This window comes from Zootoca vivipara, chromosome 9, assembly GCF_963506605.1.
Source record: "Zootoca vivipara chromosome 9, rZooViv1.1, whole genome shotgun sequence".
NCBI classification, from domain to species: domain Eukaryota; kingdom Metazoa; phylum Chordata; class Lepidosauria; order Squamata; family Lacertidae; genus Zootoca; species Zootoca vivipara.
In genome coordinates, this window is record NC_083284.1 from 36810889 (window position 1) to 37073108 (window position 262220).

Consider the following 262220-nt stretch of genomic DNA (forward strand, 5'->3'; position numbering starts at 1 on the left):
TTGGGGAACGGAAGCATAGTATGTATTGTCCATAGAGTATGTGATTTGCTTTCACAAGAAAAAAATCTATTTCTTTAGGTCTTTTCATGCATAAATCATGCAAAGCGGGTGCCACACAGTGACCATGGAGCAGAGCAGAACTCTGCTGGTGGTCCCATTTCCTGCACCCCCAAGTGACCATGCAGGTGATTGGTTGGTTGAGACCTGGGCCAAGAGACCCAGGACTCAGGAGGGCCCCTTAGCCTACTACCCACTTACTCACCACTAGTCTGGGCTCTGAGAAAGTAAAATACACCTTTCTTTTCAGAGCCTGGCATTCTCGGCAACATGGCAAGGCATTTAAAATTCAGTTTAAGCTTTTCTAACAACCACAGCAAACTGGTGGAGCCACCTCCCACAAAACACCTCACTCTGAGAAGGACCCTCCTAGCCCTTTCTCAGATGCCAGGTGCTGAGGGAGGGTGTGAAGAAGATACCAGACCTGTCCCCACAATTTCAGCAGCGAAGATACAGAAGAAGAAGATTAGGGGGGCAATGGGAAGAGGTGCTGTCACCCCAAAGGGGAGGGGCAGGCAACCATCGGCAGCAGAGGGCCTGTCAACCAGACTGTGCCTATGCCTGAGAACCTATGCCTGAGTAGCTGCTTGCACATCTACATCAACACATGAGCAGCTGGGCCAGCAGGGTGGTACCACTCCTCATCAATCAAGTGTCACCCCTTTATACTATTTGCCTTCAATCACCTTAATGCAACATTTCCTTTCATATTTGGTATCTGCCCATGTATCATGGATAGCAGTGACACAGTGTAGTATACAAACATGCCTTTTGATATTTGGAACGATTTTGACAATATGCACAATTAAGTGCTTCTTCCAGGTTATAAAAACTTGTATGGCTGGTTATACATGAGAAACACAGGAAGTATGTTGTTGTTCGGGAGTGTCTAATTTCATTTGATCCTGATAACAGATCAAAAAGGTTAAATGGGCATTCTTCATTGTGTTTTCTTTACTAATTTCCAGCCATATCCTCTGAAATATAAGCAAACTGGCTTTACTGTCATTGAGACGAACAAAAGGTTGTTGTGCTGGCTGTGAAGAAGGAGAAACATGTCCAATATGAATTCTATAAGATCTTCACCTCATGCCCCATGCAGATTTTTTGTTTTGTTTTAGCGGCAAATCACTTAGATTTCCCACAATTTAAAAACTGTTTGCAGTAGCATTATGCAGGGCTCTTAATCTTATTACTCAGCTGCTCCTTCACAGTGCATTTACCTGGAACTCATCACACACGCACACACTCCAAATCCTGAGGTTTTATTCATTATTTTATACTCTGCCTCCCAAAAAAACAGAATTTGTTTAACAAAATTTGGTCCACCTTAATATTGACTAACTTGTCATACTGTAGGAAAATACAAGATCACCAACAAAACTAATTTATGGAAAGATGGCTTTGTTCTTTATGGAATGATAACTATCAAGAGAATACCCATCCTCTCAATGTTTTCGCATTGTTATAAATATCATACAGAATTTGTGTATATGTTTTGACAAATGTGCAAGTTCTGCTTTTAATTAAAAGGTTTTTTTTAAGAAAAAGATTGTGAAAAGAATTTCTTAAAAAATAAAGGAAAATATTTAAGATACGCTCACAAGTTCAGTTGCACTTGTCTGTATTTCAACAACCTAGAACTTCACCTTGCATTGACCCTTCATTCACAAGCACACATGGAAAGGGAGTCGATACCTAATTCAGGTTATAAATCATTGGGAACTTGGACCTGTTCCTTATTTTTGTGAGCTCAGAGTTTTGGTGTGATCATGTTATTTCATGCATCTCCAAGCTGCCAAAACCCAGGGCAGCTTAATGCACAAATTACCCTGAGCTGTTCTCGCCTGAGAAAATATTGTAGTAGTAGTAGTTACAAATGAACTTATAAATTCATAAGTAGTTACAGAACTTATAAAGGGAGGGAGTTATAGATATTAACAGAGGAGCTGAAATAACATTGTCTTTGGGCTTTTCACATGAATTAGATCTATGCAAAGTTTGCATTGCATGCCTTCCATGGAAAAAAAAGAGGCAAGCTCTGTGATTCCTCATGCTTAGCTCATGTAGAGCGATTCTTAATTGATACAGGCTTTGCAACACCACCCTTATGTCTGTGATTCAAATTTACAGTGAGACATATAGGGTGGGAAAACCCTATGAGGCCATTTTCAGTACACACAGGCTACACATTTTTTCAGCCAAGGGAAGGTTGTCCTAACGTACAAAGCCAAGAATGAAAGAGCAGAGAGAGTAAAGGATGTCATGGAACTGTTTGCGGGGTGGAAAGCCAGTGTAATTGAGCTTCCATCCTACCACCCACAAACAGAAACTTGTCTGGATTTTTTGGAATGATATTTTCAGTCCCAAGAACTGGAAGAGTTTTCCTTGCACATTTCTTAGCAACTTTGTTTCTCAAGACACTGAAGATGATGGTGGCAGTTCAAAGCTATTTGACACAAAGCAGGAGAAGGAGTGCACCCAATACTGTCTCTAATGGCACCAATCACCTGTTAGGAAGCAGCAGGGAGCAAACACTCCACCCTGCTCCAAGAAATAATTACTCGGTGAATGCTGTCTGCTGGCAGACCTGTTCAGTAGTGCATGTGTGACAGCCTTTCACAACCTGGTGCCCTCCAGATGTTGTAGACTCCAATTCTTGTCATACCCAGTCAGCATGGCCAATAGTCAGGGATGATGGGAATTGCAATCCAAAACCCCATGAAGGGAACCAGTCTGGGAAAAGCTACATGGTGTAGGAGCATCTTGCTGCTACCTGTGGGTCCACATCCCTTCCCACAACAAGCTTTGCACTCTCTGTAGTGGAAAGCTAGGAATAAAAATATGTTTGTGCTTGCAGATCACATTCATTGGACAGCAGTCCAGCAGCATGCATGTCCCTGATTCCAAGTTTCACTGGACTTAACTGACCCATTTTTCCTTCAGCAACTGTTTGGCCATGCCACCTTTTTGCACTCTCCTATGTTATGTTTAAAATATTCATTGGAGGGACAGTCCATCATCACTTGACATCTATACCACACAAGTATGGACTGGAGAATGAGGACCAAAGTAGACCTGATATTACTCACATCTTTATGAGGCTTTGTGTCTCCCATTGCAGATAGCAGACCTAGATCTATAAAGTTCTGAAATAAGAGGGAGTGCTGTACAGAGAAGAAAGTATGGTATTCCTGACTAATGCTATTCCTAAAGTACTCCTGCAGAATGGATAGCTGCCTCAGCAAAAATGGAGCAATAGCCACTGCTAGGGACTATTTTGGTCTGAATAATCAAAGAGGAAGAGGGAAAGGATGGAGAAGAAAACAACCACAGATGAGCAAAGCACTGATTCATGAAAGAGAAAATGGCAATGTTACAAAGGCAATATTTTCACTAGAATGAAACATCCCTGAACAGTTTCTCCATTCTGACTTCTTCTACGGAGATGAAATATTGGGCCCTGTTTCCATTCCTTTTTTCACACTGTATCAGAAATCACACAAGACAGGCTCCAATTATGAAAAACTATTCACATGTGTATTGGAAATCGCCTTATACCAAGTCAGACTTTTGGCCCATCTAAATCAGCTTTGTCTATTCTGACAACAGTGACTCTCCAGGATGTCAGGCAGAAGCCTTTCTCTCTTCTGCCACCCAATATCTTTCTGACTGGAGATGCTGGGGATTGAATCTGGGGCTTTTAACATGCAAAGCATGTGTTCTGCCCCTGAGCTCCAACATCTTCCATGTCATGCCTATGCCTATGCCTCCTGCTGTTCAGCATGACACTTCTGTAAAGGACTTGCTGAAACCTATTGAATCTCTCTTATTGCCAGCACATCACCAAGTTGTGACAGCAATGAGACGGTAGTCTTGCCACAGTGCTAATAATACACACCACATGCCACCCAAAGCAATGTACTTGATGGTTGAAGGAGGATACATTTTATAGCTAGGGAAAACTCCATCCATAACTGAATGCAACCATCCTTGGGGGGGGGGGCGGCAAATGTTTCCAATAACCATCTACTTGGGAAACCTAGATTTTTATGTCAGGAAATAAGTAATGCCAGATCCAACTGAGACTGGAGTAGGACACATATTGAGAATTGAGCCCTCTTATCCTGTTAGCAAGCATGTTCTGCAATTGCAAATCAATGGTCCTAAGGCATTGCAGGGCACTAGCATGCACCCCTTTTGTGAGGACCTCCAGTTGCAGGCTGACACTTTCTCATACAAAGCTGCCTTACTTAACCCATACTAGCTCAGACCACTGATCTATCTTCCTTCTCCCTGTCAGTTCATGACAAAGATGCTTCTGGGCAGAAGATACAAGTGCTAAATTCTCACACACTCCAGACATTCTGCTTTTTCCAAAAGCAGGAAATTGAATTCACAGTGCGCAGGGAGGCTGCATCACCTACTTTTCCTTTGCTTGTTCTGCTCCTGTTGTTTTGTATATGTTCTATGCAGTAATGGGCCTTGCAGAACACAAATGCAATTGGGAGCAGCTCATTTTCTTCAAGATGTTCTTCATCTGAGTGTCTTGGCAATTCTAGGAACATAGAAAGCTGCCTTATACCACATCAGACCATTGATAGGAAATGACTCTCCAGGGTTTCAGGCATTCCCAGCCCTACCTGGAGATGCAAGGGATAGAACCTGGGACCTTCTGCACCAAAACCATGTGCTCCATCCCTGATCCACTGCCCCTTTGTTCAAGAAATGGCAGGATTTGACACCTGATATGCTTCTTATTACCACTCCTTAGGTATTCTTGTGAGGTCTTCGATTCACATACTAAACTGACACAACATATGAAAGCGAGATATTGTTTCATTTCTCCCTTGGAACGTGTGGCGGGATTGGCAAGTGGAGAAAAGGTTCCAAAGGCATCTGCTTACAGTACATCAGGAATACAGCTGCACAATTCTAACCACTATTTTATGGAAACTATGCTGAGGAAACGTTCCTTTGCTCTATGGCTCTGAAGCAACTTGTTCCTGCACGCTCTGTTCCACAGAGGCGATTTCTTCATCACTAAATTATGGAGGTGTTGCTAGAGATTTTGCTGTTTGAATTGTTGGTTGCAGACAAGGTTGACCTATCCTTCTAAGTTATATATCTATATATCAAACAAACAAATCCGTTTATTCTGAGGACCATGCCTTTACACAAATATCTACACGACAATAATTAAAAATATTAAAATTCATTGCATACTATCCCAGCAAAACCTTCATCCCACAAAACAGGAAGAAAAAGAAAAAACAGCAATGAGTTAAACAGATGATGAAGGGGTCTTTACTTTGTCATCCAGAAATCTTTCCCTGGCTTTCAAGGCCTTCATCACAAAGACCACTACCACGTGGGTAATCCGTGGGTTAGCATCAACTAACAAAATTTTTACTCTATCTTCAGGATTGATTATAGAGTTGGGTATGATTTGCAGCATCACATCTCTAAAGTCCGAGGAAATGGGACAATAGAGGAGGTAATGTATAAGATCCTCTATTTTTCATGAAGCAAGGGCATAAACGGTGCTCTACTGGAATTTTTGTAAATCTACCAGTCAGGTATGCAGTTGGCAATGTTTGAAACTGGGCCATAGTGAAAGCTCTCTGAAGGGTGGGATCAGTGATATCCACCAAGTAGTTGGCATAAATTTTAACTGTGTTTACTCAGGGAAACCAATAGGAAAATTCAGAATTTTTTATCTTCGTGGTGTCTAAAAAGGCATCTTTATCAAGGATCCATTCCCGAACTTTATCAGAGCTCCACAGTTTGAGAGTATTGAAATCGGGTAGATTGTATCTGGATAGGATATCTAATAGGTTTTTACACCAAGTAGTATTATGTTGTAAAATATCTATATCTATCTATTTATCATCTATCTATCTATTATCTATCTATCATCTATATATATATATATATATACATTGCTTTTCAATAACTATATTTTTGTTAAGATCTTTGATGTCATTTTCCAAATGGTTAATTCATTAAATGTAAAAATGTAAAGGACAATATTCAGCTAAGTCACAGTCAGAGTAGACACGTTGGAATCAATGGACTTAAGTCGCTAGTCCTTTGCATTACTCTGAGTGTGGCTAACACTGGATAGCACCCAAATGTTTCCCATATTGATCTTCAGAGTCTGGCATTGATGGCTGCTGCTTTATATCATCAGGATTATATTTATTGTATGTATTTATACATTTATATCCCATATTTCCTCCAAGGAGCTTGAGAGAGTGTAAATAGTTCTCCTCTCTCTCCATTTTATCCACAAGAATCCTAAGAGGTAGGTTAGGTTGAGAGGCTGTAGCTGGCCTAAGGTCACACAATGTGACTGAGTGGGGATTTGAACACTGGTCTCCTGGTTCCATCACTCTAATGTAGGAAACTATCTGATACTGAGTGAGACCATTGGTCCATCTAGCTCAATAGTCATTGTCTGTACTGAGCAGCATGAGCTCTCTAGGGCAAGCATCCCCAAACTTCGGCCCTCCAGATGTTTTGGGCTACAATTCCCGTCATCCCTGACCACTGATCCTGTTGGCTAGGGATCATGGGAATTGTAGGCCAAAACATCTGGAGGACCGCAGTTTGGGGATGCCTGCTCTAGGGTTTCAGATAGGATGTCATGGATTGAACTTGGGACCTTCTGCATCCAAGGCTGCTGCTCTACCACTGAGCTATGCCCCCTCCCCAAGTTCAAAGCAGAAAGCAAGAGTAATCACCCCATAGTACAGCAGCGACTTCCATACAAACCTGGAAGTTCTTCATACATCCTCTGAATATGGCATACAGTGATTTACCGAAATGTTTCAACATAATATGTGCTCGCTTTATACTCCTATGTTTGCGTGAAAACAGAACTAACTAGAACCTAGCTCAAATCTACTCCTCCATGAATTTTCCAAAGGCCTAAAAAGAAGAACAAGGAGATTTGTCTCCTGGAAGATTTGTTTACTTAGACATTTCTATGCTGCCTTTCACCTATACCACCTTTCACATCAATCACAAGCCTATGAAGAACAACTTTAAAAATGCAAGATCAAGGTTAAGATTGCAATACATAAAATGCAGTTGGAAGGCATATAACTAAAAATATGCAGTGCAAAACTGTGATATAACTATGTCACAGTAATGTGTGCACAAGTTTGTACCAAAAATGGGAACACAGGAAAGAAAATTAAGAAATGTACTTCCTTTTCCATGGTTCAGTACACCTCCCCCTAAATCTGTGTGTGTGTGTGTGTGTTGGAGCACATTTAAGAAGTGAAGCTGGCATCCATTTCCTGGACACATCAAAACCATCTTAGGTAGCATTGCACTCTATGAAGCAGCTGTGGCAATATTTTTAACTCTCTAATATTGTTGCTATTGATGAATTGTTGTCATATGATCTTCTGATACAAACAGCAAACATCAGCATTACTCAGCATTAGCTTTCGGCGTTAGCCCAAATTTTAGCTACGTTAACTATAACTTATAAGACTAATACTGTACATACATTTCTATATTTATCCTTTTCATTTCTTCACATCATAAAACTTTTTTTGTTAACTTAAATTGCTTATTGCCTTCTGTAGAAATTGTATTTTGGGATAAGAACTTAAGTTATTTGGTTGTTATTTTGTACGCCTTGCCTGAACACCAGCTTCTGGATTAGGGTGGGTTATTTCATTATTTATTGGTATGATGTTGTTATATGTTGAAATTATTTATTTATTTATTTATTTATTTAAAAATGTCTATTCCATTTGTGAATCACTTCTCATAAAACATCATGCAGCAATTTAACAATAAAAAACATCAACCATAAAATCATATATAAACACAATCTCAAGACCCATGCAGCTACAGGTTGTTTTGTGTTGAGATTAACATAATCACTTTACTTGGTCCCTGTCCCAGGAGGCAGTTGAGATATGCATTTACCGTGCAAAAAGACGGTGGTTTGGGGGGTGCATGGTGCCTCTTTCCCAAGCTGCAAGTGCACATCCAAAGCACCAATTTCCTCTTCTTTCTATCAACACACTGAAAGTAAAAAAAAGTTACCACTGAAAAGTAGCTGCAGGGCTGCAGTTCAGTGAATCTGAGGCCGATATAATTGGTAACAAAGTTACGGTAATGTGGTTTGTTTTTAAAAATCTCACCGTTAAGTTGGAGCTCAGCCTTTTCTTGTCTCTAAAACAAGGCGTACTATTATAACACACAAGCTGGCTGCTAGGATTTCCCCAAACCAGATGTCAAAAGGATTTTCCAACAGTAGAATACAGTAAAATTAAAATCAAAAGCATGTTATAAACAAACCGAATTGCTTTATAATTAGAATTTTCCAAGACTGTAGCTTGAAGGCAAATCGGTATATTAAAGACACTGAAATAATTAATTTGGGGTTTTTCCGTTTATTTACTGCCCAACAAGGTAACAAGAAACAGAATGTTAACAAAGAACCAGCTGAAGGGTATTACCCCATTCTACTTTCTAAAACCAAAATTCTAATTTAGGGCTTTATTTTCTTTGCTAAATAACAATGGAAAATGAAAACTGCTTCATTAGCAATGAAAGCTGAGCTAGCTCTCTGCGGTAGTAGCTGCTGTTGTGTTGCTGCTACCACCCTGCCTTTTTCTCAACCATGGGCACTGGGCAGCCCATGACTAACCTGAATAGGACAGTGAAGAAATGAGATGGAAATCTAAGATGTGCTGGGTTTTAATAAATATCTTCTTCCTTAACTAGACTACATCCTCCACATCAGGCTCTATTCCCTTTTCTGCTGTACCTAAGAGTGTGAACCAAAGTACCTTAAGAACAAAGCATTCTGTCCATCTGCTTTTGCTCCATACATGCTGTTACCAATAGAATTGCCATAACACAGGGGGCTGGCAGCAGTGACCAATGATGACCATTGAAACCAGAAGGGCAGGAAGACCAATGCCAAATTCACACCATACATTTAAAGGGCTATGATACCACTTTGAACATGCATGGCTTCTTAAAATTGCTGAAAGTTGTTAGGAGACCCCTACTCCCCCCTCACAGAGCTACAATTTCCAGAGTTCCATGTGAAGAGGGATAGTAAAGCCACTCTGTATATTGTAGCTCTGGGAGGGGAACCGGGGTCTTGTAACAACTTGTGGTACTCTTAAGAAACTTTAGCTCCAATAATTATTTGGAGGAAGCCATGACTGCTTAAAGTGGTATCATAGTGATTTAAATGTGAATGTGTACCAAGGATAGGTGGAGCCACAGCCAATGACAGGGAGAGCCAGTTGATTCTAGTTTTGTCCCCATCCCCAACCTTCCAAGTTCCACAAGGGTAACCCTGAGAGTTAGGAGGCGGAAGCTGACAGCCAGGGCCACCCATTGAACTGGCTGTAAGTACGAAGGCAGGCAGGTGGGGATTATAGATTTTTACTGCCTGATGTTAACATCAGCATGGCTGGGGCTAATGAAAGATAAGTGTTCAACTACATCTGGAGGGCTACAGTCCTCCCACCCCTGGTTTAAATTATCTAGAAGAACCCTATCCAACAAACTCGAAATGAAGGATTAAGACTTGAACAAAATGGACTGTCTACTCAATTCAGCTTCCTCTTTTTCCAGGCTGTTATATTTTCCGCTAAGGCATTTCCCCTAAAGCTGCATTATTTGCCATAAACATGTGTTCTGCTAGCATGCACCTGTAGTTATAGTAACAGGAATGCCTAGGAATGTTCTCTGGATTTCATCAAGTCGTGTGTATATTGCTGTTATGTCAGGTGTATATATTATGACTCATGACTACTGCTCTTGATGCCGCCTCCAAGCTATAGTTAGGATATTATACAGTCCTGTATCCTGCACCATACTATTTCTTTAACACTGCATTATATTTGTGGTCATGAAGCCTCTAGCACTGACTGGCTGGGCTGCTGTGATGACATGGAATGCTCATGAGCATTCCAAGCACAGGCATGCATACAGGATATTCCAAATGTGCCCCCCACCCAAAGTGACTTTTGTGAGTCCCTGTCTTGCTTAGCTGTAGTCAGGAGCAGCACAGACATTGGGCAGGGTGAATCCACTGCCTTGGACAGCAGAAGCCCCCAAAGTGGCACTTCTGCGGGCTCCCTGCCTGCCCCATGGCATCTTCCAGTGGTGCCAATTTTGGGTGAGATTGTGTCCATTTTTTATGAGATCTAACCCAAAATTGGCACAATCTCACTTGAAATTGGTTCCAATGGCGGTAGCACTTCTTCATCAGTGGCAGATGGGGCAGAGTACACAGCGGTGGCTGGAGCGGCAGGAGTAGCAGGGCAGAGTGGTGAAATGGGACACACCACCCCTGGCTGCAGTAGAGCACTAGAGTTCCAACATGGTGACTGCGCCTTCATGCAGCCAACCTCTCCTCTGCCCTTTTCATGCCTCTTCTGGTTCTGGGAAAATTGGGGAGCTTATCACAGCAGGAGGGGGAGATACCAATGACTCTGCCTGACTTATCTCTGTGGCTTGGCTTCCCTCCTCTCCAGAGCTCCGAGACTGGGCTTTTCTCGGCCACAGACTCTCCCAGCTCACTAAGGATTCTTAACCTCTTCAGCTTCTGACACCACCTCCTCCCAGTCTTCCTCTTCTCCCTCTGACCACTCATCATTGTCCCACCACCTCTCCCTGGGCTCTGAGCCTTCTTCCCTTAGAGGTTCCCCAGCTGGTTCCTCCCACCATTCCGCTGCGTCCAACCAGTCATGATATCACCAACCAGTCATGATATCACCTGATATCACTACCCTAGCCCCAAGCCAGTTGAGATCACAGGGCCCAAGACACTCAGTTTCCAGGATTCTTTGTGGGAGAGCAATGTGCTTTAAATTTGTGGTGTGGGTGTTTCAAGCAGTAACTTTTGTGGGGAGGCAGAGGACTGGAAAGAGATCCTGGGAGGTGGGAAAGCTGGAAGACAGGTAGCTGAAGAAAACATAAATTGTAGGCAACAGACTGAGAAGTGCGGACCAAAGGGGAAAGTAAATAAAAGAAAAGGAGACTCATAAGAAAGAGCAGGAGACAGGAGGCTGAAACACGAAGAAGCTAATAAAAAAGGGAGGATGTGGAAAGACTGAATATCACACGTGGATTTGAACCTATCAGCTGGTGCTTTGGTTCCAGGCTTCTAATCTAATCCTGCATTACTGATTTGGCTTGTCAAATGCTGGCATTGTACTCTTCGGGTTTGGCTCAGAGACTGTGCTGCTTTTGCTAAGTGCAATAACCACTCAACTTCCTGTCTATGACTAGAGCCATGTTCACACTGTTAATCTATATGTCATAGTACATCAGAGTATATAAAGGCTGCAAATTCTCCCTGAAAAACAGATATACTGCCAGGGAAGTTCAATATGCAATGGATGCTTCTCCTGCTACACACTGTGACTGCATATCCAAAAGAAAGATTTAAGCAGTTTTATTCAGTCCTAAAGGGGTTGTTCATCAAGATAAAGAAAAGGATAAAGTAATAAAGTAATGAAAGAATCAGATGCCAAACATCCTACAAGAATATTGATGGTGGATTGCAGAAGAGTTCATTGGCCAGTAAAGAACATTAATTTCCTCACTCTCTAGACTTTTATTGGGGTCAAAACGGCAAAAACTGGGAAGCCACAATATCAGCTTTCTCCTCAATTTTGTTTGTGCACTCTCACACACACATTACCAACAGAATTTGTGATCAGGAAACAGTGGAGCAACTTTACTGTTTCTTCCTGTACTGATATATCTCCAATAATGTGTATGTGTTTAACTGCAGCATTCCTTTATTTGAAAATTCTGGGCAAGACCCAGAGGTGTTTGTGTATTTAGACATTTACATTATTTCCCAAAGATAGGGATGGGGAACCTGTGGCCCTACAGATATTTCTCCATCCCCCATCCCAGTTAGCATAGTCAGTGGTCAGGGATAAAGGGAGTTGGAATCCAACAACATCTGAAGGACCACAGGTTCTTGGCCTCTGCCCTAAAACCTCTGTCATATTGATGCACTGCTGACTATACTGAGCATTATTAGAAAACATTGCTATACATGACTCCCCAAAACCCTTTGCACGTGGTAGCTCCTAAATCTGAAGGATCTAAATCTAAATCATTATCCTCTCATGCACATTTAAGTCTCTCACAAACTATTTCACTAGACAGGCATGTAAGGATCAGTTGTGATTTGGGTCACACTTGGATAAGCATGACATCTTTTTGTCAATTATTTTTAAGTTTTCTTCCTCTCCCCTGCCACCCCTAGGTTTGGCTGTTACTACCAAATTAAAAACACTGCTATTCTGTGGTGCAAACAGCGTGAGCTTTTGTGTAATCGTCAGATGTAATTTAATTTGCATATTTTGTTATGTCTAGTTAGCTGCCAAACTTATAAACTAAATGATAAATACAGAGTCTTTGGGGATTTGGTTCAATTAAGCTGTTCTTCAGGGTGGTCTTGATATGAGTCAAAACTGGAAAAATGATGCTATGTTTCCAGAACACCTAAAGTGAACGTAAGTAATTTATTCTATGGCTCTCTGGACTTTTACTGCCATGTATTCATGATGTGCTTCAGCTTTTATTAGATGTTTACATATTTTATGTGCTGGATTTCCAGTCATCATTGATAAAGGCTTAAGAGATTTAGCTAAATGGGATATTTCATTTTATTTAATTAGCAAGTACTCATTGCACATTTTATATAAAGCTCCCAACATAGCAGCTAGGAGCCACCACCCCACGTATTCTTTTTGGAAATTACAATAAAACATAACCTCATCAGATCACATTTTCTACAAGGCGGAGACATGGGCAAATATGCTTAACATTATAGCTGATTCGTGCACTGTACAGAACCTAATTTATTAAATGTGATATGCAAAGTATGGTTAAAGTAATTGAAATTGTTTTACATAAACTGTTGGCTGAGCACTCCCCCAAATCAAAGAAGCAACCAACACTTAATGAATGTAAGGCAGCCGTGCCCAAGCTGGTGCCCTGCAGATGCTCTTTGCTAATGTTCTGGGTGGGGATTTCTGGATGCAAATGGTTTTGACCCAAATTATATCGTGCACTCATCTTTGAAAAGTTTAGTCAGACTAAATTCAAACATTTAAAATCCATTTTTGTGCTAAATTTAGAAATGTTTGAAGAAATTGAAATGAGTAGAAAATATGGCACTTGCTAAAGCTATTGTTGTCGTCTAGCTCCGTTTTCTAGAAGCTTTGTGCTTGCCAAAATACAATCTCCAGGCACTTTTGCACTTAATGAATGCTCCGTTTTCAAACAACAAAAGGCTCTCAACCACATTTTGATTTTATTAGTACAAGACCTGATCAAAATGATCCCATCTCTACTGATCTCTGAAGGGATTAATCATATCTGGGAGTAGCAATAGAAGGAACTGTCCAATTTAGTCCTCTCAGGTTCTCATTTTTCCAATCTTAAATTTAGTTCCCCACATTTCTGCAGCAATTTGCAATTTTTTTTATGAAAAGAAAACCTCGTAAAAATTCTTCAGCATTTTAATAATAATAATTTTTTATTTATACCCCGCCCTCCCCAGTCAAAACCGGGCTCAGGGCGGCTCATACCAATAAAATTACAATAAAACATAAAAAGCAATTAATTAAAATACAGTACAGATTAAAATACAGTATTAAAATTTAAAATGCAGCCTCATTTTAAGTAGTCCATAAATCCAAGCCATGAGGGAGGAAAAACACAGGGGTCAGACTAAGTCCAACCCAAAGGCCAGGCGGAACAGCTCTGTCTTGCAGGCCCTGCGGAAAGATGACAAATCCCGCAGGGCCCTGGTCTCCTGTGAAAGAGCATTCCACCAAGTTGGGATTGATACTGAAAAGGCCCTGGCCCTAGTAGAGGCCAATCTAGCCACCTTATGGCTCGGGATCTCCAGAATGTTGTTGTTTGTGGACCTTAAGGTCCTCCGCAGGGCATACCAGGAGAGGCGACCCCGTAGGTACGAGGGTCCCAAGCCGCATAGGGCTTTAAAGGTCAGAACCAGCACCTTAAACTTGATACTGTACTCCACCGGGAGTCAGTGCAGCTGGTAAAGCACTGGATGAATGTGATCCCGCGGCCGGGACCTCGTAAGGAGCCTCGCCGTGGCATTCTGCACCCGCTGGAGTTTCTGGGTCAGCTTCAAGGGCAGCCTCGCGTAGAGCAAGTTACAATAATCAAGCCTGGAGGTGACCGTTGCATGGATCACTGTGGCCAGATCAGGGCGAGAGAGGTAAGGGACCAACTGTTTGATATGGCGGAGATGGAAAAATGCCACCTTTGCTGTGGATGCAACCTGTGCCTCCATGGAAAGGGAGGCGTCGAAGGTTACACCAAAACTCTTGACAGAAGGCGTTGGCACTAATTGAGCCCCTGCAAGAGATTTTAGAGTAGATTTCACCTAATAAACATGTTTATGTAATTTTGACCAATGTACACATTTCTGTAAGTATTTTCTCCTAATAGAGTGCATCTTTGCATGTTATTTTCAATAATGTATTTGCGTTTTTGGAAACTTTTACCTAATATAGTACATTTTTGTAAACACTGGTTGGAGAACTGCTTCACAAAATTTGGATAAGTGTGAATTTGGAAGGGTGGCTGATTTGGAAAGTACATATTTGATAGATTCACCTTTAAATGCCAACTCATTTGAAACCAATGAGTTTCCCCATCCAAAATGGAAAAAATAGTAACCAGGTGCATAAGAAAAAAGGTATTTAGACTACACACATATATACTTTTTGACATTTTAATGTAGACAGTATTGAAACGCTACCATTATAAAATAATACCATTATTGAAACGCTACTATGGGGGGGCGGGGTAGGTTATCTTCATGAAAGTAAAAATCTGATCCTAAAGCTAGACCTCCCTGGAAATTTTGGGTCAGTAAATCTGGATTTCTCACTTGGGCCTAGTTTTAAAGACTATTTTGCTTAAAAAAAACAGATACAATAGTGAATGTGATCCCAACTTTAATACAAATATAAAGAACCCTATAACTATAAAATGTCACAAAATAAATGGAATATGGATGCTAATTCAAGCAACTGAGTTTCTGTAATACGAAGTAGACATCCCTATAAATGTCCTGTTAATACTAATAGAAAAGGCTTTATTACAATATAATAATAATCCACACACCTATGGCTTGTTTCATTTCCATTTTATACTAGTTGTAATGACTTCAGCCTGGAGCATTTCCTGCAGAATAATGACCGGCTGTGTTTAATGGCCCCCAGTTGAGCCTTGGGCCATCAACTCCTCTTAACCAGCCATTAATCTCAAGGAAATACCTCCCATCTCAATTGTTATTGCAGATCTCTGTAGGAAAAATAATGTGGAAATTTTTCAATCAAAATCTGAATGCCACTCTGAAGTTCTCTCTGTCACAGAGTTAAGTCTGACACAATATGTTATAGAGATTAAGAAATCATTCACTTCCATTTCTTTAATACTGTTTCCCAAAATCAACTGAACAAAGGTTCTCTTGGTCAAGGGTTTTCTCAATCTCAATCTCCACCCTGCCTTTTAAAACTTTTCTGAATAATCTGAAGTCTGAGAGTATCCATGTCAGTGAATAATACAAGTATTATAAAATATTCCGCTGCATCTCTAGTTTGTCTCTACTCTGTCATTAATGTAAAAGATCTGAATCAGGCAACCCTAGGGGATTAGTTGACTAAAGTAAGCCCTAGTTCTTTCACAGAATAAGGACTTGACTCAAGTGGCAGACACAGTGGTGATTACAAATCCTTTCCTAGCCACCAAACCCCTGGTCTTCCCTTGGTTTTCATAGACGAATGCAAGATATGATATAGTTGTGATGATGGCTTGAACATAAGTGGAGCAAAACTTGGTACAAATCTGTCCTAACGTGTCTTAGAATCATCTGAAGCAATGATGTTGCATCTCATTGTATCTGCATGGTCTCATCCAACAGAGCTTTTCCAGATGGAATGGGGCTTTTCTTTATTGGTTTATTTAAGGCAGCCTTTGCCATGTGGTGGCTAGGGAAGATGAGACAAGTACAGTGGACGCTCGGGTTGCGAACGTGATCCATGTGGGAGGCGTGTTCACAACCCGCAGCATTCGCAAGCTGCAGCGCCGCATCTGCGCACGCACAGGTCACAATTCAGCGCTTCCTGAAAACACACAACCTGAAGCGGCTGTAACCTGAGGTATGACTGTAGAAAACATCTCGAGGGTGCCAGGTTGGCAAAGACTGACTTAACAGGTTCATAACGCACCCCTCAACAAGCTCCAGGACAGCATTCAACAAGTCAAAATTACAATAAAACAGAGTAAAAAATATGTAACATAAAAGAGTAGTGAAAAGTTGTCAGCAGATAACACAAAGCACTATAAAAGTAAAAGTGGAGGATTGAGAACCCGGGGGGGGGAGGAGGAGGAGGAGGAGGAGGAGGAGGAGGAGGAGGAGGAGGAGGAGGAGGCGGCCTTGGATTATTATCAATCAAAGTGACATCCAGTTTGGTACCAGTCAAGTCTCCCTGCAAAGAGTTTTCCATAGTTGGGATATACCACAAAGTAGATCCTTTCCCTTGCCACTCTCCACTACATTTCACATGGTGCAGGCACCTAAAGAAAGTCCTCGACTAAAAATCCCAGGGTGTGGGCAGTCACATATGAAGACAAAGAGTCCTTCAGGTGTCCTGGTCCCAAGTCATGAAGATCTTTAAAGGTCAAAAATAACACTAAGATGAGCCTGGAAATGAACTGAGTTCCAGTGCATTTCGTGGTACACAAGTATAATGTGAACTTAGTTCTCTTCCAGATGTATTTTGGGCTGATTTCCATTACAAAACCATCTTCAGAAACAGTATTACAGTAATCTACTTTTGGATGTTACAGAACATAGATCCTTGAGGCCAGGCTATTTCTGTTCTGGTGCACCACTCTGAATTGGTAAAATGCAATCCAGAGGCAACCTGGTGTTACTAAGAAGCTTGGTTCAGCTGGAATTCTGCAAGGGCCCTAGGATCATGTTTCTCTTTTTTGACTTTGCTCCGGGCAATTAATGTGATGCCACTGAAAAGTAACAGAGAAGGTAATGCTAGTTTAAGGATAGTATCTCATAGCAGTAGCTATGCATGGAGTTGAACAGTCACATGGACAGCAATGTACGTAGGTGCAAGGTTCATTTGTCCTCAGAACCCTTGCAATATCTCATGCAAACACACACCCTTCTTTGGTCCAGCCCCTTACAACCTCCTTGCCACTTTGCAGGAGGAGGCTATTGATCTGTTTCGTAACAACTCGATACTTGACTTTATTACCATTCAGTGTTCCCTTCCGTGAAGCCTTGTCATTAAGGTAATCAGCCTTGGTGTTACAGTGAAAGCCCATCAGAAAGTTTCTTTTCTATAACTGGACATCTTGCAGATCATCACACTGTTCCAAGATTCAGTCTCATGGGCTTAATGCTCGCTGGACAGCTCCACGTGTCTCCTTTCCAAACTTGCTCTGACCCCATGGATGTTGCAGCTAGCTCCCTTCCCTTGGCTCTTGTGCCTGTCTCCTCTGTTTCTCAGCCACATTTGTTATTTTCTTTGGTTGATCCAAACCCTTGTGAGATGCAGAAGCCAGTTTTATCCCATAAGGAATTAAATCAGCTGCTCCATCCTCACTCAAGCCTACTAGGTGTCCTTTAAGAAACCAGAGGAAGCTAGTTGTCTCTGCAACCTGTGAAGGATCCACCACCCAAGTCAACTGACTCACTGCCAGAGTCCCAGAATGAGATGGAACTGTGCCACCACAGATCACAGTAAAACTCAGAAAACCTCTCTGCCAGTACCCTAGCACCAGCCACTGCTCCATATATGGCAACCTCTGCACAATCTATAATGGGATTTGTGTCAGTATGAGCTTTCCAACCAAGCAACATAGACTTGCATAGCCTGTGTAACTTATGACAACTATGATGTTATTTTTGCACCTCAAGCCACAAAGCCATTTTATTTAGGTTCAACAGAGTCTTGTGGAAGTTCATTGATGTGTTTTTTTAAAAAAGCAATAACACTTACTAGATATTTTGAGTTGTATGCTGTTATTATATTGGTTTCATTTAAGGTCAATGTTAAGAAAAATGCAAACAGTTCTACTAGATCAGAAATTAAAGAGACTGAACATGCTGTTAACAGGTACACCAAGAAACTTACATTAAATGGGTACCCAAAATAAAGTACAGCATTAGCCAAGGATTTTTCACCACTCTTACAAATTTTAAATTATTTTAGCCAATTTCAACATTTAAAAAACTTTCTCTGGTCTCAGACGGGCCATTAAGTCTATGCGTCAGTGATTCACAGTCTGCTGCTAGTCAATAAAATCTGGTTTTAATTCTACACAGCTTTTTAATACAAAAATCAAGTGAAGTTTAATACTTTAAAGTTTTCTCAAGACTGAACAAAGGGAGAAAATATGTCAAGGACATACAAATTAAGGTGACTCACATTCTTTACCACCTGCTTGTTCCTTTCATAGATTGTCCCCAGTCCCCATTACTATAATATGCACTATTATACTGTACAGCATAATTTAGGAATCAATAACTTAAGTTCCTAGGGCCAAAATGGTGACTCATTATTCTGGTTCTGGATACCATCACCATTGCTTTCTTTTAGAACATTGACTGTTATCTTTCAAACTTTTGTTTGTTTGTTATGACAATTAACAATTCAATAAGGTTGCATACACAACTAGTCTACAAGCACTCTACTTTGTTGAGAGTGAAGACAGATATAATATGAAAAAAGTACCTGAAGTCAATTCCTGAGTCACAGCCTGAGCCTGACTTCTTCCTGGTTTTGCCAGATGACAGGTGTGCATGCCAGCACATGGAATGCTCCATCAGCCATGAGATTTCTCTTCCTTACAGACTTTTGTGGGCAGGTGGGGGGAGAGTGTCACATGTATTTGTACCTTATATTAAAAGTAAATGAAACATTTTTTAAAAAAAAGTGCTATAAAAAGTGGAGCAAGTCTTCTTTATGGCCTCAAGGATGCCAGGCTATCAGCATCATCCTCAGCCAACTTTTGCAAATTTGCAGAACCATTTTTTTCAGAGCTTAGCCCCTGCAGAGGAAAGGTACATTTGGACTGTGAGCAGGAACCTTCCAAGTTGGCCCTATTTTTCTAAAAATGTTACATCTCTTCACTTGCAGGGTCCAGTGGAAGTCTAATGACACTACAGAAGAACAAATGTGAAAGCCAACAGAAGATAAATATGACAACATCCCATTGAAATCCCATGTGGCTTAGTCTGCAATTCTATTCAATTCAATTAATAGAGAAGAAACTCCATTGAACACAATGGTACATTTCTGAGTAAACATGTATCACATCGCATGTTTAGACATGAACGTTCAGTTGCCTAATATTTTTCTGGACTGTGACCCAAATGCACATGAATGTGAAATTTCTCTCTTTACATTACATGAATTAAGTGGATAATAATTTGCACATAGAGCTTGTGTGTTTCTCTTGAGGTTATGGAAGTATTTTGTTCATTAGCAAGAAAAATTATTGGTGCAATTTATTATAATTAAATCCTTATGCACTGTGGTTAGAAAATGGTTTATGTTGGCTACACCCATTCTCCTGTGTGGTATGAGGATACCATTTTGAGCAGTTTAAAAGAGGAATGCAGCACTGACCTTTCCCATATCCCTCACAGTAAGGTTCCTTGCAGCTGAAGCTAGGACGTAATATGGAGCATGTGGAATGGATTTTCCTAGTCATGGAGCATTTGGGTTACAGTAAAAAATGATGATTTTTGCAAAGGCACACTAATTTGACAAATACCAACATTTTTGTGAGACCAGAGTTTCCTCCAAACCTGAATGTGTGTGGTTGCACACAAATATGCTAAATGGATGGTGAAATTGCATTTGTCTACAGGACTGATGGAGAGGTAGAAATTGTGGGCAGACATGTAAAACGCTTGGGATGTGTACTTGGAGAGGAGGTCACAATCTGCAGCGATACTTATGCTAATGACAGGTAGTGTATTATTGCACAATGGATTTACATGGGTGTCTTAACTCTTCATTCTCTTCCTGTTTAGTTTTTTCCCCTTTCTATCTCGTTCTCTCTTCCCTTTCTGATTGGGAAAAAAATCTAACAATATTGTTTTTGGGTTATGCTAGATTTTTGAAATTGCCTCATTTGTCAGATAAGCAAAATATTGTTTTGCTCATGAAAAATGGGCAGCCACATCTAATCCAGTGTAATGTAATCCCCAATGTAATTAAATGAAAATTGGAAACGCTTCTGCCTAATTCAAAATAGCCAATGATGACAGTTGATTCTTAATGAAACGATGTTTCTGCGTAATAATTTATGCAATTGACCAATTCATTATGTCAGTGATGAAATGTTCTGCCTAATTCAGGAAAGACTGCTTATTCCATGAAGTAAACAACAATGTTACCAGTCTGCAAATTAGGCAGTACGCTTATATAACTTGGGGAGAGTATTTGCATGAATCATAAATCACACATTTTGTTATATTCCATGAACAAAGCATATTAAAATTGTTTTTAATGAACAAAACAATGTTGTTAACCACCCTGAGGAAAATGCCAAAAGTGGGATAGGAATTCCTAAAACAAATAAAAATACACAAAAAACCCAATTAAAATTAAATGTTTCAGTAGACAACACTGTAACCCCTCAGCTCCATCAGGATCTGGCACAGTTTGACAGCCCCAGATGCAAAAGAATGAGGAGGAAGGAACAGGTGCAGATGTGGGGACTGGAAGGGCTGAAGGACAGAGGTCCTCCCCTTGTGACTCTAGGTATCAGAGAGAAAGCAGACCTGCTAGCTCTCCCCAACACCCCTCCCATGGAGCACAACACCTCAGCAGGAAAGGGAAGATCCTTCAACCAACCAGAGGAAAGGACAGAACAGGATGAGGTGGCGGCAAAGCTGGAGGCAGAGGGGTAGAATATAGTCTTCTTGCTGAGAACTAGGCAACACTTTTAGATATACTCCCCTCCCCAAGATAGTGCATGCATGTGCATGTGCCGAGGAACTGTAGGGGGGGGGAGAGAGTTTTGTAAGTGATCTCATCCTGTTGAAGGATGGTTGTGTCAACTGTTGGGACATCTTTGTACCTCCCATTCAGTTATAAACCTCTTGCCTTGCTCATGTTCCTTGGAATTTTGACTTCTGGTCCTTGTGCTTGCTGCTGAGCTATTGGCCTTAATAAAGATATTTTCTTTACTTTCAAGGAAGAGTTGTTGTCGTCATGTTTTGAGCCTGCGGTAACTTTACAAAATGTGTTGTTACAGCTACTGGGCAACTGTCTAGTTGTAAACTGAATGCTATCCTTAGTCAGAGGATATTCAGGGAATGATTAGGGATTAATGAGAAATCTGATTCAGTTGACATTTAAAGATGAACCTCCCTAAATTACACTTTCTGGGAGGGAAACCTGAGAACTGAAACATAGCCATCCATAAAAATTTATACTTCTCCAAATTTTGCAATACAGTTCTCCAGTCAAGAAATGTGCATAAAAATACATATACTACAATATGTGTGCATAGAAAAGCATATATTAGTGAAAAGAACATATAAAAAGGAAATTATATTGGGGATAATTGCTTTGCAAATTTTTGTGTATTAGGCAAAATTGCATTCAAAAATGTGTAAATCAGGAGAAATTTGTGCTAAGATGCTGATGAATTTTCTTGAGGACATTAAAAATACCTGGAACCAGTCAAAATGGGTGCAAAAAGGATGCAGAAGTGGCAATATTTGCCACAGTGTAACACCATAGGTGGAGATTGGGAAGGATGGGTGGAGAGAGGGGTGGCCCATGCTGTATCGCCGCCTGAGACAAAACAGGAAGATACCTCCCCACCCCACCACCGCAAAAGCTCTACACACACACCGCTGAAACTTCCTTTACCTAGGTCACATGGCAGTGCCCAAAAAGCAGCAATGTTGACAGTTTCTGGTAAGATTTCACGGAGCTCTTGTGAAATCTCACAAGATTTTTGCAAGATCTTGCCAGAAGCTGCTGCCGCTTCGCCGCCAGCAGTGGAGGTGAGTAGGTACCTATAGGAGTGCCACCTCTTTGGGTTCTGGCACCTTAGGCAGCTGCCCCATCCTGCCTCATAGGTGGACCAGCTCTGAGTGGAGGGATACCGCCACCCAATCCACAGAGCCCAGCAAAAAGTGAGGTTAGATTGCAGCCTAACCTGAGTAAGATATATTGATATTGTTGCCACCTAGTGCCCAAAAGACAAATCCCTTTGTTTATAAAAGTCAAGACTAAGAATGCTTGAGTTTAAGGTGTGTCCCCCACCCTCCAAAATGTGAGGGACATGCAAATAAAGAACAAAATTTAGCACAGTCATTACTTAACATTGCTGGCATGGACACAACATGAATGTGTTCACAAGTGGCCAAAGTTGCCAAAAACAGGAAGTGCTCTTTGACATGAATAAGACAAAAGAAGGCCGGTTGTTCAGTTCATCCATGTTTGAATTTTTTAAAGTCCAAAACTGTTAGTAGATGAACTCATAATTGGCACAGATAGGGTTATATGAAGCTATGTGTTCAGTAATCTGGAAAATGTTGTTTTATGGATCTGTCATGACATAAATTATGCTAATGTAGTATGAGTTTAAAGCACAATACTTAACAGAGCTTGAGAGAGAAAAATATTGGCTATGGGAAAGGCACTAAGCAGGCTGGAACACAGCCTGGGTTACAGTTCATTAATACATGGCGAAATAAACAATATATAGAAGGCGGAAAGAGTGAACTGTTTCCATGATTTGCACTAGATTTATTCCTGTGCCGCAATGTGTATGTTAAAAAAGGTGCATGGGAATTTCTTGCTGAAAAATAATACCAGGAATTATTCTTCAAACCTGATCAACATCTCCCCCCCCACCTGATTTCTCAAAAGACTGACACCATCGCTAAACAAGTAATCAAAACCAATTTTAACTACTTGTTACAACAGTGGGTAAAAGTAGGTGAAGTTACCATCCTAGAAGAGTAGAAGAAGAAGAGTTTGGATTTGATATCCCACTTTATCACTACCCGAAGGAGTCTCAAAGCGGCTAACAATCTCCTTTCCCCTCCTCCCCAACAGACACCCTGTGAGGTGGGTGGGGCTGAGAGACTTCAAAGAAGTGTGACTAGCCCAAGATCACCCAGCAGCTGCATGTGGAGGAGCGGAGACGCGAACCCGGTTCCCCAGATTACAAGTCTACTGCTCTTAACCACTACACCACACTGGCTGAAAAGGAGTGAAGACAATGTGATCAGTTATGTTGCTGCGACTGCTAAAACTTGCAATGTGTGGTCCATTGTACAGTAGATATGGTACTACAATTAGTCTTGGGCCAACAAACTGCCTAGTGATTTTCATAAACAGGCTAGATGAGAGGGTGGAGGGTGTTATTAAATCTCAATGACAGCAATTTCAGAGATATTAATATAGGTCAACCATCATACACTATTAATTAGAAAACCTTATAACCTACAGTACATTTGGGAGCCATAGGCACAAGAAACTGGGATGCAATGTGCTGTATATTCTAAGCAATACCAAGTGGTTGCGCTGGGAAGATTGTTACCTGGATTATAAGTCTTCTATCTGTTTTATAATGTAAATTTATTTGGGATGCCTCGTATGAAACAATTCATAAATTAACTTTAAAAAAAGGATAATCTTTAAAGCAAAACAGGCAGGTGCTTAAAAGGCCTAAGTTGAGGTGTTTTTCTTAAAGAGACAAACTTCAGTTCAGTTTCTGTTTCTTTTCCATTAGTACTGGGGCTTTGAATATATCTGGATTGACTAGTATATATGCGATCCCATTTTCAATCTACTTTTGTACAAGGGAAGCAACACCTGTGTAGTAAAGTACATATGTATATATATTTTAATCAGAAAGAGCCTAGAGCAAGTGGTTTCAACATCTGTAAACCCTTCTCACATCTTGGGCTATGTATTTATTTACTATTATTATTTTGAAATATGGTTGGTTCTGCCATAAGTTCAGTCAGAGTTCATAAGGGCTTGATGTGCCTTTGGTAGAATTCTTTAGGGATAAAGTAGTTTTATTCTCATATCCGAAATTCCTGAACAAATTGGCATCTGAATTTGATCTCAGTGACTGCATCAACCTGCTTACATTTTCTCTTAGAACAAATATTTTTAAAAATAACAAACTAAAATCTTAATTCACATATTTACCTAGAAACAGCCGTGACACTAACACCTGGAGTATTTGTAGCACATGTAGAATAATCCAGGAAGGTGAGTATTTCTTCTCAGAATATTTTTAAGTGGTTTAATGTCAGCGGGTAAACTTTGGTGACTTAGCACCTGTCAGACTCTGGATGCAACCCCATTCTTGAGATATGCTGGCTGCAGGACGGGATGGGGGTATTAGTATACAGCAGTCCCACTTCAAGATGTGCATACTCCACCAGTGAAGATCTGTAAGCAAAATTTTGCAGATACATCAGCACAAGTCCAGGTTGGCATATTTGTACGGTATTGCTGATACAACTTCACCAGTGAAGGGATGACTCAAGCCACGTGGAAATGGGACCATGATAGGAGGTTGTCAGGTCCTGTGCTTCCTCAGATCCTACCTCCAACACTGGCAAGTTATGGAGTAAGTCAAACTCCATTAACTGAACTCAATGGAGAGCAAAAACCACCATCTTCCAATTTACCCACTTTGCCACAGTGGATAATCCAGACTAATTTGGCACCCTGTCATGCCAACACTAGCAAATAAATTATTGACAAGGAGACCATAACTCAGAAGACAGGGTGCAAATATTGAGAACCCTTAGAACACACAATACATCAATTCGGTGGCAGGAACTATGGAGACAGAACATTTTGTATTAAAAAGGGAACTTTTTGTTCAACTAGGCCACAGAACACAAATAGGAAGACTTTACAATATGATTGATATTTCCTTTTCAGTTGAGAATAAACAATCCATGTTTCATCCTCGTGTACATCTGATGTAAGAATTGTTTATGAACTGGATGCAATGAGAGGTTGCAGGCACAGCTGCTCATAAACCCTGATAAATACTTAATTTATCATGACACTAAAGGGAAAGGAAATAATTTTTATCTGTTCATTAGTCATTCAGCTACTGGGCTAGCCCTGCACAAGTTACACAGACCACATTTCAGTTTCAATGTGGCTTATATTTTACTGCTTCCTTCTCACTTAGTTAAACTGGGAGGTGTGCGGCTGATAAGGTTTTTATGTACTCCTGCATTACCTTTTTCTTTCTTAACATCTCAAGATGTTGCAAAGCACAAGATATTGCTGGCAATAACATTCAGAGTGAGCCTTGAGCTCAACAAATTTCACAGTTCCACATGGTGCAATTTCTAGCTGTTGCCAAAAGGAAACGAATGCATTTGATTTGCAAATTTGAAAAGCTCTGTTTGTGTCAGCCTCAAAATTTCCACAGCACCAGCCTTAAACTGATAGCACATGTTGCATAGGGAAGATTTATGGAACCCACCTAGTGAGCTCTGATCCTTCCACTCATCTAGTAGTACATGTGTATATCATAGAAGCATCCAGTTAACATCAGGAAAACTCATGAAATGAGAATAATCGGTTTTGCAGCCTATTTTACATTAAACCAAAAAGAGAAGAGATCCCTCTGCTCCTTCTCACCTGTAAAACCAGTGGTGCCTTTCCCCCAGTGCACAGAAGTTACATGCACAGAAAAAGATATAAAGAATAAAGAACATGCATATACATTCTGCACATACTTGTTCTACTGACCCTGTCAAAACTTCCAATGAGTCAGTGCCATCAAGTAGATCACCGAATGAAGTGAAAAAGGATTAATTACAACAGAGAATGAAGAGAAGCAAAATGAATAATTATCAGTCATGGACAATGCAATTGAATTTAAGGAAGAAGAGGAAGATGCATGCATTATTGTTCCCCCAGTGAGAAGGAGGGATCAGGACACCTGTTTGATTCAAGGAGTCCTCACAGAAGAACCAGTATGGAATAATGTCCTCCCAATGAGAGAGGGAGGGCAGGATCCATACTGGGGCTAGAATTTAGAGGGGGGGAACTGAGATAGGGCTAGAAAGGGGAAAGATAACTGGATGGTTTTGTGCTACAATATTTAAAGAATTGGGGAGACAGCAGGGGAGGATTAAGGAAGAATGGTGGGTAGGGTGGGACAGAGTGGGAGGGATGAGGGGTATTAATGGATGTAATTTTTATTGATGGATTTGAATGGTCCGAAACTGGAATGACTTATGGAACTTGCTGAAACATCTGGGAGACCCTGAGCCCAGGGGAAGGGGGTTGTATTAGTCTTAAGTGTTAAATGTTATTATGATATTATTATTTGAATTTATGGGAAATCTTTGGTAATAAAATTTAGGCTAAAGGGAAAAATAGAAGATTGAAGGATGGGAAATAAATTATTGATTGGGATTAACTGATTAATTATTGGTGGAATATAGTTGATGTTTCTAGAATAGAATAATTGAAAGATCATGATAAAAGGTATTAGACTGAATTAAGATATAAGATGGAAATTGCTTAAATAGAATTCTAAAGTGGACCCAGTGAGAGGGGAATTGAGGAAGTCAACAATGTTAAGTAAAAATGTAACAAATGATGTTTTTCTTTTTTATGTTTTATTTTTGTTTTATTGTTTTGTTTTGTTTTTGGTCTTTTTGTGTTTTTGCCTTTGTAATGTTTTTTTTTGTATTTTGGCAATATTGGAAAACGAATAAAAATTATTTGGAAAAAAGAAGATCACGGAATGTAACCTTCAAATGACTTTAGGACATGTTAATAACATATACAAAACAGTGTATTTTGGAAAGGTGTTTTTCTGTTTGCAGTGGATGTGGACATCTCTTAAAATATCTTAACCAAATTTTGAGGATAATGGTTTCTAAGATCAAGGAACAGGTTTTCATCGATGGTGGGCTGAACCATTAAAAACTGCACTAGTTTGAACCACAACTTTAAAAACTGCACTATTTTTGTTTGTATGTTTCTGTGAACTCCTGAGCAGCAGAGGGCATGAGGCTGCTAGCTAATTGAAGTAGCCCATGCACTGCTTCTGTAGAGCCAGTTTCTGGGTGCTTCAGTCCATGCTAGGCCCCTTCCACCTCACAGGGATAAAGAAAGGCTATAAAATGTGTACAAAAACATTATTTACTTATTTGAAAATTATGGATCTCCTATTGTTGATATCCAAGGGAATGAACAATTAAAGACCAAAGACATGCATCATTATATACAATCACATAATTAAAAAACAAGCAAAGAAAAAACAAAAAACACCCTAGTGGTGTTAAAAACAACATCCATTGGGGATGAAAAACCATATGGAGCAAATCAAATAAATAGGATAGACTTGGCCTGGTGCCTAAACAATAGCTGGAGAGGCAGTAGGTGGATCTCCTTTGGGAAGGAGATCCATTATTAATATTCCCTGTTTAGGAAAGCTTTTAATCTTTAAGAAATTAGTGTATTTTAATATTTCTGTTGGAAGCTGCCCAGAGTGGCTGGGGAAACCCAGCCAGATGGGCGGGGTATAAATAATATAGTAGTAGTAGTAGTAGTAGTAGTATTGGGGAGCAAAGAGATAAAGACAGACACAACCCCAGAGTTTTTCCTCTCTCTAGCAGCTGTCCACCAAATCTCTGCAGGTGAGGGCTCCCAGAAGAGGACATTTAATTTATTATTTTGTTTAACAAAATTTATAACACTACTTGATTATAATAAAACCTCTAAGCAGGTTTACAGGAAATATTAAAATCACATTATTACTGTTAATATTAAAATTAACAGTAAAGACGCCTCAACAACTACACACTGGGATCCGATAGGCTTGCCTTAGTAAAAATGTTCTCAGCAAGTGCCAATTTTTTTATAAAAAAAAAAAAGAGTATTGAGAAGGCGCCTGCCTGATGCCAACCAGCAGGGAGTTGCAAAGTGTAGCTGCTGCCACAAATGCAGGAGGAGAATTATGCAGCACCTGTAACCATGCCAGTTCTGCAGAGCGGCCAAGTGGACTACCTCACACTATGTTGAATTAATTGAAAGCACAGGAGGTCTGCAGGCATTGGAGCGTTGGGCCAGGCCAAGAGGGTCATCTAATCCAACCCCTTGCAATGGACAAATCTTTTTTTGGGGGGGGGCTTCTATTCTTGAGTCCTGCTCAAGAAAGGCCCCTGGGGCCACGGGCTGGCTATTCCCTCAAGTTTCCTCACTCGCCTCTTTCCTGTCCCTCCTCACCGCGGCTGCTTCCATTGTCGCTGCCGGACCTTCCTCTCAGCCAACTGTAGCTGCTGCTTAAGTGCCCCCCCCCCCAAAAAAAACCCGCCGCTCTCTCTCTGCTTCCTCAGGTAATTTGGCTCAGCGCGCGCGAGCGCGCCAACCAGTCAGCCAGCCGGCCCGCCAGACATCCGTGCTCGCACCCCGTGACCGTCGGCTTCCCTTCTCCGCCCCCCCGCCTCCTGCGCGCGCGCATGGCCACACACGCACGCACGCTCTCTCGCTCTTCTCCCCGCTAGTCCCTCTTTTCGGTGACGTGAAGGGGCGCGCGGTGGCAGCACCTCCCCGCGCGCTGCTTAAAAATAAGAAGAAAAGAGGGAGCGAAACATGAGAGCCCTAGTGAGCTCCAGCTCCCGCCGGCAGCAGCAGAGGAGGCATCACCCCAGCCAGGCTGTCCTCGCTGAATTGCGGGCGGCCGCCTTTCTATGGAACGACCAGAAGGGACTTGCTGCTGCTGCTGCTGCCACCACCGCCACGACCACCTCCTCGTCGTCGTCTTCTCTTTCGCGCGCCGACGCAGGAGCCCTTAGCGCCGGCAATTTCGACGCCTCAGCCGCGCCAACTAAACCGGCGGCCGCAAACTTCCCCGCGCAAACTGCGCGGCACCTTTCCCTCGCCCCCCCCCCTTTACACCACACGCAAAGTGCGCTCCCTCCCCCCTTTTGGTCCCTCAGACATCACTCGCCCCCCCTGCAGCCCTCCTTGGAGGCCTCCCCCCAATCCTCTCTTTCTCCCCCCTCCCCGGGATCTAAGGGGTTTCCCCACACACACACAACACGGAAAGCTCTCGCTCTTGGATTTGCTTTGGGATTTGCCAGTGAAGCTCGCGGAGGCATGGTCGCTCTGAAGATGCTCCCGCTCAAGCTGCTCTTGGTGGCCGTGGTCCTCTGCTTCTTCGAGGGGGAGGCCCGCTTTGGGGAGAGCGGGGGGGCCAAGAGGAGAAGGTGCCTGAACGGCAGCCCCCCCAGGCGCCTCAAGAAGCGAGACAGGAGGCTGATGCTGCTGGAGCCGCCCCTCGGAGGGGAGCTCGTGTGCCGGGGCTTCTACCCTCGCCTCTCCTGCTGCCCCAGGGCGGACAGCCAGGGCTCGCTGCACGTGGAGAACAAGGTAAGGCGTGCGGCGGCGGGTGGGAGGGCTGCACACTCCGGGGCTCACCTGAGCAGGAGGAGGAGGAGGATTTTGGATCTGTAAGACGTGGGGGGGGGTCCTCCTCGTGATCTGGGAGGGTGGAAGGAGACTCTTTGGGGAGAACCAAGGAGAGGTGGACCTGTATCTCTCCTCTTCAGTAGGCTTGCAAAGGTGATGAGGAGGCCAATTAGGTGAGGAGGCCAGCAGCTCTGGCGAGGTGTCAAAGGTGGCCTGAGCTTGGGTGCTTCATCAGATGCACGAAGCAGTAGAGGAGAAAGGGGGGGGGATAGGTAGACGTCTTCACCTGGACTGATTTCTGTTGGCCAAGGAGCCCATGAAACTCTGGAGTGGCTCAGATCTTCTTCATCAACCCACATGTTAGCCCACACTCAGGCTTAGCAAAGGAGAGAGGGCTGCAATCCCAAACGGACTTTTGGGCGGGAATAAACTCCGTTGAACTTTCTTGCAAGTGAACTTCAATTGGCTCGCACTGTAAGCCCCATTAAGTATAGTTTGACTTAGTTTTGAGCATAAACGTGTAAGAAAGATAACGCTGCTGTTTCTCTTGGATACTGGCAGCTTTGATACTGTTGTGCCCTTGTTTCCTTTCCGTCTCTTCTAGGATGGGGTGCTAATTTCAGGAGCACACTGTGTGTGTGTGTGTGTGTGTGTGTGTGTGTGTGTTGGTTCCTACAGGTTTCTGTTGTCCCTCAAGCACGACAGTCATTGGAAAACTTGTTACAAGGTTTTGGTTGGTCACTGATGCTGGGTCTTCAGAGATTGGCGATGTCAAAATCTGGACGCGGGGCAGATAAGTAGTTTGTACAAAAAAACCCCAAACAGGTTAACAAGCAGGTTAACAATTTAGGATAACAATTTATTTGGGGGGGGGTTAAAATTGGGAAAGTGTACTGCTGTATAGTGAAGGGATGCCGTAGCCCCTGGAAGCCCCAATTGTCAGGTGGTCCCATCTAGAAGAGAGCAGAAAAAAGCTGAGTTAGAAAACAGGTAGACTTTCGTCCCGGTCTGGATGAGACATGGGACGGGATGGGGGGGCAGAGATGCTGCCAATAAAGTCTGGAGGGTTTTCTTGGAGTCAGTCAACGCTCCCTGGCAGCCGTGGGACTGTAAATTAAGGTGGCGGTGGTTTTCCCGTTTATTTTTTCTGAGGGTAGAAAAGTGTGTACGATTCTCTCCACATGTTTGGTCAGGAAACTTCGGGTAGCAGATGGTGATTGGGAGAGCAGATGATGCTAGGACGCTGCAAACTTTTTACGAGCTCTTCCCCCGATTAGGTCTGGAGAGAGAAAATGGGAGGGGGGGGGGAGAGGATTCCCTGAAGTTGTTCCTCGACAAACTGGAGCGGTTGCAAATGGATCTTTCTCAAACGGGATAAAAGGAGGGTATCTACTGGATTCTGTGGGGCGGGGGAGAGAGAGAGAATTTGCTCTTTTGCAGCATGACAGTTTTAACGCCATTAGACTTGATGGCATTCTGAGGATAAATGAAAAATCCTAGGCATCCTGGAATAAGAAGGGCGTCTGTTCAGGGGTCTGCTGTTCTTCTGCGTTCCAGCGTGTTGGTGTTCTCTAAGTTTTTCACGCTATTGTTTCGATCAGAAGGGCAATGTGTAATGCTGGATCTAGGGAGGGAAACGTGATGAATAAATGTCATTGAGAATCACTGCACGTGAAATAAACAATCAGGTGTCTTTCTCACTGCCCCCTCTTTTCCCCTGCTCCCCCTCCCAGCTTTTAGGTTTAATTAAGAATTCCTCCGTTACAACACTGCAGTTGTCAAGGTCTGAGAGCGTCTTGGAAAACTTGTGTTTCAGTCTTTCTGGCCCAAGCATAAAAAAAAAAAAATACCCAGCCTGAATCGAATTTTTATGCTCAGTTCACGGTAGATTTCACTCCATTCTCATGTAAACAGCTTCTACGAATCAACATATGTGTCTGGGTGGTATCTCTCACTTTGTTTTGTAACAAAAAGCCATATTGCATCATTTAATTTGCTCAAGTCATGCAAATAGGGAAAAAATCAATAGGACAAAAAGGGGTCGACTTATCCTCCTCCCCACTAAACTGCTGCCCACACACAGAGTCCTGTTGCTTATGGCAAAAGAATAACAACAACACCATTGTATTTGTTGGTTGGTTCGCTAATGGGTGAAACTGGAGAACATCATTCTCCTTCAGTCCCCAGCTCTGTCCAAATGCTCATGCCTTTTGAGAGAGCATTTGTCCTATCCCCTCTGTTCCCAGATGAGCGAGAGCTGTCTTTGCTGCAGGGATTTCAGCAAAGGAAACTCTATTCTTACCAGATGCAGCAGGAGTTTGGTTGAATATTTTCTCCGCATGTTTGGCCAGAGGTAGTGTCAGCAAAGCTCCTGTGTGGTAATCACATTAAACTACACACTAACTACATTCAGATAACCTCCTAAATCTCTAACTGAAACCCACAAATGCCAGAGTCAAGCGGGGAGGGGGGTGTCCTTAGTTTATCCTGTTAGTAACATCTAGAAATAAGCAGCAGCATCTGCTGGATGGACTCTCTGAAATCTCCCTGTAATAAATAAGCTCTCTGTGGTGGATTAAAGGTGAGATAGACTTTACACAATAGTTGCATTTCTACCCAGTTACGGAACTTGATTTCTTAGCACTCTTTCTTTTGTGGCTGGTGACATCTAAAAACACTTTTAACTAGAAGGACATAATTAAATGTACATCTCAACCCAGCATTTCAGGCTATGTCATATCCATATATATCATAGCATTCATTTAAACAAAACTTGGCAATAAACATTTTTGCACGTCTGTGTACCAGATGGACAGACGTGCATTTTTTTCCATTTTCGTGTGCAGTGCAATCCTATTCATGCTTACTCAGAATCAAGTCCCATTGATTTCAATGGGATTTACTCTCAGGGAAGTGTGCTTTGGAAAGTTTGTCACTTCTGATTCACATGACACATAATGGATGACTTTCCATGCAAAATGCATCTAGTAGGTTTGTGATAGCAGACTCTGAACAGGGTGCTCTGGAAATGCTCCAGGAAGTACGTCTCTATGGCTGTGCTGTGACACTGCAGTTATGATACACCCACCCACAGACAAGGGTAAGGGTGATAAGAAATAAGTGTTTCAGCAGTTTTTAAAAGTAATGAAACACACTCAGCAGTCATTTCTAATTACAAAAAGCCTCTTGGTTTAAGACTACATTTGTCAACCCTCTGGCAATTTAATGATCAAATTATTGATCTGTATTTCTAATGAAATGCTGCCAGCCTCTTAAGTACTGCAAAGCTGCAACAGAAAATGCACAGCCACATGAAATTACAGTCTCCCTTTATCATCTTTATTTTGTTTTGTTTTATTTGCATGATGTCATTGACATTTTATCCCTACCTTCTGGTGCTCTGGATTATTCTCCATTTACCATTTGATTCTCTAAATTCATAACCAAATAATGACATATTAAAGTTTTGTGCATTTTTTAAAAAGTTTGCTTACAGGCTGTCAAACACAGAGATCTTCTCTACCTTGGTTTCACAGCCAAGGCTGTCAGGGAATGGGTGAAAAGTAATTGTTTTCAAGTGTGCCCTTTTGCAATCATTTGTTTGCTCTGGCTCTTTCTTCCACAAAAGCTATTGTTGAACACATCCAACTAAACAAATAACTCATCTTGGGGTCCCTGTAACAGCTGCCTTGGTACAATGATCTATTTACATATTGTCCTAAAATTGAAACTGAGCTCCTTAATGACATAATCTAGTACTATAGTACCAAATGAAGCATATGCTGAAACTAGCAGCTGAACCATCTTGAAAGCATTCTGTTCAGAGGAATAATTACTTGTATACCAAATACTGCTTCATATTAACATCAGAACTGAATGCTATGATTTTTCTGCTGACTTGCACCCATGCGAAATGGTACAAGTTGTGTTGGCCATATTCTTTTGTAAAATCAGAAGAAATTATGCTCCTATATGTCTGTTCCCTTTCACCTTTAGCTTAATAGTGCCAACCCAACTTTGTAAACTACAAGTCCCTGCATATTTATCTCACCTGTCTTCTCTTGGCTTCAGCTTCCTGGGTAGAGATTAAAGGATGAGTTAACATATGTTATGAATCAGTCAGTAGGCATAATAATTAGTAAGCATACTGCAAGCTTAAGCAACTATAATTTCATGGTTCTACATATGGCTTTTGGAAACAGCAAACTAATTTGAGTATAACAAATCTGATTTTTTTAAAAAATGTATGCTCGTTCTTAAAGATACATTTTACATTGGGTTTTTTTTTACATTTATTCAGATTAGTCCATATTTGCCATGCCCATGACAGATTTGCCAGTGAGTGAAACAGGGTCTGCAGGAACTGATGCATGCAGAAAGTCCCAGTCCCTGGCATCATCAGTTAACAGGATCTCAGGTAACTGATCTGTAATCTGAGAAGGAATCATAGCAGTGGTAGAGCATGCAGAAGGTCCTAGTCAAAAGAATAATGTAACAGATTATGTGAAAGGCCTCAGGCTAAGAGCAGCTTGCCACTCGAGTAGGCAGTATTGGGCTGGCATAAAGCTAAGCTGGTATAAGCCTATTTCTTGTGTACCAGAACTCATATATAGCAAAGAAGGCTAAGTCTGCAATATGAGAGCAGTATGAACTAACACACCACACAGAGACAAGATCAAGTAGGGCATGTTCACAAAGAGACTTCCTCACACCCCATTAGGCCTGTTTCTCTGGGCATACCTTTGATATTGTGTGTGTGTGCACGCACACACGCACGCCACCATAGGTGAAGGAAGCCCCTGTGAGAATGTGTCCTTAATGCGTATTTCATAGGGCCAATCCAACCATAAAGGCAAACGGCAAACTAGGCAAACCTGGAGTGTCAAATTCCAGGTGTGCCAACTACAGAGCTGCTTCCTGTGCTTTTGGAGGAGGCAAACAGGGGTAGCTTAGCAGCTCAAGGCCTCTTGAGGGAGGAACCCCTGTGCCCCAAGAGCCTTAAACACTGTAGCAAAAGGGAAGAAAGTAATGTAGTGAGAGGTATTTAAAAAGAGGACACAAAAATTACATCCTAGTCAGCTTTTGTTCATTTCATGTGCAATACAGTAGTCTGAATTTTTGCAGGACACAGCAGCTGCAACCACCAAGTTGCTTGTGGGCATTCCTTGCCCAACCCCTGCTCTGTAGCTGCTCTGCTTCTCCTCTCTCTCATACCCAACAATGCTGGCCTTCCACTGTCAGCTGTGGGGAAGTCCACCCCTTGCTGCTTTGGGTGGCAGCGCTGCCTGGGCTGGAGTTCTGGGAGCTGGGGGTGCAAGAGCTGGGCAGATGTGGGTGGCACCACTTTGGGGAGGACTCAAGGGCAAGGGCCACCACCAGTAGATGTTAATCTACTGAATGAGGGGCTTTATGTGGGCCTTTTGTTGTGTGAGATTGGCTGTTTTGCCCAGTTAAAATTTAAAAGCACAGTCTGGGGTCTTATATTTCTTTTGAGTCTTGGGTTGATGCTTTTTGATATGTGTCTGCAGTAGGATCAGTTGGGGAGAGCTCAGCAGGCCCCAGTTGCAGTGACGAAGGGCCATGCCAAGTAAGGGGGACTTGACACAGAGAGTTGGTGGCTGTGCCAACTTCTTCTCTTGCCAGAGTAATTGTGGTTGTTGTTATCAGTCAGCCCTCAGATGCTGTTATTAAGTACCAGGTCAGTTTTAAATAAAATCTCCCCCATTCACAATTTGTGAGTGGTGAAGCTGACCTGGCTTATGTATTACCAGTACTTGCATGGCTGAGCAGAGTTTAACTGATCTTACCCAGCTTTCCCTACCTGAGTACTTGGCGCAAACTTGGGGGTCAGGGAAGAGAGGTTGCTGTGACAGTAGAAATTGGATCTCTCTCTCTCTCCAGGCTTCCTGTTTTCTTGAGTGGGAATCCAGTGTGTCTGTGCCTTTTATTGGGCAATTGGAACAGATTAGGGATTCTGCTAGTTTACCATCCAGCTTCCTGCCCAGCAGTCTTTCCACCTGAGCTAACAGAAGTGGTCTTGGAGGTAGTGTTGTCCGCCCTGCCCCCCCCCGGGCTGTTGATCCTAGGGGACTTCAACATTCATGCTGAGGCCACTAAATCTTGGGTGCCTCAAAACTTCTATGGTCACAAATAATAACCATGGGGTGCTATCAGCCTAATGCATATGGCAGACCACACACTGGATCTGGTCCACCAGCTGGGAAGAGGGTGATCTGTAAGGGGGGGGGGTTAACTTCAGTTGCTTGTCATGGTCTTATAATTTCCTGTTCAGATTTAGGTATTCAGCTGCTTTCTCCCTCTTCAGCAGCTGGAGACCTATTAGAATTGTCTGCCTTTTGGAGGTTGATGGATCCAATTGGTTTCCAGGTTACTCTGGGAGATACTGCTGTCAAAATCCTGGTTAACCTGTGGACTAGGTGGATGATGTGGACTATGGTTGCCCTTGGGCACCCTATCCTGTTTGGTAGAGTCAAATTGACTTCTTGGTATCACCAGAGCTTAGAGCAATGAAACAGCTCATATCTGAAGAAGTGTGCATGCACACGAAAGCTCATACCAATGACAAACTTAGTTGGTCTCTAAGGTGCTACTGGAAGGAATTTTTTTATTTTGTTTCAAAAGAGCTTGAGAACACGTAGAAGAAAAATCCAGATGCATGCAACTGAACGCTAGTGAGTGTTCATTATTGAGTCTCCTCAATAGTAGTGAATATAATGAAGAAGCACTTTGGTGCCTCCATTGCATCCTCACTATGCCGCACAACAGAGCTTTTTGGTAGTATGGAGCCTTTTATACTCGGCCCAAAGGAGGTGGATGAACCAATATGACCCATTGTGACTTTCGTAAACCATTTTGGGGATAAAATCCCTTGTATCCAAGTAAGGTAAAGGTAAGGTAAAGTATCCCTGCATGGTTAAATCCAGTCAAATTCAACATGGGGTGCGGCGCTTTTCTCCACTTTCAGGCCAAGGGAGCCAGCGTTTGTCCACAGACAGCTTTCCGGGTCACAGAACACCATGACAAATGCCAGAGCACACAGAAACACTGTTTACCTTCCTGCCACAGCAGTACCCATTTATCTACTTGCTCTGTATGCTTTCAAACTGCTAGGTTGGCAGGAGCTGGGACAAAGCAGGAGCTCACCATGTCACATGGATTAAAACTGCCAACCTTCTGATTGGCAAGCCCAAGAGGCTTTGTGGTTTAGACTACAGTGCCACCCATGTCCCTGTCCCTTGTATCCACCATGCCTTTCACTGCACCAGGTGACTCTCAACAGATATCCAGAACGCTATCTTGTCCTGTTTTGTTAAGTTGATATGGCTTGAGAATATGGACAACATTGTTGGATCTGCATAGGTGACCACATTTGCTCTTGACCCTTGCCCTTCATGGCTAATGAAAACTGGTAAAGAGTGGATGGCTAGCTCAACCAGGGAGGTGAATAACATCTCTGTATAGGAGGGAGTTATCCCTAACTACTAAAGACATTAGACTTAAGAAATGCTCCCAGGATTCAGAGAATTTAAACAACTATTGACTGACTGCTAATGTCCCCTTCTTGAGCAACACTGAGTAAGCTGCTGCTAACCAGATCCAGGCTCTATTGGATGAGACTGATTGTCTGGATCCATTTCAATTGGAGCTTAGGCCTGGCTTTAGCATGGAAACTGCCTTGGTTGTCCTGTATGTTGAGAGACAGGCAGAGTATGATGCTATTGGTTCTCCTTGATCTCCCAGAGACTTTTGATACCACTGACCATAGTATCCTTCTGGTGCATTTGTCTGAGTTGTAAGTGGGTGGTACCACTTTACAGTGGTTTCAGTCCTACGTGGATGGTCATCTTCAGAGAGTGGTGCTTGGGAAGGTTGTTTAACCCCATGGTCCTTCCTATGAGGGGTACCGCAGTGGTCAATTTAATTGTCAGTGCTATTTATTGGGGCACCTTAATGACTAAGAGATCTGTTACAGCACAATATTCCATGGGCTACAGTCCACTTCATCAGATTGATCAGATTTCCTTTGAAGCAAAATATTTTAGTGTATGTGGTAATTGTCTTACCAAAGTTAGGATGCCTGTGTTATTAACAACTGCTTTGTGAATTGCCACTCTTCATTATGTAATTATCACTGTCTGTATTCTTTTTCTGCATTTCATTTCCCTGTTTACAGTATCCTCTCCCTGTGTATGTATATACCTGTAAATTCATGCATCTGATAAAGTGGACTGTAATCCACCAAATTTTATGCCATAATAAATTTGTTAGCCTCTAAGGTACCACAATGTTCTTTGTTGTTTTTAAAACAACAGTGTTTTTACTTGTCTGCAGAAATCAGAAGGGAGGCTGTTAGAATTACCCTAGGAGGGGAGTTCCATGAGAATTAGCTCAGAGCTTGAATATTCTAGTGAATTACCTCCAACAGCTGCTTAAAGCTTGCAGCTGCCTAGAAGAAAACACAGCAGTTACCTCTTGGTAAAACTTGAGCTGTGCACAGCCCATCAGGAAACTATGTGTAATGTTAATTTTATAATTTATTAATCATATTCCACACATACATACACATCCTAACATGGTGTACAAAATGCAATAAAATACAGCCAAAAACAACACAGTAAATAATTGGATATAAATCTAAAAGTTTATATCTACATTAAGTAGAGACCCATGGCAGAGGCATTTTCATCCAAGCTGGGAAAGTTTATTGGATAAACAAATTCAGTTGTCTCCAAATGCAGATAATGAATGCCTTCTCTTGAGAGGAACACTGTTCCACAGAATAGGGGAGCCACACAAAAAAACCCTGTTCTGACTTACTGTGTAAAAGGCTTCCAAGATCGTTGGAACTTGAAAGAGAATCTCTCCCACAGACTGCAGTGATCTACTGGGTATATAAGGGATAAGGCAATCTTTCAATTAATGAGTAATAAGTTGTCCATCTTTTGAGTTTTATTTGTGGACTTCTTTTGCCTGGCCTAGTCGGATGCATTTTTCTTTTCTCTGTGGTCAAACTAACATTAAAAAAAATCTGTACCCCTTCATCTCAGCATACTATGTGTCTTTCTCATGGTTATGGCTTCCTGCTAGACTCAGACAGTTTCAGCTTCCTTTTTCCAAACTGCAGCTTCTTTTCAGGCCTGGTGACATCAGGTGATGCATTCAGGCAATTACCAACAACGCAATGCTACCTTCTCCTCATCATGCTCTTTATCCCTTATCTGTGGTGCTTCCATCACTTCCAGTTCCTCCATCAGCAGTGGTGCCACCTCCACCTCCATGGAAAATGTAGCAGTCATTTGTCCCAGGAAAAGAAGTTGTGTACTGTGCTGCTGAATTGGAAGTGCAGAAAGCTTCCATTTGGACATACCCTTTATGACCTTAATAAGGATGAAGGGCCATCTTTGCTTTGAGATGCCAAAAATCTAGTGCTGAGATAGTTGCCACACTGGGGATTTAAACAATTAACAGTGTATAATAGAGCTAAAGGAGAGTACTGTACAATTTTCTGAATTGTCAGTGCTTCACAAGTGCAGGCTACCTTGAAAAATATGCTTGCAAGTGGTTTAAAATGTCATATGGTTAAATTTAGGTGGGGTTTTTGCTAAGAGAGTTCCAGTGAATTGAGTGCATTTCACTGGCACAAGTGTAATGAAACCACTGACAGATCACTTAGCACGATGAAACACTCTCTCTGATCTAATTTGACTCCAAGTTTTATGTGATTGCCACCAAGCCAATAAATGTGATGACTCCAAACTTTTTTTACAGTACTGTGGTGTCTCAGAAGAGCCGTGATACAATATACACTAATTATGGGCTGACTCCAAATTGAATTAAGTAATAGAGCTGGATTTGGCATAGAAAATGTTTAATTCAAGCAGAATGAATGGAGCAATGTAGCGAAAAATTACTGTACTCTTTCCAAAAACACTGCTCAGTATGACGTTATAGAGACTGAAACACCACATATCCCACATACTCCATGGTCTGAATAACATTGTTAAGTGTTGAATATCAAATTGATTCTAGGTTGTAAAATCTCCCAGAATGCAGAATGTGGCAGGAACATTATCCATATTATATTTTAAAAATCTGAAAAAAATATAAAGAGACATCCATATGCATGCTGAAATAAATATTACATTTGACTTTCGGGTAACAAGTAACAAATAAATGGGAACATGCAAGGAGTGAAATATTGTCATGTGATTTTTTAAAAATATAAATGCAGTTGCCTTTTGACTGTAGGGCTTTTCAATGCAAAATGGTTTACTGGCCATTTTCTATATTCTTGGGGGAGCCATAATATTCTCCAGATAGTGGCCTACAGGCAGAAAATCTCTCTTATCAGTGATGGAGTCATTCAATAAAGCAGATGTCATCTAGGAGGAAGGATTTCCCTATTATGGCACATACAAAATCCAAAGAGTGTTTGAACATTAAAGTCTGGAATCACATTCATGCGCGCGCGCACACACACACGCACACACACACACATACACTGGGAGAGAGGATTTAGATGACCATGGAAAGGTGAAAATAAACTAAATTGTTCACCAGTTGGTATTGAAAACCAAACTGGAGAAAAATTATGTTTCCATATTTGAAGCATTATGAGACCCCAAGTTTCATACTGACAGGAAATATGATATTTGGTGACATCACTATGCCAAACAATATATGCCGTAAAAAATCCTTCCAGTAGCACCTTAGAGACCAACTAAGTTTGTCATAGGTATGAGCTTTCGTGTGCATGCACACTTCTTCAGATACCCATCGTGCATGCACACAAAAACTCATACCTATGACAAACTTAGTTGGTCTCTAAGGTGCTACTGGAAGGATTTTTTATTTGTTTTTTGACTGCGTCAGACCAACATGGCTACCTACCTATAACTAATATAAACCATATAAACCAATAGCTGTTGTACCTACCAGAAACGCAGTAGCCAGCTACTACCACCACCTTTATCAGCTTCTCTGTTTAGTATCCCCACGTTGATCAGATTGGAATGAAAACCAAAGCAGGATGTGGCCAGTTCTATGGATGTGTTGCTGGCAAAAGGGAAGGTTTAGTCATTAAGCCTGAGGTTCTCTATTTCTATTCAACTATGAATTTAATTATGACAAGTTTCAGTGACTGTTCATTATACATTGTGCATTCATTCAGATAGTGTTCCAAATATTAAAAGCAAAAATACTCATATTTTTGTTGATGAATGTGGTTTCTACTGTGCTGTAGATCAACTTCATAAGATGATATGTGGCCAGTGATAATTAAGCTATCCCATTCTAGAGCTGGCAATGAGTTGGCTTTTGACTAAACCGATTGGCTTTCAGGGATGCAGAAAAACTGCACAGTCTCATGCTAAAAATACTGGTGAATTATGGGTGCTCAGTTGCTTAGACTTATGTGTGTTTGCCTGTGACATTGCTGCTTTTACATGTATTCCTGTATAACTGCCCTGCTTAAATTGGCATCAAATATTTGCATTAGTTCACAGGCCTTTTTGCAGAAGGTGGGAAAGCTTATATGTCTCTGGTTTGTGGCTTGCAGATCTTTTCTGTTACCAACAACACAGAATGTGTGAAGATGCTGCAGGAAATCAAATGTGCACACTGTTCGCCGAATGCTCAGAATCTGTTCCACTCAACTGAGAAGGAGGCATTGGGAAGAGAACTAGTCCTTCCTTTCCTGTGCAAGGATTATTGTAAAGAATTCTATTACACTTGCAGAGGTCACATACCAGGTAAATCAACATTGTAAATAGTAACTTATTATAATTGTGTATACCTTTTATTGCTAACACATTGTGCAAAGCATCCTATGTGTATCCTAATTTGTTTTATTCGGAAAATACTGCTCAGGGGGTCTTACAATTTGATCTAGATAATCAGATCATCTACAGTAAAGTGTTTCTTTTCTTAAAATTCATTATGTTAACTTGGCATAGTGTACAGTTTGTCCTGTTCTCCCCATGGGACACTAAGCCATAACTCCTGGGCACTGCCCTTTATCCAATTGCTTAGTCTCAAGGCAACAGGATCTAGTCAAGTCCAGAGTGCAAACTCTAGTAAATCAGGATTGAGCACAGGCTCTGCAGGACCTGGGAGAGCTCCCAGTGGGTGTTCCCAGAGAAGGCAGAGACCAACACCTGACAACTTGCTTCTGGCTTGAAGCATCACACCTGTGAGCAAATGAATAGCCTCAGAATGTGCATTATTATTTCTCTTCTGAGGATCTCTCATGGAGAAGAGGTCTGTTTTATACTTTTCGCTGGAGTGTTGCATGTCAGAAAAGTGGAACTAAATCTGAAACTGTTCTCCTGCTTCTGCAAATACTATAAAAGGGCCACCGCTTAATGTTTTGCATGCAAAAGGTCCCAGGTTCAATCTCTGGCATCTCCTGGTAGGGCTGAAACCCTGAAGAGCTGTCACTACTTAGTGCAGACCCTACTGAGCTGAATGGGCCAGAGATCTGACTCATTATAAGACATATTCCTATATTCTTGTGCACAAGCAGAAGAATGGGAACTGCTATCGAACCTAACCAACTACAGCACAGTTTACAAAACAGCATTAGTGGGTTTTTTTGTTTTTTTATTCATGGTTCTTTCAATTCAACCCTATAATTTGGATTCAAATTGGAGTTATCATCATCATCACAATATTTATTATTTTGCATAGCAATTAAAATAAACTAAGCATTTAGTTGCAATTGAAAGCTGCCCAAAGACATTCAGCTTAAATATTGACAAGACATTGGGGAAGGGGACATAGAAAAAATATTCAAAATATGGAAATGGTATATGGGAGAAATTGTTGGTGTGAGTTTAATATTATTATCCCACTTTAAAAATGTAAACTAACAAACAAACAAAAACACCTAGGAAAGCAGTAAGGGAGGAAGACCAAGAAAAAAAGTTGGGTTTTTAGGAATGTTTCAAACGAAGTCACAGAGGAAAGTAATCCCAGCCATAGGGAGAAATGGAAGACCAGGGAAAACCCCTCAGTCCAAATAGAGGATCAAAGGAAAGGCAAGTAAAGAAACAGAAAAGTGCCAGGTTGCAATAAAGGAAGTTGATGTCCTGTCCTCTTTGAAGCACTGTGCTAAAAGGGCCATATCAGAGGTCACAGGCAGCCTCAGGTGGAATAGTGGGTGTTAAATCATCAGCGAGGAGCCCCCAAATGCCTGATGCCTCAGAAAGACAAGGAATGTTCACTTGAAATTTTGAAATACAAATATGGACTCAGAAGACAACTTCATTTTTAAAAAAGTTTGTTGTCCTTTTAAGAAAGCTGATTTTGTAGTAATATAAGTTAAACATATCTAGAGGACTAAAGCAAACCTTCAACATATTTGTAGGATTTGGACCAGTTCCATGGTGTTGCTAAACACATTGGGCAAAATAGTGGCGTTTGATAAACACACGAGACCACAGCATAGTAAATGTTATTCTTAATGTATTATGTAATAGAGAAGAGAATCTAGGCCATGAGATCTATGGTGACCATACATGGGACACAATCCAGATAAATTTACATTGTGCTTAAGTCCTTTGACAGCAATGGGTTTTAGGAACACTCAGCTTTCTCTGGATTGTCCCTGTAGTCTACTATCACATTTCTGTGTACTATCAAAATGTTTTGCAGGGGATGTCTTATCCTCCAGCTGCTCCAACTTTAACCTAATTATCATAAATTATTCTACTTTTTTTCTTACTTTGCATATGTGCTACTGTCCCCTAGCAAAGGATTATGAGCACAGTGCAGGCAAAGATAGACACTTTTAATTCCCCCTGTGATTGTTCCACAGTGAGCTTAAATGCCTGCCATTTAAATTTATGAGAATTAATTTGCCTGGACCACAGACACTACTTGTAGCTTTTTAAAATGTTTCTGTCTATCTCTATCCACAAAATGAACTATGTCTCTGATATTGTATCACCTTTTGATACCTTTGTGACTATATAATTGCAAAGCTGTTTTTCCTTGCATTATCTCTTTCCATTTTTACCTTAAAAGTGTAAATTGTGTTGTTGTATAAGAAAGCTGAGGTAGTAATACTCTTAATGCCATGGTTTGGCATTAATGTGCACAAACAGAACTGTGTAGAACTGTGTCCATCCTTCCTCTGAGGATTCTAAAGTGACTTCCTCTTAGATCCAAAAGCAATGAATATATTTTGCTCAAATCATAGTTTGCTCTTAAACTAGGATCAAACTGTGGTTTGGGATCTTGGTTTAAGAGCAAACTGTCATTGGAGCAAACCATAGTACACTGCACTTGGACACAATGGGAAACTATGGTTTGTTGACAAACAGGAAATCAACTTTAAAATCCTTAGCACATGAGGCAGGATAGCTCAGGCTTGATTCTTGACTCTCCTTAGCTCTGCCCATCTATGTATAGCCAAACCATGCTTTGGTATTTCATCTGAATGCAATCACTGTAATGTGAAGAGTAGAAGAAATTAGCAGGTGCGACTCTATCACATATTAAGTTGCATAATAATTATTTATGAAATTTGTGCAGCTTTCTTAAAAAGCTGCATAAATAATAAGAGTTAAAACAAGGTGCAGGCTAATGTGAAGCACTTGTGGAAAAAAGGCTTTTCAAAAGAATATTTATGTACAGTGTTCTTGATTTCTTTTAACTCTCAGGGATGCAGGACATTTTTGTAGTGTTCTTTGACTTGAGAAAACATTTTGAAAAGGCTTGATTTTCCCCTTTGGTGTGGTTTAACATGTATCTAAACTCATTCAAATATGAAAATATTATTATTGTCTTTGTAAACTACAGAGACGTTTCTAAGACTTTCCTAAACCAGCTGTTTTTTGCTCTTTATTGCATTCCCCAAAGCAAAGCAGAATAGATCAGAGTTGCCAAGACTGCCTGCTGAGCAGTGATAACAGATTAGATTAAATGTTTGGCTCATGCTGGAGGCCACTAAAAAGAATTTATTTTTATTTTTATTTATTTTAATACTATTTAAATAAAAATAATAATTATCACATATGAGAAGCACATCCTGCAAAACTTTAACATTGTGTGTGTGTACAAAAGTTATTGTTTTTGAGGAAAATTTTCTTTCACGCTATGAAAAGAATAAGATGCTAAATGCTAAAGGAAGTGGAGAGAGAGCGATCTGAGCTGCACAGGAGCTGGAGTCGAGAGAGCCTCACTCCCTAGATCAACATATGTGGTGACGAATGACAAATTTATTTTCCTACAGAGCTTGTGTATATGTAAAACTGCTGAAGTGCATCAAGATGTCAAGTGCTTTTTGTGACCACCCAGGTTGCCTTGAAAGATAACCAGATGAAAACATAACTTTTAAGCACTGGGCTTTGGAGGAAATGGCTTACATGCTGTAGCATCAGCTAGAGTAGGATTGTTCCTACATCAATCAGATGCTAATAATCATTATAAAGACTTGTTCTGAAAGTGGTCCACAAGGACAATAAATAAATAAATAAATACACCCATGTCCAACCAAGTTAACTGATTTGTTTGGCAGAGTGATCATTCAATGTTTCCTGAAAGTGGTGTGCTGAGGTTTGGTTTCTGTTTCTGGGACAAATAACTGATGGCTCAATTCTATAGTTCTGTGATATTAAAAGTGGGGAGGGGAACGATTATTAACAGGAAACACATATAGATTTCCATTTATTTGATCTTTGCATCTCTTTCTAAGATCTGTAACAATTGCCAGAGGAGTAGTCTTCTTCAGCAAAAACAACAAGAATAACAAATTTATTATGGCATAAACTTCCATTTCCTTAAGGCAGCAAACCTAACCACAAGTAAGTCCAATGAATTCCTGGGGCTTTTTTCCCATGTAAGGTTAGGATTGCAACCTAAAATCTCTAGTGAGCAAAAGCTTATGCCTGTTCACCTTTAAGGTGCCATAGGACTCTTTGGTGTTGCTTCCTAACAGCTGAATCCATAATACTGTAAATATGCATAAAGAAATTTTTTAGTACCTGGCTTTATTCAGCTGACATTTATTGCTTTCTTGAGAATGGGAAACAAAAGGAAATTCTACAACAGCCTGTTATATCTCAAAAAGCAAATGTAGCTGTGTTGGCCCATGAGAAGAAGAAAATCCAAACTTCATAATTGGGCAACAGGAGCAACCAAAATGTCACAAAATCATGGCAGGCTTTGAGAATAACTTAGAAACATTAACCAGGTATAAATAGGCCTATAAAGGACACTTAATTAGAGTGCAAAGGATCAAAGCCCCCCACAACTGATCCTAGCAGTCACAAACAAATATTTGTCATAAAAATGCATATCACCAGAAAAGTTTTTTTTAAGTCATTGGAACTCAGGTTCAGATTCAATTTTCAGTGGAAAATTACTTGGAAGAGGGGTTGGAATGCCATTTTATTTTGTATATTTGTTTTTGTTACCTATAAAGTTATATTAATATTCCCATTTTTAAATGCAGGCATTTTTTTTAAACCTGGGTGAATCAAGGGAATATAGCTTGTTCTTATATTCCCTATACCCGCAGGTGCCCCCCTCTTCACTACATGTTCCAAATGCATAAGCAATACACATTTAAACCCTTCTTTTCTAGTTGAGCTAGAAAATATGGATAAAAATAAAAGTTGTTGACAAGTTGGGAATGCATCACTGTCCAATGGCAGTAGAAAAAGTTAAGAATCCAGTGAGAGGAGATGGAGATCATCACAGTTCAATTATAAGCTTACCTTAGTACTGCAGAGTACTACTTGCATTCTGCAATTGGAGATACATTCCTGAATGCCTATGGAAACTCTGAGTGGTGCATAACAAAGTACTTTTTCTAGTATTTCTGTTTGCACAATAAACTTCCTTTCCACTCCTTTCCCCATGTACCCCGTGCCCTCCCCAGATCTGCTCTAGGGGGTTATGGGTAAACCCATAGCAGATTTAGGGAGCATACCAGGAGAGGAGAGGGAGCAGAAGTTCAACTGCATTGTTCAAAATCCTTACACTAGCGGACACCCTCTGTCAATTTCATTTCAAGACTGGTTTTAGTGTATCCAAATCCCCATGATTCCTCAGAGCTGTGGCTTGGTTTGCTGTCTATTATCATGTTTGTTTTTCTTATGAAGAAGAATAGATGTTGTATTGGGCCTCTGAGATAAGAAGCATAAACATGGCCACCTTCCAGACAGGGTGCCCTGGACTTTGTGTGTATCACATTTTCATGGTTCTATCTGTGATGAAGTACCTCAAGTATTTGGATATCCGTATCAGTGAGTTAAGCCTAAGCATCCTTATCTATCAAGCACTAGGGGACTTTAGTGCTGGAAGTGGTGTCTTGGTGAAGTCTCTAGCATACTGGATGAACTTCCTTAATGTAACAGTGGAACAGGGTAGGGTACTAGGAAGAGTCTTTGTCTGTGCTTGGCTTATCTGTTTTGTGATGCTAGAGGGATTGTGAGCAGAAAGAGTGGGAGAAGCAGAAATCTAAGAATGAGGGAGTCAATATCTTGAAAAGGCAGTAGGCTTTGCTTTTTTTATTATTGTATTTTTATGCCAACTTTCCTCCAAGAAGCTCAAGGTGTCATACATAGTTCCCAGCTCCATTTTTATCTCACGACAACCCTGTGAGGGAAGTTAGGCTATGAAATATTGACTGGCCCAAAGTCACCCCAGGGGATTTCAACCCTGGTTTTGCCCAGGTCCTAGTCTAACACTGTCATCACTGTGCCATACTGCCTAAGGGACTTTGTGACTTCCTGTGACACTGGATGGACCCTGAGATTGACAAGGGAAATCTATAGAAAAACAGGTGTATAAGCAGGAGGTGGACAATTCACCTCAATTTCTGTCTGTGAGGACACATCCACACCATATATGCAAAGCACATGGCTTCCCACTAAGAATCCTGGGAACTGTAGTTTCAGAACTACAATTCCCAGCACCATTAACAAAGTACAGTTGCAAGTATTCATGAGGGAAATCCATATATTTTATGTGTATGGGGAGGATGTGACCTGCTGCTGAAGATGGAGCACCTCAAACACAGAATTCATTGGCCATATAGATACAGTTCAGAAGTACATGTTCATAATGAAATGGAGATTAAGAGAGGAGAATATTAAGGGGCAAACGATTTCCACACAGGTAGATGGAAATATGAGTTGTGCAGGGGGACTGAGCTAGGTATTGGGTAAAATGAAATTTCATCTGGATTAGATCCCTAGGAATGGCAAATGAGAAACCATAGATGGGCCGAAAAGGTGAAACATAATGCATCCATATAAAGTTGTCATCCAGCAAACTGAGTAGAAGTATAACTCCATCTCAGGCAGGCAGTTGTGTTATGAGACCACACTGACTGTGCCTTATTGTTGTTTTGATATCAGATATCCTGCCATTAATTGTTTCTGTAAATTATGTTTGTAAATACATTAGCACTGTGGTGTGGTTTATTCATTGTTGACTCTAATTATGAGTTTTTGGCATGTCTTCTAATCAGATTCTTTCTTGATCTATTTACTCATGAGATGGTGTTTCACTGCAAATATGCAGTCACCAATCAAGAAAAATAAACTTGTAACAAATGTTTGACACAAACCCATGCATATTAAATGCTTTCAGCTAAATGTCTAGCAGGTTATTTTTTTAAAAAAAATACATTTTACCCACTTTACCACCAAAGTTTTTAGGGTAGCGTACTTGCCCTCTCTTTTATCCTCAAAATAAAGTGAGGTAGATCCCACCGAATTCAGTAGGATTTACTTCTTACAGGCATGGTTAGGATTGCACTGTTAGGCTATGAGATAGTGACTAGACCAGAGTCGGTAATTTTTGTGGCTGCCCAACTGCTCTGCTTCTACGGGTGGAGTGTCTTGGAATTTAAAGGTGGAGCTAGTGGAGAAATGGCAAGTGTTTACAAGAGAATGTTATTTCATAGAGCAATAGTTATCGATTTTAATGACTGCTGTGAATGGCTCTATTGTCTTCATTGGTGTTATCTAAGTGACTTTAAGAATTGCTAAGGCATTAATATGCCATGATGTTTTAATGTACCATAAATTCTATTGCTGTTTGTCCTTGGTTTTTACATTGATGGGCCTTTTTCAACAATCATTTGTAAAATAGGTAGCAGAATTAAAATACAAATGAAAATCAATATTACATTCTTTTTTAATAAAACACAACAATGGTATATAAGATGTTTGCATGCAATAATATTTTAAAGTTTCTATTTATAGATTCTTTGATCGGTGTAATTCCTAAAATGGAAACATTGGATTATTGATACACAGAGTTGACCCATTGTAATTAATAGACATGACTAACTTGGACCCATTAATTTCAGTAGGTCTACTCTGAGTATGATTAGCTTTAAATACAATTCATTAATTTCTCTGTTAATTTCTTAAGTATTTAATATCATTCATTGTACTGCTGAACTGTCTGATAATAAGCCACAATAAGATTTTTTTTGTTTTTTTTGTCCATATTAAAGAGAGTCTTTTGCAAGACGAGAGGCATGTCTTAAAAATTCTCCTTTTTAGTCTATAGGCTATTTGTATATTTATGAACAAAATATCAATATTCATTAATAAGCTAAACATTTTTTCCTTCACTTTTAAAGGTTTCCTCCAAACTACAGCAGATGATTTTTGCTTCTATTATACAAGAAAAGATGGTGGCTTGTGCTTTCCAGATTTTCCAAGAAAACAAGTTCGAGGACCAGCTTCTAACTATTTGGACCAGATGGACGAATATGGCAGAGTAGAAGATATCAGCAGGTTCATAAAGATAAATACTGCTTAATCTAAAAAATCTGACAAATCTTTGTAGTTGACATTGAGTTGAGTCAGTCTATGTTATGCTTCCCAGCTGTGTCATCCAGATGTTGCCTTCTCTTGCTGTTGTTAGCAGTCCATTCTTTATAATGTATTGAGTTCTTGTGTAATACGTACTTTACTAATGATTCATTGACTTCATTCTGGATCAAATACATTGCAGATGTGTTATCTGAAATGTTATCTAAATTTAATTGTTGGTAATTTGATTTTCCCCTCTGATTTCTTATCAGTTAACCACTCCTGGTTGTTGTTTTGCCCCTCTTCTACATTATCCACTTATGACCAAAAATGGGTTTCCATCATTTTAGTTTAGTGCAGCAAATATCCGCCCACCCCCACAGGCTGAAGGGTTCTTATGTGTTCAGTATTTAGTACTCATCCCAGGGTAATGGGAAATTTAACCTGTGTTTTGAACACAGAGAGATTAGGGTCAGCATGAGTTTGGAGTTGAAAGGACAGTCTCATTTTTCATAAATTTGCTTCAGTCTCTCTCTTCTTTTTTCCAAGGTCAGTTTTAATTCTAACATCTATACTACCCCATGATGGTCAATTGACCCCTTGGGTTAATTCTTCGTGCTTTTTTTAAAAAAAGGTTAAAATTCAGTTACAAGTATATTTGCCCCTAATTCCTCCAATTCGGGGGGGGGGGTCTGTAAATAGTATTTATGTAGGTGTGTATTATATTATCCTGTAATATATAGTGTATTATATAATGCATAAAATTTAATAATAATACGTTGTGTATTATACATTCTGTTATACATATTATCTCTACAAGCTATTGGGCCTTGTTCTGTTTATAAGTACTGTTAATTGTAACGATTCCAAAAGTTAGTCCTAGTCCTTTTTCAAATAGTGTGCTGTTTTTAATTTAATTTTGAATATGTTGGCATTTAGAAATTAATCGCATGTAGCATTTAAGTAAGATTATGGGTCAGTTATGCATCTGTCCATTACTTTTCACTTACCATTGTGTGCACCATAATCCTATGTGTGCGAACACAGAAGCAGCGCACAACAAATACAAATAAGCCACACATTCAACATGTGGCAGTTCCTCTCCCCAATTCTAGTTAATTTCTGCCAAAATCTCCAACCAAAACCTCTGAATGCTCCCTCCCTGCCTCTCTATTCAACCACCACCACCCCACTTGTAGCTGTCCTCTACCTCCTCCCTTCACCTGGAGTGATGTCACCTACCTGTAAGTAGTATCTATGTCCAACTGTTGAGAGAGATTCTCAGGTATCAGGAGACCTTAGTCTTGTTGTTAGCTCCCATAGCTATCCTGGGCCATTAGTGAGCAATTTGGCTTACAAGGGATTGGGCAGCCAGGAGCTGAGGCATGTTGTCACATCTCCCTCAGTCACTTCCTGCCAGATTGAAAGCTACCTCACCTTCAGATTGAAATATGCAATACCAAACATTGCCTTTGCTTGCCCTACTGAATACAGCTAACCATGTGAATAGTAGGAGCAAGACATTGCCTATTGTAGCATATGTTCTGATTTCTTGCAAATTGCTTTTCTTGCAAGAAATTTTAAATAGGGAGGCAGTAATCTATAGGTATAACAAAAATGGTGTTTTATTACTTTTTTAAGGAAGCATAAACACAACTGCTTTTGCATCCATGAGGTTGCAAGTGGCCTGAGGCAGCCTGTTGGAGCAACACATTGTGGAGATGGATCACAGCGCCTGTTCATCCTGGAGAAAGAGGGATATGTAAAGATTTTCACACCTGAAGGGGATTTAATCAAGGAGCCATTTCTGGACATACACAAGCTTGTTCAAAGTGGAATAAAGGTTAGAATTATTTTTATTTACCATTGCCTGCCTATTTGCTTTTTGATATACTTACTACATTACTTTTTCTACAGCTTCAACTTTTGCCACCTTTGATTTTAAAAGATAAAATAGTATGCAAATATTTTAAAAGGAGAGTGCTAGCTAATTGATCTCTTAAGAAAACATCTCTCCTCTTTCTCTTCATAGTTCCAACCCAATGAACATTCATTATGCTTAAGATTCATTCATTTAGACCTATATTGGCAAGCTAATTCAATAGGCTCAACAGAAATATAGTTACAGTAGTAGGGCATATGCTTTGTAAGTGGTACCTCGGTTTAAGTACACAATTGGTTCTGGAAGTCCGTACTTAACCTGAAGCGTACTTAACCTGAAGCGAACTTTCCCATTGAAAGTAATGGAAAGTGGATTAATCCATTCCAGATGGGTCCATGGAGTACTCAACCTGAAGCGTACTTAACCCGAAGTATGAGTGTAATTGGTTCTGGAAGTCCATACTTAACCTGAAGCGTACTTAACCTGAAGCGAACTTTCCCATTGAAAGTGGATTAATCCGTTTCAGACGGGTCCGCGGAGTACTTAAACTGAAAGTACTCAAACCAAAGTGTACTTAAACTGAGGTATGACTGTATGTATGTCTACGGTTCTGAGTTCAGTCTTCAGTGCTGCCAGTTAGCAAAGGAGCTCATGTGGCAGGGTTGGAGAAATCCCTGTCCCTGAATGCTTAGAAGGCTGCTTCCAGCCAGGGGAAAAGGCATGATTTAGTTAGTATAAGGCTTCATATAATAAAATGCTCGGCTCCATTGACACTTATAACTTAAACCTTTCTATTTAAATATTTGTTCTTTATCACATAATTGTGTGCATAATATTATCACTACAGTGAAATAATTTGAATCCAGGTCACAAGTTATTCCACTAAAGAATGTGGTTCTTTATAGTTGATTTCTGTGGAAACAGTTTTGATCCTTTAGATATTTGTTTCCTGACACCTAATGTGGCTAGCCATTCTCATCATTGAATACAGAAGGGGGAGCTCTCACTGCATCAGCTACTTGGGAGGATGGCTCTTTCTTGGCCTTTCGGTGCATGTTAAGATGCAACTATGCTCTGTTCTCCTTCTTCTTGAATTGATTGGATTTTAAGTAACTTCCAAGCTTTTCCACCTCCTGAAATGTGTTTTGCTCCTAAATGCAGCAAGTTAAAATAAAAAGTATTGCATCATTGAACTCCAGAAGCTGTTCTCCTTTTTGTTTTGCTCATTTGAGGTGCAGGTTTACCTTATTTCATCACTGCTTTATACACAAATGGCATTTAAGTTTGTGATGAGCTTTGGTATAGAAAATTACATTACTGAAGAGGAATCTGTTCTCATCTTCTGTGATTATCTAGCTATGTACAATTCAAATCTTGTAGCAACGCATACTACATATGACCTAATGAGAATGTTTCTTTCCTATTTAAAAACATTCAGTTGGTCTGTCTTTCTGGGCAGTGAGAGATATTGACATATTTCATAGCTAGTATTAATCTGTCCCATTTTCTGTATGTATTAACTTGCCTCATAAGAAACAACCAAAGTGACTAACATCAAAAATAAAAACAATAAAATCATAAAACTTTTTTAAAAAAAAAACACAAGGGAAAAAACACACATAATACTGTATATCAAAATCATTTCAGGTTGCAATCCTATGGACACTTAACTTGGAAGTATGTTTCATTATTTCTGAGTAGACACACATAGCATGACACGTTGTCTGAATAACACAGTTTTCAGGAAATGTCTAAATGACTACTAAGAGATTAACATTCTATTGTCTTATAAATGTGTTTGTGGGAGGGGGGTTATTGGTTTCCTTGTGTTTTATTACATATTGTTCTCATTTTGTATTTTTATGTTGTGAACTGCCCTGTAATCTTTGGACGAGGGGCGGTATGCACATTTAATTAATTATAATAATACAGTAATAATAATATAGTGTTTCGGTAACTTAATTATATGAGGGTATAGAGCCATAACATAGTCCTTTTGCAGATCTGATAAGACAGTATTCACCAATCTAGTGCCTTCCAGCTGTTCTGGACTACAATTCTCATCAGCCCCAGCCAGCATGGCTATGGGAGTTGCAATCCAAAACATCTGGAGGGCACCAGGTTGGAAAAGGCTGCTATAAGACAAACTTCCCGTGTTTTTCTTTTAGACAGCTTGAGCAGCAGAGTATGGAACAAAATGTGTCCCTTTGAAACTTACAAAGCTATTGTATCAAAGTTCTATTGTATTGAGATCAACCGTTTAAGTAATGATAGTAGTGTTTTAATAATAAATCTAATGAAAACAACATGATAAAAGCACAAAGCCTCTGAAGAGAATGAAAGAACCCCCGTGAAAGAGAAAACATATGTCAGGGAAATGATACTGAAGATAGGCTCTTAAGAATATATGAGCTAGACTCCTTGACCTCAGCCACCTTCTGCTCCCCTCCAGGCTATGAACTGTTTTTGCTTGTCACAATGGCTTAAATTTTAATAGAAAGTTTCCCTAAATCTCGAACCACATCTGCTTCTTTGTTTCTTTCCGCAGCCAAATCCCTCAGCGAGACCAACTATACATACTTCAGTGTTTCCATATATATTTTTTGTTGCAGGGTGGAGGGAGTAAAATATTCTTATATAATTCCTTTAGGAATAATTTTGAAAGTTCACAGTTTGCCACAATCACAGTATATTACAGTTATACGTAAAGGTATTTCAGCTATGCATATTGAGTTCTTAAGCCTGCCAACTGCTTTCTTCACAAGCGCTGGCGTTTGTGTATGCACTCCTTTCCAAAACAAAAAACTTCAAACAGTTTCTGTTGCTTATTGAGGCTTTCATAGATTGTATGAAGTATCTATGAAGAAAATAAAGAGATAAATAAGGTGCATTTCACACTTTATGCAGCAGTTTCCCCTCCATCTCTGGTATTGAACATTACAACATTTGTAAGAACATCAACATATTTGTCTATAGACATACTTGTGCACTGGCTGTGAAATGGGGCAGCATCCCAAGCTGATTCCTTTCTTTGTGCAGTGATTCCACTATTTAATATACCAAAATCATCACTATAGAGATGATTTCTATGTGAAGGGGTTCTACAACTCTCATACAACAGCTGCATAGGCTGCCAGTTTGTTTTCAGGTCCAATTCAAGGCAATCATGCTAGTGTTTAAAGTCCTAAATGATTTAGACCCCAAATATCTGAAATACCATCTCCTTCCCTACAGACCCTCCAGCTATTGTAATCAGTAGAGGTGGCCCTCTTGGCATTTCCACCTCCCTCAGGGGTTCATTGGGGTGGCCCAGGAGAGAGTATTCTCCATGGCAGGCCAAGTTTGTATGTCTGGCTTCTTCACTAGACAGCTTTCAATAAATGTGGAAGACATACATCCTCATTTTTATTTTTATTTTATTTATTTCACAAAATATACGGTATGTGCCTCTTGATTGTAAAGAAACAACAACCTGGCCTTTGACACCTGGGATGTGTCAGGGCCCCACACTAATATCGTGACTGCACTCTGTTCTAGTTTTAATTATGAATTTTAAACTGTTGTAACCCACCCTGGGACCTGCTAGTGAAGGCTGGGTAATACGGTAGATTTAAAAATGAAGATGATGATGATGACCCCTGGTCATTGGCTGTCCTTACTGGGGCTGATGGGAGTTGAAGTTCATCAACCTGAGGGCCACAGGTTCTTCATTCCTGTTCTGCAAGATCTGGCTTTCCTTAACTTGCTCTTGTGGCTGCTTCAGCTGTTTACCGGTATTTCTAGTATACCAAATGCAGAGGGTGCTAAGAACCTTTTGCCTTTGTAGAATCTGAAGGGATATGTGCTCAGGTCAGACACAGGTGAACCGAGCTGTTCCTACATTTTTACTGTACTTCTCTCTGCCTCACAAGAAGATCTAGACACCAACACTTTCCATATTATGATTTACATCACAAGAGTGTCTTGGCAAGAGAACCCTTGCCTGAACTGCCTTGTAGCCACAATCTTGCACGAAGTTATGCAAGATTAAACCACTGAAAGCAACACAAGTGGGTTGAATGGCGGCCCTATAAATGGAAAATACTTGCCCTAATTTCTGATCATAAATGCATTTATTTGAGGACCCCAATATGTGGGTCAGGGAACCTGGATCCCATGCAGGGTGCTAGGAGGGGAAATCAGAGGGGAAGGGAGTGGCAGAGAGAGAAAGAGAAAAGAGGGTGACTGAAAGAAAACAAAACTGCAGTGCCCCTGCCCACCATTGACTTTGGCCCCTGTTCACCACTTGCATGCAGTCTCTGACTAATTACTCCTGAGAGAATGTGGCCCTGAATAGAAATTTTTTAAAAATGTTCCCCTTACATTCAAATATTCAAGCAAACAGGCAGAGTTACAGCAGAGCGGATTCCAATGCTTTTGGCCTCCACTGCAGGGCAGAGGTAGGATGAGAGTCTTCTATCCAACACTGCATTGGAGAGGAAAAACATTTTTTTTATCCTCTCCCTTTCAGAACTCTGATGAGGAGCAGAACAAAGTGTTTTGAATGTTCTCTTTTCTTTCATATGAACCATATCTCCCACTGGTGTGGCACCACTGTTACTAGAACTTAAAAGAGAAGGAAATGGATCATGCTGATAGTTTGGTAAAGAAGGATGTGTTGTTGACATTTTGTAAGGATTAAATACAGCTTGGTGTTTTCTGAACAGGGGTGGAGGAAGGCAGCGATTTCCCAATCTCTGTTCTTCACAATCAACGCCGTTTCCATTCCACTGTAGCTTAGTTTCTGCCAAATACTATGCCATTCTCCTCCCTGATATTTAATGTAAGTTATGCAACTTACACAAGCTACGTAACGTTTTCATAACTTACATACATCTCAATGTAAAAGAAATGTCAAAACAATGTTTTTAAAAGCCATGAATCACACACCATTTGCAGACGAGAGAGAGAGAGAGAGAGAGAGAGAGAGAGAGAGAGAGAGAGATGATGTGAATGAATACTGATCATTTTTGCTTCACTGATTTGCATTCCTGACAACGGATGAACATGTGAACTGCAGCATCCTTCATTTCCTTTTCCATTTTTGTTGGAATAAGATGAAAAATATGGAATGTACCCAAGTGCTATAGAGATCTGTAGCTCTGAACAAGATAACTATTAGCTTTTGCTTTCAGTTGTGGAACACTGCAGTAATATTTGGGCAGTCTGTTTTACACTAAATACATTATGCCCTTTGTTGGTTTTGGGCCCAGTGTCCTAGGTTAGAAGAACCTAGATGAGGAATAAGGATGATACTTTATCATTTTCCATGAACATGTCTAGGTTTAATGCTCTGTGTTTCCTCAAGAAGAATCCCATGGTGTCAATTAACTGAACTTGTTCCAAAACAAGGCTCTTTTGGAAAATATAGTTTTCATTGTGGGTGTTCTTTGAAATTGTATGCCTTATACCCTGCTATTATGGAGATGTGTGCAGTAGGGTGAAGACTGCCAGCTTCTTTTCCATGCAGTGTATGAATTAGAGCTGCATCCCACACACAGTGCTAGATAATTCGTGTTTCAATTTTGCTATGTGTACAACTCATTTTAGAGCATTCAACAATTTTAAAAAGTGTTTAAAAAGACTTCTTCTGACACGTCATTTGTTGTAAGCAAAGGAATTTTCTATTTAGAAATTTTCAAAACCAACTAAATGAGATGTTATTTAGAAAATGTAATTAAAGAAAGGAGGTTGACTGTGTGTGAGAGAGGAGGGGGGAATAGCCACATCCTGAGGTCCTTTGTCGAAAGTCAATACAAGCAATGAATGCAGAAAGACAGGAAAGTCTAGCCACAGTTATCTATGCTCTAGTAATATCCTGACTGGATTGCTGTAACAGGCTCTGTGTGGAGTAACCCTTGGAGATAATTTGGAAGCTAAAACTTGTGCAGAATGCAGCAGTCAGGATGCTAACTGGTATCAGGAGGTGGCCCCTATAATGCTAGTTTTCCAGGAACCACACTGGTTCTTAATCAGCTTCTGAGTCAAATTTAGGGTGTTGATGTTAACTAATAAAGCCCTAGATGACTTGGGCCTAAATGATGTGAAGGAGCACCTCCTCTGATATCAACCTGCCCTGGCCTTAAAATCTCTATGAGGGGCTTTCTTGATGGTTCCGCCCACAGTTGAGGTACAGGGAGTGAATGCAAGGGAATGACTTACTACTAGAGGTACATTTGGCATCAGTGCTGATGCCATTCCATAGACAACTGAAGACGTGCCTCTCTGTGCAAGCATTTCGAAGAAGTTCATTTGTGTTTTTTGTTAAGGATATGCTAGCTGTGTATTAGATTTTACTGTTTCCATTCTAGTTTTGATGAAAGCTTTGATATAACATTGGTTGGGATCCAGCTTTACATCATTTTTGGTGTTTTAATTAATGATTATGTTACTGGAGGCTGCCTGGTTGACATTGACACATGGCAGGGCCTTCTCGGTGATGGTTCCCCTTTTGTGGGAATACCTCTCCTTCATTGTTGACTTTCAGGAGGAATTTAAAAACAATCCTGTTTATCCAGGAATTTAATGAGTAAACTGTTGCTTGTTATTTAGTTGTTTAGTCGTGTCCGACTCTTTGTGACCCCAGGGACCAGAGCACGCCAGGCACTCCTGTCTTCCACTGCCTCCCGCAGTTTGGTCAGACTCGTGTTCGTAGCTTCAAGAACACTGTCCAACCATCTCATCCTCTGTCGTCCCCTTCTCCTTGTGCCCTCAATTTTTCCCAACATCAGGGTCTTTTCTAGGGAGTCTTCTCTTCTCATGAGGTGGCCAAAGAATTGGAGCCTCAGCTTCAGAATCTGTCCTTCCAGTGATCTCTCCTTCATGGATCACTGCCTTGTCGTGGCGAAGGGGCTTGAATAACTCAGAGAAGCTATGAGCTATGCAGTGCAGGGCCACCCAAGATGGGCAGGTCATAGTGGAGAGTTTTGACTAAACGTGATCCACCTGGAGCAGGAACTGGCAAGCCACTCCAGTATCTTTGCCAAGAAAACTGCATGGACAAAGACAACAAACTGTTGCTAGCAACCCTAAAATTATTGACACAGGGAATGTGATGGTTTTAAGACTATAACTGTTTGGGGAATGTTTTTAATGGTATTGCTATTGATGTGTTTACTGCCCTGGGCTCCTCTGGTAGGAAGGGCAGGTTATAAATTGAATAAATAAAAATTATTATATGTAATATGCCTTGGAACTATCAGTGAAGAACGGGATTATAATTGAATAAATCAAAACAAAACATCTGGATCATGAGGCATAAAGATCTCACTATACCATTTCCCAAGTGTGTTTCTTTGAAGCCTCTTAAAAGAATACCCCCTTTTCCACCCCAGCTGATGTCCTCAGATATCAGAACAAATGAACTTTATCTAAGGTGGGGGTGGGGAAAATTGTAGCTCTCCAGATTTTGCAGAACTATATCACTGGAACATTGGAAGCTGCCTTATAACAAGGCAGTCCACTGGTCCATCTAACTCAGTACTGTCCATGTTGACTGGCCGTGGCTCTCCAGGGTTTTGAAAGGGGACATTCCAAGCCTTATCTGAAGGTGCCACGGTTTGAATTATGGATATTTTGCAAGGTTTACTACTCAGCTGCACCCTTCACTAATACCCACCAAACATACCACCAAAGGATGATGATCAACTCCCATATCTCTGAAGTTACATGTGAAGGGGTCAGACACTTAGCTTACCTACTTAGTGTGATTAAGTTATACACAGTGTGAGAAGTTATTACATTTCCAGCTCCAATGTTTTCCTCCTAATATACAGGCAGAGCTCTAGCAGGATATAACATGATTTTTCGAAGGCTAAACCTGCTAACAGATGGTTTACCATTCTGCTCATCATTTCTACCTTATATCATATGAATCTGGACTTAGTTTCCATAGAATCTTTTAAAGTGGAGATCACATTCTTCTCCTATAGTTGAAATAAATAAATAAATAAATAGATGCCAAGGAGAAGCTGAAGCTGCTTCGTCAACAGCACATGTGTAATTTGCCAGCCAAAACTCACATTTTTCCTACTTGAAAATAAATAAATTGCCATTAAACCAATATTTGCTTTTATATTTAATTTGGAAAAGTGGGTATATGATCTGGGGGATCTGGTTGCCCATTTGTTTTTGATTTAAACTAGAAGTTGTTCAGACTAAAATAAAATTCAAAAGCTGAAATGCGGGGTTTTTTTTAAAATGATACTAACCAAAAGGCCTCAGTAAGAATAGAAGGAACACAATCCACCTTTAAAATAATTTCAATCAGCAGTAAGTTCTGGGAAAAGAGGCAGCAGGGGATAGTTGCCAAATTACTCCCACCAAGCCAGCCAATCAGGAGTTGGTGAAGGAATCCAGTTAAGTATTTGTGCTTTCTGTCTGTGTTGCTGTATGTCTGATGTCCTGGACTCATTTTACGTCACAGGGGCGGTGTGGTGCCACTGCTGATAATGCCAGAGTGGAAAAATCACACAAGAAGGGACCACTGTATAGTTACATTGCAGGCTACAGTTCTGTAACCTTGGAAGTGGAACATGGCAAGTGACCATATCATTGTCTCCTTTCCAGTAGCAGATGATGTGGTGGGGTGGAGGTGCCTTCCTGACACCAGGAGGTTGCAGCTTACCTCGATGGGGACAGGGTGGTGAGTACACTGAAGTACTATCAGAATCGCTGTGTTGCCTTCACAAGTGCAGCCATGCAGCCCTATTTCCACCATCACTCTGCCCCGTCCTGAAAGCTCCACAAATGCTAGACAGTGGAAGAGTGCACCTTTGGGGATAAAGTGGCACTGTTGGAGAGTCACAGTGCCTGCTGTGGCTGTAGAGACCAATACGGGTGAGACATGTTTTATTGCAGCTGGGGTAGATGACGGCACCTGGTTTCGCAACTTATATGTGCACCATGGAGTTTCTTCTCTGTGCGCTCCTCCCAGTGGTCATTGTTCCTCTGGTCATTGCTTCCCTGGTCACTGCTGTGGATACACAACCTGTCCAGGCACTGCACTTGTTTGCAAGGGATTCCCATATGGTGGGGTTAATATTGCCAGCCTTCATGTCATGTTTGCAGACAACTTTGTAACATAGAATTGGTCTGCCAACAGACCTAGTGCCTGAAGCCAGCTCCTTGTAGAGCACATTCTTGTCATCTTCCATTCTATGTATGTGTTATTCACATTATTAAAACCATATTTTGACATATGATTAAGTGTGCCAAGCCTGCCTGTGTTATGCAGCACACAATGCACAAATGACATTTGGAAAACTAAGTATATCTGTGCCACAGACCTCTTACAAGGCGCAAACATGTTGTCAGTTGAATCCTTATGATACAAATTTCTACTGAACTTCTGCTTGAATTCTGTTCAAGATTATGGACTTCATTTCCATAACCTGTGGTCTGAACTAGGCATGACAATGAATGTGGGATCCCTGCCCCAAAAGGCAAGTCAGGCTTCCCCTCTTATGACAAGGATCGTATTGTGAGAAACATTTCTCTGGCATCCCATCCACAACCCTAGCATCAGTCAATGATGTGAACTGAGGAGAGACACATGGTTTGATTATGTTACCATAGTATGGAAGTATCCCAAGCTTGGGTATCCCAAGGTTGAATAACATTGCTTTATTGTACTGATGTTCTGAACAGGAAGCAAAGGAAGAAAGGCAAGGGCATGTTAGCTTCTCAAGAGATATCTGGGAGCCACTGCAGGAGACAGAATGCTGGACTTGATATGCCTTTGGCCTAATCCAGAGCTGCTTGTCAAGTTTTTGTTATGTTTATGAGGAGCTGGCCTACATGATGTGACAAGGTTATAAAATAATATATAAAGTAGATAAATTCAGAAAAAGAGCACTATACTTCTGTGGGAGTTTTTCTTCTTCTTCAAGTGAAGCACCAACATTCAATGATCAAATTACTTCAGACATTTCATAGTTTTTGCATCAGGGAGGTCTGTTATGACAACACAGAGGTTTATCTAATCTAGGAAGATCAGGTCCCTGAATTTACTTTCTTAGGTATTTATAATGTGCTAGCCATCATAGTGCTAAGCACAGATGTGTTTGCTTTTCCTTGTATGGGCCTTTGTACTTGATATAATCATAGGGAAATGTTTCTTCTTGATGTACATGTTGTGTACTTTGGTGGGCTTTCAGCTGGCGTGTTTTCAGCTATGCCCCACAAAAGTCACAATGGTGATGGTATGCTTTATGCTTCAACCATCTGAAGCAAATAGCAATTGCTCTAAGAAATTCCCAAGTCCTGACAAAATGAGGATACTAGTATACCGGTACTTCCTGTGACATATATATTGTGCAAGAGATACAAGGGGCACTGAAGTCATCAATAATATCAAAATATGTGCAGTTTTCATGGCAAATCTGGAAAAAGGTGGAGGAAAACCTAGGAAAGGGATGAAGACCAAACCCTGGTCATACTAAACGTGGTCCAGATGGCCTATTATAACCCAGTGTGTGTCACGCAGGAATTGTTTCAGGCATTTGTTCCATATAGTTGTAATCACTTGGAGGGGCAGAATGGGGTTGTTCACATCCCTTTCCTCCCCTTTCCCAAACCATTCATTGAAGAGATCATCTAGAAAGGATATGGTCTCCTCCTGGCTGAGAATGCTCATGATGCAGTATTCCCAACCTTTTCCAGATATCACCCCTCGAAAGAAGGCAAGATCTGGGCCTAGAAAAGGATGCAGGGGCAGAGTGCTGCCCCCTCCATGTAATTATAATTACAAAGAGGGAATACCTGAAAAGAGCTATGATGTGCTTTTTGGATGTCAGTACTAGAATGTGCAGTCAACAAAATACTTTGTACTACCATCTTGCCAGATAGAAGGAATCCCTCCTATTTATGAAATCTGACTTAACAAATGTTGTCCCATGTGGAAAGCTGATCATGTGTGAGCACTCCCCTTTCAGAACCTAGGACTTTTACCATATCACAAGTCACATTTAGGTGGCTGGTGTGATTAAAATTAGAGGTTCTGAGTGATGAGCATCTTGGTTGCTCTGTTGGTTCACCAACAGAGAAGCCCATTTCCGGTCAGTTTTAAAGCATTCCCTCACCCACTTGATCATATTGACTAGCCTTAGTTAAGTCAGAAAAAGCTATGAACCACTGCCCTGAGGTAGTCACTCATAGGATGTGGCGAGTTTTAGAATCTGTCCCAAAGCATTGTCTGGAGGCACATGATGGAGCTGTCTTGTCAAAGCAACATATTTCTGGGTGTGGGTAATGTCTGGATGGAAGACCATCTGGGGGCCAACTGATGCAGTCTTGATTTCCGTGGTGGAAGAAAGCTAGATGCAAGTGCGTTAAATATATAAAAAGAAAAAATTGGCACATGAGCTACCTTGGTCCTTTATACCATTGGTTTTCCATGTACCACTGCTAAACCTCAGGTCCTGTTTGTGGGCTTCCCATAGACATCTGGTTGGCCACCATGAGAACAGGATGCTGGACTAGATGCCTGATCCAACAAGGCTCTTATTATGTTCTCTTCATGGCACACAGTGCCATATACTTTCCATTCAACAGTGGAAGAGAGAATGGAGGATCTCTTCCTTTAGCTTGTGTGGCATCATTTGGCCTTTTGCTGCATTGGAGGAATGGAAAGCAAAGCAAAGCAGTTACATTAGCCAAATACTTTTTTAAGATGTTTGATGGAGCTAGCCACTTCCATCCTGCTTCCCAAGTATAATATTTGAGCTTCAGCTGGAGCACTGCAGCTTACATCACTGCAACTCAAGCCAGTCTACAAGACCAGATTATTTCTTCCTAAGGATGAAGATTTGTACTTCTAGGCCTGTGATGTGTACAGTGACAGGTGCTATTAGACTTTATTAAAGACTCCTTGCTACAAGGAAAATCAGTGACCTTGTTGTTAAAGGACAGCACTTAATTCTCTGAAATGCTTTTTCTTCTTTCTCCCCTGCTCATTGGTTGAGCACATGCCATGCATGCAAAAGTTCCCAGATCCATTCAGCCTGTGGCATCTCCACAATGGGCTAAGAGTCCTCTCTGAAACCCCAGAGAGCTGTTCCCAGACAGCATAGGTGCTGAGTTAAATGCACCACTAGTCTGACTCTGTATGAGGTGGCTTCCTGTATTCCTTCCTTCTTTGGCAAATATTAGAATAATAATAATAATAATAATAATAATAATAATAATAATAATAATAATAATAATGGCATAAACATGGTTTCCCTTTAGCAAATAGGATGTGAAATATGAGATACGATTTTTAACAGTGTGTGCATGTGAAGCATTTTTCAGGATACAGCCATAATCTTCTGAACCTCCCTGTCTAATTTCAGATAGTGTTTAGGCACACAGACTAAACCTTGGACACTTTTAAAGGACTGGTAAGGAAAAAAATCTTTTAGATGTGTTCAAATTCAGAGAAATCTAATTTGATTAGCTTCTATGTTTCTTTTTTGCCCCTAAACTTTAACTGCAATATGCATTTGGAGAGACGGTTAGTGTTGCTACAATCATTCTTTAGCATCTGTTTTCTCATAAACTTAAGCTCTTTAAAGTGTATGTAAACAAGCCTTAAACTTCAAATACAAGCCACCCAAGAGATTACACAAAATAATAAAAGATTGTTAACAAACTTACTATGGAAGAGCACAAAATTATGCCCAGTAGACAAACATATTCAAGGACCAGGTCAAATGTCTGGAAAAAGGGGAATAGACAGACTTCTGCCTGCAGCATTAACCTTTTGTTACAAAGCAGTCCACTCATGCAACTTCTTTTCATGGTGAATAAGTCCTCTCTCTCTCTCTCTCTCTCTCTATATATATATATATATATATAGTGAATACTTAAGATTTTCCATGGTTTGTGTAGCAAAGGCAAGCCATATTTTCTATTTGGATAAAGAGTGCAGGATTTGGTCCCAGTGTTCAACAGGCCCCATAAAAATTTATAATTCCTGCATTTAAGCAGATAACTTAAGTAGATAACTATTACATCCTAACTTATTAGCACCAAGTCAGAGTTTTCTCTCTGAGTCTAGTAAAGGATAGACTAGACCTACTGGACTTATCAGAACTATGGCACCATTTGAAAGCTCATACCATAAGCATATTCATGAATTCCCCAGATAATTTAGCTCAAAGTTGTCCATGGTCCTCCAAATTCATAATTGCTGGTTTTTCTATTGCTTCTATTGCCCAAGACTTGCAGAGTCCTCTGTGACTTCAAAAAAACTAAAGCAGTGGCAATCAAAGGCTATGACAGCTGGGATCTTCAAAAGGCCCTTTGATGTCACAGAGAACCTTGAAGGCCTTCCTGACTTACCTGCAAGAGTATCAGAAGCCCACTGTGACATCAGAGCAGATCATCAACCCAAGGCATTAAGTGAGTCAGAACAAGAAAAGAATAAAGAAATGGTAGCAAAGAGATTCAGAATAACACTGAGCCAAACTGTAACTTAGCACAAGCAAGCAAATGTGTGGGTTCATGGAGTGAAAATCATGGTTGCAGTCCGCCCTCAGTCCTGTTATTGCCTCCCAACCTGGAGCTAAGCCACGGTTGGGCTTAGCGTTTGTTGGGATATTCCATTCCACCTTAAGGAGCAGACGTGTGAGATTGCTACATGTCACATGTCTGTTTACGCTCCACCACACCTTCTGTTCGTACAGTGCACTGCTAATTTAGTGTGCTCAGACTTCTGAAGTCTGAGTCGCTGGCTATGTTGCTCCAGAGATCGGGGGATCATCCATCAGCTGGCATCTCGACCCCCTCTGAACCTGGGCTCGCGGTTTTTCTCCTCCAAGAGCAAACCTTTATTACAGCTTTTGGTTTGTCTGGAGCTACAGCAGTACTGGGGGATGAGTGCTGCAACTGCAATCTTCATTCTAGGAACCCACACATTTGCTCATTCACCCATATTTGGTAAAAATGTTGGCCAGTACATTTATTCTTCACAAACAGCTAAGGGAGCAATAAAAGCAGCAAGTGTTCCATGTTCCATAACTAGAATGGCCCCATTCAATGAATGGGCATTAGACTGTGGCCATAACACTTGTTCAAACTGTATTTTCTTCCACATTTTGTTAGTTTTATAGTTTGGCCATACTGTACATGTGACAGAAAAGACTCCTGGTATTCCAGATTCACTGTATGGCCCTTTCAGCTGCTACACCATGCACAACCATATGTAAATATCGGTTCTTTTAAATAAAATGTCCTTCATGTGTGAATAATTTGGAAATATGCGCAGGAATACAGCTAAATGAATTTGCAATGTAGAGCCTAAACATTCAGTAATATCACCTGAATGGAGTAACATTTACAGTCATCTAAACTAAATTCTACTTCATATATTGCAACAATTCCAATTTTATTTATCCATGTATTGCATTTCTCATTTATTCATTAACTATGAAGAAACCTATAGACCTCCTTCTGATTTATTTGTTTAGTCTTCTCTTTGTTTAAAAAAAAAGGGGGGGATGGCTATTCATAGAAAAGAGAAAGAATTATTTGATTAGCAACTGGGATCTATTGTGCATATAGCAAAGCTCTGGTTCCCATCAGAAAAATAGTTCTTGAATTCCACAACCAATTCTGAAAACAGGTTCCATACTGCTTTTTGCAAAGAATTTACATTTCCAGTAAGCAGCCTGAGAAGCAGTTTAAAACTGGTGAAGTCTCTGTTAGATAGTAGTACTCCTTGAAGAGTGTAACAAAGCTGGACAGCTTGTGTTTCCCAGTATCTGAACTTTACCAAGTTCGTTGAATAAGCATTTGCTGCCCCACACCTGCCACTTACCTCTTCAGCCTCTCTTCTTGAGTGCTTTTCAGCCATCTGAGGCCATGTCTGTTATTGGACTTTGGCCTATTATTTATTATTTCTAACTCCCACTTCACCAAATGGTTCCAGGGCAGGGTACCTACAATGTAAAAGTAACAATCAAGCTTAAGAGTAAAGCTTGTTGGTGAATATATATATATATATATATATATATATATATATATATATATATATATATGTAGGAAAATTTCTGGATGTGAAGATTCAAGTTTGGGGCATTAACCATTTCAGTACATGGTCAGTTGTGAATTTGCTGTGTGTCCTGGGCTAATACTTGTATAAATCAACCCTAAGTTGCTTGTTAATATGGGGGAGGCGGTGTTCTTCCACTAGTCTTATCCACTAAATTGTTTTCCTTCTGGGGATATGTGCAGCAAAAAAACGTATTGCTCTTAAGCTAGTTCTGGAAGACTCAGGGAAAGAAATTGCTCTTAACAAAAATCATGTCCGATTCAGGAAATGTGTGGTTCAGCCACTTGGTAGCAATGACCATAATGTAATTAAACTTGGCATCCTCCCATGGGGATCATAACATAAACCAATAATTTCACAGGAAACTTCATTTTTTTAATAACACGGAAACCAAAAATAGCCTAAAGGGGAAAGTTAGGAAATTAAAATCTATATGATCAGAACAGAGGCTGCTTAAAGATACCCACTTAAGTATGAACATTTCTGGAATGTGAATAAAATAAAAAGATGTTACAGCAAGGTGGGTGAGATTATTAAGACCCAAAACATTGTATCTGGAAAACCATTTTAATTCATAATTAGGCTGTAAACCTACAGTAAAACAAAACAACAATATCATACTGTCATTGAACTAGCTTGAAATGTCAAAAGTATAATTAAATACTTGAGGATTTTAAGAAAGGGAAAGGGTCAAATAACTAACGATTGGTATAATGACTAGAGCACAGTCATTATACATTATACATGCTAGAACACAGCAAGCTGAGGTACATATTCACAACCCATGGGGTGTAGTTAGGGTTAAGAGCATAAGAATAGCCTACTGGAACAGGCCAATGGCCGATCTAACCCAGCAACCTGTTCTCACGGTGACCAGCCAGATGCTGATGTGAAACCAGCAAGCAGAACATGAGCAACTGGTATTCAGAAGCATTATTGCCTCTAGCTGTGGAGGTAGAGCATTACCATCATGTCTAGTAGCCATTGATAGCCCTTTCCTCCATGAATTTGTCTAATCCTTTTTTAAAAGCCATCCAAGTTGATGCCATCACTGCCTCCTGGGGCAGCAAGTTCCATAGTTTGGCTATGCACTGCATGAAGAAGTATTTTATCGGTCCTGAATATTACAACATTAAGGTTGTAAGGTTAAGCTACCAACATGAGTTTGACCAAACTGCGGGAGGCAGTGGAAGACAGAAGTGCCTGGCGTGCACTGGTCACGAAGAGTCGGACACAACTAAACGACGAAACAACAACAAAGTGAGAACTAGTGTGGTATGCTTAGCTAGAGTGCTAACTTTGACAGTGGGAAACTCAGGTTCAAATCAACCATAGGGCTAAGCCAAATAATAGTATTAATAGTAATAATACGTAGCAGTAGTAGCAGTAATGCTGAAAACCTCAAGAAATCTTCACTATGGCTGGATGCAGTCCATCAACACAGATGAACATTTGGTTAATCTTTATGTTTAAGTTTCCCTTATTCTGAGTATGTAATAGTTTTGAGTGGTCATACAGTTTCCTTCAGGCATCAGACTTCTAAACAATGCCATTCTTTTATTATTTCATTTATTGGATTTGCCAAAGTGCCAATGCGACAGACGTCCAGAGATGTTAACATGAAATGAAACCAATGTTACAATTAACCTCATTTAATTAATGGTGTTATAAAGTTCACTGACCTCTTTAAGGAAAAAAAAAACAGTGAAAAACACTGGTGCTTGTTTGAAGGAGACTAACCCTCACAAGGCAAGGAATCCATTCTTGAGTTTACTGGAGTGGATTTCTCCTCCATCCCTAGTGAAGACTTCCCAACTGTTATCAGATTTCAGCCATTTAACCATTCATTATGCCCATATACTGTACATATGACTTAATGAAGATCAGGGCAGCATGTAGATAAATCATAAGGGACTGAAGAAAAACTTTGGTTTTTCTGGCAAATGAAATGGTTTAATATAATAAATAAAAACATTAAACAGTATATGGGAGGCGTTACTGCTTTTGTTTGTTCCTGTGCTATGTATTTTTGTGTTTTTATATCACTGCCCTGTGACCCTCAAATGAATGGCAGTATGGAAATTTAATAAATAACATAAATAAATTGTTTGCTTCAATCATTATGGCATACATTAGATTTTCTATAATCTTCAAGTGCTGTTATATCTAAAGGTGCCCTTCTGCATGTGGAAAGTACTGGTATGTTCCAGACATAGATGCAGTGCTTCCCACTGTGTGAAACAAATTAAATGAATCTCAAAGGATATTCTTATGCTTGTGTAATCTCTTGCATCAGTGGAAATGTGAGTACTATTATAGAACCTGCCAATTAGAACACTGTATAAACCTTTTGTCACATACTTGTGGAACTGCACTAATTTTCTTTCCACTCGTCGTTCTTTGGAGCCAGCTCAGTCCCCCCCCCCCCCGCCTTGGTCTATCAGTTTTAAGAACATAAGAAATGTAAAGGAGTATTTCTGCAGTTATAAAGAGAGGAAGTTATTATATTGCTTTTTAACGAATGCTTAGGCAGTTTCAGACATGGTCCCCTGGTTACAATTAAGTTAGTTGTTCATATATATATATTACCTACTATTTTAAAAAGTAGTTATTGTTGTTTGTATTTATAGAAACTGTTATTCCCCTTCCTTTCCCCTTTATTAAAATTTAAGTTATTTTCCAAGTTTAGTACTTTGTAACATGTTTGCCTTGTGGTCAAGCAAAATTGCTGTTCTTGTTAATCCTGCCCACTTCCGAGAGGATCTTCCAGTATAGGATATGATTCCTGCCCCTCAAATTTATCCTCACAACAAGCCTAGGTTAAGCTAAGTGATGCTAACTGGCCTCAAGTATTGTAAGCACTGGGGCCAAGCAGGGATTTGAACCAGGGTCTTCCCAAGCTAAGTCAGGCAGTATAACCACTTCATCACATAAGCCCTCTGTAATAGCCAAAATATCTGAATGGGAACTGGCCATATTTGACTTGAAAAATGGATCTGTCTGTCCTGAAGGACCCATCTCTGGCCACCATACCTTTGATGTTTGTCCCAGCTTATTGGTCTTCTGCTCTCACTGTCCACTCCAAACTACTGCCACGCCCACCTCCTCTGACCTCCTCTGTGGTCTAATCTTCATCAGGTCTGACAAATGTTCTGTTCACTTGGGGAGAGCAGATCATACTAAGTCAATATTTATTTAGGGTGATGTGGTGACTGTCTCCAAGTGCCATATCTTCTCACAGATAGCCTGGCTAAACACTAGCTCTTGTCACTCTTGTCTCTTGGATAGTGCATGGGAAGGCAATGCACTTTTTCTCCTGGGCATTATTCAGTGGGTTTTTTCTGGGGGGATGCATGGGTACACATACCCCTAAACATTTTTGTGAATCTTTGTACTTTTGTCCATTTACTATATTTATTTCCCCCGATTTGAACTATAAAATGGTGGTTTTCTTGAGTCAAAATGAGAGTACCTCTAAACTTTTTTAAAAAGAAAAAAAGCACTGGCATTATTAGTAAAGAGAATCACTGGATCTGCTTTATAGCTGAAATTGAAGAAGGCTTCCTAGTCATCGCATTCAGAAGCACCCAGGCAAATGTTGGTGCTGATATAAACTGGTGTTGCATTCTGCCTCCCATTTAAAAAAAAAACCTGAACCACAAGCAAATTCCTCATTCACATGTATATTTTAATCATACTAATGAAACTTTTGAGAACCTTTCCAGACACTCATTTTCTTCTGGGCAGACATCATGGATTCCCACAGATTATGGTATATTAGTTTTGCTCACATTGAATTATTGTTGTCCAGCATTCACCACACACTGGCATTAAACTCTGAATGAAAACACATGAATGGACATTCCCTGGGGAACCGGGCATCATCCTACAATGTTACTTGAAATGACCAAGGTTTTCTGGAAACAGATGTTTATGAATGGACATCATAAACGTTGCATACTGATTTTTTAGTACAGATTGAACAATTCTGCAAAAATCAGGCTCTTTGACTTTTCTCAAAAAACAATCATGACTTCTTCTCTATCAGACTCTAAAAGATAATATAAAAAACTGTACGCCACAGCATACCTCCAATAAGCTTGGTTACATCAGTATTTAGCAGTTAGGCCCATAATTGTGATCAAGCAATGTGTATGGGAATTTTTTTGTTTAGAGATGATGAATTTCCTAGGAAATGAGCTTTATTCATATTATCTGGACTCTGTTTTCTTTATGTAGCTATGGATTACTTTAACACAGGATGGAGTCCTTAATTTGTAACACATGATTAAGTTTTTATAAATTGCTAAATTGTATCTGTATCATTCCTGGTCTGGTGTGTGTACTTATGTTTTAACAAAGATGGCTTAACATAAGACAGATTTTTGTTAATGGAATCCATTCCACCCAGAAGGTGTTCTTTACAACAAACAGGAAACACTGCTATATATAACACAAGGTCTGAGCAATGGAAAGATACATTGATGATGTCACTTATTATAAATATTATTTGTACCTGCTAGTTTATTTCAGGGGAAATTAGGAGAGTGACATCATAATGGTGGCTGACTTTTATTAATGCTCGCTCTCCCTTGCTCTCATTCATTCCTAGACTGTAAATTGTTATAAAGCAAAGAAGCAGCCTTAAAAAAATCTGTCCCTCTTATCTTTGTTGTGAATATTATTTATACAAAACATACAGTTGATACCGCTAGCTCTGTTATACTAGCCATTAGCTTTCATGTAACTCAATTTTGATATACAGTTAAATGATTTGTCATGGAAAGCAGGATGTGATCTAAGCCAAGGGACAAAAGAGATGTGCTGTTGGAGATGAATGAAGTCTCTTGACATTTAGGGGGTGAGGATTGGTGGGTTGTTGTTTTCTTACTGAATTACAACTTGGGAGGCAGCAAGTTGGAGTTTTGACAGCTTGCCCAAGAAGCCCCTGCCCCCTCCCCATGGATCCAGCCTATGTGGTTCTGCCCTGTCCTTCCCAGTCCTTTCTTCATAGCTGCATGTGTAAGAAGTAGATATGCAGAAGGGCAGACCATGGATATTGTTTTTGCTGGGCTGGTGCAACTAATTTCAGTTATTCTATTTTTCCCCACTCTCGACTTTACATTTAGGGCTTAAAATGAAGTAAAGATATCAATTCTCAGTTTTAAAAATTAGCATATAAGCAGACTGGCATTTCCTCAGCATTAACTAAAATTTGATCATTATGAACCATTTGCCTGTCCATTAAAAGATATGAGTTTAATAGAGCTCTAGATTATATAATTTACTATTGGCCCAGTATTCTGTATTTTGTAAAGGGGGGTCATAGGAATTGAACTTTATATGTTATTCTAGTAACTTATACCTTTAAATTGTTGATATGAACATTGTATAAATAGAAATTTTATAAATCTCTTTAAAATGTGTCTTTTTTAAAAAAAAGTATGACCTTTAAGTCACATCAATCTGTTACATAACTCGGCAAGGGAAGTCACATGGTCGTAACCTCATATTTCCTTAAATTTATGATTGTTTCTTGGTGGTCCAAAACACATTTTTAAAAGTTCCCTTTCATAGTAGTAATCTTACTAAATTGTTTAATGTTTGCTCTAATAAAGGTCAGCACAAGTTCTTATTTAGATTTACAATGGGAAATATAAAATCTCAGATACCAATGAAACCTCAAGCAATGAAGTCAGGGATTTCCAGTGTTATGTTTCATTCTAATGATGCGAAGATAATGCCTTTAGCTGCATGACCACTATATTAGCTACAGACCATAAAATAATCTTTATGGAAACAAGGAGTCGGAAATCACGTATTCCTTACTCCAGCCAAGCATTCTCATCATTAGTAATATTTGGTTGGTAAAATCCCCCAACCATTTCAGTATCTCCTTCCTTCCTTCCTTCTTTCCTGCATCAAAATATGAGGGTGTGTAACAACAGGAAAGTAATCATTGTGGTATGTTTTCCTGCTCTTGGATCATAGAAATATATAGAACTGCCTGATGCTAGGACCGGTGATACCCAGAAAAACACTCTGGGTTGTACAAAACATGATATGACACTTCTGCTGTAGGAGATTTTACAGGTGTTTCAGGCAGATGAAGTGTAGAGTAGATGAAGGCATCTGGGTGTGCTGCTGCAGATGCACCAGGATGTTTCTTCTCTCTGTGGTTGTTTCTCTTCTGCTCACTACTATGGATATACAACCTGTCTTGTCTGTCTCCAGGCACTGCGGTCATCTGCAAGGGTGATGACCCCACACGGCAGGGTTGAGGTTGCCACAAATAGGTTTATTGAAAATATGGGCCGAGTGGATCCATACAAGTGGTAAAAATGGACCATATGATGGGTTTACAATGGCCAGGATGCAAAGTTTTGTATGCGATTTCCAAGCATGCGTCAAAGATTTTTCAGTTCTCTCCCCGCCCATTTCTAACAGCATCCCCCTTTGCCCCTAAAACTCTCTCCCCAAATTGGGACAGGGAACCCTCTGGAGTAGCATTCCACAAGGCATTATGCACAAAAGTATATTGTGCATCCATCCAGGTTGCTCTTATCCCAGACTTGCAACTCAACCTGCATTTTTCATGCTGCAGCAATGTGTGCCAAAAGACATGGCAGCTTCAACTTTTTATGGGCCATAGTGACTTCCAGCTTCCTTCCTTCCTTCCTTCATTTTATATAAGAGTGTTTATATACAGCCATCTCATAAAATATCAGGGCAGTGTACATCAATTTAAAAACATTAAATAAAAATTAAAAGCAGTACAAAACAATTCTTAATATGACTAGCTACTCAAGAAAATTTCAAACAGCTACATAAGCCTGTCTTCAAGGTTCACTTGGATGCCAAAAGTGAGGTTGTCTGCTGAATCTCTGCTGGAAGTGTGTCTCACAGCATGGGACTGGCGACACTAAGTGGCTGATTTCTGGCTAAGGTCACTTGGGCGTCTGTAACACAGGGGATAACTATCAGTGCTCCTCCGGATGATCTCACTTGGTTATGTAAACAGTGGCTCCCTGGGTGAATCACAGCACACTGAGCTTCTTCCACCTGATCACAACCACTTGAAAAGCAACTTTGCTGCAAAGTGTCAACAACCAATTCCTCTTGAATTTGTTGTGAAGAAGCATGCTTGATGTGGGCCCAAAAGGTCACATTCATAGAATAGATGTTTATCCGTTGCATAGCAAATATACTGTAGTTTGAATTTTGAGTTGGGAACATGATGAAGCAATTGCAGCTTAAATATTCTCAACATAGCTATTTTAATTATGCATTGGCTGTTGAGAACACGCAGACTGCATTCATAGCAGGTGGCTATTTTCACTATAGAAAAGTTAAGCTATAAACATTCACCTGGGTATTGGCAGTATTTTTTTTCTATTTTTTCAAACAGTGTTATGAAAAGCTAAAGTCAAACCTCATACCGAAACAAGGAGGAGACCTTGAAGGGATGGCAAACTATTGACCTATTTCACTCCTAAACTGTGATTATAATTTTTTTACAAACATATTAGCTAACAGGTTGAAAGAAACTATAAAAGGTATTATCCATCCAAACCAGTCAGGTTTTCTTCCAGGGAGACAGATCTCTAATAATACAAGGAACATTACAGACCTAATAGAATACCTAGAAGTGAACAACGATAAAAAGGCTGCGCTCCTACTCATCGACGCTGAAAAGGCGTTCGATAACGTTTCCTGGAAATATTTGAAAAAGCAATGGGAAATGATGGAGCTGGGGACACAGTTTAGGAGAGGAATGGAGGCCATATATGATCGGCAAACAGCAAGGCTCCTGATTAATGGTAATCTAACTGATGAAATCAAAACCGTTATGATCAAATGGGCGCAGGACTGCAGACACAATATAACAATGGAACAATGGGAACAACTGTGGACAAAAGATATAAAGTTCACGGCATGCTACTCATTGAGGGAACATAGTATGAAAATGTTATACAGGTGGCACCTCTCTCCACAAAAACTAGCAAAAATGTATAAAGGGAGAAACCCAGAATGTTGGAGGTGTAAAAAAGAGCTTGGGTCGTATTTTCATATTTGGTGGACGTGCGATCTGATTAAAACCTATTGGAATGAAATATACAATGAAATTAAAAAAATATTCAGGATAACATTTAAGAAAAAACCCAAAATATTCCTCTTGGGTATTCTACCTGATAATTTCAAAAAGGAAACCAGAACACTTATGATGTACAGCTTGACTGCCGCCAGAACACTGACCGCAAGGAAATGGAAAGATGAAACACCTCCAACTATCGTAGAGTGGCAAGCCCTATTGATTGAATATTTACAATTAGCGAAATTAACGGGGTGGGTGCGGGACATAGGTAACCAAAAAATATCAAAAGAATGGATAATCTTTAGGGAGTATTTAAAAACATATAACAACAATAACACTTTATTGGCAGAATTAGAACGATATCTGTAAAATATAAAAAAGGAAAACAGTGGGGGGGGGAATTCAAATTGATGTAAATAAACCTGCGAGAAACAACAACAAAAAGAACCAGATATAATGGAAAGGGTTGGAAGTATTGTTTATTAGTGGAATTGGAACACATTTTGAGATATTGTTTTGGCAGGTATGATTTTGGTTTGTTTTGCTTTGTATCTTATATTCTGTTAGTATATGTGAAGACTTGATGTACTTTTTTTAAAATTTTGAAATAAAAGCATTTTATTAAAAAAAGAAAAAGCTAAAGTCAAAAGGTTCTTAAATGATCAGTAGTGACTAGCTTATTAAATAGCCATCATTATCCCATGTTGCTATAACATCATTAAACCAATGTTGCTAAAACTGGGCATTAATGCATTTTAATGCAAATTAGATCTTCAAACTATAGCAGCTCTTTGTGACGCCATTCGGGGAAATTGGCGGGGCTGGAGAATGAAATGCATGTATTGTATAAACATAATGTGCAAATATGAGTTCAAATGGAATACACGGCAGTGACCTCAGATATTAGGTTCAGAGTAATCACAGTTCAGATAACTGGTGTTCCATTATACTTTGTGTAAGGATACTGAAATCAACATATCATGGCAACTTGGCAGCAGCTGCGAATTGTTTTTGTTTATGAACTTAGAAAGAGGATGGATGGTTTACTAAACCTTTCATCCTAGATGCTGCTAATTGAATGAGCACTTATGAGGCCATTGAAAGTGCAATGTAATTAACTGTTGCTGGGATCCAAAGAACCATACTGGGAATGCAGTGGGGACTTTCTGAAAGCAGCTCTCCACGTTACTAAAAAAAAAAACTAGCAACCAAAACCCAGTGGAAGTCCAACAATGGTCTCTGATGGTGGCCTCTAATTTAACATAAGGAGGGGGAAATCAGAGGAGGAAACAAGGGGTTCCATGGCCCACTGGTACTTGCAAGAAGGGCTTGCATGTTCCTAATGGGTTTTCTTGATCTTGACCCTTGTCTTTCATTTCAATGGGAGTTGAAGGAGCTTAACTTTGTATTAAGTTTGCATTTAAGTCCATTTTTGCACCCAGTTACATATAACAGATTGGAGTTGGTTATGCCTAAAGTAGACCCATTGAAATCAGTGGGATTTAAATTATGTCTTTATAAACTTTAGCCCCATTGATTTCAGTGAGCATATTCTATGCATAGCCAAGTCTGGATCCAACCCAAAGTTGCAGAAACTCTGAAATGTATTGATATTGCTAAGTCAGCAATAACAGAATTTCACCTCATAGGTCACAATCTCCCTCCCTTCCCCTCCCACCCCTTCCTTTTGGGTTTTTTTTTTAATGCTGCATTTTTTTGCTGGCATTTGTATTGTCACAGTACATGAAATTGATGCTAAACATATAACAGTACTAATCTGTGTGGCATACATAAATAATGAAAGAAAGATGTTTGGGCATTTTCTATTTTTTGTTTTTTGAAATAATAAAAACCTTTGCCCTATGGACCCCTGTACAGAATGATGCTTTCATGCAGTGAGAATGGAGGCTGCTTATTACCTACAGTATGCTAGCAATGATGAACAGACCACCATCGTTGTGACAAGTGATGCAGTTGCCTCCAGGGTAAAACAAAGGTTTACATATTACACAAGCAATTTAACTGTTTTCTAAACATATTGCCAAGACAGTGGGAGTTGGCACTGTGTTTTAGGGCTTGGATACTTGGATTTGAAGTGACTGCTGATTATAGACCTTTTTCCTAATTTGCCTTCTGCTTATAACAAGCAACCTAGTAATCCAGGAAAGAATTCTCTGCAGCACTTAAACTTGTCTTCATGGCTTCCCAAAGATCTCTCCATAGAAAGGAGTGAGGAGGCTTGTACACCAATAGCTACACAAAACAATTGTTCTTTTCCAACTCTCAAGGAGCAACAACCGCCCCCCCCCATTCCCCAAACCGGATGAAATGTTTTATAATCCTTTTTTGTGCCATAGTTAGAAAACGAAGAATGAAAAGAAGAAAGGAGGCAGGCAAAGATTACTCACAAGAAAGAATTTTTTTTAAGGGGGGGGTCCCTCTTAAACACAATAAAGAACATAATTAACTTCACAATTCTTTGTTTTTTCCCCCATTTGACTGCAGGGTGGAGATGAAAGAGGGCTCTTAAGCCTTGCATTCCATCCCAATTACAAAAAAAATGGAAAGCTGTATGTGTCCTATACCACCAACCAAGAACGATGGGCCATTGGGCCACATGACCATATTCTTAGGGTTGTAGAATACACCGTGTCCAGGTACGAATTTTGTAAACAGCTTCAGCAGCAAGTTCCCATATACAGTGTACTTCAGCTAAGTTGTGTCATATGTTGGGAATCTGTTAGTCCCCAAGCCCAGTTTTTCTGCTTTTGCATGCCTTGCTTTTAAACAGGTTGCCCCTCATTTACATAGGATCCATCTGGATACTGTCAGTAAACATCCATGACAGATTTCAATCAAATGCTGCTCAGGCAAGCAGCAAAGTGCAGTGCTTTGCTCTCTTCGATAAATCCTCTTTATTCTATAATGATTAAACCTGAATGAAAAGCGGCAGAGAAATATAATCAGTCAAACCAATCTTTATTCAAATGTATATCCCAAATAATTTCAAAAAAATACACATAGCAATGCACATTTTTTGTCTATGATACAAAATTCTAGTCTTTTGGAAAGATCTGACACATCACTATTTTTGGAATTAAGAAGGTTGACTATTGACTGAAGAATCTGCAACAGAGTCTGACTCCATGCAGGACAATGCTATGCTAACCTACTACTCTTCTGATCTAGCTTATTAGTGCCATTTGGGCAACAAAATTCATCTTGATGGTGGTTTCTCAAGTCTTAATATGGCTTAAACTGACCATACCCACTTCCGTTTTTCCTGGACTAGAAGGAATGAGTAATGTTAGCCTCAAACTGAGTTGGCAACCATACTACATGTGACTGACTACGGTAGTTACTGCTATGCCTCAGAATGCTCTTTAATGAGATCCCTTTGAAGAGTGGTTCAGTTGTACCTCTCTCTAACGGTCCCTTAAAATCCACTATCAATCTATGTCCTCACCACTTTCAACTGTACTAAATAACATTTGTTTATTTATTTCCATATATCCCACCCCTTTTCCAAGGACCTTGGGGTGGCATACACATTTTCCCCAAATTTATCCTCGCAGCAACCCTATTAAGAGAATAGTGACTAGTCCATGGTCATCTTATGACTGAGTCACCCCAGCCCTAGTCTAAGACTAACTCAGGGAGAAGGAACCTATGGCTGTTCATATGTTGTTGGACTCCAACTCACATTAGGCACAGGCAGCGTTGCTAGCGTTCAGCAATAACATCCAACATCTGGGGTGCCACAGGTTCCCCAACCCTTCTCTATTATACCACACTGGTTGTCTCTTAATATCAGCAACAAAAACCTGAGATACATTCAGGATGCAAAACCTTTGCCACATGGCAAGCAAAGCAAAGCAACAAAACAATACACACACAAAAACCCACACAGTGTTTGATGGCCAGTCACAGTCCACTAAGGAAACATTGGCCCCCAAGCCAATTGAGTTGAAGCTATCATGCCTCACCCATGTTTAAGAGGACCTAGGACAAAGTTTTATTTCGAAAACCATATGTCCCTGCCATTCTGAACTAATGCAAGGATGATTCTGGGGCAGAGAAGAAACATTTTAAACATAATTTTAATGGAAATATATTATTGAGATTAATTCCGCAATCCTTTTTCTGTGCTACAGGAAAAATCCACATCAGGTTGATGTGAGAACAGCAAAAGGTTTTCTAGAAGTTGCAGAGCTACACAGAAAACACCTTGGAGGACAGCTGCTGTTTGGCCCTGATGGATTTTTATACACATTCCTTGGTGATGGGATGATCACTATAGATGATATGGAGGAGATGGATGGTTTGAGGTATAATAATTACCAGTGGATAAAATCTTTCTTATTTATTGATTCTTTTTCAGCACCACACCCTCTAAATTAATTCTACCATTTAGATGTCCAATACAGATCAGTAATATGATCTTCATCATTGAAAACATGTGCCAATCCCCCTCATTCACTATATTTATACAATTCATGTGCTGATCACTTCAGTGAATGAATTAGAATAGCAAGATGCAGACCACCATAGAAGCATTAAAGCTTAATGGGGGGGGGGAATGTATTTTATCCATACTGCTCTATTTACACTGCTCCTCACTCGATGTAGCTAAGCACAAGTGCCAGTCCTCCAAAATGAAGGAACTCATTTGAGCAAATGTGTCCAGTGAAAATCGTAAGTGCATGCAGCATGTCATTTCTGTCTCCTAAAGAGGCCAAACTGAGACTTAACAAGTGGAGGCAATTTAGAGCTACGTTATCTCATAGAGTCAGCATGCTGCATTAAACCCACAGAGATTACCCTTTCGTTGGGTAAGTTCCTGTGTTTATTGCACTACTATTTAAATGAATGCTGCCAAGTAAAAATCCTTTTTAAAAATCAATTGTGTTATCTTCCAACTTTCTCAGTGATTTTACAGGTTCTGTGTTACGCCTGGATGTAGATACTGATTTCTGCCATGTGCCTTATTCCATACCACGGAGCAACCCACACTTTAACAGCACCAATCAGCCTCCTGAAATTTTTGCCCATGGACTCCACAATCCAGGCAGGTAAGTAGGTTATATTTCTTTTTCAACATGAGCATAAACTAACAAGGAGATAAACACACTTTTAAAAATTGAATATTCAGAGACAATCCTTCATCCATGCCCATAGGGAAAGGGAGTGAAAAGACAAGAAAATAATTTAACCAAAAGTGTGTGTGTGTGTGTGTGTGTGTGTGTGTGTGTATTCCTCATGAGGATGTCTATTTGGAACAAGGTCTTACAACTGTGAAAGAAGATCCATATGTTTGTTCTGAAATACTGTATTAGTATGTACATTACATTCCAGTCTACTAAACAAATACCCTGTGGTGAACTGACATTACCATAGGGAAATTAGAGTTTAAATCACTTTGCCAGCCATACATCTAAGCACAACAAGAACATGCTCTATGGGGAGCTGGCTTCAGGCACCACTCCTGTTAGAAGACCAACTCTTCACTAGAAAGGTGTCTACAAACAAGACATGAAGGCTGGCAACATCAACCCTGCTGTGTGGAAATCCCTTGCAAATGACTGCAGTGCCTGGAGACAACCAGTGAGGTTGAGTATCCACAGCAGTGACCAGAGGAGGAATGACCACTGGGAAGAGCACAGAAAGAAGAAACGCCATGCTACACCTGCATCAGCACAACTAGAGACTTTTATCTACCCCAACTGCAGCAAAACATTCTCTTCATTATTGATCTCTACAGCCATCAGGTGCTGTAACTCTCCAATGGTTTGACTTCACCCCCAAAGGCACACTCTTCCATTGTTTCCCAAGACAGGCGGATGCCAAGCATGAAGTTGTATGAATTTCTTTTGGCTTTTGCACGAATCAGAAACAAACACTCTGGTCCAGGAATTTTCAAAATGGGTTTTTGTTTCTGTCAAAGGGCTTGTTTTTCTAATTTAGTATAAATTATCCAGGTAGTCCTTAAAGAGCACAAGAAGAGCCTGCTGGATCCAACCAATGGCTTAACTAGTCCAGCATCCTGCTCTCACAATGGCCAACCAAGATGCCTGTGGGGAAACCTGCAAGCAGGATCTGAGCACAAGAGCACTCTCCCCTCCTGCAGTTCCAAGCAACTGGTATTCAGAATTTTTACTGCCTCCAACCTTGAAGGCATAGCATAGCCATCGTGACTAGTTGTCATCAGTAGCCCTCTCTGGGGATCTGTCTAATTCTCTTATAAAGCCATCTAGGTTGGTGGCCATCACTGCCTCAGTGTAACTTATGAATTGCAAATGCTTAATACTCAGACTTTAGTGAAACTAAGTGGTTAGCTACATATTACAGTATGCATGTAACAGAGGTCTGATTTAAAAGAGAAACATATTCAGGAGGGGTGAATCCAACGGCAAGAGAAGCTGCAGAAGGAGAGCCTGTGTTTCCTCTTCCAGTTTCTACGCTCCAGATCCCTTCTCCACTCAACACTAACACATGCCCCAGCTTCCAAATGCAAGTTTACCCCTTAGTTTCACCACAATCCCAGTATAAAGTATTATAGATTTCCACTCAGTAACTCAAACCAGCTGAATAATTTATATAAAATTATAAATAAGTAGTACATTGTCATGCTGCAGCAATTTCCCAGCCTGCATCAGCAATTAACTCATTCATGTTCCACAACAGTGGCTACTGCATGCATCATCAATAGCAAATCCAGCAACATGACAACAGTAGGTTATAGGCCAGCCCCAAAGTCAAAAGATTGATGCAACTACACACACACACACACACACACACACACACACACACTACTCCATCTTTCCAGCAAGAGACATTATGACAGTTCAAAGACACATTCCAGCTGGGCAAAAGCATTTAAGGAGTGCTAGAGACGAAGCCAGAATGAGTTGTGGTCTGGGGTGGGGTGGCTAAAGGATTGTCTGGAGGACCACACAGAGAGGCCCAGAGGGCCGTATTCAGCTCCCAGGCTAAGGTTTCCAAACACGCATAGTAAACAAACCTTATAAGAATGGTCATTTACATGCACTTGAGGATCAGCATGGAAAGCATGGAAAGCATTGTTTTGTATTCTGGTATAGAAGCAAAGTGGTAAAGGAGACAAGGTTTGCTGTTTCATCTCTCTTTTAACATGCTGTTGAACAGGTGTGCCGTGGATCGTCACCCAACTGATGTAAATATTAATTTAACAATACTTTGTTCAGACTCCAATGGGAAGAACAGGTCCTCAGCAAGAATCCTTCAGATAATAAAGGGGAAAGATTATGGTAAGTCCTATAATACGTACAGTATACAGTGCTGCCTCAACTTACGAATTTAATCCATTCCGAAGGCACCTTCGTAGGTCGAAAAATTCGTAAGTCGAAAAGCGCCATTGGAAACGTGATTTCCCATAGGAATGCACTGGAAACGGAAAAATTCGTAAGTCGAAGCAACCCCATCTAAAAATTCATAAGTCGAAAAAACCCTATCTAAAACCGCCACGGTTTCCGTTCGGATGTCGAGAAACTCGTAAGCGTGCGGCCATTTGCCCCATTCGTAAGTCGAAAAATTCGGTTGTCGAGTTGTTCGTAAGTCGAGGTACCACTGTATTTAAATAGCCTTCTAAGAATGTGTAGGATAGTGAGTACAGCCCTACAGGCATATCTAAAATGTTATATGTGAAAGGGAGCAAAAGGAAGATTTTTAAAATATTTTGACCATTAGACACTCCTTTCAAATTAAAGTATTTCTAGTCTCATAGTTACAGATACATTATTTTAAAAGGTTGCAGCATTATCTACAACCTAGAATAGAGTTATGAGCACTTAGGACCCGCTGAAATCAGTGGAACTTGAGAGCATGACTAGCCCTCTTCTAAATTTCAGCTTTAGCTATTGCACATATTTGTGGGTGCATATTATAAATGCCATACTAAAGAGTGATGTGGTTTGAAAAGGGATTTATTAAGCCACAGTTCCAGTGGAATTCTGGGTGATTCTAATGAAGATGAAACGAAGCAATTTTGTAATGCAAAATTATGACCACCCAGGGAAGAATGCAATTAGAGTAAAGTACTGTGGTCCCTTGCTTAAAAGAATAATTTATCAGATTGCATAATATTGTCTTACTTACCCTAAAAGTTTAACATGCAAATTCATTTTCCAAAAATTAAGAAAAAAGTAAGTGCAGTAGTCTCTAGCTTGCTAGAGTCAAGCAAACAAAAATCATGTCTGTGCCAATCATTTAAAATTATATATTTTTGGGGAAAAAGGAAGAATCTTGTGGCATCTTAATAAGTAATGAAAATGTAAGATTTTGTAGACTAGAATCCACTTCATCTGAGGCGTGAAGTGGAGAGAGAAAACAGTTGTGCAAGATGCAGTCAAATGATAATGAAATGCAAAAAGTAGACTGTGAAAATTCAATTAAAGCATGCACTAGGATTGTGCTGCATAAGATCTTATGCAGCACAGTCCTAGTGCATGCTTTAATGGACAAATGTTACTGACTAAAGAAACTGTAATGTTATTTTAGCCTAAATTCTACCTTGCTTTTTCTGGTTTGCAGCACAGGGTTTGTTGAAATACAAATATCCTGATTTTTTTACTCTCCTCTTTGAATTAAAACATGTCTTTAACAAATGAAATTGCATTTAATCTAACACTATGGTAGTTCCTTTTTAGAAAGCGAGCCTTCACTTTTGGAATTCAAGCCATTCAGTAGTGGGCCATTGGTTGGTGGATTTGTATACAGAGGCTGCCAGTCTGAAAGACTTTATGGAAGTTATATATTTGCAGACCGCAATGGGTAAGTTTCTTTAAAACTCGCACAAAAGCAGTACAGATGCAGCCACCCTCATAATAACCCCCTGCATCTTCTTCCTCCCACACATGGCAACTACTAAGCACCCTTTTCACCCATTTATGAAGTCACCATTTCCTCTGATGCTGTAGACTGTTTCATGCCCCGCTTTCATTTTCACCTGCATTCCCATTCCTCCTCCTCCTGCCCTTTCTGCAACCACCCCTTTTTCTCCCTGCCACCTTACTTATCGCAACTGTCCCTTCCGCATTTCCATGCCTTCTCCTCTCTCCTAGTCTGCAGGCCCCTTTGTGCACACATCCCACGCTGATGTATGCTACTGCATGTTTCAGATGAACAGCTTCTTAAGAGCAAGCCTGTCGGTTAGTTTGTTCAGTTAGGGAAGGTTATGTTCAGTTAATGGATGTTGCACATGTATGGGTGTTTGCTTGTTAGAAAATATCTGGTCGAAATTACAACATTGAATCTGGGACTTCGTGTTGAAGAAAACATGTGGTACCAGGAGTGAAATACATTGTGTATAGGTACTGTGGGATATTTGAGGGTTCCACATCTTTTGGCAAGTGGTAGATCCGTTGTTGTTCCCAAGAGAGGGCGGAATCAAAAGCCCCACCAATCAGGGGCAGAGGAAGGGGGTGCAGCGGGGGCGGTTCACTGCGGGTGTCACCCCTGAGGCGGGTGACAACATGGCAGGTGGCACTCACCGTGGGGCATGCAGAGCGCCCGAGCTATGCATCTCTCCTGGTCTGTCCACCTCCTCATCCCCAGCTATAGGGCGGCTGAGTTGGAGGAGGCACGCAGACTCCTCAGAGGCCCCACAGAGTGTCCTGCTCCAGCTGGCCCCACCTCCACACGTGGTAGGTGCAGGTCACATGCGCTGCCCCAGGCGCGCAATCAGCTTGTTCCGCCGTTGCCACCAATCACATGGAAAGCCTTTTAGAGCACCTCAACTAGCTCTCAGTGACAAAAGCATAAAAGCATAAAAGCATAATAGGTCTGGATTCATCAAAACATTGTGCTACGTCAGGCCATTTCATATTTCATGAGAATTTATCAATGCTCAGAGGCACAAAGTATAATCTGGATTGTTGGATTTATGGCTCAGATTTTAAAGGAATCCATCTTACATATGTTCATTATAGTTCAAGATTTTATTGGTGTAAAGCACACTATATAACATTTTGTCACTTTTTTTATTTGTGTTTACAGAAATTTTTTAACACTGCAACAGAGCCCCGTGACCAAACAGTGGCAAGAGAAACCACTGTGTCTGGGCAACAGTGGTTCATGTAGAGGCTTCTTTTCAGGACATATCTTGGGATTTGGTGAAGATGAAGTAGGTAAGACAAAAACAGCTTCTTTAGGATATTATTATATTTATAAGAAGAACTTGGCCAAGATGTGTCTTGTGTTATCTATCTATCTATCTATCTATCTATCTATCTATCTATCTATCTGTCTGTCTGTCTGTCTGTCTGTCTGTCTGTCTGTCTATCTATCTATCTATCTATCTATCTATCTATCTATCTATCTATCTACCTACCTACCGGTATCTATCTATCTACCTATCTATCTATCTATCTATCTATCTATCATCTATCTATCTATCTATGTGTGCATTTATAAAAGTTCTATATTGCAATTCAATACATTATTATCAGGGTGGTTCACAAGAAAAAAGAAAATTTTAAGAAATGTAATAAAATGAAAACAAACAATAAAACACTAGGATTAAAAAGTAGCAATAAGATATTCAAATATTAAAAGCTCATCGGATATTAAAAGCCTGGGGAAATTTAAAAAATCTTCCCCTGGGACCCAAAATACCTTAGTGTAGGCACCAGGAGAGCCTTCCTATAGAGACAATACCATAAACGGGCCAATACCAAGAAGGCCCTGTCACTTAAGCAGTTTATAAATGTGTTTAAATAAATAAAAACTCCAGGTAGTGTGGGTGCTCAAGAAGGGGCTCCAAAGATGGAAGCGAACTTTCCTTCTGATATCCACATCCTAATCTGTGCAGAGCCTTTAAAGTAAGCACTGGCACTTGGAATAGTACTAGAACAAAAGCCAATGGAGCTACATAAGCACAGGCAAGATGTGTTCCCAACAACAGCTCCAGTTAGTAACCTATGGGTTGCATTTTCTACTACTTACCATTTTTTAGCAGTCTTCAGTGAGTCTCACCTACAGTGCATTGCAGTAGTCTAAAATGGGAGGTTTCCAGAACATGGACAAGCTATCTCCGTAATGTGCAGTGTACTGGGTACAGTATATCAATTGCAACATATCTTCAGAATGTTTGAGTCTTCATTTTTCCAAACTAACAAAACTCTATGAAATGTTTTCCCGAATTGCCCTGCTCATGTTACAAGAGCAATTGAAACCACATTGCTACTTTCAGTCTCCCACTGACTACTGGTGTGAAACTCCCTCTTCCACCTGCAAACACGTGGGCAGGCAGAAGTGCTCCCAGTAGGGACCCTGGCAGCAGAAGCCAGCAGAAAGGCCCCAAACACAATTTTCTTATGGTGAGGCTGAGTCAGATCTAGGCTGGCACAGCCATCTGCCTGCCTCTGACAACCCTCTGTCCCGGCCACAAAGTTTTGGATATAACTTTGGCCCCACCACCCCATAAAGCCCCAGCAGACTGTAGGAAGTTAGTTAGGATTGCTCCCTTAGTCCTTTTTCACACTGTGACAGAAAGAGAAATGCCAGCAAAGTTTATATGCCTCTTTTGTGCCAGGGGCTTTTGGAGAAATATATTCACATAAATGCACAACAAGGACTGAGACTGAGGTCAGATACTGAGACCCAAGCACAGAATGTATCTTCAGATCTTTAGACTTTGACCAGGGGGTCCCAGGTTCAGTTTCCATGCCCTGCCATGAATCTTTGGGGCTTTATCAGCCAAGTTGTTCTTTCTCAGTTCTGTTTGCTTTTTTTAAAAAACAAAAAACAAACCGGAAATACAAATGTAAAGCAGAATTAGGTAATATTGTAATATCCTTGCCGCACAAAAAGAAAGAGCCACAAATTGTACATTAACTTTTCAGTTTTTTACTGAATACCACTAATCATTTATGGTATGCGTTTTCTTAACAGGTGAGGTCTACATCTTAGCAAGCAGTAAAAGCATGACACACTCTCACAATGGGAAGCTCTACAAAATTGTTGACCCCAAAAGGTAAGAGATGCTTTAGTGAGTTAGTGAGTGAGTGAGTTGGTGCTGTTTACCCTCCCCCTCCCCTCTTCCTCCCAGTAACCAGCAGCGGCTCACCTGCCACAAGGAGGCCTGTTTTTCAGCTAGAACTCACCGGAGCTCAGTTCCAGTACCACTCAGGTGGGCACCATTGCCATTATAAGAGAACAAGGGAGGTATTCGCTGTGAGTTCTGGTATCTTTTTTTTTTTTAATAGAAAAACAGCACTGCCAAGAGTCACACAGCTAAGCAAAGAGAAAAAGGGCTTATCTCCACTTACCTTTCATCTGTTCTTTCCAGGCACTGTCCACACTTTAAATCTCCATGTCCAAGCACCCCCCTTTTTTCCTCCAGAGCCTTCCCCATGAAAACCCACTCTTTAAAGTTCAAACAGATTTGTCATTCAAATGAATAAGCTTTCAAATTCATGAGTAAAATACAAACAACAGCTTTTTTATTGGAAATGGAGAAGGTAATGTGGAGTATTGTGGAGGCAGGGTAGTCCATCAATACTTGGATGTGTAGACTATTGAGATGTGCAGGAAATGGCAAAGTGGCAGGGAAGCTGAAATAAGAGGGCTCTCCTTTGACAGAGGGGTATAAGTGATTCAGAATTTTGAACAACCTAACAGTAAATTAATAACATATAGGAAAGTTCCATTACTTTGTCATGTATCTGCCACTGAAATGTTATTAATTAAGAAGCAGATGTTACTGCAGTCTATCAAGCATACTATATTTGTTTTATTTATGAATTCTAGGTGGAAAAGTATTTTTGCAAAACAAATCTTGCTGGCTTCATTTGGATTGTTTAGTCTGTTGGTGTGTGGATTTAGGTGAATTTTACACCTTTAATCCACTATTAGTATCTAATTACAAGGGGGTTGCTTTGTTTGACCTTGGCTTTGTGCTCCTGTTGCCTCGGCGATTAGGGTGGTCTCAAAATGACATACCTGAAAGGCCAGACCTCCCAATGCAGAGTTCCTGGTTAGCTATTTAATGTGTGGCAGAGGGTAATGCATCTGGCTGGAATAAGACAAGAGGGGAAAATACACTGTGCAAATGACACTATGTACTCTGGCATACATTTGAAATGAAACTCATTTTAAAAATGGAAAGCCAGTTAAGATTTTGTTAAGATAGCAGCACTAAAGGATTTCACAAGATTTCTTTTACGGGTGTTTTGGCATGTGGGCAAAATTACACTGAAATCATTATTTCACATCCCATACAGCTTTTGAATGAAATGGCTAGAACTAAAGTACACATAGAAAAGTAGTCTGTCCACATGGCTCTTTGCACAGCATCCCCATAGTACTGTTCTCTTGTGTATGTGCAATGCTTAGTACAGATGGAAATGTAGCAGTGGGCTTGCCCTGCCAGTCTGCACAGAATTCCCTTGTTACTTCTCTGCAGTAGGAATCCACACCAGTTTCTGTAAGTCAGGCATCCCCAAACTGCCATGATCCCTAGCTAACAGGACCAGTGGTCGGGGAAGATGGGAATTGTAGTCCAAAACATCTGGAGGGCCGAAGTTTGGGGATGCCTGCTGTAAGTGGAAGGCAGAGCAGTAGCTCTGGTCTTGTTTGATGCAAGCAGCAGGATCCCATAGGGATAGCACATGAAAAAGTGCTCTTCTGTACATGCAACATCCCAAGTCAGGAGCGTACCCAGGATCAAAACTAGGGGGGCAAGTGGCGGGGCCAAGGCACGGGAGGGGAGGGGCCACAAAGTGGGGACGTGGGCGGGGCTACAGAGCCCAGGTGAAACTTACTCCAGTCTCACCTAGGCGCCGTGAAGCTTTTTGCAGTTGGAGGCGCCGGGGCTCTGCTGACAGCACGCAGCCAGGGCGCTCGCTCTGGCCTGCTGGGCTGCCCCCGGTGCACTATGGCCAGGACCCCGGCAGAGCATGCAGCCGGGGGCGAGAGCGGCGCTGCTGGCGAGGCTGGTGGGCAGAGGCGGAGCACAGCCCAGTGGAGCGCGAGTTCGGCGTTCCCACCTGCTGCACCGCGCCCTCCAGCTTCCCGTCACGCTCTCTGGTTTCCCGCCGCGCTTGGCCTTGCCAGAGGGTGCAATGGGGAGCTGGAGGGAGGGCGCGGCGCGGTGGCCAGGACTTGTGCTCCGCCGGGCTGTGCTCCGCCTCCCCCCACCAGCCCCGCTGGCAGCCCCGCTGTCGCCCACGGCTGTGCCGGCCCTGCTTCCCCCTGCCCCACGGCTGCCCCCCTCTGCCCCGTGCTGGGTACGCCCATGTCCCAAGTACATGTGGAAGAGGATTACTGGGTTAAAACATTTCCTAATACCCTTTAAATACACCAAGCATTTCTTCCTAGACACCTAGAAAGTCTGTTATAAGTAGAACAGACCTGCTAGATGTCTAGTCAATGAGAACTGACATTTATCTTAAAAACTGGATCTTATCAGATGCACAGAAAAACTGAGCTTCAAGTGGGTAAGATAGCATTTTCACAACAAGGAAAGCTCTCAGACCCAGGGGAATTAACTAGTATACAATACAATCAAAATATAAGTCAAGTGAAAGTCAAGCCTTTCAGGTGATAATAGACCATGGTATAAGGCTGCCAGTGGCCCAATGTGCTTTTGGGGGCCACTGAGTTGGAATTGTCCGCTCCATGAACTGCCTCACTTTTGTTAGAGTAGCCAGTGGTGAAAGTCAATAAAATGACTTTCTGAAATTCATATACATGATACACAATCCGTCCCTTCAAAGAATCAACAGACTGAACCTTTACAACTGCATTGCACTTGCGAGGAGAAGAGAAAGGAGGGGAGCCTTGAGAGCTGTCCACCACATACCTCCTAGTGTTCCAGGAGAGGTGACTCCTCCCTCTTGCCCCCAACTGCTACCACAGGGCTACTCATGAACCATCTTGCCCTGAAAGGCGGACAAATACGGCTTTCCAGAAGTTCCCTCACCCTCTAATTTGCTGCTACTGTTTCATTCTAGAGATGTATTCATTATTCTTGATCTATTTTTTAAAAATGTAAACCACTTTGTAAGGTTTTTAAATGTAAACCACTTTGTAAGGTTGGCCTGAAAAGCAGCATCGAGATATCGTAAAATAAATTGCTATTGGCTTCCCCTGTACAGCAGAAGTTTTCCACACTATTAGTCATATCTGTGCTCAGATTCCTTCATAGAGATGAGGAAAGTCTTCATTGCCAAGCTGCCTGAAGTAAGGCAACAACACTTCAAGGAACAACTTTCATCACAATAAGGCGGTTTCAGGTGCCCCCCACATGCTTTGGAAGAACTCAGATGGGGGTTGCAGAGTTGCAAAGAGCAGGCTGACCACCACTGCTGACACACATTGTGGCCACACACATCTGCATGTTCAATGTGAGGAAACTCTACAGTTCTTGTATAGAACCCCTTTTGACACCAATCAAATGCCCAGATTGTGGGGAAGGAGTGCAGCCCACATGTCCCTACAATCCCCCCCAGCCATCTGTCCAACATATTGTTGGTCTTTTGAACTCCCTTAATATTAGCCCTGCTCAAGGGCACAGGCAGGTTTTTCAGTACTGTATTTAAATAGGGATGCCATGAAACAATAACCCTGTTCCATTGTTTTGTCTTCTTTTAACTGAAGCTTAATTTGCTCCTGTTTGTCCATTCATTCCCACCTTCCTCCACAGTGAGGGCATTTCCCACATTTTATAAAGTTTTAAAAGCAACATTTCCTTATTTACCTGTCATGCTTCTTGCTCCATTTCTTCTCTGAATTTCTTTGCAGGGAGAGCACAACAAATGCCTTGCAGACATACCGGTATCTAGCTTCTCTCCTTCCCTTTTGGAGGGATTTATTTTTTGAACGTTGCATTAGTACACATGAAGCTGTAAATAGTCACGAGCAAAAGAAACCCACAAAGAAACAAATCTGAGAGCCAGAAGCATGTATGTATGTGGAAAATGTGCAAACTAACACGGGGCAATTGAAAGAAACATGACACTGTGCTGCTGGTCAGCGCCGTCTTAAGCGCTCCCGGCGCCGTGGTGTGCCGGATCCTCCGGCGCCCTCCCGCCCCGTTTCCCAGCGCGGTGGGCGGGTGGGCGCCGCGCGGGTGCAACAGGCGCGGCTGCGCGGCAGGCGGGTGGGCGCAGCTGCGCGGCGGACCGGTCGGCCAGCAGGTGGGCGCAGCTCGGGGCGCCCTCCTGGTGGGCCGGCGCCATGGTGCCCTGCGCCACCCAGCCTGCACGTAGGACCGGGCCTGCTGCTGGTGGTTCAGATATATCTTACCTGGCTAGCCTTAAGACAAATAATGATATTTCAGCCAAATCATCATCATCAAACCTTTATTGGCATCACTTACAAACATTCAAAATAAATAGGCCAGTGCCAAATCTGATGAACATGTTTGAGGAATGAGATAAGAACTTCTGCAGAATACTTTATTTACCCTGTCCTGTATAAATGAGCTCCAGTGACATTTAGCTCACTTTTCTTGAACTTTTGGTGTAGTTTTCCTATGCATTGTACAGACACTTCAGGCACAAATAACACCATTCAGTTCTGTTTTGTTTTGTTTGTAAGGAGCACTTTACCTTAGAAGACATGAATTAAGAATAAAGAGCATAAAACTGTAATCTATATGGCTTTGTGTATGGGAGAACCCTACTATAAGGTAGTGGTTCCTCAGGATGCTTTCAGACCCTTTTACAACCCTATAATTCTGTAAAACACACAGGATGAAAACCTCTTCTCCACAATTATCTTCTTATGCCCGATTGCCTTTAAATAATACTGGGGAACTATGTAATATAAAGTTGTCAGCAAACAGCAGTTGACAGGGGAATCCACCCAAATGGACCATGAGATTCCTTTGAATTCAAAATGTCCCTAATCCTTAAGGTCATTTGCAGTTGTAGAAGCCCAGAACGAGTGCTTCAAAATACATATGTATATTTAGAATGATAACTTGCTTGGCTCATTGTCCTATCTACGTGCAGCTGCCTTCCTTGTGGGTGAAACATGCACATTAGCGTTCTTTGAATTTGTAAACCCAAAGACTTTAAACTTTGTAACATCAGTTTTTTTTTTTGGGGGGGGGTGTTATTCTTTTTTAAGGCACATCTTAATTCATGCACAGAGCACTTCCATTCCCCCTCCCTTCCTTTCTAACATTGGCTATTAAGGACCTCTTTGTGTACTTCATTTTATAAGGCAAAAAATTACCCCTTTGGTTTATATTTTGCCTGGTTTTGGATGCATGCACGGAGCTGCTTTCTCTGCTGCCGTAAAGAATGTAATACATAATTGAGCAGCTTTAGCCCCTTAAGCCAGTTTCTTTCCCGATTCATCCGTCAAAGTGCTATGCAAGTGGCCCCCTAAATTGATAAATTCCCACAGTGCCTGTTGACCCAGCTGCCAAGGCCTCATGCAGCAGGTGTTGTTTTCATGACCACCCTGACAGTAATACAAACTGTTTAGCAGTTGCATTGACCTCACAGCTATTAACACTGATACAGGCTCCACTGGGGACTAGTTTTCAAATATGACAGAATTTCTTAAAGACTAGAGGTCATGAACAAGTATACCATATAAGAATAAATTTGATATGCTGCTGGGTTTAAAAATCTGAAAGCAGGGGAGGCTCTTTTTCTTCCTCCCCACATCATTCCCTTGTAGTAAATCAAGTAATGAGCTCTTGGCATGCCTCCCAGCACTGAAAGCAAATGTACTGAAAAATCATACCTGAAGGGGTGCTGTGTTTATGCTAGAGAAGTAGTTACTTACCGTATTTGTTTTATTTAAAGAAGTTTAACCTGCCTTTTAGGGTACACTACCCTCACAAGGCAGTTTGTATTTAAATAAAATAAAATACAGTAATAGCAAACATACCATTAAATTAAAAATCATTATCTTCAAAACAAAAGCATTAGCTGCTAAACATTATTTTTATGCAGCTGATTAACCAAATACAGACTGGGGGGGGGGACTTATTCAGGGTTTTCTTTAAAACCAAGAGTGATGAAGCCTCTGTTGGTGATTAGGCCTAAGGAGAAATTAATTAGAAAATGTTTGCATTGCTGTCCTCTGAAGAAAAGTTTTTATTCTTTCCTTTGCTCCCACTTCCTCTTCCACCACACCTGGATAAAGACAATTTTAGGTGGGATTTCTGCCACTGACAGGGGAATGGGGTTAATTTCATAAGGTCCCCTCAGATCTATAACTGTTGTTGTAAAATAAAAAAATTCCTTCAGTAGCACCTTAAAGACCAACTAAGTTTATATTTTGGTATGAGCTTTCGTGTGCATGCACACTTCTTCAGATAGCCTTTGACATTGCTGGTGGGTGTGTATTTGAATGCATGTTTGTGTAAACCTGTTGTTGTTGTTGTTGTTATTTATTTGTATACCACCCTTCATCTGAAGATCACAGGGAGGTTCACGACATAAAAATACAAAATGAAAACCCAAAATACATAATAAAAGTAAGAACAACAAGAAAAAATAAACCCTTCTCCCACAAACACATTTAAAAGGGTATATAGACTGTTATCAGCCAAAGACCTGCTTATAGAGAAAGATAAAGATATATAATGCGGGCACCAGGTGAGCCTCCCTGGGGAGAGCATTCCACAAATGAGGAGCCACTGCAGAAAAGGCCTGTTCTCATGTTGCCACCCTCCAGACTGCTTGTGGGGGTGGCACACAAAGAAATGATTCAGATGATGATTGCAGGGTCTGGTTGGTTTACATAGGGGAGAGCAGTTGGGCCAGGATCAATGTAATACTGTATGCTCAAACCATCTTACCCTAGTGAGCAAACTTGCCCCAAAATTCTGCACCAGCTGAAGTTTCCAAACCATCTTCAAAGGCAGCCTTATATATAATGAATTGCAGTAATCTAACTTAGAGGTTACTAGAACATAGACAACAGGAGTTAGACTATCCATGTCCAGATAGGGGCACAGCTGGAACACCAGCTGAAGCTGATGGAAGACACTCCACAGCACTAAGACAAACTGACTCTCAAGTGACAGCAAAGGCTCCAGGAATTACCCCCAAGCTATGTACCCAATCCTTCAGAAGGGGTGTAATCCCATCAAGAGCAGGCAGCCTATCATCCATGCAGTCTAGAGATCTGCCCACTAACAGTGCCTCAGTCTTCTCTGGATTGAGCTTCAGTTTGTTGGCTCCCATCCAGTCCATTGGCAAGGCAAGGGTCCAGCACATCCGCTGCCACACCTGCAGATGTAAAGGAGAGGTAGAGCTGTGTGTTATCAGCATATGTTGCTGCTTACTGCTTCTGGGCTTGGAATTAAGACCCCCACCCCCCAAAAAATCCCATGGACAGGGCTTTCAGGAAGAAAAGTACATGTCAACATGAAACTGCATGCAGGAACACACATGCGCCGTTGTATGTAATGTACAGTGACTGATTATATCGAACACAGGTCTACCAAATCACATTGATTGAGACTCCTAAGTATGAAGAGCAGCTTAAGCCTCTGGAACTCATGAAGTGGTTTGCTCACCCAACTTGTCCATGAATCTGACTTCAATTATTGGCTCTGCCTTTCCTTCAAGTGTCATCTCACAGCAGCCATTCCATCAGGCTCCAGCAGCAGGAGAGAATGGAAGCAGGGCTATTCCATTGGCTGTGCTGAAAGACAAGCTGCCTGTGTCCCTTCTTTTCTCATCTCATCTGTCACCTAGTAATGCACATTCCATCAGTCTACCTGAACTGTTTCTATCCCAACTTGTCATTGTAAGAACTGTAGCTTTAAGAGCTGGTGTCTAAGTTTTTTTAGCCCCTTCCTCCTCCTGCCCTTTTCCCTTTTGTGTTGTTTCTTCTAGATAGTAAGCCTGAGGGCAGGAACTGTCTTGTGCTGTGGGCTGCTCAGGAACTCTTAGCCGAAAGGTGGGGCAAAATTTAAAAAATGAAACAAGTGTAACATGACCCAAAGTATCCAATAATGCATTTCTGGAGCTCATGGATACATATAGTAATGGAAGCACAGAATTACAGAGCTGTAAAGGATCTCAACTCAGCTAGCTCATTCCTGAGAGTTGGCCATCCAGGAGAATTCAGTGCAGTACGTTCCAAGGCAGTTTCAGCACCTGAAGGTTTATTATTGTGTGACACTATCATAAGACAAGATGCTCTGTTTATTTCATTACACGGTATTCATGAAAACTTGATTGCTTCTCTATGTTCTTTGCGGTATATTACAGAGCTGCAATGCTAATGCGTGTGTGTGGTACTGGGATATATGATTACCAACAGAAATTCTGAATGCTTAAATCTGTAACAATCCGTGTCAGTTTTGGCTTCTGGGCTATATGAATAGATGGTAGCTTATGTGAGAATTTTTGTGAGATATTTTTTCTGATGATGCTCCCAACTTTCTCCAGCAGGGCTCCTCCCACTCTGTTTAATCTGGAGACCGCTGTTATCTTTCCACCATCTGAACCAAGCAGTGATAGATCAGACAAGTTCAAACATACATGTTAAAAATAAGATTAATTAAGCTACAGCAAACATGGGGAAAAGAAAAAGCAACATGTACAAAACTATTGGTTCTTATGTGAAATTGTCTATTAGCCTGCAAACAAAGGTGACCTCCAGTTGCCTCAAGTACAGGTCTGTCCCCAGGTCCAGTTGTCCCTCCTGGTTCTCCTGTTCTGTGCTTGCTTCATTACTCTAGTTCCTCAATCCTAGGTCTCTCCCCCTTCCACCTACACATACTTTGTTCTTTCTCCCTCTAACTATAGTGGGTTGTGGGGTTTTGCATTGGGCAAAAAATTCCTGCATTACAGGGGTTTGGACTAGATTATTCTCATGGCCCCTTCCAACTCTATGAGTTAATGATTCTTCTCTATGATGTTTGTAGTTCTATTCACTGGTAGGTAGGTAGGTAGGTAGGTAGGTAGGTAGGTAGGTAGGTAGGTAGAATATGTGCATGCCATTTTAGTCCTTCATATATATCTCTGCTACAAAATATTAGTAAGAACTTCAAAAAAAATCAGTGGCACCATTATCATTAACTGCTGATACTGGTGTGTTTGAAATGAGATTTTAAAAAAGGATGGTAACTGCATTCTTATTAGCACCTAAACTAATTTTTAAAAGTTCTGTTTTTACCAAGATAGCAGAATGTCCAAGAGGAGCTATTAAACTATAAAGCAGTGTGACCAGGCTTCTTTTAAAATATTGTTGCTGGCTGTAATGATTGAATAGCATATTGTTCTAAAACAGTGGATTTCATCATCATAAAAACTCTTAAAACATATGCAAGATATAATTTTCCACAACTCCGTAAACTCTTGTTGCATGGACCATTTTAAACAGCTTTCTTTTGGAGGAAAAAAAATGAATCCAGTCTAGGTGTAAACAATTTCTCTTTGACCCTGACTTTTAAATATGTATGTTGCCTGTATATTTTTCTACAGGCCTTTAGTCCCAGAAGAATGCAAAAGAACAGCTCTTCCTGCCCAGATATTGACATCTGAATGCTCAAGGCATTGTCGAAATGGGCACTGCACTCCCACGGGAAAATGCTGCTGTAATCAAGGCTGGGAAGGCGAGTTCTGCAGAATTGGTTAGTATTCCATTCACAATAATTCATGGAAATAGCAAGCTTCCATCAACTTCTGACAAAAGTTTTTTTTAAAAAAAAATCCATATATTTTAAATTCCTCATTTATTCAAGCTATCAGTAAGCAATGAATGGGAGGGAGGGTAATCACGAAGAGCAAGAGACTAGGAAATTTGCTTTCATCAAATGGCATGTGTGTGTTGCTCATATGTAGTGTGTTTGAGACCACTGGAATGAAATGACACACATCTGGGGACTAACACTGTCACCAAACATAAACATTCATTTGCCATCCTTCAAATGCTTCTTCATGCTTTCAGTCAGTTTCTCTGTGCATACAAGAGGAGCTAAGCTGTGGAAATAGACCTGGGGATGAGAGGATGGAAGTGGCATACAGGTGAAATGAAGAGAATGAGTGAGGCAAGGAAACCTCTGAAGCATGCAGCCATAGAGTCCTTGAGGGACATTTGTCTTGCCATACTGTTCAAAGACCAGAAGGAACTTCCTAAGGTCATTCTATTCAAAGGAGACATTCTGACCGCCGCCACCTGGCCAGCTAAGGGCAATACACTCCAGGAATGGATCCCAATGAGTTAGAACAGTGTCTATGGATGTAATAACTACCCTGTCCAAGAGTCTTTGTAGACCCTCCCAATGCTCACTCTGAATGAGTTGGAGAAAAAATAAAACATATCATTTTAGATTTTTAATTTGTACATTTCACATTTAAACTTAATTTAAAAATGGAGCTCTGGGTGGTTAGAATTCCTTGCAGCTCAAGGGATTTCCTTACCAAAGAAAAAGACAATTGCAGACCATATGCAGAATAACAGTTGATAAGAATGTGGTAGACTCCCTAAATCAGAGAGATACTTTCATGAGCAAGGTATTCTTTTACATATTTCTGTCATATTTTTATCCAAGCTTCTTTTCCCATCCCATAATGTATCATGGCCTGTTTTATATTTTGAGAAACAGACAAAAGCAAATGGTTCATTTTTTGGGGGGAAATAACTAAATAAATCCATACTGCTGCCATTATGATAGAGTAATAGTTCCCATTATGTACATAGGGATTTCCCCCCCTGATTCTTAGGAAAGCCTCTACATAAGTTTTTTTGGTGTGTTTTTTACAGCAAAATGTGAACCAGCCTGTCGACATGGGGGTGTCTGCATACGACCAAATAAATGCATGTGTAAAAAAGGATATCTTGGTCTTCAATGTGAGCAAGTGGATAGAAACATCCGAAGAGTGACAAGGGCAGGTATTCTTGATCAGATCATAGACATGACATCCTATTTGCTGGATCTAACCAGCTACATTGTATAGTGTCTGGGACTTATTTGGATACCACATTTTCAATGGGCATTTGTTTTTCAAATCTTCTCTTCTCTTCTCTCCCCCTCCCCCAAAGACTCTTATCCTGCTTTGAAACTCCAGTGATTCCACTGGGTTTGTAGATCTGCCTTTCTACCTTTTCAGAGAAACAAAAATGTACAATTCACGCACAAACATCTGGTTGCATAACTAGTGGAATTCCAAAATTATATTTCCTCATGTGAAGTAGTTTACACAGAAATGCCACTGTTACCACAAATAATTTCCAATGGTGTCACTATGAATTATTTGATATCCCACCATTTTTTGTGTATAACCATCTGAGTATAGCAATCAGAAAGGGAGTTTTGAAACTGTTGGCCATTATTAAATTTTGATTTTAACCATGGTTAAGATATTTGGCAGGTGGATTCAAATGACCAATTGCCATCAAATTCATGTAACAACAAACACATTGGTATTTTTCCCCCTTCCATTAAAAGCTGTTGTCTGAACAGGATGGGAAAAGGGTATTTTAGTAAGAGCTATTATCCACTGGAATCTTCAGATGACCAAATTATGACATTAAAATTGCAGTTACCGTATCAAAAACATGACCATGTGAATCCACCCCACCGTTATAAGACAATGTTTCGGAACTCCTGAATGCATTCTTATATAGGCAATTCATTGTAAGATTGTAATCTACACTTCTATCAATGTAACAGAATGTTATGCACTTAACTACTTTACTTGGCGTAGATGCAAAAAATCTGGCTATCGCAGCTTAATTTCCACACTGTTTCAAGTTTTTCATAATTAAATTATATCTGCATATTTTAAAACCAGTCATTGTAGAAGGTCTGTTTTGTTTTTTGTTTTTTTACTGAATATCTTATTTAACAATGGGCACTGGGTTTGTGTTACATATTTATATTATTTTATTTTAATTTTTTATAATATAGACATCATCTAGATGAACAGCTTTGCCATGTCCTGTCAAATACTAAAGTTACATTTTTATCCAAATTAATTGGAATGACGGGGAGCGAGAGAGCAAACACACTCTTTAATGTGTTGTGGACATAATGTAGAAATGTATCCTTGTGTCAGCCTTTGTTCGTAATCGACGGAGAAACAGCTGCAGCCAATCAACCAGTCGCTGCAAGTGTTGATAGAGTTATTTCCACTATATCAGGACTGGCCCATTTTTATATGGTATATGAATTTATTGCAGAATTCACATTGAATGGAACTTCACTGGATGGGAGCTCACTTTAGCTAAAGTCTTGCCTGTGTTAAGAGGACACTTGTACAAATCATTAAAAATATGATTATTGCCAAATATGGTTGAAAATGTAAATGTTTCTTGGAGAGTTAACATAATGCTGTTTCCTTTTTGTAAATGTATCAATAAATTTGATGTACATGCTGTATTCAGAATTGTTAAAGTATTGATTAATATTGGAACGATAGGGTCACCCTCAGAATTTAAAATGCATATTCCTGCAATACTTGTGCTGTAGTCTGTGTGTTCATACTTGCGGTGTATATCAACTTCTCTTTGTGCTATTGTTTTTGCAGAGAAGTCTTCCCACAAAGAGAGAAGGGAAGAGCAAGGGTGCCCTTCGTCCCACAGTTCATCAAACACCTGTTCCTCCTACACCAACAGTGGGCAATGTTTTAAGCAATGTAGCCTGACACTTTGACCAAACATTCCCAGCCTCCTTGACAATGATATCTGTAGGAGAGGGAACGCATTTATAAGAGCGAGTTCTTCAGTCACTAAATGAAATCAAGCCATTTCTCCATAAAGTTTAGTACTGCTGCAATTTGTAAGCAAAACTCAATAGGTAAGCTGTTCATGTCCAAACATCTGTTTTAGAGACAGCAGAAGGAAGTAGCGCCTGCACTTGCCATCCACCTATGATTCCTCTTGGGTTTCAAGTGACCTCCTGACAAATGGAAATTGGTTGAGAAATCTTGGTCGAGTGCTTAGTGAACAATGGGGCAGCATTAAAAAGTGCATGCATAATTTTGCACAATGTAGACCCAACTGACACTCTATTCAGAGAAGGTTCAGGATTAAATGAGCATGGAGACCAAATTACCCTCTTACCCCAGAAAACGGTGGTCTCTTCCAGTCATACTAGCACGTCATTGGCTAAGCAGTGTGACAAATCTCGCAATGAACCCTGCAATAGCCTGCATCTGTAGGTTAATAGCAGCCCTTTGTCTCCATTGCTTTCTCCCTATAGTCTTTTTACTGAATCACATCACAAAAAGTTTTACAATTAAAAAAAATGTCCTGGCAACCATTTTTGTACATTGACCTTACCTTCTAATCTTCTCTTATTCAACGTGGGGGTGGCATTAACAAAATGTGAACTTCTAGAGAATGAGGCAGCTGTCTAAATCTATCAAATCGTGCTGTTTTATTACACATTACACTGTTCACATAGCTTTGCCAGAGTAAGAATGAAGTTACTGCAACATTTACAAGCAACTCACATTTAGATGATTCAAATAGCTGGTATTTCCATGCAGACCTGGGTGAGGGAGAAAGAGAGGGTTTTTTTCATAGCTAGCAAAACTTCATCTATGACAAGCAAATATGTTCAGCTCCTATGTTTTTCAAGCAATTTAAACAATAGAAGGTAAACAGTGTTAACAAGAGCCTGAGGCTGCATTCTTATAGAAGGTTAAAATCTTGAAGTGAGTAAATATGTCAACCACACACGTTGGTTAATAAAAAAACACAGGGATATATAACTGAAATCATGGCATTTTTTTGTTAGTGATTATACAAAAGAAACACCTCTTGCCCATTTGCAATAACCAATTGCAGTGCAAGTGGCAATGACACAAAGTCTGTTTTATAATATTGAACTGGATTAGCAATTGGAACAGCCCAAACTACACAATTAAAATATTGAATTGGAGTAATATGGAAAGGAATGTGTGTCTGTGAACGTCTCCTACAAGTATAATATAGCATGAGAACTCCCTGATGGAAATAAATTGTTTTCAGTAAATTCACTGAAAAAACTAAGCTGCATATTTATGAAAAGCACCACAATTATTGAAGAGGTCAGTGGATGACTTTAAGCCTTATTTCTAAAAACTGCCTTTTAAGCCTTAAAAAGAGGCTTAATAGAATATAGTAATTACCTTGAATAATGGCATGCAAAAATATGTAAATTATTTCTGTGACAATTTCATTGCTAATTAAGCTCACACCATGGCAACTCACAATGCGACCCTAAAAATGAAGTTTACAATGAAACTTTTGCCCCCAGTAAAAATTAAGGTCGGTGGGGCAATCAGTTAATAGGCTCAAAGAAGAGCATGTGACTTTTGTACTTGTGCTCAAGCTTTTCTTTCATCAGCCTCTCCTAGTCTGCAATTCTAATGCTGTTATTTTGAAATATTGTATTTGCTTCCACAGCAATGATATTTTGGGGTAGAAAGTGCTCTCAAATGCAAAAAAAACCTCTGCATACGCCAGTGCATATGCGTATACAGTATCTACTAATGAAGTTGAATGAATTTCAATAATTTTATCTCTCACCTTTAAAGAACAATGCAAGCAAGAACACTCTTATGAAATATATTTAACTAATAATGTATAAATAACTATAGCAACCATTAATTATGACTATTATGTTGCATGATTAGGCCAAAAGCCACATCCCCAAACTTCGGCCCTCCAGATGTTTTGGACTACAATTCCCATCTTCCCCGACCACTGGTCCTGTTAGCTAGGGATCATGGGAGTTGTAGGCCAATTTGGGGATGCCTGCCACAGACTGACACTCAACAAAGTCCATGTTAAAGGAACTGCATGAAATTTGGGGCGTATCCTGCCCTCTGAATCTGCACAGGTTATTGCTCTCCCCACAAATCTATGTATGTTGTCTGGGATTTATATCCCACCATGTTCCATATTCCTAGATAATTGGGGACAGGGTTGCAGCCTTAAGGGCTGAAGTTGTACCACTGAAAGTGCAGTGATCAGCTGTTACAGTCAAAGGTAAGAGAAATCTATGGATGTAGAGAGGCCCAGGCTATCAATGGAATTATTATAGAATTAAGGATTGATAAGTAAAACATGGCAACTCTATTTCCATTTATTTCCTTTATCTATGACTCCTCAAAATAACTGTGTCCAGAACTGCAGAGGGCTGCTGAACTCTTACATTCCAAACATGCTTGTTTTTCAGGGCTCAGCTGCCTATGCTGATGCTGGATGGGATGATGTCAGGTCACTTCATAATAGCAGGGTGCTTGGTCGTGCGCAAAGTCTGAATATGTTGGTCTGTGCTAGGAGGATAAATTATCTGGGTCTCATTCCACGCCTCTCTGGTGCTTATGCCCTTCAGTACCTGACTGCATAGTGAGGAAATCATGTAGACACGTGCAAAGCAAAACCCATTCCTGCCCCACTCTCAACTGGCACCTATAATGGCATACAGAGAGCAGTGGTTCTGCCCTTTGTGATAAGCTAGACAATGCAGTATTTTGGGTTTCCTCATCATTCCTTATCACAAGAAAGTGTCATCTGTGTGGAATGTTAAGGAAACAGCAAGGTTGAGGTTCCCTTATGTCTGGAGGCAGGAATGCTTCTGAATACCAGTTGCTGGAAACCACAGGAGAGGAGAGTGTTATTGTGCTCAAATCCTGCTTAGTAATTTCCCACAAGCAACTGGTTGGCCACTGCGGAAACAGGATGCTGAACTAGATGGGCCATTGGTCTGATCCAGCAGACTCCTCTTATGTTCTTCATCACTCTAAAACAGGGTTCTGCTTTTCTTGGTTTCAGCTCTTTAGCATTCCTAGCCTAATGATTAATCTTGCTGTTTTAAAAACAAAGCGCCAATACAACAGGATACATGCAGTGACTAGTCCAGATAGGAGGAGGTCTGAACAAATGAAGCAGGTGATCCTTTATCTGTTCCCATGCCTCTAGAGCAGGCATCCCCAAACTTCGGCCCTCCAGATGTTTTGGACTACAATTCCCATCTTCCCCGACCACTGGTCCTGTTAGCTAGGGATCATGGGAGTTGTAGGCCAAAACATCTGGAGGGCCGCAGTTTGGGAATGCCTGCTCTAGAGTAACAAGCAGTGATGTTCATAGCTCCCTTCATGTACCAAGCCTGCAGATCTTGCTCAGCACAACTTCCCTGTAACATGATAATTTGCAGGATTGCATTTACAAGGAGTAAGGGATGGCTTTTTATGGCATTTTTAAGATTTAAAAGTTTTCAATTATTTTAAAATAAGTGCAGTTCTAACACTGATTTCAGATCACACATGATTATAGATATCCTCATTCTATATGTAGCATATCTTTATCACACTAGTGTATATAGACATCATAATGTTATCAGCTAAAACATGGGAGACATGTGTTTGAACAAGGAAGAAAGGAGCCATAGCTGAAGTCTTGGTTTTCAATGCTACACAACTAAGCCTACATATTGTTAATGAAGTTTAGTATATTACATATTTGTATTTCTCCTTCAACTTTTCAAACATTGTCTGCTTGCTTATATAACAATAAAACATCTACTTTTTAATCTCTCCAAGTATGTCTGCTATATCCCTCCCCACTCCACGAAATACATTTAGAATTTTTTTGGTTGGGGGGATGACTCTTGAAGGAGAAGGATGAAATTGAGTAAATGTGCCTAGGGTTGCAACTGAAGCCCATTTATTAGTCCCATGTCTCAAACTAAGCATATCTGGGCCTGGTCAGTGCTCAAATGGAAGACTACCTGGGAACATGTATGTCACCTTGGGTTCCATGTTGGAAGAAAAGTGGGATATAAATGCAAGAAAATAAAAAGCACTGAAATGGGATTAAGCAGCAGCAGCCTCGGCATGCCTACTCAGAAGTAATTCCCATTGAATTCAGTGGTATTGAAGCTTAGGTAAGTGTGCACAGGATTGCAGCCTTAATGTAATTAACCCACATGCTGCTGACTCAATGAAAGCACATTGCAACCAACTTTTGCTATATTCAGCTGTAGCTCAGTGGTGGCCCACATGACCTGCAGACAGAAGGTCCCGGTTTTAATCCCTGGCTCCTCCAGCTAAAAGGATCAGGTAGCAGGCAAGAGCTTGAGCTGGTACAAAGCAGGTTCGCCTTTCCCTTCTGCAGTGTTTTATTTTTCCTGGCTGTGCCCATAGCAGCTGCATGACAGCTGCATCTTTTCCACCATGGCATAGCTCCCAAGTTTTCCCTTTTCTCGCGAGGAAGCCTATTCAGCATAAGGGAATTTCCCTTAAAAAAAAGGGAGAACTTGGCAGCTATGCACCATGGTGATGGAGAGGAGTGCACCTCTGCCTCCATCCAGTTGCGCCTGGTTATTATAATATCAGAGGGAGGACCAAAAAAATAATAATAATGTTACATTTGATAGGCTCTGTTGCACAGAAAAGAACTCCATAAGGCTAAGGCCCTAATTACTCAGCATATGGTCCTGCCATCATGAGCTGGCGTTGCTTGCTTTGGTGATTTATTAAGAAGTTACAAAAACCTGCTGACATATTTATACGTCTTTTAATTAATATGCACCTGACCTTTCATTTTTGTTTTGAATAAAGTTTACACATGGGTTTTACCTCAAGTCCTGGGAATGCTCAGCTGGCCTACATCCTGCAAGCCACTGCCTTTAAGTAATCTCATTGAAATGAGAGACGTGCCAGGATGTGATTTCAGGATGGTGTCCATTTGGAATAATGAGTCTTTCATTCCATCAACACCTCAAAACAACATCTGGGTTATATTTTTCGTTTTCAGTAGAATTGTATTTAGGATTTTTTTGTAAAAAAAATCTGTCTCATGGGAGTGTTTCAGGTGTTTTGCTGCCTGGACGCTCATCGCCAATTGCCAGGAAAGGTGGTGTCACCTGACCAGCTTGGAATCAAAGGATTTGCATTTGGGACCCCACCTCCTCACAATATTACAAACTAATGGGTGGAGAGTACACCTGCTAGGAAACATATTATTGCTGCAGCTGCAGATTGTAATGGTCACAGAAGGCTTTGATGGCTCCATTACTCAGGAGGAGATCAAGAGTAAAGGAAATGGATTTTAAAAAAATAAAGAAGTATAACATGTTACATTTATGTTCAATAAAGTCTGAAATTTACAAAAGTGAGAGAAAATGTAGTTCAGCACATTGGGACTTCATGAATCCCTTGAATGCTGGTGGATTACTGTGAGGTCAGACCCACCCTGAGAGTTATTTATGAACTCTGTCATCCTGCAATTCAAAAACACCAGTTGCTTATCCTGTCTGTGATCACAAATGCACTTGTGCCAGTGAAGTTTCGTTGACGTTTACAGGGATCCAGCAGCTCAAATATATTTAGGACTGCAGAAAAGGAAGGACAGGAGGACTGTAACCATATCTGGGCATATGCCACCAGCTCAAGCTAACACTAACATTAGCCCCATCAATTGTACTGTTATGACAGCTACTGACTTAGGGGATCTAATTGGAGGTGGGTATCTAACTTAAAGATTCAGGAATCAACATGCTGCTCTCATTTCTCCTGTTTCTTTGGCTTTAAATGTCTCCACTTTACTGTTCAAACTGATATTTATATATTTACTAATTAAAGTCTGTAAAACATTGCTTACTTTGATGAACCATGTATATTGTATGAATGACATTTGTGAGGTTACGTGGAAAAAGCTTTCGGCTGTCAGGGCTTCCCCACCCCACTCCCCCAAAAATGGTGCCTACAAGCTTTAAATACTCCAGGGCACTTAACATGCAGGACCTGTGTCAGCCTCCGTAGTGTCCCCTCTGGTAGGACGGAGCTGAAGAACCACCCTTCTGATACCAGCATTGCTGTAATGTACCTGGGTGGCACAGGGATGGGACAGAATGGTGTTCAGGTTAGAGCTGCATGGATGAGCCAGAAGGAGGCTTCACTTGGTTTGGCTCCACTAGTTCACCTGCTCAGCCCCAACCTTGCCAACCCACCCTGCCCCATTACCATCCAGGTATATTGTAGGGATGCCAGTAGAGATGGGTGGCTCTGCAGCTCTGCCCCACTCCTGGGGGAAATTTAAACAGTAGGTAGACTTAGTCTCCTGGTGTTACTCAACTGCTGGTCACAAACACCAACCAGAAGGAGGGCATACACCAGGGGGTGCTCTACCCAGGCTTTCCCAAAATTGGAACTGGCTCAGAAAACAAGCTGCGGACATTGCACAGCCTTCCCACTCTGTTTCACCACCAGTCCTCTTGTCCCTTCTTTAACTGCCACCTAAAGCAGGCGAGGTAGGAGAGCAAGTACCCAAAAGTTAGGAGGAACCTGCTTGAAGGCACAGCCTACCAATGAAAAATGGAGCACCATATCCAGGAAACGATTGGCAGCATCACTGCCATGTTGGCAGTGAGGGCAAAAGCAGCTGCATCTTCTCTGACTGTGACAGCTAAAGAAGTGGACTGTGGTCCATGAAGATCAAGACTCTTGGGTGTTAATCCTGCTGTAGACACAGCTACCCCTCTAGAAAAATGTAATGTGATGAATGTAAGTTCTCCCTTGTGTGGCTCTCACCTGCCTCCTTCCATATTTCCTTTGCTTTATGAAAAGGTTGCCTTATACTGAGCTGGACCATTGGTCTATCTAGCTCAGTATCAACACGGACTGGCAGCAGGGTTTCGGATTGGGTGTATTCCCAGCCCTATATAGAGATACTGGGGATTGCACCCAGGACCTTCTTTACGCAAAGCCAATATTCTACCATTTCCCAAAGTGATCCAAGGTGAAGATTCCTTCTGTCTGCTATAGCAGCGTTTCTCAACCGCTGTTCCGTGGCACAAGACGCTGGCTGGTGTGCCGCGACGTGCGGCGACGAGAAGGGCGATTTGCATTGTCACGTGCCTGGCGGCCGGCCGCCAATATCCTGCACTGACCCACCGGAAAGCAATATTTCTCCTCTTTCCCAAAGCTCAGTGCAAACGAGCCTGGCGGCCGCCAATACACAACACTGACCCGCCGGAAAGCAATATTTGGCAAGTGTTTCTTACAGTCATAATTATAATATAGGGCAGCACAGAGTTAATTTTTTAAACTTTTTTAATGGTGGTGTGTCTCGTGATTTTTTTCACGGAACAAGTGTGCCATGGCCCAAAAAAGGTTGAGAAACACTGTGCTATAGCATCAGAGTACCTAGGGTCTCATAGTGCCAATCTCAGGCATTGACTAAGGCATTGTTTGAATGATGTGAAGCTTGTCACATTGTGATAAGTTAAGGACTCACAAGGTAAGCATTGTCCCATGGGTTTATCTTAACCAGTATGTCCAATGGTGAATTTTACAAGAGCACTAGCCATGGGCCCTTCCTCTTGATTAATAGGTTCATCACATCGCCATACATGGATATTCCACACATTCATTTCAAATGTTGCACCTTGTTTTTTTACAAGGAAGATATATCTGAAAGCTAGCATCAAATTAGCATCAATAATAATGTAGTATGGGTGAGATCAACTATTTGCTTTGGGGGCTCCAACAACATATACGGCACATAATCCAATGCAGAGGAGTCACATTGACCTTACACCATCACTTTTCATAGAAATAAACAGAAAAAGCTTCTTCAGTAGTCCTATGCTCTATGCTATGAATTTAATGGAGGCTTCCATAGCTGCAAAGAGATTAGCTTTACCTGTTAGTGTTTTACACATACCATTAACAGGGAATTTTCTTCTGCCCTCTCTGTTTTGCCTGAGAACTTGCTTCTAGGTACCATTTTTGGGATGTGTCTTCAGCATAATGAATAGATGTTGCTTTGAGAAGTATCAGATGCTTTTGGAGCATGGAAATGGAACATATTTTCTCATTAGGCTAATTAACAGCTCTGCTTGGGTGGTATAATTGGGTATAAATTTTCCTCATACCTAAAAAGGATTTTATTTTTATTATGTTTTCTGGTGTCTTTAAATTTTTATGGCTTCAACTCTGTTTAGTCTGCATGTAATCCTTGAGAGAGAAAACCCAACATTAAAAAAATTAATAAAAATAACAGTTCCTTTTCTCCAAACTGGCACTTATTCGATTTTATTATCCTTTCTGTATTTTCCCTCCTTTCTCCTTAGAATTTGCATGCAAATCCTGAAGGAGTAGTCCACGAGTCAGGGAATTTATGATTACATCGTCAAAGTAAACTTAAGCAGGGTGATATATTAAACCTGACAAGATGCTGCTCATTAATCTTTGAAATATAGCCAGGTGTGAGGTAGTTATGAGAGACTTCCAAGCAGGGGAACCGTAACGCAGCACCCAGTGGTGGGGCTACATGGAGGGCTCCCTTACCTCATGCAATGCTGCCTGGGTGGGGACTGGGAACTGGACATCACTCCAGAAAAATTCAGTTGGATGGAAGGAGAAGGGAAATGTCATGCCTCCTTTTGCCAAGGGTCTTGCAACCCTTTCACTGTTTGTTCCAATTAGGCTAGTATGGTCCAGTTGACAGGATGTTGGCTTTAGGTCTGCTTTATTTTGCCTTGACAAATTTCTCCATTTCAATTCCTCAGCCTTAAAAATGGAAATAACAGTGATTGGTGTAGAAGTTTTAGGCCTGATCTATATAAACTGATGGTCATATTGTAGGAGTGCTAGAGTGGGTTCCAGTCCATAAAAACTTGTGCCAAAATAAAATTGGGCACTGCCTTGAGCTTCTTGGAAGACACGTGGAATTTAAAAGTCAATGCAAATAATAAATTTTAGTCTTTCAGGCGGTATAAGGCTCGTGGTTGTTAATGTGGGACTATGCCACATCATACTATGGGTGAAGCATGACGGGGGGCATTTGTATGAAATAAAACCAGTGCAAAAAAAGACCCAAAACAAAACAAAACAATTGAATTTTGTTGAGTACAGGTGTTACCATTGGTAAAATAAACATGTTAATCCATCCCTAGAACTAATGTAAGCATACAAGGCAGGTATAATATATAACCCTCTCATGTGACTGTATGAGCTCTAGAATACAGTCTCCTACCTGAATTCTGATGTGATGCAGTCCCATCATAACTGTGGGACTTTGCCTATCATTCTAAAAAGGAGGGCTAATGCATTATGATGGGTATTGGTAAGAAGATATATTAATTATATTTAATCCTCTACAGACCCATGTGTGTGGGTTAACTAACAAAGAGGAAATGGTGGTGCCTGTTTCTAAAAACACAGAACTATCACATAAAGAGTCCTGGTAGCAGTTTAAATTCTATTGTTAGGCAGATTAAAGAAGCATAGGAATTGACTATTAAATCTTCTTTAAATTCCATTCCAGCTGCTTGAGGCAGCTGGCCCCCTTCTACTCACATGCAATGAAACAGGCCACACTGAAGTAAATTTAAAAAATGCTTTACTTACTTAATGCAAGGTCACAGTCAGGAGAAGAGGGGATGTCACCCTCTAGCAATTTAGAACTCTGTGGTCCTTAACCCCTTCATATACTAACTAGTATTGTTAGATTTGACTGCAAGTGTTCACACATTTAATGCACAACTGCACCATAGACACAAAAATTACAATCAGCTTATAATCAACTATGCTCTACCTCCACTGTTGGAGGCAATATGCCTCTGGATACCAGCTGTTTAGAATTGCTTTTGCACTCAGCATAGCTGCCAAGTTATCCCTTTTTTAAAGGGATTTTCCCTTATGCTGAATAGGCTTCCTCGCGAGAAAAGGGAAAACTTGGCAGCTATGGCACTCAGGTCCTATTTCTCTTAAGCATTACTTCCACTATTACTCTATTGCATGCATTCAAGATCCAACTGAATCACCACTGACTGTATTTTTTTGCATTTCATTGCCATTTAATGCCAACCTCCACATTTTTACAATATACGGTATATGATTTCCAACTGAAGATTGCACTTCATACATCTGATGAAGTAGAGATTCCAGTAGTCCGTAAAACACATGCCATACCGGTAATAGGTTTCTTAGGACTTTAAGGTCTTGGCACTTTTTGCTGCAACAGACCAACATGACTATCTCTCTGGAAAATCTTTTAATGGGTTTCTCAGAACACAACTAAATTGCATTATTACTCTTCTGGTTTAAAAAAGCTATTTACCCCTTGCATACATGCATACATACAGCTGTCCTTCACCATTTCACATCAAGTTAAATGCAAAACCTCAGGTGAACCAAAAAAACGTTTTCTGAGCAGCTGTGGAAGTTTGTCATACCTCTGCCCACAAACTATTTCCCTGCTAAGAAAGCCAAAGCTGTCATGTTTTTTAAAAATGAGTTTCTACTGAAACTGAATCCCTGTCTAAACAGAGAGGTTAACAATTTATCCCTCTCTCTGTACCCTTCCACTTTGATTTTTATCTCAAATATTAATTTTTGTTAAGACCACCCATTCACTTCTTTAAGGTAACTTAATCCTGAGATCTCTCATCAACATCTACATCTACAGACAAGTCAAACTTCCCAAGTAGATTGAGAGCACATTTCATTTTTCCATCTGTTGGCTCTTTTAGCATCTGACTGCTGAATATTCTGCATTTGAAAGCCATTATCTGGCTTTGAATTGAACCCAACAGCATTATACTTAATGCTTAAAATCTCTTTAGGAAGTTGGTTTATGCACAGACATCTCTGTGCTTCTAAATATTATTTCAATGAGCTAAAATTTGAATGCAGGGGGCCTGGGCTTTGTTCTCCACAGCCACAAAAGCTGCCTGGGTGCCTTTTCGGCAGATCACTATCGCAGCCTGTTTGACTGTTTGTTGTTGTTGGTCACCTTCAGAATGACCAGTATTTTCCAGGAGGGATTCAATCACAGGATGGAAATCCAGATTTGCACAATTAAAGTGGATTAAACTGCTCTGGAACAACAACTTCACTTTTTAAAAAATTGTGGTTAGGAAAGTGACGGGGAAGCGCACTAGTAGATGTGGTATAAACAACTGATTAATGGAAAGATGTACAACCATCATCCAAATTGCAATGAAATCGGAATGAATGTTCCTTGCTGTATAACTTCCACATAAACAAATAAGAGCACGCTACAACCTTTCTGCAAGCAAATCAAGACGGATGCTCAATAAACAATTCATCTGTTTTTATTGAGTGAAAATAGATTAGGATGATGAGGCTGCAATCCTACCTCCACTTACCTGAGAGTAACACTGCCCCCCTTTAATTCAACAAGACTTTCTTCTGATTTATTTACATGGTTAGGGTTGGAGTGAAAAGCACTAATTCAGTAGGAGGGTCACTCTGCATGTTACTTTTGACAAGGGAAAATCGTCTGATCTTGATACAAGATTGGCATTCACCATTTCATGGATCCTGGTTAGCATTTCTCCTGTCTCAACATAGTAATGCCAGAAGTCACTCTAGCTCTGTTGAGTCACAATGTGCTCTACCAGTGAGCTATGACAGGGATCACACCATGCGAAGGAGACATGGGGATGAGCACCAGCATGTTCCGATGCTCCCCCCCCCCCCATGATAATACCAAGGTTGCAGGTTTGATCCTTGTATGGGGCAGCTGCAAATTCCTGCATTGGACTAGATGATCCTCAGGGTCCCTTCCAACACTACAGTTCTCCGATTCCATTATTCTTCCCACCTGGGACCTATAATGAAGGGTTCCCAGCTGTGCAGTCAACCAAATGGACTTGGAAACTCCCTTCAGGCCTCCCTGCTCAACAAGGGAGGCTGAAGGCAGAGTGGATGTCACACAGGAAGTACAGTAGTAGTATCAGTCCCTTGTGCACCTGCTCCTCCTGCAGTGATTCCCCTTTCCCGTACAGCAAATGAACTTATGTGAGGTTACATTCATAAGACTGATGTAAAATCACCTCCTGATGACCCGTCAAAGTGAAATTTGAACATGCAGAGCTGCCTCCTCCACCCAGCTTAATTTAACTAGTCTTGTCAACATCCTTTTTTAACTCTACTTTAAACTCATCCGATATTTTGTCCATGTGGTAATTGCAAATTTATGCTGATATGCCCCACAGATAAACTGCAATACACAAATAAGCCAAGCAAGTTGCCCAATAAAAGTCCAGTTTAAAAAACAAATGCTGTGCGTAAAAACCACACACACACACTATTAATAATAACTCAAATGTCAAGAATCTACCATCTAGAATCAAGGCTTATCTTCACAGAATCAAACAAATTTAATTTTTTTAAAGCTAAAATTCAGCTCTGTAATTTTTCTCCCTCTACATTGCTAAGTAGCGTTGTGGATGGGATACAGATAACATCTGAATAAGTTAAATGAACTATAGCATTTTTTTGGGGGGGGGTCTAGTTGTTGGCAGAAACCGCGTATAATGGCTTTCCAATATTGCTCTTCCTGACAATCTCTCTGTGTCTCCATGAAAGAGGCATTGAGGAAGGCAAGAGAAACGGCTAAACAACAACACCTAAGAAGCAATGAAGCTGTAGAAACAGGTGCGCTGCATGCGCTTGGAGCATGAAGAGGAGCAAGAAGGGTGAACCACAGCAAGTTTTTCAAATGGGCAGAACAGAAGCGAGGAAGAATGTCAGGATGTTCCCTTCAAAGATCCACTCCTTGCAGACAGCTGCTTTGTCAGTGATGCAACAAAAGCAACTTGATCATTTTTATGTATTACTGATGAGTAAAACAGCTCAGCATCATTTTATTTTTGAGAACTTGATACATGCCTGTTATGTGCATGGTGCAAACAGAATTATAGAAAATGAGTTTCATCCAACACTGCTAATCATATTAACCATATAGCAGAACAAACAGAACATCAGTATTCCCTGCACAGTATAGGGAAGTTTTTCATGTTTGATGTTTTACTGTGCTTGACGCTGTCCAGAGTGGCTGGGGCAACCCGTCAGATAAGTGGAACAACAACAACAACAACAACAACAACAACAACAACAACAACAACAACAACAACATGTGGCTTACCAGTGGTTCATGGTCATACAATGCTGCAAGTTTCCAGAGGGTAGTGATTGTTACAATCTAATACGGATGTCGTTGCACTTTGTCAGGGTTGAAACTACTTCCAAAATGGGTTGTATTCTAGTGCAGCTGTTCCACTCATGCAACCTACTTGCGCAATGGAATTTCCCCTCTTCTGCTTTCCCCTGTATTTCCCCACACACCTTCAAAATCTTTTACAGAGGATTGGGGGACTCTCCAGAGCAGATGTTTGTGGGGGTGCCTGGATTGGAAAGCAAGGGGAAGTTCTGTTGCACAGGTGGAATCTCTCTCTCTCTCTCTCTCTCTCTCTCTCTCTCTCTCTCTCTCTCTCTCTCTCTCTCTCTCACACACACACACACACACACACACCAAGCAAATAAGGCAATCTCTACATTTGTAATCCAAGCAGCTGTCATATGATTTAGAGAATTTAATGGTGTTTCTAGATTGATGGCTCCTCCTGTGGCAAAACCACAAGTTTTGGCTACCCACCTGCAGGGAGATACTCTATTCCCCCATTTTCCAAAAGAGGACACAGTTAGCCTTGAAGAATGTGGCATTGTTTAATTGTACAAGATCTTCGTTGTAGCGCTAGAGAATATGAGTGAACAGTGAAAAGTTGGTAGCAAAAGGTTTTAATTGTTGAAGGGCATATTTTATATCTTTAAAAGTATGTTTTACTCTGGACCATTACTAAGGCAGGAAATTCAAAGGAAAATATCCAGGTGGCGTTTTGTTTTTATTAAAATTATGGTTATTAAATTGTAAGCCACCTTGAACTTTCTTCAATATTCCCAAGAGGTACCAGTTTTGAGGTGCTGGTAATATACACATTTATGTAAGTTTTATGGATTAATAATTTGTCTGAAAAATGATTAGGTAATCAACTAAAAACCTCGGCTCAATGAGCACCTCTAGTTTGCATTTAAGTTTCCCTGTAGGCCTATAGGGCTTTTCCTCTGCACAGTTGTGGCCCACAAGACCAATGGAAGTCTTAGGGAGAAGAATAAAGGGGAGAGAAAAGAATCTGGTACAATGGCCAGGAAAGTCCTACATTTCCAAGCTGGAGTGACTCCTTCCCACCCCTGCAACCTATTACAGGGCAGACACAAAGCCTTTCTGGAGATGTCAGATATTTCACAATGCCTCCTCGTCAGATGGGCTTTCAGTGGTGGCACAAGGCTTCTCCAAAAGAGAAGGCGTTGGGTTATAGTCCGTGCATTGAGACAGAAAAATCTGGTGCTGGAGGTGTCCCAGGGTCACTTTGAAGTTTGCCTTCTGCATGAAATGGAGAGTGGCAGTTATGATTGGCTCCATGTGACCGGAAAAGGTGATGATAACATGATTTATGAGCGCCATTGCAGTGTAACATATATAGCCAATGATACATTGTGGCAAATTACACAAGATAGTTGTGTGGCTGCCTTTCCTAAGATAATGATGAAATCACAAGCCTTTTGCTGTGTGGGTTGGGAAAGAAGTCTGTGAAATGTTAATATGAGCTCTGAATGCAGAGCCACGCAAGTTGCTATTTATTTTGCCCCACTTGGAAACCATGCCTCTGACTTCAGTAGATTTGCTGCAACCCAAATATCAAGCTGAGCTAAATAGGCAGAGATCTTCAGTGTGAGAGGAAGCCCCAATAAAGCTTTCAAAGTAAGAAGAAACAACTACGTTTGTCTTTTGTAATACTTTATGCTGCTTTCAACCACAGCATCTTTCCACGGGAACTTTTGATCTTTGCTAATTGGTTGCAATTTGCATTCTGTTTTCCCTTACCAGTTGCACTTTCAGTTCTTCCTTCTTTCCAGTCAGATTCCAGATGTTGTTGGTTACCCTTTCCCTGTATCCTTTCCTGAACCTCTGCATTCTTTCCTTCCACACACACACACACACACACACACACACACACACCAGTTTTCAGGTATAACTTATCACACATTCCTGAAGACCACCCATGATGGGGAACCTGTGACCTTCCAGATGTTGGATTCCAACTGCCATCAACTCCAGCCAACATAGTCCATGGTCACAGATGATGGGAGCTGTAGTCCTACAAGATTTGGAGGGCTACAGATTCCCCATTCCTGTGCTATACAGTAACATTCATCAGCATAAACCTCCAAAGTAATGGAAACACAAACAAACTGTGAAAATACTAAATGTATATGGAACCAGAAGACTTCACATATACAATGTATCTGAAAAGGCAAGTAAGATTCAGAAAGTGCAATGTTCAAAATATCAAAAGTCCAATATAAAGGGCCAAAAGTCCAATAGTAAAGTGCTACGATGTATCATGCGTCGTCTGTTTTCCACAGATGAGGTCACCCCATGAGCGTCATAGCTGAGTGAGAATTTGAACCTGCGTCTCCCCAGGTCTAGTTCAAACAATTTAACCACTATACCACACTGGCTCTCTAAGCCATTGCCTTGTATTGTTCCCAGTGGGTATAGTGGTTAAATTGTTTGAACTAGACCCGGGGAGACGCAGGTTCAAATTCTCACTCAGCTATGACGCTCATGGGGTGACCTTGGGCCAGACGCTATCTCCAAGCCTAACTTACTTTACAAGATATAATGGAAGGGGACCATGTACACTGAGCCCCTTGGAGGGTATAAAGCTAATAGATGATTCTATGAAATACCTTACATAAATTGAGAGCATCAATAATGGTCCTTGCTGCCAGCTGGTGGGAGTGGAGGAGGTCCTTCCTGGGTGCAGGTACAGCAGTGGGTGTGGTGCTTTGTCCTGGACAGGCTGTTGGGTTCCTGCAGCCCAGACTGACTCTGATTTTCCACAGTCTGCAAGGGCCCATCTACTGGTACATGCAAAGCAGAAGTGATGGGCTGGTCACCCTCTGTCTCTCTTCAGGTGGTGCAGTTTGCCATCCTCACCAATATGCTGGGCATGTGACTCTTCTTCCTCATCATCCTATCAACAACCCCCAAAGCAGGAGGGATATTGAGGGGTTGGGGGAGACTAATCCCCCATCTCACAGAGACAGAGGCCTCCAGCACCATGAAGCATGGAGGCCCTAGACACCGAAGCCCTACTAGGTAATAATGGCTCGATAAAAAAGGAAAATGTCCCTTATCGCCTTTGTCAAGACCTAATATGTGCTTTAAATCAGTGGTCCTCAACCTTGGGCCTCCAGATGTTTTGAGACTACAATTCCCATCATCCCTGACCACTGGTCCTGCTAGCTAGGGATCATGGGAGTTGTAGGCCAAAAACCCAAGGTTGAGAACCACTGCTTTAAATGATTTGCTTGACTGTGTTTTCCAGAACCCACAGTAATACAGCATGTTTATATATTGACTCTCAGCCAGAGCTGCTCTGTTTGGGGGCCTGCTCTGTCATTGGCCATTAACAAAACAAAATAAATTTCAACTGAGTAAGGTAAGCCAAGTAGAAACCACAAATCAGGAAGGCCACTGGCTTAGGGTTGTCTTCACTGCCAAAGCCTAATGTGATATATAATGGAAGGATAATGAGAGGTTACAGTTAAGTTCTACTGTGCTGCACACAAATGCTGGCAAGGCAGAAGGGCTGGGCCCATCTTCTCAATCCTTAAACAAACATTTGATTCTGTTTCCCCTGCCCCACTTTCCCACCACAGCAATATGCCCTCCTCTCTGGTGACCTAAGCATCTTTACTCCAGGGTGGGGTAGGGTTAGGTCCTCTTTGTTCATTTACTGCTCTGCTTCTTTGCTCCAGCCCATTCCAGATGTACCTAGCTTCCAGCCACACCAGATTCTGGATATCCTGAAGGAGGAGGAGGAGGAGGAGGCGATGGCCATGAGAAGGCAACATCCTGCACTAGCGTCACATTAACTGGCTTGCCACTTCTCCCTGCTGTTTATTATTCATAGCACTAGCGGGAGGGCAAGGTGCAGGCTGACTCACACAACAGCATGCCAGAGCTGTAAGCTAATACCAGTCCACACCCCCAGAACTGAGAATCAGATCTGGATTGGGTCAAAGCGGTCAACTTCACTCCAAGTGAGAGCTGGGGCCCGAGGGACTGGCTGTTCAGGGCTGCCGAGCTCAGTTGCTATCACCAAGTACAAAACAAGGGACGAAGAAAGCCTTCTTCCAACTGTTTTGGAGAAACGCTGTATTTCACAAAGCTTCTGTCAAAGAAATTAAGGCTGATGATTTTAACAAATTGGCGTGTGGGGTTTGAGCGTCCTTCAGGTGTTCACAGCGGTGGGAAGGGGGAGGGTGCTGAAGAAAAACATCAATACAAACAAATTTGAAATAGAAATCTCAACATCATTTATTATTTCTGAGTGCTTATGGTTTGCATAGCAATGCAGAGAGATAAAAGCGGGCAGCTCCTCCTGCACCCTTACCTTCTCAATCTTTTCGAATCTAAAATAATCTTAAAAGTTTTTCTCCCATTGAAAGAACAATGCATAATAATGATTCATATATGCTTGTCATGAGCCACTACTTATATCACTCTCAGTCTGCCCTGGACTCCTTTACTTATTATTTAACCTCCGAATATTGCATAAAATGTGTTCTCATCTGGCCTGCAGCAGCATAGCCCCAGTTAAATAATAGTTCTAGGGAAGCAGAATTACTCTAGGATGGATATGGTTAGGATACTGAGCAAACCTGGTTAGCTGCTAGAGAAACTGGTACAAAAATAACTTGAGAAATTATAGTAAATTTTGAAGCGCTCTCTTTGCATTCTAAGGGCAGAGAGTGGAATACTAAAGCTAATAATACACCTTTTTTAAAGACAGATTTTCCAAAGTCCATGATATACATAAATGCTGAAGTACAATAGAGACATGAGCAACCAGAATGTTTCTCCCCCAAGTGGATCAAAATATTTCAATATGCAAAAGGTTTTATTAATTGATGCACCTTCATCTCAAGGATTATTATTATTAATTACTGTCACAGATCTTCACAGACCCTTTCTTCCCTGACGGGAGAGCGCCATTTTGTGAGTTTGCCACAAGTGCCAAAATGTATTGGGCCAGCTCTGCTGGGCAGGGGGTGCAATGTGGATCAGGACCACAGCATTGCAAATGGTTAAAGCCCCCATCCCCTCCATGCCACAGTCCCAAATCAGATTAGCTCCCTACAGAGCTGCTGTTTTAAAGAATTACCACATAATGTTTGGCCCGGAATGCTGGGTTCACCTTTAGAAAAACATGAGGAGTAACAGTGCTAGTTAATTGTGTTTTCTTTCCTTGCTGCTGATTGTACTATCTGAAACCGCTTTAAGTTACAAGACAATGGAGGGCAGAAGTAGCATATCTTGCTAGAAGCCCTTCATTGAATAACTGGTGTGGTTGTTTTTTTAATGTGACTATGCTGGCAGCTGCCAAAACTTGAATTAGTATTATAGTGTAAAAAAAAACCTTTGTAAAATATTTAAACTGCTGATGGCTGGAAGTTCTGCAGTGCATATTATTATTATTATTGTTGTTATTATTATTAATTTCTTAGTATACAAAAATACATGCATTGTCTCTTTTTTCACATTGTGTTTTCTACAGATCAGTTTCATTTGTTGTGAGACAATGCATGCAGTATTAGGTTGGGAAGAAATGAAGGGGAAAGAGGAAGAGGGGGAATGGTGAGAGGGGTAGAGTGGGGTGGCAATGCTTCTCTTCTTCTACTTAGTGTATGTGTGGGGTTTTGTGTCAGCATCACTTGTATGTGTTGTCTTACTATTCGCTTGTTATATTTCCTTGGTAGTGAGAGAGGTTGGGGTGGCCTAGGGTGTGGTTGGTTGTCTTTGGTTGGCTGTAGGCCTATTGTGAGATGGGGGTGTGTGGATTTTTTGATCAGGTTAGCCAGATTGATTCGTATGCTGTCGGTGGATTCTTGTTGGGCTATGTATGTGTTCAAACTCTCTTTGTTTCGGTGAAAATTTTTGTCAAGGAGAAAAGAGCAGTCTGAGATGGATCTAGTGTCACTCCAAATAGTGGAAACTGGAATCCAGCTCAGATTTTCACTTCTCACAAAGTTCAGTAGAAAGCCCATATCTCACCTCTGTTGTGTAGAATCTGGCATGCACTTTAACAGTGGCTTTCACTGTATTTATGCTCATTGGAAGGAAATCTGACATGTATATTAGATCTCTTTATTATGCTTATCCATAAAGAATTGCTGCCAGAAATTAGTGACTAGGTTAGGGGTACATCAAGTCCAACATTATTATTATCTTAGTTTGGGTGTGCTTCTTAATATGGACTTCAATCTGGATGTTGCAGTAGCCTTAACACTTTTGCACAGCTGAGAGTAATGTGCAGACTGTGCCCATTCCAGAAGGTGTCAGATATGGCCCATTGTGATGTACCATATTTACATCTTCTTTGAACTACTGTAAAACCATAATAATTAAATGTCTCCATACAGCTGGTTGGCAAGTACTGTGCTTTGCTTTTTCCTTCAGGTTATACATAAGGTTTAGATCTGAGCTTCCAGTCCATGATCCCATCTCTCTCTCTCTCTCTCTCTCTCTCTCTCTCTCTCTCTCTCTCTGTGTGTGTGTGTGTGTGTGCAAAAAATCTTTTTAGATGTTTTCTTGGCTTCAATCACTCACAATTTTTCATTTAGAACAGGGTGACCTGGCCAGGCACTCTGAAATTGTTCACTCCCAGTTCTCTGGCACATCATCAAGCTTTTTCTTTATTGAATCAGTCATTAGGAAAGGTGGTTCCTCCATAATTCACACAGCAGCATCCCTAGAAAGAAGCATTGTGATGCTGTTGTTGGGTTTCAACAAAGGAAAGAAACCTAGGTTGGAATTACCACTCAGCTATGAAGCTTGCTGAGTGATTGTAGGAAAATCAGTATCTGCCAGCCTATCCTTCAGAGGGACATTACGAGTCTAAAACTAAAGCTATGTGGTTTTATTTCTCTGAATCCCAAACCAAATTGGGTCCATTTGTATCAATTTGGCTGGATCTGCGTTGGGTCAAGGCAGCTACAAATTGTTGCAGTCAGGTGGATCAGAATGCATTTACAGCAATTTGTGCCGATCCAACGCTCAGAATGGTCTCTGAAAAAGCCAGACAAGCTGTCTCCTACATTTTGCAATTATTAATTATAGCACCATATGTGAAGAAATCCTGTTTATTTGAATTAAGTTTTAATGAGTATTGTGTAATGTGTTCTGACATTTGTATTGTACGTGGTAATGCATTTCATGTGGAAAGATTTCTGTCTGGACCAGTGAAAGTTAGTTTAACTGTCGTAGGGACCTTGACTAAGAGCTGTGAGGAAGGGTTGGTGATACAAAGAAGAGGAGAAGCTATGTACATTTCAATTGGTGGGTGCAGGTTTGGAATTGTCAGTTAGACAGCGTGATTGGCTGGGGTTGGATTAGAGGGGCCTACAGTGGAAGGGGCCTATAGAAGAAGCCTCTATGTGGCTTGGTGCTGGTCCAACAGAGGAGAGTTGGGCTGGAGTTGTTGGTGCTTGGTGTTCAGAAGGCAAGGAGGAGGAAGACCTCAGAGGCAGCTGGAACGGCTTGCTGGGGATTGCTGAATCAGTGAAGAGACAAGAGAACCTGTCTGCAGTGCTGAGGGAAGTAAGAAGGAGCTTGGGATGTGACAGCTAGGAGTACCTGAAGTGAAGATTTCCAGGCACTGCCACAAGACAAACCTGTGCTTCAACCAGGTCAAAAGAAGCTTAACTAGAATGGAAAGAATAAAAGGGAAATTTGGCTAAAGGGTTTTAATGAGTGACTAAGTAACTAACTCAAATATGATGCACCTATATGAAAAAAAGAAAATTATGGAAATTTTTGTTTCCTAATGCAAGTCAATGGAATTTCCAAAGGCCCCCCCCCGGCAGATTGTAAACTGGATCTAGGGTTTGAGCTGGGTTTGGATTATTCCTGGGTCAAAGCTGTTTTGGGTTGGAATGAATTGGATAGGGAGGGGACTGTACACAGCACTAGCTACAGCATATCTAAATTTACTAGAAAAAAATATGGGCTATAATTGTAATAAACTGATATTGTAATATTCTATGTTAAAATATAGAGGTGGCATTTAACTGAAATGTCAAAGAATATTCACAGCTGCTATAAAAGTATAACTCTAAACAGAACATTCACAAGCAGTCCAACTTCTGTGAGGGAAATCAAACACCATTTTGGCTGGCTCTCATATTTAAGGATCTGAAAATTTAACAGGATCACATTTGGGAGTCATTCCTCAAATATATAATTAGTGATTAGCAATGTTTGAGTAGTTTCACCTCAAATATTTGCATTATTTGGACCTTAAGTTACATTCACTTGAGAAAGTTCACAGAAGAAAAGTCTCCTCCTTCCCCTTGCAGCCCCCTGTGTGTCTCCAGAGGGTTGGGGTCCCTCCTGAACACTGTGGAACAGGGTATATGGCATATATATATCCACTTTTTAAAAAGTCTGATAGGGGTCTGTCCCTGAGAAATCAATGGGACTAGTTTATAATGACTTAATTTGGCCCTACATTTAACTACATCAATCTTCTATCCTTACAGTGGGTGATATCCAACCAAATCATACTCAGGATATATTCACTCAATTACTGTTTGAAAGGATATGTCCTGAATATGACTAACATTGGTTATCACTCAGTATAGTTAATGATGAAGGTAATTATTATTGCCTCAAAAAGGTCAATATATAGGGTTTAAAACCCAGAATAAATATGTGGGTCAGGAGAGGAGAGATTATAGAGGTGCGATACTCCTCATTCACCACACCTCGCCTCGCCTAATTAGGGTTTAAAACTGGAATTAAATGGTAGGGCTGTGAAATGCCCCCAGTTGGTTGGGGCCTAAGTTGGGTCTGGACTGGTCTGGCCTAGATTGGGGCCTAATTGGGGTTACCAAATTGGGCCTCAAACTGAATTAGGACTGGAAGACAAACCAGGAGACAGCACCAAAGGACAACCAAAGATTCCAGAAACTCACCAGAGCTCAAGAAGACTTTCTTGCTTGAGCAAAGCTTGAAATAGGAACACCTTTTATAGTTCTTTTGTTACTGGGGGCTTACCTCTCTCGCAAATTTAGGATTTAGTCAGATTTTGGTCACATGCTCAGTTTGCTGTTAACTGTACATTGGTATTTTCTTCAAGCACTGTAACAGTAGTTCCAGGCCAACCTTAATAATAATTTGTAAATAAGTTTTTTACTGGTTCTTCCCAAATTGCTAATTGAGAAAAATTCCTGTATGTGTTTTGTTCAAACAGGCACATATTTATTCAATTTATTTAGCTTCAAAGCACCATATTCACCTCCCTAACCTGAAAAACTAGCCACTCCAGGTTTTCCCCTCGTACATTTTGCTTTTAAAAAATCAAATTTCTTATTTCAGTGGATATTTGTAGGTGTAGTCCATAGTGAGTTTGTCCATATTTCAATGCTCCTCTGTTACTTCCTTAACAAGTGAATACCACGGGGATAGCGCCAAAATATATCCAGTGCAACATTATGTCACAAAATCATTGCATTTGTCCTCTATGGCGAGGAGACCGTTGGCTGTCATGCAGGAGACATTTCAATATATCCCATTTTCATATATTTCAGTGCCTTCATCTTATACATGAGCCCAATTTCAACTTTCCAAATGACAAATGCTCCTAATTTTGTGATGGAAGATCTCTCATGATTTTGATATTTCACTGTCAGTTAGCTAGTGAGGGGGACCCCCAAACATCTTATGTATGATTTTGTTATTATCTCTCCCCGCACTCACCCACCCCACAAAAAAGTGCAGAGCAAATGTTCAGACTAATCTATATTGTAAGCTTGTGTTCTGTCAAGTTTGGCAAGTTCATAGTTCTTAGCCTAAATACTATGCTTGTTTTTCGGCTTCAATAATAAACATTTACTGCATACATGTATTAAACTTCCATTTTGTCAGACTTGGAAGTCAATCAAAGTCTTCCTCTGGTGGAATGTGCCCTGTATCTATCCAATAGAAATATGAGCAGGACCACACAAAATGGTCCCACCCATTTCACCTTCCTTAAAATAAACCTTAACCACGAAAACTTGCCATTTCCTACTTATTAAAAATGAAACTCTCATACTATGTCATGTCATTTCCAGTTCATTTCATCTCTGCATCTGAGCCTTCATGCACTCAACAAATGAATATTCAATGGACACGGATTCAACCAAATTAAGCAATTGTGTGAATTTTACCACAAGTGCTTAAAAAAAGAGAAGGAAGTGTTGCACCTAAAATTGCCCCAACCCTTACCGTCAAAGTTAAAATTTACTTCAGACATCATATCACAACTACGAAAGGCAGATGGTTATTAAAGCCTTGCTTAACTGACTTTATTTTATAGGACCAACCTATGATTCAGAAGGAGGGGTCCTATTGACAGTAGCATCAGAAGTTGCAGATGTTCAACAGTCATACACTTTTACACAGATATAAACACCTAATAAAATGTAGGCTATAACTTATCCACATGTGCCTCCCTCCCTCTTGTTGAATCATACCTTTCAATCTACAAAGCAAATTATTTCATCTCCTAAAAACAAATAGTTCCTGCTCATATGCTCCAGCAACCAACCAACAACCTGCCCTACACAACCCATGTCCCTTTTCTTACTCCCAAGGGTGTGTATGTTCCAATGGGTGCCATGCCAGTAATACCAACAAGTGTTAGTGCTAATGCCCAGGGATGGGTTTACCCTGCTCTGTGCCAGTATCTGAGAGAGCTGTGAGTTTTCCTTTAAGCTAAGATCTCCTGGCTCATTGTCAGCAAGCCCATGCCAGCTGCACCAGCCAATGAAAGCTTATAGGAAAAATAAATTTGTCATAGGAAAAGTACAGAAATGTGATTGCTTTCATGGAGGACTACAGTCAAGAGATTGTTTGACTAAATTTTGCTAAGGCTGACAGGGTAAAGGGGTGGGGAAAGTTTGCCAAATTAGATTGAGGTCAATTAAAATGTAAGTGCCTGGACTTGCCCACAAGGAACAAAAAATATTTTAAATAACAAAACACAGTGATGCTGCTGGCTTAATTTTGTTGATAAATCCAAGTCATTGCAAAGCCATTTTGCTCCATCATCCCACCAAAGTGTAAAGATTGGCCAGAGAATGAGCAGCTGCAGTCTGCTTCCCCTCCCTTCTGACTAGAAAGTTCCAGCTGTTAACTGCCCTGGGGTGATAGAAGGGAAGAGAAGGACCCCAATGGTCTCTGCCACCGGCCTGAAGAACAAGGGGCCTGGCATAGAGATGTGAAGGTCCGGGGGGGGGGGGATCAGGGAAAAAACGGGTTTTTCCTGAAGCCTCCCCCCCCCCCGAAAAATTGGAAGAATAAAAAATAGATTATGGAATGTTTTATTTTAAGATGATGAATAAAATATTTTAAGATTGGGGGTTCAAATATTTTATAAATCATTTCTAAAAAATATGTATGTTTATCAAATTATTCTAATTTCTGTGAGGACAAGCAAGTCCTAGGTTACAAACTGAACTCTCCAGTGCAAGAACAAGATACATTTCTTCCTTTAGGAGGTGCTGTTGTCATCAGAAAAAGGTTTCAGTTTTGTTTTTGCATGCATGTGGTATGCATTAGTTCTGTTCCTCTTCACTAGGCTTCAAAGCACTGGAAGAAAATATAGAGCAACAAAAAGGGCCTGGAAGTATATACTGTACTTAATTTAAAAAGGTTAGGGTTAGGGTTACTTCTGGATTTTTAAAATTGTTTTGTGTTTTCTTTGTTCCACATAAACTAGTAAACAGTTCAGGAGATTGTTGCTCCATTTGTTACAAATACAAATTAATATTATTTTAAAAGTAAATTCTGTTTGTATTAATTGTTTGGATACACTATATTTTTAATATGCTAGTTTTATGCCCATTAAAATTGTCCATAGTTATATTTTATGCTTCTAAAGTAACAGAATGACTTTCAATCTGGAAAAGAAAAAATAGGTGCTAATGTAGCATTTTTTTCAAATTTTCCGAAAATTTCTGTTCCCCCCCGGAAAAAACCGGAAAAAAACCGGGGGTTTTTTCTGAGCTTCAGAATTTCCGTAAATTTTACATCTCTAGGCCTGGGTACTAGTTTGTTTAATCATCTGAATGCATTGTAAGCACAGCCTTGGAGGTCATTAGATCAAAAGGTGATATAATTCTTTCACATAACCATTAAAAAACACAAAAATGATGTGCGAAGGGAGGGTAATTTGAGAAGCACAGTTAAGAATGAAAGTGGAAAATATTATGGAATCTCAAGGGAAGTGCCTTGTCTTAAGTTTATGAGCTTCAAAAAAAGGTCTGCCGACACAAATCATAAGACAAAGTTACAAAAAAAAGTTACAAAAATAAACATCACTATTACATTTCATTAATTACATTCCATTTAGAATTGACCCACCTAACGACAAATAATTACAATTACAACAAATAAAGGTTTGACATATCTTGTTTTGCATGCCATGCATCTATCTCATATATTGGTTTCACCTTTTAAGCTGCATTACTGAAATAAATGCACTTTTCGACGATATTCTAATTTTCCGAGTTTCACCTGTAAGTGTAAATCAGCAATGATTCCAATTGTTAATGAAGTGAGGAAATGTGAGAGCTTTCTTCAATGCCCAAGTTAACTCATTGTATCAGACGTAAAGAAAGACACAATTATCTTGCAAGAAATTCACAGCCATGTATTGATTACAGCATGGATTTGGGGTTTATCAAAACTTATTGTAGTTTTACAGAGTCTTGAAGTAGGGTCTGGCGAGTTAGGTATAATAATGGTTATATTATTATATTTGAATCTATAGTCAAAAAGGTATGATATGGATTATTGTCTTTTTTCCTTTTTCACTTTGGCTAATTGATATAGAATGCAAGCTTATTTTTAATTTTGTAGTCATTTTGTAATTGTAGTTCTGCAGATGTTCTGTTTAAACTCTGACTCCCCCCTTTTTTGAATTGTAATCAGGCTGGATAAAAATCAGATTTTTTAAAATTAAAAATTAAAAAAATCAGATTTTTTAAAAATCAGATTCTTTTTATTTAAATTGATTTTTTGTAATTTAAATAGGATTTTTTTAAAAATAAAATGCTTTTTTGGGGGGGATCTTTCTAAAGGTAGTTTTCTATTTAAGTTACATTATGGCCCAAAGGCTATTCATCAGGAAATAAGGGTTTGATTTTAATTATGTAGCATAAGGCTTTATATGCAATGTTTAATTTTTTTGGTAGATTATTTGAGGCAGTTTTTCTAATGAGAAGATAGTATCACAGATGCTTGTTTTTGCAGTTCTCAGAAGTATGAATTTGTGTCTGCGGAGATAACAGCCTTTTCTTCACAGGAAAAATGTTATAAAATAAACATACAGGTAAAAACCTTGATCCCATTGTTCCTTTGCAAATTTATATACCGTACACAGAATCAACCCCTTACCTCTTAAATGCTAAGTTCCAAGAGGTTCAATTAATAGATTGTTTGCAGTGGAATAGATCTGCACAAGTAGCTAAGTGTGAAGCAGTAAAAATGAAAGTGCAACCTTGTGAGCAGAAGACTCCACAAGTCTTGGGATCTTTGTGTAATAATTGTGCGAGTCGGTTGCATGTCTGTGAACTCAGACTTGAGGCAAGTGCTGAAGGCAGTTCAGGTAGGTAGGTAGGTAGGTAGGTAGGTAATTTATTTCGGCCATTGGCCCATATTAGAACAACATCAAACAATTCCAACAGCTTGGACCAAAACAATATGCATTTAAAACAGGTCACACAATTCAGCAATACCCAATTTAAAACAACAATTTAAACTACTATCTGATAAAATTTGTCAATATATAGAATAGGACTCTGGATTCTCTCCAATAAAATACAGCCTATTTCTAAGACCTTTAAATGATTCTTAATTATAATTATCAAGGATGTGCAGTGATCTATCTCTATTCTCGTAAAATAAAATATTAATCAGGTATCTAGCGACCGCAAGGGATCTGCTTGGATATTCATCGTTCAGAAGGTATATTAGTTGAACATCCTGCGTTCTGTCAGTAATTCTCGATAAAAATGGCAACAGATATTTAGCTCGGGCTTCCGAATGTAATGGACAGCAAAAAAGTATGTGGTGTAGGGATTCTATAGAACCACTCCTACAGTCACACAGAAGAGAGATCTGGCCATTGGAGAGTCTATTTCCCATAACATTTGATGGAAAAGCGTTGAATCTGGCCTTTATAAAGGCGTACCTGTGCCTCGTTATGGATAAAGAAGTTAGATAGGATGGTACTTTCAAGAATGGTGTTAGACCCAAGTTTAGTGGCGAACAGGTGCCAGCGCCTGTTGCGGTGTTGTATTGGAGGTCAATTTTCTCTAATTTTGGGGTGACAGATCTCTTAGCTGAAACTAAATCCAGGTTCAGTAAGTCAGACGGGGCTAATTTGATGGACATGAGTTTCGTATGTATTGCTTTGATCCAGGGATTGGGATACTCATCTCTCCAGAGGCACTGGATTAGATATAGGTTGGGAAGTCTGTGCCATAATGTCAACCAGTAATTAAGGATTCGTTTCCATAAAGTAATTCCTGATGATGTTACATTTAGTTCCAAGCGTATGGCAGCATTACTTACGCAATGGGGTAGTTTTAACACCCGTCTTAAAAACTGGTTTTGGATTGCCTCCAGAGATGTTAAATTTATAGAGGAGCCCCATATTGTGATAGCATATGCTAGTATCGCTATCACCTTGGCCTTATGGAATTTAAAGACCTGCTCGACAGCTTTCCCATTTCCCAGCTGTAAATTTTTCGACTTTTGGAAAAAAATAGGATTTTGAATTTGGTGTGGGGTGGGAAGGCACTTCAGGGCTTGCAACCTCTTCCCAATCCCACTGGATTTCAACAACTGCACTAACACTTATCTGCACCTGAATGTAGAAGCAAATCCAAAGGGGTGGCGGTGGAAATAGTAACTTGGATTTTTAAGTCCTTGGCAAGACCCTGAAGTGCTTGCCAGTCAACTAATAAGAGTTGACTGGTTCCAGGCCCTTCTTCCCCAGGCTCGCTTGACATTGTCGAAACAATAAAGTCTCTAACCACATCAGTTAACAAACATGGATACATATGCTATAATGTTATTGCTTTAGTTAAATAAATTGTTTAAATTGTGATTAAGGAAATGATTATTTATTTTTCTCCTTCCAATAAAGTACAGCAGAAAAGTTGTCCAAATATAAACAGTTAACCTATTAAACCTCACAATAATTTCATAATTATCTGTCTACATATTTCTAATAGTATAACCAAATCAGTAATTTTTGATATAACTGTAAAAACTACTCTGAAAATTTATTATCCCAGAAATGAAACCTTCATCTGGTTGTAAATATTAAGATTATACCAGCATGAATGAGTCTTTCTGTAAAAAAAAATGATTTAAATCATGTCTTACTGACTAGTGATTTAAATCGTGATTTAAATCTATTTGATTTAAATCGACTTGATTTAAATCAAATCCACCCTGACTGTAATTATAAGCATTGTTTTTAATTTTTAAAATGAAAAATCAATAAATTTAGAATAAAGTGCCTGGGGGGGGGGGCGGTTAAGAGAGGAAGAGTAAAGAAAGAAGCAAACTATGTAAATAACATTAGAGAGACCTGCATCAACTTCTATTGTCTTCTGGCTTTGTCACATTCAGTGTGAAGGGAGGAACACCCTGAATTAAAAAAGGATTTCCAAATGGAAGCTAGCAATAATAGGGCCATATACTGTGACTGCATAAAAAGACCAAAGTTGTTTTATTTGCCCATGAATATGCTACTTGGGTGGTAGAAGGTACTTGGCTTCCTCAATAACCTAGTATATTAGCAACTTTGTAAAATGGAGGATCCTAACACCATATTTGCTAAGACACCTAATCTACTCTGAAGAGGTGAAGAGATCAAGTGCATTTCTGTTAAATCTATTATACATGTTCACCAAGAAGCACATGGTGGCATTTGCTCCCCTACAGCTCTCTCAAGTGATGATGCATCATATTGCACAATGTAGTAAAAACTGAAAACAAACTGATGTGCAAGTCAAAGGATTTTTAATTGCTATATTAAAGGTATGGTGTTGTTTTTTAAAAAATAAGCACAGTATGCTATGTTCTGGAGTCATGGGACTGTAGCTGCCGAAATATGCCTAATATTCAGTATTTCATGCATTATTATTCCATCTGGACCTGTTACCATTTGAAATAGCTGCATTGACTATTATTGTCGCTGATGTTGCCACCTAATTCAAACTTTAGGGACTGTGTTCTAGATGCATAATACAAATACTTGAGATTCAGCTTGATACGTTAGTTCTTCTCTGTGTGCCCCCTAAATGAAAACATACTTATATCAATGTTCACTTTACAGCACCCTGATTAAGGAATAACCCCAGCATCATAGCTACCAATATATAGCTGAATAGGCCATTTCATATACATTTGGGCTGCCTTGGCTCAAAGTTCACAATCTCATCTTCACTAAGCAAAGCACTTAAATCCAGGATTTACCAGCACAGGTCCCTAATGCAGATTAAAGCCTAATCTTATATCTCTAGCACTCTGGATTTTCTGAGATCCTGGTTTGTTTGAACATCCCTGCTCTATGGAGTTTTTAAGACTGGTCCTCTGGATAAATATTTTAATGGGGAAAACAAATATGCTGACTCTTTATTTCATCCTAAAGAATCCACACAACCAGCAAGCCTTTGAGGTCTTCACAAACATTTTTGTTACACTGAGCCAGAGTCAAAATGATGTTTTAATCAGTTCAAATGGCATGTGATTTTCTAAGGTGGAAACTTGAGATGAGATGTTCACTGGTTAGGATACATAATACCGGTAGGACCTAGCGTTCACATATATGTTCCAAAGTAGGGGTGGTCTCAGAGTGGCCTTCAACCTAATATGAGAAGCCATCTAAAAACAATCAGTTCAGATCTCTGGCAAGAGCAATCTGTTCTTCCTGTGGCAGCATGCTGGGGAAGGAGAAAGAGGGATGAGGAGGAGGCCCTACCCAGCACTTTCTGCCTCCCCAGCACCAGCATGTGGCCCAAAACAGAGGACAGACCTCAACAGAAAAAAGGTCGCTCACCTGTGTTCTTAAGTAACCGTGGAATGGAGACGAGGCACATGGCAAAATGTGGAAGCAAGGATCCTCATCAATACTTTAGGGAAGTCTTGGCCCCAGAGCGAAGAACAAAATAAAACAATCAGCTTTCTAGTATTCTATACTAAAAAGGAATATTGAGTAGAAGACAAAGGAGACCCTCAAGCAAATGACAAAGCACATTCATGTCAATAGAATCTGGGTTTGGTACCTGCCTAAATCTGAACTGAATGTGGGAATCAGATCCAGATTCTCCTGCAGCATTAACTGTATGTGTCTGGAAATCCAGACATCTAAATATTTAAATTGGTGCTGCTGCCAATGCAAAGGATACTTAATAAAATGGTGCTAAAAGGAGACACAATCCTACCCCCGTTTCCCCCAATTGGTGGAATATATACAGAGCATATACCAAACACATACAGTACCAAAGTTAATTATTTTCTAATAAATTTGGCGATAATAATATATAGGTCAAAGAATATAGTAAGTCAATGTAGTATCCAAAAATAAGTTATACTCACTTAGCACACACTGATAATTCCTAGAATTAGGACTTCATAGTCCTCTGGAGCTGTACTTGGTGTCAGCCAGGAAAAATAGTGCCTAACATCAACTGCACAGAATATCAGGGTTTCACAATTGTTGCATAAAGTCTCCTGCTTTGTGGTAAAGTGGAGTTTCATGGCCATTTGAGCTCTTCCAACAATGCAACATTTGTCTGAAAATGCTTTATTTTATGGGCTAGACTCCTGTGGCAGAAAGCAAGGATGGCAGTAACTATAGTTTTAAATTGTCACAAGACTGAAGCTTGCTTCACATCTTCCAGTAACACAACTGTACAAGGAACATAACACTGCTTTGTAATTTAAAGTTTTATGTAGATCCAAATAACTCTAGCAAAATTTAATCAACACACACACCCTTGTCATAGTTACCTTACTGAAGGGATGGGAACACTTTGGCTCTACAGACGGTGTTGGACCCAAACTTCCAAAACTCTTCACCTTTTAGTCACACTAGCAGAAGCAGACGGGTGTTAGAATCCAAGAACATCTGGAGGACCAAAGGTTCCCCAGCCCTGCCTTAGAGAGATGTGTATAAGTGCCGGCTCCAGGATTTGGGGCCCCCTAACACAAGGCATTCTTAGTGAACCCTCAACCTGGAAACAACGTGAAACACTAGGCTGGGGAAGTACTGTAGTGCAGTTAGGTAATTTCAGACTCAGGTTGTATAGTGCACACACACACAGGTAATGTGTATTAATTCAAAATGTGATTCATTTGGAGGCTCTCCTGCTGATTCTTCTGTGTGGGACTCTTGACTTCTACTACAAAGGCCTCCCTTGAGGGCACTACTGCAAATAAATGCTAAGGTGTAGTGATGGTCACTGGTGTCTTAAAGTGGGATTAGACAAATTACATAATTTGAATTTCTGGATGTGATGGATAAACAGAACCTTCAGGTTAAAAAGCAGTATACAACCAAATCTCAGTTACTAGAGAGGCAACGGTGTTGGAGGCCTAATGCCTTCATGCCCTGGTCATGGCTTCCTGAAAACATCTGGCTGTATCAGACAGACCTTTGGTTTAATCCAGCAAGGCTCTTATGTTTCAGAAATAAGAATCTTATCCTTTACCTCTATACAAAATCAAATCAAATTATATCCTCAGATTGCCTTCCTTCAAATCTCTATAAAATATTCTTAGAAGTAGCTCTGTATATGCTATGGGTAACCAGCACTTAAATAAGGCTGGTCCTACAGAAGGCAGTAAAGGCAAAGTTTATGAATTTGTTCACCCGCTTCCCTGTACATTGAACAAAATTACATAATCACACTTTACCGTAAAGAGCCATTTACACACTCTTGGAGGAGCCCAACGTAATAATGGATTTATACAATAAAATACACTAACAGATAATTATCAAATGAAGAAGCTTCTGAGATTTCCCCTCTTCTGTTTCTAGAAAGGATAAACAATACATTTCTTGGAATAAAATAAACAATAGTGAAGTTACATCCATGAGGATGTCTGCAGTGCACACCCACCCACCCAGGAACTAGACAGTGCAACAAGATTTTATGTCTTTATTTGAAAATTAAACAAAAATACAATGTTATAGTACAAAACTGAGCTTTGTTTACCTGATTGAACGATACATCATGAAATCAATTGTTGTACACCTAGGAAATTTACCAATAGAACTTTCTTCCACTGGTGTATACACCTTGATTTGCCGCATATGAGTGTCTCTTCCATTTTGGTGATTGGCTAAAACAGCAATCTGAATCATAAAAGTGCGGATAGGTTTCTTATGAGTATCTGTTAAGGCTACATGAATCCAACCACTGGGTTCCACTAATTCAAGTTGCTGGAGAATAAAAGAAGAATAAAAAGGTAGAAATGGAATCAGATTAAATTATCACTTAGCACAGGCAATTAATTATTCAGTACAACAGGAAGTGGGCTGAAATGGAAAATGAGAGTTGAGCATACATGATCCTACAGCATTTGCTATATCACAGTCCAGCAAGGACCTTGAGAAGGAAAAGGAAGGGCTGCAATGCTTTCTTTAGGCCTCTGCAAAATGCCACTTCTACATCTTAACAAGGAAGATACATAGTCCTGCCCAAGGTAAAAGTGTTCATGGGGCAGGAGCTACCAACACTGCAAAGTTACTGCCGTGTAAGGAATTATGTATGCTAGATTTTTGTGAAGCACTTTTCTATCTTCTAGCAAGACAGAAGCAAAGGTTGTCCCCTCCCCCCCTACATGCTGCACATCTTAAGTTTTTCTATTTTGACGGTTTGTGAAATTTCATGTCACTGATGCAGTTAGCATATAAATCAGAATTTAGGGCTATGTGCATGAGCGGGAGTGGACCTAAGTGAAGCCCTGATCTTCTCCCTCTCTCTCATCCAGGAAGACTTCTGCTGCATTTAGTTTCACTTTCCATGAACAAATTCTGGTCAGTTTCAAAACGAGCCAGCTTCAAACCATGGGTTATTAAAACTGGCTTGTTTAACTAACCTGAGGTTGTTTTAAACCACCATCTATGGTTCATACATAATGAGAAAGCAAGGATTCATAGAAAGTAAAACTAAATGCTGCAGAATCCTTTTCCTGGCCATATGGGGGGAGGAGGACAGTTAGGAGTGCAAGAGCCAGAGCTTTTCTCAGACTCAATCCACCGGATGCACTTAGTGTTAAACCATGGTTTAGTTGTTATGTGCAGACAAGCTCACTGTCATGTACAAAACCATGAAGATTAATATCTCACAACAAGTTTAATTTCACAACCTGCAAAAATTAGACTCCTGTTATCTTATTCCAACTATCCATTCCTGACATGTTGCAACATGGATATGACAATGTACACAATTTAACTGTTAGAAGAGCAGTGTCAGAATGTGGTGCAGAGTAAGGAACAAAGGGCAGAATCAAAACTTAGATCACTAGTTTCAGATGTGGAAAAGGTATTCTTTTATTTTTGGATTTACAAATTGAGATCAGATATTTAATAAGCGAGGATAGAAATCAATGATTTTTTAAAAGTAATTAGATTTTTAGCATTTAAATTGGATTTCTTTTTTAAATCATATTAATTGCCCCTTTAAAATCCAAATGTTACAGTATTATAATAACATTATTAGGTCAAACAAAATGCCAAAAAGTTATGAGCAACATGGCTATTTATAATTTCTGTGTGCTTTTGTTTAAAATGAGAGCCGGGTTCAAATCCCTACTCAGCTACTGAGTGACTTTGGGCTATTCATCCCTCAGCCTACTACAACGAAGGGTTATTGTGAGGGGTTTTGTTAAAATTAGTAAGCAAGGGGGGACTATGTATTTTACTTTAAGCTCCTTGGAGGAAAGAATGGCTATAACCACTCTAATAAAATAAAGTAAACATCCAGCTAATCCATTTTTAAAAGTGTTTATCATGATATAGTTTACCAAATGATATGAACAAAAAGTTCTCTGGGTGCTTCACAAATAAAACTTGCAAAAATAAATTCTTACCAGAGTGAATACACACACACACACACACACACACACACACACACACACACACACTTACACTTCAAGTATGTCACTTCTAAATAATGGGCTGAAAAGCCCTCTCAGTAGGCAATTATTTCTAGTAATTTATTGATGCACCATATCTTGGCACTCAAACAGAAAATAGCCCCCCGCCTGCCCCCCTGGTGAGTTTGCTGCACTTCCCTGACGTGCACATGCCTCCTCGTAATAACTTGAAAGAAAGAATAACTTATCCTGAATTTTGCAATTTCTGCCCCATGGCTCCCATGTACCACAACATAACTACAATGAATAGGTTTCAGCAGGCTGCTGTGCAATTCCAAAACTGGAACTGTCAACACATGAAGTAGCAGATTTTGGGCGCCTGCCATCTCTTCGCTTAAGACAGAAGAGAACAAGTTAATAGCAATGATGCACCAGTTCCAGCTAGAAAGTGAAGCGTATCCAAGAGAAACTTCAGAAATTCCAAGTGAGTCAAAAGGAGGGACACCACAAGAGAAGCTTTACAAGAAATGCAGAAGGAACTCCAGTCAAAGAGCTCACTGTGGAGAGGCCGACTCGCTTGCCCTCGTGAAGCAACGACCACCTAGGGAGGTGACGGTGTGGCCACCATCCGTTACCTCCTGTAAATGGCCAAGACGTGGCTTACTTCAGTCCATTAGGTCAGAAGAGCTTTCTATTCACTTAAGAAGCTAAAACAGACATTCCTGGAGAGTCTACAGGAAGACAGCCCGGTTCCAAATAAATGCCAAATATGAAAAAAAATATATTTCAACAACAATTTTTGTAGAAGGAAACATATAGAAAAGGAAAGACCATCAAGATGGTGGAAATGACAAAATGCCATGGCAGGGAATCCTTGAACACAGTCCAATGAAGGCTCAGAGGAACAGTCTCTGCACTATACACAACCTCTTTCCTGCAGGATTAAACAAAATTGTGGACACCAACAGGTGTAGAAAAGATCACAATTTTGTATTTTACCATGTGCTCACATAGTTGGAAGCAACTGTGCACTGTCCATTTAGCAAAAGTGACATGCACGATATGGCCTTCAGAGACTTATTGAAGGAAACAATAGGTGAATGTGTCTTTCTTTTTTTTAAAAAAACTTGCTTGACAGTGATCAGTAAATACAACAAAACTACAACCCACCTAGCCACCCACAAACATATTATTTTATTTGTGTGTGTTTTAATACATAATAGGTACTGGGCAACAGAAGTATGAAAAGTTACTTGAACCAAAGTAATAGGTAAGTTGATGTGAATGTTCAACAAGCCATTAGTTGAAGGAGAAGCTTGTCTCTTCAGCAGTGGGAGCTGCTGCACTGAACACAATAGAAACATGGCCGTACAGCCATGTGGTACCTCTCCTTCCATCGCACACATCTGAATTCTACTTAGAGCAGGCATCCCCAAACTGCAGCCCTCCAGATGTTTTAGCCTACAACTCCCATGATCCCTAGCTAACAGGACCAGTGGTCAGGGATGATGGGAATTGTAGTCCAAAACATCTGGAGGGCCGAAGTTTGGGGATGCCTGACTTAGAGTGTACTGTTAATTTATGCCAGGTCTACCACACTGTCAAATGCTGTCACTGTGGCAAATGCTACCCATTCCTTGTTTCTGTCTGTTTCGTTTATCCATTGTCGATGATGGACTGGGGAAACATTTGATCTGTTTCCACTAACAAATCTTAATTCACTACTTGCATCACTTTGAAAATGGATCAATGGCATGGAACTGAAGCAGGGTAAGGAAATAATGGCACACGGCCATAGTAATCTCACTGAAACCGAGCTTGGGACTTTTGTTTAAAGGAAAGGTGGGATATAAATGTTTCAAATAAAAAGAAAGAGGATACTTCTTGCTAGAGCTTTGCATGCAGAAAAGTCAACTGGACTACTGAGAAACTGTGGGACACTATAAAAGTCTGGAATCTCCTACTGACTTGTCCTCTGTCATCAGTAACTTTTGTATGTGCAAAGGGGGGGGGGGTTTAAAGATCCTTGGGGCCTCTTAAAATTTTAGAGCCCTGAAGAGTTCTAACTGAAAGTTGACCTCATTGGATTTATAAGAAAGCAAAAAAGACGTCACTTGGAGGTTATCCACAGTAGGAAAAGAACTGCAAGTTTCAGACATTCATACATGTCCACAAATAAAAGAAAGTTCAATCAAATGCATCATGACTTGCACAACCCTTACTTTGGGTTTGTCGTTTACTAGGACTAGCACTGCAATAAACATTCCTTGACTATAGAAAAACAGCAACACAGACCAATGCTAGCTAATTCATGACACACTTTGCACATATAACAGTAAAGATTTATCTGCTTGTAGAATATTCAAGATAATTGTCATGACGATGTACAAGAAACAGAATTTGGACATCTACAGCATACCTGCTGTCTGTTTGTAGTACTTCAGATGTCTGGTAGATGACTTGCTCAGATGCACAGACTGAACTATGTGGCATTGGTCGTATCTGATATAACTCAGAGCAAACTTAAACCAGCACCCAAGCCTAAAGTGAGGATTGCAGCTGAAAAGCTTATTCCCTGTCTGCTCTGGTTTAAAAAGAGCACTTGCCTGAGTATAAATGGAGAAGGTGCTTTGCTAAGGTCCCCAGGTTCTGTGACATATATAAGCAAGCTTAAACTGGAGCTACTTATGCAGTATAATTCAACTGTAGGCTATTTAAAATAGTACATCTTGCAGGGCGCATTTCAGGGACCTCACAAAGCAGTTATGAAATAGTTTTCTTGAAATCTCAGCATCACGATCAGGCAGCTCAATACAGATCTTCTTTGGAGTGTGAAAAATGACCACATAGTACTGAATGCACTGGCTTAGGATGGGATCAACATATGCCCAGGAGGTGAAAGCACAAAAAGCAATTGGCTAAACATTAGACAATACCTCATACAGTGACTTAACTTATTTACACTGCAAATGATACAACTCTGTACATGATTGCCACATTGGATTGGTTTGAGAATGACAACACGTCCAGTCTACTGGTTTTATGCTCTTTCAGCCAAGGTTTGCAGACAAGCTCTTTCCCTAAGGACAAAATAATTATCTAAACAAGCATTTTTGATAGCTTACAGATTTCCTAACTGTCAGGGGATTGTTGCGGCTACTCTCGAGTAAAGACGCTCCAGTCCGCTCTGTCTTTCAGAGTTTTACTGTGCATATTATTTACAGTGCAGAGATATCAGAAAACATGACTGCCTAGTCCGATTCAGAACCTGGGAATGGCTGCTTCCGGCTCTTCGGCCAGCATAAAAGCCTAGGCACCCCAAAACGCCGCCCCCTAGTCCTGTGTGTGGGCGCACACCTCAATTCGGGCACCGGAAGGTGCTGCATTCCTAGGCTCTGACATGTGCCTAGGCTCTGACACGTCTGAGAGCCCCCTCTCCACCCCACTCCATTCCTCATTCCCTCCTCCTGACCCGTTGCTAGTGCTGCCACTGGGCGAAGTGCTGGTCAGGATGACTGGGGGAGGGTCCCTGTAAGGAGTCCCCCTGACACTAACCTAGTACATTAGGCTTCAGTTTGTGGGTCTCACTCTTAACTAAAGTAGGTTGCAGCAGTAGCATCATTCCTATTTTGACATAAAAGCAGGGGGGGCAGAAAGGCATAGACTAGATGCAAAGGGGCAGAGAACTCCTTCTTGGGCAAAAGAGGGAATTCTGGTAGGTGTGATATTTTGATCACAGGGACCAAAATTTCTTCTTCTGCACTCAGCTCAAAAAATCAAAGTGGTCCCCAATATCATGGGTTGAGGTTATAGGTAAATCCCAGAAGCATGCTCACAGTACGTATTGCTCATCTTCTCTTTACTACTTTTTGAAATTGACAAGTAGCAAACCAGGACAGTTTTTCTCTATTTGTTTTACACAGGTTACGCATTAACAAACTGCAACTGATGTCACTGTGGTTACATCAATGCAAGCCACTTGGCACACTAACACAGATACGTCTATCTACAGAACTGGGATGCTTTTGTGATAACACTGCTTAGACTGCAAGCAGCCTCCACGGTTTCCCCCGATTCCCCCTCTCAGTGTGGCCCCCACCTCACATTCCAGGCCTTCCCCAAGCGTCTCCCAACCCTCAGGACAGGCTTTTTGTGGCATGCAAAAGGCTGCAATGAGAAGGAAGGAGCAGAGAAATGCCCTTGGGCAAGTGCTCTTCCACAAACGCTGCATTGGATACAATCCACAGTGTTCTGTTTTGCCATAGTAAGAATACGGGAAGTTTTTTTTAAAAAAAAGTGCATGCCAAAATGTTGAGGGAAAAAATAATTAGTTATTTCCTAGCAGTGGTTTTGGAGTTTGTTTGTTTTTTGTTTTGTTTTATTTTTTGCACCATTTCTCCAAACAGACACAAAACTGTTGGAAAATAATTTTGCTTCACTTCAACTCTTTGCTAATTCAATTTGTCCTGTTTTTATCATATATAATGGAAAGAGACTATGAACGTGCAAAAAGAAAGTTCATAATTTACTTTGAAAATTGTTTGTTATGTCTAGACAGATTTCCTGAGCATGAATAAAATGAGTAATATATATATATATATATATATATATATATATATATATATACACACACACACACACAAACTAAGCAATGGAATTAAAGTAATTTTGCATCTGCACAACTAAACAGAAATATACCAAGGGCTACACAATACAGTATAAGAAGACCAAGAATGCCACACTGGACCAGTATCTTACATCCTTTGTAGGGTTTGCATCATACAAGATTCCAATTCGATGTTAGAACAACAACAACAACAACAACAGGATACACTACTGAGGTGCGCAGCTCACTCAGACATCTTTGGGATTCAAACGAAGGTAAAATAACATATCAAGCAAGCTGCATACTAAATGCTCAGCAGAGGTGCTGCCAGAATTTGACTTTCACTCAGTTGACTTGTATGCCTCAAGAGGAAATGTAATCAGACAAACCCTTGTGGGTGGTGGGTTATTCTTGCCTCCACATCAGACCCTGGACCACAGATTGTAGTGGTCGTGGCGGGGGGGGGGGCAGGATGCTCCATTATACTTTTTCCTATTCCAGATCTTTTCCCAGGCAAGTGAACACAGGAAAAAGTATTCAGCTTTACTAGTATAGAATGAGGAAGTGGACTGCAATAAAAAAACCATGTGGCAAATTCGATGGTCAACTCTGCCAGTGGTGGTGGTGGGGAATCACTTTTCAGCGAACAAAACACACAGCTTTCAAGAGCTGGTATCAGTATTTGAGTGATGCTGTGATCTATAAAGTTTTGTGGTAACAGTTGTGCTTGCAATCATTTGCAGGGGGTGGGGGGTGGCAGCAGAGCTCTTATTGCAGCAATACATTCAAATGAGTTTATTTCAACTGCATTATAAAGATGGTGCAACAAGCATAATAACTATGCTACAGCTTCATGCAACAACCACCCTCACTGGTTCTAGCTGACTTGGAGGGTTGCATCATTTCAATAATGGCAGATAAATGTTTCTGCAGTGATGCCGAACTGGCCACCATGTATGAACAAGGCACACAAGCCATATTTCAAAAACTGAAAGTAGATTATATATTCCAAGCAGTACCTCCTCCCCAAAAAAACTTCTCCAGTGCTTGCAGTTTTTGCATTTGTGACTACAGTATCTACATTCCCCCCCTCTTTCGTTTATGGTTTACCTAAGAGGTAAGTTACAAACTGCCAATGCATCGCTTGAACTCTGCAAATCAGCTATCAAAATTATGATGAAGATGCTGAAAACTCTGTGTGTTGGGGGTGGGAATTAATTAAAAAGCTAAGGGAAGCAAAACAGAAAAAAAGCATCAATGGGAGCTATTTATCTTGGAAATGATGTGCACATTGCATCTGACCAAATATGGAATACAGCTGATCTAAACATTCTAACACTAGAAGTATCTGCGCAATCATTTTGTTGTTAAGGTATCATCCAGCCAAGGTATACTTCATCTAAAATGAAATCCAAGTTTAAGATCTTCAATGGTTATATGTCAATATTTAAAGCTATCATTTCCCCTGCTACCACACACATATACATGCAAACACTCCTTCAATATTTTTTTCTTTCAAGGCAGAAAAAACAAATACAGGATAGAAGAGCATCTGGTGTGTGTGCGTGTGTGCATTTGACGCAACACTTATTTACTTTATCCAGCTCCCTCACCACCGTTGGTTTCTTTTCTTTTTTGATGTAGTAATGATCATCTGCGAAATACATCTAGTGAGCCTACCAAAGCAAACTGAACAATATTCGCTACAACCTTTAAAACACAAGGGCCAAAAAAAACTTCTCAGTACACTCTCCAATATTCCAAAGAGAACTTTGAAGGGGGGGGGGGAATGTGTGTGAACAGCAGACATTGATGTTCACACAAGCACACTGCATACAACTCAGCAGGCGGTATTTCTGTTTTTATTGGATTAAGCCCTGGCACAATGGAGTTTCAATGCCATAACTGCTTATTTCACTGTGTGCCAGCCTTGAAAACAGGTAAAGAGAAAATAAAGCCAGGCACATAAAAGAGAGAAAGCTGCACCCCATCTATTTTTTTAAAGAGAGAGTCACAAAATAGAACGTTCTTAATTCTTCATTTCAAACTATATAATTTATAACCATGACACGAATAGGGAAGAAGCACAAAGGAGAAAATACAGAAACATAACTTTCCCAAGGTTCAGTTTGCAAGGACCTCACACAAAGTTTTTTTGTTGGTTTTCTTTTGCTTGCGACTCTTGCTAGAAACAGTATTATTTGCTAAAAATGCAAAAGCTGCCAAAAGCTATGGTCCATCTAAAGCAAACATGTTTAAGATGGAAATGGAGAGCCAACACTGAAGAAAGGCAGAATAGAGTATACAAAGTTTCTGTAAGGTTGCAGATGAGGTTGTTCTGTGCTGTTGCAAAGCTGAGCAAGTGTAACTGTAAACAGATTGTGTTCACAGACTGAGGATTTGAATTATATAAAATACATTAAGACAGTAAGAAAAGTAATCACATTTCAAGCTTTCTAATTAAACTACTTCCATCCCCCCCCCTTCCCCGTCAAGTTATTGGGAATTCAACGCTAGTCTTGGTTCACATGCTAGAACAATGGGAAAATTTTCCGAATGGTTGAACGCTAACCCTGACAAGTGTGGAGAGCCAACTACAATACATTATATGGTAGCATAACCTGCCACCCACGATGCTGAGAGAACAGCTTTCAAACACATGCACTGAGCTGTAAAACCACAAAATCCCTTATTACATATTGTCTCTCTTACTTTAGGTGAAACATACCATCATTTCCCCCTCATTACAAATCTAAGGGACTTTTTTTTTAAGCCACTATCTGTAAGCTAGCTTTCCAGTCAACTAAACTATCATTTTAGATATCAGGTGCAATTTTGATCATTGCTTTTTAAAAGAAGACAATCATCTCCCTGTGGCTTATAATGAATCCAAGCATGTCATCTTTTGAGGTTCTCGGAACTTATTTTTACAGCTATATTTTATTTAAAAATAGTTGTCTCCTGCTGTTCTTTTCCAAACCAAAGCAGTTTCTTTCCATGTGACATTTCACATCATTTAAGCAGACAAAATTATGTACTGGAGAATGTATTTTTGAGTACTTCTTTCTCAGAGGAAATAATGCATTATGCTTTTTTTCCCCATCCCCCATTTTTTCATAGTTTAAATAAAATATTCTAATCACTGCTGTAACAGATTTAAAAGATGGACCACAGTGACATTTTATGTTTTAAGAACAGGAGCAGTCCATTTGCTGCAGTTGCTGTCTACCAGTACACAATGCTGATAGATTCACAGGAACATGCTCTTGAATATCCAGATGTACTGTTCTGTATATTGTCTCACTAATGCAAAAATCAGACATCACTACAGAATGACAAACATACTCCACCCTCATTACAACACAGTGTGGTGGCAAGCCAAACATTCTTGCCTTTTCATCAGAAAAATAGGAGTTTGCAAAAAAAGCAAGGAAAGAAGACAAATGGAGACATGGAGAAGTATGTATAATAGCTAACTTAACAACTGCTTGGAAATCCAGTTCTAAGTGAAAAAAAAACAAGTTTTTTTATATATTTTTAACACACACATGCCTATCACAACAGCAAAACTCATTGAAATATTTAGTATGCTCACATTCAGTACATGATTTTCCAACCCTCTCCAATGACTGAATCATAGCATTCCAAGGTTCTTAGAAGATACTCCAATTTCTTATGGAATTTCTTCACTTACAATTTAGTTGGCAGGGGAAATTTTGTTTGCAAGTGTTTCTATTATATAGTGATAGGGTCAGTTAGTCCAGCAACCTATTGGCCATTCTGCCCAATAGTTTAGCGGACTGTTTGGTGGACCACATCCAGAATCCACAACAAAATGCAGCTCCCCTTATAGATTGGAGACCACTGGCTGTCCAGAGATATTGCTAATAATTCTAACCACAAGAACTAGCAATGAGCTCGCATCATGCTGAACCTGGAAGTGACCCCAAAAGTCACAAAGGGGGATAGAACAAGGTGGGGCAGAACAAGGTGTTTGCAGGCTTTTCCAAAAGGGTGTTCCAATTATATGCGATTTAACGTAAGCATGTGGTGCCTCGGAATGTAATCCCCATGTAAATGGAGAGTTGCCTGTATTTCTTTTGCTTTGTAGACTATGAGCATGAACCATAAAGGACCTCTCATATACACCTAAAAAGTCCAATCCATTATTAAGCTTGGGAATTTGACATTGTAAACCATCAGGATTGCAACGACGTGATTTGGGGATATATTGGCACAGAAACTGCTTTGGTTGCCCTGTATGATGACCTCTGTCAGGAGAGAGACAGAGGAAATGTGTTGCTGTTAATTCTTCTCAACCTCTCAGTGGCTATCAGTAGCATTGTCCATGGCATCCTTCTGGAGCAGCTGTCCGAGTTAGTAGTGGGTGGCACTGCTTTGCAGTGGTTCCAGTCCTGCTTGGATGGTCATTTCCAGAGGGTATTGCTTGGGGAGTGCTCTTTGGCCCTGTAAAGCCTTCAATGTGGGGTTCCTCGGGGTTCCATTTTATCCCCAATGCTGTTTAACATCTACATAAAAGTGCTCAGTGGGGTTATCTGGAGCTTTGGAGTATGTTTTCAATAATGCTGAAGACACCCAGCTCTACTTCTCCTTTACATCTGCAGGTGTGGCAGTGGATGTGCTGGACTGCTGTCTTGCCTTGGTAATGGACTGGATGAGAGCAAACAATCCAGAGAAGACTGATTCTTCTTCTTCTTTCTTCTTCTTCTTCTTTATTATTATTATTATTATTATTATTATTATTATTATTATTATTAAATTTGTATACTGCCCTTCATCCAAAGATCACAGGGCGGTTCACAACATAAAAATACAAAATGAGAACAAAAAATACATAATAAAAAACAAACAAAACAATAACACCCCTCCCACAAACACATTTCAATCAGCCAAAGGCCTGGTTTTAGAGAAACATTTTCTCCTGAAGCCTAAAGATATGTAGTGAAGGTGTCAAGTGAGGCTCTCTGGGGAGAGCATTCTACAAACAGGGAGCCACTGCAGAAAAGGCCAACTCTCATGTTGCCACCCTCCAGACTGCTCATGCAGGAGGCACATGAAGAAGAGCATCAGATGATGATCACAGGGTCCAGGTTGGTTCATATGGGGAGAGGCAAACTGAGGCACAGTTAGTGGGAGGTTCCCTAGACAGGATGGATGGATGGATGGAAGGTTGCCTGCTCTTGATGGGGTCACACACGCTCTGAAGGAGCGGGTACGTAGCTTGGATGTACTCCTGGATCCATTGCTGTCGCATCTAGAAAGGGATAGCTTAACTTCTTTTGACAATGCTCTGGTAACCTCTAGGTTAGATTACTGCAATGAGTTATACATGGGGCTGTGAAATGTTATTTGAGGTGCTGCCTCTGAAGACAATTTGGAAACTTCAACTGGTGCAGAGTTTGGCGGCCAGGTAGCTCACAGCAGCAAGACAGTTTGACCATATAATGGCAATCCTGGCCCAACTGCACTGGCTGTCAATTAATTTCTGGGCCCAATTCAAAATGCTGGATTTAACCTATAAAGCTTAAATAGCTCAGGACTACAATACCTCAAGGACTGCCTCTCCCCATATGAACTGACCTGGACCCTTTTTAATGAGTGTGTTGCGAGGAGAGGATTATTGGTTTTTGTTGTTGTTATTGTTGTTGTCGTTGTTGTCACTGCTGCTGCTGTTACAATAGACAATTTGTGTTTTCATTTTGTACTTTAATGCTGTAAACCACCCTGTGATCTTTGGATAAAGGGAGGTATATAACTTAAATAAATGAATGGATAATAGTAACAACTTTCCAAAACAGCTTGTTTTTTAACACGGAGAAGGGAGTAGCAATGTTATTATAAAAGTTGATGTCAAAAGCCATCTGGGCACATTTAATTAGTTGCTGTTCTTTGGAACCATCCATATGCATCATGTATGTACACTTTCATTTTTACAGGAATTATGTGTCCCACACTGTTCCCCCCCCCAAGGGAATGCAGCCATGATTGAGAACAGCCTTCCCCAACCTGCTGCCCTGAAGATGTTATGGACTACAACCTCCATCATCCCTGACAACTGGCCATGCTGGCTTGGGCTGCTGGCAGTGGAAGAATCAAGTGTCCAGACAGACACTTGTCATCAACAAACAGGCAGCATTAAAGTTATTCACAAATTCTAATGTAATAAAAACTGTAGTCTATACACATGGAAAAGTCCTCAGTGTATGATCATTGACTAACAGCCGCCATTTAGTTTAGAGAAGCTGATCATCTGCTTATGAAGCAGCAAATATTCCAGGGTGATAAATAGGGTAGCAACATGTCCTTCTGGCTATCACATCTTCCAAGGCTGAGGAAAGCATACCATGGTGCTATTTCTATTTTTTTGATGTTACTGATGGTTAACTGAGATCTGTTTTCTTAGCTTCAGTGATGTTTTATTGTGAGTCTATTGAATTATTGTAACCCGCCTAGATATCTTCAGATCAACAGGATATAAATACCTCAAATAAATAAATATCCAGCCACCTGCTTGTGCAATCAGGTCCTGCTTTTGGACTTCCCATGCTGATAGACCACTGCGAAAACAGAGGGGCTATGGCCTGCTCCAGAAAGCTCCTCTTGTCCTTTAACACTACCATATACTAACTGATCCAGTTTTAAAGGCATAGCTCAGTTATTTGGAATAATGTACTGGGAGAAGGCAAGGGCCATGACTCAGCAGACCAGGGGATCAGAAGAAGAAAATGTGGAGTTGCCTCCCAGTCACTGATGAAACATCAGTACTTATCTAAGAAAATAGAAAGATGCTGAACGGTGCAAATATGAGAAATATCTTTGTGTTCTGGATCCTCTGATCTCACAAGAGAGCATATCACTCAGGAGGGGCAGAGTAACCCACCCCGCCCAATTAAGTGATCAATTTGCTTTTGTGGGCTCTTTTAGGTATATGCCCTCATATACCTAACATATACAGACTACTAAACCAATGTCAGCTGTGTGAGTCCTTAGTATGGTCTGGGCTATAAATCTATACAGTATAAGTAAATAAAACTGGAAGAAGCCCCACTGAATCCCAACACTTCATGACTTTAAAAATAAATTGGCATGTCTTATAAAGAATCCAACTTCTATGCACCAAGGATATGGTACGATATATGGAGACAGAGGCAGAATAAATGGGCTATAGTCCAGCCTGCCGTATGGTTGTTTGCTTTAACCCAGTCCATACAATGCATTTATGATAGGTCTTTCAGCCTGAATTGTTGGGTCTATCCAAAGTTTACACACAGGCCCAGTTCACAGGCAACACCAAACTATGGTTTAGCGCGACTTGGGCAAGGCCTCCACAAACCTAAGTAAAGCCCTGGGTTTATATGCTCCATCCTCCCCTCTTGCTATGCAGCAAGATGAGAACTTCAGCAGAGTTTAGTTTTGCTTTCAACATATCTCAGATTAGCGATACATATGAACCAGGGATCCTGGTTTAAAACAATGGTTAATTGAGCAACCATTAATTAAGCTTCATAACTGGTGGTTTGAAACTGACTTGTTTGAAAACTTCGCTTTAAACCTAGATTAAGCCTAGATTTTTGTTTCAGACATAACACTATGCCAGAGTTTCTTAATAGTGTATGGCATGGCGTGGCACTGCTGCTCCCCTGACCTCTGCCTGGTTGCGCTGCTGCTGCTTCCTAGGAGGCAGAGGGGTGGCAAGGGGTAAACGCAACAGCAGAGCTAATCCAGTTCTACTGCCAGTGTGTTTCCATTGTGCCAGTTTCTCTACCCACCCTTTACCTCCCTGTAACATGACCAACTAGAAACCAAGTGAGTGATGCACCCCACCCCACTGCCCACTACTGCTTAAAAGTGAAAATGAAACTCAGCTCAAGTCCTCCTCCTGGCCATACAGGAAGAGCCCAAGGCTTTGCTCATGTTTGTGGAGGCTTGTCCAACTACAGTAGCGCTAAATCATGACTTCATGTTCACATATTAATGCTGCCACACTGTAGGTTGTTTCCCTAAAAAAAGGGAGGGTAGTACATTTGGATGGGCTCAGAAAGCATCTTGCTGGTCATATATCATGGTGCAATGTACAAAGGCTATGCTGATAAGCCACTTGCCTTTACTGGAGATATTTGTCATGTTCAGAACCTTCTAAATGCCATTTGCCACAATGGTAAAATGTTTTGCTAATAGGAAGGATAAGGAGGTGTTTTTCTTCTTCTTCCTTATTTGTTTTTTTAAAACTTTTTTTGGACCTAGCCTTCGCAATGTTTGTTTTTACCAAATTGTATGGCCAAGATCCCATCAGCCAGATAACTACGTAGTTTCATATACTAATGAGGCTTTTTTATTGGGTTTCTTGCAGCTTTCCCACACAACCAACTGTTTTGAACTGCACGGGGAGTTTTAAAAACCAGCTGGTGATATTGCATGGGGAATCTCTCTTATTTAGTTCCAGAACCCCAGCTAATACTATAGTCGCTATTTCTTAGATTTTTACCTGCTCTTCACCACAAGGTCCCACTATGAACAGTACTCATGCATTCATTAAGGTACATTTTACAGATCACAATATTTTTACAGAGAAAAACCTGACAAAAATAGACATGTTGCTAGACCCAGGATTAACAATCCCTCTAAGCACACTGATAAAAGTTTCCAGTGCTAATGCTACTACAGAATGGCAGGTTGAAAAAAATAATTTATAGTGAAGCTGGCCCATATGCCAAATTACTATTTCTTCCCAAATGCTGACAGATTCACAGGATACGATCTCAAAAAGTTGAAAAGATATAGTTCAAATGCAGTTTCCAGAGATTGAAACTATTCAAAGGACAATAATATACATATTTTGGTTCCCAAGTTTAAATGTTTTCCAGATTAGAGTAGCTACTCCAGGAAAGGTAAATACACACTTCATATTGGGTACAAAATCTCAGCTAACAGCAAGAAGGCATTGTTTTATAACAGTTGTAAACAGAGAGGAAATACAGGACATCATGGGATTTTCATTATACACCATGAGCTGGGCAAGCATCCATGGAAAAATATTAAAAATTATTTAGTTGGATTTTCCACCCAATTAATCAGCCTCAAAACAAGAGAATAACTGTACAAAGAACTGACGTTGCTCAAAATAACTCAAAATTACATTGGGTTGATTCAGGTTTTGCCTACTGAGAACACGATGCAACAAGTCTTGGGCTCACAAACTAGCAGGTGCAAGTTCAGAAACTTTAGCATCCTCTTATAGGTTGACCGTGGGACCCAGGTGGCTCTGTGGGTTAAACCACTGAGCCTAGGGCTTGCTGATCAGAAGGTCAGCGGTTCGAATCCCTGTGGCGGGGTGAGCTCCCGTTGCTCGGTCCAAGCTCCTGCCAACCTAGCAGTTTGAAAGCACATCAAAATGCAAGTAGATAAATAGGAACCGCTACAGCGGGAAGGTAAACGGCATTTCCGTGTGCTGCTCTGGTTCGCCAGAAGCGGCTTTGTCATGCTGGCCACATGACCTGGAAGCTGTACGCCGGCTCCCTCGGCCAATAATGTGAGATGAGCGCGCAACCCCAGAGTCGGTCACGACTGGACCTAATGGTCAGGGGTCCCTTTACCTTTACCTTATAGGTTGACCACGGATCAGTAAGTCATCTGAATTCAGAAAAAATGTGGTTAATTTTAACCATGGTTAGTTGAAACCAGTTAACTACAAGCCATAACTTATGAAGCTGGCTTGTTACAACTTAATTTTGTTCAGATCAACTAGCGTTTGCCTGCGTTCAGACAATACTGAACTTAAAACCTCATCTCTCTTCATCATGGCTACACTAGATGAACAAAGGAGAGAGAAGAGTATGTGAGCCAAAGGCCTGCTGACATGTGTTCGTATAAATCATGGGGTAGTGCTATGGGGTAGTGTTCGTATAAATCATGGGGTAGTGCAGACAGTCAGGTTGTGTATCCACAGCCATGACTAGAGGTGGCACGACCACTGGGAGGAGCAGAGAGAAGAAACGCCACGGTGCATCTGCAGCAGCACAACCGGATGCCTTCATCTGCCCCAGCTGCAATGAAACATGTCTCTCCTGTATCAGTCTCTACAGCCACAGCAGGCACTGTAACTCTCCCAACAGATGGACTTCACCCCAAAGACGCACTCCTCCATTGTCTCCCACGACAGACAGATGCCAACAAGAAACTTGGGAACCACGCAACAAAGCAGCGACAGTAACAATTTACAGAATTATCAGGATTTCAGACGTGTTAGTGCTTAACAGACTAAAGACACATAGTCTTATTAATTTCTTGTTAAATCACAGGCCATAAGGAGCAATAAGGAAAGTAATCATGACTTGTGGTATGTTTACTGTTTGGGGGTGTTGAATAATGTAGTAATTTCCCCATAACGACTATTAAACTACAAAAAGGAAACAAACATTTGGAGGTTGGGGGAGCGGGGGGAATAGTACTCCAGAATAGCTTGGCAACAGTTGAGAAAGGCACCCTGGTTTATAATTTGTGTCTATGAAAACCTAAAATTGTCCACTAAAGCATATTTTCAAAACTCTCTCGCACACACATCAAGGGTGGCCTGAAGAGCAGAAGCTTTCAAGTTTCTCCCCGAGCCCCTGCAAATTACCAAGGATACACGTAGAACTACATATCATTATAGAAGTATAATCGTTTACTACGAGTAGAGAGGGTGGTGGAGCATGACTCCAATAGCTAAAATTTAAAGCCAACAATGACATCTAGTGGACATTAAATGTAAAAAAGGAAGTACAGATAAGGAGGATTTTTAATTTCATGTTGGAAGTAATGCTTTTGGAGGTGGGACAGAAACCTCTGCCTCCCCGGAAAAAGAAAACACCACTGTAATTGTGAGTGTTCTCTGCCCAATCCTGTTCTCTGCTATTTCCCTTATATGCTGCCCTTTCCGTATTACCCCACCCCCCACGATTCCAATTACTGTTTTTTTCTCCTTGTATTTGTAACAGGAGCTATCCTAGCCAATATGGGATCACATCACACAGCGAACAGGATGACATCACAATCCCACCTAGCACAACAGATTTCACTACATGACTGTATCATTAAATGCAAGCAAAGCTATTCAGAGTGAGGGCAATTCTTTCTGGATCAAGCAAGTGGCTGCTCCCAGCCGACCAGGAATCACTTCTTAAAACAGGATGGCCTAACACTACAGAACCAACCAGTGCCTTTGTGGAATGCCCTCCCATCAGATGTCAAAGAGATAAATAACTACCTGACATTTAGAAAACATCTGAAGGCAGCCGTGTTCAGGGAAGTTTGGTACAAATAATAAATTATTATTATTATATTTGTCACTGAGGGCAAATACATTCAGAAGGATAGTAATGCCTCCTGAATATAACTGAAGAAGTATCTGAAGAAATGTGCATGCACATGAAAGCTCATACCAATAACAAACTTAATTGGTCTCTAAGGTGCTACTGGAAGGAATTTTTTTATTTTGTTTCAACTGCAGCAGACCAACACGGCTACCTACCTGCCTCCTGAATATGTAATCTTTTTGCAGACAGCAGAAGCAATCTCTCTCTCTCTCTCTCTCTCTCTCACACACACACACACACACACACACACACACACCAGCAATGGGTGAACTTTCTGAATGTTCATTTAAAGCAGCAAGTTCTACTTTAAAAAATGTTTTGTTTCCTTTCTTGATCCAGAGATTAAATTAAAACTCCCAGGATGCAACTGTGATGCTTCTTTAGATGAGACATGGAAGTTGGAAGTTGTAGCCGGAGGGCACAAGGTTGGGGAAAGCTGACCTACCTTACATTATTCGACTTTGGGGATAATTATACACAATGCTGTAATGCAGGTGGAGTGGGGGGATGAATTTGCATAAGATGGAAAGGCAGGCACATTCCCACACATTGATGTGTCCTAAACCAAACTTGGTAAAACTGGTACCATCAGTGCTGGCTGGGGCTGATGGGATTTGTAGATCCCATCTAGAAGGCACCAGGTTGGTGAAGCCTTCTCTAAACCCTAGTTAATGCTATTTCTTTTTACTCTAGCAATTTGTGTTACGGTAACTTTAAATGAAATACAAAATGAGAGGTTGCCCCACTGTCTCCTCAAGTGGGTCTTCTCAATGATAGAACCTCCCTCAGATAGAGATAGCAGTGGCTTATAAATACCTCTAAATAATGTATCTTTTTTTTGCTAGATTCTAATTCTTTAACTTTTAAATTCTGTTTTGTACACTGCTTAGTTTTATTTGATATGTAGCCTTTTTACATTGTTTCAACTTGTTTTACCTTGTTTCTGGAAAGCTTTTACTGAATGTCACGTAAAAAAAATAATCAAGCACCACAGACAATGTATTCTCTGACTGAAAGTAACTGGTCTGACAAAATGTTTTAAGGAGTAAAGCACACCTACCCGGATTTCCTGAAGATTGTGGAAGTTATTTCCTACCCTGACAGAGATCTTACTTGGAGTGTAGCTTTCATCTGATTTATAATCTGCATAAATACACAGCGTTTTCACTGTTGTTTTCCTCCTGTAAGTAAAAATAATAATAATTAAAAATGGCAAAACCGAAGTCCTGTTAAGAATTACCCAATATATGTCCATGTGCTATTTATTTACTCATGAACATATTTCTATACTGCTATTTCAAAAGTAATCAGGACAGTGTTGAACAACTAAGCATAAAACACTGTTAAAAATACAGATCATTGTTAGTGACTGGCTAATGAAAAAGCTGCAAAGGCTCACTGGCATAGAAAGGTCTTCAAGAGCTGCCTACCAAATCTCTGGTGGAAGGGTGTTCCATAGCATCAGTCTGGCAACACTATAGTAGAGGCCATTTCACCCTCTGCAAAAAGGGGGGGAAATAATAGCACTCCTTCAGAGGATCTCACTGATCAATGTGGGACTTAGGGGCTCAGACAGTCCTATACAGTACAGTATATATTTACTTAGTATGGAAAGTTCAACACTTATCATTGTCTATCTTAATTATTTTATTCTGAAACATTACAAGCCACTTTGGGAACATGCTTGAATGGTGGGTGAAAATCCCTAACACAAAAGACAGCTGACAGAAATGAATTGTTTCATATCAAGAACAATGTCTATTATTTTATAATATACTTGTAAAGATAATCATTCAAAGGCCAGTTCTACTATGCCTTCAATATGGCTATGCAGACAGGAGGAAGCACCCAAAGGGTCTTCCTCACTGGAAGAGTAAGCCCCACTGAATTTAAAATGACTTTCTTCTGTGTAGACACGGTCACAATTGTGCTGCAAGGTTATCAGAACCAGTGTATGGAATGGCATGTTTCCAATGTGCTCCAAGACCTTCAAGGTCATTCAGAACACTTTGCGTTAGGCACACAGCAGACATGGAAGTATGCAGACAGCTCTGCAGTTAAGGGATCATTGGCTCCCTTGGTTATCCTGATGTTCAGCCCCTTAGAAAGCTTAACTCTCCTTGTATAATTTTTTATATTTATTTTTATTTAAACCCCATGGTTTTTTCCCTGACAGGGACTCAAGTCAGCTTAAAGATTATTTTTTTTAAAAAAAGGCTAACAACATGGGGGGGGAATCATTTTAAAAAACCAGTAAACATTGACAGAAATTTTAAAACCATGCAAACAATTACAGTAAAAATAGTCAAATGCCTAATTACTGTATATGCATATAATCTGAGGATGGGGAAGGGAGGGCTATTATGGTTAACTTGCACCTCTCAACTATTTTTCTTTCCAGGTAAGCGTATGAACAATGAAGTGTGTCTTGTCTCATGCAAAGGTGGATGGAGTTCAAAGTCAAGACAAACTTGTAGCAATATGATAATAACTAAAGCCACTGAGAAAGGGAATCCATTGGAATCTGATCTTATAGAAACTAATTCAGAACTATTAGCCCTGAAACAAGTTCAGATTTCCTCAATCATTATGTTTGACCTTTAGGCAGCAGCGGATTTTAACAAGCCAAATATCCACTAACTATAATATTATGTAGCCAAGCTACAGTAGACCTAGTTTCAAAAGTTATAACTTCTGACCATTTTACTACAAATCATGTTTGGGGATTAGCTATGATAAATAAAACAAAATAACACACTCCTTCTGCAGCCTCTATCTTTTGCCTTCTTCCAATGAAAGTAATAATAACGACTGCAATAAAATCCAATATATATAATATTCATTACCTGAATTGGATGTTCACCAAATGAGGCTGTGATCCGTCAGACTGCCAGTATGTTTCTAGATTATCATCTCGTAACTGATCCACACCAAATCCTAGTGTGAAAAAGTACATATGGGTTTCACCACTGCACTCCTATGATGGAGATGTCAAAAACATCATAGTACAGTGGAATCTCGTTTTTTTTAACGTAATCCGTTCCAGAAGACTGTTTGACTTCCAAAATGTTCGAAAACCAAAGCAGTTACTTCCGGGAGCATTTACTTACAGGAAAACTCAATATGGAAGCCACATGGCACTTCCGACTTCCGAGACGTTTGAAAACCAAGGTTCCACTGTAATATCATATATCCTAGGATCTGGGAGGCCCTGTTATGGTTCTGAACATGGGAACAAACTAATAATAGAGTACTGTCACCATAGTTATCTAGAAAACTCCACTAGCAATATTGGACAATTGGTACAGTTCCAAATTCCTCTTTTTTTTTTCTTAGATCAAAAGGCCATATAACGTACGGTAGAAAGGCAGATACACATTAGTTAATTTAAATTGACACAGAAAATCACACTAAGTAGTACTTGAGAAATTCAGCAGATATTAATAGTTTGTATGTGCACACTTTGCACTTACCTGGTTTACAAGAGGAAAGTGACCAAACAGCTTGTGATCCAATTTCTCGAACAGTTCCAGTCCTTTCCAGTTGCTTTGGATCTGCACCGGGTGGTGTCTTGTTAGCAGTGGTCATTTTTCACTAAGAAAAGGAGAAGTTACAAATATGTTTAAAGAAATAATCCAGGTTCAAGACAAAGGAGAAGGAAGAACAATATTTTGAGAGTCTGCCACAAACACAGCGACTTTGGGTGGCAATGTAGACAGCCTCTTTGGCACATGCAAATAGCATATATGTACTCAACTAATTAAAAATGCCTGCACTTGATGCTAGCACAACAGATGAAACCTCTTTACTTTACTTGTACAGTATATATCTTTTTATTTAACCACTCAGGTGGTCGCCACAGGCAACAAGGAATTGCATACAGGCTACTGAGTGGCTGCTGGAAGAGGAAAAGAGAAACCTAACATACTAAAAAGGGCACTACAGCATTTAGGACCACAATCCTCACCTTTAAAATTTTGTATGGTATTGTTTAAGGCTTGTGTTAAAGGAGCAGCTGAGGGAAAACCAATCCCCAGAGCCCCTCCATCCCTGTCCTTTCAGTGGCAGGGAGGGGATGAGGGGGGAGGGGGGAGGTCAAACCCAGCCTTATATTGGACCCCTTCGATTCTCAACGGCCGCGGGTTCTACTGGTGGCAGAAGTGGCCTCGCGGGTGGAGGGTAATTGAGGGGACAGATTTTACATTGTATGTTTTGTTTGTTTGTCTTGTTTGTAAAAAAATTCAATAAAAATTATTTAAAAAAAATAAAAATAATAAAATTTTGTATGGGAAAAGTCTAGGGATAAGTTGCATTTTATGTTGCACACCACCCTGTGGTCTCTTGATGAAGGGCAATGCAATAATGCAATAATAAATGCAATAATAATGATATATCAGATTAATAAGAATATATTTCAGACTATGCACGGTCTAGTTGAGGCTAACCTTTGGCCCTCCATATGTTGCTGTACTCTCATCACCCCTGACCACCAGTCACACTGGCTGGGACTGACGGCAGTTCATATACCAGCAGCTCTGGAAGGCCCCAAGTTAGCCACTCTTGGTCCAGTTATACAGTAGGGCTGCAAACCTACAGACACTTACAGAAGAGTAAGTTGAACTTAACTTCAGTATAAACATGCAATGGGATGAGGCTGCAGGAATATCTAGCCTGAACACTGTACAGAAAATGAAACAAGACATATTTAGCTATCTGGGCTAGTGGGAACAAAATCTGTGCAAAATATATTCAAAAAACCAACTTTGAAAGAATTGTATAATTGCATTTTTCCTTTTCAGAAGCCTATGTAGAATAGGGGACAGTTAGGACTTGGACCAGGGCAGCTAGGTTCAAATCCCTACTCAGTATAAAACTCATCCCCATCCCACAAGCTTGTGGGGATAAAGTGAGAAAGCATCATAGATGCCCTAATTCTGAACTCCTTGGAATACAAATCAAAATAATCAGCATTTTTGACTCCATTTTATTTCTCCTTCCATTTATTTTGCATGAGTAATTAACCATCAATTTAGCTGAAATGTATCAGATTAAGATAATAAAAATAATGCATATTTAAGCTGTAATTAAAAGAGCAATTCCCAGATCAGACACCAGAAGGCAGTCTTTTCTGAACAAAATATCCACAAACTACTACAGTACAGTATCTTTTGTTGCTGTGGTCCTTCATCTGTTTAGCACAAGCAGTAAAAGAATTAAATTGTTCTTTGCGGATCTAGTCACAATAGAAACATAAAGAGCCATTATCAGGAATGAATTATAAAATAATTACACAACGGGAAAATTCAAAGAGACCTTTAAGTTGTATTAGTTACAGCTACTGGAATAGTTTCAAATTTATTAATAGCAATAACAATTTCCAGTGTGTCAGATCTGGTTTCCAAACAGTTTTCAAATTCTTCAAAATGTCAAGAATCTGTGGTTTGCAACCATGCACCAATGCCTCTTAGGAAGCAATTTTCCATTGTAATAACATGCTGCCTTCATGGTTGGAAAACAGAATCTTCATGCAACACAAATGAAGAATGTTTCCCTAGACACAATTACAGAGCAAATATTCAGGAAGTCAGACATCATGGCACACTTTTTTCTGCGAGACAAACAATATAGGACATGGTGGTTAAGACTGTTTTTGCAATTAATAAAAGACCAGTTTTTGCAATTTCTGATCTTTCCTCTAGATAATCTAACCCATTCTTGTAAACAAGCCTACCAACAGAGGGCCTGCAAAGGAAGTACAGAAATTTCCATCCCTCCTGTAGCAACCCACTGCATTTTTAAGCTGGGCCAGGAGGAAAGGGCATCCCTTCTCTGGCAGTCCACCTGGTTCTATGCTAGATGGGACAAGTCACTCCATCCCTCTACTGCCATCCTTTTCATTTGCCTGAATGCAAAGCCTATGTACAGTATGTGCTTTGGAGAGAAGGGAAGTGTGGCCATTCCATCAGTTCTTCTGAAAGACCAGTCACTTTTGGCCCTTCCTAAACTGTTGCCTGGCAGCATTTCATATTGTTAATTTGCTTGAAACTATTTGTTACATCTGCCAGAACCTGTTTCAAATTTTGAGTGCAGATATGCTCCAAAGAATCCAAAATGACACAGTAATCAGACATAATGGTCACTAAAATAAGTTGTCAAATAGATGAATCCTAATGGACTATAAAATTTCTACCAGTATTGGCTAAAAAACCAAGCCTGGTCATTGACATTTGAATTGCCGAAGGCAAGAAGCAGGTGCTCTCCTCCCAGGTATGCTACTGTTGCAGGATCTGACTACTGCCTCCTTTACTCCCCCAACAGTCTTCAGTTGAGGGAGATGAGTTGCCTCCAAGGCAGGATCTAGCTGCTGCTGCTGCTGCTGCTGCTGCCGCCGCCACTTCCTCCTCCTCTTCCTTTAGTTATTGCTCCAAGAGAAGGCTGAGTGGCTAGCTAGGCAATGAAGAGGTCTGCAGAACAAATGTATCAGATTCAACTCAGGCTGCTTGAGACTCCATTACAGTGGACAACTAGGAGGTTGGGCATATTTTGATAGGATGTTATCTCACATCCCTCTCAGAGTACCAAGGAACATGAGCCAGGGTGCTGCAAAGCACAGCCTTCCATCTTCTTCTAAACAAGTAATGCTGCTACTTTAGCAGACTTTTACAGGCCTACCAAGCTGTTTTTGCTGTTGTCATAACATGAGCAGTCCTCATATGTGGCAGCGGCTGTTTGTGTCATGTGTATATGCATGTGCTATGAATGTGAAGTTCCAAAACATGACAGTCCAAATGGACATGAGTAAAGTGAACACATGTGCAAGTGTTCCGCATGCAACTTGTGATTTTTAAATCCACTTGACATCTGTGCTGGCCAGTTTCCTTAAAGCATTAGTGTCAGTAGCACCAATGGCCAATGAATTTACCGGTAATTGTGACAGGAGTGCCTGTGGAATGCCTACATGACAAGCACTTTGCCCACAGCCTTGCCTTTCACTCATTCCAGCCCTGAATCAGGTGCTACCACATAGAAAGCCATCCTTCTAACAAAAGACATAAGGAGGTGCTGTGCCCTTTGCAAGGTGCATTGTTTTGAGCACACATATGCACGGTAATAAACTTACCAGAAAAGTCACATAACCCAGATCAGCACCTGTGCCTCACTAACCCGAGTCAAGTCTCTGCCTACCATCTTCCTGTTCAATGAACCAACAGAGCAACATCAAGACTCTGGCTGAGGTAAAGGCACATGACATTAGCTTCTTGAGTACACCCAGACAAGGAAGGGGTCATGAAGGAAAGGCTGTCTGCTCATGAGCAGGGACACTTTCTCCCTTGGTCAAATCCTTCTGTTTTAAGAAGGTACCTCTTCTCTTTCTACACCCTGACTCGAAGCGTTCCCCTACACCTGCTGATCGGAAGGACGGCAGTTCGAATCCACACAATGGAATGAGCTCCTGTTGCTCTGTCCCGGCTTCTGCAGTTTGAAAGGATACCAGCACGAGTAGAGAAATTAGGTACCACTGTGGTGGGAAGGTAAATGGCATTCATGAGCTCTGGCTTCCATCACGGTGTCCTGCTGCACTAGAAGCCGTTTAGTCATGCTGGCCACATGGCCCAGAAAGCTGTCTGTGGATAACCGCTGGCTCCCTTGGCCTGAAAGCGAGAGAGTGCCGCAACCCCGTAGTCGCCTTTGACTGGACTTAACTGTCCAAGGATTCTTTACCTTTACCTTTTTTACCTACACCTACACTTCCACTTCATCTCTGTATCCCATGTCCTTTCTTTTTCTTTTTCTCCACTCATTTTTTCCCCTTTCTTGTCACCCATTACATCTGCCTGCTGGATCTAAGGTTTTTTTGGGGGGGACCCTACTCCCTCCATTGGCGAAGGAAGAGCGGCAGGTGGGCGAGGACGGGCGTCTCCATTGCTACCTTACCTGTTCCTGACGGCGCGCGATAAATATCCTAACTGATAGCGTTAAGGACCGAATCTCCTTCTCTTGTGGGGAAAAGGGGCACATATATTACAGGCGAAGGAGAGCAAGGAGGATGTTGAGGAACGCGGCTTTCCCTCAACAGAACCAGCAACAGCAGCGCTACTTACGCTTCCCGCGTCCGGCGCCGACGCCAGCGGCTCCGTGGCCACGCCCCCTTCTCCGCCAATCCCCTCCCCTCCCGTCTGCTTCACAGACACCCCGTCGCTAAGCGATGGCGTCACGCGCAGTGGCCGCCCCACCCTGCGCTTCCGGTGCTCTGACCCTTGTCTACGGCGGCGGTGCGTAGCTCGTCAACAGGCAGCATCTCTATGGTGAGCGGCGCCAGCTCCTCCTTTTAGGGTGTCGGCCATTTTGGCCGGGTGGCAGTCGGAGCACGTTGTCTCCGAGCCCAGCTGCGAGCCCCGGAGGGGGCCCTTCGCAGCTTCCCCGTTTCCCTCCGTCCCGGACGAGAGGCCTCCCCTTCCCCCCCCTCGCTTCTTGGTAAGTAAAAGCTGTCGGAGAGCGATAACTTGGCGGGCCACCCGCTCCTCCTCTGGGCAGGTGGAGCCGCTTGAGCGGCCGGAGATAAGGCTGGCTGGGCCGCGCGGATTCCCGGCCGGCTTCGGCTGTATGAGGAGCACGCGGGGGGCCCCCGGCCCTTCCAGCTGCCGAATAGGCAGAGCAGGCTCCCGCCTCCCGGGGTTCCTGCCTTTCTTCCTTCCCCTTTAGTTATTCCCCATCTCCACGGGTTGTCGAACCCCTTGGTTCTCCCCGACTCTCCATAATGAATTCGGATCTTCCTTTTCCACGCAGAGGCCTTTGTTTGGGGGCTGGGTGGATTCCACGCTTTGAAAAGGCAAGAAAAAATTGGGGGGCGGGCGGCGGGTTGGCTCCAGCTAAACAGACCCTCCTGGTAAGAAAGGTTAAAACAGTGGTCGACTGTCAAAAGGTGTTTAAATTACTCTTTTTTTCCTCTTGCATGAGCCGCTCGGGTAAGCTTGTCTTAAGTCAAGACCGCCGCATTGTTGGCTGTATCCTCCATCTCCTGTTAAATTCAGTGTCGGTGGCCCTCCATACATATATACCTAAAGAGAGAGGGGGAGTTCCAATCCCTTGGTTTTTAATCTTCCAAGATGTAAGGCCACGTCTGTGCCATTCATTTAAAGCACAGCTGTGGCATTTTAGCAGCCATGGCTTCCAACAAAGAATATTGGGAGCTGTAGTTTTTTTCAGGGTGCAGAGAGTCCTTAGGAGACCCCATATTCCTCTGACAGAGGTCCTAGGAAAGAGGAGCCACTTGTTAAACCACTCACTCGGAAAAGTGTAGCTCTATAAGGGAACAGGCATTTTGTAACAACTCTTTGTATCCATAGCAAACTACAGTTCCCATGGTTCTTTAAGGGAACCCATGACTGCTTTAAATGTATGGTGCGGCAGTAGTATTGACATGAGTAGACTAGTGTCTCTTTTTAACAAAATTAGTTGAGATTGATAAATTGGTCGTCTACTGGTAAATTTGACATGTTGCTGCTGTCTAAAGTTGCTAGAAGGCTATTTACAGTATTACATAGAATCATACAATTGTAGGGTTGGAAGGTACCATAAAAATGTGCTCCTTCTTTATCCCCCCCCCCTGCATTAAGTAATGGCTTAGATAAGGATGGTCCCTCTATGGTTTTCCATTGTAGATTTTAGGATGGTTAGTTGATCTCTGTGTACCTATATGGATGTAGGAGTTGCCTTTTTAAAGTTAAAATAGGTGTGTTCGTCTGTTGAAGCCAAAGCAAGAGAGCTAAGGTATATAAAGTTAACCATTTTTATTGCTAACAGCTGCATAAAATATTCTCACTTATAACTTTGTTCAGCCACATCAGGCAGTACTGAAGGACCTAGAAGACAGAAGGCATTGAGAATTATATCATTTCTTATGACAACAACTATAGGAAAGTGGTCTCCTTCAAAAAATGCTGTGCATAAATAGAAATCCCAACTGAGGTACAAAAACAGGATCTCTGCACTGGGGAGAACTTGGCTTATAGCTGGAGCTTTGCTTCCTTTTCCTGTGTCAGCAGTTCTCTTTGCCAGAAAGACCAGCTTCTTAAACAGCTTATTATTATTGCTATAGCAAAGCTCTCACAGCATACTTCACTCTCTCGCAGCATATGCTAGTCGCTTCTCTCTTTCCTGGCCCTCATGAGGAAAAACTGATATCTTTAAATGAAAAGAGGGGGTGGACTCTAGGAGATTACAGAGGCAGAAAATGGCCTTTCTTTGCATTCCTACAGGGTGGAGCTTTTTGGTCTAACTACTGGCCAAGTATAACATCAAGTAGAATATCAGCAAACATGACCCCTGTTCAGAATTAACATAATTTGATGCCTGCAGCTGGGGGCTCCTGAGGGGCACAGGCTGTGGGCCCCAGCAAAGCCTCTGGCACCAGATTCCTCTCCCGGGTGCCACTCATGGCCGCTGCCTACCCTCGCCTGCTGCTGCGCCCGCTGGGCTCCTGGCAGCTGCTCACCTCGGCCTGGCCCAGGTGCTCCACCCGAGGGCCCGGGCAGCCACGATGCAAGCTACAGGGTCGGAGCCGGAGGTGGCCCACAAAAAACACAAGAGCACGGTGCTAGGAAAGCGAGGCCTTCCCACTGATACACCAAACTGTATTAAAACTCTTGGACAATTCCTAATTTTCTCTCAATGGCAAGGATTGGTCTGGCACCAGTTCTGGGCTACTTGATTGTTAAAGAAAATTTCAGTATTGCATTGGGTGTATTTACTCTGGCTGGAATAACAGATTTGTTGGATGGCTTTATTGCATGAAACTGGGCCAACCAAAAATCTGCTTTAGGAAGTGCTCTGGACCCTCTGGCTGATAAAGTTGTTATCAGTGTCCTGTACATTGGCCTGACTTGTGCAAATCTTATTCCAGTTCCTCTTTCATCTATGGTCATTTTAAGGGACATTGCATTAATTGCTGCTGTTTTTTATGTGCAATACAGAACTGTTCCTCCACTAAGAACACTTAGATATTTTAATCCATGTTATGCCACTGCTCAGTTAAAGCCAACATTTATCAGCAGGATGAACACAGTAGTACAGCTCATCTTAGTGGCAGCTTCTTTAGCAGCTCCTGTTTTTAATTATGTGGACAGTGTATCTTCAGACCTTATGGTGCATCACAGCTTTCACAGTGACTGCATCTGCTTACAGTTACTAGCTGGTCGAAAAACAAGAGTGAGTTGCTGACTTCCTATTTGGTTTGTGTTGGGATGGCATTGCCTGCATAATATTTGGACTATGGATAAAGAACACTTCTTTTGATAGCTTTGTCTCAGTGGAAACCATGTCTTCACATTGAAGCTAATCAGAAGTTAAAATGAAGTTTTGATCATGTCAATATGTATAATTTTCAATGCACTTTTTCAATTTGTTGCAAATAAAATGTTTTACCTTAATGCAATTTTTTTAAAAGAATTAATATAATTGAAGTAATAGTGTTTTTCCACCACACTGAGGCATTTGCTGTGTAAGTAGAAGGTTGGGTTGTCTGTTTTAAAGGCAAGTCTATTAATGTATGTGATATGATGAGGATGGACAACTTTGTATTACATTACGGTGACCATTCTGTTTTCCAGACTGTGGTTCAAGGTATTCTGCTGTGCAAACAGCTTTATTATAGAGCCTACCTAGCAGGGTAGCACTGTGGTGTGTGGCGCTGTGGGTTAAATAACAGAGCCTATGGCTTGCCAATCAGAAGGTCGGCGGTTCAAATCCCCATGACAGGGTGAGCTCCCGTTGCTCAGTCGGTCCCTGCTCCTGCCAACCTAGCAGTTCGAAAGCACATCAAAGTGCAAGTAGATAAATAGGTACCGCTACAACGGGAAGGTAAATGGTGTTTCCGTGTGCTGCTCTGGTCGCCAGAAGCGACTTAGTCATGCTGGCCACCTGACCTGGAAGCTGTACGCCGGCTCCCTCGGCCAATAATGCGAGATGAGCGCCGCAACCCCAGAGTCAGTCACGACTGGACCTAATGGTCAGGGGTCCCTTTACCTTTACCTAGCAATAAGAATTTTCCAGTAATAGAGAACATGCACTGGGGTGTAGCATTCTGTATAAAGAACACTTTCATATATTTGCATGAAGGATGTGAGAGGAGAATAAGATAGAATATCTTTGTTTATCTGAAAACATTTATCTGAAAGTTTAGACAGATCTCTATAACTCCTTATTCCTCTCTGGCTCAGAAGTGTGCTCTTCAGTGGTATTTCTTATTTTTTCATGAAATAGTCATTGTCCCATTGGGATTCTATTCCTTAATTTCCTTTCTCTCTGTCTTTTTAATCTTCCATCCTATTTCATTGTTGTATTACTTAGCCATGTGTTATATTTGTGGTATGTCCTGTTGTCATGTCTGGTCTGTTATGTTTTTGATTATGTAACTACTTCTGTAAAGAGCTTACTCAAAAAGATCTTTACAAGCATTCATATTGTATTGTTATGCTGAACATACTTAAAGACGTATCCCCTTATCTGGACAGTAGTGTTCTGCACAGTGTACTTTCATGGTATTATCATGCCAATCTCTGGTTGGGCCCAAATTCTAAGGCATTTTTTAAATAAAAGATTTCACTAGAAAATTGTCTATTCTGCTCACCTAGTTATTGCAATACCTGATTTTCAGGACAGTACACTTGCAGCTAAAGATCATGGCACTAAAAGCATGCTAGTATTGGATTTACCTTATAATTTTGTAGCGTCCAACTCAGAGGTAGGAAGCAGAGATAATGAGGCAGTTTTGCAGGAGGCATTGTCAGAGATAATGAGGCAGTTTTGCAGGAGGCAAAAGCATGATGTTCTTGAAGGCAGCATATTCCCAGTCATCTTGCTGTTAAGTCCTTACTAGTTCAAGTGTTAATGTAAATTTGGTTATACATGAAACTGAATTTATCAATCCATGGTAGTAAAGAAGCTTGTAATATTGATGGGTGGAGCCAGAGACTTGCTTCCATTGCTAGGAGATAATGCCTTTGTCATTCAGTATGTATCACTAGTCTTTCACAGCATCAAAATGACTCACCAATTACCACAATGAATTTTTAAAGTGGAGAATAAAATTACTGTGGTGTATATAAGCATGCATGAATAAAAAACATAAGAGAGCTCTTTATGTTTCCTTGGATAAAAATACTTTCCAGAAATAATTTGTCACTTTGCATGAAGAAGTAACTAGAAGTATGTGTACAGTCAAGCAGTATGCACATTTTATCTTGTGTATGTATACACACACACATTTCATCAGCTCCGCAGGTTGGTTTTGATATATTTTCTTGACACTTTGTTGTATATAAGTTGAAGTATTAAAATATGGCAGGATAGGTCCTATCTTTGAAATATGCATAAGGAAGGTAACCTGGTTTTTCTCTTTCATTGCATTTCTCTGTCTCTGTAGTTTTCCATATAAAAACTGGATCTTCTGTCAATGTTTTATTTTGGACCAGTATGGGACTTTATTGGTTTACAGAAATGTCCCTATTGTGGCATCTCTTCAAAGTATCTTAGTGAAATTTGTTCCTTGTCTGTCACAACCAGCTGAATAAATATTGGGAACTTGAGCAGGATGGGAATCCATGACCCTCCAAATGTTGTTGGGAGTCTTAACTCCCATTATCGCTGACTATTGCTCATGCTAGCTGGGGCAGGTATGAGTTGGAGGGCGACACATTCCCAGTTTCTAGACTTTGCCCACAATGATTGCTTGTCAAAATGAGAACCCATGCCTGAGTTTAATGAACATGCTTGATATTGGACTGCACTTCTTATATCATTATATAACATACTCCAATCATGTGCTTTCTCACTTTTTTATTAATCATTCTATTTGTTTCCACATAGAACTTGAATTATCCAATTCCATTGTTTTGGAATCTCTAGTCTGTGTATCTACGTAATTCTAAGTTCATCACGATGGCTGATAAGCTAACAAGAATTGCTATTGTGAGCCATGACAAGTGTAAGCCAAAGAAATGCCGCCAAGAGTGCAAGAAGAGCTGCCCTGTGGTTCGAATGGGTAAGGAACTCAAAACACTTAATACAAAACTCTGTTAAAATTAAAACAAGCTGAATGTTTCACTTACTGGTTTGTAGACTACAGAGTCAGATTTTTAAGTATCCATGACTATTTGAGGTTTAAGTCACAAATTGATGCTACTGCATGGTTTCTAGATCATATTCCATACTAATGCTTTCAATAAGACCTGCGTGTCTAACCTTTTTAATATTCCTTTTCACCAGGGAAGCTGTGCATAGAAGTGACATCACAGTGCAAAATAGCATGGATTTCTGAAACATTGTGCATTGGTTGTGGTATTTGCATAAAGGTAAAGATTACGTCTAGTAATAATAATTGAAATCTGTTTAAAACATATGTCACATTAGAGCTGTTTGGACATGGGTGATCATCTCCCCATCCCACCTCCATACATTGAGAATTTTGGGCACATGTGCTCGTCACTGCACGTCCCCTTCCTCCCAGACATTCAAATAAACATGGCTAGTGACGTCCCCATGGCTTCACCTTGCATGTACCATTGTAAACTCTGAAAACCCCACTGTGGCCTGGTTCACACAGTACATTAATCCATAGTTAAACTGGTTTAATTAGAACAAGTGGTGTGCTGGTAAATGTTACTGAAATAACATGTTTTGCTGCTCTCACCCACCCACTGTGCTGTTGGAAAATACGTTGTGCTCTCACTTGTCTTTTTTTCTTTTTGGTCTCCTGACAAAGTTTAAGAGGGAAACCAAGGTTTGTTCTTGGTTTGCTTCTCAAGGTTTGTATGTAAGTCTAGGTTCAGATGGCAAATCAGACCATGGCTTGTTTCCTGAAAACATAGTAGGATAGGGGCAGCAAATACAAGTGGAAAACAGTTTTATTCCAATACTATACTTGGTTTCTGTTTTGTTTATTTGTTGTAACGTAAAAGCTTATTTTATTTGTGTTACAGAAATGTCCTTTTGGAGCCTTGTCCATTGTTAACTTGCCTAGCAACCTGGAGAAAGAAACAACACACAGATACTGTGCCAATGCCTTCAAACTTCACAGGTATCAACTCTGCTACAATCCCTGAAAAGTTGTTAATATAAATTATTATCATTATTTGTTAATCACCTTCCACTTTCCTTCAAGGCAGTGTACAAAATAAAATAATAACAGCTGTTAAAAAGTTAACGGGGGAAAACCAGGATTTGAATTTTAAACCATACAGAATGGACACCCATGCCAGCTGGTAAAGCTTATCACACACACAAAATGTATTCAGTTGTTTCCAGAAAGTGCAGATAGTGGGTGCCTATCATATTTTGAAAGGAATGCTGTTCCACAGAATGGGGCAGTCACACTGAAAGCTGTAGTCAAAATCACTGTGGAGTGGGCTTCTGATATTTGGGGACTTTGAGGAAAAACTCTTCTACAGATTGCAGTGGCCTGGGAATATAAGGTAGTTTCTCAAGTGATATGGTCCTGAGCTGCATAGGGCCTTACATGTTAATACCAAAACCTCGATGTTGGCTCAGTTGCAGATTGGCAGCCAGTGCAAGCAAGATGCTATGTGCTAGCAGTCATTTACCCTCACAAACAACCTAGGAATCTCTGGGAGTGAAGGTGTTTACTTCATTGTCATTCTCTGTGACGTGAGCTAAACATATATGGCTTCATTGCTTACCTGGTACAGAACTTTTTAAAGAAGGGTCTGTTTTCATTGTTGCTTTGTAAATTAAGTAAAACTTGACATTTGTTCACAGCTACCTTCATGGAGTGAAGGAGAATTTTCCTTGAGCTAAATGACTGTACCAAGGGGTGCATAATTAATGTAGGATTGCCACAGTCTTCTGCACTTGCTTTTTATACAGTGCTAACACTGCGAGTCTTCAGAAAACAATAAAAAGAAGAACTTGGTGCAGCCATATACGAACCAGTCCTTGAGTTACTGGTTTTTAAAATGGGTCAACAGTATTATACTGCTCCACCAGAAGCTTTGTGCTAGGCCACTGCAAGCAAACAGTTCAACCACCTTCTGAAGGGCATGAAGCTGCTTTCTTCCTGTAGGATGTACCCAATAGTGCAGGCTGCATTTAGATCTCTGTGCTTTATGAATAGTGTAAGGACAGCTTTCTTCACAGCAATATAATATTGTATAGAATGACCTATAGGTTTAGAACAGAGTTTTCCAAACTTTTCATGTTGGTGACACACTTTTTAGACATGTATCATTTTATGACATGGTTATTCAGTTTTACTAGCAAACGGGAGGTTAAACTAACCCCTAATAAGAGTGTTTGCATGACACACCTACACATGGCAGCTGACACACTAACATGTTGTGACACACTGTTTGGAAAGCTCTGGTTTAGAAGAAAGAAGCCATTCCTTCCAAGATAGGAGTACAAACAAGTGTGGTCTCTGTGTGTGTGTGCACATAGGACTTATGGCGAAAAGTCTTCCCTTCTGAATTATTCTCCTTGGTAAATGTGTCTTGTTTGCCTTTGTAAAGCAATTAAATGATAGTGTATATAATTTTAAATTCCAGAGCAAATAGATACTGTATCACTTTAGATATCATTAATTATATTTCCTTATTTCTGATTAAAATGATGCACATAATGGGGTTGAGAGAGGAAAGCATGTTGAATTAACACCTAAGTTCTCTCTTGCTGTAGATGAGGCTGTGTCCGTTTATTGTTGTGTAAACTGTTGGATTACTTTATGAAGGTTGCCTATTCCACGTCCAGGAGAGGTGCTGGGGTTGGTTGGAACCAATGGTATTGGAAAGTCAACTGCCTTGAAAATCTTAGCAGGAAAACAGAAGCCAAACCTTGGAAAATATGATGTATGTATTTTAAATATATGCCAAATGTGATTTCCTAATAACCTTTGAAACTGCATTTTGCAGTTCTTGTGCAAGTGAAAACGAGTAGTGCTTGCTAGACTGGCAGCATTACTTTGCCCCAATAAATAAAATCTATATAGCCTTTTAACCATTAGGAAGTTCACAAATATGTATGCTAAGAGATATACAAACTTCTTTCACGTGAGGATGTTAACCATCATTTTCCTGTTGGACCAAGAAGTCAATGGGTGGGGAAAGGAGGCTGTTGAAAGGACGAGCATTGTAAAGCAGCAGTGATGACAGGTGTTGCCATAAGCATCTTTCCACTCTATTGCTATTGGTCTTTTTTATTTTATGCATTATTATGCCATTCTGTGTTACGAACACAGAAACTTAGGGTGTTGCTTTATACCAAATCAGACCATCTGACTTACACTAACTGGCAACAGCAGTCAAGGGTTTCTGGCAGAAGTCTCTTCCCAGCCCTAGCTGGAGGTGCAGGGGATTGAACTTGGGACCTTTTGCATGCAATGTATGTGCTCTACTACCAAAATACATTTCCTATTCCAATCCCCCTTTCCAGCTGTGAATTCACTTGCATTCACATCCCACATAAACACTTCGTGGTTCTTGCCTTGTGTAGTAGTATTTTGTGAAAACTTTAAACCCCCAAGCTTGAATTGATATACTATACTTTTGGGGGGGGGAGCGGGGGGAATCCTTGCGTACCTCCATTATACCTCCATTAAAGGTTTTTAATCCTAGATTTCTGTGACGGAATGCATAAGTAAGCAGTAGGTTCAGGCATCTCGGTTCTGACTACTTGACCTGATTGATGTTAAAGTTAGGTTTTTATACAAAGAATTGGTTGCCTACAAGTAGCTGTAATGACTTGCTAGCTGTATTCTATGCAAGCTGGACAAGTTAAATTTAGTCCTGCGTGATTTGCTTCAAACTAGCTTCTCAAAAATACCACCTGACAATTTATCTGATGTAAAAAAGAACAGAGCTGTAAGCGGCTGCTGCTGCTACTGCTTTATGAAGCACATGATAGACACATTTGTGAGTCACATTACACCATAGCTAATAGTTTAGCATGAATGTGAAGATTACACCTGTTTTTCTTCTCTCCTAGCATGAGTGGGAGTGAAAACCATAATCCCTAGCTTCCAGTTACAACTGAAAGGGAATTGTGATTTCTTTAGTTCTAAACAACCCATGTTCAAGAATAAATCTTGGCATCGCATCATGGCTTGTTTGGAGTGCAATAAACCATGATCTCTGGTTCGGACCTAACACTTAGGTCACATATTTTGCTTTATTCCTTACATTAGAGGAGTTGAAACAAAATAAAAAAAACTCCTTCCAGTAGCACCTTAGAGACCAACTAAGTTTGTTATTGGTATGAGCTTTCGTGTGCATGCACACTTCTTCAGATACGAAGACCAACACAGCTACCTACTTCTATCTAGAATTAGAGGAGTTGTGCTTTGTTCCTTATGCTAGGGGACTAGAAAACAGGGAACCGCTTGTACATTCAATGTAAAGTGTTTACTGCGGACTACTGGGGTGTGATTACAGCCAGTGTTGCTCTAGGAGGCCACTGCTCCTTCATGAACAGTTCAAACATTTTCTCAAAATGCCATTCGAAGTATTCTTATCCTTAGACGTGTTTCCATACCTCTCAAGTGTTTATTTGAAATACTTTTGGATAGGATCCTCCTGACTGGCAAGAAATCCTGACTTACTTTCGAGGATCTGAGTTGCAGAACTATTTCACCAAGATCTTGGAAGATGACCTCAAGGCCATCATTAAGCCCCAGTATGTGGACCAGATCCCTAAAGCTGCTAAGGTGAGTAAGCTTGTTAGCTAAGGCTACAGTCCTAAATTCCCTTATCTTGGAGTAAACCTCGTTGAATTCAGTAGGACTTGGTTCTGAGTAGACATGGCTAGGGTTGTGCTGTAAAGTAGGATTGGGGGGGGGGGGAGAAACAGGCTGGTTTTCTGTATGGGGTAAAGGTAAAGGACCCCTGGATGGTTAAGTCCAGTCAAAGGCGACTGGGTGCTCATCTTGCTTCAGACCGAGGGAGCCAGTGTTTGTCCACAGACAGCTTTCCAGATCATGTGGCCAGCATGACTAAATGCTTTTGGCACACAGAGGACTGTGATGAGTGCCAGAGCGCATGGAAACGCCATTTCCCTTCCTGCCATAGTGGTACCTGTTTATCTACTTGCACTGGTGTGCTTTCAAACTGCTAGGTTGGCAGAAGCTGGGACGGAGCAATGGGAGCTCACCCTGTTCTGTATGAAAGATATAAGGCAGAGTTTTAGTCAAGTGCAGATTACAATTTTAGTACAGTATCTTATATCGTGGCTTAAGTAAAGTCCTGGTTGTCATCTTATCGTGACAGGGAACAGTGGGCACTATATTGGACAGGAAAGATGAAACTGGCACACAGACTATTGTATGTCAGCAGCTTGGTAAGTGATGTTTTTATACAAAGTTTTAAAATAATCTGCGTAATTAGTCCTAAAAGCTTTCTGTTTTCTTTTTTAAATTGAAACTTCTTTCATAAACCTTAAACTTTTAAATTCACATTCAGCATTATATTTTTTAATATTTAAGAAAGTTTATAGACTGCTTAGTGCAGAATGGTGATTAATATTAGTTACTTATGAAATATTTTAGGCTTTCTTTGTAAAAGTATACTATCATGTGCATCTTGCCCTTCTGTCCCAGTAATAGGACTTAAGCTAAAAATTGCTTGGGTCCAGACTAAGTTAGTCATGCTGTAGACCCATTGAAATCAGTTGGACTTAGTCGTGAACAACTTCACTTTTTCCACTGGTATTGATAGTCTGAATCCATCTCAATCACAATAAAACCAATTAATAATACAGTAGCCATAAAATAAATGCCACAGAATTACCTAATGGAGGCCCAAATTAAAAACACCAACACAAGAGGTTATTGAAAAAGGCACGTTTTCACCTTTTTATGAACAATATGGGAATATGATGGAACCCTATGGGCTAAAGACCACAGGGAAGAGCAGTAGTCCCTCACCGCTGCCTTGCCAGAGTCTACTTTCTAGGAATGAACAAAACCATTCATAAAAAATTATGTCTCGAGGTTCATTCCAAAAAGGTCATCCAGAGGGATGCTAGTATAGCTGAAGCCATAGTTGCATCCGCCAACACTTAACTTCATTTGCAGAGGGCATCAGTTCATTTTGGGACTTGTACATGTTGTGCAGTGGACACTGTTGATGCAACCCAAGTTAATGTGTGGAGTTACTTATTGATATGAATGGTGAAGTTCTTGCGTAGAAACTAATATATTTAAGTATAACCAGTTGACACGTTAGCATATTTTGTACGTACAGTACTTGGTTGTGAGAAAAATATATTTGCAGATTTGTCTCATCTGAGGGAAAGAAACGTTGAAGATCTATCAGGAGGAGAACTTCAGAGATTTGCCTGTGCTGTGGTTTGCATTCAAAAAGCTGACATGTATGTAGCAATTTGGCTTTTAATAGTGACTTCAGTAACTTTGCTAATTTTAGAATATTGTTTGTGACTTGAGTTGTACGCATAATTTTCACTTACCAAATTAACTTCACGTCTTTTACTGACTAGGGTTTATAAACTCTGTGAAATCTAGTGTTGTGCAAGTAGAGCTGTCTTTCAGCCCATCACAACCACCAAACTTGCTCTGGAGAATCACTTGACCCGCCAGAGCAGATCTTGAGGGTTTACAGGAGAGGAGAGAAGTCCTGTTGTACAACAATATCATCATCATGATTTATTATTTATATGCCACCCACCTGGCTGTGTTACCCCAGCCACTCCGGGCGGCTTCCAAGAAATGAAAACAAAATGAGACATTGAATATTAAAAACTTCCCTGTACAGGGTTGCCTTCAGATATATGAGTAGAAGCCTGTTCCCCCTCATGTCCACACCATTGGATACAACCTTGTTATGTTAAGACTGAAGACTTTGGCAAGAGTCCATAATAGTCACATAACCATTTCTATTACAAATTATTTTATGCAGCGTTTTGACAAGAGAGTATTCAAATTTTAGCATTCAGCATGCTTTAAACTTGTATTTATAACCAGGGATGCTATGTTCATGGGAACCAATCTTTTCTGCAGACAACATAGGGACTGAAATACTTGTTGTGACTTAACATGAGTGTTCACTTTCTAGCAAGGAAGCTCACATGGAGTTGTCCATGTATAACATTGAAAAGACATTTTTCACAACTTATTGGGGGAATTCTTTGAGTGAAACCAGACAGATAACTGGGTCCAACCTCTGTGCTAGCCCAGTGGGTTATCACTGTTTTGTGTGATACTGTGGCAGAAGAACAAGGCACCAAATGACAGAGCATGGTTGAGGAGGAGGAGGTGGTGGGGCTATTAAGCCTTTGAGAAATGGGACATGGCAACAGAATATTGTATCCTCACCCCTTAACAGGAGTACTGGTATTCAGGATTCCAGCCTGCCATGCCCTCCAGGGTATTAGAAGCTGTGTAAAGGGTTCAAAGGGGCCAATTCATTCCTCTACATAACACACATTTTCTTTTTTCTCTTTACTAACATGACGTTTCATCCCTCAAGGCTCATTTCCCATTTGCTTGTTTTCAGCTTTTTGCTCCCTTGGGGTTTTTAAAAAAGACTTTCTGTACTTCTGCATACCTTTAGGTGCACCTGATGGTGCTGGCATATCCCTCTTGTTTCTCAACAATCCCTTTTTGGGCTCCATTCTTATTGGTTCTCAGTTCATTAGAGAGAAATAGGATTTAGGGAAGGATTGGTGGTCTGTTAAATTTGAGGAACATAAAACCTGTCCGTCCCCGCTTTTTTTCTTGCGATAGCTTCATGTTTGATGAGCCCTCCAGCTACCTGGATGTTAAGCAGCGTCTGAAGGCTGCCATTACTATTCGATCTCTAATAAATCCTGACCGGTAAGTAATGTAATGATAAATAGCGGTACTATTACTCAAGCCTCATAATGCTGATTACATGTGAAAATTTTCATATGAGAGATATGTACTTGGAGGCGGGATGTTTAGTATCCTTACTTATAGTTCTTATTGCCTGTGTTTAATATTGGTTTACTGCGTAGGTTTCCTTCAGATCTGCAGTTAGAAGGTGATACATAATTAAATTAGTAATAATACTAATTGTTCATAGTATTATCCTGCCCACTAGTGCCTGAATTCATACCAGGTTTTGTGATTTCAACCAAAACCGATGCCAGTATGCCTTATCTTAAGCACTTACTTAGTGATGCAGAGTCTGAGGATGCTACTGTTTGTTCTTAGTTTTACTGTAGAAACAGTAGGGGTGGACATTGCTTGCTCCTGGATAATATCCCACTTATATCTGATGAAGTGTGCATGCACACAAAAGCTCATACCTATGACAAACTTAGTTGGTCTCTAAGGTGCTACTGGAAGGAATTTTATTATTTTTTGTTTCGACTACGTCAGACCAACATGGCTACCTACCTGTAACAACCACTCATATCTATTATTTTTTGTTTTACATTTCTCTTACTGCATCTACTTTTGTAATTTATTGGGTAAAGTGGAGAATAAACTGAAACTGACATTCTTTGACTTTAATATCGGCAACTAAAATAACGGCAACTAGATTTTCAATATTTTCAATTTACCATTTTGCTTAAAATGAACTATGAAATGGTACCATGTAGTAGCAGAAAATATTCATGCTGTCATATTTTTGCTTGAATCTAAAAACAGAAGAAAACTAATTCAACTGTCTTTTTGTTTTTGTTTTTTCAGGTATATTATAGTTGTGGAACATGACCTGAGTGTGCTCGATTATTTGTCTGACTTCATCTGCTGCTTATACGGTGTGCCAAGTGCTTATGGTGTTGTCACTATGCCTTTTAGTGTAAGAGAAGGTAACTATATTTTAAATCAACTTTCTCTTCTTCCTCAATTATGTGTTCTTCCTACAAAATAGTTATGTGTGATGTAAACAATTTGATATCTTTAGTGTGCGTGGGTTTGGTTTTTTTACAAATACTTCCTAAATGCTCTCAGGCTTCTCATACTTAAAAAGTAGGTCACATTAGACAAATTACTGAGCTGGGTTAGCTCTTGCCTTTACCAATATATAGTTATTTCCATCTATATAGTTCTATTCACTTCATTCCTCATCTGTTTCATCTCAGTACCATGAAAGTAATATGACATGCATTTCCAAGTGAAGAGCAGACCCTGAGTACCCCTAAATAGAGATGAGTCCTATTTTTGGGTTGTCTGTTGTTGTTCTGTCATGTTGGTGATTTATGCCTGGTTTAGGTGCTCTTTACTAATGGTGATTTATCTTCCTACAGGGATAAACATTTTCTTGGATGGCTATGTTCCAACAGAAAACCTAAGGTTCCGAGATGCATCTCTTGTTTTTAAGGTGGCAGAGACAGCTAACGAAGAAGAGGTCAAGAAGATGTGCATGTATAAATATCCCGGAATGAGAAAAAAGATGGGGGAATTTGAGCTGTCAATCGTTGCTGGAGAATTCACTGACTCTGAAATAATGGTGATGCTGGGAGAAAATGGTGAGTGTATTTCAACTGGAGAATTCATTGTGATCTGTTTTTCAGGGGTTAAGTCCAAAGGCTGTGTCAGAGTGAAAGGATATTACTTGCTTATCCCAGTTGGTAAAGTTGGGGCACATCCAATGTCATTTAATATTTACCCTTCTGAATCCAAATTGATGCAAATAGAGGACATAGCAAATCTCTCCAGGAACAGCGTTTGGTTGTTTCCTGGCCTCATCCAAATTAATTGCAATATTTTAAAACCGTTTTTAAAAAGTTTCAAATGTCTCGGTGGATACCAGCAAAAGAAATGAATAGACTGAAAACCATCATTTAAAAATGAATGGCAAGTGGCTAGTCCCGTCCCCCCCAACTTGGATCAAGATGTAAGCGGCTTCTCTTATTTTCTGCTTGTTTCACTACTTTGTGAACATTGATACTTAGCTGCAGGAAGATAGTCGCACTATACATGCCTGAAATACCTTTATTCAACCAAGCATGGACTCAGTTCTCTAAAGTTTTGAAAGTCTTGCATGGGCCCAGAAACCGATTTATGACTTCTAAAGTAAAAAAAAATCCATCACATTAGAACTGGGCCTAGAAGAGAACTGAGAGCTTGTGCACCTTGTGACCACCTGCTGTTAAATGACAGTCAAATCAACTGCATTCCACACCAACTGAGCCTTCTTACCATCCTGCATATTAGCCCCACGTAGAACACATAATAGTAGATTAGGAATGCTGCATCAGTTCATAATAAACAGGCAAGTAAAAACAACACTGAACCCGTGTTTTTTTTAAAAAGAATTATTAGCATTCTGCTCTTAGAAAAAAAAATTAGTGTAGCAGTGATGGAAGCATTTGTACATCACGGTGTACTATAGTTAATATTTTACCCCAATTGTATCCATTAGTGCCAGAGGTGGGGTACAAACCATGATCTCCAGCTTAGTGATATACCCAAACCTGGAGATCATGGTTTGTTTTATTCCAGACAAACCTCAGTATAGATTCTGGTTTATGGAACAAGAACAAACCATAAACTCCAGTTTAGGTGTAACATTTCGCCACAGATTGTGGTTTTCTCCCCTATACTTGTGGAGATGAGGGAACTGGTTACAGTTAGTGCGTTCATGATAAAGCATGAACTATAGTTTACTGAAATAAGCAAACTGGACCTATATGGTGCCTTTAGATCTGTTCCCCAAAGCTTTGCCAATTTTATTATATGCAGATTTATGTTTTAACGACTAGCCATAAACTATGCCTTGCTAATTTTGATTTTATATATTTTTAATCTTACAGGAACTGGAAAAACGACATTCATTCGTATGCTTGCTGGGAGACTGACACCTGATGATAAAAGTAATGTTTTGTGTATTTATATAACATATTTAAAACTTTAATTTTGGTTTTAATTACTGTGACTACATATGTCGTCTCTCTTACAGGTGAAGTACCAGTTTTAAATGTTAGTTATAAGCCGCAGAAGATTAGTCCTAAGTCTACTGTAAGTGTTTGTTTCATGTTTTCACTTTCTAAGTAATGGGAATGACAGAGTAAGAATGAGGGGAACTGAACTAAACAAAGTGTGAACTTATTTTGATAGGGAAGTGTACGTCAGCTACTTCATGAAAAGATTCGAGATGCCTATACACACCCCCAGTTTGTGACTGATGTAATGAAACCTCTACAGATTGAAAATATCATTGATCAAGAGGTATTTATCACCCATGTGATACCATGTTTTGTAGTTAATGGGTCCCTTCCCTCTTACACCAAGTGATTTTTTAAATATTGCTTCTACCAGGTGCAAACATTGTCTGGTGGTGAGTTGCAGCGGGTTGCTCTTGCCCTCTGTCTTGGCAAGCCAGCTGATGTCTACTTGATTGATGAACCTTCTGCATACCTAGACTCAGAACAACGTCTGATGGCAGCTAGAGTTGTCAAACGGTAACCTGGGTAGTGTGGATAGGGAAAGAGGGGTGCATGTCTGCAAATGTTTCATTTGATATTTGAAGGTAGTTTAACTTTTAAAAAAAACATTTTATAAATTGCAAAAGCCTCATTGATTTTCCCCTTTCATTTCAGTTTCATTCTCCATGCTAAAAAAACTGCCTTTGTGGTAGAGCACGACTTCATCATGGCTACCTACCTTGCAGATCGTGTCATTGTCTTTGATGGCATTCCATCCAGGTGCACAGTGGCAAACAGGTAATATACAGCATGGGGGGAGTATTGTAGTGCAGTTTTGAGGCTTATGTTCCTATGGCAACAGGATCTGCTTCTGCATTTGGATCCTTCTACTCTGGGAAGGAGCCACAATATTTGTTCAATCCCTGTGGTGTTCATGTTTGCTTTGTGTTGATGTCATATTATTGCATGGAATTGTTGTGAAGCAATCAGAGTAAGGGCAGTACTTCCTGGCACTGGAGTCTTGTAGGTGTTGTGTTTACTGGGTGAATGAGCCTATCAGTTTATGCCATTTATCCCCCAGTTTATGTGGGAATCATAAAATTGTAGGGTTGGAAGGGACTTACGAGTCCAGCCCCCTGCAATTCAAGAATCTCAACACGTCCCCCATCCAGTTGGAAACTATAATGGACCCTTGTTAGCTTTGCAAATGTACTAGCAGTTTTATTGTTTCACCACTAGGGAACCAATATTGCAAAGCTGGAAAGGGAGTAATGTTAACAATGGATGTGATTTAAGAGGCCAAGATGATTTCCTAGTGCATTGTGTTCCTAGCAAAAGTAAAAGAGAGGACCCTTTAATGGAAGTCCAGGAAAAAGAGATTGCACTCTTGCCTCTCCAGACTATGCAGGTTTACAAGACCATTAAAAGCACTTTTGAGAAAGTAATATACACCTGCTTTCTTCACAGTCCTCAAACTCTTTTGGCCGGCATGAATAAGTTCTTGTCTCAGCTTGAGATTACTTTCAGAAGAGATCCAAACAATTACAGACCAAGAATAAACAAACTCAATTCAATCAAGGTAAGAATTCTAAGCTTTCTTCAAATCTGTCGTACAAGGAAAAAAATGTATCTGGAATGCTGTTTGATTAAGCAGGGGTAAGGTTTCTAATGGTATTTTTTTTTCTAACAGGATGTGGAACAGAAGAAAAGTGGAAACTACTTTTTCTTGGATGATTAAATGAAGAGTTGATCATCAGTTTATAAAAATGAAAACTTTGTTATATGAAATGCAATCAGGTTTTAAAATATTTCTCATTCCAGAGGTTAAAATAGAATGTTACTGTCATGTAACATCTACTGCCCAGTAGCAGTGTCAGAGCACCACTTTTTGTGCCTGCTAAGGCCATCTTTTAATGTAATATTTCAAAGCAGAGACAGCTGAAGTGACCGTACCAAGATACTATGTACTTTTTCCACAATGGGGATATTTTGGTTCAAACCTAACTTATTAATGTACCAAATGCTGACATGTTTCCAATTTTAAGTCTTTGAGCTGTTTTCTGTACAAGATGGTTTACAAAAAGTCAAGATATAGAAATTGCTTATTTTAAAAGATTGACTCTCTGTAAATGAGGGTTTCATAAATAAATGTCATCTAAATCTACAATTATTGTTTGAATGTCAGTGATCAGATTGCAAAGGCTTAAACATGCATAGTCCTTGACAAGCAAGATCACTCATGAGTTGTTAGTCTAGTTTCTCCCTTGAGGTTCTGTGACTAATGCATTAAACTAATTCCAGTATATAAGTCATTGTAATGAGAAAAGACCGTCCTGAACATTAGTCTCCTAGTCCCATTTGATCCCTCTACCTTTGGATTACGGAGCTGGTACACATGTACTTGCTTTCATGTTTAAAAGTTATTTGCATTTTCTCCTTTCATAGGGTCTATATATTAAATCTGGAAAGGTTCACAACAGAGAGCCCTATAGGGTTCTGCAAGGCCCGTGTAATTGTGTCTTATCACATGTTATATTAACACAGCTAGTGCACCAATAGGGGTGAAGTCAAACTATTGGAGTGTTACAGCACTTGCTGTGGCTAGAGACCAATGCAGGAGAGAAATATTTTATTGAAGCTGGGGGCAGCTGAAGGCATCCATTTTCACTGTTACATGTGTACCATTACATTTCTTCTCTCTGTGCTCTCCCAGCAGTCATTTCTCCTCTGGTCTCTAAGCACTGAGGTTATCTGCAGAGGATTCCCACATAGCGGGGTTAATGTCGTCAGCCTTCATGTCACATTTGCAGGCTATAATAGTTTGTCTGGCAGCAGGCCTGCTGCCAGCTCCCAAAGAGCACATTCTTGGGAATCCTGCCATCTTCCATTCTGTGCCCATGACCAAGCCAACGTAAACGTCACTGAGACAGAAGTGCAAACATACTGGGAATATGAGCTTGGCAGAGTACATCTTTGTTTCGGGGGAGGGTGGGAGAAAATACCATATGCTCTGCCAATCCCAACTATTCCTGTTTTTTTTTTAAACTAGGTATTAAGCTTTAGTTGCAAAGTTGTTGTAAGCTAAACTTTACTCAGCTTCCTAGTCTACACTTGAGTTTCAGTTACCTAGTTATCAAGTAGATGTTTAAAAACCACTCACACCATATAAAAAAATTCAGAAAAACAAAACTTTTTTAATTATAGCATACATCAGAAGGGTATTCATAAACAGTATCATTCAAGTCTCCCGATGGAAATTATACAATCTCTTGGACACAAAATAGTAGTAGCCATCACCTTCTCCACTGATATGCACACACAAATATACACAGTCCAACTTTACAGAGGGAAAAAATGGAGCACATATTTCAGTGCTTTGTAAGGCAAAAGAAAGCAACCAGATTGATAGTGTAAGTTAGAAATTTCCCACTCAAAGATGGGCAACCAGGCTTTATATATATATATATATATTATATATAGGCAGAAAGGAGGCTTTAAAAAAAGGCAAGAACAAACAATACAAACATTTCCACAGTGTAAAGGGGCAGAGGAGGCTTAACAGCAACTCACTGCCTAAGCTTAAACAGAAAAGGGAAGCTTAGATCTAGCCCATGCATTTCTCACGTAGCAAGTGTTTCAAGGATTTGTCAGTGCAAAAGTATCTTAAAAGTTCTGTTGTAACAGTTGCAAAACTATTTTGGAAATGCACAGCATCTACTTTTGTCGAGGGTACACAGTCGGCATAGGCACCATTACAATCATACCAGTGTTAAGACTGCCTGGAAGAATTCACCACAACTTCCTACCAGTTTATACACGAGTATTCTCGATTGCTTTTTACAAGTTCAAGAAATGCTTTATAAAATTAAAAAATATTTTTTTACCCTATGAGTAAGACACTATCAACCACCTAGGACACACAAGGATAGTTGACTACCATATGTGGCATCCTGAAGCAAAACGCAACCTCACATGTTCAAGTTTCACAGATTATTGAGATGAAAGGCCTTTGGATTGGAAGCACATCGAAGTCAACTGTCCAGGAAGCTACAAGTGTTTAGACCCAAGATGCAGTATGCGAGGACATACATTCTATTTGGTTCAACATTCTTCACTGTCATCTGTCAAAATACCCAACCGTAGTAGGTTTCCATTGTAGCCACTTTTTTCTATTATAAATTCCAAAGAAAAAGTCCAAACACCAAACCTATCTTTCAATATTTTAAACACAATCGTTTATAATAGTTTTCTGAATTTAAATAAACCAACTAGCATTTATTTTTTAATTTCCAAGTGTTATTTAACACTCATGAGGTTATTCCCCTTGGGCCTCACATCACTCTTCAAAGAAAACAAAGGGGAAACCTTTGGGCACATTTCAGCTGTCAACATTCATGTGCATGTTGACGTCTTCTGGAAGAAGTACTCTTAAGGCAGCTGCTGCCCACGATAGCCATCTCCCATGTTTGCTCTTCTTCTGTCATTCCGATATGGCCTTCCTCTATAATTGCGATGATACTGAAAGCCATCATCTCTGCTTCTGCTGTGTGGTCCCCTCCAGGTTTCTTCATTTCTTGAGTAATTGTATCCCCCCCGTCCAAGAGGGTAGCCCCATTCACCTCTAGGCCTTCTGCCACCTCCATACGTTTGGTTATAAAACTGTTTTGACCGGCCACTCCTCAGCATATCACACACTTCATGCTCATCTTCAGAACTCTCTTCCCTTGGCCTTTGTACCCGACAATCCTCCAGGCCTGCACTGGCTTGGTCATTCTTCTCTTTATGGCTAAAAGCAGAGTTTTTCAATTCTCTTTTTGGTGTTGACACCACCTGTCTTCTGCTGTCCTGCATCTCTGTGGATGGGTTTTGGAGTAGAGACTCTGCTTGTGTAGCAGATGGCGCAGCAGGACAAGCCTGCTTCTCCCTAGGCACTCTGGTTGAGGTTTTATTTAGAACATTACAGTCACTCTTTGGAGTGGCTGCAGAGAGAGGTAAGCCTTGGATGCTGTTTTCACTCCTTGCCTTCTGAAACGACTCGGCATATCCCGTCGCTGCAGCAAGGCTCTCCTTAGGCAAGCCAGCATCAGCTCTCTTGTCCACAGGGGGCACAACCACTTGTCTCACCCCAGAATTGTCAACATAGCCCTGAACAGGATACCCATACCAAAGTTGAGAGTACATTGGTGCAACAGGAACAGGTCCTAGAAATTGATTCTGCCCAAACGGAGGTTGTGGGAACATGCTTTGGCCCCCGAAGGACTCGTCGTATTCAGCAGGAAGGCCTTGCCCTAGATTCTCAGACTCTACACAGACAAGTCCTTGGCTTTCAGGCACTTGAGCAGCAGGTATGAAGAGGGGCACAGATGGAGGCCGGGTGTCAGTCTGTGGACTCTGGCCATTCATTCCAACTTCATTCTGCCCAGGCAAGTGTCCGTCTATTCGGGCAGCTTCATTTCCATTCTGAGATAAAGAAACCTCTTGCATCCAAGGGTTGTGGGAATACACTGCCAGGGACACCTTTGGGTACATTCGGCAGGCTGTTAGGCAAGCCTGATGAAGAGGGTACAGATACGAGTGAGGGGCCCACATGGGGCAACTGTACGCCTGCAGAAACGCAAACAAGGAAAACTTGGGTGAACCTTCATCACACGAAAAATCCTCAATCTAGTTTTTCAAGTTCTTATTTTTCATGCCTAAAGCAGTATGTTGGTTAACATCATCCAGTTACAGTTATAATGTGCATAGGTTATTTTCCCTAATGCATGACACCTCAATAGGATATCATTACATTAACTCACTTTACTAAGCTAAAGGTGTCCCCTTATAAAGTAGCCCCCACATATTGGCAAACCTTCCTAAACAGGGTTAAGGTTTTTCTTCGGGTCTCCCAGAAGCACTCTTAAGAAGAAGGATTTGATATCCCGCTTTATCACTACCCAAAGGAGTCTCAAAGTGGCTAACATTCTCCTTTCCCTTCCTCCCCCACAACAAACACTCTGTGAGGTGAGTGGGGCTGAGAGACTTAAAAGAAGTGTTCCTAGCCCAAGGTCACCCAGCAGCTGTACGTGGAAGAGCGGAGACACGAACCTGGTTCCCCAGATTATGAGTCTACCGCTCTTAACCACTACACCACACTGGCTCTCTTAATAGAACAGCAATAATTTTAACTATTTGATAAAGTGACGGCCATATTATTACAATCCCCCCCCTCATACAGGGAGATTGTGGTGGCAAAGCTGAGCAGAAAAAGACTTGCTTCTTGGGACTACTTTACTATTTGCAACCAGCAGGTGGTGCAACAGGGTGCATTTTGATTTTATCCTATCTGGAGATACATTTTATGCAGCACATCTGTCCTGAAAGACTGCGTGTTGGTGAGATGTTAAAGCCTCTCTTTGCAAACTAGGAAGTTTTCCATCAACACAAGTTTCATTTTCATCTGGACCAGGAAACTGACCAACTATACTAGGAGAAGCTAGGACAGGCATCCCCAAACTGTGGCCCTCCAGATGTTTTGGCCTACAACTCCCATGATCCCTAGCTAACAGGAACAGTGGTCGGGGAAGATGGGAAATGTAGTCCAAAACATCTGGAGGGCCGAAGTTTGGAGATGCCTGAGCTAGGATATGAAGCCAACTTCAAATTATGGCTTTCATCTCCTGCCTTGCTCCAAAGCTGTTAACCATAGTTCTCTAGTTCGGACAATACAAAAAGTTCGAGTTGTTAAAAGCAAATTGTCATTTGCTTGGTTACGCTATGAAGGGAGGGTTGAGGATTCAAGGGGCTGGGATGCATGTACAGCCAAATGGTGTGTTCATATCTTGATTTATTAAGCTGAGGTGTGATCAGCTCAAATAAGGCCACACTCTCAACACAGGCATAACCTGCCCCTAACAGTAGGCATGCTAGATGTGTCAATTTAGTTCAGGCATACCGGAGTGGAAAATACAGGTAACTTACCTTTACACCAAGGTTGAAGAAAAATCGGAGGATATTTTTATCTGAGAAAAGGAAAAAGCAAAACAAATTCAAAGGGTTTTCCCCCAATTCCTCTCTCTCTCTCTCTGTGTGTGTGTGTGTATTAGAACTGTGTCACCTCGTCTAAAGCTTTCAATTTCTACTGATTCATAGCACAAACAACTGAGTTTTCAGAGAGAAGATAGTGACCTCTTTGCTCTTCCTCTGCTCAAGGTTTTGATTAGTATTGCATCTGAAACTGGGCTTAAGGTTTTTGTTTTTTTTTTCATTTCAGGTGTACCACCACCTGTAGCCAAGGCATGTTCTACAGCATTCCACCTGTTTGTCTGGGGGAGATAAACCATGAACCAGACACTGGCTTAGTATTACATGCAAAAGTGATTATTGTCTTGTAATATGGCCTGGGAATCAACTCAAGGTTTAATTCAGGCATAGGCAAACTCGGCTCTCCAAATGTTTTGGGACTACAACTCCCATCATCCCTGACCACAGGTCCTGTTAGCTAGGGATGATGGGAGTTGTAGTCCCCAAACACCTGGAGGGCCGAGTTTGCTTCTGCCTGGTTTAACAACACACTTAAATAAAGGACCTGAATCTATTACATACAGAAGACTTGCAGTACTGACTAGGTGTATTGCTTACACATATTTTTTAGTGAGGGTTACAAAACTTGACCAAATTAGGCAATGAGATGGAAGACAAGAAAGAATGAATGACTGCTCTAGAGAGCAGTAACCTCTATGAATTATTGACAGATTTTTCATTCTGTTGATACTCTAGTGTACACCTATCCTTGCTAAGCAATATGGTGTTAAACAGCCACAGATTCCCTGTAGACCTTTCAATCCTCATTGTTGCTCCCATGCACAATTTCCTACAAGCCCATATGTTTCTAAAATAGCAAGCTTATCAACAGACCAGTCAAATTCCAATCCTGAGCACATTTAATTGGGAGTAAGCCTTGTTGGACACAGTGGGAGTAAACACAGCTAGAACAGCACCCTGTAAATCATATTAATCTGTAGAAGTCAGAAATAAGGAAGGATGTAGCGTTATCTCCGTTAGCCAAACTCTTGAGTAAATCCACTGAGGGCGGTCTTCAACTATTTTTACTCAGAGTAGACCTATTGAAATTAATGGTTGTGGTCCTTAATGGGTCTAATTGAGTAAAAACTCAAATGAATACCACCCACTTAAATTTATGATATGACTAACTTTGTCCCATTAATTTCAATGGTCTACTCCAGGACTGGCCCATACGTGAGGCAGGGTGAAGCAGCCGCCTCAGGCAGCAGAAGCCTCAGGTGGCGCCCCCTTGAGCACACCACAAACCCTACCACCTCTGCCACTGGTGGTGAAGTGAGATTATGAGATCTTGCTGGAAATCAGCACTGCTTCTCTGGCTGCTGCAGTGCAGCAGCGGCAGGTGACACAGCACTTGCTTGATTCACCTCAAGTGGCAAATTGGGGCATGCTGCCCCTGGCCTACTCTCAGTGGAACTTAATTGATGCTAGGCTAGAAAGTTTCCTATACAGTGGTACCTCTACTTATGAATTTAATGCGTTCTGAACGTACATTTGTAAGTAGAAAAAAATTGTAAGTCGAATCCCATAGGAATGCAATGGGAGAAAAAATTCGTAAGTCGAAGCAACCCTATCTAAAAATTCGTAAGTAGAAAAAACCCTATCTAAACCGCATCCAAGATGGCGGGCGGAGCTCCATTTGTAAGTAGAAACATTCATAAGTAGAGTTATTCGTAAGTAGAGGTACCACTGTATAATTCTATTTGTGGCTGCTTTAAGACAGTCAATCCTTGCCCCCATTTTTTATAAAGTTACACACACACCCCTAACCTAGATTTTGACCAAACTTAACAATATTCCCCTTCAGCTATGGTGAGAAGGTTCCTTCCCCCTTACCATTGGGAAGATCCTCCCCTGTGCTGCACAAGGAGTAAGGTGGTGCAACGACTCGCTCCCCCTTTTCGTTTAGAGGGAATCCAGGGTAAAGTGGGTCCTGGTAAAGGTTCATGGTTTGAGGCACAGGCATTAGAGGCTGGTTCACTGCTTGGAGCGATACTGGAATGCCAGTAACTGGACTGGAGGTCACATGGACTGGGGACAGAGTGGGATCTAGCCCAGTCACTGGTGTTGGCATCACCGAGGACACGGGTATTTGAGGTGGAAGACCTAAGACACAAAGGGTGGGGAAATAATTTTAAAAAGAACACAGAAAATTGTCTAGATCTAGGTAAGAGTAACACCAATAACAAATTTAAAAGTCACATTTGTGGGGCAAGATGTGGATTGATCAAGTGTAAAATACAGCAATTGTGGGATTGCCGTAACAACCAGACACTGTGAGATCCGACAGGCAAAGCATTTAATGTTGGCAATGTCTCTTTAAAAAAATATCTCGTCTGTATTAGCAGATTAGACAGATTTTTAAGAACCATTTTAAAGCAAGGCATGGCATTGAAGGACCTTGTTCTTTTTGGATGAGCAAGCTATTTGTTTCTCCGAACCTGTTGGTCCATAGGTTGTTGGCTCATTTGGCCAAGCTGGCACAACAGCTGGCACAGAAGGCACTGGAGGAGGCAAATGCATCTCGTGAAAGGCCAAAGATGGAGGAGGAGTCACGCCTGGTATGTGTTCCTGGAAGCTCTGCAATTCAAAGATGCCACACAGAAAACTTTAGTCATGTTTCCAAGTCAAATGCTCAGCCAAGAGAAAAAATTAACTCGTGGCAAAACATACCCTCCTTCCCAGGAATGAGAAGGCCTTATAACTTCAAGGTCAACTCCAAGGACATTTATTTATTCAGAAGTCTCACCAAGTCTTACTTCCCTGTTAAGCGAGCACAGGGCTGCAGCCGCAAGGTACAAACTCATGCAAAATATGAACCGGCTATTACTAATTTATTTTTATTTGTTTTTATTATGCTGCCCATCTGACTGGGTTGCCCCAGCCACTCTGGGGGACTCCCAACAAAAAATAGTAAAAACAATACAACATCACACTAAAAACGTCCCTGAACAGCTTTCTTACACAACCAATTGTGCATCAGGACTGAACCCTCTTCACCAAAGGCAGGATAGATAGATCTAAGGCAGGGGTCAGCAAACGTTTTCAGCAGGGGGCTGGTCCAGTGTCCCTCACACCTTGTAGGGGGGCCGGACTATATTTTTTGGGGGGGGGGACGATGCAAGAGCACCACAAGCCCCGGTGGATGCTTACCTGTGTCTTGCGAGCGGCAGGGGCTGGCGGGGTCGGGATGATGAACAGTGCGCAAAAGGGCTCTGGAGAGGGGCTGCTTAAAATGGCAGCCGCTCAAGCACTGCTGCTGCTGGCACCAAAAAAGCCCAGCCCCCTTCCTTCTCTAGGCAGGGCAGGGAGAAGCCAGAAGGGGGGAGGAGGAGGCGGCGCCACCATGTGAGGGAGAGGGAAAGAACGTGCATGCTGGCGATACATGCAGCGATTCCCGGACCATCCGCGGGCTGGATCCAGAAGGCAATTGGGCCTCATCCAGCCCGCAGACCTTAGTTTGCCTACCCATGATCAAAGGCAAACAGGCAATAGAAGACCCTACCAAACCCTACCTAGATGCTTCCAAGAACAGGCACTACTAGGGCATGAAAGTCATTATCCTTCCCTGTTCATTCCTAGTATCCGGTGTTCAGAGGTATACTGCTTCTGGACCCAGAGGTTCCAATTAGCCATCATAGCACTCTGAGCTGACCAGGTTAGCTACACAGCATATGCGACTTCAGGTGAGCCGGTGAGCAGTTTTACAGTTACCAAGTGACAGGAATCAAGTGGCACTAGATCCGGTCTAAGATATCTATTATGTGGAGGGACTCGGCATCCATTACTAAACCAGATCAGTGTCTGCTTTAATTAAGGCATTCCTCTCTGATTAATAGTGTGCACCCCAAACAAATCCTCATCCTGTTAAATCAGCTCTTCCCAGACGCTGTTTCTGGCGATTGTGCCCAAAGTCCCAACCAAACAGCATCCGGGAATACGAGGCATTCCACTGTAATCTGAACCTGCGATAGGAAGGAAAGCGGAAACTCTAGGTTTGTCACCAAAAAGGTGGCAGAATTTAAGCACAAAATCTCTTACTTGTTCCAAAAATGGGGATTGCGAATCCCCATGACCTGAGGGAGGCGATATTCGTGAAGCTTCTCCATGGTTCTGGAAGTCAAAATGGACATACATATCACAGTTGCTTTGTAAGCTTTTGTTTTGTGAAAGGCTATGGTGTTTGGGGTACATGTCACAGCTCATCAAATTTTGAGTTATTACCTCAGACATTTTTGGCTCAAAATTCTGATCTATGAGGATCTGCCCAGGGTTACATTCTGCAACAGGAAAATAAAAAGTACCGTTAACAAAGTCAAGATATTATGATGCAGACTTCAGGTTTTGGTTCCCCAGATGTTATTGGAGTACAACTCCCATCATCCCTCACCAGTGGTCAAGCTAGCTGTGGATGATGGATACAGAAGGTTGCTAACACTGTATCGTCATTTAAAATACCGTTCAGCTGCGAGTTTCTCAAAACTCGGCAAGTGTTTAAAGTAATCCCCACCCTGCCCCAAATTCCCTCATATTGCATATCTTCCTTATTTCACAAAAGCTGCAGAAGAGCTTCGACTAAGGATGTGTCAGTTTTAAACCAATTTCCCATTTTTTATACCTTTTTCCTCTTTTGCTTCCGCATTTTTGCTTTTTCCCTTCTCTTCTTTCAAACTACTTCTTCTTCTTCCTCCTCCTCCTCCATTAGATGCTCGGTGTTTTCTCCATCCAGTGTTATCAGTTGTTTGAGTAGCTGCCTGAGACACTGATGGGTTCTGAAAGAATTGAGGTTTTTTTTAAAAAAAACTAAGAACTAATGTGTACCACATTTTTTATCAACAGGGCCTGGTCATATAACAGTCACAGCAGAGTCCTACCACCTGAAAAGACCTTGCTCACTGCTCTCCTACTAGTGTAAGCTCTACTTAACTGAGTTCCTCATTGGTGTAAGATGAGAATGCCCATTGCCCTAGCCCCAATACATTAAAAGGGGAGGGGGAGGCAAGTTCCTACAAAACTGCAATGCCTTATCTGTGACCCTCCCAAAGTTGGTGGACTTCGACTCCCAATAACCAGCCCCAAACAGCACGGCCAATGATCGGGGATGACAGCAGCTGTAGTTCCAACAATGTACGGAAAGCCACAGGCTGCCCACCAATGCCACAAAAAGAAAACTAACTGTGCTGAGGACTACAGCCTTAAAATTACAAATCTGATGCTTTAAAATGTAGGTTAAATTCCATTAAGAATGGGGTGGGAGGGAAGAGTAACAGTCTCAAAAGAGGGAAAGCCCCACACAAAGGACTTCCTTCGGCCACAGTTGCCTTTCTATCACCAGAAAATTAAAAAAAACCACCACATCCTGGTCCTGCAAGCTAACTTTATACCATTATGAATGTATAACAAGTTCTCAGTAGCTGCGCAACTAAGAGACAAATCACAGAGGCCAAGATCCAAAATGCCATTTTAGGTGCAGCCGGTGGGGTTGCTTTTAGAAAACAAACAAAAAACCTTCCCCCACCATTGTAGAGCAGTTGCTCTCATTGCATCGCAAATGGCTTTTGAAATGGAAGTGTTTAAAATATATGTTCCACGGTTTATTGGATTCTGTCCAGTATGAGGACAACATCTGGTACATCTGGTACAAAGACAATCCAGCTTTTCAGTTATATTTTCTTTTATGACACTCTTCTGTCCTTTTCATTGGGGGAGGGGAGATGAGGGAGAGGGAGAACAGTTTTGGCAGAATGGAATGCCAGAGGAATGATGGCCAATATCTTGCTGGCTTATGATAGTTACAAGGCCAAAAATTGCCCCTAACCTTCAGTACTACTTATTACCCCACACTATTCCATGAATCAGCCCCCAATCCCTGGCTAAACTCCTTAATTAAAGAAACAGAAGCAGACAGGCCCAGTTCCGGATTTCCCAAGCAAACTGACCTTGGTGGGGTCTGCAGTGATATTATGAGCACCCACTTCAGCCAGTGCCCACCCACCAGTAAATAGTTGATGGGCAGGTTACTACCGTGAGCTTCCAGCCAAAGCAGTGTGCGTATACTCACCAGTGTGAGAATACGGCAGCTACAGTTATCAAGAGACCCGGGGTTCCACCCCCCACTTGGCTATGAAGCTCACTGGGTGACCTCGGGCCTGCCTCTCAGCCTAACCTACCTCACAGGGTTGTTGTGAGGAGGGAGGGGCATGTTCTGTCATGTTTTATGACTTATGTGTGTCCAGTTTTGTAGCAGAAAAATTATATAGAATACAAATAAATCAATTCATGTTAAATGATGCTTCCTCGCCTCTGATGCATTTATCTTGGGGGTAGCATCTTTAGATTGGCCTCAACTAGGGCCAGGGCCTTTTCAGTATTGGCCCCAACTTGGTGGAATGCTCTCACAGGAGACCAGGGCCCTGCGGGATTTGACATCTTTCCGCAGGGCCTGCAAGTCAGAGCTTTTCCGTCTGGCCTTTGGGCTGGACCCAGTCTGACCACTATGTTTTTCCTCCCTTATGGTTTTGATTTGGGCCATTTTAAAATGAGGCTGCATTTTTAAAAAAATTCTTAAATGTAAATTGTATTTTAATCCGCATTTTAATCAATTGTTTTTTTCCTTTTACGTTTTATTGTAATTGTAATTTTATTGGTGTCAGCTGCCCTGAGCCCGGCTCTCACTGGGGAGGGCGGGATATAAATAAATAAAAATTATTATTAATTATTATTATTATTATTATTATTACTACTACTACTTTGGCTCTAGTCCACCCATGTGTGCTAGGAAGACCATAAATCTACTTGGCACCACTGTTGCCCAGAACCTTCCTTATTCTAGAAGCAAAACTTTCCACAGTGTTGGTTCTTCTTGTTGGATATTTTTTTGGGGGGGGGGTGTTATATTGCACTGTGTCTCTTCTGTTATGATACCAATGTATTTACACCATACTTAAAAACTGTCATAAAAAGATATACCAGGTTAATGCTGCAGCAGTGAGAAGATAAGCAGCACTGATTTTGCAACTCATTTTCATCATTCACTGAGCAAGAAAACAGTGTGCTCCAAGAAGCGTCCTGTGTCCTGTACACGTACCGAAAGCGCAGGAAAGGCTACTTCATCCCAGAACTGAATCTCATAAAGTGAATGTGTTTCCTCTATGGCCTCTCTCTCCTGGCGCTCCTCTGGAGAAAGGCCAAAGTAGTTACAATCTCTGCTGTTCGTATACTCCAAGTCTTCTGTTCTCTCACGACCTGCCCTTCTGAAGAGGGGAAGAAATGGTTTTCAGCCACTTTAATGGTTTAAATAGCTCCTTTTCCAAAAGGACATCAGGTATGATACCCGCTCCCATAATACAGTGGTACCTCGGGTTAAGAACTAATTCATTCTGGAGGTTCATTCTTAACCTGAGGTACCACTTTAGCTAATGGGGCCTCCCGCTGTCGCCACACCGCCAGAGCACGATTTCTGTTCTCATTCTGAAGCAAAGTTCTTAACCCGAGGGACTATTTCTGGGTTAGCGGAGTCTGTAACCTGAAGTGTCTGTAACCCGAGGTACCACTGTAATTCAAATGCTCAGTTGAGTTTGATTTATAAAATATAATTAAGGAAATGTATACCACATGAGACGCAATGGCTAAATGACTTTTTTTTTTAAGAGGGAGAGAAGTGACCGCCAGGTTATTGGTTCATCCACACTAAACTTTCCCACACCACCAATCTAAAGCCTCACCCCACTGGAACAAACTCAGCCATATTCAAAGATCGACAGACTGTTAACTGCCTCAGGACCAATGTTCACACCTCTGCTAGAACTGAGGGGCACATCTATCTCTTGGGGGGGGGGTTCTTCGGTTCTTCTTTTTAGACAGAGCCTTGCATGTCCCCTCGGCCTTGAAGGTGTTTAATGTAAAAGTAGTAACCACCCTTGCCTATGCTGCCCCGCTCTGGGCTGCACTGACGAACCTTGCGCCCTTAGAGACGTTGCAAAATCAATTTCTACGTAGGCTTCTAAAGCTTCCCCTGTGTGCGAGTAATGCATCTATACGCCTAGAATTGAAGATCCCCTCATTAGAGTCCCTCCTGTGGAAGAGAAGTCTTTAATTATTGGTTAACTCTTTGGCTGGCATAGACCACCAAGCCATTATCTCGCCCAATGTCTATGGCGAGATGATTTTGCAAACCCCTGGACTAGCAAAATCCATGCTAAACTCCTGCTATATGGAATTTCTCCCATAGACATCCTAAATCTAGATCTTACTTCAGCAAAGAGACTTATTAAACAAAGACTGGGTGATATTGAGCTACAACGTAACATTATGCTGGGTGGGGGGGGGGTCTGTTCGCCTCTGAACATTGGCATTACCCCAATACATCATCTCCCAGCATATCTATCCTCCCTCCCACAGATTTGCTTTCCTTAAAGCGAGATTTAATGCCTTCCCCTCAAATGGACTGAGACACAGATTCACCAAGGGCCAGGTGTCTGCTCTATGTGTCTGTGACAATAAGTCAATGGAATCCCTACAGCATATAATTTTCATTTGTCCTCTGCATAATGCGGCACAAACGAATTTACTGGGCCCAATAATCCTGAAATTGGCTGATTCCCCAGCAGAGACACACCTTGCCTTAATTCTACAGGACTACGACCCGCATATATCCTTGCAAGTAGTGAGGTTTTTAACCCCTGTTCTCTCCCAAAAGAAACGAAATGGTCTGTTGTATGACCACTGAAAGTTTTATTTCTAACCGTAGTTTTTATACACTTATGTTTACGTTCATCACCAATGGCGGTGGTGTGGCCGTCTGCTGAAATCTGATTTTTGTATTTTGTTTTTTTGTATTTTATGTTGTGCGTTTTATACCTAATGGGCTTGTAGCCGTAATAAACTCTGAACTGAACTGAACTTGGGGTGAGGGGACTCACAGGTCAACATGGTAGTTATTAGAAATCTGACAAAGAGAGGAAGCTTCTGAGCAGGAAGCAGCCCTATATTAGAATATTCATGAACATTCGGAAGTTGTGATCCCTAAATTATTAAAAGCACCAAGAATAAAATACCAAGCCCCCCAAATTAAGAAGTTTTAGTGACAGGCTGAATTCACCTTAATGCCTGCGAGGGATTTCTGCCTGGAGTGCTGTGTTCAGGAGAAGTTTGCTGGAAATAAATCCCAGGGCAGGACATGTGATGCTGCCTTGTGCCATGCAGTCGAGGAGGCAGCCCTGATGGGTTTTTCATTGGCTTGTTTGGATTCTTTGACCCTCTGAAGTCTCCGTCTGAAACAACAAGAGTTTGCCGGATTCATCACAGGCAGGCTGCTTGGCAAAAAAAAAAAGTCCATACAATATACAAAGTGGAAGGAAACCTACCAAAATGACTAAACTGCCCATGTGGTGAAATTGGCTTTTTTATCTTCTTCCCTGGCACAGTGTTCCAGCTTTCCAGAGGAGCTGCTTGTGGGATTGGCTTAAGGTTCTTCAGGAGTACGGAATGCCTGCAGGGGAGAAGATAAGGCAATCACCAATTCCAAGGCACTGTGCTGCAACTCAAAAAAAAAAACAACTCCAACAGCATAGCTCAGAATGGTTTACAATAAATTTATTTTGCCAAGAGCTCCTGCCCCAACTCACGTTGCTCACCAACCCCAACTACCACCTCCCTTTACACCTCACCCCAACTCCCCATTCCCTCATCGCACCCGTGCTCCTCCATTCCTGCTTAATTGAAACCTTCGCCATTGTTTAAAATTGCCATTTAAAAAAACTGCCTTCACTTTTGATCCCCTCCCAAGCCCTGACTTCACACAAATCCTCCAATGGGGGCTGTGTGTCAACAACCCTTACGTTTATATTTACACAGGAAGAAACACTGAAGAACAAGACATACTATAAAATACAAACAGGCAAGATTTAAAGGCAATCGTTTTCCAGCATTAAACTTCTAAAGCCACTATTAGCTCATTCCAGCCAGGAGCTAGAAAGCCTAGTATATGGCCATGGTCTACTAGCTCCTTATAAAATCAGTTCCACAACACAATTAGGAGAATTTCCCAGAAAATGCTGACATGCATTATAAAATGGAACTAAAACAGCGTATTTCTCCAAACATTTTAAGTGCCATTGCTAATGTTACCATCTTATGCAGTTGTACAGACACCGTTGCCATAGCTCTAGGGCTCACCTCCAAAAGCATCTTAGGACAAGGATGGGGAAACAGTTGTGGCTGGATCACAACTCCCATTATCCCCGTCTACTGGCTATGCTGGTTGGGAATGATGGGAGTTCGAGTCCAGCACTGTCTGGAGGGCCACATCTTCCCCATCCCCTCAGAGGAAATGAATTAGTTTGCAGTATTGCCTTTGCTCCTTTTGATGGAAGTCAGGCAGACACAAAGCCTGCAAAAATACCTGCAGATTTTGGAGACTGATTCAAAAGACTCTAGCATTGACTAGTGCGCCTACTGTCTTTTTTTTTTTGCCCCTGTGTCACCAGTCACCAAGACGTGTGACCAGGCAGAAAATGACAATGTTTCACTTACTTGGCACCAAGCTCTTCCACAAAAACAACAACTGGTCCATTTGGAGACTGGACTTCTTGGATGTGAGCATTATAGAATCTTCCACTTTGGTCTAAACGCACCTATGGAGTAATGAAGAGGAAAGGAAATGTTTCTGAAAAATAATGTCTTTCCTCCTGAACCACTTTGCCAGTATCAAGCAGAAGCAGTACTGATAGATGCCAAGAAGAGAGAAGTAAATTAATACAGTTTGAGAGATCCTGGAACCTTTCACAAAGCAGATCCATACCTCTCCCCTTGGGACCACATAAGGAATAACACTGCTTTACCTTGTGTTAAGTCACAACAGCAGCCCCACACAAATTCCTGCCATCAACTCACCTATCTGCATTCCTCACAATCCAATCCTACTACAGCGAGGGGCAAAGACTTAACTGGGCCGGAAGCAAAACTCACAGATGAGCCACAATCCCCACCTGGACTATACATCTAGAGCAGCATCCTATCACATTAAACAGTAATGGCTTCCCCCAAAGAATCCTGGGAAGTAAAGGTTGTTATGGGTCCCGAGAGTCATTAGGAGACTACTATCCCCTTCACACGGGTGGCACTGTGGTCTAAACCACTGAGCCTAGGGCTTGCCGATCAGAAGGTTGGTGGTTCGAATCCCCACGACAAGGTGAGCTCCTGTTGCTCGGTCCCTGCTCCTGCCAACCTGCCAATGACTGCTGTTCAAAAGCACTTCAAAGTTCAAGTAGATAAATAGGTACAGCTCCGGCGGGAAGGTAAACGGCATTTCCATGCGCTGCTCTGGTTCGCCAGAAGCGGCTTAGTTATGCTGGCCACATGACCTGGAAGCTGTATGCCAGCTCCTTCGGCCAGTAAAGTGAGATGAGCACCGCAACCCCAGAGTTGTCCACGACTGGACCTAACGGCCAGGGGTCCCTTTACCTTTACCCCCCTCAAAGAAATACAGTGTGGTTTAACAGATAACCCCTCCACCCAGGGAACTCTGGAAACTGTAGCTCGGCGAAGGGAATAGGGATCTGTTAACAACTCTCAGGACCCTTAAACTACACTTCCCATGATTTTCTTTTTGGGAAGCCACGACTGTTTAAAGTGGCATGATACTTTTTATATATTTATAGTGCAGATGGGACCACAACCAGCACAGGTACTACACATTCCCCACCTTATGGACTTCTTTGCCTGGCATTTTAATATTCAAAACCACATCCAAGACAAAACACTGTTTCCTACTGATACCTGTAAGTTCTGCGAGATGCAAAAAGCAGAATTATGGAGGTAGCAATTCTATTTAGGAGAACAGAACCCTTGTTACCGTAATCCCAGAAGTGGGGAACTGGATCTGGCAGGACAGATTCTTATCTTGCATCAACCTGTGAAGACAAACCTTGACTTGGGGGAAGGGGGGAGGGCTGCTTACTTGGCATCAAAATGACATCAGGTGACCCAATTTCCTTTGCAGCAGGCAAAAGCACCGTGCTGATTGTCATCAATTGCAACGCTTGGTGCTGGGATCGCTGGCACTTTCAAAAAGGACCAGCAATTAGAAGCAGAGAGGGAAGAGAAGGAGGAGGATGAACTATAAGGATTGCCACCTTTTTGCTCCAGGGAGGTTCTGGGACTTTCATTTCAGCAGCTTCCCTCAGTACTGAATCTTCATGCCGGGGGGAAGAAGGAAAAACAAGCCCAGTTTGATTTCAGCCTTGCATTTCTGCTTTTAAAGGCACAAAACTTCTATCAAGAAAAGAAGTGGCAACCCCATAGCGGCACACAAGACTGAGGAAGGAAATGGTAGTTAAGCGGAATTGGCTCGCATTCAACGTCACCTACTTTGCATTTATCGCCAACTGAATACTGCATGCCAGCAGCAATAGAGAAATCTTGCTTTTGCTGATCTGCAAGCACAAAAAGAAAACACGTCATTATACACCAGCAGGTGAGCACAGAATAACACTTGATGCTCTTCTTGCACCAAGAAACTGATTTCAAACTACGGAGCTCACCTCGTTTTGACTGCTGCCAGGCTTCATATTCAATATTTTGGTAGACTGACGGATTCAGTGACCTAAGAACTCCTCTAGGTAAGGTAAGGGAGTTGGATCTTCCACGTTTGTGAAGCTGCTGTGTTATATAAATAAGGAAGAAAAGAATACCCATTGCAACAACAGAATATTTATCTTTACGTATTTCTTTATATAAAAGCATTCATACCACTTAATATTTCAAAATCTCTATTTTTTGCACAGATATGAACAAGCTTGGGCACAATGCAAGTATTGTTTGCAACACAGTAAGACCACAACTTACGTTCCGGGGTCACTAAAGCCAAAACCATATATAGCCAAAATACATTGGGTGCAATGGCGGGTAGGATTTCTAAAGCCCTTTTTCCTGGACAGTCACCCCCTTTCTGCTCCTCATTCATTCACTTAGCCAAGTGTGTAAAGCAGAATGTGCACAAGTTAAATACATATAGGTTACAGATTTACTGTTTATCGATTTTTAGATTCTTACATCATACATACAAAAGAAAAGATCTTCAACTATAGCTTTATAAAAATTCCTAGACAGTAGAAAATCTATTTTAATTAGTCAGTGTAGCCTGATATATCTCTGATTCACAGAGCATACAGAGCAAAGCTTACCATTGCCTTAATTAACACTGTTTAGCAACCAGAATACATTTCCCCCACTTTTTTCTGACCAGATGTTTAAGAGTCAGACTAAAGGAGCGACCTATTTTTTCCCCTCAAAGGCAAACAAAAGGTACTATCAGAGAACTTGCATTCCACCAAAAATAAATGCAGTTTGCAGCACAAGCCTGTGTTTACTTAGACGCAAGTAGCGAGGTCTTCAGTGAGGCTTGCTTCCTAATGCAGAGGTCACTCACCTTTGGGGGGATCTGAGGACACATTTGGAAACTGGAACAAACTGTTGTGGTCACAACTCACGCAATAAAACCTATTCTACTGGCTGCAGGGGAAAAATGCTTCTTTCAAGCCTACTTTCATGGGCAAGGAAAACTACATGACACCACAAAAGACCTCTGTGGGCACATGTGCACCCACGATAATTGTGTTGGCAACCCCTACACTAAACAGTTAAGTTCATGTAGGACTACAGCCATAGCAATGTGAACTATGGTGTTGCACTCATTAGCTTCAGTGCACTGAAATTTCTCTGGCTTACAACTTATGCCAGCTAGCATTCCCTGGATGAACTTAAGTCAAGCTCCTAAACACCAATGGTAATATCCTTGGCTACACTGACACAGAGACACAGAACTTTATAGGTAACTGAAAGAAATTAAAGAACAAAAATCAAAGCAATATACCTGTTTGCCTTCAGGTGGCTTCAATCCATTGGTATGATTTGTTGCAGCCATTTCACTTCTGTGATGAGCAAAGGTACAGAAAAGCTTTCGTTTGCAACAACAACAAACTCCATATTTTTGTTCTGACACTATCACCCAGCTTTGTAAGTAAGTTCACAAACATTACTAACGTATAGGTATTTTTGCTAGCCTGCTAAGAGGCTAAAACCATGGAAACACAGGCTACTAAATAAATCTGCCTTCTATCAAGTGCACTGGGGACAAAGGAAGCCCACTTCATGTCCCAGTCTACCAGAGAAAGCCAACCCACTTACTCTCCGGGATGGAACTGCTGGCCACCTACAGCTGCCTGGAAAGGTGTTAAATATTTTGCCCAGCAAACATCAATTGAATGTGGCAAGACAATCTGTTCCAGACTCACTGGCATTAGTAGGACTAATTTATTTTAAATGCAAGTATTCTGGTTTGACCAGGCTGCTGAAATCAGACTTGAAAGCAACTGTTCAGCAAGCATCCAGTTGTTGTTTTTAAAGGAATACAGATTCTGTAGAAGTTTGAATTTTGTATGTCTTCTGAGTAGACATAGTGGAAGAACCAGGTGTTGCTACTAATTTTTTTGCTTTGTTTTTTAGAAACACCGTATTTTTAAAAAATAAAAAATCCCCATATCAGGCATTAAACATCTCAGCCAACATGATCCTCCCTGTGCTTTTTAACGCTGAATTTGTACACTTACTCCATGTCTCCGTCCTCTGAATCAGACGCTTCACTGTTTCTGTCGGCATCCTTAGTCACTTCAGGAGGGCTGAGTTCTTTTAAGATTTTACTCACATCGACACCAAACACTTTCTCGTACAGAATTTCATACAGAATAGCTAATCAGGGCAACCAAACAGCATTTGTCAGGGTTAAGCAATCATACTTTAAACAGTTCTACATGCGACATCATTTTACATTGTTTGAAATTAGGCATCAGGGATACTATTTGAGAGGTATTGATGCTGCCAATGTGTCCTGCAGATTTCTTCAAGGGAGTTAAGCAATCTGGGAAAGTAGCCAAAACTCAGCTGATTAATGAGTCAAGGGCTGCGTTTGGATAACCACATTTGGCATGAGCAGGCAACAATTATTCTTCAGTTTGTGTGTACTTTTGTAGAAATACTACATTTCACTTTCTGGGTGAAACTTCATCATATCTATACAGCTTCCAGTTCCTAGGCAGGAAAAGGTCATTCTTGGTTTCAACAGAAAGATTCATAACGAAAATGCCAGATTGTATTACAGATGCAAGAATAACAGCTCTGATCTGGAGAGTCCCTTCCATCGGCAGGAAACACTGTTTTTCATCAAATGCTCAAAACTCCTCACAGTTTAAGAGGCAGTCCATTCCACTGCCTCTTATTTATTATATTTATATTCCTCCTTGCTTCCAACATGGAACTCAAGGGGACTTACATGGAGGTTGGATGGCGGCTAACAGATTGAGGTTGAATCCTGACAAGACAGAAGTACTGTTTGTGGGGGACAGGAGGCGGGCAGGTGTGGGGGACTCCCTGGTCCTGAATGGGGTAACTGTGCCCCTGAAGGACCAGGTGCGCAGTCATTTTGGACTCACAGCTGTTCATGGAGGCGCAGGTTAATTCTGTATCCAGGGCAGCTGTTTATCAGCTCCATCTGGTACGCAGGCTGAAACCCTACCTGCTCACGGACTGCCTCGCCAGAGCGGTGCATGCTCTAGTTATCTCTCGCTTGGACTACTGCAATGCGCCTTTGAAGGTGACCCGGAAACTATAATCAATCCAGAATGCAGCAGCTAGACTGGTGACTGGGAGCAGCTGCCGAGACCACATAACACCGGTCTTGAAAGACCTGCATTGGCTCCCAGTAAGTTTTCGAGCACAATTCAAAGTGTTGGTGCTGACCTTTAAAGCCCTAAACGGCCTCAGTCCAGTATACCTGAAGGAGCGTCTCCACCTCCATCGCTCTGCCCGGACACTGAGGTCCAGTGCTGAGGGCCTTCTGGCGGTTCCCTCGCTGTGAGAAGCCAAGTTACAGGGAACCAGGCAGAGGGCCTTCTCGGTAGTGGCACCCGCCCTGTGGAACACCCTCCCACCAGTTGTCAAAAAGAAAAACAACTACCAGACTTTTAGAGGACATCTGAAGGCAGCCCTGTTTAGGGAAGCTTTTAATCTTTAAGAAATTAGTGTATTTTAATATTTCTGTTGGAAGCTGCCCAGAGTGGCTGGGGAAACCCAGCCAGATGGGCGGGGTTTAAATAATAAATTATTATTATTATTATTATTATTATTATTATTATTATTATTATTATTATTCCCATGTGGTCTCCCATCCAGACACTGTCCAGGCCACCCTCAAACCAAAGCAAGACACAGAAAGTTGTGCCTTCAAATCATGCTGCAGTTTGAAGGCAAGTAAGCACTGGAAATGGTTGCCTCCAAGAAACGTGGGAACGTGAAGCTTCAGCTGGGTCTGCCAAGGCTCACCATCAAAATATCAGTACTTACACTGGCAAAGAGCAGCACTGACTGTGTATTCTACCGGATAGACAATATCGTAGTGGCTTCCACTGGTGAAACACAGCAATACCTAAGAGAAAGCAGAAGAAGAATATTGAAACAGTATGATCAGAAAACAACACGCTGACCAAAAAACCAAATCAACAAATACCTCCACAAAGCAATTTTAAAGAAACATTTAGCAAGTAGAACTGTTTCAAGACTCTATACTTAGCTAGTTGAATACTGTCTATGTTTCCTGGATATATTGTTGGGTGGGGTGGAGAATTCAGATTGGGACTCCGATATCAATCAGAGGAGGAGGGTTAACGCTCCTCCCCTGCCTCAAACATCACATCCCCAAGCCAAGATTTCAGCCATAGGCACGGGGCTGCTTTTTTAAAAAATGCAATTGTTATTAAGTTTCAGAACAAACACAAAAAATAAACAGAACAAAAAAAAATGCTCACTGCTACTGCACAATACTTGCAAGTTGCCTCCCCAGTATGGGAAACAGCATTAAGACTAGGAAAAGTGACATGGGGAAGGAGTTTCCTCCCCAGCCCTGATTCAAATCCGACATAGAAACTGTTGATATTTATTTTCAAGATGCAGGAGAAACTAACAACACAACTCTCATGTTTTAGTCTGGCTTCAAGACCCTAAGCTAAGCAAGCTTAACCCAAGCCAAGCATGTATTGTTATAATGCTATGCTCTTGTTTTGGGCTCAGAGGTAGCATGCCATTATCCCCACATGGCAAAACATGCCACACCAGCTATGCCCTAACTATTCCGCTGCAAGTTTGCCAACATTAGCACTTCTCTTACCTTGTCAGGAAAGCCATTTTCAGTTACATGCGAAGGAGCAGAATTTGGTTCCTGATATATTATGAAGTCTTTTCTAAAAGAATATGCAAAGGGGGGAAATATATTAAAAACAGACTTTAAAATGAAATTAACAGTGCAATGTCATTAACAGTACAATCATCCACATCTGAAAAGAAGAGGAGGAGGAGGAGGAGGAGGAGGAGGAGGAGGAGGAGGAGGAGGAGGAGGAGGAGTTTGGATTTGATATCCCGCTTTATCACTACCCGAAGGAGTCTCAAAGCAGCTAACCTTCTCCTTTCCCTTCCTCCCCCCCCAACAAACACTCTGTGAGGTGAGTGGGGCTGAGAGACTTCAGAGAAGTGTGAGTAGCCCAAGGTCACCCAGCAGCTGCATGTGGAGGAGTGGTGAATCAAACCCGGTTCACCAGATTACGAGTATACCAGTCTTAACCACTACACCACACTGGCTCTATCCGCTAAGAAAATGGCAACTTCAATTCTTGAACAATAATTCTTCACAGTAGCAAAATGTTTGCTTTGATTCATATTGAAGGAAAACGTAGAAGTATTCTTACCTGTACATAAGAGAAAGGGCACTTATTTCCACTTGTCCGACCCATTCCTATATCAAAGGGGGGGGGGAGATATTTGCAATGAAAAACCACCACCGAGGAAGAATACTTTTTACATCAAGTTAGAACACAGCCTATCAAGAGCTTCTCCTCCACAGGCCCAGTGGAAAGTCACCAAGTTGCTCAAGAACACGCATCAAGTTACCAGCAACAGACTAACATTTTCAAAGTTTCATCGTAACTCGGCTAATGTGCATTTGCTGCAGCTCATCAGAAATATATTTAGGGGTATTAAATGAAATTTTAAGTCATTTCAATCCAGTTGAATGAATATTCCCAGCTTCCACATAACCTCATCCATGAAGTATATTATGCAAAATATTGGAGGGGGGTGGATTAGCCCCCAATACCAATGCTTGGCACCCCTCTTCCCCAAACTGTTTTCCATGTGTCCAACCGTGCACACAGGACATTGACTTAAGCAACTGGCCTATTTGATTAGGCAGTCTATAGGACTCAGACCGAGTTGGCAACTCAGACCCACCCAAGCTACATATCTGGCAGGTGGCACACCTCTGTTATCCTTCTACTGCAGGCTTCCTCAACCTCGGCCCTCCAGATGTTTTGAGACTACAATTCCCATCATCCCTGACCACTGGTCCTGCTAGCTAGGGATCATGGGAGTTGTAGGCCAAAAACACCTAGAGGGCAGAGGTTGAGGAAGCCTGTTCTACTGCCTATTGAAGAACTTCCTTTTGTGAAAAGCCTGGTCTGTATCTTGTTGTTTTTAATTGTTGATGCTTTCATTGTTTACCCAAATGCATATGGCACTCTCAACGGTAAACGCCTACATTAAGATACTATTAGAGGCTTTTGTCTCCTTTAAATCTTTGGCAGCTTGCTAAAGCCAGCTAAGGACAGGGCAAAACGGTTTCTGAATTCCTACTTGCAGGGACCAGCAAAGTCTCTGCGATTCAAAACGTGTGTTCCTCCACCATCAATATGGGGTAACGGGTACTGTTGTTATCCCTTTTGCAAATTCCACAAACACCCATATGGACTCAAATCATTTTTTTAGTGAAGAGTGCATCACATGTAACACCAAGTCACAAGAAAAGCTTGTGCACACTGCAGGATTAATATTTAGGGGAAACAGATGAGCCAGCCGAAGTCAAATAGTCTGCTTTACACCACACACTGCATACTTAATCCAACAACACATACCTGAGGATTTTCAAGACTCTTCAGGTATTCTTCAAATGGTCCCTCTATAAACTTTAAAATATTAACAATGAAAAGAATTTGTTAGCAGCACTGTGGTGAAACAGCTTCAACAGAATTCCAGAAAAAGTTCAGCTCTGTCTGGAAACCCACTGTGTGATCTGAAAGCTCTTCCAGAGCAGGGGACCCTCAGAGACCCAGGGACTCTTAATCTCAGGGTCATGAGTTCGAGCCCCACATTGGTCTTGCAAGGGGTTGGACTAGATGACCCTTTGGTCCCTTCCAATTATATGATTCTATGACTGAATGAAACCCTGATTCAGCCTTCACGATTCCCTGGTCTGTAACATCCTTGGGTGCTTTTATCTAGCTGAAACATGTCATTTAACTGTGATAATGTCTCTTGCTGCCCTAGACAGGTGTGTTCACATGTCCTATGTGTATAGAAACCTCTGCCTTCTGCATGGCTAGAATGTGATGTGGAATGCCACACAAAAGTACAAGTCACAGTCATTGTTCCACACACTTTCTGCCAACCATTGGCACACAGCTGCTGGAAAGTTAAGCCTTCAAGCAGGTTCCCCACCTGCTCTAGTTTCAGATTTAAGGGGGAAGGAAAATGCACTCTGCACCTGCTCAGAGGTACTTCATATGTTCCAGGGTTAAATGCTGGCATTAAAAACAGAGGTCAGAGCTGAGCCCTGGTACAAATTCAATGCTGCATATCAAAACAAAGCCTTCAATAACTTTTTCACTGCTTTTATTTATTATTTACTGCATTTCTTTCTCACCTTTCCTCCCAGGAGCTCAAGGTGGCATATATAGTTATCCTTCTCTACCTATTTCAGGCATGTCCAAAGTCTGTTTCGGGGGGGGGGGGCTAATACGGCCCGCCGGTCGGTTTAATCTGGCCCCTGTGGCAGTTTATTTCCTGGGGTAAAACCCAAAAAAAGCTCAACAACTTCAAGCCTAAAAAAAAGGTCAACAACTTTGGTCGGCCCTCACAGCCCTTCACTTCATCAAATCCGGCCCTCTTTGAAAAAAGTTTGGACACCACTGCCCTATTTTATCCTCAACAACCTGTGAGGTAGTTAGGCTGAGAGCAAGTGAGTGGTCCAAGATTACCCAGTGAGTTTCATGGCTGAGTGAGTATTTGAACCCTGGTCTCCCAGGCCCTAGTCCAACAACACTCTAATCACTGTTGCTATCCCTACTGTAATGCAGTCCTGCCTAGCAAATAGCCTACCCTCAGCAAATTACTCATAAATAAAAGCTGCAACAATCGCAATTTTGTACAAAAAGTTATGTCGATTCTTCTTCAACATCTTCTTCGACATAACACTTAATCAGCAACAGACAAAAACAGTCTACTATTGAATTCAAAATGTAAAAAATACTAATCCTAGAACAGTTCACATAGTCAAAACACCCCCAGCCACACAATCTACTGTACATGGAAGACACAACAGATGTTAAAATGATCTGACGCATCCCAGAGTGGCCATCTCCACTATCAAAGCAGCTTGAGAAAATGTTGCCAAGCCCATGAGAATCACAACACACTCTTCCTGGCAGCATCTGAGGATACACCAGGCCACACATTGCCTCCTCCTGCACAGGAATACAGATGTGAAAATCCCCAAGACAGCTCAGGCCACGCTGCATGCAGGAACCATGGGCCCTCTTTGAGGAAGCTCCCAAGCTTTGAGCTTAGGACTGGTGATTATCTAAGAGATGCATCCAGATGACAAGCTTCTGGCAGGTGTGCCAAAGTAAGCAGGTTCATGATACATATCTGACTCTTGCCACATTAGGAAGATACACACCATACAGCTACAATATGTATGGGTATGTGCGTACATACATGTGTATTGCATTTGTTCATAACAACAAAGTAATCGACAATAACTGGAGAAAATGCAGCTACACTGTTAAGCATGCATGCAAGCAATCTAATGCAAGCAGCAGCGGTACGGACAGGAATGCTGGTTTCACGGTATTTGGACACCCCTCACAACAAGTTCCAGTGCCCTGGGGAAAAAGCTGACTCAGATGAATTATCTACAAAAAGCCACACCTATACAGTGGTACCTCAGTTTAAGAACAGCCCTGTTTACGAACGATTCGGTTTATGAACTCCGCAAAACCGGAAGTAGTGTCCTGGTTTGCAAACTTTACCTCGGTCTAAGAATGGAATCCGAACGGTGGAAGGGCACCGGCAGCGGGAGGCCTCATTAGGGAAAGTGCACCTCAGTTTAAAACAGTTTTGGTTTAAGAATGGACTTCTGGAACGGATGAAGTTCATAAACCAGGGTACCACTGTACTACAAAAAGGGCAGAAGAAAACCGTGGGATAGTCACCCTGAGGCCACTGAAGCAGTTCTCTCGGGGGGGGGGCGGGGCAGGGTGGAGTGGCAGTAAGAATCCCCTGGGAGGTATGGCACTGCCACTTACTGTAAGGGGGAAATTGGTGGCGAAGTCCCTATCAGACTGACAGGGGTTCCAGAAGTGCATTTACACAGCCCTGACCTCACCAGCACCCCTTCTCAGTAAGCGGCAGAGACTTCGCTGCCAGGAGGCTACTGCTGTGTCTCTGCCAGGTGAGCCGCTCCTACATGGCCATCAGAAAAAGATGGCCAGAAAGGGGGAGAGAAAAAAACTGGGTTGTGTATGTGGACAGTAGCTAATAATTCTTCCATGGATATTAGCAGGACCCAGGAAGTTGGGGACTATTTTCTTCTTCTGGGAGAGAAAGTGAAGCTTCCACAAAGGTCATTTGTCACAAATGTTTTTTTCATTACTTTTTTTACTGATTGCATTTGTATCCCACTTTTCCCTCCAAGGAGCTCAAGGTACCATGCATGACTCTCCTCATTTAATCCCCACAACAGCCCTGTGAGGTAAATTAGGCTGAGAAGCAGTGACGGGCCCAAAAAACATCCAGTGAGCTTCATGACTGAGCGGCGATTTGAATCCTGATCTCTAAGGTCCTAGTCTAATACTCTGACCACTACACCACACTGCATTTATTTAGAGCACTTATTAATTCACTATGTTCATGTATCTCTTCCCATTGTGGAACTCAAGGCAAAGTACAAGGGGGTTTCCCTGGCTGCGTCTCCTCCAGGCACTGACCAGATACAGACCTGCTTAGCTTGCATTAAGAGATGACTGCATCATGTGTCTTCAGCCCATGTCCTGCAACCATAAACCGTCTGATCAAAGCAAAACAAAGTTGCCCTTAGCTAGAGTGTGTGGGAAGGAGCGTAGACCCAGGGAGAGTGGGAAAGGAAATGGTTGTTTACACCAACCTTCGCTAACCTGGTACCCTCCCTTTTGGACTACAACTCTCATCAGCCCAAGCCAGCATTTTATTTTACTTTTTGCCCACCTGGCATACACCCACAAAGCAGAGCCATGGGGAACAGCATTGCCCCTGATAAGACCCCCTTGCACAATGAAAACATTGCTTGCTTACCGCTTCAAAATGCTCTCTGTTGTTCCGCAGGAAGTGTATACAGGCTATCCTAATGTCCAGATGTTGAGCCTGGGAATGGAAAACCTAGAGTAGTCAGATAAAAAAAAAACAAGAAGGTGTTTGATGAATTTGGTACCAATGAACAGGCACATTACTGAGTTTCAAACTTGTATATGCTCATGCACTCAAATGTAAGGAGTCAAAAAGCTGCTGCGTTAGTAGTAAAGGCAAAATAAAGACAAATATACAGCAAAAACTGAGGCCTGATCTGCACATGTGGAGTCTGAAGTGGAAGAGTAGACCACACAAATTTAAATTTTTTGGGGGGGGGAACTAAGCACTCTGTAAAAGTGTGCCCATGCTTTTGCTTAGTTATGTGGGTTTTATTTTTCAAGTTTAGGGAGACATTGAAAATGGTATTTCCCACATGCAGTCTGAAAGACATGAGAGATGTAGCTATAATACCTTGCTGCTCCATCTCACTTTGACAGCTATGACTGCCTCAGTTGGAAGGGGCAAAGAAGGGCACAAAAAGGAGCCTCACCACCCTCAGTCAAGTCCAGCTGAGCAATAGCTTCTCCCAGATCACAGCTTTAAGAGTGGGGAGAAGAGTTCAGGAAAAAATATTTTAAGAATGTTATGTTACGTGACGTTGCTGCTCAATTCAATCTTTTTACATGGTTTTGTATTGTGGTATATAGCTGACACCCCCCCCCCAAAAAAAAATCCCCAAAAAGCATTAGTAAAGGTAAAGGACCCCTGACAGTTAAGTCCAGTCGCGAATGACTCTGGGGTTGCGGCGCTCATCTCGCTTTACTGGCCGAGAGAGCCGACGTTTGTCCGTAGACAGTTTTTCCGGGTCATGTGGCCAGCATGACTAAGCCGCTTCTGGCAAAACCAGAGCAGCACACAGAAATGCCATTTACCTTCCCAACAGAGCGGTACCTATTTATCTACTTGCACTTCGACGTGCTTTCAAACTGCTAGGTTGGCAGGAGCTGGGACTGAACAACAGGAGCTCACCTCGTTGCGCAGATTTGAACCGCCGACCTTGCGCCACCCGCATCCAGTGAAAAGCATTAAAAATGCTCAATTAACTAAGGTTCTGCTTCCCCCAGCAGAAGCCTGCCCCCCACCTATAATGTTCCCTTTTTGAGGGGGGGTTACCCATGATCTCCCCCCAAAAAGCTCAATAACTCCCCCCCCCCAAGTGAGTCAATAGGCGGGAGGGATGGTCCAGCACAGAAACGAAGCAGCCTGCTAGAGGAGGAAAAAACCCTCCTTGGTGCCCAATACAGAAGTACAACTCCCTTCCCTCTACCAGGAGCCTTTTTGGCTTATTTTACAAGGCTATCTAGTGCTTCAGAGGCTTTAAATCACTGCACACATAATATTATGTTGTCCTTACAGCAATCCTGCGAAGTAGATCAGTTCTGTCCTACTTCCCATACTGGGGAGGGGAAGAAAGAGACAGAGACTCACCTGACTCCTAATGAATTCAAAACAATCAGGAGTTCCTAATTCATACTCAGCTGCTCCCTGACAACCCTGATAAGCCAACCCAGAAGGCTTGCGGCACCTTAAAAGGACTAATGAAATTGTTACGGCATAAAACATCTGCTGAAATGGACTTCACAAAAGCTTAGGCTATAAATTACATTGCCAGCCTTGTTCAAGGTGCCACAAGACTTTTTGTTGCAACAATCTAACTCGGAAATAAGGGTGCTTTTAAAAATATATATTAAAAAAAACCTGTTCTCAAAAGTGATTCAGTTATAAGCATCAGGAATCAATTTGACAATACAGCCCAACCCTGCGCCCCACCCCCATCCCCGTCTCCCCACAACTGCCCCTAGAAGTGGAGGCATTACTAAACACAAGCCAAGTCCCCTACATTCAGCTTTGGGAAGGTGCAGAGTCATTATAGCGACAGGAAGCTGACCTAATTTCAAAGCAGCCCTGGGGGTGTTTTGGACTCTGCAAGCCAGACAGCGTTGCACCCATTTCCCCCAGGACGAATGCCATATTCCAGGTCTGGACATAAATGCTCCACGAGTCGGCTGAGCCACAACAGAAATAAAGCAGACCAGAGGCAAGGCGTTTTGCGTTTTCAGGCTACGCACTTAAGGAGGCCGAAGTTTAACTTTTTTTCCCCTTTCACCATCGTGCATAAATAATATACAAACATCCCATCAAATATATACAAAAGGAAGGATAAATATCGCGTCTCCTTTCGTTTACCAGCAGATTTAAAATAGTAGTCTACAAAATTGGAGCTGGGAACATAATAAACATGGGAACCGAAACAACTTGTCGGAAGGTGACCAAAGAGCTGGAAAGAAAAGAGAATCGTTTCCCTCGAAACTAGAAAAAGACAACTACCGGTAGCAAATATCTCTCTCCACAGTGCAACAAGTTCACGGAGGGCGCTCAACTCCGCTTTTCACACGTAGATTTTTTTTTCCGGGCGGGTTTCTTTCCTTGGGCGGCTGCGCCCCTAACCCCGCGTGTGGACCTGGAGACCGCGCAGCCCAGATCCGCAAAAAAAACTTCCACCAACACGTTTTCCCCGGCTTTCTCCGCCGCCTGAAGCTAGAGACAGCCGACGCGCGCCGGCAGGTCAAAGTCCTCCTTTGCACCTCGGAGAGGAGGGAGAAAGACCCTCTCCCCAAACAAAGCCGCCTCTCACGACCCTCGCGCCCTCCGCTTGCCCACCCCGGCCATGTAGCCGCTTGCAAAGAGAGGCGTTGCGCGCTCACCTGCTCCGCCACGGCTCGGAAGAGGCATGACCCGTCCTTCGCCACTCGCTTGCGGTACAACCCCTGAGATCGCAGGCAGGCGTCCATGGAGGAATCCGCCGGGGCCTCCGCGCTGGAGCCCGGGGGGCTCTGTTCCTCGCCACCTGGCTTTTCTGCAGCAGCAGCAGTAGCAGCAGCCGTCGCCTCCATGTTTATTTATTGCTCCGGGGTTGCAGGGAAATCGCTGCTTTCCCCCCTTCAGCCCCACATGCTTCAGGAGAAAGCGGGAGAGGTGCACCCAAAGCCCCTCGCTCCAAGGGCGGCTGGCAGCGCAGCGGGAACCGGACTCCCGTTCGCAGGTCGTCCGCGCGGCTCCTGCGAGGCGCACCGCATGCACCGGGCGGCGGCAGCGGCTGCCGCTTCTTGCTCGGCCTTCCCGCCGGAGTTTCCTTGGCTTCAAGCCCGGCAAGGAGAACTTGCGCGCTCTTCCTGCTGCCCCGCTTGGCAAGGCGGCTCCCGCCCGCTCCCTTTACGCATCACTGGGCTCCCGGAGCGGAAACAAAAGAGAAACGAAACATGTGGCGCTTTCCCTCCCTGAAACGCGCAGCCCTGAAGTTTGTTTTCACTTTCAGAGCCAGACCGACACCCAAAGGGCTTCTGGGAGTTGTGGTTCGGCCGCTGCAGGAAGCGGCCGCGGCGGGGAGGGAGGGAGGGAGCCGGGAGGCAAAGGGGGTCGGAGGGAAGCGCCGACTCCTCTTATAGGAGGGCGGAGGAGCAAAGCAGCCTGCTCTTTCCCGCGGAGGAATCCTTGGCAACACCACCTTCATTAAGACCAAACAAAACTCCGCAAAGCAAGCTTTCAAGCTCTCCAGAAGTCTTCCTGAAGCTAAATGTTACAAAGTACGGCCCCCCACCATAGCTGCCAAGTTATCCCTTTTTTAAGGGATTTTCCCTTATGCTGAATAGGCTTCCTCGCGAGAAAAGGGAAAACTTGGCAGCTATGCCCCCCACCACCAAAAAAAGTCCAAAAGTTAGGCTGGGTGTTTAAGCCATGAGACCTGCATTTTTAGACCCAATCCAATGGTGGAGATTGCAAACAGTGGGCTGTGCACATACGTCATACCATAAAAGCACATTCGTTCCATCAGATAACTGGGCATTGTAGTTAAGAGTTGCTGGGAGTTGTAACCATCCTCCTTTTCTGCAAATGAGCTTTGGATGTAAAGTGACAGAGAAGAGGGAGATTAAGCATGTGCAGAGTGTCTTTCCTTCTCTCTAATCAGTGACTGAAGAGTAACGTTTGTTGATACAATGACTGCATTTTTCTTTACAGGTGGGTAGCCATATTGGTCTGACGTAGTCGAAACAAAATAAAAAAAATTCCTTCCAGTAGCACCTTAGAGACCAACTAAGTTTGCCATTGGTATGAGCTTTTGTGTGCATGCACACTTCTTCAGATACCATCATACCAATGACAAACTTAGTTGGTCTCTAAGGTGCTACTGGAAGGAATTTTTTTATTTTGCATTTTTCTTCTCTGCCTCACAAGCAAGCCAGTATGCTCCAATAAGCTGGGTCTTAAAATGGCACTCCCCACACCGGTTATCTGTGTGGAATGTTTGCTGTGTTGCAAATGACACCCCTCCCATAGCACCAAGCGCACTGGGTGATCTTAGGCCAAACACGGTATCTCTCAGCCTCAATTCCCTCTCAGAGTCGTTGTGAGGATAAAATGGGTGTATCATGCCCAGGTGGTGTGTAGACAGAATGTAGTGGGATGTAGTGGGATTTTCACAACAGAAAAAGTGCAACATTCCCAACACTGTGGGAAAGCCAATTGAAATTCTGCTTGTCACTTGCAATGGAAGAACGATGATTGGGTAGCACTAGGAGCTAACTTGTCCAGAAGCAGCCAGGCTTAATATGCTCCTTTTTCAGCCATAGACACAAAATCAACATCCATTCAATTAAAATCCAAATGCAATAACAACCGCAACCAACATAAAACTCAAAAATCCACAATATGCTACCAATTTACATATCACAAGGTTACAATATTTAAGGAGAATATTGTTCTCTTTTCAAAAGTGAACACACATTGCTTGTTTGCCCCATATTGGTTATTTGGAACATCCTGAGAGAATGGAGCAAACCCAACAAAGGGCTGCTGGTGGCACTTTAGAGAGTCCCTAATTTTACAGGTCAGAGCTTGTGAGATCTTACCAGCTGGTAGCAAAAACAACACAGACTTTTGTGGCTCCTTTAGGAGTTAACAAATTATTGGTTTATAATGAATAATAATTTATTATCATTCATGGATTATGGTCCACTTAATCAATGTGGCTAAACGGAAGTTGCTGAACCATTAGACATGGACTGGAGATTGGGAACAGCTCTGCCTGACTGCAGAAAGTAATTAGGTGTGCATAAACACTATTCATCTTGTTTTGCCCATTCATTCATTACATGGCTGGCAGTAGATCACACCGACAATTGATTGTATATTTTACTCCCTTCTGTAGACCTTGTTTGCATTAAATTTTGCATAGTGGTAGCTTTTGCATTGATGTGTCTTCTGCCCTCACTTAGTAACAGTTAATACACACGATTATTCTTTCTGTTGTGTGTGCGTTTGTAATTTGCCAAGTTACAGTACTTTGTATATCTAATTGAACAGGTTTTGATCCACAGAAGCTTATAGCACAGTAAGTTTGTGTGCTTTCGAAGGTGTTGTTGTTTTTCTTCCACATGCTGGCTGGGGGCTGATGGGAATTGTAGTCCAAAAGCAACCAGAAGGCACCAGGGACTCAGTTATACAGCTGCAAATAAAACGTTTTAAGAAGTGTGTTGTAAAGTGCATTATAAAAATGTGATGCTAGATGGCGATGGCGAGCTATGGCGAATTCAATATATTTTTCAAAACATTTTTTTAAAAAAAAGCATTTTATTTTCACAACTTTTAAAAAATATGTCTAGATTCCACCTAGGTTAGCGAAGGCTGAGCTAGATAATAATGTGCTATCTTTGAGTGTGATGAAACCTTTTACTGAAACAAAAAAACTCTTCCAAGATACTGAAAACAAGATACTGAACTATGGGGAGGGGGGGTCATGTTACACACCCAGACTGTTGCTTTATCTGATGAAAACTGCTGTCAAGGGACTCCTATCTGCCAATCACCCATTCCCACCACCCTTCTGAGTAATACCCCTCCCCACCCTCTGACTATACATAAGGGTCTGGTGACTTCTGTTTCAGTGTATCTGAAGAAGTGTGCATGCACACGAAAGCTCATACCAAAATATAAACTTAGTTGGTCTTTAAGGTGCTACTGAAGGAATTTTTTTATTTTGCTTCGACTCAGACCAACACGACTACCTACCTACAGGTAAGACTGGGAGAGACATAGGGAGCTGCCTTATATCAAGTGAATCCAATGGCCCATCTAGCTCAGTACTGTATTGTGTACATTGAATGGCAGTAGCTGCAGGGTTTCAGACAAAGGTTCTCTCTCAGACCTACCCAGAGGTGCCAGGGATTACCTAAACCTGAGATATTCTGCATGCAAAGCAGATACTCTACAACTAAGCTGGAACCCTGGAGGGCTCTTACCAGTCACTGGAGAAAATACTGTTAGATGGATCAATAGGCTAACACAGTATCCAGCAGTGTTAGGATGGTCAGCATCATAACATTTGGGCGGCCCACTGTATACAATCCACACCTCCTAGCAACCAGGTAACAACACTTTATTCACCTGATGGAGTGGACTGTAGTCCATGAGAGCTTGGACTCTGTTGCTATCGCTGCAAGAAGCTTAACACAACCACCTCTCTGGAAATAGTTTCTATAGCATGTGATAGCCTCCAGGTGGCACTAAATCCTTAGACATGTTAGCAAAACATCCAGGGCTGAAACGCTACACAAGACAACAGCCCCAAAATATTACAGTTTAGACTGTAGGCTCCTCAAGACAGAATCAGTCTACTATGTACAATGACAATAAAGTATCTACTGTTTCTCTCTATCTACATGTATTTATATTCAAGAAACCATAAGGCATCAGAGCACTCAAAACAGCCTATCTGACAGCAGGGCTTAAGCACCTTATTCTCTCCTCCACCAGGTCAGCTTGGGGGTTAAAGGAAGTGGCTGGCTCAGCTCTACAGTGCCCCTTTCATCATGGCAGGAAAGGGGACTGCAGCATATTAGCCCAGCTGAATCAAATGGCTTGGATAACCAACGAGATTTTATATTGCAACTGAACCTTACTCTGAGCAGGTTGTTGCTGGGAGCAGTAGTACAACTTCGACTCTTAGAAGTTCACTACCTGCCTCTGATGTTTGTCTACCCCAGGCATCCCCAAACTGCGGCCCTCCAGATGTTTTGGCCTACAATTCCCATGATCCCTAGCTAACAGGGCCAGTGGTCAGGGATGATGGGAATTGTAGTCCAAAAACATCTGGAGGGCCGAAGTTTGGGGATGCCTGGTCTACCCATTTCAAAATCTACTTGCCTGCCTTGGCCCACATCTGTTTGGGCCCCTTGGACTCATAGTTATTCCCATGGACTTGACCCAAACTTAGCTAAGCTGTTCAGCTTCTACCACACTGGGCCCTGACAGGTTTGAGCAGCGGGCAGCGGGGGAGTTGGGGGTAATGTATATAGCTTGCAGAATGGTGTCTGAGAAGCAAAGGAACTGTACAGTTAAATAAGCATTAGATGGCAGCATGCTAAGTAGCATGAGAATGAACAGGTTAATTGCTAATCTCATGGCTCATTCTTGTTTTATCAGTAGCTCAGTGTAATCATGAGCTTCTTCCTTGGCTAAGACCTTGGTAAGGTCTGTTTGCGATTTTGGATTGTTTCAAGACTGTACAGATTACAAGACTTCCCTTCAACCTCACAAAATATTTCATCAAAAGGTCCATAAGATTCCAGAAATAGGGCCGTATGAAAAATTATGTCAAAAATTATAATGATCAAATTGCAAGGTTTTGGAACAATGTGAAATGTTGACAGTGCTAGTTTCTTTGAACTTAAAAACTATATACTCTTATTACAGTATTTACCAAGCAATCAAGTTGACCACCTAGGCAGGTGCTGATCTCTTAACCACTCTTAGGAACCACTGCCCTAAACCATTGTAGAAGTCCCTTGCCTCCTAGTTCCTAATGCCAGTTTACAAACTGGAGAACAGAATGGTGTCTGAATGAGATGGCCAGTGTATTGCTGCTCTTAACAGACAAGCCTGTGTATGTTTCCCCAGAGGTAAACCCAACTGAGTTTAGTGGGGCTTTCTTCCAGATAAGTGTGTATAGCAGGGACAGGGAACCTGTGGCTGGACTAAACTCCCACCATCCCCATCTATTAGCCATGTTGCTTGAAGTTAATGGGAGTTGGAGTCCAACAACAGGTGAAAGGTTACAGGTTCCACATTCCTGGTGTATAGGATTGCGATCTGTAATCCATCCTATGCTACAAAGTGTGTACACTTAAAACCCCACTGAACTCTGTTGGGCTTACTTCTGAGCAAACATGCATGGGCTTGCGCTGCCAAGTTTTTGCCACATTCCTGTTGACTTTGCCACTATGCTGCCTCTCATTAACTGTTCATCTGGCCAGTTAATATTCCTAGCTTTTGGAAATAATAATAATAATAATAATAATAATAATAATAATAATAATAGCAGTAGTAGTAGTAGTAGTAAATTATTTATACCCCGCCCATCTGGCTGGGTTTCCCCAGCCACTCTGGGTGGCTTACAACAGAAAAATGAAATAAAATAATTAAACATTAAAAGCCTCCCTAAACAGGGCTGCCTTCAGATGTCTTCTAAAAATCTGGTAGCTGTTTTTCTCTTTGACATCTGATGGGAGGGTGTTCCACAGGGCAGGTGCCACCACCGAGAAGGCCCTCTGGCTGGTTCCCTACAACTTGGTTTCTCGCAACGAGGGAACCGTCAGAAGGCCCTCGGTACTGGACCTCAGTGTCCGGGCAGAACGATGGGGGTGGAGACACTCCTTCAAGTATACTGGACCGAGGCCATTTAGGGCTTTAAAGGTCAGCACCAACACTTTGAACTGTGCTCGGAAATGTACTGGGAGCCAATGTAGATCTTGCAAAGCTCATGCAAAGGGTGCTTGAAAAAAAATCCCTAAATTATGCTAAATTTGCCTTCCCACAGACTATTTTCATTGTTCTGACATCATATATTCTACAGCAAATTGTCTACTAACAGAGAGGGTGTCTTTCTCTGCAACTTTGGTCTAAATATTTTTGAACATCAGGAGCCCATTGACTTTGAAATACAGTGTTTGGGGAATATGCGGCCCTCCAGTTATTGTTGGATTCCAATTCCTATCAGTCTTGGCCAGCAAGGGCAATAGTCAGGGATGCTACGAGTAGTAGTGCATCTGGAGGGCCACAGCTTCCCCACCCCTGCTGAAATAATGGTTAGTTGCCTGAAATATCAGAGCAGCCCAGAGCAAAACACTCGCTGCAAGACTGCTTTTTCTCTGTCCACCATACTCTAAACTTACTAGGGTCAGAGCAGAGACAGTTAATATTTGTTTATGTGCAAACCTTTCTCTGGATTGTGCCTATCCTATGGAAATTAAAGTGAGACTTAATTCCTGCAATTAATTTAGGTTAGGGGCGCCCTTATCCCAGAGCTTTCAAAACTCTGTGTTGCGACACTTCAGTGTGTCAGCTGCAGTGTGTCGGTGTGTCACGTGAACGCTCCCCACGCTCCTCCCAGAGTTGGAAAGGGGTTAGTTTAACCTCCGATTCGCTAGTAAAGCTGAATTACTGTGTCACGAAATGATGCAGGTCTAAAAAGTGTGTCACCAATATGAAAAAGTTTGGAAAGCTCTGCCAAATTACCAAATAAAAAGTTAGAATGGTTTCTGTCTTGGTATTATTATACAATGAATTATTTGAAGATTATTATTTGGAGGAGGGGGTGAGTAGTTAAGGACACTGAGTTTTAAAGACTTCAAATTTTTAATAACAACAAAAGTCGATCTTATTACGGCATCAGTTTTTGTGGACTTAAGTGCACAATGCAATAGTATTTCTACTAGAAACAAAATTATTTCCTACGTCCAGGGTAGGTTTCACAGGACTTTATTGAAGAAAGAAAGTCATTTCATCAATAAATGTTTGCTTCATTACTAATTTTTTATTGAACAGCCAGGGAGATCTGCATATGGAAGCAGGCCTCCGTGACTTTTATCTGCATAGTGATGTTAATTTAGGCACCACTAAACTAGATGGAGGCAGTGCAAGACAGGAGTGCCTGGCATGCTATGGTCCATGGGGTCACGAAGAGTCGGACACGACTAAACGACTAAACAACAACAACAAACTAGATGGAGGCAGATTACAAGATAATTCTGTTGGGGGAAGGGGCACTAGTTTGATATAGTGACTAATAGTGAACAGCTCTAGTTGCATCAGGTCACTTGTGCCTAGTGGCAACACAGCATTGTCCTCATCTTGAACATAGCAGATAAATGGTTCAAATCTTCCAAAAGCCATCAAAGAGGATAGCTTTCAGCAACTTACTATCTTCATAGTTCAGCGTCTTCCATCTATAAAAAAGAATAGTTATGTCACAAAGTGTTTTACCTACCAAAATGTCTGGGAACTAAGATTAATTCCAGTTCCCATTAAGGAATAGTAGCAATTGCTAAATGCAGCCTAGAGCATGCAAGCAAACGTCAGAAAAGGAGAGAAATTAAGCAGACTGTCAAAGAAAAACAAAGCAGGATAGTTGCTACCTTCTTTCCTCTTTCATCCATGTAGCTTTGTAGTCATACTTACAACCGAGAAAGGAGAATTTTATGTTAGTGCCAAAAATTGCAGGAGTCAGACTGGCATTTTAAAAAACAAGCATTTGGGGTGTTTTCTCCCGAGTTTAAACTGTTTGTGGAAAATACAATGCAGTTGCAGGTGGCTAATTGTGGGAATGTTCAGGAATGTGGATGAGGAGATATTGTTTAATATATCCTATCCCCGCTTGCGCTAGCAAGCACAAAACTTTAGCAGAGTAAAACATTCCCCTTTTGCAAAATACACAGCAGAAGAACGTTTGCGCAGGCTTGATTTAAGCCACTAAAATAAAGTGTATTTTCCTGGTATTTCCCCTTTTTCCCTCTTAAAAGAAAAGACACAACACAATGCTCTTAAAAGTATAAAAGATGTTTACTTACAAGCATCTCGAGGTACAGCACACTCAAGAGGTAGACTTGCTTAGTTAAAAGGTAATATATACATTGTGAAGTTCACTTATAAGAAGTGAGACTCCATCTCATCTCTCTCTCTAGGCTGGAGGCCTTGAGGGAGAGACTCACTAAGATGTGTGTAGTCCAAGAGGTCTGGTCCAAGAGAGGGAAAATGGCTGTTTCCTTCAGGATTTATCTGCCACTTCCTCAACTCATTTGCATGTGAAGGAAGAGGAAACTACGCTTAGTCATATCCTCCTCCTCAGTCCTCCAAGTGGACTATCTAGGGATTGTTGTGACTTGACTGCACTTAACCCTTTGCATCCCACAAACCCCTTCTCAGGCAATTCACAACATACACAAAAACATACATAAATAACTTTAATCAACCACCCAAGAGTCCCAGCTTGCCACGAAGATCCTGGAACTTCTCTCTTGGCAGGGGCTTTGTTAGGACATCTGCAGTCATCTGGTCAGTGTTGCAGTAACACATTTCAACAAGTCCATCCTCGATCACCTGGCGTATGTAGTGGTACCTGACCCCAATGTGTTTGGTGCGTGCAAGGAACTTTTCACTTTGTGTCAGCTTCATACTGCTCTGATTGTCCTCCATCAAGCTGACAGGTCCCGTTCTTGGCACGCCAAAGTCCTTCAGGAGCTGATCCAGCCAGGGGATCTCTCTGCAAGCTTCCGAAGCCGCAATGTACTCAGATTCTGTGGACGATAAAGCTACACATTTCTGTTTATAGCTGCCCCATGCAATAGCTCCGTCCCCATACATAAAAACATAGCCACTTGTGGATTTATAATCCTTATTGTCCCCAGCCCAATCCGCATCAGTGTACCCAAGCAGTTTAGGGTCTCTGACAGCTGGCAGTTTTAATTTACAGTCCATGGTTCCCTTTAGATAACGAACAACCCTCTTAACTCCAGCCCAATCATGCTCAGTGGGACAACTTACTTTCCTACTTAGGATCCCCACTGCACTTGCCAGGTCAGGTCTGCATGTGGTAACCAAATACAAAAGTTTGCCGACCGCTGACCTGTATTGCGTGTTGTTTGGCAGCAACTTCGAACCTTGTTGATTCTTCAAGAAGTCTGTGGCCATCGGTGTCGCAACTGGGTGTGCGTCCTGCATCTGCATGCTTTCAATCAGTTCAGTTATCTTTTGCCTTTGGCTGAGTAAGAACGATCCATCCTCTTCTCTCTCAACTTGAATTCCCAAGTAGTATTTCACTTTTCCAAGTTCCTTGACCTCTACTTCCCTGTTGAGGTGTTTGACTATGTCTTTATAGTCTTTCTCATTTGACGTAGAAATTAAAAGGTCGTCAACAAAGGCTAAAATGTACGAAAACTGTCCATTCCTTTGTTTGGTGTACAAGCACTTATCAGCAGTCCCTTGCTTGTACCCAAGCTGCACCAGCATCTCATGGAGTTTCTGGTTCCAAGCCCTCGCTGCTTGCTTCAAACCATAAAGTCCTTTCTGCAGCTTGCACACTAGATGTGCCTCATTTGGTTTAATGAAACCTTTGGGCTGCTTCATATAAATCTGCTCAGAAATTTCGCCGTGAAGAAAAGCTGTCGCAATGTCAATATGGTAAACTGACATTTGCTTAGATGCTGCAATACTTAAAAGTAGTCTGACACTGCTGTATCGAACTGTCGGTGCAAACACTTGATCGTAATCCTCTCCATACTTCTGGGAAAAACCTTGTGCCACAAGCCTAGCTTTGTAGCGTTGCACCTCCCCTTCTGAACCCTTTTTAACCTTGAACACCCATTTACTTCCAATTGCTTCCTTACCAGGAGGTAGTTCTGTGAGTGTCCAGGTCCTGTTCCGATGAAGTGCATCTATCTCCTCCTGAGCAGCTTTCCTCCAGAGACTGGCTTCATCTGGTGGCATCCTCTCTATCTCTTCCCATTTGGAAGGTTCCTGTGGAGACGCCGACCTTGTAAGGTAGGACAGCCGTAATGGTGGAACACCTCTGTTGGTTCTGGATGAGCGTCTGACCTCTGGTCTTTCGACCGCATCAGCTTCCTCATCCTCCTCCAGCAGTGGCATATCCCCATACAGCTGCTCGTCATCATCTTCGTCTCTGGTGCTGCCAGGGGCCTGGACCTCCACGTCTTCTCGGGTGTCACCTATAGGGGGTGCTACGACACTAGAAGTTGGATTAGTACTTTGTATTGGTTCAAAAGGAAAAATCACAAATTCCTCATCCTGTGGCTCCTTGGAACAATCAATGGCAGTGTCCTTTGTATCAACTTTGCCTTGCTCATCGAAGTAAATTACATGCTGCGAACTTGTCTTGCCAGTTTGCGGATCCAAGACTCTATATCCTTTTCCTCCAGAAGCGTACCCAACTAGGATCCCTGCCTTCGCTCTGGAATCAAGTTTGTGTCTGTGCTCCTTGGGCACATGATAGTAGCACAAACTTCCAAATACACGTATATGTGACAAATTTGGGGCTTTTCCATGCCAAAGTTCAAATGGTGTGCGCTCTGCGCCTTTTGTGGGTAGTCTGTTCTGAAGATAGACTGAGCAACGAGCCGCTTCACCCCACAGCCTGTGTGACAAGTTAGCTTCCTTTAGCATGCACCTTGTCATTTCCAAAATGGATCTAAATTTCCTCTCTGCAATTGAGTTTTGTTGGGGTGTGTAGGCAACTGTGGTCACGTGTGATATGCCTTCTCTAGCCATGACGGCCTGCATCTCATGTGAACAAAATTCCCCACCATTATCGGACATTAAAATGGAAGGGGCTCGCTGGAACTTGTTCTTGACCATGTTAAGATAGTCCCTGAACAATTCCACTGTCTCACTCTTCTCCTTGATAAAGTAGGCTACGCAGAATCTCGAGAAATCGTCCAAAAATATCAAAATATATTTATTACCTCCTAGAGAAGACACATTCATTGGTCCACATAGATCTGTATGGACAATGTCCAATACTTTAGTGCTTCTCTTCTCTGCACAACGTGGGAAAGAAGGTTTAGTTGCTTTCTCACTAACACAAGTTATACATTTTGATGTTGGTGTATTTGTGTTGCTTTGCTTTACCTGCAGACCTCTCACAAGATCACCTTTCTGTAGTTCCAGAATAACGTTGGTGTCTCTGTGTCCAAGTCTCTTGTGCCAGAGTTCCAGACTTCCTTCGTCCTTTTGACTTGGTTGCGCCACCTTTGCAGACTGGTTCTGCTGGTTCTCTGAAACATTAAGCTCATATACACCATCCTTTAGTGTGCCTTGAACATAAACTTCATCATGCTTAGTCACAATACATTGTCCTTTTTCAAATGTAATTTTAAAACCTTTCCTGTCCAAACTGGACACGCTGAGTAAGTTGCAATTAAGCTTTGGTGCAAACTTAACTTCAGTTATCTTAGTATTAATTGTTTCATGATCTACGTTGAATTTCAAATTCACAGTTCCTGAACCAATTGCCTTTACAATGTTGCCATCAGCAATCTCAATTTCAGAGGTTTCATCCCCATTAATCTCATTAAAATACTCCTTTTCATAACAGAAATGAGAACTCGCTCCACTGTCAAGAATCCACTTATTGCGCTTATTTTCACAATCCTGGACAGCTAAACTCCTCTCCTGCATCAACATGGTTTGCTCATGACTCCCCTTCTTAACACCTTGTGGTTTTGAGGGGTGGGATTCAACTTTATCCCCATTTTGACTCTTGCAGTTCCTTGCTATGTGGTTTTTCCCATTGCATTTAAAACAAATTATTTCTCTAGATGTCTGTCTGGACTTTCCAAAATGCTTGGATGCATAGCTGCTATCCTTCCTCCTTGGATTCCTTTCTTGAGAATCAAGGCTATCTCTGCATTCCTCTCTTAAATGGTTGATAAGCTCATTAAAAGTTAAATCCTTTGTGTGATCCATTATACTTTTAAATGGAGCAAACGTAGGTCCCAATGATGCAAGCATAAACGTTACTTTAGTCACATCATCAAAGGCTCTGGGAGTAAGGGCAATTCTTTGAACAATCTCAGAAAAAATTCTTAAAATGCTCTGTAAACTCTTCTCTAGAATTCATCTTCAACTTGAGTAACTTATCCAACAAGTATCTATAGGAACTCTCTGTAGATTGTGCATAAATGCGTTCAATGTCCTCTAGGATCTTAGATGCATCATCTTCAAAATTTATCATTGATAGATGCTCATTCCTCAAACTGCTCAAAATTATGTGCTTGGCTTCATCATTTTTAATACTCCAAGCTTCTATCTTAGCTAAAGCTTCTGCATCGGTTCCTGTAGGCTTTTCTTCCTTAATGGCCTGCAGAACACGCCTAGCAGCAAGATAAACTAAAACGCGCTGCTTCCACTGCACAAAATTATTGTCATCCAGCAGCATAAAACTTGGTCTTGCCTCACTATCAAAACTGGAGCTTGCCATCTTAAAACTTCAAAAATTTCCAAAATTCAAAAATCTTTCAAAAATCAAATTCAAAATCTCAAAAATATCTTCACTACCTCTGAGCTTTCTCAGTGCTGTAAACTCTGAGGGAGGGGAGGGGTAGTTAATCCCCCAAGCACACTGCAGAACAAAGAGACCATGTGCTCAACCAGGAAATCCTAACTGGAAAAATCCTACAGAGTTCAAAATCACAATCCAAATCAATCCTTCAAAAATACACAAAATACGCAACTCTGGGCCGCAATAACCCTATGTGGGAATGTTCAGGAATGTGGATGAGGAGATATTGTTTAATATATCCTATCCCCGCTTGCGCTAGCAAGCACAAAACTTTAGCAGAGTAAAACATTCCCCTTTTGCAAAATACACAGCAGAAGAACGTTTGCGCAGGCTTGATTTAAGCCACTAAAATAAAGTGTATTTTCCTGGTATTTCCCCTTTTTCCCTCTTAAAAGAAAAGACACAACACAATGCTCTTAAAAGTATAAAAGATGTTTACTTACAAGCATCTCGAGGTACAGCACACTCAAGAGGTAGACTTGCTTAGTTAAAAGGTAATATATACATTGTGAAGTTCACTTATAAGAAGTGAGACTCCATCTCATCTCTCTCTCTAGGCTGGAGGCCTTGAGGGAGAGACTCACTAAGATGTGTGTAGTCCAAGAGGTCTGGTCCAAGAGAGGGAAAATGGCTGTTTCCTTCAGGATTTATCTGCCACTTCCTCAACTCATTTGCATGTGAAGGAAGAGGAAACTACGCTTAGTCATATCCTCCTCCTCAGTCCTCCAAGTGGACTATCTAGGGATTGTTGTGACTTGACTGCACTTAACCCTTTGCATCCCACACTAATTACTGTTAATCAGGTGAAAGAGTGGAAGAAGCCACCGGTAGCAGCAGCAGCCTTAACAGAGGTCAACAGTGTGTGGATCTTCAGCAGTAAAAAGGGAAGTGTGACGTTCTAATCCAAACAGCTCTCTAATTGGAATCATGGGGCTCATAGATACCAAAGGGACGTGAAGTTTATCTCTGCTACAGATGTAGGATCCATCCACAATGCATCATTCTATCAGGTCATATCGTCCAGATTATAGTGTACTATAATGTCTTAAACCTTACTTTTACAGGGCAAGACATCCAGGTTGCATATGCAAGGGAAACTTGTCTGCATTCTACAGGGAAATACAAAAACTGTTGCCTTTTGAAGGAGAAATTATTGGGGGGTATTATAGTTCTTTTTGTAAGGGGACCCAGGTGGCGTTGTGGTTAAACCACTGAGCCTAGGGCTTGCTGATCAGAAGGTCGGCGGTTCGAATCCCTGTGACGGGGTGAGCTCCTGTTGCTTGGTCCCAGCTCCTGCCAACCTAGCAGTTCGAAAGCATGTCAAAAATGCAAGTAGATAAATAGGAACCGCTACAGCGGGAAGGTAAACGGCGTTTCCATGTGCTGCTCTGGTTTGCCAGAAGCGGCTTTGTCATGCTGGCCACATGACCTGGAAGCTGTACGCCGGCTCCCTTGGCCAATAATGCGAGATGAGCGCGCAACCCCAGAGTTGGTCACGACTGGACCTAATGGTCAGGGGTCCCTTTACCTTTACCTATAGTTCTTTTTGTAATGGCTGAGCCTGTAGGCAGCCTGTTTAAGAAGATTTATTGGCCTCCATGCAACATGAGACCAACACCTCAAGATTCTGTCTAATCCCCTATCTTCTTCCAGCACTTTAGTTAGGGAGTTCCCCTTCCTTCTATCTGCTCAAGAGTTGACAAACTAGTTCGAGCTGCTTCCATTTCCAGGAAAGGCCTTTTGTCAGATTGATGGGCCTTGATTGCCCAATCAAGACCAAGTCACACCAAAGCTTCAGGATACTTTGCATAACAGCAGACAGAGCTCAGGCAATGTCAATAGTTAACTGTAGGATAAATAGCCTAATTTAAGTGTTGTAGCATTTGATTTGGTAAAAAAAAAACAAATAAATGGATATACTATCCACAACCTTTTATCATCCAACTACTGTCTTAGTGTATTTTATCAGCTGAGGGAAGGGCCACAGCTCAGTGGCAGAGCATCCACTTTCCATGGTTCAATCCCTGGCATCTCCAGTAGGGCTGTGGGAGGTCCCTGTCTGAATCCCTGGAGAGCTGCTGCCAGTCAAAGTAGGCAATACTATAGAGACCAATGGCCTGACCCAGCCCATTGATAAAGCAGCTCCCCATGCCCATGCATAGTGTAATGTCATATTTTCCCCATTCACACCAGGGCTGGCACTGTAAAAGGGCCAGGAAGTAGCTTTCTATCAATTCCTTTTCAGGACAAAGCCTTTAAAGCTAAACTTCCTCTCAATCTCTATTTCTGTTCTAACACAAATACTTTAGCTTATGGTGCCAGCTCACATTTATAGACTGGACTCTGTGACTTCATAGACCATAATAACAGCCTTTGTAAATGAGTGTCTTAAAACCATTTCGTACAGAAGCTTAAGAGAGGCAACTGACAGGCCACAGTCACCCGCTGGCAGCCTATTCAAGAGGAAGAACCATGTTGGCATCCAAATGTTTCATGTTTCATAGGCTGACACATTTCTGACTCTTGCATAAAAAGCTGTCTTTGCATCAGACTCCCGAATTATTCTTTGTTCCTTTTTGATCCCAATAGGTTATTCAGACTCTTTGGATGTAGTGCCATGATATAAAACCGTAGAGATTCACATATTAGGACTATAGGAGCTGGTAAGGAAAATCCAACCAGAAGTGGACATGCAAATATCTCTCTTGTTGCCTCTTCCTTCATTCCTTTTTCCCTCCTATGATGGAATTCATAAACACAAGGACAGGAATGTGTTAACAACTTTAGAAAGGATCCTACAAAAATTTACTGGTTCTCCAGAAATCATACCCAAAGTCCTTTCAAGTTTCTATAGTTTATGCTAAGGGTATTGTGAACTCAATAAAGATGTTAATTCTCCTTGCAGATACTAGCAAACAGGATGTTAGGATACACAAAAGGGAAAAAATGGGAAATGCTTTATTGCAGTGTTTGCTCGCATTTGTAATATGTGGTCAACGCCCAGCCAGTTTATGTAGAAAAGGAAACTGTAAAATTGAAAGGAAATTAGAGACAGTTCCATGGAAGACTCTTAAGAGATTTTTTTTTAAAAAAAAGAACATGGGGTATGTGTGAAATGAATAGCAAGCGATCTAAATTCCAGTGTTAATTTGTTGCAGGAAAAGAGTTCTGTGGCATCTTAAAGACAAACATGTTTACTGCAGGATAAGCTTTATGGACAGAGTGCTCTTCATCACATCAGCTTATGCATCCTCAGCTTAAACAGGCAGCAGTATGGGGGATGATGTTATTGCAAAGCCAAGCCAAAAGGCCCAACAGATGCAAGAGCTACCACCCTGTAGAGCCTGTAAAGCAAACAAAGTCTGTTGAAAAGGTGAAAAGATCCAATCAGAGTTGGTATGACCCACTCCCACTGGTAACGAAATTGGCAAAGCAAGATGGAACAGTGTGCATGAATGAGCCTAATGAGAGACAATGGCTTTTTTGTAGTTATCTAGCCACTCTATTCTAGATAACTACAAAAAAGTCATTGTCTCTCATTATGTGGTCTATCTAGCCACTCTATTCAGGGACGCAGGTGGCGCTGTGGGTTAAACCACAGAGCCTAGGGCTTGCCGATCAGAAGGTTGGCGGTTCGAATCCCTGTGACGGGGGGGGGGGCGGGGGCGGGGAGCTCCCGTTGCTTGGTCCCAGCTCCTGCCAACCTAGCAGTTCGAAAGCACATCAAAGTGCAAGTAGATAAATAGGTATCGCTCCAAGCAGGAAGGTAAACGGCGTTTCCGAGTGCTGCTCTGGTTTGCCAGAAGCGGCTTTGTCATGCTGGCCACATGACCTGGAAGCTGTACGCCAGCTCCTCAGCCGATAACGCGAGATGAGCGCCGCAACCCCAGAGTCGGTCACGACTGGACCTAATGGTCAGGGGTTCCTTTACCTTTGTTGTTGTTGTTGTTGTTGTTTAGTCGTTTAGTCGTGTCCGACTCTTCGTGACCCCATGGACCATACCACGCCAGGCACTCCTGTCTTGCACTGCCTCCCGCAGTTTGGTCAAACTCATGTTCGTAGCTTCGAGAACACTGTCCAACCATCTCATCCTCTGTCGTCCCCTTCTCCTAGTGCCCTCCATCTTTCCCAACATCAGGGTCTTTTCCAAGGATTCTTCTCTTCTCATGAGGTGGCCAAAGTATTGGAGCCTCAGCTTCACGATCTGTCCTTCCAGGGAGCACTCAGGGCTGATTTCCTTAAGAATGGATAGGTTTGATCTTCTAGCAGTCCATGGGACTCTCAAGAGTCTCCTCCAGCACCATAATTCAGGAGGAGCTGGGACCTTTACCTTTAGCCACTCTATTCAGGCCTGTCTGATGTGTTGCCTGTGTTGGTGTGAGCAGGCATAAGAGAGCACAAGGCCCTTCTATGGAGGGGTCGGGTTTCTTGGGGGAATTTGGCTCAGAGGGTACTTTCTCCAGGAGACGTGGCTTCTGGGGGCAGCGTATTCCTACCATAGTTATTTGACTCAGTGTCATCATCAGGGTCAGGGCTGGATACTTCTGCAGCTTATGCCACTGATCACAAACTGGCTGGCCTTGTCCCCTTCTGCGTTGGAGTCCAAGCTGCTGCCTAAGGTTAGTAGCACTTCAAGATGCACAATGGAAAAAGTCAAACGAACTTCCAGAAACATGAACAGCATACATTTCTACAAGAGATGTCTTTATGTTTTGGTGCATTTGTCATGGGTATTAGACTGTGCACATGATATGCACATGATGAATAAACATGCTCTGCAATGCCCAGAGGTTGTTTTTTTTAAAAAAGGTACTTTTAATATGTATAAAGATGAGATGTGAATAGTGTTCTTGTAGTCCTTGAAATAAAAGAAAAGGCACAAGTCAACATTACCCAACTATTTCAGAACATTCTTGTTTTGTTTTAGAAGTGAAATTAATGAGAGCAAAAGATGCTTGCAATCTGATATGGTCGATTTCATCATTCCCTTGACTGGGTTGTATATGCTGAAAGATATCCAGAAACTTAAATCTCTTTGTTCAAATAGGCTTCAGTAAACCATTTTTGGTGATGGGATTACACTATACTGGCTTGCAAGAGTGTTTCCAGTCTTCGTAATGTGATTGGATCACAAGAGTATTGCAGTGGCTGAAAATCATTACTAAGCAGTTGCTGCCGAACATAAACTATGTTTAAGGAGGAAAAGGGACACAAGCAAAGCATTTCCAGTGTTGCATGTGTTTTTCTCACTGATGATCGGTTCTGAGGTTTAATGGAGGAAGAACGTCCTTTCAAACCATATTCTGTTTAGCATATTCTGCAAAAGCAGAAAAGGACATAATTTAGGACTGAGGTGTGCTTTCCCTATCAGCTGCAGTGAGAATAAGGCACAGGAAAAGGTGATGTAATGATGATATCAGTTACACCATTCTCTCCCTAATGAATAATCTTCTACACCAAGGATGAGCTCACTTACTCTTATTGGAATCACATCTGTATGCCGCAGGACACTGCTGAACATTTGAAGGATTTAATGGGGTGTGATCAGCCTGCAGCTAACAACTGCTTTTATAATGGCCAAATTATTGTGTGTATACCCAAGGCATATACCGGTATATTATTTCTTGATACAGAGACCAGAGGGATCACAGCTTTTTGTTTGTCCGTTTCACTGTAAGAAAGCCACACTTTCTAGGCACAACAGATTCTTTCCCCGGAACTCAGCCTTGGAACTATTATTAGTTTGAATATCTAAAATGTGATGAATGCCTTTGCCCCCACTTCAGCTAGAGCTCACATGACAGACACAAGAGGCTGCGTTTCAATTTCAGACTCAGGACAGAGAGAAATTTATGCTGCTGCTGCTGCTGCTGCTGCTGCTGCTGCTGCTGCTGCTGCTGCTGCTGCTGTTGTTTTCTCAGCTTCCAGATGGAGACTCCATAAAAAAACAGCAGAGCACTTACCTCATATGCATTCTGGAAATGCCTAGTGCACAGTCAAACCTTCTTTAAAGCTAACCATGAATAAACCAGATTTTATATACGAGTGATGCAGTAACATTTCCAAGTTCATTGGCTAAACATGTCAATGCGCTCTTATGGAATGGCCTCAAGACTGAAGCTTGCATTAAAGTAAAAGATATATTATTATTATTATTATATATGTAATTTTTAAAAGCTTGCCTGGGATAGGAGCACCGTCTTGTTGATGACACTAAAGCATGAACTTCCAGCACCCTTATGCATCATAAATTACTGTTCCAAGTGCTGCAGACTTCTGTGCATTTCAAAAAGGGTCAGGGGTTCAACGTGCGTACATGTGCATGTATTGTAGTTGTGGAGTAAGGCCAGTTGGCTCTGAGGATCAAAACTCTGAGAGATGCCATTCTCCAATCTGCTCAGAATGCTGTACACAGGGCCAGCTCTAAGGCAAGCCCGGGTGGCGCAGGGCGCCAGGGCACCGGGCCACCAGGGGGGCGCCGCACGGCTGCGCCCACCCGCCCACCCGCCGTGGTGAGAAACGGGGCCGGGGGGGCGCCAGAGCGATCATCGCACCACAGTGCCAGGGCGCCCGACATGCTTAAGATGGCCCTGGCTGTACAATACCAAGGTATTGGATATTTTGAAACACAAGTTATTTATTATAAAGTTAAAGCCATATTGTGATTCTATAATTGGGGTGGGGGCCCTGTGGCCCTCCATAAGATGGTCTACAATGCCATAGTTGCCCACCCCTGCTTTATGCTGGCAAAAGTATTCAGTAAGCCCGTGTCACAGGACAACTAAATCACTCCCTGCTTTGGACCTTGGCCAGTGCCGGATTTACGTATAAGCTAAATAAGCTATAGCTTAGGGCTCCACTGTCTTGGCCCCCCCCCAAAAAAAAAGTGTAAAAGAAAAAACCCTGGATGTACATTTCCAAAATATAAGATAAAAAACAAAATAAAACCTACATACAGCTGGAGCTTAATAATTATTTCACTATTAATATACTTCTTAATTGTATTTCACTATTAATATTCTTCTTAATTGTATTTCAGTTCAACAATTCCTTTTGATAAAATACATTTTGTTATGTGCAAATGGCTTTAGATACCTATTAGGTCCATAAATTACCATGTAGCATATATTCAACACAAAAAAACATTGACAATTTGTTGTTGACAATGGACAGCTGGGCATATAAAGGGCCCCATTATCTTCAGTAGCTTCGGGCCTCATCAAACCTAAATCTGGCGCTGACCTTGGCGCACGGCTTAGTTGTATTTTCACCTTACACCCTTTTCTAATACTTTTGCTCCCGACTTCCCCCTTTTCATCTAAACTTGTTTTCTCATCTTGCATGCCCCTTCTGCCCCTCTCACCCACTTTTTTTGAGAAGCTCCCAGCTCCCTTCCAACTTTAGTTGCTAAGCTACGAAGTTGGCTTCCAACTGCTGAGCTCCTCGCATGGCATTCTTCCTTGCTTCTTGCTTCTAGCATCCAGCTCCCAGTGTTCAGGATGGTTTCAGGCACAAGGTTTTGGCAAAACTGCTTTTACAAATACAGCCCAGAAGCCTTCCTGTGCACTACATAATCACAGGACCATCCCATGATGCATAGGTTCATCGTTAGCGCAGCATTGTTGCTAACATAGACCTTCCCTCCCCCTTCAACTCTTTTTCTAATGATGCCACTCTTTGAAGTTTAACTGACCCCTTCTCATTAAATGCACTGAAACATTCTTCTTCCTGCTTCACCTTAAGCGAGCGATGTCTTCACATTGTCACCTGAATACAATTTAATCAAGTAATTGCCGGGACCTACAAATTAGGCGACATTCTTGCTAGTTGCTAAAGGAGGCATTTGAGCACTTGTCTCAACACGTTGAATGGGCTTTTCTTGTTTTATTTTTTCTTCTTCTTTTCAGCTGACTGCTTTTCTTCAAGCCCTGCCTGGCACCTCTTTCTTTGAGAGCTGCCAAAATTGTTTCTCTTCCCTGTTTTGTGTGCTGATTAATTCTCTGCACATTCCAGGAACATAACCCACAATGATGAATTCAGCCTACTGATGTGATTCTTGTGTGGGAACAAGCCATTGCGTCTCTCATCACCGTTACTCACTGAATTGCCCAGTTTACTATTTAGCTTCCTTAAAGATGCATCACATCTTACCATATTGACATCATTTGGGTTTTTTTATTTAAGAAAAAGAAAATAAACGTTCTTGCACATATACTGAGATAACGGAGAACTTTTCTTAATGTATTAACTTTTTCAACGTACATTGTGCAAGTGCATTTTCATACTGTTTCTAGTTTTGCATAAATATCATAGCTTAACACAGTTAATTTGCCTCTTGAATATCAGTGAGCCCAAGTCAGACCGCATGAATATTAAGATCAGAAATAATGTTGCTTTCCCTGCTTTCTTTCAGTCAGCCTGTATAAAAGTCTCTATTTTGTAAAGAACTTTTGCCAGATCATCAAAGGCTTATTTTTCAGGTATAAGCCTCCATCTTATGCCCTGAGGTGTGTTTACTCCTTGTCTGAGAGATATTTTTGAAGTGGTGTACCTTATCTACACCTGCCCTCTGATCCTGCTAAAGATGGAAAGGTCTGAAAATAATTATGTTTTCTGCTGTACCAGAATTGAAAACTTTAGTAACACTGTACATATAGTAAATCACACTCATATATAGTGTCAGTTCAGACAGATTAAGGTGGAATAGCTGTGATCCAGTAGTTGCACACAGATATGATTGAGAATCCTCCTAACAGATGAACATGGCCTGCAGGAACTGTGCTGCAGCGTGCTGCCCTGACCTTGGGGTCGATCCCCCATCGACATCAACATCAGGGATGGGGAACCTGTGGCATTCCATGTTTCTGGGCTCTCATCAACTCCAGCAGGCATGGCCAAATCTCAGAGTTCCCTGTGAAGAGAGATGGACTGGTAAACCCCTCTGAGAATTGTAACTCTTTGATTTGATTTGAGCATGAGGAGAAGAAGTATCTTCTGACAACTTCAGAAGATACTTCAAGTATCTTCAGCACCCTTAACAAACTACAGCTCCCAGATTTTTTTGGGGGGGGGGAGGGAGGAGAAGCCATGACTGTTTAAAGTGGCACCACAGTGCTTTAAATGTATGATGTGAATGAGACTTTGTTAATGGGCCTGGCTCTGCCCACTTTTGGTATCTCTGTTTTCCACCTGATCCTACCAATTCCAATGGTCAGCAGGCAACACATGTAATAAATAATAATAATAATAATAATAATAATTTATACCCCACCCATCTGGCCAGGTCCCCCCCCCCCGCCACTCTGGGTGGTGTCCAACACACATTAAAATACATTAAAATATCACAGATTAAAAGCTTCCCTAAGCAGGGCTGCCTTTAGGTATTTTCTAAATGTCAGGTAGTTGGATGGGAGGGCATTCCACAGGGCGGGTGCCACTACCGAGAAGGTAGCAAGAGCCAGTGTGGTGTAGTGGTTAAGAGCGGTAGACTTGTAATCTGGGGAGCCGGGTTCACGTCTCTGCTCCTCCACATGCAGCTGCTGGGTGACCTTGGGCTAGGCACACTTCTTGGAAGTTTCTCAGCCCCACTCACCTCACAGAGTGTTTGTTGTGGGGGAGGAAGGGAAAGGAGAATGCTAGCCGCTTTGAGACTCCTCAGGGTAGTGATAAAGCAGGATATCAAATCCAAACTCCTCCTCCTCCTCCTCCTCCTCCTCCTCCTCCTCCTCCTCCTCCTCCTCCTCCTCCTCCTCCTCCATGGTGAGGAAGAGAAGCAGAAGCTGGTGTTTATGGCAGTGATAAGTAAGACTTACTGAAGAAAAGGAGGCATGGAGGGTCCTTTCCCAAGAGCTCCTCAAAATCTGGAGCATACACAGAGGAAGGGAAGAAAGGAAATGCTCAATGACTCATTACTGTTCACCTTGTGGCAGAGACTCGTTGAGCTCCTCTTCACTGCTGCAGAGCAAGAAGTCTGGGCGTCATCAGTCGAACTCTACATGGGATGAGCTTGCCAAAAGTCCAGGGAAGGTGCTGTTCTCTGCTGGTTTGGTAAAATAGGCCTGCACCTGTCTGATTTTCATAGGAATACAAGTAGAAATTCCCTTCCCGCCTCATGGGGTATAAAAAGAGCAACAAATACAGAAACAGAACTCTCAGTGGGAAACATTAGCAATATGCCAAAATGTATCCACTTTTGAAGCGCAATGTCAAAGTGATAATAAACGCTTTCCTATTAATTTTACAGTTTTGTTAAAATGAAAAATAAATATTTATTTGGCTTAGTCATAATATTCCGGGTGATTAAATCCAAAATATAAATAGTAAAGAAGTCTAGTTGCTGTTTAATATGGAAGTCTACTCACATCTCCCTTTGGCTGTGTTTTCTGTTTGGGGCATCCATAAAATTTGTGCAAATACTTCCTTCACCTCTGTTTTATCTTCTGGTAACTAACTGAGGGCAAAGTAGAAAATCGTAACCTTCTGGGTGAAACTTGGAGAAGTCATAAGGCTAGTAAAAACATCCTTCTATCTCAGAACATCCTTCCTTCCTAATCCCAGAGCATGATTCGATAATGCATTTGCATCATTAGGAAGCTACCAGTAAATGCTAAAGATGCCAGTCACCTTCCCATTTTCCTGGGTCATCTATTGATTCCCCCCTCCCCCATTTCTCTGTGACAATATTCTTGCCATATGTGACCAGATAAATTGTGTATACCATTAGGAGATGGCACAGAGAATCCATTCATGCAGACATCTCTGCTGCAATAATCTTTTAGCATTTCTTTAAAAATTTCCATCTGGAAGTCCTCAAAGGATAGATAGAGCCTCATGGAAATAATTTAGATCAGGGATGGTTATCCCTGACAACTGGCCATGCTGGTTCGGGCAGATGGGGGTTGAAGTCCAACAACAATATCTGGAGGACCACAGGTTCCCCCATCTCTGACTTCAAATAGTTGAGTTCACATATTCCAGCTACCTGTTGGCCAATGCTAAAAAGGAGAATGTGCATCACAAAAACGGACACCAATTGTTTGTGTGTGTGTGTGTGTGTGTGTGTGTAAATTTCAAAATTGTCAGAATTTAAATAACCAATGTACATTGTACTGATAAGCCATGACTGATGTTAGGAGTATTTTTTCACAAGCAAAAATAAAGATAATCTGAATTAGGAATATACCACTTGTGAATTCAATACATCCACCACACATGAAGCTTCCTTGATAAGCCTCCTCTACAGATGTTCAGCATGCAGAGTTGCCAATGTGATTGTGTCATTATCCCTTAACAATTGGATATCTACAGCCCCCCTGGCCTGGCTCTAAAACATAGAAGAAGGATAGTGACTATGGGACAAAGGTAGTGAGTACTTATAAGATCCACCAAGTGTCCTATTGCCTGTTTCAGAGGTGTTGGAAAGGCCTTGTTAGGTATGTGGATGGCCTCACCCAGTATTTTGATATGTAGTAAACAGAAGCTGGATCTGAGCCACTGCAGGGTGCATACAGGAGCAAACCTGAAACAGAAGGAGCTAGGGGGGGGGAATATTGAGAAAGGAAAAATATAAAAGAAAAAGCCTTCTCCACTTTAGAGCCTCTGTACCAGCAAATTCTTCCTAAAATGGGGGTGCTGTCACCATGCCTCCAGAAGAAATGCCTTTACTTAACATGGGGAAAATGTTGTCGCAAAGAATTTAGCAATTTCCAAACATTGATATCAGTCAGTAATACCGGTAGCCAGCTGATTATACCAAACTCTACCTTCATCTGCCACCATCGTGTTAATGGCTCAGCCCCTGAAACACCATTTTGTGACTGGTGGGCCTCTGTAATTTACAGCTGCCTCAGCAGGGCCCTGGGGCTTTAGAACATTTGAGAGCTCCTGTTCTAAGGCAAATAGGAGATGGATGCTTGAGGGATGAAATTTCCATGCTCCCAAAAAATACAGGCTAATTTTCTGTGGTTGCCATGGAAAGACTAAAATAATAATAATTCCAGTATCTTAGTGTGAGTTTATTGTTGGACCGACATTATGAAGCTCACTAGGTGGCCTTAGGCAAGTGACTATGTTATGTTAACTCAGCCTCATCTACCTCAGACGGTTTTTCCAAGGTTGACACCAAATAACCCTATATATCCTGCTCCCTATGGCAGAAGGGCTGAAGGGTGATGTGATAAATAAGCAAAATATTAAGGTGAGTGAGTTCACACATGTGTCACTGCTAATGTACTACAATACCGGTATATCCTATGGCTACTGTATTGCTTCTGTTGTGCCAATCATAAAGGCCAGCTCTACTATAACAAAGCATCTTGTGGCACTTTAAAGATTTAACTATTTTATTATGGCATATGTTTCTGTAGACTGCAGTCTCAGATACATGAAGTGCTATCCTGGGTTGTAGATACGGCATGTATAGATGTGGTTGGGTGGGACTGTAAAAAGTGAGGTCAGAGTGAAATTAAATGCAAGACTACAGTGGTACATCTAGTTATGAACTTAATTGGTTCCGGAGGTCTATTCTTAACCTGAAACTGTTCTTAACTAGAGGTGTGCTTTTGCTAATGGGGCCTCTTGCTGCCGCTGCTCCGCCAGCACATGATTTCCGATTTCCGTTCTCATCCTGCGGCAAAGTTCTCAACTCGAGGTAACTCTCCCAGGTTAGCGGAGTTTGTAACCTGAAGCATTTGTAACCTGAGGTGTTTGTAACTCGAGGTACCACGGTACTCTGCTTTCCTGTAAATCTTCTTTGCTATAGTTTCAGCAGCAAAATTGGTTCTCCACCAGTTTGATGGTTCCGTGGCAGCTGTGTGGGTGGCTTTGGAGGTTATTTAAAGTCTCTTATATGGGAATAGGCTCTGGTTCCTGCCTTATGCCATACCCCACTTTAATGTGTGTGAGGGGGGGGGGGGAGAGAGAGAGATTTAGAATATTGTATTACTTCTCCATCTGGAAATGTAACCAACAATATTGATCTTTAGCAAAACAGGGGGAATAATTAATTTGCAAAGCAAATTGTTTTCCAACTCGATTGTGTAAAGGAAAAAAACCTGGAAGTTACCATTTTCCTGCAGTGGTGGTCTCTTTAAAGACAGGAGGAGTGTAGTAAGCTTGTCAAGCAAGGGTATCGAATACTAATTCAAGATTTCATTGCTGTGAGTCCCCTATTCAACATTGCTAAGAATTTGGAAGGAGTTGATTTCTCAGAATTACTTGAAAGAGAGCAATCAACATGACTTTGATCTCAGACAATGGTCTGAAGTCACAGGAGGAGTAAGTACAGGTAGCCGCCTAGTACCTCCATAGCAGCTTGGAAATCCCAGCATTGTGCTAAAGTTATAGTAACCCCATGGTAAGAGGTCCACCACTGCATCCAGTTGGGAATTGCTGCTTTAATTGGGACAATACATGCATGCATGGTCATACATGTTCCATTAGTCTTTCCTAAATAAACATAGGAAGTATCCGCCAAATCAGACCAGTGGTCCATCTAGTTCAGTATCAGCCAAGAATTGCTGTGCTGCCCTCCAGATGTCATTGGACTACAACTCAGTCCCAGCCAGCATGGCCAGTTGTCAAGGATCATGTAAGCAGTAGTCCAGCAATGTCCGCAGGGCACCATGTTGTCTACCCCTGGTCTACACTTATGGGCACAGCTCTCCACCGTTTCAGGCAAGAGTCTCTCCCAGCCCTTCATGGAGAAATGGGGGATTGAACCTTGGACCTTCTGCATGTAAAGCAGATGTTCTACCACTGAGCTACATCCCTTCCCTTTGTAATTCTATATTTAACAATGCTCATTGAAAAACACTTTTTTTTAAAAAAGGGATTGACCCTAACATTTTTGTGCTGTTGACAGCACAGCCACCATTTTGCACTCCATTTATGAGAAACATATTGCTGTTCGAGCAGATGCCACATCTGCAGCCCTGGTGTTTATTTCTGTTAATTTGAATGGCTGTCTTAGCTTTTCAGACACATGGCTCAGTGTCTCCAATCTTCAGTTTGTTTTGCTTTTGAGGCAGATGTTGCAAATTAGCAGCAGCAATCTTGAAGATGAGCAGAAACATATTTTCTGGTTTTGATGTGGAGTCAGTCACACAGGCATTGAAACTAATCAGATTCAGCAAAGGATTCTGAAGTGACTTGAAATGCTTCTCTGAAGCCATTTGCCTCCTCCTTGGCAAGGCCCACCATCGCCACACTTCTTACTAGCTTCCCAGAAATCTGTGAAACGTTGAGCTCAGATGGTTTCTTTGCACAAGCAAAGCCAGATTAATATAGCCAGCGTGTACCCCATGATGACATTTGCTGACGGATCCTGTCCACCCTGAATGGAGCTGGAAAACAATGATGGTTTTGGGGGATGAGAGGTTTGGGGTCTCTTCAATTGTTTTCTTTCTCTTAGTCCATGCTTGTCCCTCTTTACTTGAACAATTCTTTCATTAAGGAGTCATAGAGTTGACGTCACACTCAATTTTGAGGCCAGCAATCTCAAAAATACTACTTCTGGAGATCTCATGTCTTCATCTGCATTACGGCTAGAAATCAGAGGCAGTGGGTGAGCTCAAATATGCGATAAAAAAATCCAGCCATTCTGGAGTCTAGACTCTCCAAGGACTCAGCTATTCAGCTGCAAATAAAACATTTTAAGTGTGTCTTTAATATACAGTGGTACCTATACTTACAAATAACTCTACTTATGAATTTTTCTACTTACAAATGGAGCTCCATCCGCCATCTTGGATGCGGTTTAGATAGGATTTTTTCTACTTATGAATTTTTAGATAGGGTTGCTTCGACTTACGAATTTTTTCTCCCAATGTACAATGTGACACTAGATGACGATGATGGAAAATTCAATGTATTTTTAAAAATGCTTTAAAAAAAAACATTTTCTGAACGCTTTTTATATGTGTGTAGATTTCACCAAAGTTTCCCATTTTCCAGGGACATCCCTGATTTAGAGAACCAGTCCCAGTTTCTGATTTGATCCAGGAATGTCCTGCTTTTCCTTAGGACATCCCTATTTTCACTGGAGAAACATTGGAGGGTATGGACTTATTTGGCTCCTAAACTGTCAGAAGGCAATCCTGTATAGGGCAGTTTTTTATTTTAAAAAAATGTTTAATGTTTTATTATGTTTTTATATATGTCGAAAGCTGCCCAGAGTGGTTGGGGCAAACTAGTAAAAGGTGTGGGGTATAAATAGTAAAATTATTGTTATGGAATGGGACGTCCCTATTTTCACTGTAGAAATGTTGGAGGGTATGGGAGTCTGCTATAATCTATTTAATGGGTGAGGGGTGAGTGAGTGATATCAACTTTGTTTATGTATGAAATTTTTACTTTAATGAAAATAAACCTAACAGCAGGTTTTGTATAGGCATATGAAATGCTTTTTTTCTTTCTTAAAAAAAAGAAATTTAGGGGTACTCTCATTTTCCTACTCATATTGAAATACTGCCCCTCAATGAAGCCAAACTTTGATTCACAAAATGTTTAAGAGTATGCGTACCCTGCGTCCCCCCCAGAAAAAAAAGCACTGGGCATATGAATTATGAATTTATGCCTTTGTTGCAACTTCATAACCTTCTGCTATTGGGTATGAAAGAGGTTTCTTTGTTGCAAGTATGCCTTGCTCTTTCTTCAAGAAGCTCAATTTCTTTTTCTGTACTTCCCAACTGTTTCCCAATCATGAGCTTTTACAAAAAGAGACCGACTGAGCTTCTGTGGTACTGGTAGAACTATGCATCTTGTGGCCATTCTATTGGCCAAAGCCTACACTTTTGTAAGCCACTCAGAGATTCTCTTATAATCAAGCGGTACATACATTTTGTTAAATAAATAGGTGTAATCGGCTCTCTGTTTCATCTGTCCTTGCCATCTTTAACAACATGTCATCAATCATTAACATATACTGTCCCCATTCCCTAGATTTGTAAATAATTTGCACAAGAGTTGAAAGCTGGCTGATCAGAAGGTTAGTTGGTCTTCCCTACTTTAGGCAATCCACTTCAGAAACCCAATTGACACTTTGCTAGGCCACACAAATAGAACTTGAAACTGATTCCACCTGTTTGTTGTTTTCCTCTTGAGTTCAGTTCTGATTCTCTCTATAGAATCACTATGAATGTCTTTCTTCAGAATCTGTGGCCTTTGAACCAGCTGCTTTTTTTCAACTAGTGTTTGGTTCTACAGTATAAGGAAAAAGCTTAAGCATTTAACCAAACAGTAGTTCAAAGTTAAAATGATACCATTAGGTTGATTGGGTTTGGGGGGGGGGGTTGTAAAAGAAGAAAGGAGATTTAGTTTCACAAAGAAGAGTACCCACCCCAACAACATAATGATAGTGACTCTCCACCCCTGGCAAAATTTTAGGGTAGGATTGCCATACCCATCTTAGAACAGTGAAGCATGAAATGTACTGTATTTTGCTAAATATTGAAGGCATTTTGTATTGTATTTCTAATTATGTTTATTCCTCTCTCTTTTTTGAGATGTGTAAACTGCTTAGAGGTTTCTGCTGGAATATGAAGTGGTACATAAATAAAATTAATCCCATTTGTTGTTTGCTTATTTAAGGCCCCACAGGGATGCAGACACTGAACTCATGTATCTAAAATTGGGTGGGATTAAAAGAAACACATAATGCCACAAGGAATTAGCACCTTACTTAAGAAGCTTTTTTATTTTTATTTTTGAAAACATCAGTCAAGATGGATTGAATAATGTGACCATTATCTATATAGCAGACTTTACCTGATGCTGTGTATAGTCTTATATCTGAATGTGCCTGATTGAGACAAAGAGCTCCTTCTACAAACTTGAGACAGGATACTATTTAAACAAAAACTCCTGGGAGCAAGCTGTATGAATTTCTTTCTGCTTTATTTCCAAGCTTGACACATTTTCATATTTGGTGATCCTCAGGATATAAAGCATGCATTTTATGTCATAATGAGCATAGCTGCCAAGTTATCCCTTTTTTAAAGGGATTTTCCATTATGCTGAATAGGCTTCCTCACGAGAAAAGGGAAAACTTGGCAGCTATGATAATGAGAGGTACTTATGCAGGCTATCCAGACAGGGGGGAAAGAGGGGGGGAAATTCCACAGGAAGTGATAGATTCAGCCTGCAGTACAAACTCATGATGACACTACTAAAATTACAGCCGATGGAAGGCCTACAAGTAAACACTGCCCCCAAATGCTTTGTGATGAAATGCAAAACAGTCTGGAACCTCAAGTGACCTTGCCTCCACAATGCAGTGTTGCAGAGTTCCAGATATCCAGCTGTGTTGCCACTCTCGTCATTCAGCATCAGAGGTGCCAGGACAAACAGAATAATCACATATTGATCTTGGAAATTCTGGGTAGAAAACTGATTTGCCAGGGCAGAGGTGAATACAGTGAGATAAACTGCACCATTGAATGCGAGAAGTCAGAGAGGGAATTACTCGGCTTCTCAGGCCAAATTCTGAAGTGTAATATGCCAATGGAAAGAGGGAACATTATAATGTCAGCCAAGGCAGAAGCAGCCTGTAAACTGTAACTCTTGTCCATTATGAATGGACACAGAGAGAAGGACAAGTTAGGAATAGCTTCACTCTAATACCTGCTTAGTTTCTGAACCAAAAGCAGACTTGCCATATGCCTTCAACAGTCATATCTGCCAAGTCTGGCTACTTTGGTGACTTGAAGTCCTCTGTTGTGTAACCTTGCAGCATACTCTGTTCTTTGCTCCCCCATCTGATATGCCTTTTTCTCAGTCCCTTCCTGGTTTCAAGGCCAGCCTTCGCTTGAAGCTTCTCTGCAAGTTACCCAAAGGCTGCAAAATAGGAAGCTGAAATGACTCTACCCATTATATACATTTATTTAGCTTGTGCAAAGAGAGAACGAATGGGATGGGGAAATGAGGCTTAAGAGGGCTCATGAGGAGGAGGTAAAATCTACAGGTAGACACACAATTCCCCCCTCTATATTGGACCCAGAAGCATGTGCAGAGAATGTGCCAGTTGCTCATACACATTCTGTGTGTACTTCTAGGTAATATGCAAAGCTAGGCTAGGAGATGTCATGTTGCGGCTGTTCCTGTCAACAATGGCCAGCTTCAGACAGAACAAGGGCACCAGGCTAACAAGACTGTTCTATGGTATGGCAGTAGAAAAGAAAATGTGATCATAAGTGGTAGCGTAACAAAAACCATAAATAAAGGCTGAAACCCTATACCCATCCCACCAGGGAATAAGCAGACATACACAGATCTGTGCTGTAAGCTGTTTAGGAAGCCAAGCAACTTAATCTCATCAGTTCAAATGTTAAGCTGAATATGTGGAAAGCTTTGCTTCTGTACACTCTGCAACTTAGATATTCTTTTTTGCATGCAAAAAAGTGTGGTGTAGTGGTTAGAGTGTTCAGCTAGGACCTAGGAGACTAATTCCTGTTCAACCATGAAGTTCCATGGCTGACCTTGGGTCAAGTCACTATGTGTGGTAATCAATTTACTCAGAACAGACCTAATGGAATGAATGGCGCGAACATCGTCATGTTCATTAATTTCAGTGGATGGATCTACTCTGAAGAAAACGTGAATAGCAACCCATCTCTAAGACTAACCTACTCCAGAGGATTGTTTTGAGACTGAAATAGAAAAGGGGAGAAACATATACGCCACCTTGAGCTCCTTATAGGAAAAGTGAGATATAAATGTAATATGAACAAATAAAATGATGGTGCTTTTTACACACAGAGCTAGAAAATGGCAGCTTAGTAAATTATAGTTTAGGACCTCAGCTTATGAGGTGCCTCTAAATAAGAAAAGGGGGGAAAAACAAATGAGAAACAAATGTTCAAGTTTTACATAATTACCTGATACACATTTGGGGAGGAATGCCATGGGGGCCTCTTAAACTTGACATAATTTAGGACCTCTTCACATCTGAATGTGGTCCTGTTTCACAGCCCAGCCGGCACTATTTTACACACCATTTGAATAAATGTTCTCTGATGCTGTGCACCCTAACCCCACAGATGTGAGCCTAAAATAAATGCCACCTTACGGTTTTTGTCTCTCAGAAACCCTTTGGCATTTTTCTGTCCCATGTTAAAAATGTCAGAAAGCAGCACATAACTCTCAGCAGGTTTCACTATTTCTGCTGGGACTCAGAGCCCTTTTTCTTCACACAGATGTCTGTCCACAGTTGCTGCCTGCCTGCCAGGCATGTCTCTCTGATAATTCCCTGTTGGCTGATAGAGCAATCCTCAGCTGGGAGCAGCTGAGATACAGCTGCAGCTGCTAAATGCTTGTTGGCTGACTGTCTGGGCCTTTGGTCCTCTTGAGTCCACCTGATTCCCAATTGCTGCCTCCATATCTTTGCCTTCTTGGCTGCTTGCCTACCCCTGGTGTTCCAGTAACTGTTGTGAGACCACAGATAAGGAATATTCAGACAGTATTTAGGCTGAGGCAATGGCTGTGATAACCGATTATTTATTTCCACTCACAGAAGACATAATTCTGCCAGACTGCAGAGGAGAATGTTGTGTTGTAAGGGGCCATAATGGAAGTTCCTGCCACACACAAACAAACACCGGCCCCAATTTACATGTTAAGTATTTAATTGCCATACCTGCATGCTATTTATTTATTCAACACATTTTAATTCTGCTTTCCCTCTCATAGGCAGTTTCCCCGTAACACAGATTTTCTTTTGGGGTTTTTTTTTTTTTTAAAAAAAACACTATCATCTCATGAGTCGTAAAATAAGAAAATTAAATAATTAAAAATGAATGAATATAATTAAAACAAAAAGCAGAGAAATAACATAAAATGGTGAATTGCAACAACCAAATTAAATATGCAAGAGAAACTACAGATAGAAGATTACTGAACTCTCACATTTCCAAGTACCCACCAAAATAAGGAGGTTTCTTGTTGTTGTCTAGTCGTGTCCAACTCTTCGTGACCCCATGGACCAGAGCACGCCAGGCACTCCTGTCTTCCACTGCCTCCCGCAGCTTGGTCAAACTCATGTTCGGAGGTGGGGAGTGTACAGCTCTCCAGATGTTGCTGAACTTTTACTCCCATCATCCTTTGCCATTGGTCATGCTAGCTGAGGCTGATGGGAGTAAAAGTTTTCAAAGGTCACAAAGGTCACATATACATGGGAGTAAAACATTTCAAAGGTCACATATTCCCTGTGTTAGAGGACCAAAATACGGTAGAGAAAGGATAGTAGGGCTCCTGGGGGAAGGAATTTTGAGAGATGGCACTCTCAAAATCCAATCAATACAAGTGCTCAGGTTGGCTCTTATTGAAAGTAGTAATCCTTCAAATACTCCGAGCCTGGGCCATTCAGCATTTTAAAGGTCATCTCTAGAACTTCATTTAAATAGGTCCTGGAGGCAAATTGCGACCCTCACTGCTTCATTTCAGACCAGTAGAAGTTTCTGAATACTCTTCAAATACAGCCCTATGTAGATTATGTTTACAGTTGTCTAATCTGGACATTACCAAGGCATGTTTGATTAGAAATCTCCAAGAACAGGTGCAGCTGGCAGACTAACCTGGAAAAGGTCAGTGTTACTGTCTGAACATCCAGAAAATTCAGGGGCACCCCCAAACTGTGACTCTAATTCTTTATGGGGAGTACAGCCTCATCTGAATCAAATTAAACACCTAAATCTATAACAACTCTTCTGCCAACCACCAGCAATTCCATCTTGTCTGGATGAAGCTTAACTGTGTCCACTCACATTTCATTTTTTACTGATCTCAGACACTGATTTGCCTCCGTGGGATGCCAAAAGGAGAGGTGGGTATTCACATATTGATGACACCTAAATATTGGGTTGACCCCACCTATTGATTTCATGTGGAAGAACAGGGTAAATAATATTCTGCCCTTTCTCCAAGAGCCTTTAGTCAATAGTTGAACACATGCTTTGCTTGCAAAAGGTCACGGGTTCAATCTTGCGGAAGGGCTACAGAAGACTCCTGTCTGAAACCGTGGAGAACTGCTATCAGCCAGTGCAGGCAGTACTAAGCTAGAAGGACCAATGGTCTGACATGATATTGGGTAGCTGCCTATATCAAAGCATTTGGGTTGGGATAGTCCCTACGTTAGAGAAGAAAGCCCTTTATTTGAAGGCGTAAGTGACTACCTTTCAGAGAGTACATGGAGTTCTTAATGTTTTCCCTAACAACAACCCTAGTTAAGACTGAGAGAGCATGAATTTTAAGACCAGTTCCATGAGCCCTTCCAGTCAAGATAGACTGGAATAATACATTGTGCCTTGTTCTGAGATGAGCTGGAAAAAGAGAGAGAAGATGCCTGGAAAATGCCTGAGCTATTTAAAGATATATGGGAAATTAATGTTCTTTCTTGGTCATTCCAGAGTGTGATGGAAACAAGGAAATGGCAAATAAATATGTGTTCTAGAATATCATCGAGGTGTTTCCAGAAAATTATCATAAAACTCTACAGAACAACCACTGCCGATTCACAATATACAATATTTTTAACTTGCGCTGTGAGGTTTGAGCTGCAAAGTATCTATGGCATGCAAAACTACTTTGCACCTGTTCAAATATTTGTTTTGTTCCATTGATTCCTTTTGAATGGCTCAGCCCATGCCTGAGGATCCAATTCCACAGTGAACTGGTAAGTGTTGGTGTAGTGCTGGTCTTCCAAATTTTGAGGTACAATGCTATTTACTTTGTGGTTTTGGCCTAGGTCCCCCAACTTTTATTGAGCCCAGGGGCACATTTTAAAATCTAAGAAATTATTGTGAGAACCACAAAATGCCCATTTCACAGATTAAAAAATGGCAATGCTCAACCCCCAGTTTAAAAAAAAACAGCCAAAATACCTGTACCTCCAAAAACAAATAAGCAAATAAAACATAGGGGGGAAGCATTCGACTCTCCCAAACTTTCAAATTCAATAAAATTGAGAGGAACAGAAGGTTTTGGGTGACCCCAAAGGGGAGTGTCTGTGAGTGTAGTTCAGAGGCAGGCTTAGGACAGTTTGACCAGTTTCACTACACTGGGCGCTGAGCCTAGGGAGTGCTGCAGGGCATCACAACTATGACATAGTGAATTAAGCAGAATGGAAGGAATGGGTTATCAAACTTTGGTCTCGCACATGGCACAACTGAAATCTGAATAACCAAAGTCCGCTCCTAGTGCAGTTGTTGTTCACAGGCACCACACTAAGGACCCAAGTCTAGGATTAACCAGTTAGTACCATCACTTTGTGCAGTGGTGAGCAAGGAGGTAATGTCAACATACCGAAAGATAATTTCAGGCGCCCCTGCCCAGGACAAAATCACTCTTGAGAAGGAGAGTTATTTCACATGGCATACAAAAGTTTGGGACTATGAGTTGCTACTGGAGGTGAAGGAAATAGCTCACAGCAGATAGTGTGCCCCAGTGACAACTCTGATTCTTTGGACCAGTGAAGTGTAGGTGGGTTCCCACGAAGCAAGACACAGTGATAACAGCAAGAACTTTTATTGAACTAACAGAACTGGACAACAGGGGCAAAGCAACTGCTTATATACATTTCTGAAGGCCTAGGCCACTCCCACTGTCAACTCCCAAGCTGCAAATCATAATTTAAGAGTTTAAGGGCCAGTGGTGGTAGCCCAAATCCTGAAACGTTCTGTGACTGGAAAGCATGTATTGAATCAGAACACAGGGGCTCAGAATCCTTAATCCAGACTCTAACTCAGGCAAACACAGACCACTGAATACATAACAACCAGCATAACACAACAGAGTGAGCGAGCAGTGGGCAAGACTAAAGAAATCAGACAGAAGTTAGCATTTACTGAACAAATGCATGCCAACTACTTTGCATTTGCATGCAACAGGAGAGAAGCAGGAGCCATCAGACTTATGGAAACTCAGAAAAACCCAGGGCTGCAAGTTAATGCTATATGTCAACTCAACACTGACATGGCTGGCCGCATCTCCATGCTATTTGCCACGCTGAGGAAATGTGCAGACTTAAGTACTTCACTTTCAAAAAACCAGCTCAGATTCTGCATGGGTCAGACAATATTCTAGCTTCTGGGTATGTTGATTCTCTTGCCTTACTGCATGGAGATAAAAGAAATGCATTCATTCCATATCATTGTGGAACCAAACAGCCTGATCTTACACTTGTTTACTGAAAAGCAAGGTTCACTTATGGGAAACTAGTGTTGGGACTAACATAGGTGAATGCAACTGGGCACAGCTATGGACAACCAAACTTTTCAAGTTGGTATCGGCATATATTAAGGAGACCTCTAGGAAGGTTGTTTATAGATGATGCAGAATGCTGGTGCAACTGTCCCATATGACCCCTGGATTATCTCCTACATGTTGGAGAGGGTGTTCCATCATAAGGGAAGGCACTACCAAATGTGTTGGGCCTGCCCAGTGGTGCGGACCTCTCAGGGGGTAGCACATGTGGAGATCTCAAAGATAAGGAACAAATTGATTTCACCCTTCAATTGCCCGTTCTTTCTCTTTTTGAGGGGATGAATAAAGACATTAAGGCCCAAGGGCAGTAAAGAAGGTTACTAGTTGCAGCAAGAATATCCATACAGTGGTACCTCGGTTTATGAACACAATTGGTTCCGGAAGTCTGTTCATAAACTGAAGTGTTCATAAACTGAAGCGAACTTTCCCATTGAAAGTAATGGAAAGTGAATTAATCCGTTCCAGATGGGTCTGTGGCATTCGTAAACCGAAAATTCGTAAACCGAGGTGTTCATAAACCGAGGTTCCACTGTAGTTCAAAACTGGTGAAACTTACAAGGTATAGGACTAGATTTATGGTTTAAGAATGTATGGAGAATAGGAATTTGGGGAGAAAATAAGCCATGATGTAGCAGCATTGAAGGGAAAAAAAGAAACCAGATATTTTCTATGCCAGTTGGTGGGCATTTATTACATATGTTAATACTCTGCGAGTGTCAGCTTCATCAGCACAGACTTTCTGTACCGATTGCTTACCCTTTGCTAAAATAATGTTCATGTGTGTCCGATCCTCTTTGGGTGACAGAGACTATGATGATACGATATATAAAATCTCTGTTGAAGGAATGACAAAAATAGATAAGAAACAAACACGATTGAAGATTGTTTTTTTAAAAAAAATATTGTAATTTCATGATGTGAACTGCCCTGAGATCTATGAGTATAGGGCGGCTTACAAATTTAATACATAAAGAAATGATAAATCATAAATAGAATATGAATTATAATACTAGCCGTCTGGTGGAAGGGGGGACGTTTAGATTGTATGCATGCTATTGTCCTCAGTTAATGCATATTATTGCAAAAATCAATAAAACTACCGTATTTGTGTGGAAGGGAAGAAGTAAGGTCCACTGAGTTCAATAGGACTAAACTCTCAGTTTATGTGATTCATTGTTACAGTACTAGGAAGTTGTATGGTTAGAGATTATTTGTTGCTGAAATTACTTAGGAGGAAATAGTGAAGGCAGTCTCAAACCATGAGTTTGAGGAACATCTGTGAAAATGTCCTGCCTATCTACTCTCTCAGGTTCCATTCCACTAGGGCTTTGCTTGAGCATGGTACTGTAATGCAATTAAAAACAAGCATTTACTCAGTTTTGCTTATCCCTGGTGTATAATGTTTCAAAACCATATGCCAAATGTATTGTCTCATATGCTGTAGCTCCATTTGGATACAATATTGTTTTCCACCCTGCATGCTAATAGGCAAAAACTTTTGTATTACTACTACTATAACAACAACAACAACAACAACAACAACAACAACAACAACAACAACAACAACAACAACAACAACAAACCAAGCCCAAACAATTTTATAACTGTCAAAGATTAGGCTATGCTAATTGTGTTCTTTTGCATCTGTTTGGTACAGGTTCCAATGTTTCAGGGAGTGTCTCAGATCCACGAAATGCCTCAAGGTACTCAATTTTTATCATTTGTATCTCTGATTTGGCAGGCAGATGTGGGAAAAACACATGGCGGAGAATTCCCTGGTAACTTCACAGCTGCAGATACTGAAATTAAAGGGCTGCAGTCAGCATAAACATAATGTTCAGATGCTTCCTTCCTTGTCTAAATTTTTTTTTGAAAAATGACACAGTTCAACAGCAAGTGCCATTAAAATGATTGCATGGTAGTGCTCTTGCTCAACTTCCATTAATTTCAATGTGGCATATGCAGGAGAACTTAATAGTAAAAATGTGTAATATTAATGTTGTCATCCACTACTGCTACTACTAACTAACAGAACGATCTGAACTATAAGAAGCCAGCGTAACTTAGGTTGGCATCATTTGCCTAGTCTGAACTCCATTCAGAAGTCTATAGGAAGAGCAGTTGCCAGCTGAACCGGCAAGTGAATGTGTGCCCTTGTCCTGAGCACTGGGCCCTACATCACAGGACTGAGCTGATGTAGGGTTTGGAATAGGTATGAGCCTCTTCTTGGCCCATCATGCCCCAGGAACATCATTTGGGTGAGGAGTGGGACTCAGAGCAGTATAAGTTCCATTGGCTTCAGTTCCACTAGCTGCACCAGACCTGGGCCAGGGTGGGAGATGTAAGCTGTCGCAGGCCTAGCTGAGAAAGCCCATACAGTATCTAAACTCTCTCACCCTGATGGATCTTGGTTTTGAATTGCATTGTGAGACTTATTTGCATGAGATGCTACTCATTTTTATGAGAAGTGGGGGTGGGGGGAACTATACCAGTGCTGGAAGCAGCCAACTATTTTGATTTCCTACAGTGCCCTTCCCCCCATGCGCAATCACCCTGGGGCATTATGGGAAACTAACATGGTGGCTCCAAGCCATACAGTACAGAGGGTCCAGAATCTCCAGGTTAAAGCATCAGGGTAGCAGTGGCTTCTAGTGAGGCTCTGGGGGCCCAGGAGGCGCCCAAAATTGCCATGAACTGGTGCAAGTCCTGTTAAGGAGGCAAATACATTTTTTAAAAAATCCCAACAATATTTCAAATTATCAATTCAAAAAAATAATAATAAAAGCCACCTGTAAGATATCTGTAATAAAATATCATATCTAAAAAATGCTCCTAGAAAATATAGTACCATAACTGTTTGGCAAAAGGCAAGCAGTGATAGAGACTGAATAACTAACTCCCACTGTGTTGGTGCTCCCACAGAAAAGGCCCTGTTCTTGGTGCTTGTACTTATGGTGCACACATTTCCATCATGAGCCACTTGCAATTTTTTTGGTAACATTTGAAGGGCATTTTAGAGTCTGAAAATACATCATAAACATGGCTGAAAGAAGCACATAGCCTATTATGTTTGCCACATTTTTGAGATGCATGAATGCTGTTCAGCCATTACAGAAAATATGCAGTTGATCCACAACAAGTTTGCAGAAAACTGGTAGCCTTTGGAGCATCCCTCAGAATCTGCCCAAGATATTGCGCTGCCTGAGGCAAAGCAGCAAATAATGCCTTCCTCACAATTCAAGGTGCAGTTTGAACCTGAGGCACAAAAGCTGTGAAATACCACTCTTCCTCATTGGTAGTTAGATACAACAATAATAAATTAAATAACTAACAAATTGCTGCCCTTTTGTGACACTCAAAATCTCTGTGCCTAATGGTAGGGCTGGCCCTTTTTTCAGATAATACCAGTGATAACAGTCAAAGTTTAGGTGGAGGGAGCCAGTTCAGGAGTGTGAGCCAGTTTTATCTTAAATTCAGTCATCAGCTTGCGTTTCTTGGAAGTTGTGAGACAATGTTGTGTTTTTCAGTTAATAAAATTAACTCTTGCAACTGGCACTTCAAATTGATTTTAAGAGACATCGGAGGAACGAATGTACTGATTGTACTTTTTTGCTTGTTGCCATCCAACTTTCACTGTACAATTTCCACCTTTATGTACCTGCCAACTAAGATTTCACTTCATGCATCTGATGAAGTGGGCTTCACAAAAGCTTATGCCATAATAAATCTGTTAGTCTTTAAAGTGCTACAAGACTCTTTGTTTGTTTTGCTGTAAGAGACTAGCGCTGGTACCTCTCTGGAAATTTTTACTCATGCTGGGTCCTATCCCTGGTCTTTTGGGAAACTTGTCCTCTGACTACACTGTACACAGGTCACAAAAAGAAACACTTTCTATATGGGACACTGGGACGGACACGGACACACACACACACACACACACACACACACACACACACACTCCAAAGCACAAACTATTTTCACAGACTCAAAAGGGCTCCAGATTTGTTCTTCTCCAACAGAACCCCAAAATTCCACATGGCAAATTGTTTTTTCAGATTGAGAAGAGATTGTTTAATCAACTGTTGGGGTGTGTGTATGCCATTTGTGTGGCAGCTTAACTTTTGTATTGAGCTCCATATATTTCTATCCTTTGTAAAGATTCAGGAGAGGTAACAACACCATGAATTAGCTATTCAAAATGAATTAGCTGCTCTTTTTAGACTTACTTACGTGGGAATAATTAAATGAAATTGAACTTGCTTCTAAGCAGACATGCATAAGATTAAATCACTGTTAAATCACTTTATTTCACAATACTTCTTTTCCACATTTGTGTAAATGTAGGAATTAAATAATAAAGGAAAAAAGGAGCCGACAGTGTGGAAAGACTACATGAGAGTTGGAATGTCCCTACCGACATACAGGTCTTATCTCTGCTATGAAATCCACAAGGTTGCTTTAAGCTCGACAATATATCTCATACTCAACCTCATGTAGATAATAACACTGACCTTGCAAGGTTCTTATAAATAAAACTGAGATAATGCTTGTGAAATTATTTAGTCTTTCAAAGTGCTGCGTAAAAACTGTTGGGTTTTTTTTATTCATTCGTTTATTTCCTGCCCTTCTTTCAAGGATAGCAGGACAGTTTGCATAGCACCCCATCCCCTATTTTATCTTCAAACCAATGCTGCAAGATAGTAACTGGTTCAAGGTCACCAGTGAGCTTCATGGGGATTTGAAAATGGATCTGCCCATCCCAAGTCCCAGTCTGACACATGAAACCATAGAATCATAGAACTGTAGAGTTGGAAAGGACCCTGAGGATCATCTAGTCCAGGGGTCCCCAAACTAAGGCCTGGGGGCCGGATGCAGCCCAATTACCTTCTAAATCCGGTCCCCAAACTAAGGCCCGGGGGCCGGATGCAGCCCAATCACCTTCTAAATCCGGCCCACAGACGGTCCGGGAATCAGCATGTTTTTACATGAGTAGAATGTGTCCTTTTATTTAAAATGCATCTCTGGGTTATTTGTGGGGCATAGGAATTCGTTCATATTTTTTCCCCAAAATATAGTCCGGCCCCCCACAAATTTTGAGCCCCCTGCTGAAAACGTTTGCTGACCCCTGATTCTTGTCCAACCCCCTGCAATGCAGGAATATGCAGCTGCCCCATACGAGGATCGAACCTGCAAACTTGGCATCATCAGCACCACACTCTAACCAACTGAGCTACCCAGGTCCATCACCCCACATTAAAAAATCATGCATTTTGGTACACACTTTGCTCTAATGATACATATTGTTGTTATTATTTACATAATAATCTCTGCACAACACAAACTTTGCATTTTGGACTGTCGAAAGCAATTTACACATTGCCTTTGAAAATATTCTCAATATTTTATATTCAATATTTTATATTCAATTTGTGTTATCCCACCTAAGAGATATTTGTTGCTGAGACAAATTTAATTTATTCTTAAAGAAATGTTTACGGGTACTCTAATTTTCCTACTCATATTGAAAAACTGTCCCTCAATGAGGTCAAACTTAGATCCACAAAATGTTTAGGGGTGTGCGTAATGCTGCGTGTCCCCCCCCCTGAAAAAAGCACTGGCTGAGATTTGGGACAATTTTTATACTAAAGATACAACTAAAGCAAACTAACGTGGCAGTGAACTTACAAGTTATATCCGTCTTGCCAAAGCATTGTATGATCATGTGTCTCTTCACTGACATGCAATCATTTTCCATGCACTATTTGCACAATTTGTTAAAGATTGGTGAATACATAAGCTATCCTTCAATGAGCTGGTGTCCTCCAGGTGTTTTGAACTTACAGTTCCCATCAGCCAGCACGAGCAATGGTCAGGGGTGAGTTCTAATCCAAATTATCTGGAGGGCAGTCCAACAAGATCTGAAGGGCAGCAGCTTGGGGAAGGCTGATGTTGTTGTTGTTGTTTAGTCGTTTAGTCGTGTCCGACTCTTCGTGACCCCATGGACCATAGCACGCCAGGCACTCCTGTCTTGCACTGCCTCCCGCAGTTTGGTCAAACTCATGTTCGTAGCTTCGAGAACACTGTCCAACCATCTTGTCCTCTGTCGTCCCCTTCTCCTAGTGCCCTCAATCTTTCCCAACATCAGGGTCTTTTCCAAGGATTCTTCTCTTCTCATGAGGTGGCCAAAGTATTGGAGCCTCAGCTTCACGATCTGTCCTTCCAGGGAGCACTCAGGGAGCACTGATGTAGGCATGATGAAATAAGTGGATTGAACTTGTTTGGTTCAGATAGTTAAAAGGAAGCAATAGAAATGGTTCCAGAGCACTGGCATTGTGAAGCTGGACTATGGTCAGCCCAGAACTGTGGGCCCTGAGCTGGTGCTCTCTAGTTATTGTTGGACTCCAACTCCCATCAGCCTCAGTCAGCATGGCCAACCATCAGAGATAACTGGACCTATAGTCCAAAACATATGGAAAGTACAAGAAGAAGAGAAGAGAAGAGTTTGGATTTGATATCCCGCTTTATCACTACCCTGAGGAGTCTCAAAGCGGCTAACATTCTCCTTTCCCTTCCTCCCCCACAACAAACACTCTGTGAGGTGAGTGGGGCTGAGAAACTTCCAAGAAGTGTGCCTAGCCCAAGGTCACCCAGCAGCTGCATGTGGAGGAGCGGAGACGTGAACCCAGTTCACCAGATTATGAGTCTACCGCTCTTAACCACTACACCACACTGGTTCTCAAGGTTAGGGAAGAGTGGCTTCAAGAGCAAGAGTGGACTTTGGTAATACGGTGAGGACAAAATTCACTCCCCCCCCCAAACATATGTGTTGTTGTTGTTATTTGCTCCCTTGGGGGAACCATCCACACTGTGCTAAATCCAGCATCACGGACTTCCTGTGATGTCACAAAAGTACACGGCAGGTGAGTGGATATATAAAGGTGGGTCAAGGGGAAAACCAAGGCAAAAGCTTTTTTCCTTCCCAAAGAGAATACAGTGGCCCCCAGTAGTGGCATTCAGCACTAGGTGATCTCCTTCCGCGTGGAGGCTAACTGGCAGATAGGTGGTCCTGTGGAAGTAGAAAGCTGTGGTTCCAGAGGCTATGGTTTCTGACAACTAGTTATCATTATGTACAGACAGATAAAGATAACCTCATTCCACATATACTTATCCACACACTTAACTCAGTTCAGATCCTCTGCTTCATTCTCCTCCACCACCTGAAGTTCAGCTGATGAGCACAGAAGACTGGGATGCCTTTCCACAGGAAGTCTACCTGGCTCAGTCTCTGCTTTCCAGTGCATGACCCACAGTTTATTTCTTAAGAAGGCTTTTGATGCAGTGATCTGAGTTATGACTGGCAATGTTATTAAGATGCTTTTGGCTGATGCTATGACCCGGAAGCTGTCTGCGGACAAACGCCGGCTCCCTCGGCCTATAGAGCGAGATGAGCGCCGCAACCCCAGAGTCGGACACGACTGGACCTGATGGTCAGGGGCCCCTTTACCTTTATTCATAGGGGACCCAGGTGGCGCTGTGGGTTAATGCACAGAGTCTAGGGCTTGCTGATCAGAAGGTCAGCGGTTCGAATCCCTGCAACGGGGTGAGCTCCCGTTGCTCGGTCCCAGCTCCTGCCAACCTAGCAGTTCGAAAGCACATCAAAGTGCAAGTAGATAAATAGGGACCGCTCCGGCGGGAAGGTAAACAGCGTTTCCGTGTGCTGCTCTGGTTCGCCAGAAGCGGCTTTGTCATGCTGGCCACACGACCCGGAAGCTGTCTGCGGACAAACGCCGGCTCCCTCGGCCTATAGAGCGAGATGAGCGCCGCAACCCCAGAGTCGGACACGACTGGACCTGATGGTCAGGGGCCCCTTTACCTTTATTCATCTGAAGTCTGCTTAATTTAATTTTAACTTCATTTTGTGCTCTTCCATTTTCCAGTTGTTTTGTATTTTTTATTAACCACCTTGCATATCGAGACTGATAAAAAGGCAGGGTATATAGAAACAAAATGTACATTTTTTTTCTGCATTAGCCCATTGTGGCTTAGAAAGAGAAGCTGTCGTTTGCAGCTTAAGTCTGCCTGGTCCCTTTTAAAGACTTTCAAGACCCTTGCTAGAAGGAATACCTGTGTGTCATTTAATTTAATTTTGAACACTTGTATAAATTAATAAGTGCTCGTGGGCATATGGTTCACAATCTCTCTCTCTGGATGGATAGAAATTACTGACTAAAAGCAAAGATAAGCATTTATGACTGCCTCTTACCATAAATGAAAACCTTTCTGAGGACAAATGCTACATCATATCAAACACAATTATGGTGTCCATTTGGGGTTCCACGTCCCAAACTGCATAGCCCTCCTGCTTCTTCTCTTACAGGTTCCATGGTTGTAAAAGAGGATGCAGCCCTCCCCACATTTGGACGGCATCAGAAAAATTGCCCTGAGTTTGCTCAGATACAATACTGATAGGATAACAATGCAGAGGCAGAGCAGTAAGGATAGCAGTCAGCACCAGAAGTTCAAACAAACATTACGCAGAAACGTGAGTAGTTTTTATTTTGATAAGAGGCATTTATGACCACAGACAAGTTCTAAGAGTTACACTAGCCAGAGATAATTTTCTGTTGCAAATGGCAATGCGGTATAGCTGAGAGACCAATTGACTTATCTTTAATTTGATTGTAGCTTCAAACCAGTCATTTCTCTGCTAGGCGAAAAAGAGAGAGGAGATGGAGAGAAATTGGGCACAACACAAATCATGTGCACACAAACACAATAATTGTGGTAGCAGCCTGTGGGCTCCTTCTTGTGCCCCTGTAATGTTGTGCCTGTGCATATGGAAATAAGCAGACCACTATGAAAAACACTTATCAGTATCAAAACCTTTATTGGCATCACTTACAAACATTCAAAATAAATAGGCCAGTACGATCTCATCACCATATCAACTTATCTGCATCCAGTGCTTTTTTCTGGGGGAACGCAGGGGTACGCATACCCCTAAACATTTTGTGAATCTAAGTTTGGCCTCATTGAGGGACAGTATTTCAATATGAGTAGGAAAATGAGAGTACCCCTAAACATTCTTTTAGGAAAAAAGCACGGTTGCCTCAGTCTTCTCTGCTTGAGAAGCAACTGCCACGTAAAAAAGTGGGGTGGGGATTTATGACCTTCCAGATGTTGAACTCCAATTCCCTTCAGCCCCAGAGAACATGAACAGTGATCAGAGATGAATCTCTGTTGCAGTCCAATAATATCTGCTGTTAAAGCCTGCCCTCACCTTCCCACTGTTTATTTATTACATTTATGTACCACTTTTTTCTTTCAAGCAGCTCAAAATAGTGTCCACCAGCTTTCACCTACCAACATCTGCAAGCTTTCACCAGGGCTGTCTCCAGACACCACCCAGCTTCCGACCATGGATATCAGCCGCCTTCAAGCTGTGATCCCATTCTGCCCATGAACTTGCCTTGTGATTGCTTCACAGCGTCTCACTTGCAGGTTTCCTATCTGCCAGTTTGCCTCCTTGAGGAAGAAGATCATCCAGTGCTGAATGCCACTACTGGGGGCCACTGTGTTCTCTTTGGGAAGGAAGGAAGCTTTTGCCTTGGTTTCCCCCTTGGCCCACCTTTATATCATCCGCCGTGCACTTTTGTGACATCACAAGAAGTCCGCAGCCAATGGCAACGCAGCTGGGGACGCATCATCATATCCTCCTCGGCCCTCTGCATTGATTTGCTCATTTGCTTGTTTTCTATTAAAATATGCAAAGCCAACCCCTTATCTGCACTTGTCTTGTACCAGAGAAGGGTATGCCATGAACCCAGGGGGTGGGGGCATTTTTCAACCCAATGGCTGCACTCCTTTTGTGTTCAACATTCCAGGGCCATGTGCCAGTGGGGATGGGGGGCAGAGGCAAAAAGGGAGCTGAGCAACGAATGTGACTCTTGGTACAGTGTGCTGCATTCCAGAAGCTTCTGCACCACCACTTTCCTCTCTCCATCCAGTTATGCAAGTAGCACAATCGTAGTTCAAGGAAACAACCCAACCAGGCAAAAGCCCTTGAAGAGGATGTGGAGCACAGCTGCTGATGAGCTTAGCCTTGGAAGAGTCCGGAAGGCCAGATAAGACTGGAGGGCTGCTTTTGGCCCATCCTGGCCATAAAATAAATGATAAGGAATCAATCTTTTTGTATGTCAGCCAGCACCCACATTTTGGAACTCCCTGCCTATTGACATTAGGCAGGCACCTTCACTGCACTCTTTTCAGCAGTTGCTAAAAACGTTTTTGTTTAGACAAGCCTGCCCATATATATGGAATGTTTGCCCACCCCAGGCTGGCTGGAGGTGAGGGACTGGCTAATGGCAGACTCAAGTTGGTGGGGCAGCTCCCCTTAGCCCTAAAGGTCCGGCCTCCACTGAGTATTTCCACAAATAACAGGTACGCTGTTAAGACTAAAACCACACACTGTGTATGTTACACAGAGACCTGGATTGTCTGTTTCATCACATTGACTTCTCTTTACACCTCCAGGTCAGTCTATGCCCATGTGCTGAGGAAATAACTCTTTGACATCTATTTCACATGTGTGTGTTTTTAGATTGCAGGGGTTAGACAGGTAAATGACCTTCTCTTCCTAGAACTGTCTGTGACACCCATCTGGCAAAAACAGTGCCAGCATGATCTGATACTATAAAGGTGAAGGTTTGTTATTCATTCCCCTGGTTTCAATAAATGCCCCTAACCATCTGTTTGTGGCATAGCTGTGTTGGCCCCAGATCTGGAAATGTGTCCAAAAGTGACGCAGCATGGAGTGTATCAGCAGTTGAATCATCCCCTGCCATCGTTTCCTGAAATACTCGTGACTTTCCTTCCATGTCTCCCATCCAACTGCCAATTGGACCTGCCCTGCGTTGCTTGAAATAGGATTGTAATTTGCCTGTAGAAATGCAAGCCATAAATCTGAGTTATGTCCCTCCTGTTGGTTACTCTGACTAATGTATATTATGCTTGTAGTTAATGAGGGCTGAGACACACTTCCTTTGCATCCTTTATCGCTGCATGATGTGAGTGACTCCAGGCAGATTGCTACATGATCCCTGTATTATTATTATTATTCATTTGATGTCAGAGACGCTACAAGTGGCATTCACATTCCCAGTAAATGTATACGGCACGTACAAATTGCTCTAACCCACAATTCTCTTTGATTCTCTATCTCCCTTTCATCTTCCTTGAGCAGTGTCTGCAAGAATAATTATTTTGTATGGGTGGTATTCAGCTACGTTTAGTCACTACTGAAATGAATGGACCTAACTTAGTTATGTTCACTAATTTTAGTTGGTTTACTAAGTTCCAATCAGAGTAGAACTACCGGTACTGAAATTAGTGAACATGACTAAGCGAGACCAAATTATTTCAATAGCCAGTAAAATTTAGTTGAATACTACTCTGTGTAAACATTGTTGAGTATTGCTTCTCTTCCTTTACTGACACCATAGTCCCAAAGTGTGATTTCATTTAACATTTGGCCCTATATTTGGCTTAGTAATTAATAGAAAATGCTTTGTTCTCTATACCTTTTGTTATTATATTGAACTATACATACGGTAGTCCTTTAAGGAGTAACACAGGGTTTCCCCCACATTACTCAACCAGTTGCCTCTGAGAGGACCAAAACAGGAGATAGAGACTTCTCCTGTTGCTTCTCAGCAGCTGGTATTGAGTGGCACACTGCATGGAGGGTACCTACAGCCATCATGATGACAAGCAACAGATATACCGGTACTTATCATTTGTTTGTTTGTCTGAAGGTGGAATTCTGAAGAACATTCAGCTTGTGGGCCACTTGGAAAGGGCTTGGAGAAACAGTAAAAGGTAAAGGTAAAGGGACCCCTGACCATTAGGTCCAGTCGTGACCGACTCTGGGGTTGCGCGCTCATCTCGCATTATTGGCCGAGGGAGCCGGCGTATAGCTTCCAGGTCATGTGGCCAGCATGACAAAGCCGCTTCTGGCAAACCAGAGCAGCACATGGAAACGCCGTTTACCTTCCCGCTGTAGCGGTTCCTATTTATCTACTTGCATTTTGACGTGCTTTCGAACTGCTAGGTTGGCAGGAGCTGGGACCGAGCAACGGGAGCTCACCCTGTTACAGGGATTCGAACCGCCGACCTTCTGATCAGCAAGCCCTAGGCTCAGTGGTTTAACCACAGCGCAAATGCAAAGGATGTAAGGTAGCCACTTCAACGTTACAAAAAAGGATGGCACAGATGTGCATAATATTTGCATATATCAATTCATATGATAGATGCCAATTGTCATCATCACTAATATTTAGTAGTTTACATAGCACTTGCCAAAATGGTTTATAAGTGGTTTACCCGTATAAAACCAATGATAAAAAATATGTCCACATATAATTAAAGTACACAATAAAGCAATTTCATCAAAACATTAAAATTAACACCCACAATTAAAACATACAATAAACAATCCCATTAAGACAACATAACAATTAGAACAGAAATGATTGCTGTAATTTAAATAGAAACACATCTCATCCTAGGGGGAAGACGGAGACTTGTGTTCCTGTTCAGCCTGCTGTTTATTTGCAACTTCAGGGTCTCTGCTCACTCTCCCTTCTTCTGGTTTTCTATCTTTAAACTAGACTTGGACTCACAGGACAGTACTTCAAACAGAAGACACCTTCAAACAGAAGGTCGTCCTCCAAATGGTGGGGCATCCTCTATAAAGGAGGACACGTGATCACCTGAAGGCGATCCTTCCATACACATTGTAAGGAAGAGGAAGGCAAAACAGGAGTGTCCTTTTTTAGGGGGTTACTCACACCCTCTCATTATAGTCTTTTGCTCATGGCTGTCTCTCTAAACAGAGACACAAAGCTTGTGTTTCCTTGCCATGCAAGTTATGCCTGCTGAAATGTCCTCTTTTGCACAACCATTAATTGTGCACATCCCCCCCTCAGCTACCTTCCTTTACTCCCCAGTCATCCCTCTGGTTGCATGCCATCTCAATCTCTGAGTAAGGCAGGGTTCCAGACCCAGGTTCTGTGTTTCCTTTTGAGGCACAGTGGAAACTGTGGTGTCTTTATGCTATATGGTTTATTTATACATATATACAACTAATCCTACGATGGAGGGGCTCACAGCATTAACACCCAAAAAGGTCTCCTTTTCCCATAGCCACGGTCTTGGATTCCAGCTGAAATCAGGCATGGCTCTGCCTTGCTTCCATCTTCTTGCCTCTTCTTCTTCTTCTTTGGCGAGTAAGATTGTCTTCCATAAACACGATTTTAACAATGGGTCCGTAAGTGACTGTGGAGGCAATTCTGGATCCACACGTCCTTCCACAGTGGGGACATTGGTTTCCAGGCGGGAGTTGATCACGGTGTGGATTTGCCAAGCGTGCCTTCCTCTTAGCATGTTTCTCCCTTGCGTCCTGAGATCGAGTTTCTTCAAAGCCCATGACACCTTTGGTAAAGGCTATTCTCCAACTGGAGCGCTCGCAGGCCAGTGTTTACCAGTTGACGGTGTTTATACTACATTTTTTAAGATTTGCCTTGAGACAGTCTTTAAACCTCTTTTGTTGACCACCAGCATCCTTCTTGCCTACACACACATAACTCTGCCTTTTGTCTTCCTAACTACCAGACAGTTGACCCACCCATTTGGCCTCTGGCACAGAGCCACTTCCTTTGTTACCTTAAGCACCCATACTTAGAGGGACATCACCAATAAACATGTCTGGTCATTCCAGCAATTGAGTCCCTGTTGGATCCAAGAACTGGAAGGGGCTCAGGCATACAGCCTACTTACTCTGCACCAAACATACAACCCAAAGGACCCAACCCAAAGGATTACTGGTGGTTTAGAATCAGGTCTAAGGGGTGAGGTTAAATGCTTTATAATAAAAAGGTAAAGGTAAAGGGGCCCCTGACCATCAGGTCCGGTCGTGTCCGACTCTGGGGTTGCGGCGTTCATCTCGCTCTATAGGCCGAGGGAGCCAGCGTTTGTCCGCAGACAGCTTCCGGGTCATGTGGCCAGCATGACAAAGCTGCTTCTGGTGAACCAGAGCAGCGCACGGAAACGCCGTTTACCTTCCCACCGGAGCGGTCCCTATTTATCTACTTGCACTTTGATGTGCTTTCGAACTGCTAGGTGGGCAGGAGCTGGGACCGAACAACAGGAGCTCACCCCGTTGCAGGGATTCGAACCGCCGACCTTCTGATCAGCAAGCCCTAGACTCTGTGATTTAACCCACAGCGCCACCTGGGTCCCTGCTTTATAATAGGTAGGACATTTAACTGCTGGGGGGAAAAACACAATGCTGCTTAATTTCAGAAGAGACGCTGCTGTTTTGCACTGAACTGACATTTGCTACCGATTTCGTTCACATCAAGGTTAGATTTCCAAGAGCTTGTGTAAACGTGTCACTGTTAGATGCTTAGAATCTGCAGCACATCTTGCTCCAGGAGGTGCAAATGGAAAGAGAGAGAGATTTGTCTCAAGACCATCTGTCATAAAGTACCTGCCAAGAACCTGCTGCCCCAGGACAGAGAGCTAGACAGCCCACATTCTATCTCCTATTTAAGGTTTAGTTGCATCCAGGCTTAATGTAGAGCCAGGGAGCCATCTAAAGTATATCCACCTTGTCAAAGAGAAAGGTGCATGGATATGGGTGGGCATACAGTTGATGCCAGCAGGTTGGCTGCAGTAGGCCTGCCGGGTACAATTATATTGTTACAAAAGCACAGTGCCTGCCCATCTCTCTGCCAAGCAGCGACAAGAGCCCATGGGGGTCACAGGCACACACAGGGTCTGTGTCCCTTTGAAGAATAGAAGACACAGCGGAGACTGTTGTGCTTTAAGAAACATGGTTTATTTGCCTATTTACATCTTCAGACTGCATGGAGGGAGTCCAGATCTTGCAACATGGCCCACAGCATTGCAGGCAGCCTTTCCGCTCAGCTTCTTCCTCCTTCTTCCCAGAAAAACCCCTTGCTTCCAAACTCCTTTTTTTCTGTCCCCTCATACACCTCTCACCCCACAAGCTAAAGGATTCCTTCTCCTCAATGGCCCATTATTGTTCCTTTAATGGCCCTAGCCTAGCCAGGCTGGTTTGCATAAACCAGGCCAGGAGTTTCCTGAATTCTCTGCCTAGCACAGTTCTGTACTTTAATCCATATCCCAATTAATCAAAATCCTAATATTTCTTCATTCCTAAGGTTTAGGGGGATCCTCTCCCTTAGATCTATTCTAGAACAATATCTTTGAAAAATCTCTGTTTCAGATGCCAAGTCAAAATCCTATACAGAACCTGCACAGTTACATAATAAATATAATAAATATGAAAAAGGCAGCAATATATAAATTTTTTAGTTTCTTGGGACACTAGAGAGAAAAATCAGATGAGTAACCCTTGTACTGCAATCCTGCACACATCTACTCAAAATTAAAACCTATGTAATTCATCAGAAATTTAGGTATGCATAATAAAAAAATTCCTTCAGTAGCACCTTAAAGACCAACTAAGTTTATATTTTGGTATGAGCTTTCGTGTGCTCATACACGAAAGGTGCTACTGAAGGAATTTTTTTATTTTGCTTCGACTCAGACCAACACGGCTACCTACCTGTAATTAGGTATGCATAGTATTGCATCCTTAGCCTTTTTCTGTTCTTGAATGACTCTCACTTTAGCCTGTACTACAAATTTGCCTCCCACTACTAATGAGGCACTCTTATTCTAAATAGCTTCATTTGTGTGTTTATGTGGCTGATTCCAATGGAACTCGTAAGATCACTGATAATGGAAGTCGCCTATCATTAGAATTCTCTGCTTGTCTATGGACAATATAACTACAGTATCAGCAACATTCTTCAAATTTCATGGGCATTTCATGGGCAGATAGGGCAAGGTTTGTCCTCCAAGACCAAGTCCCTGGGTCTAGTACCGGTAGCAGTTTTTGCCCTTTACATCAGATTGCAACCTTCTTTCTTTGTCTCCTAGTAGACTGACATTTGAGACCCTATTTCAGGTGCCTCCCCCCTAAAAAAATCAGAAGTTGGTTGGTGTGGCAACCAGGGATAAGGCCTTTTTTGTGGTGGCACCCAGTTTATATGAATAATTCCCTATCCAGAAAGGTTTGCCTGCTGCTTACTGGAGTTTTTGGCACCATGCCAAAGTGGTTTTATTCATCCAGACTGAAAGAATAATGCGATGCTATGTTGCCGCTCTTTTCATTTATTTTCATTTGCTGTTTTACATTGCTGCTTTGATTGATTTTATTTGTTTGTTGCTTTTGGTCATGTGAATTTTGTTGTGGTTGGTTATGATTTTGAAAAGTTCTTTTAATGGTTATTTGGTTCAAAAATATTTTGTAAATCCACTAGATTACAAGAAAGGATCTAAATGTTCAATGTGTAGTATATATGCATAGTACTCAAAAGGGGTTTTAGATAATTAACACCAACTTTTCTGCATAGCATAGCACTACTCTGTGTACTGTTTTATGGTTGTGCCATGGGACAAGGCATGGTATCACAAATCTATCTCCATATACACTATTATCCAGTTACTGTATTTTATGCTCCACTTCCACAGGGACTGATACTGGTTTGGGAATGTTCTGTGTATATGCAGTGGGCACAAGCATTTCCTGACACTGAAGAGAACAGACCGTCCCCTGTGCACACTGAGCTTCACATGTGTGCCAGTTTTTTGGCGTTTTGGATTGTGGTCATGATATAATCCAGCCTTCACAATCTTTCCTAGAAGGCAATTGCGACATTTTATAAGATAATTGCAACATTTCCTAAAAGTCAGTTACAACAACAATCTGCTTACCAATCTTATTGTTTATAATATGCCATCCAAAAGTCTATTTATGGTGTGTGTGTTTTAAGATGCACAATTTGTAAAGTCTCTCTCTCTCTCTCTCTCTCTCTCTCTCTCTCTCTCTCTCTCTCTTTCTGGTGAATAAACACTAGCCATTTTATTCAGAAATTAGTTCAATCAGACTTCTGCCATTGTATGTGTGCATATTATTGCAGCTTTGGTTCGCAATGCAGTGGTTTTTGCTGCAACCTTTCCACATGCGACACTTTGAGGACTGGATCAGATATTTCAATGCTGTATATACTAAAGGATGACAAAATAAATATATCCAAGACAGCTAACTTGGATTTGTAAGGCTTCCCTAGATCACCAGAGCTGTTTGTAGGCCTCTCTGCACCAGGCAGTTTATGGATCGAAGGATGAGCTCCCAGCATTCTGCTTACAAGTGCTGGCTACCACTGCATGATGAACATCATTTCAGCTGTCCCAAGGTTCACAGAAAAATCAGTTTGAACTGTGCTGCATGCGGATATTGCCAGCAGCAATTGTAGCAGCACCATTTCCAGCTACTGCAATCACTGGAAAAGTTGCTGACAGTTGCTGGCTGTATCTGTGTCTAGTTTGGTTCATGCTGATGTTTCTCCATGTTATACCCAGTGATATTTGGAAGGGATCGAGTGGAATTAGGGGAGCAGACATATACAGTGGTACCTCGGGTTACAAACGCTTCAGGTTACAAACTCCGCTGACCCAGAAATAGTACCTCAGGTTAACAGGATGAGAACAGAAATCGTGCTCCAGCAGCACAGTGGAAGCAGGAGGCCCCATTAGCTAAAGTGGTGCTTCAGGTTAAGAACAGTTTCAGGTTAAGAACGGACCTCCAGAACGAATTAAGTTCTTAACCAGAGGTACCACTGTAGTTGCATGTGCGGACTGGTCCTTTGACTTTGCTGCTGAACCATGGCATTTGAAAGTGCCCAACAACTTGTAAATGGAGAGATTTAATTCTGAGCCTGCTGTGTGTTGAAACACATTTTAATAAACCACTTTGCAGTTTTTAACGAGATGTAACTGGGGCAGAGCTCATAAGAAATGGGAAAGCGTAATTAATATGCCAGAGCAGACTCATGGTAAGGGTGTCTTCCAAGATACAAACAGAAGACCACGTTAATCCAGTTATGTAAATGTCTCCAAGTGGAATAGTTAGAAGGAAATAATTTATTTTCAACGACTCCTTGCAGAATCCTCAGGCTATCTTACCCAGGCTCAAGGAGGGGTGTGGGGAATACTTAAGAGGCATGAGTAGGCCTGCTAGCAACCCTATCTTCCACTTCAGCATTGAGAAGGGATAGCTCCAGTATACAGAATGGATACGACTTGCAAGGAGACCACTCCTACCGACATCAAAAATATAACTTGATATTCCAGATTTCTAACTTCTAAACTAGTAAACACAGTTGCTGGAATGAACTCTATTTCTTCAAATGTAAGTGGTGATGACAGGCAGCGAAGGAGACAACGAGCAAGTCAGTCCTGTCTGCTATTGTCTCACTCCCCAAACTTTTAATTTAAAACCTTTAATCAGGGTCTTGGCTGCTATGGAGGGATACATTAATCTTACCTAAGTAATGAATTTTGGTCCGAGTCCCATCAGAGCATAAACAGGAAAGATAAATGAATTGAAGCCAGGCAAATACTTTTTTTGGCATCTAGATATATTTCTGCAGAAGTATTATCTAAATTAGAAGAGTGAAGTGGATTTAATAATATTAGAATGTTTTCATTTGCTTGGTGATTCTGCGTGCTTCATAACCTGTGCTTAATTCCGTAGAAAAATACTGTGCTGAAAGGATGAAATAAGGGACTGCTTCTGTTTGCTTTAGGATAGCCATTGAAAGTTATTTAAAAGGCCCTTATATTCTTTACAGTAGATTGCAGGATTTACCAAACAACATTTGCTTAGGTTCCCTGTCATTTTACATGAGATGTCATATTAAACCAATCCTATAAGACCAAGCTGCCAACTTTATTTTACTTGGAAGTGGCTATGCCTTTTACCGCTAGAAAGCAGGTAGGTTTCAGCAACTAAAGCTCAGTTGGCAAGAAGACAGATTTGTTTGTTATTCAGTGTTGGAGAAGGCTTTATCAGTTTATTTTCTAAATATTCATGAGCCCAGCAGAATCTGCAGCATCTCACTAGTAAGATACGGTACATTCCCTTGGGGAAGGGCTGTAGCTCAGTGAACATCTGCTTTGAATGCATAAAAGTCCCAGGTTCAATCCACTGTGTCTCCAGGTAGGGCTGGATGTGTCCTCTGACTGAAACCTTGGTGAACTGTTGCCAGTCAGTGTAGACAATACTGAGCTACTTGGTCTGACTCTGTATCAAATAACTTCCTTCTCCCAATAAGAGCACATGGACCAATCACATCCATGCTCCTTAATCTACTCTCCTTGCTGGCCTCTTGAGCGCTAGATTTTAGGGTTCAACCACTCATGGGTCCAGCAGATGCCTAATACTGGCAAGTACTATCACCAGCTATCTGCATTTCAAAGGGCTATCTGTGTTTCTGCATCTGTTAAAGAGGCAAAGGCCTTTACCAGGGAGGTGAAATCCTTGCAGGTTTCTACTGCATATAACAAACGTCTCCTATGTAAACAGTTCCATCTGGAACCCTAGACCCAAGCAGACTTACCTAGATATAATTCCCACTGTGTTCAGTGGAGAGGAGGGACAGATGGGATCAGTGACGTAGCATGGCGGGGCTGGGAGGCCCATTGCCCTGGGCACATTTTTTTGAGGGACGCAAC

At 41.4% G+C, this 262220-nt stretch overlaps 5 protein-coding genes and 1 pseudogene across 8 annotated transcripts; 3 read left to right on the plus strand and 3 right to left on the minus strand.

Annotated features, from left to right (window-relative positions):
- Positions 1 to 28766: 28766 nt before the first annotated feature.
- Positions 28767 to 98783, plus strand: HHIP (hedgehog interacting protein). Its single transcript, XM_035112464.2, has 13 exons — positions 28767 to 29549; positions 41167 to 41359; positions 49216 to 49372; positions 51032 to 51233; positions 76946 to 77097; positions 78595 to 78768; positions 79369 to 79512; positions 81605 to 81726; positions 83125 to 83248; positions 84473 to 84603; positions 86369 to 86450; positions 95884 to 96032; positions 97166 to 98783. Exons 1-13 carry the CDS (start codon positions 28770 to 28772, stop codon positions 97357 to 97359), a joined length of 2604 nt encoding a protein of 867 aa, XP_034968355.2. The 5' UTR covers positions 28767 to 28769; the 3' UTR covers positions 97360 to 98783.
- ANAPC10 (anaphase promoting complex subunit 10) lies at positions 90772 to 157578 on the minus strand. Of its 4 annotated transcripts, XM_060278634.1 has the most exons (6): positions 157534 to 157578; positions 152905 to 153025; positions 152278 to 152368; positions 150492 to 150612; positions 99859 to 99896; positions 90772 to 93675 (listed from the first exon to the last, which is right to left on the minus strand). In XM_060278634.1, the coding sequence occupies exons 2-5, from the start codon at positions 153017 to 153019 to the stop codon at positions 99870 to 99872; spliced, it is 354 nt and encodes a 117-aa protein (XP_060134617.1). In that variant the 5' UTR covers positions 153020 to 153025; positions 157534 to 157578; the 3' UTR covers positions 90772 to 93675; positions 99859 to 99869. The 4 variants fall into 4 exon arrangements, with proteins under 4 accessions (XP_060134617.1, XP_034968357.1, XP_034968359.1 ...); XM_035112466.2 differs by lacking the exons at positions 90772 to 93675; positions 99859 to 99896 and adding an exon at positions 131495 to 131792; XM_035112468.2 differs by lacking the exons at positions 90772 to 93675; positions 99859 to 99896; positions 157534 to 157578 and adding exons at positions 131495 to 131792; positions 157367 to 157521.
- A 169-nt stretch (positions 157579 to 157747) lies between these two features.
- ABCE1 (ATP binding cassette subfamily E member 1) lies at positions 157748 to 176456 on the plus strand. The gene is made up of 18 exons (XM_035112461.2): positions 157748 to 157906; positions 163298 to 163472; positions 163697 to 163782; positions 164410 to 164507; positions 166173 to 166290; positions 168006 to 168143; positions 168703 to 168772; positions 169708 to 169804; positions 171177 to 171266; positions 172110 to 172231; positions 172670 to 172891; positions 174179 to 174238; positions 174325 to 174383; positions 174483 to 174593; positions 174684 to 174826; positions 174965 to 175087; positions 175757 to 175868; positions 175980 to 176456. The coding sequence occupies exons 2-18, from the start codon at positions 163370 to 163372 to the stop codon at positions 176025 to 176027; spliced, it is 1800 nt and encodes a 599-aa protein (XP_034968352.1). The 5' UTR covers positions 157748 to 157906; positions 163298 to 163369; the 3' UTR covers positions 176028 to 176456.
- LOC118083722 (cardiolipin synthase (CMP-forming)-like) lies at positions 160055 to 162180 on the plus strand (annotated as a pseudogene).
- On the minus strand, positions 176274 to 193615 carry LOC118083720 (OTU domain-containing protein 4). Its single transcript, XM_035112459.2, has 11 exons — positions 191885 to 193615; positions 190717 to 190841; positions 190452 to 190623; positions 188439 to 188604; positions 185970 to 186123; positions 185576 to 185631; positions 185393 to 185464; positions 183793 to 183931; positions 183188 to 183457; positions 181250 to 181290; positions 176274 to 179893 (listed from the first exon to the last, which is right to left on the minus strand). Exons 3-11 carry the CDS (start codon positions 190583 to 190585, stop codon positions 178718 to 178720), a joined length of 2208 nt encoding a protein of 735 aa, XP_034968350.2. The 5' UTR covers positions 190586 to 190623; positions 190717 to 190841; positions 191885 to 193615; the 3' UTR covers positions 176274 to 178717.
- Positions 193616 to 195956: 2341 nt separating this feature from the next.
- LOC132591092 (OTU domain-containing protein 4-like) lies at positions 195957 to 207265 on the minus strand. Its single transcript, XM_035112460.2, has 7 exons — positions 206599 to 207265; positions 203840 to 203923; positions 200365 to 200415; positions 199144 to 199190; positions 198570 to 198642; positions 197750 to 197831; positions 195957 to 196099 (listed from the first exon to the last, which is right to left on the minus strand). Exons 1-7 carry the CDS (start codon positions 206785 to 206787, stop codon positions 195957 to 195959), a joined length of 669 nt encoding a protein of 222 aa, XP_034968351.1. The 5' UTR covers positions 206788 to 207265.
- Between the last annotated feature and the right edge of the window lie 54955 nt (positions 207266 to 262220).

Coding starts and splice junctions, on each gene's coding strand:
- ABCE1 (XM_035112461.2), top strand. CDS start 163,370: ATGGCTGATAAGCTAACAAGAATTGCTATTGTGAGCCATGACAAGTGT. Junction 168,773..169,707: donor TATTGTATGTCAGCAGCTTG/GTAAGTGATGTT, acceptor ATATATTTGCAG/ATTTGTCTCATCTGAGGGAA. Junction 169,805..171,176: donor TGCATTCAAAAAGCTGACAT/GTATGTAGCAAT, acceptor TTCTTGCGATAG/CTTCATGTTTGATGAGCCCT.
- LOC118083720 (XM_035112459.2), bottom strand. CDS start 190,585: ATGAAAAACCCATCAGGGCTGCCTCCTCGACTGCATGGCACAAGGCAG. Junction 185,632..185,969: donor GGAAGCAAAAGAGGAAAAAG/GTATAAAAAATG, acceptor TTCCTGTTGCAG/AATGTAACCCTGGGCAGATC. Junction 179,894..181,249: donor TCTTCAACCTTGGTGTAAAG/GTAAGTTACCTG, acceptor GCGTTTCTGCAG/GCGTACAGTTGCCCCATGTG.
- ANAPC10 (XM_035112466.2), bottom strand. CDS start 153,019: ATGACCACTGCTAACAAGACACCACCCGGTGCAGATCCAAAGCAACTG. Junction 150,613..152,277: donor TTGGTGAACATCCAATTCAG/GTAATGAATATT, acceptor TTTTACTTACAG/GAGGAAAACAACAGTGAAAA. Junction 131,793..150,491: donor ACAATCTTCAGGAAATCCGG/GTAGGTGTGCTT, acceptor TTTATTCTCCAG/CAACTTGAATTAGTGGAACC.
- HHIP (XM_035112464.2), top strand. CDS start 28,770: ATGAGAGCCCTAGTGAGCTCCAGCTCCCGCCGGCAGCAGCAGAGGAGG. Junction 78,769..79,368: donor GAGGAGATGGATGGTTTGAG/GTATAATAATTA, acceptor CAACTTTCTCAG/TGATTTTACAGGTTCTGTGT. Junction 86,451..95,883: donor AAAATTGTTGACCCCAAAAG/GTAAGAGATGCT, acceptor ATTTTTCTACAG/GCCTTTAGTCCCAGAAGAAT.
- LOC132591092 (XM_035112460.2), bottom strand. CDS start 206,787: ATGGAGGCGACGGCTGCTGCTACTGCTGCTGCTGCAGAAAAGCCAGGT. Junction 199,191..200,364: donor AGAGTCTTGAAAATCCTCAG/GTATGTGTTGTT, acceptor CCTTTGATATAG/GAATGGGTCGGACAAGTGGA. Junction 197,832..198,569: donor AAAATGGCTTTCCTGACAAG/GTAAGAGAAGTG, acceptor GCTTTCTCTTAG/GTATTGCTGTGTTTCACCAG.